Below are 288,358 nucleotides of genomic sequence, written 5' to 3' on the forward strand. Positions count from 1 at the left end.
TTTAAACTTCAATATTGTCTCAACTGGGAAAGATCAAACTCCACACAGGTTCTCCTCAGTTTTATACATTTCTGTGAAGATCAGATCAGTACCACAAGGGATGAAACATCACTAGTGCCTGTGTAAATGTAGTAATAATAATTATTACTATACCTGTTATGTGTGGTGCCAAGTTGCCACCACTTGAACCCCTGCATCACAATTCCTGGGGGAACTTTTGCCAAAAAAAGCATATCTATAAGCTTACAAGTTTCACCACTGTAGATCAGTTGTTGGCGAAGAGTTTTGGTGTAGAGTAGACGGATGTGGGGGAAAGGCGACCCAAGTACATTTTGTAATTCAAGTCTGTTTCTGTTCAATTATTTTTGTTGATTTTAATGATGATGGGCCAAAACATTTCTTAACTGGCAAGATGCTCTATATGCCAAGCAAGCATTAATTCAGCCCTCTGTCTGAAATAATGGCACATTTCAACATTTGTAGCACTATGTGGATTCTCTTTGAATGACCAACAGGGGTCAGAAAGAGTGCAAGAACTCAATGTGACTGACACTGACTGACCAACCGGCCTGTCAAACTGATGGACATATTGACTAAATTACTGTTTGACTGGATTACTAGTTTCAAGTCAGATGGTGCGCTTTAGTAGACATGTAAATTAGACTGAGATTAAGTATTTATGTTTAATCGTATGTTTTTATTCACATTATTATTATTATTATTGTTCTTATTATTTTTAAGTTCCAAGGAGCTAGACTCGCTAGAACATGATGCACAGAGACTTGACTTTTACTGTAACCAACTGTTCTTGTCCAACTGTATAGATGCAGCCATCATAGAAATCACATATTTTATGGCTGCACTGTTTTCTGCAGTATTATCCTCAAGAAAAGGGTTGAAGTTCAATTTACCACATGAACCCTACTGTACATTCAGCGAACTGTATGTACAGGCTCACAACAATGCAACGATGTATTGAGCTTGTACTGATAAATCTATTTGTTTTTGGGTGAAGAGATGCGGTATAGAGGGTAAAAGTGGGGACCAAGTACAGACCCATGGGTGAAGTCAAAGTATAGAGGGCCAGGGTTCAAGTGGCTTTAAACTTTGTTAATCTTTTAGCTATCAGCATAAAGACTGCTCTTGGAGATTTTAATGACTATGAAATATACAATGCGGAGAAGGTAGCCAGTGCAGTACTCACACAGAATGTTGAGCATCTATGATGGCTTGTTGCTGTACATTTTGGGTTTTTGTACTTGATATAAAATGTTTACAACTTCATTTTACAAAAGAACTGGAAGTACCTTCATTTCCATAAAGAATGAAATGGTTCACAAGTGGAATTTCATAAAAATGTAAATATTAAGAAGCCCTTTATAATGAAAAGGTTCACACCCTCTTTTATTAAGGGGTGGAAAATGTTGAATGAACTGAGAGACGTCGTCTGGAATGGAATGTTATTTGAACAGTGTCATATTCTTATTATCCATAAATATGAATGGGACTTTTACAGTGTTAATTTAACTATATGCTGTATTAAATGTTGGTTATCAATCAAAGTTTTTTGTTTGTTCTTTAATATCAGCTGTGAAGCAGTGATTTACTCCATTGCCAACAATGTTGCCTTTTAGAAGTTTTTGATTAAATCAATATTTTACAATCTGCATGATTTCTGGAGTTGCTTTTGTACTGTCTGTGCTGTTGTCCTGAAGTTGCCATTCTGGCATAGTAAAATATGTTGTTAAAATCATGAAAAACGTCATGGTTTTTTAACCAGAAAACTATAGTATGTCGTTTTTCATGGTTTTCAGTGATGAAATATTTTTTAATCGTCAAACCATGAACCGATTGTTAATTATTCATGATTTTCATATTTTTTATTGTTTTCATAATAGTTTTTCATGATTAATGATTCGTTTTTCACCAATTAGTTTTTGTCGACATACTATAGTATGTACTTTTTCATGGTGTTCGACGATAAAAAAAGATGAAAACCATGAAAAACCTAGATCTGTAATTTTATGGTTAGTCATTACTGAAATGCTTATATGCCAAAAATCATAATAAACAGATGTTAAAAAAAAAAAAAAAAAAAAAGCTCACATGTTACCCAAATAGTTGAATACACAAAAGCTAAGGCACTGGTACTGGTACTTCTGGTTTCACTATAAGTGAAGAGCAATTTCCGCAATTACCATTTCCGCAATTTCCATTTCCGCAATTTCCATTAGACCACACTTCTGCAGGACCTCAAGATTTGACACCTTGTCCTACCACACTTGATGAGCTAATAGGTTATTAGTTCATAATGAATCGTTATTGTTGAGTTAAAACTCATAAATGGAGCATGGATCTTCTACAAGACACCTCAGACAACTTCTACAGTCTCAACAACTACATCTCCCAGAGTGCATCAGCTGCTAGATGGCTGCTGGTGCTCATTTGCCTGATTGAACACCTGTTAAAGGCTGATGGTGGTGATACTCAAACAAATATCAAACAAGATGGCGGAATAAACAAACCTATAAAGGCTGATACAGACAGCCACAGACACACACGTCCTTGTGTTTATTAATATAAGCCTTTATAACCAACCAAAGGGTGATATAATGCACGTGCGTGCGTGCGTGAGTGCATGAGTGTGTGTGTGTGTGTGTGTGTGTGTGTGTGTGTGTGTGTGTGGTGCACACAGCAGTTACATCAACAGTGGATGATCCAAACACAAATCACACTGACTAACGGACCAATGACGGACGGACTAGTTGAACAGGTGACCGGATCCAGTGGGCGGGGCTTTGGATTTAAATAGGAGCGGCCATGTTTTTTCCCAGCATGCTGTTTGGTTTGGGATCCACTTCATGCTGTTTGTGAGCAGAGCTGTGTGTTCCAAGGTAAGAAGCGTTTGTTTGAGAAACACGGTTTTATCCTTGAGCACTGTTGTTGTTTAGACATTAAGATGATTTATAGGACTGTTTATTGTTTAAACAGAGTATTTATAAGACTGTTGTTTATTGTGACACTAAATGGACAACAATGTCAGCAATGTTTGTCCTTTTATAGGACTCGTTCTTTGGCCTTGGGCCTCGATCACACAAAAAAAACATTTGTCTTGTCTGTTTAATGGCCGCCCCAATGCATTTCCAATGGGAGGCACATGCTTTGACCAAACATTTGTGTTTGATTTTGGGGGGCAATCAAACACAGGCAGAGCCCAGAACATATGCTTATGTGTGACTGAGGCCTTGGGCCTTGATCGCAACAAAAGCATTGTCTTGTCTGTGAAAATGGCTGATCTACAAGCTCACAATGCATTGTGAATGTGATGTGACACATTGTGAGCTTTTAGATCTGCTATTTTCAAAAGGTTTTTTTCTGTTCAAAATGACCAAGATTGTCCAAAGTACATTTTGATGCCAAAACCTTTTAACTTTGACTCAAGTTATATAATGTAGATTTTGAAGTTTAGATTTTTTTTTACCAATATCTTAAAGGGACAATTCACTTTAAAAAACTAACTTTTTGTCATTGTATTATCTACTCTTTTTTTATGTGAACACTACAGACAGTTTTTAAGTTAAAATGCTAAAAAGCTAAAATGAATATTTAAATACTGTTCACATAAGCCTGAGTAGACGATAAAGTGAAATATCCTTTTAATATTATATGAATTTTACAATGTATGAAATCTGGATAAAGAGTAATGTTGTTTTTATTTATGTCTTGCAGGTTAATCATGTGACCTTGGTGTCATGTGTGACCTTGGATGGGGTCATCAGGAGATGGCTGGTATTGATAATAGAGTGTCTACTCGGCTGAGCTGAAACGTATAACGGTGTCAACGAACGCTCCCTGAGATTACGAGGCGTACGGTGCTCGGGACGTATTGTGCCATACAACCTACGCGGCTCTATTAATACCGGCTATCTTCAACTGAGCGACGGAAGCCCCCCCATGGTATGTACCTGGATTACATGTGGCTGTAGTAGAAACAAGGGCAGTGTCACCATTACATGTCAAGTTGACCATTCATTGTCATACATATGTTTGGGTGAAAAACCTTACTGAGGTTTTTATGTGTTTTTAGTATTTCAATGTGTCCATGATTTCATGGACACTTCCTACCCAGACTACAATTCCCATAATGCTTTGGTGCACTGCTCCTTGTGCATAGGGGAGGGCTGTCTTACTGAGACAACATGTAGTCTAGGGAGGAAGTGAGCCCATTGTCCATGACATCATGGAGCCCATGGACACTTTTGAAATACTACATATCTAAAAACGACGATTACCCACATAAAAAACCCAGGAAAGTGTTTCTTGTCTCCCAAACATCATTAAAATAAGCTCTGGTTGCAAAAGGGGTGAAGTCGCCGTTTAATGGGTTGAATCATTAAAGCTGCTATAAGCAATATGTCAAATGTAATTACTTAAAAAAAAATTGGTATTAAGACTGCCAGCAATGGGTAAAACAATATTGTCTCTGACACATCTTGGGGCCACAATCTGCATTCAAAGATGTTCCTAGCTTTGTCATTGGTCGATTTGCCTGTCTACTTCCTGATTGGTCAGTCATTTTGACCGGGTTCTTTTTTTTTCTCTGACCAATGACAAAGCTTCTAGGAATATCTTTGACTGCAGATTGTGGCCCCTAGATGTATCGCAGAGACTAAATCATGTGTGTTTTACTCATTGCTGAATGAAATAAAAATCATTAAAATTGACATTATTGCTTATAGGAGCTTTAATCACAATTTGTGACAATAATAAAGTAAGATATTGGTGACACAGCTTTCAGTGACTGTTATGACTTACAAAATGTCATCCTGTAGGCCGACAACTAAATAGATATATTTTTTTCTTGTCATTTCAGAACGTGAAGCTGACAAGGCGACGTCGGTATTGAAGGTACAGTGCTGTTGCCACTCCTGGGTGCTGTTGGCAGTGAAGGTTAGTAATGAACCTTTTGATTCCTGATGCTTGTGTAAGTGGGCTACATGCTACATGCTACCATACCATAGGTTGACATTCGCACCGTGTATCGTTTCACGTAATCTGTGTATAATGCCACTCTACATCACATGCCGCAATGTGATTTATGTATTGTTTAACATAATTTACGGGTAAAGCTGTCGCGTCACGTCACATCACATTATGTATGTTCTGTTGTAGTCTTTCTGTGCTGTTTTCTGTGTCGAGTTATTCGAATTTCTATTTCCTTTCTCTTTTAATAAAAAAAAGTATTTTTTTTATTTCTCCTTGCCCATTGCCCTAGTTCTTCACTAGTGGACTGTGTGTACAAAATGTGATTTGGCGTCATGCGACTTATTTCCGGTATCATTATGGTAGCATGTAGCCTGCTTAACACTGTTTACAGCCTTCTATGCTGTAGATCTGTCCAAACTAACAGGAAGAAAATTATGGCAGATTTTCTTCGTTGGTTAGTTTGTTTTGTTTAGTGCTGATATTGAAGGTAAGTGGGCGTAGTTTATTATCTTTTGATGTCGGGCAGAAACCTTGTATCTCCATAGTTCAACCTTTTGTAAATTAATTTCCTTACTTGGTCATGCTACAGTGTCACACACTAAAGTAGCAAATAGCTGATCTACAAGCTCACGATGCAAAGATCATCCATTATTGAATATAACCTATTAGTATCGAACATGCACGGTTTCTACCCCGACCTTTCATCTTCTCTTCTATTCTTTGCTTTAATAAAGTTATTGTTTTTTCTGGTCAGAGTTTTTAATCGCATTTTGCTTTATTTTTCATAAGTCATTTCTTTCTTTCCTATCTATCACTAGTTCTTCACTAGTGTATGTGGTGCGTGTGTCGGGTCGTGTCTCTCATACAGTTTCTAATCATTTGATTGGAGCTGTATCGTTTCACGTCATTTGCGTTGTGTCATTTGCTGGTAAAGCGCCATCACGTCAGTTCACATCAGATATGAACACAGGCCGGTATGTGATGTGCATTTATGTGATATTTTTATGTGATTATTTCACAAATTGCGGATAGCTCGTTGCACGCCATGCACTCTGTTCATTGCTCTTGTGTTCTAATGTCATCCTCAGTGTTGTATGTATGTGTGTTCTCATGTTCATAGTGTTGCTGTATTGCTGAAAAATACTGGGGTCCAAAGAATGCTTCTGCCATTGCATAATTTGCACCTCGTATAATTTGTCAATCGTCCACAAATGGCATAAATTGTAATGTATATTTAAATGTGGGCAATTCTTTTGAAAACATGTAGATTTTAAAATAGAAATGTGGGACAACTGGCTAGAAAGACTGGCCACAAACCTAAGGCCAACTGCTTGGGCGGAGACCAAGAATCTTTTTGTTTTGTTCATGTTCATAAAGCGCTCCAAGTGCTTTAAGTGAGAAGTCCAGCAGCAAACCTCTAGGTCATAAGAGCATTGTTTGTGCTATATTATCAGATCCAATTTGTGAGTATAAAGCTTCATCTAAGCCCACATCACATATGAACACAGGCCCGGTATGTGATGTGTGTTTATGTCTCGTATCATTTCACATTGGTGAGTAAGGCTTCATCACGTCATCCCCACATCACATGATGAATTTAGGGTTAGGGCTAGGGTTAGGTATGTGATGTGGATTGATGTGATGCATGTCTTTTATAATGTGCGAGTGAAGCTTCATCGTGTCAGTTCACATCACATTATGTGGTGTGTATTGATGTGATTTATTTATGCTGCCATTTGCAGCTAAAACTTAATTCATGCCGGTCAGTAGGCGAGGCATTGACGATGGGCCTATGACCCAAAGGTTTTCTGCTGCACTTTTCACTTTTAGCACTTTGCAGCTCTTTATGGGCACGGAAAAATAAAATATTTTCTTAGTTTATGTCTGAGGAGTTTTCCTTAGTCTTCTTCTCGATTTCAATTGTAAGACATAATCATGGCTATCATTTATAGTCCATTATGATTCAAATTATTATGAATGTGATTGCTTTTGGACCTGTAAATTACAACAAAACAAACTAAGGCACTGGTGTGGTACTACTGGTTTACCAGAATGGGGTTCAACTCCCTGCGGTGCCCTCAATTTGTTGTATTTACATGGTTCATTTTCTGCTCATTGTTGCCTTTTCAGAGATGATAACCCCCAGGTTCTTTACTGCGTTTGTACTCTCTACATTTGGGTTACAAGTCTATTTAGGGACAAGCCCGAAGGTACTCTTGGTTTTCTCTTCTCCTTCCACCAAAAATGGCAGTCCACGGTCACACTCGGCAGTCAGTTGGGGGTCCATATTAGAAGTCCATGGAACTTTTTTTCAAATCCTCATTTTTCAGTATGCCGTTTTTCATTTTGGAGGATTTGAAAAAATAGACTAATCATTCCAAGATCATGGACTATAGCCCATGGTCTCGGAATGATTTTCGTTCCATAGTGAGGCGGCATAGCTAACCTATCGTTCATTTTATGACGTAAGCGCCAAATTTGGCAGAAGTTGACAGATATATTGGTAACGAAACTGGATATTGGGCCATCCCAAATTCGTATTCTGGTGGGTGTGGCAGCCATTTTTCAAAATGGCCGCCAGCGGTTTTGTCAAATCTTCCTAAACGTCCCTCTAGCAGCTATAATATTTGCTGTAGAAGACTGAAATGTTGCATGAAGGTCATGTGCTTTCAGACCAATTGGCTAAAAGGGGTGGGGGAGATGCAATGGGAGTGGCCTATCATAAAATGTGCATAACTTCCAAGTAGACATACAAATTTTGTTTTCATTATTACATTTTTTTTCAAAAATGATGAAAAACGGCGCGCTATAATGCCGTACGATATAGGCTATAGCCCATGGTCCAAAATGATGAGAAACGAGGCTAACTTTTTTTTTTTCAAAAAACATGGGCTATAACCCATCGTTTTTGTCATTTCGTCATTTTTTTCAAATCCTCAAAAATGATGAAAAACAGCGCGCTATAGTATGCCGTACGATATGGGCTATAGCCCACAGTCCAAAATGATGAGAAACGAGGCTAACTTTTTTTTTTCAAAATTTCAAAAAACATGGGCTATAACCCATCGTTTTTCTAATTTCGTCATTTTTTTCAAATCCTCAAAAATGATGAAAAACGGCGCGCTATAGTATGCCGTACGATATGGGCTATAGCCCATGGTCCAAAATGATGAGAAACGAGGCTAACTTTTTTTTTCAAAATTTCAGAAAACATGGGCTATAACCCATCGTTTTTGTAATTTCGTCATTTTTTTCAAATCCTCAAAAATGATGAAAAACGGCGCGCTATAGTATGCCGTACGATATGGGCTATAGCCCATGGTCCAAAATGATGAGAAACGAGGCTAACTTTTTTTTTGAAAATTTCAAAAAACATGGGCTATAACCCATCGTTTTTGTCATTTCGTCATTTTTTTCAAATCCTCAAAAATGATGAAAAATAGCGCGCTATAGTATGCCGTACGATATGGGCTATAGCCCACAGTCCAAAATGATGAGAAACGAGGCTAACTTTTTTTTCCAACATTTCAAAAAACATGGGCTATAACCCATCGTTTTTGTCATTTCGTCATTTTTTTCAAATCTTCAAAAATGATGAAAAACGGCGCGCTATAGTATGCCGTACGATATGGGCTATAGCCCACGGTCCAAAATGATGAGAAACGAGGCTAACTTTTTTTTTCAAAATTTCAAAAAACATGGGCTATAACCCATCGTTTTTGTAATTTCGTAATTTTTTTCAAATCTTCAAAAATGATGAAAAACGGCGCGCTATAGTATGCCGTACGATATGGGCTATAGCCCACAGTCCAAAATGATGAGAAACGAGGCTAACTGTTTTTTTCAAAATTTCAGAAAACATGGGCTATAACCCATCGTTTTTGTCATTTCGTCATTTTTTTCAAATCCTCAAAAATGATGAAAAATAGCGCGCTATAGTATGCCGTACGATATGGGCTATAGCCCACAGTCCAAAATGATGAGAAACGAGGCTAACTTTTTTTTTCAACATTTCAAAAAAACATGGGCTATAACCCATCGTTTTTGTCATTTCGTCATTTTTTTCAAATCTTCAAAAATGATGAAAAATGGCGCGCTATAGTATGCCGTACGATATGGGCTATAGCCCACGGTCCAAAATGATGAGAAACGAGGCTAACTTTTTTTTCCAAAATTTCAAAAAACATGGGCTATAACCCATCTTTTTTGTAATTTCGTCATTTTTTTCAAATCCTCAAAAATGATGAAAAACGGCGCGCTATAGTATGCCGTACGATATGGGCTATAGCCCATGGTCCAAAATGATGAGAAACGAGGCTAACTTTTTTTTTCAAAAATTCAAAAAACATGGGCTATAACCCATCGTTTTTGTCATTTCGTCATTTTTTTCAAATCCTCAAAAATGATGAAAAACAGCGCGCTATAGTATGCCGTACGATATGGGCTATAGCCCACAGTCCAAAATGATGAGAAACGAGGCTAACTTCTTTTTTCAAAATTTCAAAAAACATGGGCTATAACCCATCGTTTTTTTAATTTCGTCATTTTTTTCAAATCCTCAAAAATGATGAAAAACAGCGCGCTATAGTATGCCGTACGATATGGGCTATAGCCCACAGTCCAAAATGATGAGAAACGAGGCTAACTTTTTTTTTCAAAATTTCAAAAAACATGGGCTATAACCCATCGTTTTTGTCATTTCGTCATTTTTTTCAAATCTTCAAAAATGATGAAAAACGGCGCGCTATAGTATGCCGTACGATATGGGCTATAGCCCACGGTCCAAAATGATGAGAAACGAGGCTAACTTTTTTTTTCAAAATTTCAGAAAACATGGGCTATAACCCATCGTTTTTGTAATTTCGTCATTTTTTTCAAATCCTCAAAAATGATGAAAACGGCGCGCTATAGTATGCCGTACGATATGGGCTATAGCCCATGGTCCAAAATGATGAGAAACGAGGCTAACTTTTTTTTTTCAAAATTTCAAAAAACATGGGCTATAACCCATCGTTTTTGTCATTTCGTCATTTTTTTCAAATCCTCAAAAATGATGAAAAATAGCGCGCTATAGTATGCCGTACGATATGGGCTATAGCCCATGGTCCAAAATGATGAGAAACGAGGCTAACTTTTTTTTTCAAAATTTCAAAAAACATGGGCTATAACCCATCGTTTTTGTCATTTCGTCATTTTTTTCAAATCTTCAAAAATGATGAAAAACGGCGCGCTATAGTATGCCGTACGATATGGGCTATAGCCCACGGTCCAAAATGATGAGAAACGAGGCTAACTTTTTTTTTCAAAATTTCAAAAAACATGGGCTATAACCCATCGTTTTTGTAATTTCGTCATTTTTTTCAAATCCTCAAAAATGACGAAAAACGGCGCGCTATAGTATGCCGTACGATATGGGCTATAGCCCATGGTCCAAAATGATGAGAAACGAGGCTAACTTTTTTTTTCAAAATTTCAAAAAACATGGGCTATAACCCATCGTTTTTGTCATTTCGTCATTTTTTTCAAATCCTCAAAAATGATGAAAAACAGCGCGCTATAGTATGCCGTACGATATGGGCTATAGCCCACAGTCCAAAATGATGAGAAACGAGGCTAACTTTTTTTTTCAAAATTTCAAAAAACATGGGCTATAACCCATCGTTTTTTTCATTTCGTCATTTTTTTCAAATCCTCAAAAATTATGAAAAATGCCGCGCTATAGTATGCCATACGATATGGGCTATAGCCCACAGTCCAAAATGATGAGAAACGAGGCTAACTTTTTTTTTCAAAATTTCAAAAAAAATGGGCTATAACCCATCGTTTTTGTCATTTCGTCATTTTTTTCAAATCTTCAAAAATGATGAAAAACGGCGCGCTATAGTATGCCGTACGATATGGGCTATAGCCCACGGTCCAAAATGATGAGAAACGAGGCTAACTTTTTTTTTCAAAATTTCAGAAAACATGGGCTATAACCCATCGTTTTTGTAATTTCGTCATTTTTTTAAAATCTTCAAAAATGATGAGAAATGGCGCGCTATAGTATGCCGTACGATATGGGCTATAGCCCACGGTCCAAAATGATGAGAAACGAGGCTAACTTTTTTTTCAAAATTTCAAAAAACATGGGCTATAACCCATCGTTTTTGTCATTTCGTCATTTTTTTCAAATCCTCAAAAATGATGAAAAACAGCGCGCTATAGTATGCCGTACGATATGGGCTATAGCCCACAGTCCAAAATGATGAGAAACGAGGCTAACTCTTTTTTTCAAAATTTCAAAAAACATGGGTATAACCCATCGTTTTTTTCATTTCGTCATTTTTTTCAAATCCTCAAAAATTATGAAAAATGCCGCGCTATAGTATGCCGTACGATATGGGCTATAGCCCACGGTCCAAAATGATGAGAAACGAGGCTAACTTTTTTTTTCAAAATTTCAAAAAACATGGGCTATAACCCATCGTTTTTGTAATTTCGTCATTTTTTTCAAATCCTCAAAAATGATGAAAAACGGCGCGCTATAGTATGCCGTACGATATGGGCTATAGCCCATGGTTCAAAATGATGAGAAACAAGGCTAACTTTTTTTTTCAAAATTTCAAAAAACATGGGCTATAACCCATCGTTTTTGTCATTTCGTCATTTTTTTCAAATCCTCAAAAATGATGAAAAATGGCGCGCTATAGTATGCCGTACGATATGGGCTATAGCCCATGGTCCAAAATGATGAGAAACGAGGCTAACTTTTTTTTTCAAAAATTCAAAAAACATGGGCTATAACCCATCGTTTTTGTCATTTCGTCATTTTTTTCAAATCCTCAAAAATGATGAAAAACAGCGCGCTATAGTATGCCGTACGATATGGGCTATAGCCCACAGTCCAAAATGATGAGAAACGAGGCTAACTCTTTTTTTCAAAATTTCAAAAAACATGGGCTATAACCCATCGTTTTTTTCATTTCGTCATTTTTTTCAAATCCTCAAAAATGATGAAAAATGCCGCGCTATAGTATGCCGTACGATATGGGCTATAGCCCACGGTCCAAAATGATGAGAAACGAGGCTAACTTTTTTTTTCAAAATTTCAAAAAACATGGGCTATAACCCATCGTTTTTGTAATTTCGTCATTTTTTTCAAATCCTCAAAAATGATGAAAAACGGCGCGCTATAGTATGCCGTACGATATGGGCTATAGCCCATGGTCCAAAATGATGAGAAACAAGGCTAACTTTTTTTTTCAAAATTTCAAAAAACATGGGCTATAACCCATCGTTTTTGTCATTTCGTCATTTTTTTCAAATCCTCAAAAATGATGAAAAATGGCGCGCTATAGTATGCCGTACGATATGGGCTATAGCCCATGGTCCAAAATGATGAGAAACGATGCTAACTTTTTTTTTCAAATTTTCAAAAAACATGGGCTATAACCCATCGTTTTTGTCATTTCGTCATTTTTTTCAAATCCTCAAAAATGATGAAAAACGGCGCACTATAGTATGCCGTACGATATGGGCTATAGCCCATGGTCCAAAATGATGAGAAACGAGGCTAACTTTTTTTTTCAAAAATTCAAAAAACATGGGCTATAACCCATCGTTTTTGTCATTTCGTCATTTTTTTCAAATCCTCAAAAATGATGAAAAACAGCGCGCTATAGTATGCCGTACGATATGGGCTATAGCCCACAGTCCAAAATGATGAGAAACGAGGCTAACTTTTTTTTTCAACATTTCAAAAAACATGGGCTATAACCCATCGTTTTTGTCATTTCGTCATTTTTTTCAAATCTTCAAAAATGATGAAAAATGGCGCGCTATAGTTTGCCGTACGATATGGGCTATAGCCCACGGTCCAAAATGATGAGAAACGAGGCTAACTTTTTTTTTCAAAATTTCAAAAAACATGGGCTATAACCCATCGTTTTTTTCATTTCGTCATTTTTTTCAAATCCTCAAAAATGATGAAAAATGCCGCGCTATAGTATGCCGTACGATATGGGCTATAGCCCACAGTCCAAAATGATGAGAAACGAGGCTAACTTTTTTTTTCAAAATTTCAGAAAACATGGGCTATAACTCATCGTTTTTGTCATTTCGTCATTTTTTTCAAATCTTCAAAAATGATGAAAAACGGCGCGCTATAGTATGCCGTACGATATGGGCTATAGCCCACGGTCCAAAATGATGAGAAACGAGGCTAACTTTTTTTTTCAAAATTTCAGAAAACATGGGCTATAACCCATCGTTTTTGTAATTTCGTCATTTTTTTCAAATCCTCAAAAATGATGAAAAACGGCGCGCTATAGTATGCCGTACGATATGGGCTATAGCCCATGGTCCAAAATGATGAGAAACGAGGCTAACTTTTTTTTTCAAAATTTCAAAAAACATGGGCTATAACCCATCGTTTTTGTCATTTCGTCATTTTTTTCAAATCCTCAAAAATGATGAAAAATAGCGCGCTATAGTATGCCGTACGATATGGGCTATAGCCCATGGTCCAAAATGATGAGAAACGAGGCTAACTTTTTTTTTCAAAATTTCAAAAAACATGGGCTATAACCCATCGTTTTTGTCATTTCGTCATTTTTTTCAAATCTTCAAAAATGATGAAAAACGGCGCGCTATAGTATGCCGTACGATATGGGCTATAGCCCACGGTCCAAAATGATGAGAAACGAGGCTAACTTTTTTTTTCAAAATTTCAAAAAACATGGGCTATAACCCATCGTTTTTGTAATTTCGTCATTTTTTTCAAATCCTCAAAAATGATGAAAAACGGCGCGCTATAGTATGCCGTACGATATGGGCTATAGCCATGGTCCAAAATGATGAGAAACGAGGCTAACTTTTTTTTTCAAAATTTCAAAAAACATGGGCTATAACCCATCGTTTTTGTCATTTCGTCATTTTTTTCAAATCTTCAAAAATGATGAAAAATAGCGCGCTATAGTATGCCGTACGATATGGGCTATAGCCCACGGTCCAAAATGATGAGAAACGAGGCTAACTTTTTTTTTCAAAATTTCAAAAAACATGGGCTATAACCCATCGTTTTTGTAATTTCGTCATTTTTTTCAAATCCTCAAAAATGATGAAAAACGGCGCGCTATAGTATGCCGTACGATATGGGCTATAGCCCATGGTCCAAAATGATGAGAAACGAGGCTAACTTTTTTTTTCAAAAATTCAAAAAACATGGGCTATAACCCATCGTTTTTGTCATTTCGTCATTTTTTTCAAATCCTCAAAAATGATGAAAAACAGCGCGCTATAGTATGCCGTACGATATGGGCTATAGCCCACAGTCCAAAATGATGAGAAACGAGGCTAACTTTTTTTTTCAAAATTTCAAAAAACATGGGCTATAACCCATCGTTTTTTTCATTTCGTCATTTTTTTCAAATCCTCAAAAATGATGAAAAATGCCGCGCTATAGTATGCCGTACGATATGGGCTATAGCCCATGGTCCAAAATGATGAGAAACGAGGCTAACTTTTTTTTTCAAAATTTCAAAAAACATGGGCTATAACCCATCGTTTTTGTCATTTCGTCATTTTTTTCAAATCCTCAAAAATGATGAAAAATAGCGCGCTATAGTATGCCGTACGATATGGGCTATAGCCCACAGTCCAAAATGATGAGAAACGAGGCTAACTTTTTTTTTCAACATTTAAAAAAACATGGGCTATAACCCATCGTTTTTGTCATTTCGTCATTTTTTTCAAATCTTCAAAAATGATGAGAAATGGCGCGCTATAGTATGCCGTACGATATGGGCTATAGCCCACGGTCCAAAATGATGAGAAACGAGGCTAACTTTTTTTTTCAAAATTTCAAAAAACATGGGCTATAACCCATCGTTTTTGTCATTTCGTCATTTTTTTCAAATCCTCAAAAATGATGAAAAACGGCGCGCTATAGTATGCCGTACGATATGGGCTATAGCCCATGGTCCAAAATGATTAGAAACGAGGCTAACTTTTTTTTTCAAAAATTCAAAAAACATGGGCTATAACCCATCGTTTTTGTCATTTCGTCATTTTTTTCAAATCCTCAAAAATGATGAAAAACGGCGCGCTATAGTATGCCGTACGATATGGGCTATAGCCCACGGTCCAAAATGATTAGAAACGAGGCTAACTTTTTTTTTCAAAAATTCAAAAAACATGGGCTATAACCCATCGTTTTTGTAATTTCGTCATTTTTTTAAAATCCTCAAAAATGATGAAAAACGGCGCGCTATAGTATGCCGTACGATATGGGCTATAGCCCATGGTCCAAAATGATGAGAAACGAGGCTAACTTTTTTTTTCAAAAATTCAAAAAACATGGGCTATAACCCATCGTTTTTGTCATTTCGTCATTTTTTTCAAATCCTCAAAAATGATGAAAAACAGCGCGCTATAGTATGCCGTACGATATGGGCTATAGCCCAAAGTCCAAAATGATGAGAAACGAGGCTAACTTTTTTTTTCAAAATTTCAAAAAACATGGGCTATAACCCATCGTTTTTTTCATTTCGTCATTTTTTTCAAATCTTCAAAAATGATGAAAAATGGCGCGCTATAGTATGCCGTACGATATGGGCTATGGCCCACGGTCCAAAATGATGAGAAACGAGGCTAACTTTTTTTTTCAAAATTTCAAAAAACATGGGCTATAACCCATCGTTTTTGTCATTTCGTCATTTTTTTCAAATCCTCAAAAATGATGAAAAACGGCGCGCTATAGTATGCCGTACGATATGGGCTATAGCCCACAGTCCAAAATGATAAGAAACGAGGCTAACTTTTTTTTTCAAAATTTCAAAAAACATGGGCTATAACCCATCGTTTTTGTCATTTCGTCATTTTTTTCAAATCCTCAAAAATGATGAAAAATAGCGCGCTATAGTATGCCGTACGATATGGGCTATAGCCCATGGTCCAAAATGATGAGAAACGAGGCTAACTTTTTTTTTCAAAAATTCAAAAAACATGGGCTATAACCCATCGTTTTTGTCATTTCGTCATTTTTTTCAAATCCTCAAAAATGATGAAAAACAGCGCGCTATAGTATGCCGTACGATATGGGCTATAGCCCACAGTCCAAAATGATGAGAAACGAGGCTAACTTTTTTTTTCAAAATTTCAAAAAACATGGGTTATAACCCATCGTTTTTGTCATTTCGTCATTTTTTTCAAATCCTCAAAAATGATGAAAAACGGCGCGCTATAGTATGCCGTACGATATGGGCTATAGCCAATGGTCCAAAATGATGAGAAACGAGGCTAACTTTTTTTTCCAAAATTTCAAAAAACATGGGCTATAACCCATCGTTTTTGTCATTTCGTCATTCTTTTCAAATCTTCAAAAATGATGAAAAACTGCGCGCTATAGTATGCCGTACGATATGGGCTATAGCCCACGGTCCAAAATGATGAGAAACGAGGCGAACTTTTTTTTTCAAAATTTCAAAAAACATGGGCTATAACCCATCGTTTTTGTCATTTCGTCATTTTTTCAAATCCTCAAAAATGATGAAAAACGGCGCGCTATAGTATGCCGTACGATATGGGCTATAGCCCACAGTCCAAAATGATGAGAAACGAGGCTAACTTTTTTTTTCAAAATTTCAAAAAACATGGGCTATAACCCATCGTTTTTGTCATTTCGTCATTTTTTTCAAATCCTCAAAAATGATGAAAAATAGCGCGCTATAGTATGCCGTACGATATGGGCTATAGCCCATGGTCCAAAATGATGAGAAACGAGGCTAACTTTTTTTTCAAAAATTCAAAAAACATGGGCTATAACCCATCGTTTTTGTCATTTCGTCATTTTTTTCAAATCCTCAAAAATGATGAAAAACAGCGCGCTATAGTATGCCGTACGATATGGGCTATAGCCCACGGTCCAAAATGATGAGAAACGAGGCTAACTTTTTTTTTCAAAATTTCAAAAAACATGGGCTATAACCCATCGTTTTTGTCATTTCGTCATTTTTTTCAAATCTTCAAAAATGATGAAAAACGGCGCGCTATAGTATGCCGTACGATATGGGCTATAGCCCACGGTCCAAAATGATGAGAAACGAGGCTAACTTTTTTTTTCAAAATTTCAGAAAACATGGGCTATAACCCATCGTTTTTGTCATTTCGTCATTTTTTTCAAATCTTCAAAAATGATGAAAAACTGCGCGCTATAGTATGCCGTACGATATGGGCTATAGCCCATGGTCCAAAATGATGAGAAACGAGGCTAACTTTTTTTTTCAAAATTTCAAAAAACATGGGCTATAACCCATCGTTTTTGTCATTTCGTCATTTTTTTCAAATCCTCAAAAATGATGAAAAACGGCGCGCTATAGTATGCCGTACGATATGGGCTATAGCCCATGGTCCAAAATGATGAGAAACGAGGCTAACTTTTTTTTTCAAAATTTCAAAAAACATGGGCTATAACCCATCGTTTTTGTCATTTCGTAATTTTTTTCAAATCCTCAAAAATGATGAAAAACGGCGCGCTATAGTATGCCGTACGATATGGGCTATAGCCCATGGTCCAAAATTATGAGAAACGAGGCTAACTTTTTTTTTCAAAATTTCAAAAAACATGGGCTATAACCCATCGTTTTTGTCATTTCGTCATTTTTTTAAAAATCTTCAAAAATGATGAAAAACGGCGCGCTATAGTATGCCGTACAATATGGGCTATAGCCCATGGTCCAAAATGATGAGAAACGAGGCTAACTTTTTTTTTCAAAAATTCAAAAAACATGGGCTATAACCCATCGTTTTTGTCATTTCGTCATTTTTTTCAAATCCTCAAAAATGATGAAAAACAGCGCGCTATAGTATGCCGTACAATATGGGCTATAGCCCACAGTCCAAAATGATGAGAAACGAGGCTAACTTTTTTTTTCAAAATTTCAAAAAACATGGGCTATAACCCATCGTTTTTTTCATTTCGTCATTTTTTTCAAATCCTCAAAAATGATGAAAAATGCCGCGCTATAGTATGCCGTACGATATGGGCTATAGCCCACAGTCCAAAATGATGAGAAACGAGGCTAACTTTTTTTTTCAAAATTTCAAAAAACATGGGCTATAACCCATCGTTTTTGTCATTTCGTCATTTTTTTCAAATCTTCAAAAATGATGAAAAACGGCGCGCTATAGTATGCCGTACGATATGGGCTATAGCCCACGGTCCAAAATGATGAGAAACGAGGCTAACTTTTTTTTTCAAAATTTCAAAAAACATGGGCTATAACCCATCGTTTTTGTAATTTCGTCATTTTTTTCAAATCCTCAAAAATGATGAAAAACGGCGCGCTATAGTATGCCGTACGATATGGGCTATAGCCCATGGTCCAAAATGATGAGAAACGAGGCTAACTTTTTTTTTCAAAAATTCAAAAAACATGGGCTATAACCCATCGTTTTTGTCATTTCGTCATTTTTTTCAAATCCTCAAAAATGATGAAAAACAGCGCGCTATAGTATGCCGTACGATATGGGCTATAGCCCACAGTCCAAAATGATGAGAAACGAGGCTAACTTTTTTTTTCAAAATTTAAAAAAACATGGGCTATAACCCATCGTTTTTTTCATTTCGTCATTTTTTTCAAATCCTCAAAAATGATGAAAAATGCCGCGCTATAGTATGCCGTACGATATGGGCTATAGCCCACAGTCCAAAATGATGAGAAACGAGGCTAACTTTTTTTTTTCAAAATTTCAAAAAACATGGGCTATAACCCATCGTTTTTGTCATTTCGTCATTTTTTTCAAATCTTCAAAAATGATGAAAAACGGCGCGCTATAGTATGCCGTACGATATGGGCTATAGCCCACGGTCCAAAATGATGAGAAACGAGGCTAACTTTTTTTTTCAAAATTTCAAAAAACATGGGCTATAACCCATCGTTTTTGTCATTTCTTCATTTTTTTCAAATCCTCAAAAATGATGAAAAACGGCGCGCTATAGTATGCCGTACTATATGGGCTATAGCCCACAGTCCAAAATGATGAGAAACGAGGCTAACTTTTTTTTTTCAAAATTTCAAAAAACATGGGCTATAACCCATCGTTTTTTTCTTTCGTCATTTTTTTCAAATCCTCAAAAATGATGAAAAATGCCGCGCTATAGTATGCCGTACGATATGGGCTATAGCCCACAGTCCAAAATGATGAGAAACGAGGCTAACTTTTTTTTTCAAAATTTCAAAAAACATGGGCTATAACCCATCGTTTTTGTCATTTCGTAATTTTTTTCAAATCCTCAAAAATGATGAAAAACGGCGCGCTATAGTATGCCGTACGATATGGGCTATAGCCCATGGTCCAAAATTATGAGAAACGAGGCTAACTTTTTTTTTCAAAATTTCAAAAAACATGGGCTATAACCCATCGTTTTTGTCATTTCGTCATTTTTTTTAAAATCTTCAAAAATGATGAAAAACGGCGCGCTATAGTATGCCGTACAATATGGGCTATAGCCCATGGTCCAAAATGATGAGAAACGAGGCTAACTTTTTTTTTCAAAAATTCAAAAAACATGGGCTATAACCCATCGTTTTTGTCATTTCGTCATTTTTTTCAAATCCTCAAAAATGATGAAAAACAGCGCGCTATAGTATGCCGTACAATATGGGCTATAGCCCACAGTCCAAAATGATGAGAAACGAGGCTAACTTTTTTTTTCAAAATTTCAAAAAACATGGGCTATAACCCATCGTTTTTTTCATTTCGTCATTTTTTTCAAATCCTCAAAAATGATGAAAAATGCCGCGCTATAGTATGCCGTACGATATGGGCTATAGCCCACAGTCCAAAATGATGAGAAACGAGGCTAACTTTTTTTTTCAAAATTTCAAAAAACATGGGCTATAACCCATCGTTTTTGTCATTTCGTCATTTTTTTCAAATCTTCAAAAATGATGAAAAACGGCGCGCTATAGTATGCCGTACGATATGGGCTATAGCCCACGGTCCAAAATGATGAGAAACGAGGCTAACTTTTTTTTTCAAAATTTCAAAAAACATGGGCTATAACCCATCGTTTTTGTAATTTCGTCATTTTTTTCAAATCCTCAAAAATGATGAAAAACGGCGCGCTATAGTATGCCGTACGATATGGGCTATAGCCCATGGTCCAAAATGATGAGAAACGAGGCTAACTTTTTTTTTCAAAAATTCAAAAAACATGGGCTATAACCCATCGTTTTTGTCATTTCGTCATTTTTTTCAAATCCTCAAAAATGATGAAAAACAGCGCGCTATAGTATGCCGTACGATATGGGCTATAGCCCACAGTCCAAAATGATGAGAAACGAGGCTAACTTTTTTTTTCAAAATTTAAAAAAACATGGGCTATAACCCATCGTTTTTTTCATTTCGTCATTTTTTTCAAATCCTCAAAAATGATGAAAAATGCCGCGCTATAGTATGCCGTACGATATGGGCTATAGCCCACAGTCCAAAATGATGAGAAACGAGGCTAACTTTTTTTTTTCAAAATTTCAAAAAACATGGGCTATAACCCATCGTTTTTGTCATTTCGTCATTTTTTTCAAATCTTCAAAAATGATGAAAAACGGCGCGCTATAGTATGCCGTACGATATGGGCTATAGCCCACGGTCCAAAATGATGAGAAACGAGGCTAACTTTTTTTTTCAAAATTTCAAAAAACATGGGCTATAACCCATCGTTTTTGTCATTTCGTCATTTTTTTCAAATCCTCAAAAATGATGAAAAACGGCGCGCTATAGTATGCCGTACTATATGGGCTATAGCCCACAGTCCAAAATGATGAGAAACGAGGCTAACTTTTTTTTTTCAAAATTTCAAAAAACATGGGCTATAACCCATCGTTTTTTTCTTTCGTCATTTTTTTCAAATCCTCAAAAATGATGAAAAATGCCGCGCTATAGTATGCCGTACGATATGGGCTATAGCCCACAGTCCAAAATGATGAGAAACGAGGCTAACCTTTTTTTTCAAAATTTCAAAAAACATGGGCTATAACCCATCGTTTTTGTCATTTCGTCATTTTTTTAAAATCTTCAAAAATGATGAAAAACGGCGCGCTATAGTATGCCGTACGATATGGGCTATAGCCCACGGTCCAAAATGATGAGAAACGAGGCTAACTTTTTTTTTCAAAAATTCAAAAAACATGGGCTATAACCCATCGTTTTTGTCATTTCGTCATTTTTTTCAAATCCTCAAAAATGATGAAAAATAGCGCGCTATAGTATGCCGTACGATATGGGCTATAGCCCACAGTCCAAAATGATGAGAAACGAGGCTAACTTTTTTTTTCAACATTTCAAAAAACATGGGCTATAACCCATCGTTTTTGTCATTTCGTCATTTTTTTCAAATCTTCAAAAATGATGAAAAATGGCGCGCTATAGTATGCCGTACGATATGGGCTATAGCCCACGGTCCAAAATGATGAGAAACGAGGCTAACTTTTTTTTTCAAAATTTCAAAAAACATGGGCTATAACCCATCGTTTTTGTAATTTCGTCATTTTTTTCAAATCCTCAAAAATGATGAAAAACGGCGCGCTATAGTACGCCGTACGATATGGGCTATAGCCCATGGTCCAAAATGATGAGAAACGAGGCTAACTTTTTTTTTCAAAAATTCAAAAAACATGGGCTATAACCCATCGTTTTTGTAATTTCGTCATTTTTTTCAAATCCTCAAAAATGATGAAAAACGGCGCGCTATAGTATGCCGTACGATATGGGCTATAGCCCATGGTCCAAAATGATGAGAAACGAGGCTAACTTTTTTTTTCAAAAATTCAAAAAACATGGGCTATAACCCATCGTTTTTGTCATTTCGTCATTTTTTTCAAATCCTCAAAAAATGATGAAAAACAGCGCGCTATAGTATGCCGTACGATATGGGCTATAGCCCACAGTCCAAAATGATGAGAAACGAGGCTAACTTTCTTTTTCAAAATTTCAAAAAACATGGGCTATAACCCATCGTTTTTTTCATTTCGTAATTTTTTTCAAATCCTCAAAAATGATGAAAAATGCCGCGCTATAGTATGCCGTACGATATGGGCTATATCCCACAGTCCAAAATGATGAGAAACGAGGCTAACTTTTTTTTTCAAAATTTCAAAAAACATGGGCTATAACCCATCGTTTTTGTAATTTCGTCATTTTTTTCAAATCCTCAAAAATGATGAAAAACGGCGCGCTATAGTATGCCGTACGATATGGGCTATAGCCCATGGTCCAAAATGATGAGAAACGAGGCTAACTTTTTTTTTCAAAAATTCAAAAAACATGGGCTATAACCCATCGTTTTTGTCATTTCGTCATTTTTTTCAAATCCTCAAAAATGATGAAAAACAGCGCGCTATAGTATGCCGTACGATATGGGCTATAGCCCACAGTCCAAAATGATGAGAAACGAGGCTAACTTTTTTTTTCAAAATTTCAAAAAACATGGGCTATAACCCATCGTTTTTGTCATTTCGTCATTTTTTTCAAATCTTCAAAAATGATGAAAAACGGCGCGCTATAGTATGCCGTACGATATGGGCTATAGCCCACGGTCCAAAATGATGAGAAACGAGGCTAACTTTTTTTTTCAAAATTTCAGAAAACATGGGCTATAACCCATCGTTTTTGTAATTTCGTCATTTTTTTCAAATCCTCAAAAATGATGAAAAACGGCGCGCTATAGTATGCCGTACGATATGGGCTATAGCCCATGGTCCAAAATGATGAGAAACGAGGCTAACTTTTTTATTCAAAATTTCAAAAAACATGGGCTATAACCCATCGTTTTTGTCATTTCGTCATTTTTTTCAAATCCTCAAAAATGATGAAAAATAGCGCGCTATAGTATGCCGTACGATATGGGCTATAGCCCACAGTCCAAAATGATGAGAAACGAGGCTAACTTTTTTTTTCAACATTTCAAAAAACATGGGCTATAACCCATCGTTTTTGTCATTTCGTCATTTTTTTCAAATCTTCAAAAATGATGAAAAATGGCGCGCTATAGTATGCCGTACGATATGGGCTATAGCCCACGGTCCAAAATGATGAGAAACGAGGCTAACTTTTTTTTTCAAAATTTCAAAAAACATGGGCTATAACCCATCGTTTTTGTAATTTCGTCATTTTTTTCAAATCCTCAAAAATGATGAAAAACGATGCGCTATAGTACGCCGTACGATATGGGCTATAGCCCATGGTCCAAAATGATGAGAAACGAGGCTAACTTTTTTTTTCAAAATTTCAAAAAACATGGGCTATAACCTATCGTTTTTGTAATTTCGTCATTTTTTTCAAATCTTCAAAAATGATGAAAAACGGCGCGCTATAGTATGCCGTACGATATGGGCTATAGCCCACGGTCCAAAATGATGAGAAACGAGGCTAACTTTTTTTTTCAAAAATTCAAAAAACATGGGCTATAACCCATCGTTTTTGTAATTTCGTCATTTTTTTCAAATCCTCAAAAATGATGAAAAACGGCGCGCTATAGTATGCCGTACGATATGGGCTATAGCCCATGGTCCAAAATGATGAGAAACGAGGCTAACTTTTTTATTCAAAATTTCAAAAAACATGGGCTATAACCCATCGTTTTTGTCATTTCGTCATTTTTTTCAAATCTTCAAAAATGATGAAAAATGGAGCGCTATAGTATGCCGTACGATATGGGCTATAGCCCACGGTCCAAAATGATGAGAAACGAGGCTAACTTTTTTTTTCAAAATTTCAAAAAACATGGGCTATAACCCATCGTTTTTGTAATTTCGTCATTTTTTTCAAATCCTCAAAAATGATGAAAAACGGCGCGCTATAGTACGCCGTACGATATGGGCTATAGCCCATGGTCCAAAATGATGAGAAACGAGGCTAACTTTTTTTTTCAAAATTTCAAAAAACATGGGCTATAACCTATCGTTTTTGTAATTTCGTCATTTTTTTCAAATCCTCAAAAATGATGAAAAACGGCGCGCTATAGTATGCCGTACGATATGGGCTATAGCCCATGGTCCAAAATGATGAGAAACGAGGCTAACTTTTTTTTTCAAAATTTCAAAAAACATGGGCTATAACCCATCGTTTTTTTCATTTCGTCATTTTTTTCAAATCCTCAAAAATGATGAAAAATGCCGCGCTATAGTATGCCGTACGATATGGGCTATATCCCACAGTCCAAAATGATGAGAAACGAGGCTAACTTTTTTTTTCAAAATTTCAAAAAACATGGGCTATAACCCATCGTTTTTGTCATTTCGTCATTTTTTTCAAATCTTCAAAAATGATGAAAAACGGCGCGCTATAGTATGCCGTACGATATGGGCTATAGCCCACGGTCCAAAATGATGAGAAACGAGGCTAACTTTTTTTTTCAAAATTTCAAAAACATGGGCTATAACCCATCGTTTTTGTAATTTCGTCATTTTTTTCAAATCCTCAAAAATGATGAAAAACGGCGCGCTATAGTATGCCGTACGATATGGGCTATAGCCCATGGTCCAAAATGATGAGAAACGAGGCTAACTTTTTTTTTCAAAATTTCAAAAAACATGGGCTATAACCTATCGTTTTTGTAATTTCGTCATTTTTTTCAAATCTTCAAAAATGATGAAAAACGGCGCGCTATAGTATGCCGTACGATATGGGCTATAGCCCACGGTCCAAAATGATGAGAAACGAGGCTAACTTTTTTTTTCAAAAATTCAAAAAACATGGGCTATAACCCATCGTTTTTGTAATTTCGTCATTTTTTTCAAATCCTCAAAAATGATGAAAAACGGCGCGCTATAGTATGCCGTACGATATGGGCTATAGCCCATGGTCCAAAATGATGAGAAACGAGGCTAACTTTTTTATTCAAAATTTCAAAAAACATGGGCTATAACCCATCGTTTTTGTCATTTCGTCATTTTTTTCAAATCTTCAAAAATGATGAAAAATGGCGCGCTATAGTATGCCGTACGATATGGGCTATAGCCCACGGTCCAAAATGATGAGAAACGAGGCTAACTTTTTTTTTCAAAATTTCAAAAAACATGGGCTATAACCCATCGTTTTTGTAATTTCGTCATTTTTTTCAAATCCTCAAAAATGATGAAAAACGGCGCGCTATAGTACGCCGTACGATATGGGCTATAGCCCATGGTCCAAAATGATGAGAAACGAGGCTAACTTTTTTTTTCAAAATTTCAAAAAACATGGGCTATAACCTATCGTTTTTGTAATTTCGTCATTTTTTTCAAATCCTCAAAAATGATGAAAAACGGCGCGCTATAGTATGCCGTACGATATGGGCTATAGCCCATGGTCCAAAATGATGAGAAACGAGGCTAACTTTTTTTTTCAAAATTTCAAAAAACATGGGCTATAACCCATCGTTTTTTTCATTTCGTAATTTTTTTCAAATCCTCAAAAATGATGAAAAATGCCGCGCTATAGTATGCCGTACGATATGGGCTATATCCCACAGTCCAAAATGATGAGAAACGAGGCTAACTTTTTTTTTCAAAATTTCAAAAAACATGGGCTATAACCCATCGTTTTTGTCATTTCGTCATTTTTTTCAAATCTTCAAAAATGATGAAAAACGGCGCGCTATAGTATGCCGTACGATATGGGCTATAGCCCACGGTCCAAAATGATGAGAAACGAGGCTAACTTTTTTTTTCAAAATTTCAAAAACATGGGCTATAACCCATCGTTTTTGTAATTTCGTCATTTTTTTCAAATCCTCAAAAATGATGAAAAACGGCGCGCTATAGTATGCCGTACGATATGGGCTATAGCCCATGGTCCAAAATGATGAGAAACGAGGCTAACTTTTTTTTTCAAAATTTCAAAAAACATGGGCTATAACCTATCGTTTTTGTAATTTCGTCATTTTTTTCAAATCTTCAAAAATGATGAAAAACGGCGCGCTATAGTATGCCGTACGATATGGGCTATAGCCCACGGTCCAAAATGATGAGAAACGAGGCTAACTTTTTTTTTCAAAAATTCAAAAAACATGGGCTATAACCCATCGTTTTTGTAATTTCGTCATTTTTTTCAAATCCTCAAAAATGATGAAAAACGGCGCGCTATAGTATGCCGTACGATATGGGCTATAGCCCATGGTCCAAAATGATGAGAAACGAGGCTAACTTTTTTATTCAAAATTTCAAAAAACATGGGCTATAACCCATCGTTTTTGTCATTTCGTCATTTTTTTCAAATCTTCAAAAATGATGAAAAATGGCGCGCTATAGTATGCCGTACGATATGGGCTATAGCCCACGGTCCAAAATGATGAGAAACGAGGCTAACTTTTTTTTTCAAAATTTCAAAAAACATGGGCTATAACCCATCGTTTTTGTAATTTCGTCATTTTTTTCAAATCCTCAAAAATGATGAAAAACGGCGCGCTATAGTACGCCGTACGATATGGGCTATAGCCCATGGTCCAAAATGATGAGAAACGAGGCTAACTTTTTTTTTCAAAATTTCAAAAAACATGGGCTATAACCTATCGTTTTTGTAATTTCGTCATTTTTTTCAAATCCTCAAAAATGATGAAAAACGGCGCGCTATAGTATGCCGTACGATATGGGCTATAGCCCATGGTCCAAAATGATGAGAAACGAGGCTAACTTTTTTTTTCAAAATTTCAAAAAACATGGGCTATAACCCATCGTTTTTTTCATTTCGTAATTTTTTTCAAATCCTCAAAAATGATGAAAAATGCCGCGCTATAGTATGCCGTACGATATGGGCTATATCCCACAGTCCAAAATGATGAGAAACGAGGCTAACTTTTTTTTTCAAAATTTCAAAAAACATGGGCTATAACCCATCGTTTTTGTCATTTCGTCATTTTTTTCAAATCTTCAAAAATGATGAAAAACGGCGCGCTATAGTATGCCGTACGATATGGGCTATAGCCCACGGTCCAAAATGATGAGAAACGAGGCTAACTTTTTTTTTCAAAATTTCAAAAAACATGGGCTATAACCCATCGTTTTTGTAATTTCGTCATTTTTTTCAAATCCTCAAAAATGATGAAAAACGGCGCGTTATAGTATGCCGTACGATATGGGCTATAGCCCATGGTCCAAAATGATGAGAAACGAGGCTAACTTTTTTTTTCAAAAATTCAAAAAACATGGGCTATAACCCATCGTTTTTGTCATTTCGTCATTTTTTTCAAATCCTCAAAAATGATGAAAAACAGCGCGCTATAGTATGCCGTACGATATGGGCTATAGCCCACAGTCCAAAATGATGAGAAATGAGGCTAACTTTTTTTTTCAACATTTCAAAAAACATGGGCTATAACCCATCGTTTTTGTCATTTCGTCATTTTTTTCAAATCTTCAAAAATGATGAAAAATGCCGCGCTATAGTATGCCGTACGATATGGGCTATAGCCCATGGTCCAAAATGATGAGAAACGAGGCTAACTTTTTTTTTCAAAATTTCAAAAAACATGGGCTATAACCCATCGTTTTTGTCATTTCGTCATTTTTTTCAAATCTTCAAAAATGATGAAAAACGGCGCGCTATAGTATGCCGTACGATATGGGCTATAGCCCATGGTCCAAAATGATGAGAAACGAGGCTAACTTTTTTTTCAAAAATTTCAAAAAACATGGGCTATAACCCATCGTTTTTGTAATTTCGTCATTTTTTTCAAATCCTCAAAAATGATGAAAAACGGCGCGCTATAGTATGCAGTACGATATGGGCTATAGCCCATGGTCCAAAATGATGAGAAACGAGGCTAACTTCTTTTTTCAAAAATTCAAAAAACATGGGCTATAACCCATCGTTTTTGTAATTGTCATTTTTTTCAAATCCTCAAAAATGATGAAAAACGGCGCGCTATAGTATGCCGTACGATATGGGCTATAGCCCACAGTCCAAAATGATGAGAATTGAGGCTAACTTTTTTTTTCAAAATTTCAAAAAACATGGGCTATAACCCATCGTTTTTGTCATTTCGTCATTTTTTTCAAATCTTCAAAAATGATGAAAAACGGCGCGCTATAGTATGCCGTACGATATGGGCTATAGCCCATGGTCCAAAATGATGAGAAACGAGGCTAACTTTTTTTTTCAAAATTTCAAAAAACATGGGCTATAACCCATCGTTTTTTTCATTTCGTCATTTTTTTCAAATCCTCAAAAATGATGAAAAATGCCGCGCTATAGTATGCCGTACGATATGGGCTATAGCCCACAGTCCAAAATGATGAGAAACGAGGCTAACTTTTTTTTTCATAATTTCAAAAAACATGGGCTATAACCCATCGTTTTTGTCATTTCGTAATTTTTTTCAAATCTTCAAAAATGATGAAAAACGGCGCGCTATAGTATGCCGTACGATATGGGCTATAGCCCACGGTCCAAAATGATGAGAAACGAGGCTAACTTTTTTTTTCAAAATTTCAGAAAACATGGGCTATAACCCATCGTTTTTGTAATTTCGTCATTTTTTTCAAATCTTCAAAAATGATGAAAAACGGCGCGCTATAGTATGCCGTACGATATGGGCTATAGCCCACGGTCCAAAATGATGAGAAACGAGGCTAACTTTTTTTTCCAAAATTTCAGAAAACATGGGCTATAACCCATCGTTTTTGTAATTTCGTCATTTTTTTAAAATCCTCAAAAATGATGAAAAACGGCGCGCTATAGTATGCCGTACGATATGGGCTATAGCCCATGGTCCAAAATGATGAGAAACGAGGCTAACTTTTTTTTTCAAAATTTCAAAAAACATGGGCTATAACCCATCGTTTTTGTCATTTCGTCATTTTTTTCAAATCCTCAAAAATGATGAAAAATAGCGCGCTATAGTATGCCGTACGATATGGGCTATAGCCCACAGTCCAAAATGATGAGAAACGAGGCTAACTGTTTTTTTTCAACATTTCAAAAAACATGGGCTATAACCCATCGTTTTTGTCATTTCGTCATTTTTTTCAAATCTTCAAAAATGATGAAAAATGCCGCGCTATAGTATGCCGTACGATATGGGCTATAGCCCACAGTCCAAAATGATGAGAAACGAGGCTAACTTTTTTTTTCAAAATTTCAAAAAACATGGACTATAACCCATCGTTTTTGTCATTTCGTCATTTTTTTCAAATCTTCAAAAATGATGAAAAACGGCGCGCTATAGTATGCCGTACGATATGGGCTATAGCCCACGGTCCAAAATGATGAGAAACGAGGCTAACTTTTTTTTTCAAAATTTCAGAAAACATGGGCTATAACCCATCGTTTTTGTAATTTCGCCATTTTTTTCAAATCCTCAAAAATGATGAAAAACGGCGCGCTATAGTATGCCGTACGATATGGGCTATAGCCCATGGTCCAAAATGATGAGAAACGAGGCTAACTTTTTTTTTCAAAATTTCAAAAAACATGGGCTATAACCCATCGTTTTTGTCATTTCGTCATTTTTTTCAAATCCTCAAAAATGATGAAAAATAGCGCGCTATAGTATGCCGTACGATATGGGCTATAGCCCATGGTCCAAAATGATGAGAAACGAGGCTAACTTTTTTTTCCAAAATTTCAAAAAACATGGGCTATAACCCATCGTTTTTGTCATTTCGTCATTTTTTTCAAATCTTCAAAAATGATGAAAAACGGCGCGCTATAGTATGCCGTACGATATGGGCTATAGCCCACGGTCCAAAATGATGAGAAACGAGGCTAACTTTTTTTTTCAAAATTTCAAAAAACATGGGCTATAACCCATCGTTTTTGTAATTTCGTCATTTTTTTCAAATCCTCAAAAATGATGAAAAATGGCGCGCTATAGTACGCCGTACGATATGGGCTATAGCCCATGGTCCGAAATGATGAGAAACGAGGCTAACTTTTTTTTTCAAAAATTCAAAAAACATGGGCTATAACCCATCGTTTTTGTAATTTCGTCATTTTTTTCAAATCCTCAAAAATGATGAAAAACGGCGCGCTATAGTATGCCGTACGATATGGGCTATAGCCCATGGTCCAAAATGATGAGAAACGAGGCTAACTTTTTTTTTCAAAAATTCAAAAAACATGGGCTATAACCCATCGTTTTTGTCATTTCGTCATTTTTTTCAAATCCTCAAAAATGATGAAAAACAGCGCGCTATAGTATGCCGTACGATATGGGCTATAGCCCACAGTCCAAAATGATGAGAAACGAGGCTAACTTTTTTTTTCAAAATTTCAAAAAACATGGGCTATAACCCATCGTTTTTTTCATTTCGTAATTTTTTTCAAATCCTCAAAAATGATGAAAAATGCCGCGCTATAGTATGCCGTACGATATGGGCTATATCCCACAGTCCAAAATGATGAGAAACGAGGCTAACCTTTTTTTTCAAAATTTCAAAAAACATGGGCTATAACCCATCGTTTTTGTCATTTCGTCATTTTTTTCAAATCTTCAAAAATGATGAAAAACGGCGCGCTATAGTATGCCGTACGATATGGGCTATAGCCCACGGTCCAAAATGATGAGAAACGAGGCTAACTTTTTTTTTCAAAAATTTCAGAAAACATGGGCTATAACCCATCGTTTTTGTAATTTCGTCATTTTTTTCAAATCCTCAAAAATGATGAAAAACGGCGCGCTATAGTATGCCGTACGATATGGGCTATAGCCCATGGTCCAAAATGATGAGAAACGAGGCTAACTTTTTTATTCAAAATTTCAAAAAACATGGGCTATAACCCATCGTTTTTGTCATTTCGTCATTTTTTTCAAATCCTCAAAAATGATGAAAAATAGCGCGCTATAGTATGCCGTACGATATGGGCTATAGCCCACAGTCCAAAATGATGAGAAACGAGGCTAACTTTTTTTTTCAACATTTCAAAAAACATGGGCTATAACCCATCGTTTTTGTCATTTCGTCATTTTTTTCAAATCTTCAAAAATGATGAAAAATGGCGCGCTATAGTATGCCGTACGATATGGGCTATAGCCCACGGTCCAAAATGATGAGAAACGAGGCTAACTTTTTTTTTCAAAATTTCAAAAAACATGGGCTATAACCCATCGTTTTTGTAATTTCGTCATTTTTTTCAAATCCTCAAAAATGATGAAAAATGCCGCGCTATAGTATGCCGTACGATATGGGCTATAGCCCACAGTCCAAAATGATGAGAAACGAGGCTAACTTTTTTTTTCAAAATTTCAAAAAACATGGGCTATAACCCATCGTTTTTGTCATTTCGTCATTTTTTTCAAATCTTCAAAAATGATGAAAAACGGCGCGCTATAGTATGCCGTACGATATGGGCTATAGCCCACGGTCCAAAATGATGAGAAACGAGGCTAACTTTTTTTTTCAAAAATTCAAAAAACATGGGCTATAACCCATAGTTTTTGTAATTTCGTCATTTTTTTCAAATCCTCAAAAATGATGAAAAACGGCGCGCTATAGTATGCCGTACGATATGGGCTATAGCCCATGGTCCAAAATGATGAGAAACGAGGCTAACTTTTTTTTTCAAAATTTCAAAAAACATGGGCTATAACCCATCGTTTTTTTCTTTCGTCATTTTTTTCAAATCCTCAAAAATGATGAAAAATGCCGCGCTATAGTATGCCGTACGATATGGGCTATAGCCCACAGTCCAAAATGATGAGAAACGAGGCTAACTTTTTTTTTCAAAATTTCAAAAAACATGGGCTATAACCCATCGTTTTTGTCATTTCGTCATTTTTTTCAAATCTTCAAAAATGATGAAAAACGGCGCGCTATAGTATGCCGTACGATATGGGCTATAGCCCACGGTCCAAAATGATGAGAAACGAGGCTAACTTTTTTTTTCAAAAATTAAAAAAACATGGGCTATAACCCATCGTTTTTGTCATTTCGTCATTTTTTTCAAATCCTCAAAAATGATGAAAAATAGCGCGCTATAGTATGCCGTACGATATGGGCTATAGCCCACAGTCCAAAATGATGAGAAACGAGGCTAACTTTTTTTTTCAACATTTCAAAAAACATGGGCTATAACCCATCGTTTTTGTCATTTCGTCATTTTTTTCAAATCTTCAAAAATGATGAAAAATGGCGCGCTATAGTATGCCGTACGATATGGGCTATAGCCCACGGTCCAAAATGATGAGAAACGAGGCAAACTTTTTTTTTCAAAATTTCAAAAAACATGGGCTATAACCCATCGTTTTTGTAATTTCGTCATTTTTTTCAAATCCTCAAAAATGATGAAAAATGCCGCGCTATAGTATGCCGTACGATATGGGCTATAGCCCACGGTCCAAAATGATGAGAAACGAGGCTAACTTTGTTTTTCAAAATTTCAAAAAACATGGGCTATAACCCATCGTTTTTGTAATTTCGTAATTTTTTTCAAATCCTCAAAAATGATGAAAAACGGCGCGCTATAGTATGCCGTACGATATGGGCTATAGCCCATGGTCCAAAATGATGAGAAACGAGGCTAACTTTTTTTTTCAAAAATTCAAAAAACATGGGCTATAACCCATCGTTTTTGTAATTTCGTAATTTTTTTCAAATCCTCAAAAATGATGAAAAACAGCACGCTATAGTATGCCGTACGATATGGGCTATAGCCCACAGTCCAAAATGATGAGAAACGAGGCTAACTTTTTTTTTCAAAATTTCAAAAAACATGGGCTATAACCCATCGTTTTTTTCATTTCGTAATTTTTTTCAAATCCTCAAAAATGATGAAAAATGCCGCGCTATAGTATGCCGTACGATATGGGCTATATCCCACAGTCCAAAATGATGAGAAACGAGGCTAACTTTTTTTTTCAAAATTTAAAAAAACATGGGCTATAACCCATCGTTTTTGTCATTTCGTCATTTTTTTCAAATCTTCAAAAATGATGAAAAACGGCGCGCTATAGTATGCCGTACGATATGGGCTATAGCCCACGGTCCAAAATGATGAGAAACGAGGCTAACTTTTTTTTTCAAAAATTCAAAAAACATGGGCTATAACCCATCGTTTTTGTCATTTCGTCATTTTTTTCAAATCCTCAAAAATGATGAAAAATAGCGCGCTATAGTATGCCGTACGATATGGGCTATAGCCCACAGTCCAAAATGATGAGAAACGAGGCTAACTTTTTTTTTCAACATTTCAAAAAACATGGGCTATAACCCATCGTTTTTGTCATTTCGTCATTTTTTTCAAATCTTCAAAAATGATGAAAAATGGCGCGCTATAGTATGCCGTACGATATGGGCTACAGCCCACGGTCCAAAATGATGAGAAACGAGGCTAACTTTGTTTTTCAAAATTTCAAAAAACATGGGCTATAACCCATCGTTTTTGTCATTTCGTCATTTTTTTCAAATCCTCAAAAATGATGAAAAACGGCGCGCTATAGTACGCCGTACGATATGGGCTATAGCCCATGGTCCAAAATGATGAGAAACGAGGCTAACTTTTTTTTTCAAAAATTCAAAAAACATGGGCTATAACCCATCGTTTTTGTAATTTCGTAATTTTTTTCAAATCCTCAAAAATGATGAAAAACGGCGCGCTATAGTATGCCGTACGATATGGGCTATAGCCCATGGTCCAAAATGATGAGAAACGAGGCTAACTTTTTTTTTCAAAAATTCAAAAAACATGGGCTATAACCCATCGTTTTTGTCATTTCGTCATTTTTTTAAAATCCTCAAAAATGATGAAAAACAGCACGCTATAGTATGCCGTACGATATGGGCTATAGCCCACAGTCCAAAATGATGAGAAACGAGGCTAACTTTTTTTTTCAAAATTTCAAAAAACATGGGCTATAACCCATCGTTTTTTTCATTTCGTAATTTTTTTCAAATCCTCAAAAATGATGAAAAATGCCGCGCTATAGTATGCCGTACGATATGGGCTATATCCCACAGTCCAAAATGATGAGAAACGAGGCTAACTTTTTTTTTCAAAATTTCAAAAAACATGGGCTATAACCCATCGTTTTTGTCATTTCGTCATTTTTTTCAAATCTTCAAAAATGATGAAAAACGGCGCGCTATAGTATGCCGTACGATATGGGCTATAGCCCACGGTCCAAAATGATGAGAAACGAGGCTAACTTTTTTTTTCAAAATTTCAAAAAACATGGGCTATAACCCATCGTTTTTGTAATTTCGTCATTTTTTTCAAATCCTCAAAAATGATGAAAAACGGCGCGCTATAGTATGCCGTACGATATGGGCTATAGCCCATGGTCCAAAATGATGAGAAACGAGGCTAACTTTTTTTTTCAAAATTTCAAAAAACATGGGCTATAACCCATCGTTTTTTTCTTTCGTCATTTTTTTCAAATCCTCAAAAATGATGAAAAACAGCGCGCTATAGTATGCCGTACGATATGGGCTATAGCCCACAGTCCAAAATGATGAGAAACGAGGCTAACTTTTTTTTTCAAAATTTCAAAAAACATGGGCTATAACCCATCGTTTTTTTCTTTCGTCATTTTTTTCAAATCCTCAAAAATGATGAAAAATGCCGCGCTATAGTATGCCGTACGATATGGGCTATAGCCCACAGTCCAAAATGATGAGAAACGAGGCTAACCTTTTTTTTCAAAATTTCAAAAAACATGGGCTATAACCCATCGTTTTTGTCATTTCGTCATTTTTTTCAAATCTTCAAAAATGATGAAAAACGGCGCGCTATAGTATGCCGTACGATATGGGCTATAGCCCACGGTCCAAAATGATGAGAAACGAGGCTAACTTTTTTTTTCAAAATTTCAGAAAACATGGGCTATAACCCATCGTTTTTGTAATTTCGTCATTTTTTTCAAATCCTCAAAAATTATGAAAAACGGCGCGCTATAGTATGCCGTACGATATGGGCTATAGCCCATGGTCCAAAATGATGAGAAACGAGGCTAACTTTTTTATTCAAAATTTCAAAAAACATGGGCTATAACCCATCGTTTTTGTCATTTCGTCATTTTTTTCAAATCTTCAAAAATGATGAAAAATGGCGCGCTATAGTATGCCGTACGATATGGGCTATAGCCCACGGTCCAAAATGATGAGAAACGAGGCTAACTTTTTTTTTCAAAATTTCAAAAAACATGGGCTATAACCCATCGTTTTTGTAATTTCGTAATTTTTTTCAAATCCTCAAAAATGATGAAAAACGGCGCGCTATAGTACGCCGTACGATATGGGCTATAGCCCATGGTCCAAAATGATGAGAAACGAGGCTAACTTTTTTTTTCAAAATTTCAAAAAACATGGGCTATAACCTATCGTTTTTGTAATTTCGTCATTTTTTTCAAATCCTCAAAAATGATGAAAAACGGCGCGCTATAGTATGCCGTACGATATGGGCTATAGCCCATGGTCCAAAATGATGAGAAACGAGGCTAACTTCTTTTTTTCAAAAATTCAAAAAACATGGGCTATAACCCATCGTTTTTGTCATTTCGTCATTTTTTTCAAATCCTCAAAAATGATGAAAAACAGCGCGCTATAGTATGCCGTACGATATGGGCTATAGCCCACAGTCCAAAATGATGAGAAACGAGGCTAACTTTTTTTTTCAAAATTTCAAAAAACATGGGCTATAACCCATCGTTTTTTTCATTTCGTCATTTTTTTCAAAACCTCAAAAATGATGAAAAATGCCGCGCTATAGTATGCCGTACGATATGGGCTATATCCCATAGTCCAAAATGATGAGAAACGAGGCTAACTTTTTTTTTCAAAATTTCAAATAACATGGGCTATAACCCATCGTTTTTGTCATTTCGTCATTTTTTTCAAATCTTCAAAAATGATGAAAAACGGCGCGCTATAGTATGCCGTACGATATGGGCTATAGCCCACGGTCCAAAATGATGAGAAACGAGGCTAACTTTTTTTTTCAAAAATTCAAAAAACATGGGCTATAACCCATCGTTTTTGTAATTTCGTCATTTTTTTCAAATCTTCAAAAATGATGAAAAACGGCGCGCTATAGTATGCCGTACGATATGGGCTATAGCCCACGGTCCAAAATGATGAGAAACGAGGCTAACTTTTCTTTTCAAAATTTCAGAAAACATGGGCTATAACCCATCGTTTTTGTCATTTCGTCATTTTTTTCAAATCCTCAAAAATGATGAAAAATAGCGCGCTATAGTATGTCGTACGATATGGGCTATAGCCCACAGTCCAAAATGATGAGAAACGAGGCTAACTTTTTTTTTCAACATTTCAAAAAACATGGGCTATAACCCATCGTTTTTGTCATTTCGTCATTTTTTTCAAATCTTCAAAAATGATGAAAAATGCCGCACTATAGTATGCCGTACGATATGGGCTATAGCCCACAGTCCAAAATGATGAGAAACGAGGCTAACTTTTTTTTTCAAAATTTCAAAAAACATGGGCTATAACCCATCGTTTTTGTCATTTCGTCATTTTTTTCAAATCTTCAAAAATGATGAAAAACGGCGCGCTATAGTATGCCGTACGATATGGGCTATAGCCCACGGTCCAAAATGATGAGAAACGAGGCTAACTTTTTTTTTCAAAATTTCAGAAAACATGGGCTATAACCCATCGTTTTTGTAATTTCGCCATTTTTTTCAAATCCTCAAAAATGATGAAAAACGGCGCGCTATAGTATGCCGTACGATATGGGCTATAGCCCATGGTCCAAAATGATGAGAAACGAGGCTAACTTTTTTTTTCAAAATTTCAAAAAACATGGGCTATAACCCATCGTTTTTGTCATTTTGTCATTTTTTTCAAATCCTCAAAAATGATGAAAAATAGCGCGCTATAGTATGCCGTACGATATGGGCTATAGCCCATGGTCCAAAATGATGAGAAACGAGGCTAACTTTTTTTTCAAAAATTTCAAAAAACATGGGCTATAACCCATCGTTTTTGTCATTTCGTCATTTTTTTCAAATCTTCAAAAATGATGAAAAACGGCGCGCTATAGTATGCCGTACGATATGGGCTATAGCCCACGGTCCAAAATGATGAGAAACGAGGCTAACTTTTTTTTCCAAAATTTCAAAAAACATGGGCTATAACCCATCGTTTTTGTAATTTCGTAAATTTTTTTCAAATCCTCAAAAATGATGAAAAACGGCGCGCTATAGTATGCCGTACGATATGGGCTATAGCCCATGGTCCAAAATGATGAGAAACGAGGCTAACTTTTTTTTTCAAAAATTCAAAAAACATGGGCTATAACCCATCGTTTTTGTCATTTCGTCATTTTTTTTAAATCCTCAAAAATGATGAAAAACAGCGCGCTATAGTATGCCGTACGATATGGGCTATAGCCCACAGTCCAAAATGATGAGAAACGAGGCTAACTTTTTTTTTCAAAATTTAAAAAAACATGGGCTATAACCCATCGTTTTTTTCATTTCGTCATTTTTTTCAAATCCTCAAAAATGATGAAAAATGCCGCGCTATAGTATGCCGTACGATATGGGCTATAGCCCACAGTCCAAAATGATGAGAAACGAGGCTAACTTTTTTTTTCAAAATTTCAAAAAACATGGGCTATAACCCATCGTTTTTGTCATTTCGTCATTTTTTTCAAATCTTCAAAAATGATGAAAAACGGCGCGCTATAGTATGCCGTACGATATGGGCTATAGCCCACGGTCCAAAATGATGAGAAACGAGGCTAACTTTTTTTTTCAAAATTTCAGAAAACATGGGCTATAACCCATCGTTTTTGTAATTTCGTCATTTTTTTCAAATCCTCAAAAATGATGAAAAACGGCGCGCTATAGTATGCCGTACGATATGGGCTATAGCCCATGGTCCAAAATGATGAGAAACGAGGCTAACTTTTTTTTTCAAAATTTCAAAAAACATGGGCTATAACCCATCGTTTTTGTCATTTCGTCATTTTTTTCAAATCCTCAAAAATGATGAAAAATAGCGCGCTATAGTATGCCGTACGATATGGGCTATAGCCCACAGTCCAAAATGATGAGAAACGAGGCTAACTTTTTTTTTCAACATTTCAAAAAACATGGGCTATAACCCATCGTTTTTGTCATTTCGTCATTTTTTTTAAATCTTCAAAAATGATGAAAAATGGCGCGCTATAGTATGCCGTACGATATGGGCTATAGCCCACGGTCCAAAATGATGAGAAACGAGGCTAACTTTTTTTTTCAAAATTTCAAAAAACATGGGCTATAACCCATCGTTTTTGTAATTTCGTCTTTTTTTTCAAATCCTCAAAAATGATGAAAAACGGCGCGCTATAGTATGCCGTACGATATGGGCTATAGCCCATGGTCCAAAATGATGAGAAACGAGGCTAACTTCTTTTTTCAAAAATTCAAAAAACATGGGCTATAACCCATCGTTTTTGTAATTGTCATTTTTTTCAAATCCTCAAAAATGATGAAAAACGGCGCGCTATAGTATGCCGTACGATATGGGCTATAGCCCATGGTCCAAAATGATGAGAAACGAGGCTAACTTTGTTTTTCATAAATTCAAAAAACATGGGCTATAACCCATCGTTTTTGTCATTTCGTCATTTTTTTCAAATCCTCAAAAATGATGAAAAACAGCGCGCTATAGTATGCCGTACGATATGGGCTATAGCCCACAGTCCAAAATGATGAGAAACGAGGCTAACTTTTTTTTTCAAAATTTCAAAAAACATGGGCTATAACCCATCGTTTTTGTCATTTCGTCATTTTTTTCAAATCCTCAAAAATGATGAAAAACGGCGCGCTATAGTATGCCGTACGATATGGGCTATAGCCCACAGTCCAAAATGATGAGAAACGAGGCTAACTTTTTTTTTCAAAATTTCAGAAAACATGGGCTATAACCCATCGTTTTTGTAATTTCGTCATTTTTTTTAAATCCTCAAAAATGATGAAAAACGGCACGCTATAGTATGCCGTACGATATGGGCTATAGCCCATGGTCCAAAATGATGAGAAACGAGGCTAACTTTTTTTTTCAAAATTTCAAAAAACATGGGCTATAACCCATCGTTTTTGTCATTTCGTCATTTTTTTCAAATCCTCAAAAATTATGAAAAATAGCGCGCTATAGTATGCCGTACGATATGGGCTATAGCCCACAGTCCAAAATGATGAGAAACGAGGCTAACTTTTTTTTTCAACATTTCAAAAAACATGGGCTATAACCCATCGTTTTTGTCATTTCGTCATTTTTTTCAAATCTTCAAAAATGATGAAAAATGGCGTGCTATAGTATGCCGTACGATATGGGCTATAGCCCACGGTCCAAAATGATGAGAAACGAGGCTAACTTTTTTTTTCAAAATTTCAAAAAACATGGGCTATAACCCATCGTTTTTGTAATTTCGTCATTTTTTTCAAATCCTCAAAAATGATGAAAAACGGCGCGCTATAATATGCCGTACGATATGGGCTATAGCCCATGGTCCAAAATGATGAGAAACGAGGCTAACTTCTTTTTTCAAAAATTCAAAAAACATGGGCTATAACCCATCGTTTTTGTAATTGTCATTTTTTTCAAATCCTCAAAAATGATGAAAAACGGCGCGCTATAGTATGCCGTACGATATGGGCTATAGCCCATGGTCCAAAATGATGAGAAACGAGGCTAACTTTTTTTTTCATAAATTCAAAAAACATGGGCTATAACCCATCGTTTTTGTCATTTCGTCATTTTTTTCAAATCCTCAAAAATGATGAAAAACAGCGCGCTATAGTATGCCGTACGATATGGGCTATAGCCCACAGTCCAAAATGATGAGAAACGAGGCTAACTTTTTTTTTCAAAATTTCAAAAAACATGGGCTATAACCCATCGTTTTTGTCATTTCGTCATTTTTTTCAAATCTTCAAAAATGATGAAAAACGGCGCGCTATAGTATGCCGTACGATATGGGCTATAGCCCACGGTCCAAAATGATGAGAAACGAGGCTAACTTTTTTTTTCAAAATTTCAGAAAACATGGGCTATAACCCATCGTTTTTGTAATTTCGTCATTTTTTTTAAATCCTCAAAAATGATGAAAAACGGCACGCTATAGTATGCCGTACGATATGGGCTATAGCCCATGGTCCAAAATGATGAGAAACGAGGCTAACTTTTTTTTTCAAAATTTCAAAAAACATGGGCTATAACCCATCGTTTTTTTCATTTCGTCATTTTTTTCAAATCCTCAAAAATGATGAAAAATGCCGCGCTATAGTATGCCGTACGATATGGGCTATAGCCCACAGTCCAAAATGATGAGAAACGAGGCTAACTTTTTTTTTCATAATTTCAAAAAACATGGGCTATAACCCATCGTTTTTGTCATTTCGTCATTTTTTTTAAATCTTCAAAAATGATGAAAAACGGCGCGCTATAGTATGCCGTACGATATGGGCTATAGCCCACGGTCCAAAATGATGAGAAACGAGGCTAACTTTTTTTTTCAAAATTTCAGAAAACATGGGCTATAACCCATCGTTTTTGTAATTTCGTCATTTTTTTCAAATCTTCAAAAATGATGAAAAACGGCGCGCTATAGTATGCCGTACGATATGGGCTATAGCCCACGGTCCAAAATGATGAGAAACGAGGCTAACTTTTTTTTTCAAAATTTCAGAAAACATGGGCTATAACCCATCGTTTTTGTAATTTCGACATTTTTTTCAAATCCTCAAAAATGATGAAAAACGGCGCGCTATAGTATGCCGTACGATATGGGCTATAGCCCATGGTCCAAAATGATGAGAAACGAGGCTAACTTTTTTTTTCAAAATTTCAAAAAACATGGGCTATAACCCATCGTTTTGGTCATTTCGTCATTTTTTTCAAATCCTCAAAAATGATGAAAAATAGCGCGCTATAGTATGCCGTACGATATGGGCTATAGCCCACAGTCCAAAATGATGAGAAACGAGGCTAACTGTTTTTTTTCAACATTTCAAAAAACATGGGCTATAACCCATCGTTTTTGTCATTTCGTCATTTTTTTCAAATCTTCAAAAATGATGAAAAATGCCGCGCTATAGTATGCCGTACGATATGGGCTATAGCCCACAGTCCAAAATGATGAGAAACGAGGCTAACTTTTTTTTTCAAAATTTCAAAAAACATGGACTATAACCCATCGTTTTTGTCATTTCGTCATTTTTTTCAAATCTTCAAAAATGATGAAAAACGGCGCGCTATAGTATGCCGTACGATATGGGCTCTAGCCCACGGTCCAAAATGATGAGAAACGAGGCTAACTTTTTTTTTCAAAATTTCAGAAAACATGGGCTATAACCCATCGTTTTTGTAATTTCGCCATTTTTTTCAAATCCTCAAAAATGATGAAAAACGGCGCGCTATAGTATGCCGTACGATATGGGCTATAGCCCATGGTCCAAAATGATGAGAAACGAGGCTAACTTTTTTTTTCAAAATTTCAAAAAACATGGGCTATAACCCATCGTTTTTGTCATTTCGTCATTTTTTTCAAATCCTCAAAAATGATGAAAAATAGCGCGCTATAGTATGCCGTACGATATGGGCTATAGCCCATGGTCCAAAATGATGAGAAACGAGGCTAACTTTTTTTTCCAAAATTTCAAAAAACATGGGCTATAACCCATCGTTTTTGTCATTTCGTCATTTTTTTCAAATCTTCAAAAATGATGAAAAACGGCGCGCTATAGTATGCCGTACGATATGGGCTATAGCCCACGGTCCAAAATGATGAGAAACGAGGCTAACTTTTTTTTTCAAAATTTCAAAAAACATGGGCTATAACCCATCGTTTTTGTCATTTCGTCATTTTTTTCAAATCCTCAAAAATGATGAAAAACAGCGCGCTATAGTATGCCGTACGATATGGGCTATAGCCCACAGTCCAAAATGATGAGAAACGAGGCTAACTTTTTTTTTCAAAATTTCAAAAAACATGGGCTATAACCCATCGTTTTTTTCATTTCGTCATTTTTTTCAAATCCTCAAAAATGATGAAAAATGCCGCGCTATAGTATGCCGTACGATATGGGCTATAGCCCACAGTCCAAAATGATGAGAAACGAGGCTAACTTTTTTTTCAAAATTAAAAAAAACATGGGCTATAACCCATCGTTTTTGTAATTTCGTCATTTTTTTCAAATCTTCAAAAATGATGAAAAACGGCGCGCTATAGTATGCCGTACGATATGGGCTATAGCCCACGGTCCAAAATGATTAGAAACGAGGCTAACTTTTTTTTTCAAAATTTCAGAAAACATGGGCTATAACCCATCGTTTTTGTAATTTCGTCATTTTTTTCAAATCCTCAAAAATGATGAAAAACGGCGCGCTATAGTATGCCGTACGATATGGGCTATAGCCCATGGTCCAAAATGATGAGAAACGAGGCTAACTTTTTTTTTTCAAAATTTCAAAAAACATGGGCTATAACCCATCGTTTTTGTCATTTCGTCATTTTTTTCAAATCCTCAAAAATGATGAAAAATAGCGCGCTATAGTATGCCGTACGATATGGGCTATAGCCCACAGTCCAAAATGATGAGAAACGAGGCTAACTTTTTTTTTCAACATTTCAAAAAACATGGGCTATAACCCATCGTTTTTGTCATTTCGTCATTTTTTTCAAATCTTCAAAAATGATGAAAAATGGCGCGCTATAGTATGCCGTACGATATGGGCTATAGCCCACGGTCCAAAATGATGAGAAACGAGGCTAACTTTATTTTTCAAAATTTCAAAAAACATGGGCTATAACCCATCGTTTTTGTAATTTCGTCATTTTTTTCAAATCCTCAAAAATGATGAAAAACGGCGCGCTATAGTATGCCGTACGATATGGGCTATAGCCCATGGTCCAAAATGATGAGAAACGAGGCTAACTTTTTTTTTCAAAAATTCAAAAAACATGGGCTATAACCCATCGTTTTTGTAATTGTCATTTTTTTCAAATCCTCAAAGATGATGAAAAACGGCGCGCTATAGTATGCCGTACGATATGGGCTATAGCCCATGGTCCAAAATGATGAGAAACGAGGCTAACTTTTTTTTTCATAAATTCAAAAAACATGGGCTATAACCCATCGTTTTTTTCATTTTTTCCAAATCCTAAAAAATTATGAAAAACGGCGTGCTATAGTATGCCGTACGATATGGGCTTTAGCCCATGGTCCAAAATGATGAGAAACGAGGATAATCTTTTTTTTCAAAATTTCAAAAAACATGGGCTATAACCCATCGTTTTTTTAATGTTTAATTTTTTTTCAAATCCTCAAAAATGATGAAAAACGGCTTGCTATAGTATGCCGTACGATATGGGCTATAGCCCATGGTCCAAAAATGATGAGAAACGAGGATAATCTTTTTTTTTTTAATTTAAAAAAACATGGGCTATAACCCATCGTTTTTTTTATGTAATTTTTTTTTTTCAAATCCTCAAAAATGATGAAATACGGCGTGCTATAGTATGCCGTACGATATGGGCTATAGCCCATGGTCCAAAAAAGGACAGATGCTTTTAAAACAATGTAAACCTAAAGGCAATGTAACAGAGAGCCAGGGATACAGACAGAGAATTAAATATAAAATTTATTAGGCAAAATGTACAACAGCTGCTTAAGCTATTTCACAGCTCAAATATATATATTTTTATTTCCACTCTTTGAGTGGAAAATAATATTCAGCTTTTTTTTTAATGAACATGTGAAAACATTCATATAAACACACTGGCACCCATTTACCCAGCATTTCAGAGCATGCCAATCTAATGATCAAATCAGAGACAGATTTGTTTCTCTTAGCCATTTTGCATTCAAAAGTAATTTAACTGAAGCAAGCTAGACATATGCAAACTTCCCACGGTTGAAATCTGTGACATCAGATAAAACAACAAATATGTAAACCCAAATAATAAAACAAAGTCTAAAACACAAAGTAAAACAGTTTAACTTTAAATTTGAGAAATCACCTTGGACTTTGCTGATTGCTGCTGAAATCCTCCTCAAATTACCTGATTCATACTTGGTAACCAGTAACTTGGTGTCCCACATCGAAAACAGCCAAACTAAAAGCTCACAACATGATGTGACACATACTGTACATGGTGTGTGATATTGGCCCTTGGGTCTAAATCAGGCATAAGCCAACGAAGCATCACATAATTCATATAACGCAAGCCCTTATTTTCTGTAACAATTTCAGGTCACAGTAAGCCAATTCTGTTGCATGAGAGTACCAGTGTCAATTAATTTCTGCCTGAGATAAAAATCCAAAAGGGACACACCCACATCTCAGAAAAAGTTGATGGGTGCTGAACAAAAATATACATAACGAAAGAAGGTAGGAAGAATCAACGTTTCGACCCTCCAGGTTCCAGACTTGAAAGGTTCGAAACGTTGATTCTTCTCATCTAAATAAACGTATTGGGAGCTCAAGAAACGGTGTGCGGACATCCTATCTTCTTTCTGAATGAATTTCTGCCTGCCATGAAAGTGTGCCTCAGTGGTGCATCTGCTGCTTCAAAGTAATTATTCTTAAAATTAAAAATTGTGCCATTATAACACAGTTGATAAATCTCTTAAGCGCACAGCAGTCATCACAAAAGTATAATTCTAGCCAAATAAGTAATCAAATACATGGCTACGTACTTCTTTAAATGATTGTTTTGCTGCATTGTGCATTGTGTGTGTTGTGGCTTAAATAAAGTATTAGTGCTACACTCAAACACATTTTAACAGGGAAGAAATCTGGGACACAGAAGTCTAATTTATACTAAATATATTTATATTTAGTATTTATACTAAATAATTCAGACTATCTCTTCTTTGAAAACAATTAGGGTTGGATTCTACCAAATTACTGATACCAAGCTCTAGCCTACAACATCGGTTACCTGTAAGCATCACAATTTATTTTCAATGCAGAAACACATAGTTTGTACTCGTGATTCTGTTCTGTACTCTGATAAGAATAAGTTATTTTTTTTGTGGTCTGGTATAATATCTAAGGGTAAGTTATAGTATCATGATTCATGACTCCCACATCAGCACTCATGCTCTGAGCAGCTTGAGGAATAAATGAGGCCTTTAAGAAACGTGACACAAAGGTCAGGATGGGTTGAAACAGGGTGACGACATCCTCAGAATGCACCTCGCAGTACATTGCCCCGCGAGCCTCCACCTCCTCCTGAGTTTCCATAGTAACCACCACCACCACCACCACCACGACCTGGGGTGTTTTGAAAAAGCATGATTACACTTGACAAATAAATGATGGACATTTCTACCAGGGCTTCTTAGCCCACACTGTAGGCTAAGAAGCCCTGGTAGAGATGTAGGCCCTACAGTAAAACTTGCAATAATAGCTGGGTGCTTTATTGACCTCAACCAATGTAGAAAACCAGGATTTGTTCGTACACTGTCAACGTCAGTTTTTTCTTGCTCAATTTCAGCAGTTAATATAGAATAGGCTAGAAGCTACCTCTGTCTGACTGACTTGAGAAAAGGAAGGAGAAATACTTTCAGTTTACTACTTTTCTCCCCACAATTCTTTATCGTCTTTTCATTTCACTATTTAGTGTTGGTGCTCAATATTATAATGGGTAAGGACTAGTCAATAAAAATGAACGAGATCCATCCCTAATGATAGCCTAAACTTTGAATTTGTTTCCAGTAATTCATTTCGATTACTTGGTGGATATTATAATGTTGGCTTGGGATAGAACTGTATTTTGTCACATTTATTAATCTATATGCTGCTGTTGAGCAAACGTCGCGTTTAGCAGCGCAATGCAACGCTGCCAAGCAGTTACTTGTGTTATATGCTACCTCTACTGGGTAGTAAAATGGCAGTTCCTACATTCTAAAAGACAAAGTGTATGGTACGTTAATGATGATAAAAAACACAATAATGTTTGATGACAGCTTCGGCACCAAAAATGACCCATACATCGGTCTCTAATATAGATGATTATTATTAGTAATAATAATAATATTTATTATTATTATTCAAACGCAAAAAATCATTTTGGAATCAATAGTTTTGTAGATTCTCTGCATCCAAAAACAGGTGAGGATCTCAATAGCACATTATTATAAATAGATCTACATGATCCCTGAAATATTATTCAATTAGTCAAATTGTATTTGATACAATTTCTGTTAACTCCAAATAACAACAGTACAGATCAAAAGTAAACGGTTGATAATAACTTACTCATCTCACCAGCTCCGCTGGATGTGGAGTTGAGAAACAGCTCAATGTAGCGGTGCTCTGTGGAGAGGACAAAGATCAAAGCAACAGCATGAAGCTCCTGTATCAATTTCACCTTAGGCACACCACATAAGACCATAACAACCAGCAAAATGTCATTTCTAAAACGGTTAGTCCCAATACTTGGCTGGTTTCTGATTAGAACGCGTAGTAAATCTCACGATAATCGACACGTTAAATCAGTTTATATCAATCCCAGGTGTTACAGTGATAAAGCATATCTGTAGCTGAACTAGGGAAGAGAAGCGCTTGATTTCCTTACAAACCCTGGCCGTGCAGGCTTCGAAGCACCACCCGCGCCCATAGGACTGTGAATGAGTGGCTCCGGGCGGTCTTGTAAAGACAGCAAGCGCCTCCTATTCCCCCATAAACACAGCCGATGACCCTCGCAATGTCTCAGTCGCTTAGCTAAGTAGCTATGCTAGTTGTTTTGATGTGATGTTCATATTAATATTATATGAGCTAAATATGGATTTTAAAAAGTATACATTTCTAATTTGAATATGTTAAGTTACCATGAGATTGACCTAACACACAAGTTTTGTTTCTCAATGTGTTCGTTGTTGACACAACAAAGCCAGAATGGACTGGCCGAGTAAACAAGGAAGTGGCTTTATCTGGTGGCCACAACTACTTTTCTCCAGTGAATAGGAATAGTTTTATGATTTTAATATTGCCATGTTTGTAACCGTTTTAGAAAAGCAATAAGCCACGCGAGGTCCTTGTTACCGAGGTTACCTTGTATGTTATAATGTCTGAGAGGGCAGGATACACTCGACTACGTTGCATGTCTGACATCACGCCTCTCAGCCATTATAAAATGTGGCATATTGCTTTAGTATGACATTTCCATCCATGTTAAACATAAATCTCAATATAAAAACCACGTCATTACGTGCCATCAAAGGCAGGGATAATCTAATCTTATCAATCAATTCAATCTGTAGCTTGTGTTTCTATGTCCAGAGGACCACAATGGAAATGTGGGGGTTATAGTGTTTATATCCTCGGTGATGCATGCAAATGTAACTTTGTTGTGAAGTTCTACTAATGTGCTCGTTTCTGTGGGGGAATGTATAGTGAAAAATTATGGGAAGACACTGAATAGGTCAGCTAGTTAACTATTAAAGCATGAACGAGGACATCAATATTGGGGACTGTATTCTATACAGCAAGTGGTCATGGTACTAGGGCTGAAACCTTTTGCCTCGATTACGATTAATGAACACATTTTTATTTATGTTAATAAACCGATAATAGCAGCTCTGCTACGCCACGTGAGCTTGTAGATTGGCTATTTAGATTTTTATGTATGGTACCATTGTACAACGAAGTATAATGCAGGGTTAGATAGATAGAACTTTATTGTCATTGTAACAAGAACAACGAAATTAAAAGTGCCGATCAGGGCATCATAAAACTAAGAATATAAAAACGAATAAAACAAGAACACACGCATAACCATAATTCATGTTATTGCACAAATCCCTATTGCACATGACATATATTGCACAGTACTGTGTACTGTGTAAGTGTCCTTCATAATATTCTGTGTTTTTTTGAGACAGCAGGATCTGTGTAGGTCCTCCAGTGTGGGAAGAGGGCAGCTAACGATCTTTTGTGCCGTGTTAATGACCCTCTGGAGCTTTTTCCTCTGAGCCGCTGTGCAGCTGGTGTACCACACGCATATACAGTATGTTAGAATGCTCTCTATGGAGCACCGATAAAAGGACACCAGCAGTCTCTGTGTGATGTTGTTCTCCATGAGCATCAGATTAATCAACTTAAAAATGGTGTGTCGATATGTTGATGTATACGAAAATATATATCCCATTAACAGACTTATTATTTAGTATATAGTATATCTATAAGTCGGTTATTGGATCTAAATATCGGTTTCAATATTTCCGGTAAATAGCCCAGCCCTACATGGTACTATTTGTGGTGATGACTTTAGCATCATAGAGAGGAGAGGATAAACTATAGACTAACAATAGACTATACTTACGCATGTGATTTTTATCCTTTGACATGGCTGCAACAGCATCTTCATGTGAACGGAACTCCACGTCTGCTTCTCCAGTTGACTTGCCGTTGGGGGCCACGTCAATATGAACCCTCAACGGATTCAGGGGGGAGAAGAACTACAACACAGACGTGCACACACACAGATGTACACACACACAGACAGACACAACCAACATTCTCATGGGACATGTGCAAAACAAACTCTCCAGTTCAGGGGTTCCCAAAGTGTAGTGTGTGCACCCCCTGTGGTGCGCCAGCGCCCTCTAGGGGATGCACCACCTGTGGTGACAATAATATGTTGTAATTTTAAATATATGAACATATGCTAATATATGGCATGGCAACTTGGCAAGTATACGCTGAATATATGCTGCATATATGCCATAAATGTGGATTTGAAATATTATATTATTGTCTCGTATAGTGTGTGTGTGTGTGTGTGTGTGTGTGTGTGTGTGTGCGCGCACATATATGCACTTATGCAGAGACATATGCAGGCAGCCAAATCCGAATATGTCACATGACATATGTGATGTTGCATATAAAGAAATATGTTCATATATTTCCTTTCCATCTAGGGGGTTCTAGGTCAGCTAGGTCGGAAGGTAACAGGGGGAGCACAGCCCGAAAGGTTTGGGAACCGCTGCAAGTCTAGTTGATTGTATTCGTTCAACTGACAAACTACACAATAATATGAATACTCAACGTGCATAAATAGAAAAAAAACTGTTTTTTTTTTAATGTTTTATGGGGGTTTGTTTGGGTGAAATTGTCCGGGGGTTTGTTAAATTCTTCCATCAAATGACCATCCTAGGTAAAATAAGATTTTTAATTACGTACTTCCTGTAAATGCAAAATAGAGAATAAATAGATATTACACCCATACTAGTTGCACACAAACAGAATGCAATTTAAGGAAGTGTTCCTGATAAACATCGAAGTTCAAATTAAATGTAAAGAATTAAATTAGAATATACGGTAGATTTTATTTTATTAAGGACTATGGACAACAGCTATAAACAGCTGCATCAACATTGGTTAAGTTGCAGCAACAATTATTATCTTGCATTAGTATGTGAGTGTTCTTACTTTAGCAATGTCTCCTTCTGTGGAACGGAATGGCAGTCCCCTCATATGGACAAAGTGCCCACTGTGGAATCCTGAACCGCTATCACTTGTCCCGCCGTAGCCATGGCTTGCAATCCCTGCACACACACGCACTACGCACACACACACACACACACACACACACACACTTTTTTAGAGCACAAACAAATCGTTTTAAAACCAGTCAATACTATAGTGTGCGAGCGTTTTGTAGGTAAATTGATATGGAGCTCACCTCTGCTTCCCCTGTCGCCTCTCACTCGATCATCAAACATGGCGTTGCCGAAACAATAATTGTTAAAGCCATTGTAGTTGTCTAAGCAACCGTAACCTCCTAGACGCCAATGGCAACAAGACAAAAGGAGAAATGTAGTCAAAACAATATAAGCAAATAATAAGGGCTCTCGCATATTAAAGCAATCCCATTAGCAAAAGCTTTTTAAATAAAGTCCCACAAGCAAACAGATACAAAGTGCCTTTAAAGTGAGTGAAAGAGTTGGCCTACAGGTAGCATTAAAGCAAAGGGATTGGGGGTCACCAAATTCTGGTTATCGTCCAATCAGAAACTTAACTAGTGAGTCTCACACAGTCAGATCCAATGTCTGTCAGTGGTTCCTAAACTGTGATGCGTGGACCCCTTGTGGTGCGCGAGCAACTTCTAAGGGGTGCGCGACATGAAAAGGCATAGGTGGTGCTATGGTTTTATTTTTTATGTATTAACATATTATGCCAATATGTGGCAAGTATATGCAGAATATAGCCTATGCTGCATATATTATGCCATATTCAGGTTCATATTAAATCTCTATATAGCTTATGCAATTTATGTTTCCATGTGGGGGGGGTGCATCAGCTTGGTCGGGAGGTAACAGGGGGTGCACGGCCAAAAAGGTTTGGGATCCGCTGTCTTACATCGTCAGCTCCAGTAACAGAGGGTCTGAATGACAGAAACTATGGGGAGCATGAATGTCCTTCCAAGTTGCATGACAATCTGCTCATTACATATTGAGATCAGTTTTAGCTTGCAAAGTTGCACATGGGGAACGTTTGACCCTGATGTCAGGTTGCACACTGACTGGTTGACTCAGAGGCTGCGTCTACATGCACAACATTCATTCAGAATTAATGAAATTCCAGTCATCAAAATGAAAATGCTCATGTAAACACCTCAATTGGAATAGAATATCCCATTCCGAATGGGATAATTTACTTCTGGGTGGAAGTCGTGTGGACTCTGCGCTTCAAAATATATCTTTTCATATTTTATCAGTTAATAGCCGTTAGGGTTTGTCGGTTATTCATTTCTTAACGGATATCTGTTATGGGTTGGTCATCTCTATAGTCCAAAGTTATATTCCGAATGAATGCTTTGGTCATGTAAACAATTGAGGAATAGGAATACTTTTATTCAGGTTCCAAAACATTTTTGTATGAATCTCTGTTCGGAATGAATTAATTCATTCTGAATACATTTAGTTTCTTACCAGTTCCATATCCTCCTCCGCTCCTCATGGTGTCCAACAGAGGCCCCCCTCGGCCAGGTCCCGGCCCAAAGAAGCCTCCCCTGGGACCACCTATCATGGGTCTATCATAGGGCCCAGGCCTCTGGCCCTGACCCTGGCCCCCGACTCCACGCCGGGGCAGCTCATAGTACGCCCTGATCTCATTACGACTGCTCTTAAAAATCTCTATGTACCTGGAGTGGGAGATGTGCATGGGGGGTAAAGAAGGCAGCAAAAAGGGTTATGATAGTGGAAATAGTTAAAGGACCACTTCACCACTTTTCAACCTATCTTCATATAATAGGTCCTCACTAATAATCCTGAAAAAAAAAATCTTCTCGGTCTGTCATAGGAGGTCTGTGGGCAGTTCAGAAACCATCCTCCAGTGACATCATCGACGGGGAATACAAGCTAATAAAAACTGCAGGCTTTCTAGTTCTGAAAAGTTGCAATGCTAAAATGGAAGCCATCGTTCTCACGATAATGAAAATCTAAACATTTTTGTAAAAGAAAATCTTGTTAAAAAGAATCTGCCTAATGATGATGGTTTCTAAACTGCCCACAGCCCTCCTATGAGACAGACAGAGTAGAAACATATCGTGCAATTTTATCATGATTATTAGTGAGGACCTATTATATGAAGATAGGTTGAAAAGTGGTGAAGTGGTCCTTTAAGGGTAATGGTATATACACAGATATTTGAGTTTATACAAAAAGAACATAAGCAGACACAGGACATACAGCCCTAAATGATTTCCTACAGCAGGACTACAGCAGGTAACTGACTTATATATATCCTACAGACACAGGACTAACTTGCACTAACTAACCTAATGGTCTGAATGGCTTAAGAATTCTGGGCCATGACAAACAGTTAAGTCACTCCACAGTATTGCCCCATTGGTTACTTTTAACTGGTAAGTTACTTGCACCTTTAATCAGATATCTGTAGCCTACTATTCTCACCATGATATACTGTAGTGTTGTACTGTTATACTATAAGAACAGTTCCTAGTATAAACCTGACCAAACACTTTTATGAGTGGCTCTCTGCTTGCCTTACATTGTAGTGGAGGATTCCTTTCTACAGCTATACCGATCCAGCTGTAACTGACTACATCTTAGTCAAATGCCTCCTTAGAGGGCTTGTGTCTGAAATTAATTATAATGCCCTTATATATGGCAGCACAGCATGCCTCTAGAAAAAGATGAAAAAGAACTACTGCATTTCTATACTTACTCCCAGTGACTTTTCTGTTACATAAACAGTAGAGAAACACCGAAAGATACCCATAAAACTACCCATTAGACCCATAGTTACCCCCAGCCCATTAAATAGTGCCCATAGAATGTATGCCAAATAAAAACAGCCCATGATATCACAGTAATCAATACAATCTTTAACAACCTTTAATCAAAAGAGGTGAGATTCATGACTCCTCCCCCCCCAATATGTTATCAAATGTAGTTATAATTAATGAAATCCATATAATTACACATCCCGCTAATAGATTTAGTATAGACACTATAATATTACCCTCCCATTCAGTAATGTACAATAACATAGTACTTATAATTATTGCAATTCATTTAACAATAAATATTCATTAAGAACCCATCCTGTCAAATTCACCATAATACAATGTGACCCACACACTTACTATAATATAAACCAACCCAACCCTTTCCCCTCTGTCCCACCTGTGCCCTATTCTTTCCTTGTGTTTCCCCAGAGCCTTTTCTGCTATCTCCTTTGAGGCAAACTGCACGAAGGCTTCCCCTGTGCTCCTCCCCTGGTAGTCCACTGGCAGAGTAATCCCATTTGGCACGATTCTCAACCCTTCAACCCAAGCACACAAATAACATAGATAGGTAGGTAGGTAGGTAGGTAGAACAACACCCACTGAACACCTCACTGGAACTTAGAATAGCAATATATATATAAAATTAAATAAAACAGCAGCTAACAAATAAGATCGGTGTTAACTAATTCAACTGGATTAAAAGGGGCCATCTAGCAGTTATAGTTGCAAAGGTACCAAGTGGGGAAGTGGTGCCAGAAATAAATACTGGTCTGGAGTCAGCATCAGCCATAGTCAGAATGGACAGAAAGAACACGTCCTGGTTGGTCAGTGGTCTTCTTTGGCTAACATATTAATGTTGTCATGGAAATGAGCACCAGTGTTCCATGCATTAATAATTAATAATGCATGAAGAACACAAAACTCAAATGAAGGTAACGATGCCTTTATTGTGGTAGTAGAACCATAACCTTCAGGGTCTGAACTCACTAATGCTTATTCTCATTACAACATTACCAAAACCTCATCACCAGTCAAGAACTTCCATCTGAAAATGGCTGCCCTTTCAGGCAGCAGAAACACATACAGTAGCCTAGCTGAACCCAGATCAGTGTCCTGGGACCACTCCCTCGTGACCCGGCCCCACCCAACCCAAGCAATGCCCTCCTAAATTCCCCATTTAATTAGTACACTTGGTCTAGGTCAGAATAATAAGCTAAACAATAAGATGGCATAATGCCAAAGATAGCAAGATCATTTTAAAGAAATCATGACAATGACATAATAAACAACATGGTAAACGTAAACTAAGTGAACATATGAACAACAAACATGTTACGTCTTATGGCCTTGATACATTAACCCATTTTGGGCGGGAACCCCTTTTGGTGTTTTAAACATGTTATAATTTAGCTATTGAAAAATAGCAGATCTACAAGTTCATAGCGCACCACCGAGTGGCGCTCTACGAGCTTGTAGGTCTGCTATTTTTGAAAAATCGTGAAAATATTTATTTCAGAAAACTTTAAAATATTTCTTTAAAATTTTGAGGTCAAGCCTAAATGGGTTAAAAAGCATGTTGAGGCAATATACACAATATGGATAATTGATAGATACTATTAAACATAGTAGCATAGTTATATTAATACAGTTAACATTGACAACAGAGCCAGGGTTCCTACTCTTTAAAATATATATTCCAATTCTTTCAAAACATCTCCATGACCTACTGTACGTAGAAATTTCCAAGACCATATTATTTGCACATCACATGAAAAAGATGGATAAGAGTCAGGAACCCTGCCGGCACTGGTCGGTGATTTGAAAGGACATTAAAAAAAAAACACACTTTCCACAAGTGCCTAAAGAATAAAGATAGACATTTTAAACAAATAATCTAACATCATGGATAGTTTTAGAGGTGCTCCGATCAGGTTTTTTGGGACCGATCCTGATCACCGCTTGTTTTTCTCACGATCGGCCGATACCGATCTTGTGCGTAAGGGGAATATTTAGCCGTTTAGCTGCTAATAAATAGCTGATGTGGACAAACACATCTTCTGTGTAAAGATACGTGACTGTAATTGCTGCTCTGTGTTATTTGACACACCCTTACCGTGATGTACGAAACAATCCTCAATTAACTCATATTAAATGTAAATAGTGGTTAACATTGGATATATGGTGTGCGTGCCTGTTTATACTGGAGAAAGATTGCAAAAAAACAAAGTGTGCGTACCTGAGAAGAATTGTACGATCTCTTCCTTACTGCAGCCAAAGGGCAGGCCTCTGAGTCTCAGCATGCAGCCACTGCAGCCGTCATAGTCGGCAGGACCACTGCGCTTCAGCACCCAGTCCATCTCACTGCGGTTCGACTTGAACACTGATTCAGTCAGAAACACACACAAAACGATATTTGAACATTAATAATAATATATATTTAAAAAAAGGTAATGTTATGATTAAAGAAAAGCCTTTAAAAGAATACCTGGACCTTTAACATTCCTTTAATATTATTCCATTCCATGAGCACTGGTGGTTACTTTGAAGGATACAAGTATTGATTCTGTACCTTCTTTATTTCATCTCACAGTTTAAAACCAAATCCTCTTAACACGAATGCTGCCCGTAAATGGCAATTTTCAACAAAATCCAATGTCCACACAGGAAAGGTAGTGATCCTCCAAAGATACAAACAAAATATGTCCAATCGATTATTCAGTACTTAACTTATTGAAGTACTGCACTTTATACAGAAAGAAAAAACATCACTCAGTGAACCTTTGTAGTCTCTATCTCCGGGTTTGTCGTTTAGTGTCTGTCTGTTTTGTCTGTGTCTGGTAAGCCCAATGTGTGCTCCCCTCTGCCTGTAGTGTCTGGTAAGCCCAATGTGTGCTCCCCTCTGCCTGTAGTGTCTGGTAAGCCCAATGTGTGCTCCCCTCTGCCTGTAGTGTCTGGTAAGCCCAATGTGTGCTCCCCTCTGCCTGTAGTGTCTGGTAAGCCCAATGTGTGCTCCCCTCTGCCTGTGCCCACGCTAATTACTGCACCTGTGCTCTCTGTGCCAAGAGAGCGAGCCAAGAGGCCAATAGCAAGAGGGGCCAACTTTGCATTACTTTCTGTATCTGCGTGAGGTGGGCGGTAACATTATTAGGAGACCGGAAGAATGTTGGAGTCTATTCATTTCCAATGGGAGAGTGAACGTGAACACAACTTATGATTCATTCCTTAACTCCATGGTCACTCGACTAAATACTGGACCCAATCAACACAAGGCACACAATATTTTAGGGTTTCGAAGATAGTCATACTAAAATGGCTTCTTTTAGCAAGACAAATCAGGAGAAAATCTACTTTGTTATCGACCTTTCTTTATCCCAGCAACAAACTCTCGCGATATTTCAGTCTCTCTGTCAGGGGAGCAGTCAGACAGATATTTTGTGAAGCCACTGAGGAAATCGGGATTTCCTGAAAGTTCATATAATGGCCTGTTGTGGCGCTGTCATTGGACCCAGAAAAACCAATAGCCCCATAGAAGTCCATGTATTTGGGCCCAACTTCAACTAGACTGTATTACCTTAATAAACATGGTCATGAATACTTTCTGCTTCCAGTCACTAGTTTAAAGTCTCATTTCTAATGTCATAATATTCTTTTTGGAAAATTATGGTCACATTTATTAAAGAAATGACCATAAAGTCACGTATGTTCTGAGGGGCGTGGGGTGGGTTACAGTCTATGATCGGGATTCCCCTCCCACTCGAGTCAAAATAAAAACCAACGGAGAAGAAGGGGGGGAAGTCCCGCCTCGTTGTCTGGGCCAGCCAATGGCCAGCTGGGCCAAAACGGATCTAGAAAGATGGCGACTTACAATACAAGGACTGACAGGCTTCATTTTACGTTCATGTTAGACCCGCGGAACGCTTTGTTCATATTTTTTACAGTCTATGCTCTCTGTCCATCTGCAATTGGACAACACATAGAGGGCTCTGGCCCCATATTTAAGCTGAGAATATGTGAATATCACAATGTGAAATAAATGGAAAATAGCTAAATAAAATGTGTGTTCCAATGCTTAATAATATAATTTTCCATAACCGTCTTAGACTCTTGGTTGATGGGGCTGATTTGGGAAATGGGAATCATGACATTTGCCATATAATGCTCTCAACGTTGTCAGTGTTGTCAGCCTGGGAGAGGGGAGGGTGGTGTGGAGGTCAGGGGAGAAGCAAAGCACGCCTACTATATTTAGGAGACCATTTGTAGGCTTTGTGTACCATTTTGCCTCTAGTGGCTCCAAAGAAGTTCGCCCATCTTTATAAATTAATAATCTTTGATACTAGTATAACAACCTGTGTTGTGCCCGCCACCAAGTGTCTACACAACGTACTTTAATATATCAAACGACAACAAAACATAAATTAATAGCTCCTACAATAGCCGGTGGCAGTGGGCATTGTTAACTGGCATCGAGGATACCATTAGCTAGTAGGGATGGATGAGCCAAACTAACAGAGGTTAAAAAAGGCCCCAAAACAATATTAACCCATTCTGAACGGGAACCCATTTTGGTGTTGGCATCATGTTATGCTTTAGCTATTGAAAAATAGCAGATCTACAAGCTCGTAGCGCGCCACAGAGTGGCGCGCTACGAGCTTGTAGGTCTGCTATTCTTTTTTAAATCGAAGAACGACTGACATTTTTAGAATCTGATCTCAGGTCAGAATGGGTTAATCAGACCAGTGTGTCCCCCAGTGGAAACCTCGTATGAATCTGATCTCAGGTCAGAATGGGTTAACTGGTCGGCGTGGTCGCCAATGGATATTATTTTTGTTAACCAGCCTGACAAAAGTAAAAGTGCAATAAATGCAATAATTGTTCATTAAATAATGAATCGTACTTGAGGCAAAAGTTTTTTTTGCCGGACTGTCATAATCAGCTTTTACCCAAGCTTTTTCTATCTGTCAAGCCTGGTGGATCTACTGTATGTGTTAATCATTACCTGCTGATAGCATGCCATCTTTGTGCCTCCCTTTGGCTGTGTTTGTGTGGTCAGGAGACAAGATAGTACATCTAGTTCTCTCTTCAGTCAACTTACAGTACGTTCTTTTTGGATGATTTCCTATTTTTAAACTCTACTGTCTACTCTCTACTAGTGTTGGGTTTTAGGCTGATGATCTACCACAAGCACCTTCTGGTTTGGTTATGAGGTTATTATGGTACTGGACAACTGAACTCTTATCAATTACTTTACCCAACGGGCCAAAGCAGAGAATCACACATGTATGCAGAAAAATTACGTCAACCTCAAGCTCTGTAGTAAGTCGACTGGGTCAGCCCTATCCAACACACACAAATCAACAAAGAAGCTAAAACAAGCTCACTCTCACAAACAAAACATTAATGCACAGAACAACTTGCAGCTTGTAAATTCTCTTGATGTTTGATATGAATGCAGAGTCACGCACTCACACACACGTCCAAACATTATGTTTTTACAAGTTTACACTCTACAGTAGTTTCTGGGCGGAGTTAAGAGTGTAAGAGTGTACCAATACATTGGTAAATAAAGGACAAGTGACAACAAGCATCCGTGTTTTTCGTGTTGTCATTCCTGTTTTTATCCGATTGACAAATACAAAATTAATTACACGTTATAAGAAATGAGACGTAGCCTGCGGAGTTAGTTCAGTCAGACATACTCGAGGGAGTTAACATGCTGCATTACTATGTGTGCGTATAAGTGTGTGCAAGTCCCACACGTCATTCGCCGATGTGGCAGTCACCTGACCAATTGGGCGGGCTACTTAAGCTCACTAGATTGCATGCTCTTCCTGCCTTCCTCTGCTCCTTCCTTCCATGGTGCTCCATGGTAGGAAAGAAACATGCGCAGTTGAGACCAAGGAAGCTGAACGCGGAAGTGTTGGCTGCATATAGCCCATTGCGCATGTTTCTTTCCTTCCAGGGAGCACCATGGAGCAACATGGTGTCGCCCGTACGGCCTTCATGTCTCGTCCTCTTTAGACAGTCCTTGGTTGTATGTGATGTTTGCTCCCACCTCCACCCCAGCACTACTGGTGGGCTCTGTTATCTATGCTCCCCATGGGGTTTTATTGTATATCTATCTGCCTGCTCTCAATGTTTTATGTTGGTGCTTAATCGTGCCGAGCTGGGAGAAAATCCAGCAGAGCCGAACGCCAAGTAAAATATCATATGCACACTTGTTACTCATTCTGTAATATATATTGGTAAATCTATTCGTGAGTTGTCCAACTGAAATAGAATAAAGCTAATTTGATTAAAACATTATACATATTTTGTTTCACGTTATACAGACGCAATTATAGAATAAGGAAAACATTATCCATTCCATTTCCTACTACTTTCTCACTAAAGCCAGGCAGGTTTGATAATCATGATAACAAATACCTTCTATGTATCGATGTCCCATATATTTGCGGTCTTTGGAAATGGCATTCTTGAAGTCTTCTGCTGTTTTCAGCTCAACAAAGGCCTCTCCACTGGGCCGGCCCTCTTTAGAGAAGGTGAAACATACGCCGTTTATGTTTCCCACGATGTCACAGTCTGCACAAAACACATAAAACATACGGGTTAGGCCTCATCATTATGTGTGTGTGTGTGTGTGTGTGTGTGTGTGTGTGTGTGTGTGTGTGTGTGTGTGTGTGTGGAAGCTTCGGTAATGTCCACTAATCAGTCGAGAGGGGCCTGCAGATTGCAGGCATGCCCAAGTCGAGAGCTAAGGCATCGGCAAAATTCTGTTCAGTGTCTGCAATAATTGGCAGTCGTCTATTGAGAAGGCGATGCTTTCTGTACCCGTGATCTGTATCCTGAAGCACTTGTTGTAGAGTTTTCTCCACTATTGTTTGTGTTCAAGAAATTTCTTGTAAAATATGAATACAAATAAAGATGTTAAATTTTTAAATCTCATAACTTTTTCGCTCTCTTAACAACACACTGCTTGCCATGTATTAATTCATTATTACACCCCTGCCCTTCCATTCTTAACATTTTAGCTTGAGGCACACAAATAAAGCTTGTTTTGATTAGAATCGGAATCTGGGATAAAAGGGTGTCAAGATCTCGGCCACCGTTCAAGTCAATGAGGGGGAACCCTGACGAACCACTTACGATTTACCGCCTAGACACAGACGCCAATATAGCACGATCTCAACCTTAATCAATATAAAACAGTATAAAATGAGTATACTCATCATTGGCAGCCTACGGTGCCATTTGATAAAACAAGTCACACCTGTGCAAGACCAATTTGTGAAACAGTACTCGATTTGAGAGAAGATCATACAGTGTAAGTACAGTACGTCCTGGCAGCTCCAACTATTTGTTTGAAATTTTGTAAGCGAAGTTGACACTAGTGTAGGTGGGTGTGTGTTCTAACCAGAGAAGAAGCTGGCCACCTCTTCCTGAGTGCAGGACCAGGGCAGTCCTCTGATCCTCACCACATAGCCCTCGTCATTCAAAGACATCCTCCCTGCCACAGGGAGCAAAACACATTAGCAACAAAAACCAAAAGTGAAGAACGGTCACCCCGGAATTTCGAAAAGTGAACGGCTCGCCCCAAAGCCGTGGATAGCTCGCCCCCAAAGCTTGGATATCTCTGTAATCATGAACGCAGTGTGCAATTTACGTGAAATCTTTCACAGACTTTCCTACTAGGCTGAGGAATATATCCCACCCTTTTCACATTGGCCTGTTACAGCGCCACCAACAGGTGGATTTTTGAAAATGACTCAATTAATGAACGCAACTTTAGATAGTTCCAGTGATCCTGGTTGAATGGAGTGATAACAATCAGGATTTTGCCCAGGACTAGACTGAGCTGTGGACATTGCTCTCTGCCCTTATGTTTCTATGTATGTAACTCTATTTCATTTTATTTTTTTGTCCTGTGTTATGTCAAGTAGTAGTATTGAAGAAGCGTTGTATATATATTTTTTGTTCAACTTTTTTTTAAAGTGGCATCTGTATATATTAACTTGACCTGTCCCACTCAAATAAATAGAGTTGATCTGTTGTTGTTGTTCTAGTTGTAGTAACGACCCAGCACACTCAAACTAAAAAGACTGATGACCCCCTCTTGGGGCCCCCTCCACTCTCACTATAGCTAGACACTTTACTTCCTCCTCCTTTCTCTCTCTCTCTCTCTCTCTAAAAGTACAGGAAAAATCTCAAAATACAGGTAAAAATATAGCTGGGCTTTGGGGCGACCGTTCTTCGCCGTTTGGGGCGAGTTGGAATTGGGGCGAGCAGTCTCGTATTCCCAGAGAATAATCGGACAGGTGGGGCAACAGGGTAAGCACCTTAGATTTTCAATTGTACATGTTCAGAATTACTTAGTTTGAGGCAATGGGGTTTCACACTCTCTCTACTATGACCGAAACCCCATTGACCACTTGACTCACTCTAGTATATTGAAAATGTCAGAATCGATAAGATAAATCTTAGGCTAAGTGCAAACATACAGTGAAATAATTTAAATATACCATTTCGATTAGACCCACAATTCAACATGCTTTTTCTGCTAGCATGGATTATGTTAAATTCTTGTCAGCAGGGAGCCTATCTACAGTCTGACGTTACCATGTAATACCAAATGATACAAGCCAGACAGACAACTCCCCACTTCCCATCCAACACGAAGCAAACAATTGGAAAACAAATACTTGTATTCAAACTACAGCAGTTGACCCTCAGGTGTGTCAGAATAGTGACGCGTTCGGTAGGATTTTGGCTTATTTGGGCGCCATCTTGCTGCCTACATGTAGGCTAGTAGGATGCTAGGCTACTTGGCTGCCTTGTCTGTAGTTCTTAAATTTGCTTGTCAGTGACGCTGGTGTGTACACTGTCACTGCAGTACACCATCTTCCATCTCTCTACTATCTTTAACATGTCACAACTCTTCTACTCTATGGCTCTGGATCGACGGTGGTATTATTATTCGCGAAAATGTTCGGGTGTTCTGATCTGATAGCCGCCTCCCCTCCCCTCACGTCAAAACAGTTCTCAATGTTTACATCTTACTTGACGAGAAGACATGTGGACATATCCGTATGGAACCAGGGAGAGGGGAAAACACCACAAGTGATCAGTCATGTGTTCTCTCCGCAGTAAATAAATAATGTCTACTCTGTATGCGATCCGACCATTATTATTTTGATTACACTGTCATGCTCGTTTGAGGACAGGTAGAGAGCAGAGCATACATGTGTTTGGGAATGTTGCTGAAGGTTGTTTTTTTGTCAGCTGACACCCAAAGCAAAGAAACCATACAGTGTGTATTTAATTATTTGATATCGCCGACAGTCAACGCACTGCAAGGCTACAATGGAAGCATAATTCTGATGGCCGCGGGGGGATGGACAAGTTAAGAGTATAAAAATCACACCCGTGTGAACTGAGTGGTACACCCCCCCCCCCTCTCATTAGCAGGCAACAGTGCAGCACTCTCTCTCTCTCTGTTTCTGGCACAACAGCGCAACTTTTGCCCCTAATGGTACTACTTAACACGGACATTGCTGTTCCTTGGAGTGGTTGCACCACTCAAAAACAAACAGAGCAGACCCATTACTGTTGTGGATCAAGGTTGTTATTTTGTCATCTGACACCCAAACCATACAATGGTATATGTATCCACAGTGAGGCTGGATAATCCTAGCAGTCTACTACTATAGCCTACTAGCCTACTGGTAGGCAGAAAAATGGCAACCAGAATAACCTGTTCTGAGTGAACTGAACTCCTCCCTATGCACTGGCCCTATACATTTAACGAGTCTTTAATACTCGCAGATTGTTTCACATGCAGTGTATCTGCTACTTTTTTATTTTATTTTTTTAATCTGCGACCTAAAAGTGGCTGGTCGTCATTTGATTGTTTATACTTTATTAAACAGTTTGCAAATAGTGGTACGATTATACAATGTTGCTAAAAAGGACAACACAAAAACCACTAAGCCAGGGCTGTCTGTGGTCATGTGTCCACTCCACCAAAATCACCAAGAAAGACAGGCAGTCAGACAGACAGACGTAAAGGTCGTAAACAGCGGTCTACCTGTCTGTCTGTGTATAGAAAATTACACGACATCAGTCTGACATTTCACTGCTAAGGAAGTAACGTTAGCCATAATGCTAATCCAACGTTAGCAAACAGGTTGTCGGTGTGTTGTCTTGGCTCTCGCAGTCTCACACACTGCTGTCAGCCTGGCCCCAACCCTAACCCATGGTTACCCTTTCTGAATTTCTGTACCTACGTCCCAAGGTAGCCAAAGGGTCCCGAAAGGGGCTATGCCTCCCTTCGTGGGGCAGAAAACTGTGTCGCCTCACTGCTCGGTAGCTTGACTACTGTTCAAGCCTCGGTAGGGCTAACATTAGCTCTTAGCTTATCAAACGGCTGGTTGCTTGGCTGTTGTAGTGTAGGACACAGACATCGGTCAAGAGCGCAACAACAAGGCCTACTACATGCAACAGTTCCGTCCTCTCATAAAAGCAGCAGTACCTGCGGACACTAACTCAGACGTGGAACAACGATATGTCAACTGTCATAGATAGAAATAAAGATAGACGGTGTCTCACACGGACAGCTGCTTCTCTTCTTCTTGTCCCTCTCTCTCTCCTCGTCCTCAGGTGGAAACAACACAGAGCAACAGTCAGTCAGTCAGCTGCCCTATTCGGCCGTCGCTCAGGTATGATGTCGCGAGATGACGCTTCTTCCTCCCGGACCCGGAGGCGCCGCCGTTTGCATCATGCATATCCGTCAGTCTCTGGACCAGAGTGCAATGTGCATAATAGAGCTTTATTACACACATTTTAAATTTGAGTTTTTTTTTTTCAATTGTAAAACTGTAATGACAATAAAGATGATACATTTCTGAAAAATGCCCCAAAATGACTGCAACAGATTTTGACTATGTTTGCACAACTGTTACAGCTACTTTCCCCATTTTCAACTGTTTTAATTATATTTTGACACTTAAACTTTGGCAACGTAAATGTATATGTTTATCATGCCAATAAATCTCCGTTGAATTATTTAATTGAATTGAGACAGAGTCAGGAGAATAATCGACGTAGATCGGCGCGCACACACACACACACACCCACACACACACCCACGCACACACGAAACCTCCCGGATACCGTATTTGAGTAGGCGGGCTCTCTAGACCAAATGGCTGGAATGGAGTGGAGTAGCTGTGAGTGTATGGAAAACCTGCTGTGTGTAGGTGGATGGAGGCCGGTGCACTGGTGGTGGGCTCTATCTATTGGATTGGGAGTTGGAACTGGGCCACCTATTGGGTCATTGGGTGTAAAGTCCATTCAGCAGTGAGCTAGCTGGTGTAAAGGAGGAAAAAAAAGTCACTCAAACTGCTAAAATTCCAAATTAATTGACATTTCACAATGGAGATTCCTGTGTATGTTGTTGATGCTTTCACCACCTTACCATTCAGAGGAAACCCGGCAGCAATTTGTCCACTTTTGCATGTGAGTATATTTGCATTGGAAACACGTTATCTAGCTGTTGTTTAGGCTATCACAGACAGATAAGATACAACAGTTAATGTTATTATCTGACAAAAAAAAACATTTTACAAATAAAAAGCAGCAGGAACAAATGTTCATCAAAAAGATGTATTAAATGAGTTGTTGAGTCTGTGAGAAAGATCAAGTCAAGATAAAAAAATATTACCACCCATGTATGTTGAAAAGAATATATGACCATTTTGATAATTGTGCAATAACATGTCATGATGTCTGTTTTTACTAGGAACTGTCTGATGAGTTGTACCAGAAGATAGCAACTGAGATGAACGTGTCAGAGACAGCTTTTGTTATCAAACTCAACCCCTCTGATGACTTTACAACAGGTCAGTTGTTCTAATATCATTGCTGTATAGATGGGTTATATGGATATAAGATGGATATTAAACTATATGAGATAGGCCTACATTTTATCATCATCAGACACAATCCGTTACATGAACTCTGTAGGCGCAGGTCTAGTGTATGTTTGCCTCATATTCAAATCAGTCATTCATTCTGTAATGCAAACAATTCAACGTGTAGACTTTTTCTGCAACTTTGCAATCACACCCGGTTACAAACCATTATTATTATTATTGTATTGCATTGTCGCCATCATCATAATGCAAGTGGTCAGTGTGTAATTATTAGGTTATAATCATATATAATATAATCTGTGTGTGTGTGTGTGTGTGTGTGTGTGTGTGTGTGTGTGTGTGTGTGTGTGTGTGTGTGTGTGTGTGTGTGTGTGTGCGTGTGGGTGTGTGTGTGTGTGTGTGTGAGAGAGAGAGAGAGAGAGAGAGAGAGAGAGAGTGCATGTGTGTGTGTGTGTGTGTGTGTGTGTGTGTGTGTCTGTGTTATTTTGTCATCTTAACCCCACATAACCCCCACATAAAGTGAGTGAGTGAGGATGTGATGGGCGACAGTAAGAGAATGATTAGGATTAGTGGCGGACTGGGGGTATAGGTATTAGCAGGCTAAAAGAAAAAGAAACAAAAACACATGCTCAGCATTGTTGTAGGTAACAATGCACCACCACCTGCCTGGGAAGAGCATTGTTGTCAACGCCGTAGAATGCAGTGGAGGCTCGTCCATTATGTGCAATGCGCAAGAAAGACAAAATGTTTATTCTACAACAAACAACAAAAAAAAGTGTTGTACCCTGCCCTTTTTTCCTCTTTCTAATTATTTGTTCGGCCCAAAAAAGTGTGTTTGTTGTCATGATTTGTCACGATCCGAGTTGGCTTGGTTTGAGGCTTACAGATCTTTAAATAAATACTTTTTGAAATGTCAATGGGAAAATGCATGGGGAATTATTTCCTGGGCCTGTCGTCGTCATGAAAGGGGGCGGGACTACAACACCCTATAGAGTGTTTGTTCAACATGGTTCTCTCCAGCTTTCTATTAAACAGAAAATAGCTACATTTTCAGGGATAGCAATTTGATCCATTCCGAGACAATAGTAAAGACATACTGTACTTGTAGTCTACACTCTACTCTACTGCACGTACAGTAGGTAAATTAGAAAAATGCAATATGAAGTGAACTAGTTGAAACAGTGAAAGATTTGCCAGGAGCCAGTGAGCCACCACTGGTAGATTCTGACCTGCCTGCAGCAAGCACTGCATGCAGCCACTCAAAATTATTTCAGCCGATCCACCTGGCAATATAATTGACAGGGAATGTGGGGGAAAACAGTAGTAATAATCATAGTAATAATAATCACAAATTACTTTGATCCATGGTGAAAATGACATTACCCGACCTCCCCAGTAATACTAATCATATAAGGCTTTTGTTGGAGAAAAGAGACACATCCAATGTCAGGTTTTACTCAGTTGAAGGAATGTCTCAAGGGTATTTATTTGAGTCGGGATGCAGTGATAAGAAACTCAAATTACAATAGACAACAGCCAGCAAACGATGCAGCTGCCTGTTTGAGACATCAAATTGTCGACCACATCCCTTTTGGTTTACCAAATGCATGTGGTCACTGGTCACCAAAATCAGTATAGAGGAGTCATCATCCGGGGAGCATGAATGCGCTCAGCAAATGTCATGGCGATGCTTTGTTTATATTTGGACTAATTAAAATTCATCTCAATGTACCATGTAAACAGAGTTAACAGCAAATTAGACCCCGGCAACTACGGCCCTATTTCTATTCTTAGTTCCATCTCGAAAGTGATGGAAAAAATAGTCTATGAACAGGTTGAAAATAATGTATGAATTCCAATCTGGCTTCAGAACATCCCACTCCACTGACACATGCCTCCTCTATTTGAGCGACCACATCAAACATGAGGTGGATGCTGGCAAATACTGCAGCATGGTAATGCTGGACCTCCAAAAGGCTTTTGACACTGAACCACTCCATATTGGTTAACAAGCTAAAAGCAATTGGTTTTGATAGCACATCGGTGAGCTGGATGCAATCCTACCTGGAGGGGAGAGAACAGATGGTGTAGGTGAACGGAACACTGTCGTGTGTGTCCTTTGATTAATTGAAAATGGTGGGCTTTATGGTGTCGTCCACTCACAGTTAACAGTTTTTGTATTGAGTTGTACTTGAAATGTACTGCAATTCTGCAAACTGTCAATAAATACTTTAATCAATCAATCAAACTTTTTTGAAACCGTATTATAATGGATGCCATTATAGGTAGTAAGGGGAGCACCCGAGAAAGCCAAAGATGGATATTAAATGTATTAACAAATGTTACCCGTCATGATTTCACTGGAAGAATTTGGAATACAGTCGTTGGCTCTTACTGTGATATGTTATAAAAATTTCAGAAGTTGTTTCCTAACAAGGGGTTGGTTGACAGGATATAGGTTCCAGCTCCGATGGTTCACGCCGACCAATGAGGTAAACCTGTGTGGTCACGCTACCCTGGCTACTGCAGCAATTCTGTTTCAGGACTTAAGTAAGATACACACACACACACACACACACACACACACACACACACACACACACACACACACACACACACACACACACACACACACACACACACACACACACACACACACACACACACACACACACACACACACTTACTGTATGTTTCAATCAATCTTAAGTTTGTCTGTCAGTATAGCCTCTGAAGTCTACACTAGTACTTACATACATGCAAAGGCCCTGCCCCTGCGGATCAGTGTTTGACTGAGTCTGTGTCTGAGTCTGTGTGGAGCTTGCATTTCACACACCAAACCACATCATTGTTGTCGGGTGGAAATCTTGTATCTCCAAAACTGATGTTTTTCAGGAAATGTAAAAAAAGAAGAAAAAAAAGAACCCGTTCTAATGGATCCTATAGCAGCCATTCTACAAGCGACCTTGTAGATCGGCTATTTTTGCTCCTTTTGTGTGACACTGTCGTGCATGACAAAGTATTGCATTGCATTACGGGAAAAAATATATATATATCAGCCTAGTAAAAATATGGAGAAACAAGGTTTCTGCCTGACATCGTAAGTTGGGTGCCACTGGCCTTCCTCAGTGTTCATTAGTTCTGACAGTTACAAATGTAACCAAATTAACCTGTACTGTACAAATGGATACATGAACACTCTTTTGTTTTCTTCTTTTTACTGCGTAGAGCTGGAGATGATTCTCAGGTGCCAGAGAATGGCTGTACTTGTAAATAGGACTGAAATGTGGTTACATAAAACCATTTATTATAATTTAATTATAATCATCTTATTTTGTCAGAAAATGTCAACTCCAAACTGGTGTTTGAGACAAAGAGTGGTGAGTTGTGTGTCGTCAGGCAGGGAGCTGAGCGCTTTCTCATGGACTTCCCTCTCTACCCACCCACAAGGGAGGTAAGACAAATCCAAACACAACTAATCCCATAAGGATACTATATATCCACAGTGCCCCATAATTGTATTGGCATAGAATATACCCTTGTAGCCAGGCATGGTAGAAGTCCCATGGCCAGCATCCTTCATGCATAAAGTTACAGGCTGCTTACGACCTGGGTCTCATTTTCATAGCATTTGCCATCATGATGTATATTGGTTATTATGATAATACGTGATGATGGCATCTATTGGGGCCATGGAACCCAAGCTCCTGACAGAATACAAAAATCCAATTGAACCCAAGTATTACATCACATGTGTCTTTTATAGTGCCACCAATAGGGGCCAATTATAGGGCCAATGTTTGCTAAACACATTTTTTAATATTACTCCAACAGATTGCCTCGGTACATATAGGGCTCTATTTTCGTCCATGCTAAACTCCTTATCCCTAAACTACTTTGCCCTTTTTTCTTTTACTATTTTGATTTTTGTTTTTTCAAGTTAAAATAGCCAATCTACATCGACACATGTGAGCTTGTAGATATTTTAACTATTCAAAAATGTTTTTCAAAATAGTAAAAAAGGCAAAGTAGTTTAGGGATAAGGGGTTTAGCATGGATGAAAATAGAGCCCATGATCTCTAGTCATATGATCAAGATCTGTCCAATTTTTCATACTACATCCTGATTGGCTAAGATTGGCTTCCAAAGTTTGCAGGAGTGGCTCGTTTTGAACAAAATGCCTCAAGTCGCGAATGGGGTTTCACTTTTCTGTAAGTTATCGTGTGTTCATTCAAAATCCAAAAGACCATATTGACACGAGTATGAAGGAAAAACAAGTCAGATGACACTGTGGTCATTAGTTCATGAATTGGGCTACGATGAGTCATAACCACTTATACCCTATATACCTTGTTGTACGACAAATAGCAAAAACAACTGAGCTTAATTAGATCTTCTATTTTTGTAATGTTTAGAAATTTAATTTTTTAGTCATTTTTGAAACATTTATGCCTAAACTAGGGATGGCAGGTTGAAACTGTGTCTAAAATGTGTTTGAGGTGCGTGTTCCATAGTGCCGATACACACATGTAAAGCGGCACAGCAACAACAAATAACAATGTAACATTTGTACATTAGCTTCTGGCTAACTGCCCATTTACATGGATGTGAAAACTGACGTGTTGATTAATGAGCATTGTCCCTGTCAAATAAATAAAAATAAAATTGTACTAGTGTCCAAAATCTCTATACTGACACTGGTGAATAACCTGTTAATGACACTTAGTTATACTGATCTTTTCCCCTCAGGATCCCAATGAGTTCAGAGACATCATTAAGGTAGGTTCGTGATGACGCAATTTTGTTTGGTTTTTATGTTATGTGCTTTTTGCTTGTAGAATTTCTATTTTGTCTAATTTTGAAATAGGTTATAAGTAAGTAATAAGTTATTATTATATTATATAAAATAAGTTATTTTCATTCATAATGTATTTTTGTAAGTTTTGGGTCTGTTGGGTCTCAAGCTGAAAACGTATGGGAACCTGTTACAGTAAACACAAAATCCCATCTCACTCCTTTTTGTGTTCATGTGGCTTTTGTCTATACGTGTGTGTGCGTGTGCGTGTGTGTGTGTGTGTGTGTGTGTGTGTGTGTGTGTGTGTGTGTGTGCGTGCGTGCATGCTCAGGCAGCAGTGGGGGACATCCCAGTCCAGGATGTGTACCTGTGTGCCAAAACTAAGAAACTGCTGGTTCGTCTGTCTGACACCTGTGACAGGTATGGTCAATTTCACACGTAAACACACTGATCCTTTAACTACTAGGGTTCCCAAACTGGAGGTCGAAACCCCCAGGGGGGTCCTCAAATGAGTTTGGGGGGGGGGGGTCCCTCAGATGACTATAGCTTAATGTGCAACATTGTTTGCTCACTCAACAGTAAACAAACCAAGCACATTTCAAAAGTGACAATTTAAAGGACAACTTTAGTTTTTTTCAACCAAGGTTCATGTTTTAGGTTGTTATTAGAGAAAGTAAAAGATGAGTGTTATTTTTTTATTTGCTGCTTTCTTTCGTTTTAGCGATTTTAGATGTTTTTGACAGGGGGCGGGGGCATTCGAACATGTGGCTAAATATGTATTGTTTTACAAAATATGGCGATTTCTTTATAAATAATTTACTATAGTCCTACTAGACCCCAAGAAATTGCATCTGGCCACAAAAGATCACAGGATCTACTGAATGTGAATGTAGCCTACTGGGGGGATGCCATACTTTGTATCATAGGCTCAATATGTTAGTTTGTCACCTCCCCTTCATATTCAATATATCCTGTGATCTTTTGTGGCCAGATGTAATTCCCTGGTGTCTAGTAGGACCATAGTAAATATGTCAAAAACAGAATTTGTCTTTGGACTATAGTGTACGACACAGATTCAAACTGACGGCCTCCCAGCATCAAGTCTATACTTTTCACTACATCATCATGCCCTTTTCACATTATTTCTCTGTGTTTCTCTCTCTGGGGTTGTTTTTGTCTGTTTTCTCCAGGTCAGTTCTTACCAACCTGAAGTTGGACCCTGCAACTATTATGTCCAGTGAAAAAACTGGCAAAGTAAAGGGAGTCATCCTCACCATGATAGGTAGGGCAGAACCAGAAGTATAGATTTAGAATTCAAGTTGTTCATTGTAAAAGATTCAGTGCTCTGATAGGTAGTAGTCTATGACTACTAGACAATTAAGAGTTACAGTTACAGTATAGTGCACTGTGCACTGCATTATGTTTACAGATGTATAAGAGGAATTGAATTGCTGAACGTACAGTTAACGGACCATAGTAGTGGCATGGCATGTTTAGCCCATCGACTACAACTCACAGTATACTTGACTTCCTGCTGACCATTTTCTGAACTATATCGTGGTTAAAGTTCTGTGGAATCCATTCATTTCAATATGGTACAAACATTAACCTGCAGGGACTTGGAACTTGCTTGTTGCTTGTTTGTTTAAATGCATTTTCAAGCTGAACATAGTCTCTAGCAAAAAGATTTACAGACTAAATTCAAACTCGGTGGGTTATAACAGCACCATTATATTTAGTCAACATTGACCCAATTATTTTGGAAAGTTCAGTAGCATTTAAATGATTTAGGAGGAAAATGTTAACACACGTGATATCTGAAATTAAAACCATTATATATATGGCCCAAGCTCTATTTACACAATGACATGTACTGTGTCATTTAACAACAGTAAAAGTAATGTCACAGATCAAAGGATATCGTCTTTGTTGTAGCTTTTTATAGCTTCTCCTGTAGCGTGTGCAGAATCACAGTGTAGCTAGCCAGAACCTCCATCCATTTGTCAATCTATGCATCGCTCTCTGCTTCTTCTTTGTCTAGGAGCACCAGACTGCCAGCCGGGCTATGACTTCTATTCCAGATTCTTTTCTCCTTGGAATGGAATCCCAGAGGATCCTGTCACTGGTAGGACACGCACGCACGCACGCACGCACGCACACACGCACACACGCACACAATGAATTGAAAACGGTGGGCCCTATTGTAAACAAGTGTAATGCTTTTATGGTGTTGTCCAATCACAGTTAACAGTTTTTGTATTGAGTTGAGCTTGAAATGTACTGTAATTCTGCAAACTGTTAATAAATACTTCAATCAATCACACGCATGCGCACACGCACACGCACACACACACACCTAGGCCTATGTCAAAAATAAAAAATAAGATTGTGCAAAATATATACGCTGCAGGATTGTTCCGTGTTTGGCAATAGCAGGTGCCCTGCTAAATGTATTGCTAAATCATCTTAACCCTTCTCTTTGTAGGTTCTGCCCATACTGTCCTAGGCAGCTATTGGTCAGAGAAACTAGGGAAGAAGAAGATGCTGGGTAATTAACATCACATACATTTTATCATGAATCCAATACATCTAGACCAGTGGTTTTCAACCCTTTTCATATTATTATTATTATTTCAGATTATTTATTCAGCATTTGAGCCACATACCACCATCTGATGAGCCTGATTAGCCTCTCAGATCCAAAATCTAATATTTTGTTGTCGTTGAATAAGATAACAATTCTTCTACATTCTCTAATTGTGTAGACTGCATTACTTGTAAATCAAATCAAGTAATGCAGATGTTAAACAATAATTTAACTCTTGAGTGTTTACACTCTCAAGCATTAAAGATCTAATAAGGGTCCATTTGGTTACAAACTTAATTTAGCTGGGGACCACCTGGAACCCCCTCAAGGACCACTGGTTGAAAACCATAGAACTAGACCATTCACTTTCATAGAGGCTGGACATTTAATTAACCACACCATTTTAAGCATTTATATTTTTTCCTGGTAAATTAAAAGGGGAATTCCACTCATTTTCAACATTTTACTATGCCATTAATATACCTTAGAGCTGTTGTGTGGAAACAATAAAAAAGTCCCCCCATTCTGTGTTTCCTAGAACTGGAGGTCTGAGATCATTAACATTGTTTAGTACATCTTGATGTCATTGTGATTTTGCCCCCAAGTAAATTTGCTTTTATTATACTAGAATATTTTGAAACAATTATAAACGCATCAAACGTTTAATTATACACTTCAATTCAGCCAGATAACGTCTTACTGTCATGAAAAAATTTAAATAAAGAAAACAAAATCTGAAAAAAATTGCGTAAATTATACAAAACATAAAATCACAATTTGAACATCGCGATTCGCGGCATTCAAAATCACGATATTTGAGTGAATCGGTTATTTTTGTCCACCCCTATTATTCGTCTCTAAATATATAATCCAACAGCTGTGTGTGTGTGTGTTTAGCCTTCCAGTGCTCCAGTCGGGGTGGTGAGCTGGAGCTCGAAGTGAGGGACGATGGGAGAATCAACATAGCTGGACAGACTGTCACCATCATGCGAGGGACAATCACACTATAGACACACCCACAGCCAGGGATGTCATTTAGGCCAGGTTCCAGGGGATGGCAAAGGGCTCTATAGACACACCCACAGCCAGGGACGTCATTTAGGCCAGGTTCCAGGGGATGGCAATGGGCTCTATAGACCAATTCAGAAACGGGTCTCATGGTCGCAGCTAGCTTACGTATTTCCTGTAGGCGGAGCAGACATAGCTGCGGGGTAAACCTGCACCTCTTCTAAAACAGTGAAATGGTAGAGTGACTGATGTTAGTCTGCCTCAAACGTTACTACTGATGAACAGTAGTGGCAACATATTTCTTTTTTTTTAAAGTGAAAGGTCCTGAAAGATACATAACGTCAGTCTTACCAAATACCCAATCTTTTGGGTATCGTTTTATGAACACAAGGCTGCTGTGCTTTATACCTCATACTTTAAATGCATAGTATGAGGTATAAAATACAGCATACGTAACCATGTGACCCGTTTCTGAATTAGTCTATATAGACACACGGGGACTACAAATTTTACACCCCCAAATGAGACGGCGTCCCCACTTCTGGTCCGTTGGAACGGTGTATTGCAGGCCAGCCCATAGAAATTCAACTTTAGTTAGCCTACTTTTAAAATAATATGAAATGAACTGAAGACTATATTAATTTGAATAAAAATATGTTTCCAAATGTATGAAGTGTCTTTGTCAACATATATTGTCGTTTTATCAATAGAGGATGTATTTCACATTTAATTTACCACTTGAATGAGTTGCCCATAATGTTAACGGAGCGGAGACGAGACGGCAGACAGAGAACCTGTCGCTTTTAAGGGACGTCACTGCCTTTACGAGGCTACGAGCGCCAACTTTGAAGAGTGGAATTCTCAATATACATCCCGATCCAGACTGACTTTGTTATTCATGTCTATATTTTGAACATGTCACGGGCTTACTATATATGTTCTACCTACCACGGAGCTCCGACGGGTGTGTTTTACCGCTGTCAACTTGTTGTATGATTGTTGCTGAATAGTTGCATGGGAAAATAACCCAGCTAAATGGAGGAGTGACATCCTGACATTTTCAACTACCTAGTGAATTCTCCAGATGAGTATTAATAGTCTTGCAAGATGCTGTTTAGATCATTTTCAACAAATGCAAGCATATAAAACGAAATAGGCCCACAACAAATATATCTGGGTATTGAAAACCTCAAGGGATGCAACCGTGACATATACCGCAAACAATTTGACTTGAGATTTACAATGCTAGCACTTTTCACAAACTGATGGAGTATATTTTAGTACATTGTAGGATGCATGTACATTTGTAGTCCCCGTGTGTCTCTATGCACACATGGCCTACTTCCATCACAGGTGTTAGCGCTGATACTAATGAAGGCTCTGTTCCGTTCTGGTCCAACAGAGTCGGGGTGCTGCTATTGTGCATGTTGGCTCACTGGAAAGTTAAACACTGCTACACCAGTGGGTTTCAAAGTGTCCCGTGCCTGCACCGGTGTGTAACTACTACAAATGTTACCAAATCCATTTGGTTCCATTTGTACACAGTTATGGGGATCCTTGAAATGAAAAAGTTTGAAAACCACTGCACACTAAATGGAACAGAGCCTTAATTAGTATCATCAGTAACAAGTTAAGTAAGTAAGGAAGGGGCCCGGAAGTAGGAAGTTATTCTTTGTGCATAGAGCCTATTGTAGCTCCAAATTCAGGTATTTTATTTTTCACCCCTGAATGAAGATTCATTTTAATGTGACATGTTTTCTTACATGCATTAATCACTTTAAAACTGGCTCTTATTTTCAGCATGTCATTACAGGTAAATGAAGGTTTACCTGGGGAGGTTTTGAATGAAAGGACACATCCACCCACCCATCAGTTAAGGGGTAATAGAAATGTCAACCTGGGTGAAGAAATGTTTATATTGGTAAATGCAGTCTCTGTTGTAAATTGTCTCTGTGGCAGGACACCGTGAATTTATACACAGTAACTTTTGACATCAAATCTGACGCCAGATACTGTACGTCTCACCCTGCAGGCCTGCAGTGACATTCTTCAGTCTGGAGAAATCACACAAAAAGATAGAAATTGATAATAAAACAAACGTCAAAAACGGAAGCAGTTCAATTCGGCTTTATTATCTTAGATTAGCTAGTAAAACAAGTCCCAAAAGAAATTAACTTACCTAGAGCTACTTCTAAAATTGGAATAGTTCAAGTATGGAGGACAGATTTAAAATAAAGAATTACCGGTAGATCATACAGCATAACATGGAACATTACTGTATTCATAGTTCTTGGCCCCGTTTATCTACCCTGACCTGTATAGTTTTTGAGGCTGAGGCTGAGGTTACAGATAGTTTGAGGCTGAGGTTACAGATAGTTTATGAGTCTGAGGTTACAGATAGTTTATGAGGCTGCGGTTACAGATAGTTTATGATTCTATGAGGCTGAGGTTACAGATAGTTTATGATTCTATGAGGCTGAGGTTACAGATAGTTTATGATTCTATGAGGCTGAGGTTACAGATAGTTTCTGAGTTTATGAGGCTGAGGTTGTAGTTTGTCATGACAACGCATCTTCAACCGCGTTGCCAACAATTCCATACGTCACAGGATACAATTCCAGCCAGGTGTAGTAAGAAACAGTTGAGATCTCCCAGGCAGCATTGATGCTGGCTGTCGTGCCATATATACAGTACATATGACGCGACAGCCAGCACATGGGATGGAACGGTGTGATAACTTCAAGAAAGAGATGTGATCTGAGCACTGAAAAAAGTTAAAGAGGAGAGGGCGGATATAAAATCAGGGTACTTTATTAAAGTACTTTATGAAATCTACCTTCTCTTCTTTTTTAACTTTTGAGTGCTTGGATCGCCCCTCTTTTTTCTGCTATATAGTCCCTTTGATCCTTGAAGCGCCAACCCTACACCTTTTTAACTTTTGTACCTCCACTGAGCACCTAGTTGATTTCTTGTGTGTCGCACAATGTTTTGGCTGCTGTGCTGTCAGGAAACAGAAACACCATGGTGAGTAGAGCCTCCTGTGATCACAAGTGCATGCTGGGCAGGGCCTCATGGGCGGCTGGAGGGAGCAGGGTTACGTGAGGTCAGGGTTCAGGAAAATACCACAGTAGTTGCACAATGAAAATGCACACAAAGGCAAAGAGTTTTCACTCAAAGGCTGAACACATGGCATGGATTAGACATTGTGCTGACCGAAACTAAGAACGTGTTTCAGATTTCACAGTTACAAACCCTGAAAGACGAGAAAAGTCTGAGAACAGTCGACAGCAAAGTAGGCTACTGTATTTAGAAAAATAACTGTGGAAAAATGCAAATATCCATTTGGTTGGCCACTTGTAGCATTTACATGAAATTTGGCAATTATCTGTCAAGTGGTTTACAAGATTAGCCCTGAAAAACACACAAGACACACTCACAGACAAACCTCTAGTCTCTTCTAGATGCCTCCTACTGAGCCATGCCATGCCATAAAAATCTGTAATATTAAAAGGACATCATATTTTCCTTTGTGTAGGAATTTGATTAGCAATACTGTTCAGTAACGGTAACAATAAGCCATATGAAAAGGATATCATGTCCTCTTGTTGCAGGTGATTCAGTAGTTTCTCCAGCGGTGCGTAGCGTCGTAGTGTTAGAGCTGAGCCCACCATCAGCAGCTTGTGTTTAGCCCTGGTGACCGCTACATTCAGACGGCGCCAGTCTTTTAGCAACTCACCCAACTATGGATGTAGGGAGAGGAGAGAGCGACAGAGAGAGATGAAGTTTGATGATCATATTTTAACAATAATAAAAAATCAGACCCGTCTGAAGTGAGTGGTGCTGTACTGTACTTGTGCTGTACTGTACTGGCTCTCCTCACTGGCCTGTGTGTGTGTGTGTGTGTTAGGCTGCACAACAGTGAGACTTGGTGGTGTGTTAGGCTGCACAACAGTGACACTTCACTTGGTGGTGAAAATATGCTATTTCCGTGCTCGGAGCAGCCAGGGAGACCCAGGGACACAACACAAACACACAGCATAGCCGTCTATAGGAATTTTATGCAGTTAAAGATCTATAAGGGAAATAATACGTAGGTGTCCCTCCTCTGTGGGACACCATAATATTACGTACGTTTCCCTCCTCTGTGGGACACAATAATATTACGTACGTTTCCTTCCTCTGTGGGACACAATAATATTACGTAAGTTTCCCTCCTCTGTGGGACACAGTAATAATACGTACGTGTCCCTCCTCTGTGGGACACAATAATATTACGTACGTTTCCCTCCTCTGTGGGACACAGTAATAATACGTACGTGTCCCTCCTCTGTGGGACACAATAATATTACGTACGTTTCCTTCCTCTGTGGGACACAGTAATAATACGTACGTGTCCCTCCTCTGTGGGACACAATAATATTACGTACGTTTCCCTCCTCTGTGGTACTCCTGACAAAGGACAACACGATGACGCTCTTGTCACGCCCTTGGTATCTGTCCACCGTATTAACCTCCACAGCACTGAACTCCGACGACTGCAGCAAGGCCGAGATAGTCTTCAGCTGCTGCCTGTAGGGGGCGATGACGCCAATGTCACTGGCCTTGCAACCTGCCTAAAAGAAAGAAATAAGAACAATAAGAGATGTTAGTGTAAGAAGATAAGCTACTCGGTTCAGAGGCTAGATGGCCCGCTTTGTAGCAGGCAGCTGGCAAACGCAGAGATTACGTTTCAGGTTCTTCTCTTGGTGATTATTCTATCAAGCAAGCATAACACCCCAAATACAATGTATGTGATGGAAGATGGGATACTGAAATGCATTCCAGTTGTTGCCTGTAGTGGCTCATATTTATGGACTTACCGGTACACTTTAAATACATTAACATTACTAGCAATAAGCAGAGCTTGTAAAAATACAAGCAAAGTGATTTTCTCATTTGATACCATTTCAATAGAGGTGCTCCGATCAGGTTTTTTGGCGATGATGTTTTTCTCACGTTCAGCCTATACCGATACTGATTTTGTGCGTAAGGGGAAAATATGAATATTCCCCAAATTATTATTTGTCAAAAAACACATCAAAACTTTTCCTGTGTGTGGGAAGGGGAGAATTTTTAGGCCTGTCACAAAGATGCAAAATGATTTTATACAATATATCCGATTGACTTTTATACCACTTGTATGGTTTAAAAGATCGGTTTCACCAGATCAGGTAAATTGCCGATCATTGATCGAGTAATTTGGAGTGAAAATCGGCCAATCGATCAGAGCACCTCTACATTTCAACATACATTACATTACTAATGTACTATTATCACATCATAGCCAGCCTAAACACAGTATAGTAGATACTGTAGTATGTATCAAGGCATATTATAACATCTCATGAATGCATTTAAATTGTTTATATATTTTGTCCGTCGTTTCACAGCTTGACTTTGTCTTCTTATGTGTACAAAATGGTACATGACATCAGAACATTCAGATGCAAGTGTCAAAGATATAAGTAAACGTAGTGTGTGCGCATGCGTCGCCATACCTTTATCAGCAGTGTCAGTAGTGTGTGTATCAGGGCAGCCTCAATGTGGTTGCTGACGCCTCGCTGCTCCACGGTCTCCAAGGCAGGCACCTACAGTAAAGAGAAACTAGTTACCTTGCCCTGCACGCATGAATTAATTACGTCTGAAGTCATTTACGCATCCTACCTGGGTTGCGGTTTTTTCTTCCCTTTCCCATTAGACTTTTTTAATATCGTATCAAATAAGTAATGTGTTCCAAAAATAAACAAATGATCCCGGCGGTTTGACTCATATGGATATGAAGAATTTACGGATGGCGAGAAAATGCTAATGTCACTGCCGCTGAATTAGTAAATGTTTCGCCAGAAGCAGATTGCATCATTCAAATATGAGTGACTTGACTATCGTAAACAATACAGAGCCACGTCCCTGACAATATCGCGGTGAAAGTTTGTCTGTCTTCCGCGACCCAGGGAATGAACGAGTGACGTCAGGACTTTGGTACTCTATTGTAATTGGTTGTGTGTGTGTGTGTGTGTGTGTGAGAGAGTTTTAATTAAACTTGGTGGAAATTATCAGTAGGCTTCCCCAAAGACAATAGCGGGGGGGTTCAAAATAGGGTAATGTCCAAAGTCACTAATTATTAAGATCAACATCAAAATAAGATAATCGGCGACATGCCTATCTGGGAACCCATCTGCAAAAAAAGGAAAAACTGCGCCCTCTGCAGTCTCTTTCCTTGAGCTCGGAATCTGTTTTTTTTTTACCCCACGATTTTGTAACCTATTTTTCACCCCTGTGTCAATTATCTATTGTGATCCTGGGCTCTACACACCCTCCGCTAGCCTGGGGAGAGCAACGGACTTGATCTCATGGTTCCTTCATGCATGAGTGGTTGCTCCTTTCCCTGGTTGGACGTAGCGCGTGGAAGGATCACAGAACAAATGTCTTCGTCAGACTGTCTGTCTGCCAGTGGGCCACATAATTACCTCCACTTTTCACATTATATATTTTCTGAAACATATAACTTTAATTTTATAATGAAATCAACAGGGTTATGATCAGGCTGAAACTCATATTTTCCTTTCAATTAACTCAATTAACCTTTGCTTTTATATAATATCCGAGGGTTATCATTTGGGTTTTCTGGGAGATCACTAATTTAAATCACTTCACATACGCTTTCATCTTAAAAGAACTAATGAGCAAAAATCTACAAGCGAGCGACACGTAAGCTTGATATAGTCAGTGAATATTATCAGAATGTCAAATGGGAATACATTTTTTACCAAGAATTTCCTTGACCAATGTGTTTGTAAAGGTGTCTACTAACATATCCCACATTGGTTTCTATTCAACCACCCTAGGGGAATTTTTGACAGCTGTTGAAAGTTGGGGTACCATCAACAACCAATATAAGGCAAAATGTTCTAAATTTCATTATGCTTTAAGTAGCATGTGACATGTCAAAGTCAAACTAGGGGTTTTTCAAGATTCTGAATCCATTCCAAGCATTAGTTTTGCACACACACACACACACACACACACACACGAGGTGCCCTTCAAAAGTAAAAAAATAATATGAATCAACCCACCTGTGAGGTATCCAGGAAGCACACCGGGTTGCTGGGCAACAGGGCTGACTGTATCCAGGCCAAGTCATGCTGTGGGCATGTCTTAGGGAGGGAGCTGAGCTGTGATTGGACTGAAACCAGGAAGGGCAAGGAGAGCAAAGCAGCGGCCGTCCTTTCAGATCCACACTCCAGACGACCGTTGTACATCAGCGAGTTACTGAGAGACATTATCTGACTGGAGAGAGACAGCGATGCACACGCATACATTGTGTGAAAAACATGTTTATTTTTTTCTTATTCTTTTTTTCTCCAAGGGGGCGCTGTTCAATACATGAGGGTCTGGGAGTGAATTAGCCCTTCGCTAAGCCCCACCCACTCCACTCTGCAATGGCAAGCTGTCCTTCTCACCCATTGAGATGCATGTTAATGATGAGATTTCTCCATATAAATATCATTTATCATAAATGTATCATTTATGAGTTCAGTGCTATCATTTCAGTAGCAAGAGCTTCAAAATGTATTTGAAATCTAGTCAACAAGGCCTGCAATAGACTGAACAAAATGTGCATGACATTATTTCAATAAACTAGAAACACAAGGAATTAGAGGGAGAAACAGTATCCAACTCAATCAACTTTAATGACCGTCAGACAGGAGTTTATGTAACGCACGGTAAGACTACGGTGATACTGATTAGTAACTAGTAAGTATTATTGCCATCACCTGGCTGGATTAGTCATGTAACTTCCCCACGTTAAGCTAAAGTGTTGAAAGCTTGCCATCCTTAGCAACGGTTGCTAAACTATTTGGATTGGCATTGAACAATGGCTTTTGGGGTGGGGTTTAGTGAAGGGCTAAGTTGATCCAGAAAGCAAAGTACTACTGTTTGTTTGAGGGACGTTATTCTTCTGTACCTACCTACGGTACGTCTATGACCTGTATCTGTAACTTTTACTGCTGTGCCGTCTCTGGTCCCTGAATCTGTGGCTGCGGGATCAATATAAGCTATCCATCCATCCATCCAATATACTGGAGCGCAAGTCAGGGGGCTAATAGTCAATGGTGCATTTACTATATATAGCATTTATTTATCCGAAGCCCCAACGGCAGAGGCAACCATGCAAGGCAATCTGCTCATCGATTCTGGAGCAGTTGGGGGGTTCAGTGTTTTGCTCAAGGACACTTCAACATGCAGCCATGAGGAGCTGGGAATCAAACCGGGAACCTTATGTTTTCCAAGCAGCCGCTCTAGCTCCTAAACCCTGCCAGACCCCATGCTGAATAGTGACTATAGCTAGTCTCTAGCTCCTAAACCCTGCCAGACCCCATGCTGAATAGTGACTAGCTACAGTCTCTAGCTCCTAAACCCTGCCAGACCCCATGCTGATTGCTGAATAGTGACTAGCTACAGTCTCTAGCTCCTAAACCCTGCCAGACCCCATGCTGAATAGTGACTAGCAACAGTCTCTCTGAATTCAATCATTCAATTATGACACTAAAAGGAATTGCATCAGTAAATGATTCGAGATTTAAAAATCACTCGTGACTTGTTTTGGAATGAATTGCTCCAAGTGCTAGAAATAGTTTTATGTATTAGTTCCCACACTGTGTACATGGACTTGCAGTATATGTTAATGTGTACCTGTTCATCCTATACTGTACATTGAGTTGGACCACTGCGTCACTGTAGAGCTCTAGGCGTTTAAACAGGCTCTCATCCATCCCCAGAGACCTAGCGAGACAGAAGTATTATATACAGTAAACAAACAGATCACACACACACACACACACACACACACACACACACACACACACACACACACACACACACACACACACACACACACACACTCTACCTGGCTTCCTGGTTTTGTACAATAGGAGGTAGCTGCTGGTGATCTCCCACCAGTACAAATCTCTTGGCATAGAACAGTGGTGCCAGGCAGATAGGTTGGCTGATCTGTGAGGCCTCGTCGATGATGCAGAAATCAAAGCGGCGACGTGAGAAGATGGGGTGTTTGGTGCCCATACAGGTGGTAGCCACCACAAGCTAGAGAAATAGTTTAATGACAGAGAGAGAGAGAGGCGAATCATTTGCAGGAAAAATGTACTGTTATGGTTTACGCTAACATTTACTGGGGGTTACGGCTTAAATTCACTGGAGGGTGCAGCTGGTTCTTCTTGTTATGGAATAATTTTATATATTATGTCAGTTGCTTTCAACCAGTGGTCCGGGGACTTCGGGGGATTTCAGGTGGTTCCCAGGCTAGCTAAATGACGGAAGGTTGGTAACTAAATGGACCCTTATAGAGCTTTAACTCATGTGAGTAAAATTAAACCAAATTAATTTTGCTAACATCAATACAGCATGGAATTGTGGACAACGCTAACAAAATATCGAGGCTAAATCTCATCAACTGGTGGTCCGTGGCTCAAATGCCGAATAAATAATGGACCTCGACATGAAAAGGGTTGAAAACCACTGTATTATGTGATAGAATAATATTCTATAAAAAGCATATTATGCTTTTATAGTGGGTAAAAGTAAGTGACCATGATGCAGCCCACATCTCCTCACCTCCTTGTTATAAAGCTGCTCCAGCTCTGACAGATTGTGAACAGCATCCTTCCTCCCTCTCTCCTCTGTATAGGGCAATATGTCTGGATGGACCTGGACATACGTACAGAGACGTACAGAGTGGAGAGAAAGACAAAGAGAAAAGAATGAGCTGATGACTAGTTCTAACTTTGAAAAAAAAAGAAGGAAAAAAAAGGTATTGACAAATAATCTTCCTTAATGAATGAAGTAAAAAAGGAAATGCATCTTAGGTTGCCTAGTTAATGTTACTTAGACAAGATTTGTCCAAAGGTTTACATTGATAAAAAAAATGCATATATCTATATGTGTCTATTTTATGTGTTGTTATTTCATTTACCGTTTTGTTGCTGTAGTTTATCATGTTGCTTTTTACAGTGTTCTGTAAAGCACTTTACGACTCTGTGTGAAAATGTGCTATATAAATGAATTATCTTATCATTACATGAATAGAAATCTAGAATGGCAGCATCAAATGACAAATGTAGCAGTTTCCATGGTAATCCATCCTCTTGCCCGACAGATGAACTGCAAGTGTTGCTGGGCTCACTGCATCTTCTTAAGGGATATCCTAACCACTTGGCTAATTGTGTCGCCCACGAAGCAAAGAATCGATCATGTATCCAATGTTACTTGATGTAATGAGACAGTACTAAACGGCCATATTTCCAAAAAATAAAAAAGGTAACTTTCAAACAAGACAGAGCCTCAAAGTCTGAGTATGGTATACCTTCTGACCCCGTCCAAGACGCAGGAAGCCCACACGATGACGTTTGAGCTTCAACAGGATGTTGTCAACAGCAGAGTGTGTGTAGCTGGTCAGCAAGACACTGAAGCCACAGGCGTGCAGGATACGAACCTGAGAGGAATACACAATCAGCAAGAGAGTGCTAAATGAAATGATGAATGATGCCGCCCCAATGCGCCCCATTCAATTCTAGGTATAGACTGTCTCATTATAATTTTCTCCACCAACTTTATTATACACCTCAAAAGTTGCATAGATACAAACCTGAGATCTCAGATTTATGTTTTAGGTGTGGTACGGAAGAAGGCTCCTTTTTGCACTGTACATGGCAATGTATAAAAGTTAAAACATTCTGGCATGATATTTGTGATACACAGGCTAAAATTATAGATGCTCCCTTCCCGTTGGATCCTGAACTTTGCCTCTTAGGAAACTTCAGTGCAAATTTAGGTAGACACAAAATAAAATGTATAGAGGTTGCACTCGGGGTTGCTAGAAAATGTATTGCAATAACGTGGAAGTCTGACTCCCCCCCACCTATCGCAAGATGGTTCTCAGAATTGAACAGTTGTGTCCCTCTTGAGAAGATTACATATACTTTGAGAAGTTCAAGGGGTTTTGAGTAATTTTTGAAGATTTGGCAGCCCTATTTGAATTACATGGAGACTTTGTCCTTACCTGTATCAGTATTGTTATAGCTATCTCAGTCTGGATCGATTGCTTCCGGAAACACTTTTCTCTGTATTGTAGATTTGTCTCTTGTTTTGTTTTGTTTAGTTTAGTTTTTTGTTTGTTTTCCATGTTTTTTTTGTATATTATTGTTGTTATTATGCTCTAACTGTGTTGTCTTCTATGTATGTGGGTTTGTATGTGGGGAGGGCTGTGGAGGGCGGAACCGGGTCAGTTTCAGATTTTTTTAATTAACGGTTCCCCAAACGGTTCTCATCAGTCGTCATTTAGCTCCGCTGTGTCTGTGCATGTTACTAGGGTGACGTCACCTCACCTACATGAGTGAGTGGGATCGGGGAGGATACCACTGTTATGTGCATTCAGCGACCGCTCACTGCCGCGGAGCTTGTGTGGTTAACAGAGAAGGAAATGACTGAGGCTGAGCACGCAAAGTGCAATAAATGCGATGAGTTCCCTGCAAAGGTTGTTGCAACGTGCACCACCAGTTGCACGTCCACATTGAGGAAACATCTCAAAATCAATATGCCTGCCTACACGAGTCCACGACTCACGAGATTAATCTAGGCACATCGTGTTTGAGAGCTTGCGGAAAGCCACCACTCCCTACAGTTCCACCACAGCCGGCGGGGGACGAGGATGATGCAAGACTGGTTCACTTTCCCCAGGATAGTAAACGTTAGAAAATAAAAACTACTAACTTCTACAGAGCTTTTTATTAGGCTTATTGTACAACTGTTGTTAATGGTGTTAATTTAGAACGCCAATGACTCGTCTTTCTGTCTGAATCGCGTATAGAGCCATGAATAAAAATAAAATAAAATCAATTTGTCATTTTTTACAACTTATAAGCAACTCAACTGCTTTTGATTTGGCTCTAAATTTATCGCGCAACTGTTGAGAGCCCAGCCAGGTGCATATATACCTCCAGAGATCAATAATTGATTTTGTGTTTATTATGTACTTGGTTAGGTTAGTTATAATATAAGCTTAATGTATGTCAGAAAAATAATATTAGGATCCGATAAGGGAACCGTTAGGAACCGTTAAGAGGGATCCGGTAAGGATCCGGAACCGTTAAAATCCTAACGAATCCCAACCCTAGTTGTGAGGTGATAGATATTGCCCACTCGGCACCTATTTTATGCCAGTCCGCCCGGGAACAGACCAGCAGTCTATTTTGTGACCTTTCCTGAGTGAGTATTCTTAATTTTCTTTTCCCATCAGCTGTTTGTCCTTGGGAGATTATTCCTACTCGATTGAGAGTCTAAGGACGAGGGGAGGCCTCACCAGGGTGCAGATGGTTGTGGTTTTTCCTGTGCCAGGCATGCCAACAATCAGTGTGTAGTCTTTAGACAGTAGCACCTTCTTCATAGCCTGTTTCTGGGGCTTGTTGAGACCTAGTCACACACACACACACACACACACACACACACACACACACAAAATGAGGAAACAGTCAGTCAACAGAGGTGCAGTGATATTAACAAGACAGAATGTGATCCAAGCTAAAAACTTTTTCTCCACTGCCTTCTATCAAAGAATTTCAGAATTCTGATACATACTACATGGTACAATACATTTTAAGGTGTGTACTTTTGGTTCCAATGAAGAACACTACCCCCATACTAGATTTTGAATACCTATTTATGCCTTATGTAAAGCACTTTGAATGAAGGAAATGTACTACGTCACTGGATCTTAGGGCAATATTAATGCTCTCGGTTTCTCACTGTTAAACACAGGGCAATTGTTTAGGTGCTCTGCAAATCCTCTCTCTTGGCTACATCTGCGCCAGGGTAGTGCAGAGTTTTGCCTCCCTAGGGTAGTGCATTGTTTTTTCCTTCCAAACTGGCCGAAAAAAGGGGTGCAGCACCTTAAATAAAAGCATAGGAACACTAAACGGCTTACAAACATGAAATATATTATTATTGCATGTTTGCAAGCCTTTTGTGAGCTGTAGTGTGGACTGGAGTTTATTTGGAAATGGGACACTAGGTGGTGAAATTTGGAGATTGACTTACAACCCTCTCTACCCTCTGTAGACAAAACAAACTACAATAGCGCATACAAGAAAAGAGAATATACACTATATTAGTGAACAGAGAATAAAGACAATGATGATCTTTGCCCTGCTTTGGTACATGACAGTAGAGTGCTAACTAACCCTTGAGCATGTTGGCGATGGTGTCTTTGGAGTCTGTGGGCAGAACATCGCTGAGTCTAGAGATGAACTCTGGACGACGGAGGTCAACGATCAGCTCTCTCAGACGATTACTGTATATATACAGTTCCAAAATATAGATGATTACTGGATATACAGTCTCAAAACAGATGATTACTGCTTATACGGTTTCAAACAAAGATCAATCAATTGCTACTACTACCACATTATTACCATGTTTTCCTCTTCTAATTGAAGGCACCTTTTGCCCTCATTGGACAATATACGGTGATGTCACAATATGTGAACTATACCAAACTCATAATTCCCCAGTATAGCATTTCATAATGCTGTATATACTTTACTATCATAGCTAATTAACACATAATGCTGTATATATTTTATCATAGCTAACTACTGCAAAATACTGTATACTTTATCATAGCTAATGAACTCATACTACGGTATATAGCTTCTCATGATATCATCCTGTGTACCATTATGTTTTGCTATCATATAATATTGTAAATGTTATGGCTTGTTATCATTTAAGAATTGACATACCTGTCCTGACTGTCTTCCATCAGTCTGGAGAGATTAGTGAGGTGAGTACTGAGGCCAATCACTCCCTCATCATGGTCCAACCGAAATAAAACACCACTGTACTTAGACAAGTCTCTGAAACACACATTTTAACCGTTTATTTATGTCCACACAAAGGATATGTATACATGTATACAAGGACACAAATATTATAGGTGCATTATAGGCATGTCACTCAGTACTCTATTGGTAGAAGTAACAGCGTCTCCGCCATATACGTATGACGGCAGCCAAATATAGCAGAGACACCACAATACTTTGCCAGCCTTTTTTGGGCATCCCAAGTTGTTGGAACCAAAGCAAAGCAAAGTTACTATGTTTACCCAGTGTAACTGGACTAAGCTCAAGAAATTGTTTACAGCCATGACCTGCTCATAGAACATTTCATGGTAGGGGTTCAATGCCTTGCTCAAGGGCACTTCAGCGGTTTGTAATTTTAACGTGCTGGTCCGGGGATACGAACTAGCGACCTTCCGGTATCAAGACCGCTCCGCAAACCGTTCGGCCACCGCTGCCCCAACCCTCTAACAACCAGTCTGTGCGTATGCCCTAGGCTGCCAAATATAAAGACAGTCTGCACTTAGCCCAGCTCTGAGATGATGAAGTGGTTGGTATTTTATGACCTTGGTCATAAAGGCTTCATTTAGGCTATGGTCAAAGGTGCAGGCTATCTCTAATACAGACACTTCATCAACCACAACAATACATGTATCTGGTGTATTAGCTGTCAGAGATGTACACACACACACACACACACACACACACACACACACTCTCTCAACCTCTGGTTGAAGGTCTGAATACAGATTACTACAATTACTATTTTAGGGCAGATTCACACAGAGTCCGTTTGATTCAAACTGTTCCCGAATACGGTCGCCTGGTACCCGCTGGCCATAATTCACATTGGCCTGGATTCTTCCGCACCCGAGTACACTTCATTCAACTGTATTCAATGCTTTCACATTGCATCGATCCGTATCCAAGTGCACTTCAATCGGTCCCGAGACTACCTCCATGCAGCCCCGGGTTGGGTGGTTGGGTGATCCGTTCCGGGGAACGGTACGCAGCATTCACACTACTACAACATCTGCCAAGTGGTCCCGGGCCGAGTGCGCACCCGGGACCATAGTGTGAATCTGCCCTTAGTGGTCTTGTTGGTAGTAGCTTTAAGAGGATACATGAGCAGTGATACCGTAAATAAGGCATTTAAGACAATATACAAATTTAATAACAGCCATTTTCGGAAAGTGTATTTGATAAACCAGTGTGTTCATACTCACTTATCCAGAGTGCAGCTGATGGAGGTTCCGCTGACTGCACACAGGTATCCTGATGCCACGGCGATCAGACGACCCTCCTGGTCGCTGACGACAACGCGGTCGCCCTCGGCCAAACCACTGTTGACCCCCTGCTGTGAGGCTGTGGCCCGTCGCTGGAAGTGATGGAGGAAAACCTCTGGTGACTGAACCATGACTGGGCCCAAGAGCTCCAGGTTCCCAGCACAGCCCCCACTCTTCTCCCTGGCAAAAAAGGACCAGATAGAACCATAGATCAGCCAATGTTCTCTGTATTGCTTGAGTGAGCCTCGTTTGCCTAGTTAACAACGCCACACACTGTAAACTGACAATTTGCTGAAAACTGAGTTATACTTCATATTTTGGTATAAGAAAATCTGACACTGTCACTCTGACAATCTGACACTGACACTGAAAACTAATTATGTGCAGTACATACTACATTTACAATCATTAGTGTTTAAGATGTCATTTTGATGATGAATAGTGATCAGGTCTGAACCTTGAATTGGCGTTAGGAACCTGTTGCGACCGCATGCCCTTGCTGACATCGACCCCAGGCAGGGTTCCAACCTACAACCTTCCGCATGAAAGGCAGATGCTCTAACCAGTATTCTAGGGCAGCCCCCATGTGAAAACAGCTAACTACCCTCTATTGCCACCCAGTGGCAGTTAACTTGTTAATAAAACAATTAATATAACACAAAATGTAACAATTTTCTTTTATAGATTTTAAATGGTTTTAATCCATTAAATCCGGGAAAGCATCTGTGTCATTTTAGCTACATACAGCATCTTGGTTGTTTATTTAAAAAATAGCAGATCTACAAGCTCAAAGCGTGTCACTTCATGCTGCGCTTTAAGCTTGTAGATCTGCTATTTTTTTCATATCGTAGAAAAAAACGAGACAAATCTTTGAATATCTGTATATTTTTCATTGGACATTTTTAACTTAAATCTTTGCTTTCGGCCAAATACATATAATTTGGGGGGTCCTTGACATGAAAATGTTTGAGCCAGTAAAAACAAAGATAGTCAGTGCAGTGCAACAGTTCGGCTCACAACACAACTCCAGTAGGAAGTGTTCATATTCAGAATCAAGCATTCATCCAGGTTGAATGCTTGATTCTGATCACTGAATTCAGCGGTGTGTTAACATTCACTTCCTTGTTTTCCGAGGAGACCGTGTTGCACTCGGCAGGGCCAACTTATTAGAATACTTGGAAATACTTTGTTTTGTTGTCACTTTTGGGTCCATTTATTAATGTATGCATTACATAGCCGTGTAATAAGCAGGATAATGAATGGCTAGATGGTCATTGTTGATCGCAATGAATAAATCAACCCGTCTGATTTATTTATCAACAATAACCACCTAGCCATTCATTATCCCTTGCATGTTATCATGCGACTGTGTGATCCGGGCTCTGACCTCTCCTCAGCAGTCTGCAGCCACACGTGCTTGCGGCCATTCTTGTTCTCCATGGTAACGGTCTCTAGGCAGCAGAGCAGCAGCCAATCAGAGAAGTAGTTCAGGTGCAACGGGGTCAGGTGACCAGTCTCTTGAAGCACAAAGTCACGCACGAAATCTGACGAGAGGTTGTCTGGAGATCCGCCGTTCACCACCCTGAGAGGTCATTTAAATGAATGAGAGGTTGTCTGGAGATCCGCCGTTCACCACCCTGAGAGCTCATTTAAATGAATGTTGTCATTTTGTTTCTCATGGCAATGACTGGTAAAGATAGATAAATGGATATTAATCCCCAAGCAACTTTGTTCTGTTCCAACAGCTCCAGTTGCCAACTTGCCATACATTCATACAGATTTGTCAGTAAAAAAGAAAATAGCATGATGAATATATAATAAAACATTAGTTTACACTTTTGGTTATTGAGAAACAGCTCCTAAAACATTATTTGACACTTTTGGTTGTTGAAAAACAGCTCCTAAACTATTATTTGACACTTTGGTTGTTGAGAAACAGCTCCTAAAACATTATTTGACACTTTTGGTTGTTGAAAAACAGCTTCTAACCATTATTTGACACTTTGGTTGTTGAGAAACAGCTTCTAACCATTATTTGACACTTTGGTTGTTGAGAAACAGCTCCTAAAACATTATTTTACACTTTTGGTTATTGAGAAACAGCTCCTAAAACATTATTTGACACTTTTGGTTGTTGAAAAACAGCTTCTAACCATTATTTGACACTTTGGTTGTTGAGAAACAGCTCCTAAAACATTATTTTACACTTTTGGTTATTGAGAAACAGCTCCTAAAACATCATTTGACACTTTTGGTTGTTGAAAAACAGCTTCTAACCATTATTTGACACTTTGGTTGTTGAGAAACAGCTTCTAACCATTATTTGACACTTTGGTTGTTGAGAAACAGCTCCTAAAACATTATTTTACACTTTTGGTTATTGAGAAACAGCTCCTAAAACATTATTTGACACTTTTGGTTGTTGAAAAACAGCTTCTAACCATTATTTGACACTTTGGTTGTTGAGAAACAGCTCCTAAAACATTATTTTACACTTTTGGTTATTGAGAAACAGCTCCTAAAACATTATTTGACACTTTTGGTTGTTGAAAAACAGCTTCTAACCATTATTTGACACTTTGGTTGTTGAGAAACAGCTCCTAAAACATTATTTTACACTTTTGGTTATTGAGAAACAGCTCCTAAAACATTATTTGACACTATTGGTTGTTGAAAAACAGCTTCTAACCATTATTTGACACTTTGGTTGTTGAGAAACAGCTCCTAAAACATTATTTTACACTTTTGGTTATTGAGAAACAGCTCCTAAAACATTATTTGACACTTTTGGTTGTTGAAAAACAGCTTCTAACCATTATTTGACACTTTGGTTGTTGAGAAACAGCTCCTAAAACATTATTTTACACTTTTGGTTATTGAGAAACAGCTCCTAAAACATTATTTGACACTTTTGGTTGTTGAAAAACAGCTTCTAACCATTATTTGACACTTTGGTTGTTGAGAAACAGCTCCTAAAACATTATTTGACACTTTTGGTTATTGAGAAACAGCTCCTAAAACATTATTTGACACTTTTGGTTGTTGAAAAACAGCTTCTAACCATTATTTGACACTTTGGTTGTTGAGAAACAGCTCCTAAAACATTATTTGACACTTTTGGTTATTGAGAAACAGCTCCTAAAACATTAATTGACACTTTTGGTTGTTGAAAAACAGCTTCTAACCATTATTTGACACTTTGGTTGTTGAGAAACAGCTCCTAAAACATTATTTTACACTTTTGGTTGTTGAGAAACAGCTCCTAAAACATTATTTGACACTTTTGGTTGTTGAAAAACAGCTTCTAACCATTATTTGACACTTTGGTTGTTGAGAAACAGCTCCTAAAACATTATTTTACACTTTTGGTTACTGAGAAACAGCTCCTAAAACATTATTTGACACTTTTGGTTATTATTATTATTTGTGATTATTATTATTTTGGGAGGCAAATTATTTTGGGAGGCAAATTATTTTGGGAGGCAAATTATTTTGGGAGGCAAATTATTTTGGGAGGCAAATTATTTTGGCAAAAAATTTTGGGAGGCAAATTATTTTGGGAGACAAATTATTTTGGCAAATTATTTTGGGAGGCAAATTATTTTGGGAGGCAAATTATTTTGGCAAATCATTTTGGGAGGCAAATTATTTTGGGAGGCAAATTATTTTGGGAGGCAAATTATTTTGGCAAATTATTTTGGGAGGCAAATTATTTTGGCAAATTATTTTGGGAGGCAAATTATTTTGGCAAATTATTTTGGGAGGCAAATTATTTTGGCAAATTATTTTGGGAGGCAAATTATTTTGGCAAATTATTTTACACTTTTGGTTATTGAGAAACAGCTCCTAAAACATTATTTGACACTTTTGGTTGTTGAAAAACAGCTTCTAACCATTATTTGACACTTTGGTTGTTGAGAAACAGCTCCTAAAACATTATTTTACACTTTTGGTTATTGAGAAACAGCTCCTAAAACATTATTTGACACTTTTGGTTATTGAGAAACAGCTCCTAAAACATTATTTGACACTTTTGGTGGTTGAAAAACAGCTTCTAACCATTATTTGACACTTTGGTTGTTGAGAAACAGCTCCTAAAACATTATTTTACACTTTTGGTTATTGAGAAACAGCTCCTAAAACATTATTTGACACTTTGGTTGTTGAGAAACAGCTCCTAAAACATTATTTTACACTTTTGGTTATTGAGAAACAGCTCCTAAAACATAATTTGACACTTTTGGTTGTTGAAAAACAGCTTCTAACCATTATTTGACACTTTGGTTGTTGAGAAACAGCTTCTAAAACATTATTTTACACTTTTGGTTATTGAGAAACAGCTCCTAAAACATTATTTGACACTTTTGGTTGTTGAAAAACAGCTTCTAACCATTATTTGACACTTTGGTTGTTGAGAAACAGCTCCTAAAACATTATTTGACACTTTTGGTTATTGAGAAACAGCTCCTAAAACATTATTTGACACTTTTGGTTGTTGAAAAACAGCTTCTAACCATTATTTGACACTTTGGTTGTTGAGAAACAGCTCCTAAAACATTATTTGACACTTTTGGTTATTGAGAAACAGCTCCTAAAACATTAATTGACACTTTTGGTTGTTGAAAAACAGCTTCTAACCATTATTTGACACTTTGGTTGTTGAGAAACAGCTCCTAAAACATTATTTTACACTTTTGGTTGTTGAGAAACAGCTCCTAAAACATTATTTGACACTTTTGGTTGTTGAAAAACAGCTTCTAACCATTATTTGACACTTTGGTTGTTGAGAAACAGCTCCTAAAACATTATTTTACACTTTTGGTTACTGAGAAACAGCTCCTAAAACATTATTTGACACTTTTGGTTATTATTATTATTTGTGATTATTATTATTTTGGGAGGCAAATTATTTTGGGAGGCAAATTATTTTGGGAGGCAAATTATTTTGGGAGGCAAATTATTTTGGCAAAAAATTTTGGGAGGCAAATTATTTTGGGAGACAAATTATTTTGGCAAATTATTTTGGGAGGCAAATTATTTTGGGAGGCAAATTATTTTGGCAAATCATTTTGGGAGGCAAATTATTTTGGGAGGCAAATTATTTTGGGAGGCAAATTATTTTGGGAGGCAAATTATTTTGGCAAATTATTTTGGGAGGCAAATTATTTTGGCAAATTATTTTGGGAGGCAAATTATTTTGGCAAATTATTTTGGCAAATTATTTTGGGAGGCAAATTATTTTGGCAAATTATTTTGGGAGGCAAATTATTTTGGCAAATTATTTTACACTTTTGGTTATTGAGAAACAGCTCCTAAAACATTATTTGACACTTTTGGTTGTTGAAAAACAGCTTCTAACCATTATTTGACACTTTGGTTGTTGAGAAACAGCTCCTAAAACATTATTTTACACTTTTGGTTATTGAGAAACAGCTCCTAAAACATTATTTGACACTTTTGGTTATTGAGAAACAGCTCCTAAAACATTATTTGACACTTTTGGTTGTTGAAAAACAGCTTCTAACCATTATTTGACACTTTTGTTGTTGAGAAACAGCTCCTAAAACATTATTTTACACTTTTGGTTATTGAGAAACAGCTCCTAAAACATTATTTGACACTTTGGTTGTTGAGAAACAGCTCCTAAAACATTATTTTACACTTTTGGTTATTGAGAAACAGCTCCTAAAACATAATTTGACACTTTTGGTTGTTGAAAAACAGCTTCTAACCATTATTTGACACTTTGGTTGTTGAGAAACAGCTTCTAACCATTATTTGACACTTTGGTTGTTGAGAAACAGCTCCTAAAACATTATTTTACACTTTTGGTTATTGAGAAACAGCTCCTAAAACATTATTTGACACTTTTGGTTGTTGAAAAACAGCTTCTAACCATTATTTGACACTTTGGTTGTTGAGAAACAGCTCCTAAAACATTATTTTACACTTTTGGTTATTGAGAAACAGCTCCTAAAACATTATTTGACACTTTTGGTTGTTGAAAAACAGCTTCTAACCATTATTTGACACTTTGGTTGTTGAGAAAAAGCTCCTAAAACATTATTTTACACTTTTGGTTATTGAGAAACAGCTCCTAAAACATTATTTGACACTTTTGGTTGTTGAAAAACAGCTTCTAACCATTATTTGACACTTTGGTTGTTGAGAAACAGCTCCTAAAACATTATTTTACACTTTTGGTTATTGAGAAACAGCTCCTAAAACATTATTTGACACTTTTGGTTGTTGAAAAACAGCTTCTAACCATTATTTGACACTTTGGTTGTTGAGAAACAGCTCCTAAAACATTATTTGACACTTTTGGTTATTGAGAAACAGCTCCTAAAACATTATTTGACACTTTTGGTTGTTGAAAAACAGCTTCTAACCATTATTTGACACTTTGGTTGTTGAGAAACAGCTCCTAAAACATTAGTTTACACTTTTGGTTATTGAGAAACAGCTCCTAAAACATTATTTGACACTTTTGGTTGTTGAAAAACAGCTCCTAAACTATTATTTGACACTTTGGTTGTTGAGAAACAGCTCCTAAAACATTATTTTACACTTTTGGTTATTGAGAAACAGCTCCTAAAACATTATTTGACACTTTTGGTTGTTGAAAAACAGCTTCTAACCATTATTTGACACTTTGGTTGTTGAGAAACAGCTCCTAAAACATTATTTGACACTTTTGGTTATTGAGAAACAGCTCCTAAAACATTATTTGACACTTTTGGTTGTTGAAAAACAGCTTCTAACCATTATTTGACACTTTTGGTTGTTGAAAAACAGCTTCTAACCATTATTTGACACTTTGGTTGTTGAGAAACAGCTCCTAAAACATTATTTTACACTTTTGGTTGTTGAGAAACAGCTCCTAAAACATTATTTGACACTTTTGGTTGTTGAAAAACAGCTTCTAACCATTATTTGACACTTTGGTTGTTGAGAAACAGCTCCTAAAACATTATTTTACACTTTTGGTTATTGAGAAACAGCTCCTAAAACATTATTTGACACTTTTGGTTATTATTATTATTTGTGATTATTATTATTTTGGGAGGCAAATTATTTTGGGAGGCAAATTATTTTGGGAGGCAAATTATTTTGGGAGGAAAATTATTTTGGCAAATTATTTTGGGAGGCAAATTATTTTGGCAAAGTTTCTCAACAACCAAATTATTTTGGCAAATTATTTTGGGAGGCAAATTATTTTGGCAAATTATTTTGGGAGTCAAATTATTTTGGGAGTCAAATTATTTTGGGAGGCAAATTATTTTGGGAGGCAAATTATTTTGGCAAATTATTTTGGGAGGCAAATTATTTTGGGAGGCAAATTATTTTGGGTGGCAAATTATTTTGGGAGGCAAATTATTTTGGCAAATTATTTTGGGAGGCAAATTATTTTGGCAAATTATTTTGGGAGGCAAATTATTTTGGGAGGCAAATTATTTTGGGAGGCAAATTATTTTGGGAGACAAATTATTTTGGCAAATTATTTTGGGAGGCAAATTATTTTGGGAGGCAAATTATTTTGGCAAATCATTTTGGGAGGCAAATTATTTTGGCAAATTATTTTGGGAGGCAAATTATTTTATACTTTTGGTTATTGCTCCTAAAACATTATTTGACAAATTATTTTGGGAGGCAAATTATTTTGGGAGTCAAATTATTTTGGGAGTCAAATTATTTTGGGAGTCAAATTATTTTGGGAGTCAAATTATTTTGGGAGGCAAATTATTTTGGCAAATCATTTTGGGAGGCAAATTATTTTGGGAGGCAAATTATTTTGGGAGGCAAATTATTTTGGGAGGCAAATTATTTTGGCAAATTATTTTGGGAGGCAAATTATTTTGGCAAATTATTTTGGGAGGCAAATTATTTTGGCAAATTATTTTGGCAAATTATTTTGGGAGGCAAATTATTTTGGCAAATTATTTTGGGAGGCAAATTATTTTGGCAAATTATTTTACACTTTTGGTTATTGAGAAACAGCTCCTAAAACATTATTTGACACTTTTGGTTGTTGAAAAACAGCTTCTAACCATTATTTGACACTTTGGTTGTTGAGAAACAGCTCCTAAAACATTATTTTACACTTTTGGTTATTGAGAAACAGCTCCTAAAACATTATTTGACACTTTTGGTTATTGAGAAACAGCTCCTAAAACATTATTTGACACTTTTGGTTGTTGAAAAACAGCTTCTAACCATTATTTGACACTTTGGTTGTTGAGAAACAGCTCCTAAAACATTATTTTACACTTTTGGTTATTGAGAAACAGCTCCTAAAACATTATTTGACACTTTTGGTTATTGAGAAACAGCTCCTAAAACATTATTTTACACTTTTGGTTATTGAGAAACAGCTCCTAAAACATAATTTGACACTTTTGGTTGTTGAAAAACAGCTTCTAACCATTATTTGACACTTTTGGTTATTGAGAAACAGCTCCTAAAACATTATTTGACACTTTGGTTGTTGAGAAACAGCTCCTAAAACATTATTTTACACTTTTGTTGTTGAGAAACAGCTCCTAAAACATTATTTTACACTTTTGGTTATTGAGAAACAGCTCCTAAAACATTATTTGACACTTTGGTTGTTGAGAAACAGCTCCTAAAACATTATTTTACACTTTTGGTTATTGAGAAACAGCTCCTAAAACATAATTTGACACTTTTGGTTGTTGAAAAACAGCTTCTAACCATTATTTGACACTTTGGTTGTTGAGAAACAGCTTCTAACCATTATTTGACACTTTGGTTGTTGAGAAACAGCTCCTAAAACATTATTTTACACTTTTGGTTATTGAGAAACAGCTCCTAAAACATTATTTGACACTTTTGGTTGTTGAAAAACAGCTTCTAACCATTATTTGACACTTTGGTTGTTGAGAAACAGCTCCTAAAACATTATTTTACACTTTTGGTTATTGAGAAACAGCTCCTAAAACATTATTTGACACTTTTGGTTGTTGAAAAACAGCTTCTAACCATTATTTGACACTTTGGTTGTTGAGAAACAGCTCCTAAAACATTATTTGACACTTTTGGTTATTGAGAAACAGCTCCTAAAACATTAATTGACACTTTTGGTTGTTGAAAAACAGCTTCTAACCATTATTTGACACTTTGGTTGTTGAGAAACAGCTCCTAAAACATTATTTTACACTTTTGGTTGTTGAGAAACAGCTCCTAAAACATTATTTGACACTTTTGGTTGTTGAAAAACAGCTTCTAACCATTATTTGACACTTTGGTTGTTGAGAAACAGCTCCTAAAACATTATTTTACACTTTTGGTTATTGAGAAACAGCTCCTAAAACATTATTTGACACTTTTGGTTGTTGAAAAACAGCTTCTAACCATTATTTGACACTTTGGTTGTTGAGAAACAGCTCCTAAAACATTATTTTACACTTTTGGTTATTGAGAAACAGCTCCTAAAACATTATTTGACACTTTTGGTTATTGAGAAACAGCTCCTAAAACATTATTTGACACTTTTGGTTGTTGAAAAACAGCTTCTAACCATTATTTGACACTTTGGTTGTTGAGAAACAGCTCCTAAAACATTATTTTACACTTTTGGTTATTGAGAAACAGCTCCTAAAACATTATTTGACACTTTTGGTTATTGAGAAACAGCTCCTAAAACATTATTTTACACTTTTGGTTATTGAGAAACAGCTCCTAAAACATAATTTGACACTTTTGGTTGTTGAAAAACAGCTTCTAACCATTATTTGACACTTTTGGTTATTGAGAAACAGCTCCTAAAACATTATTTGACACTTTGGTTGTTGAGAAACAGCTCCTAAAACATTATTTTACACTTTTGTTGTTGAGAAACAGCTCCTAAAACATTATTTTACACTTTTGGTTATTGAGAAACAGCTCCTAAAACATTATTTGACACTTTGGTTGTTGAGAAACAGCTCCTAAAACATTATTTTACACTTTTGGTTATTGAGAAACAGCTCCTAAAACATAATTTGACACTTTTGGTTGTTGAAAAACAGCTTCTAACCATTATTTGACACTTTGGTTGTTGAGAAACAGCTTCTAACCATTATTTGACACTTTGGTTGTTGAGAAACAGCTCCTAAAACATTATTTTACACTTTTGGTTATTGAGAAACAGCTCCTAAAACATTATTTGACACTTTTGGTTGTTGAAAAACAGCTTCTAACCATTATTTGACACTTTGGTTGTTGAGAAACAGCTCCTAAAACATTATTTTACACTTTTGGTTATTGAGAAACAGCTCCTAAAACATTATTTGACACTTTTGGTTGTTGAAAAACAGCTTCTAACCATTATTTGACACTTTGGTTGTTGAGAAACAGCTCCTAAAACATTATTTGACACTTTTGGTTATTGAGAAACAGCTCCTAAAACATTAATTGACACTTTTGGTTGTTGAAAAACAGCTTCTAACCATTATTTGACACTTTGGTTGTTGAGAAACAGCTCCTAAAACATTATTTTACACTTTTGGTTGTTGAGAAACAGCTCCTAAAACATTATTTGACACTTTTGGTTGTTGAAAAACAGCTTCTAACCATTATTTGACACTTTGGTTGTTGAGAAACAGCTCCTAAAACATTATTTTACACTTTTGGTTATTGAGAAACAGCTCCTAAAACATTATTTGACACTTTTGGTTATTGAGAAACAGCTCCTAAAACATTATTTGACACTTTTGGTGGTTGAAAAACAGCTTCTAACCATTATTTGACACTTTGGTTGTTGAGAAACAGCTCCTAAAACATTATTTTACACTTTTGGTTATTGAGAAACAGCTCCTAAAACATTATTTGACACTTTGGTTGTTGAGAAACAGCTCCTAAAACATTATTTTACACTTTTGGTTATTGAGAAACAGCTCCTAAAACATAATTTGACACTTTTGGTTGTTGAAAAACAGCTTCTAACCATTATTTGACACTTTGGTTGTTGAGAAACAGCTTCTAAAACATTATTTTACACTTTTGGTTATTGAGAAACAGCTCCTAAAACATTATTTGACACTTTTGGTTGTTGAAAAACAGCTTCTAACCATTATTTGACACTTTGGTTGTTGAGAAACAGCTCCTAAAACATTATTTGACACTTTTGGTTATTGAGAAACAGCTCCTAAAACATTATTTGACACTTTTGGTTGTTGAAAAACAGCTTCTAACCATTATTTGACACTTTGGTTGTTGAGAAACAGCTCCTAAAACATTATTTGACACTTTTGGTTATTGAGAAACAGCTCCTAAAACATTAATTGACACTTTTGGTTGTTGAAAAACAGCTTCTAACCATTATTTGACACTTTGGTTGTTGAGAAACAGCTCCTAAAACATTATTTTACACTTTTGGTTGTTGAGAAACAGCTCCTAAAACATTATTTGACACTTTTGGTTGTTGAAAAACAGCTTCTAACCATTATTTGACACTTTGGTTGTTGAGAAACAGCTCCTAAAACATTATTTTACACTTTTGGTTACTGAGAAACAGCTCCTAAAACATTATTTGACACTTTTGGTTATTATTATTATTTGTGATTATTATTATTTTGGGAGGCAAATTATTTTGGGAGGCAAATTATTTTGGCAAAAATTTTTGGGAGGCAAATTATTTTGGGAGACAAATTATTTTGGCAAATTATTTTGGGAGGCAAATTATTTTGGGAGGCAAATTATTTTGGCAAATCATTTTGGGAGGCAAATTATTTTGGGAGGCAAATTATTTTGGGAGGCAAATTATTTTGGCAAATTATTTTGGGAGGCAAATTATTTTGGCAAATTATTTTGGGAGGCAAATTATTTTGGCAAATTATTTTGGCAAATTATTTTGGGAGGCAAATTATTTTGGCAAATTATTTTGGGAGGCAAATTATTTTGGCAAATTATTTTACACTTTTGGTTATTGAGAAACAGCTCCTAAAACATTATTTGACACTTTTGGTTGTTGAAAAACAGCTTCTAACCATTATTTGACACTTTGGTTGTTGAGAAACAGCTCCTAAAACATTATTTTACACTTTTGGTTATTGAGAAACAGCTCCTAAAACATTATTTGACACTTTTGGTTATTGAGAAACAGCTCCTAAAACATTATTTGACACTTTTGGTTGTTGAAAAACAGCTTCTAACCATTATTTGACACTTTTGTTGTTGAGAAACAGCTCCTAAAACATTATTTTACACTTTTGGTTATTGAGAAACAGCTCCTAAAACATTATTTGACACTTTGGTTGTTGAGAAACAGCTCCTAAAACATTATTTTACACTTTTGGTTATTGAGAAACAGCTCCTAAAACATAATTTGACACTTTTGGTTGTTGAAAAACAGCTTCTAACCATTATTTGACACTTTGGTTGTTGAGAAACAGCTTCTAACCATTATTTGACACTTTGGTTGTTGAGAAACAGCTCCTAAAACATTATTTTACACTTTTGGTTATTGAGAAACAGCTCCTAAAACATTATTTGACACTTTTGGTTGTTGAAAAACAGCTTCTAACCATTATTTGACACTTTGGTTGTTGAGAAACAGCTCCTAAAACATTATTTTACACTTTTGGTTATTGAGAAACAGCTCCTAAAACATTATTTGACACTTTTGGTTGTTGAAAAACAGCTTCTAACCATTATTTGACACTTTGGTTGTTGAGAAAAAGCTCCTAAAACATTATTTTACACTTTTGGTTATTGAGAAACAGCTCCTAAAACATTATTTGACACTTTTGGTTGTTGAAAAACAGCTTCTAACCATTATTTGACACTTTGGTTGTTGAGAAACAGCTCCTAAAACATTATTTTACACTTTTGGTTATTGAGAAACAGCTCCTAAAACATTATTTGACACTTTTGGTTGTTGAAAAACAGCTTCTAACCATTATTTGACACTTTGGTTGTTGAGAAACAGCTCCTAAAACATTATTTGACACTTTTGGTTATTGAGAAACAGCTCCTAAAACATTATTTGACACTTTTGGTTGTTGAAAAACAGCTTCTAACCATTATTTGACACTTTGGTTGTTGAGAAACAGCTCCTAAAACATTAGTTTACACTTTTGGTTATTGAGAAACAGCTCCTAAAACATTATTTGACACTTTTGGTTGTTGAAAAACAGCTCCTAAACTATTATTTGACACTTTGGTTGTTGAGAAACAGCTCCTAAAACATTATTTTACACTTTTGGTTATTGAGAAACAGCTCCTAAAACATTATTTGACACTTTTGGTTGTTGAAAAACAGCTTCTAACCATTATTTGACACTTTGGTTGTTGAGAAACAGCTCCTAAAACATTATTTGACACTTTTGGTTATTGAGAAACAGCTCCTAAAACATTATTTGACACTTTTGGTTGTTGAAAAACAGCTTCTAACCATTATTTGACACTTTTGGTTGTTGAAAAACAGCTTCTAACCATTATTTGACACTTTGGTTGTTGAGAAACAGCTCCTAAAACATTATTTTACACTTTTGGTTGTTGAGAAACAGCTCCTAAAACATTATTTGACACTTTTGGTTGTTGAAAAACAGCTTCTAACCATTATTTGACACTTTGGTTGTTGAGAAACAGCTCCTAAAACATTATTTTACACTTTTGGTTATTGAGAAACAGCTCCTAAAACATTATTTGACACTTTTGGTTATTATTATTATTTGTGATTATTATTATTTTGGGAGGCAAATTATTTTGGGAGGCAAATTATTTTGGGAGGCAAATTATTTTGGGAGGAAAATTATTTTGGCAAATTATTTTGGGAGGCAAATTATTTTGGCAAAGTTTCTCAACAACCAAATTATTTTGGCAAATTATTTTGGGAGGCAAATTATTTTGGCAAATTATTTTGGGAGTCAAATTATTTTGGGAGTCAAATTATTTTGGGAGTCAAATTATTTTGGGAGGCAAATTATTTTGGGAGGCAAATTATTTTGGCAAATTATTTTGGGAGGCAAATTATTTTGGGAGGCAAATTATTTTGGGTGGCAAATTATTTTGGGAGGCAAATTATTTTGGCAAATTATTTTGGGAGGCAAATTATTTTGGCAAATTATTTTGGGAGGCAAATTATTTTGGGAGGCAAATTATTTTGGGAGGCAAATTATTTTGGGAGACAAATTATTTTGGCAAATTATTTTGGGAGGCAAATTATTTTGGGAGGCAAATTATTTTGGGAGGCAAATTATTTTGGCAAATCATTTTGGGAGGCAAATTATTTTGGCAAATTATTTTGGGAGGCAAATTATTTTACACTTTTGGTTATTGCTCCTAAAACATTATTTGACAAATTATTTTGGGAGGCAAATTATTTTGGGAGGCAAATTATTTTGGGAGTCAAATTATTTTGGGAGTCAAATTATTTTGGGAGTCAAATTATTTTGGGAGTCAAATTATTTTGGGAGTCAAATTATTTTGGGAGGCAAATTATTTTGGCAAATCATTTTGGGAGGCAAATTATTTTGGGAGGCAAATTATTTTGGGAGGCAAATTATTTTGGGAGGCAAATTATTTTGGCAAATTATTTTGGGAGGCAAATTATTTTGGCAAATTATTTTGGGAGGCAAATTATTTTGGCAAATTATTTTGGCAAATTATTTTGGGAGGCAAATTATTTTGGCAAATTATTTTGGGAGGCAAATTATTTTGGCAAATTATTTTACACTTTTGGTTATTGAGAAACAGCTCCTAAAACATTATTTGACACTTTTGGTTGTTGAAAAACAGCTTCTAACCATTATTTGACACTTTGGTTGTTGAGAAACAGCTCCTAAAACATTATTTTACACTTTTGGTTATTGAGAAACAGCTCCTAAAACATTATTTGACACTTTTGGTTATTGAGAAACAGCTCCTAAAACATTATTTGACACTTTTGGTTGTTGAAAAACAGCTTCTAACCATTATTTGACACTTTGGTTGTTGAGAAACAGCTCCTAAAACATTATTTTACACTTTTGGTTATTGAGAAACAGCTCCTAAAACATTATTTGACACTTTTGGTTATTGAGAAACAGCTCCTAAAACATTATTTTACACTTTTGGTTATTGAGAAACAGCTCCTAAAACATAATTTGACACTTTTGGTTGTTGAAAAACAGCTTCTAACCATTATTTGACACTTTTGGTTATTGAGAAACAGCTCCTAAAACATTATTTGACACTTTGGTTGTTGAGAAACAGCTCCTAAAACATTATTTTACACTTTTGTTGTTGAGAAACAGCTCCTAAAACATTATTTTACACTTTTGGTTATTGAGAAACAGCTCCTAAAACATTATTTGACACTTTGGTTGTTGAGAAACAGCTCCTAAAACATTATTTTACACTTTTGGTTATTGAGAAACAGCTCCTAAAACATAATTTGACACTTTTGGTTGTTGAAAAACAGCTTCTAACCATTATTTGACACTTTGGTTGTTGAGAAACAGCTTCTAACCATTATTTGACACTTTGGTTGTTGAGAAACAGCTCCTAAAACATTATTTTACACTTTTGGTTATTGAGAAACAGCTCCTAAAACATTATTTGACACTTTTGGTTGTTGAAAAACAGCTTCTAACCATTATTTGACACTTTGGTTGTTGAGAAACAGCTCCTAAAACATTATTTTACACTTTTGGTTATTGAGAAACAGCTCCTAAAACATTATTTGACACTTTTGGTTGTTGAAAAACAGCTTCTAACCATTATTTGACACTTTGGTTGTTGAGAAACAGCTCCTAAAACATTATTTGACACTTTTGGTTATTGAGAAACAGCTCCTAAAACATTAATTGACACTTTTGGTTGTTGAAAAACAGCTTCTAACCATTATTTGACACTTTGGTTGTTGAGAAACAGCTCCTAAAACATTATTTTACACTTTTGGTTGTTGAGAAACAGCTCCTAAAACATTATTTGACACTTTTGGTTGTTGAAAAACAGCTTCTAACCATTATTTGACACTTTGGTTGTTGAGAAACAGCTCCTAAAACATTATTTTACACTTTTGGTTACTGAGAAACAGCTCCTAAAACATTATTTGACACTTTTGGTTATTATTATTATTTGTGATTATTATTATTTTGGGAGGCAAATTATTTTGGGAGGCAAATTATTTTGGGAGGCAAATTATTTTGGGAGGCAAATTATTTTGGCAAAAAATTTTGGGAGGCAAATTATTTTGGGAGACAAATTATTTTGGCAAATTATTTTGGGAGGCAAATTATTTTGGGAGGCAAATTATTTTGGGAGGCAAATTATTTTGGGAGGCAAATTATTTTGGCAAATTATTTTGGGAGGCAAATTATTTTGGCAAATTATTTTGGGAGGCAAATTATTTTGGCAAATTATTTTGGCAAATTATTTTGGGAGGCAAATTATTTTGGCAAATTATTTTGGGAGGCAAATTATTTTGGCAAATTATTTTACACTTTTGGTTATTGAGAAACAGCTCCTAAAACATTATTTGACACTTTTGGTTGTTGAAAAACAGCTTCTAACCATTATTTGACACTTTGGTTGTTGAGAAACAGCTCCTAAAACATTATTTTACACTTTTGGTTATTGAGAAACAGCTCCTAAAACATTATTTGACACTTTTGGTTATTGAGAAACAGCTCCTAAAACATTATTTGACACTTTTGGTTGTTGAAAAACAGCTTCTAACCATTATTTGACACTTTTGTTGTTGAGAAACAGCTCCTAAAACATTATTTTACACTTTTGGTTATTGAGAAACAGCTCCTAAAACATTATTTGACACTTTGGTTGTTGAGAAACAGCTCCTAAAACATTATTTTACACTTTTGGTTATTGAGAAACAGCTCCTAAAACATAATTTGACACTTTTGGTTGTTGAAAAACAGCTTCTAACCATTATTTGACACTTTGGTTGTTGAGAAACAGCTTCTAACCATTATTTGACACTTTGGTTGTTGAGAAACAGCTCCTAAAACATTATTTTACACTTTTGGTTATTGAGAAACAGCTCCTAAAACATTATTTGACACTTTTGGTTGTTGAAAAACAGCTTCTAACCATTATTTGACACTTTGGTTGTTGAGAAACAGCTCCTAAAACATTATTTTACACTTTTGGTTATTGAGAAACAGCTCCTAAAACATTATTTGACACTTTTGGTTGTTGAAAAACAGCTTCTAACCATTATTTGACACTTTGGTTGTTGAGAAAAAGCTCCTAAAACATTATTTTACACTTTTGGTTATTGAGAAACAGCTCCTAAAACATTATTTGACACTTTTGGTTGTTGAAAAACAGCTTCTAACCATTATTTGACACTTTGGTTGTTGAGAAACAGCTCCTAAAACATTATTTTACACTTTTGGTTATTGAGAAACAGCTCCTAAAACATTATTTGACACTTTTGGTTGTTGAAAAACAGCTTCTAACCATTATTTGACACTTTGGTTGTTGAGAAACAGCTCCTAAAACATTATTTGACACTTTTGGTTATTGAGAAACAGCTCCTAAAACATTATTTGACACTTTTGGTTGTTGAAAAACAGCTTCTAACCATTATTTGACACTTTGGTTGTTGAGAAACAGCTCCTAAAACATTATTTGACACTTTTGGTTATTGAGAAACAGCTCCTAAAACATTAATTGACACTTTTGGTTGTTGAAAAACAGCTTCTAACCATTATTTGACACTTTGGTTGTTGAGAAACAGCTCCTAAAACATTATTTTACACTTTTGGTTGTTGAGAAACAGCTCCTAAAACATTATTTGACACTTTTGGTTGTTGAAAAACAGCTTCTAACCATTATTTGACACTTTGGTTGTTGAGAAACAGCTCCTAAAACATTATTTTACACTTTTGGTTACTGAGAAACAGCTCCTAAAACATTATTTGACACTTTTGGTTATTATTATTATTTGTGATTATTATTATTTTGGGAGGCAAATTATTTTGGGAGGCAAATTATTTTGGGAGGCAAATTATTTTGGGAGGCAAATTATTTTGGCAAAAAATTTTGGGAGGCAAATTATTTTGGGAGACAAATTATTTTGGCAAATTATTTTGGGAGGCAAATTATTTTGGGAGGCAAATTATTTTGGCAAATCATTTTGGGAGGCAAATTATTTTGGGAGGCAAATTATTTTGGGAGGCAAATTATTTTGGCAAATTATTTTGGGAGGCAAATTATTTTGGCAAATTATTTTGGGAGGCAAATTATTTTGGCAAATTATTTTGGGAGGCAAATTATTTTGGCAAATTATTTTGGGAGGCAAATTATTTTGGCAAATTATTTTACACTTTTGGTTATTGAGAAACAGCTCCTAAAACATTATTTGACACTTTTGGTTGTTGAAAAACAGCTTCTAACCATTATTTGACACTTTGGTTGTTGAGAAACAGCTCCTAAAACATTATTTTACACTTTTGGTTATTGAGAAACAGCTCCTAAAACATTATTTGACACTTTTGGTTATTGAGAAACAGCTCCTAAAACATTATTTGACACTTTTGGTGGTTGAAAAACAGCTTCTAACCATTATTTGACACTTTGGTTGTTGAGAAACAGCTCCTAAAACATTATTTTACACTTTTGGTTATTGAGAAACAGCTCCTAAAACATTATTTGACACTTTGGTTGTTGAGAAACAGCTCCTAAAACATTATTTTACACTTTTGGTTATTGAGAAACAGCTCCTAAAACATAATTTGACACTTTTGGTTGTTGAAAAACAGCTTCTAACCATTATTTGACACTTTGGTTGTTGAGAAACAGCTTCTAAAACATTATTTTACACTTTTGGTTATTGAGAAACAGCTCCTAAAACATTATTTGACACTTTTGGTTGTTGAAAAACAGCTTCTAACCATTATTTGACACTTTGGTTGTTGAGAAACAGCTCCTAAAACATTATTTGACACTTTTGGTTATTGAGAAACAGCTCCTAAAACATTATTTGACACTTTTGGTTGTTGAAAAACAGCTTCTAACCATTATTTGACACTTTGGTTGTTGAGAAACAGCTCCTAAAACATTATTTGACACTTTTGGTTATTGAGAAACAGCTCCTAAAACATTAATTGACACTTTTGGTTGTTGAAAAACAGCTTCTAACCATTATTTGACACTTTGGTTGTTGAGAAACAGCTCCTAAAACATTATTTTACACTTTTGGTTGTTGAGAAACAGCTCCTAAAACATTATTTGACACTTTTGGTTGTTGAAAAACAGCTTCTAACCATTATTTGACACTTTGGTTGTTGAGAAACAGCTCCTAAAACATTATTTTACACTTTTGGTTACTGAGAAACAGCTCCTAAAACATTATTTGACACTTTTGGTTATTATTATTATTTGTGATTATTATTATTTTGGGAGGCAAATTATTTTGGGAGGCAAATTATTTTGGGAGGCAAATTATTTTGGGAGGCAAATTATTTTGGCAAAAAATTTTGGGAGGCAAATTATTTTGGGAGACAAATTATTTTGGCAAATTATTTTGGGAGGCAAATTATTTTGGGAGGCAAATTATTTTGGCAAATCATTTTGGGAGGCAAATTATTTTGGGAGGCAAATTATTTTGGGAGGCAAATTATTTTGGGAGGCAAATTATTTTGGCAAATTATTTTGGGAGGCAAATTATTTTGGCAAATTATTTTGGGAGGCAAATTATTTTGGCAAATTATTTTGGCAAATTATTTTGGGAGGCAAATTATTTTGGCAAATTATTTTGGGAGGCAAATTATTTTGGCAAATTATTTTACACTTTTGGTTATTGAGAAACAGCTCCTAAAACATTATTTGACACTTTTGGTTGTTGAAAAACAGCTTCTAACCATTATTTGACACTTTGGTTGTTGAGAAACAGCTCCTAAAACATTATTTTACACTTTTGGTTATTGAGAAACAGCTCCTAAAACATTATTTGACACTTTTGGTTATTGAGAAACAGCTCCTAAAACATTATTTGACACTTTTGGTTGTTGAAAAACAGCTTCTAACCATTATTTGACACTTTTGTTGTTGAGAAACAGCTCCTAAAACATTATTTTACACTTTTGGTTATTGAGAAACAGCTCCTAAAACATTATTTGACACTTTGGTTGTTGAGAAACAGCTCCTAAAACATTATTTTACACTTTTGGTTATTGAGAAACAGCTCCTAAAACATAATTTGACACTTTTGGTTGTTGAAAAACAGCTTCTAACCATTATTTGACACTTTGGTTGTTGAGAAACAGCTTCTAACCATTATTTGACACTTTGGTTGTTGAGAAACAGCTCCTAAAACATTATTTTACACTTTTGGTTATTGAGAAACAGCTCCTAAAACATTATTTGACACTTTTGGTTGTTGAAAAACAGCTTCTAACCATTATTTGACACTTTGGTTGTTGAGAAACAGCTCCTAAAACATTATTTTACACTTTTGGTTATTGAGAAACAGCTCCTAAAACATTATTTGACACTTTTGGTTGTTGAAAAACAGCTTCTAACCATTATTTGACACTTTGGTTGTTGAGAAAAAGCTCCTAAAACATTATTTTACACTTTTGGTTATTGAGAAACAGCTCCTAAAACATTATTTGACACTTTTGGTTGTTGAAAAACAGCTTCTAACCATTATTTGACACTTTGGTTGTTGAGAAACAGCTCCTAAAACATTATTTTACACTTTTGGTTATTGAGAAACAGCTCCTAAAACATTATTTGACACTTTTGGTTGTTGAAAAACAGCTTCTAACCATTATTTGACACTTTGGTTGTTGAGAAACAGCTCCTAAAACATTATTTGACACTTTTGGTTATTGAGAAACAGCTCCTAAAACATTATTTGACACTTTTGGTTGTTGAAAAACAGCTTCTAACCATTATTTGACACTTTGGTTGTTGAGAAACAGCTCCTAAAACATTAGTTTACACTTTTGGTTATTGAGAAACAGCTCCTAAAACATTATTTGACACTTTTGGTTGTTGAAAAACAGCTCCTAAACTATTATTTGACACTTTGGTTGTTGAGAAACAGCTCCTAAAACATTATTTTACACTTTTGGTTATTGAGAAACAGCTCCTAAAACATTATTTGACACTTTTGGTTGTTGAAAAACAGCTTCTAACCATTATTTGACACTTTGGTTGTTGAGAAACAGCTCCTAAAACATTATTTGACACTTTTGGTTATTGAGAAACAGCTCCTAAAACATTATTTGACACTTTTGGTTGTTGAAAAACAGCTTCTAACCATTATTTGACACTTTTGGTTGTTGAAAAACAGCTTCTAACCATTATTTGACACTTTGGTTGTTGAGAAACAGCTCCTAAAACATTATTTTACACTTTTGGTTGTTGAGAAACAGCTCCTAAAACATTATTTGACACTTTTGGTTGTTGAAAAACAGCTTCTAACCATTATTTGACACTTTGGTTGTTGAGAAACAGCTCCTAAAACATTATTTTACACTTTTGGTTATTGAGAAACAGCTCCTAAAACATTATTTGACACTTTTGGTTATTATTATTATTTGTGATTATTATTATTTTGGGAGGCAAATTATTTTGGGAGGCAAATTATTTTGGGAGGCAAATTATTTTGGGAGGAAAATTATTTTGGCAAATTATTTTGGGAGGCAAATTATTTTGGCAAAGTTTCTCAACAACCAAATTATTTTGGCAAATTATTTTGGGAGGCAAATTATTTTGGCAAATTATTTTGGGAGTCAAATTATTTTGGGAGTCAAATTATTTTGGGAGGCAAATTATTTTGGGAGGCAAATTATTTTGGCAAATTATTTTGGGAGGCAAATTATTTTGGGAGGCAAATTATTTTGGGTGGCAAATTATTTTGGGAGGCAAATTATTTTGGCAAATTATTTTGGGAGGCAAATTATTTTGGCAAATTATTTTGGGAGGCAAATTATTTTGGGAGGCAAATTATTTTGGGAGGCAAATTATTTTGGGAGACAAATTATTTTGGCAAATTATTTTGGGAGGCAAATTATTTTGGGAGGCAAATTATTTTGGCAAATCATTTTGGGAGGCAAATTATTTTGGCAAATTATTTTGGGAGGCAAATTATTTTATACTTTTGGTTATTGCTCCTAAAACATTATTTGACAAATTATTTTGGGAGGCAAATTATTTTGGGAGTCAAATTATTTTGGGAGTCAAATTATTTTGGGAGTCAAATTATTTTGGGAGTCAAATTATTTTGGGAGGCAAATTATTTTGGCAAATCATTTTGGGAGGCAAATTATTTTGGGAGGCAAATTATTTTGGGAGGCAAATTATTTTGGGAGGCAAATTATTTTGGCAAATTATTTTGGGAGGCAAATTATTTTGGCAAATTATTTTGGGAGGCAAATTATTTTGGCAAATTATTTTGGCAAATTATTTTGGGAGGCAAATTATTTTGGCAAATTATTTTGGGAGGCAAATTATTTTGGCAAATTATTTTACACTTTTGGTTATTGAGAAACAGCTCCTAAAACATTATTTGACACTTTTGGTTGTTGAAAAACAGCTTCTAACCATTATTTGACACTTTGGTTGTTGAGAAACAGCTCCTAAAACATTATTTTACACTTTTGGTTATTGAGAAACAGCTCCTAAAACATTATTTGACACTTTTGGTTATTGAGAAACAGCTCCTAAAACATTATTTGACACTTTTGGTTGTTGAAAAACAGCTTCTAACCATTATTTGACACTTTGGTTGTTGAGAAACAGCTCCTAAAACATTATTTTACACTTTTGGTTATTGAGAAACAGCTCCTAAAACATTATTTGACACTTTTGGTTATTGAGAAACAGCTCCTAAAACATTATTTTACACTTTTGGTTATTGAGAAACAGCTCCTAAAACATAATTTGACACTTTTGGTTGTTGAAAAACAGCTTCTAACCATTATTTGACACTTTTGGTTATTGAGAAACAGCTCCTAAAACATTATTTGACACTTTGGTTGTTGAGAAACAGCTCCTAAAACATTATTTTACACTTTTGTTGTTGAGAAACAGCTCCTAAAACATTATTTTACACTTTTGGTTATTGAGAAACAGCTCCTAAAACATTATTTGACACTTTGGTTGTTGAGAAACAGCTCCTAAAACATTATTTTACACTTTTGGTTATTGAGAAACAGCTCCTAAAACATAATTTGACACTTTTGGTTGTTGAAAAACAGCTTCTAACCATTATTTGACACTTTGGTTGTTGAGAAACAGCTTCTAACCATTATTTGACACTTTGGTTGTTGAGAAACAGCTCCTAAAACATTATTTTACACTTTTGGTTATTGAGAAACAGCTCCTAAAACATTATTTGACACTTTTGGTTGTTGAAAAACAGCTTCTAACCATTATTTGACACTTTGGTTGTTGAGAAACAGCTCCTAAAACATTATTTTACACTTTTGGTTATTGAGAAACAGCTCCTAAAACATTATTTGACACTTTTGGTTGTTGAAAAACAGCTTCTAACCATTATTTGACACTTTGGTTGTTGAGAAACAGCTCCTAAAACATTATTTGACACTTTTGGTTATTGAGAAACAGCTCCTAAAACATTAATTGACACTTTTGGTTGTTGAAAAACAGCTTCTAACCATTATTTGACACTTTGGTTGTTGAGAAACAGCTCCTAAAACATTATTTTACACTTTTGGTTGTTGAGAAACAGCTCCTAAAACATTATTTGACACTTTTGGTTGTTGAAAAACAGCTTCTAACCATTATTTGACACTTTGGTTGTTGAGAAACAGCTCCTAAAACATTATTTTACACTTTTGGTTATTGAGAAACAGCTCCTAAAACATTATTTGACACTTTTGGTTGTTGAAAAACAGCTTCTAACCATTATTTGACACTTTGGTTGTTGAGAAACAGCTCCTAAAACATTATTTTACACTTTTGGTTATTGAGAAACAGCTCCTAAAACATTATTTGACACTTTTGGTTATTGAGAAACAGCTCCTAAAACATTATTTGACACTTTTGGTTGTTGAAAAACAGCTTCTAACCATTATTTGACACTTTGGTTGTTGAGAAACAGCTCCTAAAACATTATTTTACACTTTTGGTTATTGAGAAACAGCTCCTAAAACATTATTTGACACTTTTGGTTATTGAGAAACAGCTCCTAAAACATTATTTTACACTTTTGGTTATTGAGAAACAGCTCCTAAAACATAATTTGACACTTTTGGTTGTTGAAAAACAGCTTCTAACCATTATTTGACACTTTTGGTTATTGAGAAACAGCTCCTAAAACATTATTTGACACTTTGGTTGTTGAGAAACAGCTCCTAAAACATTATTTTACACTTTTGTTGTTGAGAAACAGCTCCTAAAACATTATTTTACACTTTTGGTTATTGAGAAACAGCTCCTAAAACATTATTTGACACTTTGGTTGTTGAGAAACAGCTCCTAAAACATTATTTTACACTTTTGGTTATTGAGAAACAGCTCCTAAAACATAATTTGACACTTTTGGTTGTTGAAAAACAGCTTCTAACCATTATTTGACACTTTGGTTGTTGAGAAACAGCTTCTAACCATTATTTGACACTTTGGTTGTTGAGAAACAGCTCCTAAAACATTATTTTACACTTTTGGTTATTGAGAAACAGCTCCTAAAACATTATTTGACACTTTTGGTTGTTGAAAAACAGCTTCTAACCATTATTTGACACTTTGGTTGTTGAGAAACAGCTCCTAAAACATTATTTTACACTTTTGGTTATTGAGAAACAGCTCCTAAAACATTATTTGACACTTTTGGTTGTTGAAAAACAGCTTCTAACCATTATTTGACACTTTGGTTGTTGAGAAACAGCTCCTAAAACATTATTTGACACTTTTGGTTATTGAGAAACAGCTCCTAAAACATTAATTGACACTTTTGGTTGTTGAAAAACAGCTTCTAACCATTATTTGACACTTTGGTTGTTGAGAAACAGCTCCTAAAACATTATTTTACACTTTTGGTTGTTGAGAAACAGCTCCTAAAACATTATTTGACACTTTTGGTTGTTGAAAAACAGCTTCTAACCATTATTTGACACTTTGGTTGTTGAGAAACAGCTCCTAAAACATTATTTTACACTTTTGGTTATTGAGAAACAGCTCCTAAAACATTATTTGACACTTTTGGTTATTGAGAAACAGCTCCTAAAACATTATTTGACACTTTTGGTGGTTGAAAAACAGCTTCTAACCATTATTTGACACTTTGGTTGTTGAGAAACAGCTCCTAAAACATTATTTTACACTTTTGGTTATTGAGAAACAGCTCCTAAAACATTATTTGACACTTTGGTTGTTGAGAAACAGCTCCTAAAACATTATTTTACACTTTTGGTTATTGAGAAACAGCTCCTAAAACATAATTTGACACTTTTGGTTGTTGAAAAACAGCTTCTAACCATTATTTGACACTTTGGTTGTTGAGAAACAGCTTCTAAAACATTATTTTACACTTTTGGTTATTGAGAAACAGCTCCTAAAACATTATTTGACACTTTTGGTTGTTGAAAAACAGCTTCTAACCATTATTTGACACTTTGGTTGTTGAGAAACAGCTCCTAAAACATTATTTGACACTTTTGGTTATTGAGAAACAGCTCCTAAAACATTATTTGACACTTTTGGTTGTTGAAAAACAGCTTCTAACCATTATTTGACACTTTGGTTGTTGAGAAACAGCTCCTAAAACATTATTTGACACTTTTGGTTATTGAGAAACAGCTCCTAAAACATTAATTGACACTTTTGGTTGTTGAAAAACAGCTTCTAACCATTATTTGACACTTTGGTTGTTGAGAAACAGCTCCTAAAACATTATTTTACACTTTTGGTTGTTGAGAAACAGCTCCTAAAACATTATTTGACACTTTTGGTTGTTGAAAAACAGCTTCTAACCATTATTTGACACTTTGGTTGTTGAGAAACAGCTCCTAAAACATTATTTTACACTTTTGGTTACTGAGAAACAGCTCCTAAAACATTATTTGACACTTTTGGTTATTATTATTATTTGTGATTATTATTATTTTGGGAGGCAAATTATTTTGGGAGGCAAATTATTTTGGCAAAAATTTTTGGGAGGCAAATTATTTTGGGAGACAAATTATTTTGGCAAATTATTTTGGGAGGCAAATTATTTTGGGAGGCAAATTATTTTGGCAAATCATTTTGGGAGGCAAATTATTTTGGGAGGCAAATTATTTTGGGAGGCAAATTATTTTGGCAAATTATTTTGGGAGGCAAATTATTTTGGCAAATTATTTTGGGAGGCAAATTATTTTGGCAAATTATTTTGGCAAATTATTTTGGGAGGCAAATTATTTTGGCAAATTATTTTGGGAGGCAAATTATTTTGGCAAATTATTTTACACTTTTGGTTATTGAGAAACAGCTCCTAAAACATTATTTGACACTTTTGGTTGTTGAAAAACAGCTTCTAACCATTATTTGACACTTTGGTTGTTGAGAAACAGCTCCTAAAACATTATTTTACACTTTTGGTTATTGAGAAACAGCTCCTAAAACATTATTTGACACTTTTGGTTATTGAGAAACAGCTCCTAAAACATTATTTGACACTTTTGGTTGTTGAAAAACAGCTTCTAACCATTATTTGACACTTTTGTTGTTGAGAAACAGCTCCTAAAACATTATTTTACACTTTTGGTTATTGAGAAACAGCTCCTAAAACATTATTTGACACTTTGGTTGTTGAGAAACAGCTCCTAAAACATTATTTTACACTTTTGGTTATTGAGAAACAGCTCCTAAAACATAATTTGACACTTTTGGTTGTTGAAAAACAGCTTCTAACCATTATTTGACACTTTGGTTGTTGAGAAACAGCTTCTAACCATTATTTGACACTTTGGTTGTTGAGAAACAGCTCCTAAAACATTATTTTACACTTTTGGTTATTGAGAAACAGCTCCTAAAACATTATTTGACACTTTTGGTTGTTGAAAAACAGCTTCTAACCATTATTTGACACTTTGGTTGTTGAGAAACAGCTCCTAAAACATTATTTTACACTTTTGGTTATTGAGAAACAGCTCCTAAAACATTATTTGACACTTTTGGTTGTTGAAAAACAGCTTCTAACCATTATTTGACACTTTGGTTGTTGAGAAAAAGCTCCTAAAACATTATTTTACACTTTTGGTTATTGAGAAACAGCTCCTAAAACATTATTTGACACTTTTGGTTGTTGAAAAACAGCTTCTAACCATTATTTGACACTTTGGTTGTTGAGAAACAGCTCCTAAAACATTATTTTACACTTTTGGTTATTGAGAAACAGCTCCTAAAACATTATTTGACACTTTTGGTTGTTGAAAAACAGCTTCTAACCATTATTTGACACTTTGGTTGTTGAGAAACAGCTCCTAAAACATTATTTGACACTTTTGGTTATTGAGAAACAGCTCCTAAAACATTATTTGACACTTTTGGTTGTTGAAAAACAGCTTCTAACCATTATTTGACACTTTGGTTGTTGAGAAACAGCTCCTAAAACATTAGTTTACACTTTTGGTTATTGAGAAACAGCTCCTAAAACATTATTTGACACTTTTGGTTGTTGAAAAACAGCTCCTAAACTATTATTTGACACTTTGGTTGTTGAGAAACAGCTCCTAAAACATTATTTTACACTTTTGGTTATTGAGAAACAGCTCCTAAAACATTATTTGACACTTTTGGTTGTTGAAAAACAGCTTCTAACCATTATTTGACACTTTGGTTGTTGAGAAACAGCTCCTAAAACATTATTTGACACTTTTGGTTATTGAGAAACAGCTCCTAAAACATTATTTGACACTTTTGGTTGTTGAAAAACAGCTTCTAACCATTATTTGACACTTTTGGTTGTTGAAAAACAGCTTCTAACCATTATTTGACACTTTGGTTGTTGAGAAACAGCTCCTAAAACATTATTTTACACTTTTGGTTGTTGAGAAACAGCTCCTAAAACATTATTTGACACTTTTGGTTGTTGAAAAACAGCTTCTAACCATTATTTGACACTTTGGTTGTTGAGAAACAGCTCCTAAAACATTATTTTACACTTTTGGTTATTGAGAAACAGCTCCTAAAACATTATTTGACACTTTTGGTTATTATTATTATTTGTGATTATTATTATTTTGGGAGGCAAATTATTTTGGGAGGCAAATTATTTTGGGAGGCAAATTATTTTGGGAGGAAAATTATTTTGGCAAATTATTTTGGGAGGCAAATTATTTTGGCAAAGTTTCTCAACAACCAAATTATTTTGGCAAATTATTTTGGGAGGCAAATTATTTTGGCAAATTATTTTGGGAGTCAAATTATTTTGGGAGTCAAATTATTTTGGGAGTCAAATTATTTTGGGAGGCAAATTATTTTGGGAGGCAAATTATTTTGGCAAATTATTTTGGGAGGCAAATTATTTTGGGAGGCAAATTATTTTGGGTGGCAAATTATTTTGGGAGGCAAATTATTTTGGCAAATTATTTTGGGAGGCAAATTATTTTGGCAAATTATTTTGGGAGGCAAATTATTTTGGGAGGCAAATTATTTTGGGAGGCAAATTATTTTGGGAGACAAATTATTTTGGCAAATTATTTTGGGAGGCAAATTATTTTGGGAGGCAAATTATTTTGGGAGGCAAATTATTTTGGCAAATCATTTTGGGAGGCAAATTATTTTGGCAAATTATTTTGGGAGGCAAATTATTTTACACTTTTGGTTATTGCTCCTAAAACATTATTTGACAAATTATTTTGGGAGGCAAATTATTTTGGGAGGCAAATTATTTTGGGAGTCAAATTATTTTGGGAGTCAAATTATTTTGGGAGTCAAATTATTTTGGGAGTCAAATTATTTTGGGAGTCAAATTATTTTGGGAGGCAAATTATTTTGGCAAATCATTTTGGGAGGCAAATTATTTTGGGAGGCAAATTATTTTGGGAGGCAAATTATTTTGGGAGGCAAATTATTTTGGCAAATTATTTTGGGAGGCAAATTATTTTGGCAAATTATTTTGGGAGGCAAATTATTTTGGCAAATTATTTTGGCAAATTATTTTGGGAGGCAAATTATTTTGGCAAATTATTTTGGGAGGCAAATTATTTTGGCAAATTATTTTACACTTTTGGTTATTGAGAAACAGCTCCTAAAACATTATTTGACACTTTTGGTTGTTGAAAAACAGCTTCTAACCATTATTTGACACTTTGGTTGTTGAGAAACAGCTCCTAAAACATTATTTTACACTTTTGGTTATTGAGAAACAGCTCCTAAAACATTATTTGACACTTTTGGTTATTGAGAAACAGCTCCTAAAACATTATTTGACACTTTTGGTTGTTGAAAAACAGCTTCTAACCATTATTTGACACTTTGGTTGTTGAGAAACAGCTCCTAAAACATTATTTTACACTTTTGGTTATTGAGAAACAGCTCCTAAAACATTATTTGACACTTTTGGTTATTGAGAAACAGCTCCTAAAACATTATTTTACACTTTTGGTTATTGAGAAACAGCTCCTAAAACATAATTTGACACTTTTGGTTGTTGAAAAACAGCTTCTAACCATTATTTGACACTTTTGGTTATTGAGAAACAGCTCCTAAAACATTATTTGACACTTTGGTTGTTGAGAAACAGCTCCTAAAACATTATTTTACACTTTTGTTGTTGAGAAACAGCTCCTAAAACATTATTTTACACTTTTGGTTATTGAGAAACAGCTCCTAAAACATTATTTGACACTTTGGTTGTTGAGAAACAGCTCCTAAAACATTATTTTACACTTTTGGTTATTGAGAAACAGCTCCTAAAACATAATTTGACACTTTTGGTTGTTGAAAAACAGCTTCTAACCATTATTTGACACTTTGGTTGTTGAGAAACAGCTTCTAACCATTATTTGACACTTTGGTTGTTGAGAAACAGCTCCTAAAACATTATTTTACACTTTTGGTTATTGAGAAACAGCTCCTAAAACATTATTTGACACTTTTGGTTGTTGAAAAACAGCTTCTAACCATTATTTGACACTTTGGTTGTTGAGAAACAGCTCCTAAAACATTATTTTACACTTTTGGTTATTGAGAAACAGCTCCTAAAACATTATTTGACACTTTTGGTTGTTGAAAAACAGCTTCTAACCATTATTTGACACTTTGGTTGTTGAGAAACAGCTCCTAAAACATTATTTGACACTTTTGGTTATTGAGAAACAGCTCCTAAAACATTAATTGACACTTTTGGTTGTTGAAAAACAGCTTCTAACCATTATTTGACACTTTGGTTGTTGAGAAACAGCTCCTAAAACATTATTTTACACTTTTGGTTGTTGAGAAACAGCTCCTAAAACATTATTTGACACTTTTGGTTGTTGAAAAACAGCTTCTAACCATTATTTGACACTTTGGTTGTTGAGAAACAGCTCCTAAAACATTATTTTACACTTTTGGTTACTGAGAAACAGCTCCTAAAACATTATTTGACACTTTTGGTTATTATTATTATTTGTGATTATTATTATTTTGGGAGGCAAATTATTTTGGGAGGCAAATTATTTTGGGAGGCAAATTATTTTGGGAGGCAAATTATTTTGGCAAAAAATTTTGGGAGGCAAATTATTTTGGGAGACAAATTATTTTGGCAAATTATTTTGGGAGGCAAATTATTTTGGGAGGCAAATTATTTTGGGAGGCAAATTATTTTGGGAGGCAAATTATTTTGGCAAATTATTTTGGGAGGCAAATTATTTTGGCAAATTATTTTGGGAGGCAAATTATTTTGGCAAATTATTTTGGCAAATTATTTTGGGAGGCAAATTATTTTGGCAAATTATTTTGGGAGGCAAATTATTTTGGCAAATTATTTTACACTTTTGGTTATTGAGAAACAGCTCCTAAAACATTATTTGACACTTTTGGTTGTTGAAAAACAGCTTCTAACCATTATTTGACACTTTGGTTGTTGAGAAACAGCTCCTAAAACATTATTTTACACTTTTGGTTATTGAGAAACAGCTCCTAAAACATTATTTGACACTTTTGGTTATTGAGAAACAGCTCCTAAAACATTATTTGACACTTTTGGTTGTTGAAAAACAGCTTCTAACCATTATTTGACACTTTTGTTGTTGAGAAACAGCTCCTAAAACATTATTTTACACTTTTGGTTATTGAGAAACAGCTCCTAAAACATTATTTGACACTTTGGTTGTTGAGAAACAGCTCCTAAAACATTATTTTACACTTTTGGTTATTGAGAAACAGCTCCTAAAACATAATTTGACACTTTTGGTTGTTGAAAAACAGCTTCTAACCATTATTTGACACTTTGGTTGTTGAGAAACAGCTTCTAACCATTATTTGACACTTTGGTTGTTGAGAAACAGCTCCTAAAACATTATTTTACACTTTTGGTTATTGAGAAACAGCTCCTAAAACATTATTTGACACTTTTGGTTGTTGAAAAACAGCTTCTAACCATTATTTGACACTTTGGTTGTTGAGAAACAGCTCCTAAAACATTATTTTACACTTTTGGTTATTGAGAAACAGCTCCTAAAACATTATTTGACACTTTTGGTTGTTGAAAAACAGCTTCTAACCATTATTTGACACTTTGGTTGTTGAGAAAAAGCTCCTAAAACATTATTTTACACTTTTGGTTATTGAGAAACAGCTCCTAAAACATTATTTGACACTTTTGGTTGTTGAAAAACAGCTTCTAACCATTATTTGACACTTTGGTTGTTGAGAAACAGCTCCTAAAACATTATTTTACACTTTTGGTTATTGAGAAACAGCTCCTAAAACATTATTTGACACTTTTGGTTGTTGAAAAACAGCTTCTAACCATTATTTGACACTTTGGTTGTTGAGAAACAGCTCCTAAAACATTATTTGACACTTTTGGTTATTGAGAAACAGCTCCTAAAACATTATTTGACACTTTTGGTTGTTGAAAAACAGCTTCTAACCATTATTTGACACTTTGGTTGTTGAGAAACAGCTCCTAAAACATTAGTTTACACTTTTGGTTATTGAGAAACAGCTCCTAAAACATTATTTGACACTTTTGGTTGTTGAAAAACAGCTCCTAAACTATTATTTGACACTTTGGTTGTTGAGAAACAGCTCCTAAAACATTATTTTACACTTTTGGTTATTGAGAAACAGCTCCTAAAACATTATTTGACACTTTTGGTTGTTGAAAAACAGCTTCTAACCATTATTTGACACTTTGGTTGTTGAGAAACAGCTCCTAAAACATTATTTGACACTTTTGGTTATTGAGAAACAGCTCCTAAAACATTATTTGACACTTTTGGTTGTTGAAAAACAGCTTCTAACCATTATTTGACACTTTTGGTTGTTGAAAAACAGCTTCTAACCATTATTTGACACTTTGGTTGTTGAGAAACAGCTCCTAAAACATTATTTTACACTTTTGGTTGTTGAGAAACAGCTCCTAAAACATTATTTGACACTTTTGGTTGTTGAAAAACAGCTTCTAACCATTATTTGACACTTTGGTTGTTGAGAAACAGCTCCTAAAACATTATTTTACACTTTTGGTTATTGAGAAACAGCTCCTAAAACATTATTTGACACTTTTGGTTATTATTATTATTTGTGATTATTATTATTTTGGGAGGCAAATTATTTTGGGAGGCAAATTATTTTGGGAGGCAAATTATTTTGGGAGGCAAATTATTTTGGGAGGAAAATTATTTTGGCAAATTATTTTGGGAGGCAAATTATTTTGGCAAAGTTTCTCAACAACCAAATTATTTTGGCAAATTATTTTGGGAGGCAAATTATTTTGGCAAATTATTTTGGGAGGCAAATTATTTTGGGAGGCAAATTATTTTGGGTGGCAAATTATTTTGGGAGGCAAATTATTTTGGCAAATTATTTTGGGAGGCAAATTATTTTGGGAGGCAAATTATTTTGGGAGGCAAATTAATTTGGGAGGCAAATTATTTTGGGAGACAAATTATTTTGGCAAATTATTTTGGGAGGCAAATTATTTTGGGAGGCAAATTATTTTGGGAGGCAAATTATTTTGGCAAATCATTTTGGGAGGCAAATTATTTTGGCAAATTATTTTGGGAGGCAAATTATTTTACACTTTTGGTTATTGCTCCTAAAACATTATTTGACAAATTATTTTGGGAGGCAAATTATTTTGGGAGTCAAATTATTTTGGGAGTCAAATTATTTTGGGAGTCAAATTATTTTGGGAGTCAAATTATTTTGGGAGTCAAATTATTTTGGGAGTCAAATTATTTTGGGAGGCAAATTATTTTGGGAGGCAAATTATTTTGGCAAATTATTTTGGGAGGCAAATTATTTTGGCAAATTATTTTGGGAGGCAAATTATTTTGGCAAATTATTTTGGGAGGCAAATTATTTTGGCAAATTATTTTGGGAGGCAAATTATTTTGGGAGGCAAATTATTTTGGGAGGCAAATTATTTTGGCAAATTATTTTGGGAGGCAAATTATTTTGGGAGGCAAATTATTTTGGGAGGCAAATTATTTTGGCAAATTATTTTGGGAGGCAAATTATTTTGGCAAATTATTTTACACTTTTGGTTATTGAGAAACAGCTCCTAAAACATTATTTGACACTTTTGGTTGTTGAAAAACAGCTTCTAACCATTATTTGACACTTTGGTTGTTGAGAAACAGCTCCTAAAACATTATTTTACACTTTTGGTTATTGAGAAACAGCTCCTAAAACATTATTTGACACTTTTGGTTATTGAGAAACAGCTCCTAAAACATTATTTGACACTTTTGGTTGTTGAAAAACAGCTTCAAACCATTATTTGACACTTTGGTTGTTGAGAAACAGCTCCTAAAACATTATTTTACACTTTTGGTTATTGAGAAACAGCTCCTAAAACATTATTTGACACTTTGGTTGTTGAGAAACAGCTGCTAAAACATTATTTTACACTTTTGGTTATTGAGAAACAGCTCCTAAAACATCATTTGACACTTTTGGTTGTTGAAAAACAGCTTCTAACCATTATTTGACACTTTGGTTGTTGAGAAACAGCTTCTAACCATTATTTGACACTTTGGTTGTTGAGAAACAGCTCCTAAAACATTATTTTACACTTTTGGTTATTGAGAAACAGCTCCTAAAACATTATTTGACACTTTTGGTTGTTGAAAAACAGCTTCTAACCATTATTTGACACTTTGGTTGTTGAGAAACAGCTCCTAAAACATTATTTTACACTTTTGGTTATTGAGAAACAGCTCCTAAAACATTATTTGACACTTTTGGTTGTTGAGAAACAGCTCCTAAAACATTATTTTACACTTTTGGTTATTGAGAAACAGCTCCTAAAACATTATTTGACACTATTGGTTGTTGAAAAACAGCTTCTAACCATTATTTGACACTTTGGTTGTTGAGAAACAGCTCCTAAAACATTATTTTACACTTTTGGTTATTGAGAAACAGCTCCTAAAACATTATTTGACACTTTTGGTTGTTGAAAAACAGCTTCTAACCATTATTTGACACTTTGGTTGTTGAGAAACAGCTCCTAAAACATTATTTTACACTTTTGGTTATTGAGAAACAGCTCCTAAAACATTATTTGACACTTTTGGTTATTGAGAAACAGCTCCTAAAACATTATTTGACACTTTTGGTTGTTGAAAAACAGCTTCAAACCATTATTTGACACTTTGGTTGTTGAGAAACAGCTCCTAAAACATTATTTTACACTTTTGGTTATTGAGAAACAGCTCCTAAAACATTATTTGACACTTTGGTTGTTGAGAAACAGCTGCTAAAACATTATTTTACACTTTTGGTTATTGAGAAACAGCTCCTAAAACATCATTTGACACTTTTGGTTGTTGAAAAACAGCTTCTAACCATTATTTGACACTTTGGTTGTTGAGAAACAGCTTCTAACCATTATTTGACACTTTGGTTGTTGAGAAACAGCTCCTAAAACATTATTTTACACTTTTGGTTATTGAGAAACAGCTCCTAAAACATTATTTGACACTTTTGGTTGTTGAAAAACAGCTTCTAACCATTATTTGACACTTTGGTTGTTGAGAAACAGCTCCTAAAACATTATTTTACACTTTTGGTTATTGAGAAACAGCTCCTAAAACATTATTTGACACTTTTGGTTGTTGAAAAACAGCTTCTAACCATTATTTGACACTTTTGGTTGTTGAAAAACAGCTCCTAAAACATTATTTTACACTTTTGGTTATTGAGAAACAGCTCCTAAAACATTATTTGACACTATTGGTTGTTGAAAAACAGCTTCTAACCATTATTTGACACTTTGGTTGTTGAGAAACAGCTCCTAAAACATTATTTTACACTTTTGGTTATTGAGAAACAGCTCCTAAAACATTATTTGACACTTTTGGTTATTGAGAAACAGCTCCTAAAACATTATTTGACACTTTTGGTTGTTGAAAAACAGCTTCAAACCATTATTTGACACTTTGGTTGTTGAGAAACAGCTCCTAAAACATTATTTTACACTTTTGGTTATTGAGAAACAGCTCCTAAAACATTATTTGACACTTTGGTTGTTGAGAAACAGCTGCTAAAACATTATTTTACACTTTTGGTTATTGAGAAACAGCTCCTAAAACATCATTTGACACTTTTGGTTGTTGAAAAACAGCTTCTAACCATTATTTGACACTTTGGTTGTTGAGAAACAGCTTCTAACCATTATTTGACACTTTGGTTGTTGAGAAACAGCTCCTAAAACATTATTTTACACTTTTGGTTATTGAGAAACAGCTCCTAAAACATTATTTGACACTTTTGGTTGTTGAAAAACAGCTTCTAACCATTATTTGACACTTTGGTTGTTGAGAAACAGCTCCTAAAACATTATTTTACACTTTTGGTTATTGAGAAACAGCTCCTAAAACATTATTTGACACTTTTGGTTGTTGAAAAACAGCTTCTAACCATTATGTGACACTTTGGTTGTTGAGAAACAGCTCCTAAAACATTATTTTACACTTTTGGTTATTGAGAAACAGCTCCTAAAACATTATTTGACACTATTGGTTGTTGAAAAACAGCTTCTAACCATTATTTGACACTTTGGTTGTTGAGAAACAGCTCCTAAAACATTATTTTACACTTTTGGTTATTGAGAAACAGCTCCTAAAACATTATTTGACACTTTTGGTTGTTGAAAAACAGCTTCTAACCATTATTTGACACTTTGGTTGTTGAGAAACAGCTCCTAAAACATTATTTTACACTTTTGGTTATTGAGAAACAGCTCCTAAAACATTATTTGACACTTTTGGTTATTGAGAAACAGCTCCTAAAACATTATTTGACACTTTTGGTTGTTGAAGAACAGCTTCAAACCATTATTTGACACTTTGGTTGTTGAGAAACAGCTCCTAAAACATTATTTTACACTTTTGGTTATTGAGAAACAGCTCCTAAAACATTATTTGACACTTTGGTTGTTGAGAAACAGCTGCTAAAACATTATTTTACACTTTTGGTTATTGAGAAACAGCTCCTAAAACATCATTTGACACTTTTGGTTGTTGAAAAACAGCTTCTAACCATTATTTGACACTTTGGTTGTTGAGAAACAGCTTCTAACCATTATTTGACACTTTGGTTGTTGAGAAACAGCTCCTAAAACATTATTTTACACTTTTGGTTATTGAGAAACAGCTCCTAAAACATTATTTGACACTTTTGGTTGTTGAAAAACAGCTTCTAACCATTATTTGACACTTTGGTTGTTGAGAAACAGCTCCTAAAACATTATTTTACACTTTTGGTTATTGAGAAACAGCTCCTAAAACATTATTTGACACTTTTGGTTGTTGAAAAACAGCTTCTAACCATTATTTGACACTTTGGTTGTTGAGAAACAGCTCCTAAAACATTATTTTACACTTTTGGTTATTGAGAAACAGCTCCTAAAACATTATTTGACACTATTGGTTGTTGAAAAACAGCTTCTAACCATTATTTGACACTTTGGTTGTTGAGAAACAGCTCCTAAAACATTATTTTACACTTTTGGTTATTGAGAAACAGCTCCTAAAACATTATTTGACACTTTTGGTTGTTGAAAAACAGCTTCTAACCATTATTTGACACTTTGGTTGTTGAGAAACAGCTCCTAAAACATTATTTTACACTTTTGGTTATTGAGAAACAGCTCCTAAAACATTATTTGACACTTTTGGTTGTTGAAAAACAGCTTCTAACCATTATTTGACACTTTGGTTGTTGAGAAACAGCTCCTAAAACATTATTTTACACTTTTGGTTGTTGAGAAACAGCTCCTAAAACATTATTTGACACTTTTGGTTGTTGAAAAACAGCTTCTAACCATTATTTGACACTTTGGTTGTTGAGAAACAGCTCCTAAAACATTATTTTACACTTTTGGTTATTGAGAAACAGCTCCTAAAACATTATTTGACACTTTTGGTTATTATTATTATTTGTGATTATTATTATTTTGGGAGGCAAATTATTTTGGGAGGCAAATTATTTTGGGAGGCAAATTATTTTGGGAGGCAAATTATTTTGGCAAAGTTTCTCAACAACCAAATTATTTTGGCAAATTATTTTGGGAGGCAAATTATTTTGGGAGTCAAATTATTTTGGGAGTCAAATTATTTTGGGAGTCAAATTATTTTGGGAGTCAAATTATTTTGGGAGGCAAATTATTTTGGCAAATTATTTTGGGAGGCAAATTATTTTGGGAGGCAAATTATTTTGGGAGGCAAATTATTTTGGGAGGCAAATTATTTTGGCAAATTATTTTGGGAGGCAAATTATTTTGGCAAATTATTTTGGGAGGCAAATTATTTTGGGAGGCAAATTATTTTGGGAGGCAAATTATTTTGGGAGACAAATTATTTTGGCAAATTATTTTGGGAGGCAAATTATTTTGGGAGGCAAATTATTTTGGCAAATCATTTTGGGAGGCAAATTATTTTGGCAAATTATTTTGGGAGGCAAATTATTTTGGCAAATTATTTTGGGAGGCAAATTATTTTACACTTTTGGTTATTGCTCCTAAAACATTATTTGACAAATTATTTTGGGAGGCAAATTATTTTGGGAGGCAAATTATTTTGGGAGGCAAATTATTTTGGGAGTCAAATTATTTTGGGAGTCAAATTATTTTGGGAGGCAAATTATTTTGGGAGGCAAATTATTTTGGGAGGCAAATTATTTTGGCAAATTATTTTGGGAGGCAAATTATTTTGGCAAATTATTTTGGGAGGCAAATTATTTTGGCAAATTATTTTGGGAGGCAAATTATTTTGGCAAATTATTTTGGGAGGCAAATTATTTTGGGAGGCAAATTATTTTGGGAGGCAAATTATTTTGGCAAATTATTTTGGGAGGCAAATTATTTTGGCAAATTATTTTGGGAGGCAAATTATTTTGGGAGGCAAATTATTTTGGCAAATTATTTTGGGAGGCAAATTATTTTGGCAAATTATTTTACACTTTTGGTTATTGAGAAACAGCTCCTAAAACATTATTTGACACTTTTGGTTGTTGAAAAACAGCTTCTAACCATTATTTGACACTTTGGTTGTTGAGAAACAGCTCCTAAAACATTATTTTACACTTTTGGTTATTGAGAAACAGCTCCTAAAACATTATTTGACACTTGGTTATTGAGAAACAGCTCCTAAAACATTATTTGACACTTTTGGTTGTTGAAAAACAGCTTCAAACCATTATTTGACACTTTGGTTGTTGAGAAACAGCTCCTAAAACATTATTTTACACTTTTGGTTATTGAGAAACAGCTCCTAAAACATTATTTGACACTTTGGTTGTTGAGAAACAGCTGCTAAAACATTATTTTACACTTTTGGTTATTGAGAAACAGCTCCTAAAACATCATTTGACACTTTTGGTTGTTGAAAAACAGCTTCTAACCATTATTTGACACTTTGGTTGTTGAGAAACAGCTTCTAACCATTATTTGACACTTTGGTTGTTGAGAAACAGCTCCTAAAACATTATTTTACACTTTTGGTTATTGAGAAACAGCTCCTAAAACATTATTTGACACTTTTGGTTGTTGAAAAACAGCTTCTAACCATTATTTGACACTTTGGTTGTTGAGAAACAGCTCCTAAAACATTATTTTACACTTTTGGTTATTGAGAAACAGCTCCTAAAACATTATTTGACACTTTTGGTTGTTGAAAAACAGCTTCTAACCATTATTTGACACTTTGGTTGTTGAGAAACAGCTCCTAAAACATTATTTTACACTTTTGGTTATTGAGAAACAGCTCCTAAAACATTATTTGACACTATTGGTTGTTGAAAAACAGCTTCTAACCATTATTTGACACTTTGGTTGTTGAGAAACAGCTCCTAAAACATTATTTTACACTTTTGGTTATTGAGAAACAGCTCCTAAAACATTATTTGACACTTTTGGTTGTTGAAAAACAGCTTCTAACCATTATTTGACACTTTGGTTGTTGAGAAACAGCTCCTAAAACATTATTTTACACTTTTGGTTATTGAGAAACAGCTCCTAAAACATTATTTGACACTTTTGGTTGTTGAAAAACAGCTTCTAACCATTATTTGACACTTTGGTTGTTGAGAAACAGCTCCTAAAACATTATTTTACACTTTTGGTTGTGGAGAAACAGCTCCTAAAACATTATTTGACACTTTTGGTTGTTGAAAAACAGCTTCTAACCATTATTTGACACTTTGGTTGTTGAGAAACAGCTCCTAAAACATTATTTTACACTTTTGGTTATTGAGAAACAGCTCCTAAAACATTATTTGACACTTTTGGTTGTTGAAAAACAGCTTCTAACCATTATTTGACACTTTGGTTGTTGAGAAACAGCTCCTAAAACATCATTTTACACTTTTGGTTATTGAGAAACAGCTCCTAAAACATTATTTGACACTTTTGGTTGTTGAGAAACAGCTCCTAAAACATTATTTGACACTTTTGGTTGTTGAAAAACAGCTTCTAACCATTATTTGACACTTTGGTTGTTGAGAAACAGCTCCTAAAACATTATTTGACACTTTTGGTTATTGAGAAACAGCTCCTAAAACATTATTTGACACTTTTGGTTGTTGAAAAACAGCTTCTAACCATTATTTGACACTTTGGTTGTTGAGAAACAGCTCCTAAAACATTAGTTTACACTTTTGGTTATTGAGAAACAGCTCCTAAAACATTATTTGACACTTTTGGTTGTTGAAAAACAGCTCCTAAACTATTATTTGACACTTTGGTTGTTGAGAAACAGCTCCTAAAACATTATTTTACACTTTTGGTTATTGAGAAACAGCTCCTAAAACATTATTTGACACTTTTGGTTGTTGAAAAACAGCTTCTAACCATTATTTGACACTTTTGGTTGTTTAAAAACAGCTTCTAAACATTATTTGACACTTTGGTTGTTAAGAAACGGCTCCTAAAACATTCTTTTACACTTTTGGTTATTGAGAAACAGCTCCTAAAACATTATTTGACACTTTTGGTTATTATTTGTGATTATTATTATTTTGGGAGGCAAATTATTTTGGGAGGCAAATTATTTTGGGAGGCAAATTATTTTGGCAAATTATTTTGGGAGGCAAATTATTTTGGCAAATTATTTTGGGAGGCAAATTATTTTGGCAAATTATTTTGGGAGGCAAATTATTTTGGCAAATTATTTTGGGATGCAAATTATTTTGGCAAATTATTTTGGGAGGAAAATTATTTTGGGAGGCAAATTATTTTGGGAGGCAAATTATTTTGGAAAATTATTTTGGGAGGCAAATTATTTAGGCAAATTATTTTGGGAGGCAAATTATTTTGGGAGGCAAATTATTTTGGCAAATTATTTTGGGAGGCATATTATATTATTTTGGGAGGCAAATTATTTTGGGAGGCAAATTATTTTGGCAAATTATTTTGGGAGGCAAATTATTTTGGCAAATTATTTTGTTAGGCAAATTATTTTGTTAGGCAAATATTTTGGCAAATTATTTTGGGAGGCAAATTATTTTGGGAGGCAAATTATTTTGGGAGGCAAATTATTTTGGCAAATTATTTTGGGAGTCAAATTATTTTGGGAGTCAAATTATTTTGGGAGTCAAATTATTTTGGGAGGCAAATTATTTTGGGAGGCAAATTATTTTGGCAAATTATTTTGGGAGGCAAATTATTTTGGCAAATCATTTTGGGAGGCAAATTATTTTGGCAAATTATTTTGGGAGGCAAATTATTTTGGGAGGCAAATTATTTTGGGAGGCAAATTATTTTACACTTTTGGTTATTGCTCCCAAAACATTATTTGACAAATTATTTTGGGAGGCAAATTATTTTGGGAGGAAAATTATTTTGGGAGTCAAATTATTTTGGGAGTCAAATTATTTTGGGAGTCAAAATATTTTGGGAGGCAAATTATTTTGGCAAATTATTTTGGGAGGCAAATTATTTTGGCAAATTATTTTTGGAGGAAAATTATTTTGGCAAATTATTTTGGGAGGCAAATTATTTTGGGAGGCAAATTATTTTGGGTGGCAAATTATTTTGGGAGGCAAATTATTTTGGCAAATTATTTTGGGAGGCAAATTATTTTGGGAGGCAACTTATTTTGGCAAATTATTTTGGGAGGCAAATTATTTTGGGAGGCAAATTATTTTGGGAGGCAAATTATTTTGGCAAATTATTTTGGGAGGCAAATTATTTTGGGAGACAAATTATTTTGGCAAATTATTTTGGGAGGCAAATTATTTTGGGAGGCAAATTATTTTGGGAGGCAAATTATTTTGGCAAATCATTTTGGGAAGCAAATTATTTTGGCAAATTATTTTGGGAGGCAAATTATTTTGGCAAATTATTTTGGGAGGCAAATTATTTTACACTTTTGGTTATTGAGAAACAGCTCCTAAAACATTATTTGACACTTTTGGTTGTTGAAAAACAGCTTCTAACCATTATTTGACACTTTGGTTGTTGAGAAACAGCTCCTAAAACATTATTTTACACTTTTGGTTATTGAGAAACAGCTCCTAAAACATTATTTGACACTTTTGGTTGTTGAAAAACAGCTTCTAACCATTATTTGACACTTTGGTTGTTGAGAAACAGCTCCTAAAACATTAGTTTACACTTTTGGTTATTGAGAAACAGCTCCTAAAACATTATTTGACACTTTGGTTGTTGAGAAACAGCTCCTAAAACATTATTTTACACTTTTGGTTATTGAGAAACAGCTCCTAAAACATTATTTGACACTTTTGGTTGTTGAAAAACAGCTTCTAACCATTATTTGACACTTTGATTGTTGAGAAACAGCTCCTAAAACATTATTTTACACTTTTGGTTGTTGAGAAACAGCTCCTAAAACATTATTTGACACTTTTGGTTGTTGAAAAACAGCTTCTAACCTTTATTTGACACTTTGGTTGTTGAGAAACAGCTCCTAAAACATTATTTTACACTTTTGGTTATTGAGAAACAGCTCCTAAAACATTATTTGACACTTTTGGTTGTTGAAAAACAGCTTCTAACCATTATTTGACACTTTTGGTTGTTGAAAAACAGCTTCTAACCATTATTTGACACTTTGGTTGTTGAGAAACAGCTCCTAAAACATTATTTTACACGTTTGGTTATTGAGAAACAGCTCCTAAAACATTATTTGACACTTTTGGTTGTTGAAAAACAGCTTCTAACCATTATTTGACACTTTGGTTGTTGAGAAACAGCTCCTAAAACATTATTTTACACTTTTGGTTGTTGAGAAACAGCTCCTAAAACATTATTTGACACTTTTGGTTGTTGAAAAACAGCTTCTAACCATTATTTGACACTTTGGTTGTTGAGAAACAGCTCCTAAAACATTATTTGACACTTTTGGTTATTGAGAAACAGCTCCTAAAACATTATTTGACACTTTTGGTTGTTGAGAAACAGCTCCTAAAACATTATTTGACACTTTTGGTTGTTGAAAAACAGCTTCTAACCATTATTTGACACTTTGGTTGTTGAGAAACAGCTCCTAAAACATTATTTGACACTTTTGGTTATTGAGAAACAGCTCCTAAAACATTATTTGACACTTTTGGTTGTTGAAAAACAGCTTCTAACCATTATTTGACACTTTGGTTGTTGAGAAACAGCTCCTAAAACATTAGTTTACACTTTTGGTTATTGAGAAACAGCTCCTAAAACATTATTTGACACTTTTGGTTGTTGAAAAACAGCTCCTAAACTATTATTTGACACTTTGGTTGTTGAGAAACAGCTCCTAAAACATTATTTTACACTTTTGGTTATTGAGAAACAGCTCCTAAAACATTATTTGACACTTTTGGTTGTTGAAAAACAGCTTCTAACCATTATTTGACACTTTTGGTTGTTGAAAAACAGCTTCTAAACATTATTTGACACTTTGGTTGTTAAGAAACAGCTCCTAAAACATTCTTTTACACTTTTGGTTATTGAGAAACAGCTCCTAAAACATTATTTGACACTTTTGGTTATTATTATTTGTGATTATTATTATTTTGGGAGGCAAATTATTTTGGGAGGCAAATTATTTTGGCAAATTATTTTGGGATGCAAATTATTTTGGCAAATTATTTTGGGATGCAAATTATTTTGGCAAAATATTTTGGGAGGCAAATTATTTTGGCAAATTATTTTGGGAGGAAAATTATTTTGGCAAATTATTTTGGGAGGCAAATTATTTTGGCAAATTATTTTGGGAGGCAAATTATTTTGGCAAATTATTTTGGGAGGCAAATTATTTTGGGAGGCAAATTATTTTGGGAGGCAAATTATTTTGGCAAATTATTTTGGGAGGCATATTATTTTGGCAAATTATTTTGGGAGGCAAATTATTTTGGGAGGCAAATTATTTTGGGAGGCAAATTATTTTGGGAGACAAATTATTTTGGCAAATTATTTTGGGAGGCAAATTATTTTGGGAGGCAAATTATTTTGGCAAATTATTTTGGGAGGCAAATTATTTTGGCAAATCATTTTGGGAAGCAAATTATTTTGGCAAATTATTTTGGGAGGCAAATTATTTTGGCAAATTATTTTGGGAGGCAAATTATTTTACACTTTTGGTTATTGAGAAACAGCTCCTAAAACATTATTTGACACTTTTGGTATTTGAAAAACAGCTTCTAACCATTATTTGACACTTTGGTTGTTGAGAAACAGCTCCTAAAACATTATTTTACACTTTTGGTTATTGAGAAACAGCTCCTAAAACATTATTTGACACTTTTGGTTGTTGAAAAACAGCTTCTAACCATTATTTGACACTTTGGTTGTTGAGAAACAGCTCCTAAAACATTAGTTTACACTTTTAGTTATTGAGAAACAGCTCCTAAAACATTATTTGACACTTTTGGTTGTTGAAAAACAGCTCCTAAACTATTATTTGACACTTTGGTTGTTGAGAAACAGCTCCTAAAACATTATTTTACACTTTTGGTTATTGAGAAACAGCTCCTAAAACATTATTTGACACTTTTGGTTGTTGAAAAACAGCTTCTAACCATTATTTGACACTTTGATTGTTGAGAAACAGCTCCTAAAACATTATTTTACACTTTTGGTTGTTGAGTAACAGCTCCTAAAACATTATTTGACACTTTTGGTTGTTGAAAAACAGCTTCTAACCTTTATTTGACACTTTGGTTGTTGAGAAACAGCTCCTAAAACAATATTTTACACTTTTGGTTATTGAGAAACAGCTCCTAAAACATTATTTGACACTTTTGGTTGTTGAAAAACAGCTTCTAACCATTATTTGACACTTTTGGTTGTTGAAAAACAGCTTCTAACCATTATTTGACACTTTGGTTGTTGAGAAACAGCTCCTAAAACATTATTTTACACGTTTGGTTATTGAGAAACAGCTCCTAAAACATTATTTGACACTTTTGGTTGTTGAAAAACAGCTTCTAACCATTATTTGACACTTTGGTTGTTGAGAAACAGCTCCTAAAACATTATTTTACACTTTTGGTTGTTGAGAAACAGCTCCTAAAACATTATTTGACACTTTTGGTTGTTGAAAAACAGCTTCTAACCATTATTTGACACTTTGGTTGTTGAGAAACAGCTCCTAAAACATTATTTGACACTTTTGGTTATTGAGAAACAGCTCCTAAAACATTATTTGACACTTTTGGTTGTTGAGAAACAGCTCCTAAAACATTATTTGACACTTTTGGTTGTTGAAAAACAGCTTCTAACCATTATTTGACACTTTGGTTGTTGAGAAACAGCTCCTAAAACATTATTTGACACTTTTGGTTATTGAGAAACAGCTCCTAAAACATTATTTGACACTTTTGGTTGTTGAAAAACAGCTTCTAACCATTATTTGACACTTTGGTTGTTGAGAAACAGCTCCTAAAACATTAGTTTACACTTTTGGTTATTGAGAAACAGCTCCTAAAACATTATTTGACACTTTTGGTTGTTGAAAAACAGCTCCTAAACTATTATTTGACACTTTGGTTGTTGAGAAACAGCTCCTAAAACATTATTTTACACTTTTGGTTATTGAGAAACAGCTCCTAAAACATTATTTGACACTTTTGGTTGTTGAAAAACAGCTTCTAACCATTATTGGACACTTTTGGTTGTTGAAAAACAGCTTCTAAACATTATTTGACACTTTGGTTGTTAAGAAACAGCTCCTAAAACATTCTTTTACACTTTTGGTTATTGAGAAACAGCTCCTAAAACATTATTTGACACTTTTGGTTATTATTATTTGTGATTATTATTATTTTGGGAGGCAAATTATTTTGGCAAATCATTTTGGGAGGCAAATTATTTTGGGAGGCAAATTATTTTGGGAGGCAAATTATTTTGGGAGGCAAATTATTTTACACTTTTGGTTATTGCTCCCAAAACATTATTTGACAAATTATTTTGGGAGGCAAATTATTTTGGGAGGCAAATTATTTTGGGAGTCAAATTATTTTGGGAGTCAAATTATTTTGGGAGTCAAAATATTTTGGGAGGCAAATTATTTTGGCAAATTATTTTGGGAGGCAAATTATTTTTGGAGGAAAATTATTTTGGCAAATTATTTTGGGAGGCAAATTATTTTGGGAGGCAAATTATTTTGGGTGGCAAATTATTTTGGGAGGCAAATTATTTTGGCAAATTATTTTGGGAGGCAAATTATTTTGGGAGGCAACTTATTTTGGCAAATTATTTTGGGAGGCAAATTATTTTGGGAGGCAAATTATTTTGGCAAATTATTTTGGCAAATTATTTTGGGAGGCAAATTATTTTGGGAGACAAATTATTTTGGCAAATTATTTTGGGAGGCAAATTATTTTGGGAGGCAAATTATTTTGGCAAATTATTTTGGGAGGCAAATTATTTTGGCAAATCATTTTGGGAAGCAAATTATTTTGGCAAATTATTTTGGGAGGCAAATTATTTTGGCAAATTATTTTGGGAGGCAAATTATTTTACACTTTTGGTTATTGAGAAACAGCTCCTAAAACATTATTTGACACTTTTGGTTGTTGAAAAACAGCTTCTAACCATTATTTGACACTTTGGTTGTTGAGAAACAGCTCCTAAAACATTATTTTACACTTTTGGTTATTGAGAAACAGCTCCTAAAACATTATTTGACACTTTTGGTTGTTGAAAAACAGCTTCTAACCATTATTTGACACTTTGGTTGTTGAGAAACAGCTCCTAAAACATTAGTTTACACTTTTGGTTATTGAGAAACAGCTCCTAAAACATTATTTGACACTTTGGTTGTTGAGAAACAGCTCCTAAAACATTATTTTACACTTTTGGTTATTGAGAAACAGCTCCTAAAACATTATTTGACACTTTTGGTTGTTGAAAAACAGCTTCTAACCATTATTTGACACTTTGATTGTTGAGAAACAGCTCCTAAAACATTATTTTACACTTTTGGTTGTTGAGAAACAGCTCCTAAAACATTATTTGACACTTTTGGTTGTTGAAAAACAGCTTCTAACCTTTATTTGACACTTTGGTTGTTGAGAAACAGCTCCTAAAACATTATTTTACACTTTTGGTTATTGAGAAACAGCTCCTAAAACATTATTTGACACTTTTGGTTGTTGAAAAACAGCTTCTAACCATTATTTGACACTTTTGGTTGTTGAAAAACAGCTTCTAACCATTATTTGACACTTTGGTTGTTGAGAAACAGCTCCTAAAACATTATTTTACACGTTTGGTTATTGAGAAACAGCTCCTAAAACATTATTTGACACTTTTGGTTGTTGAAAAACAGCTTCTAACCATTATTTGACACTTTGGTTGTTGAGAAACAGCTCCTAAAACATTATTTTACACTTTTGGTTGTTGAGAAACAGCTCCTAAAACATTATTTGACACTTTTGGTTGTTGAAAAACAGCTTCTAACCATTATTTGACACTTTGGTTGTTGAGAAACAGCTCCTAAAACATTATTTGACACTTTTGGTTATTGAGAAACAGCTCCTAAAACATTATTTGACACTTTTGGTTGTTGAGAAACAGCTCCTAAAACATTATTTGACACTTTTGGTTGTTGAAAAACAGCTTCTAACCATTATTTGACACTTTGGTTGTTGAGAAACAGCTCCTAAAACATTATTTGACACTTTTGGTTATTGAGAAACAGCTCCTAAAACATTATTTGACACTTTTGGTTGTTGAAAAACAGCTTCTAACCATTATTTGACACTTTGGTTGTTGAGAAACAGCTCCTAAAACATTAGTTTACACTTTTGGTTATTGAGAAACAGCTCCTAAAACATTATTTGACACTTTTGGTTGTTGAAAAACAGCTCCTAAACTATTATTTGACACTTTGGTTGTTGAGAAACAGCTCCTAAAACATTATTTTACACTTTTGGTTATTGAGAAACAGCTCCTAAAACATTATTTGACACTTTTGGTTGTTGAAAAACAGCTTCTAACCATTATTTGACACTTTTGGTTGTTGAAAAACAGCTTCTAAACATTATTTGACACTTTGGTTGTTAAGAAACAGCTCCTAAAACATTCTTTTACACTTTTGGTTATTGAGAAACAGCTCCTAAAACATTATTTGACACTTTTGGTTATTATTATTTGTGATTATTATTATTTTGGGAGGCAAATTATTTTGGGAGGCAAATTATTTTGGCAAATTATTTTGGGATGCAAATTATTTTGGCAAATTATTTTGGGATGCAAATTATTTTGGCAAAATATTTTGGGAGGCAAATTATTTTGGCAAATTATTTTGGGAGGAAAATTATTTTGGCAAATTATTTTGGGAGGCAAATTATTTTGGCAAATTATTTTGGGAGGCAAATTATTTTGGGAGGCAAATTATTTTGGCAAATTATTTTGGGAGGCAAATTATTTTGGGAGGCAAATTATTTTGGGAGGCAAATTATTTTGGCAAATTATTTTGGGAGGCATATTATTTTGGCAAATTATTTTGGGAGGCAAATTATTTTGGGAGGCAAATTATTTTGGGAGGCAAATTATTTTGGGAGGCAAATTATTTTGGGAGACAAATTATTTTGGCAAATTATTTTGGGAGGCAAATTATTTTGGGAGGCAAATTATTTTGGCAAATTATTTTGGGAGGCAAATTATTTTGGCAAATCATTTTGGGAAGCAAATTATTTTGGCAAATTATTTTGGGAGGCAAATTATTTTGGCAAATTATTTTGGGAGGCAAATTATTTTACACTTTTGGTTATTGAGAAACAGCTCCTAAAACATTATTTGACACTTTTGGTTGTTGAAAAACAGCTTCTAACCATTATTTGACACTTTGGTTGTTGAGAAACAGCTCCTAAAACATTATTTTACACTTTTGGTTATTGAGAAACAGCTCCTAAAACATTATTTGACACTTTTGGTTGTTGAAAAACAGCTTCTAACCATTATTTGACACTTTGGTTGTTGAGAAACAGCTCCTAAAACATTAGTTTACACTTTTAGTTATTGAGAAACAGCTCCTAAAACATTATTTGACACTTTTGGTTGTTGAAAAACAGCTCCTAAACTATTATTTGACACTTTGGTTGTTGAGAAACAGCTCCTAAAACATTATTTTACACTTTTGGTTATTGAGAAACAGCTCCTAAAACATTATTTGACACTTTTGGTTGTTGAAAAACAGCTTCTAACCATTATTTGACACTTTGATTGTTGAGAAACAGCTCCTAAAACATTATTTTACACTTTTGGTTGTTGAGTAACAGCTCCTAAAACATTATTTGACACTTTTGGTTGTTGAAAAACAGCTTCTAACCTTTATTTGACACTTTGGTTGTTGAGAAACAGCTCCTAAAACATTATTTTACACTTTTGGTTATTGAGAAACAGCTCCTAAAACATTATTTGACACTTTTGGTTGTTGAAAAACAGCTTCTAACCATTATTTGACACTTTGGTTGTTGAGAAACAGCTTCCAACCATTATTTGACACTTTGGTTGTTGAGAAACAGCTCCTAAAACATTATTTTACACTTTTGGTTGTTGAGAAACAGCTCCTAAAACATTATTTGACACTTTTGGTTGTTGAAAAACAGCTTCTAACCATTATTTGACACTTTGGTTGTTGAGAAACAGCTCCTAAAACATTATTTTACACTTTTGGTTGTTGAGAAACAGCTCCTAAAACATTATTTGACACTTTTGGTTGTTGAAAAACAGCTTCTAACCATTATTTGACACTTTGGTTGTTGAGAAACAGCTCCTAAAACATTATTTGACACTTTTGGTTATTGAGAAACAGCTCCTAAAACATTATTTGACACTTTTGGTTGTTGAGAAACAGCTCCTAAAACATTATTTGACACTTTTGGTTGTTGAAAAACAGCTCCTAAAACATTATTTGACACTTTTGGTTGTTGAAAAACAGCTTCTAACCATTATTTGACACTTTGGTTGTTGAGAAACAGCTCCTAAAACATTATTTTACACTTTTGGTTGTTGAGAAACAGCTCCTAAAACATTATTTGACACTTTTGGTTGTTGAAAAACAGCTTCTAACCATTATTTGACACTTTGGTTGTTGAGAAACAGCTCCTAAAACATTATTTGACACTTTTGGTTATTGAGAAACAGCTCCTAAAACATTATTTGACACTTTTGGTTGTTGAGAAACAGCTCCTAAAACATTATTTGACACTTTTGGTTGTTGAAAAACAGCTTCTAACCATTATTTGACACTTTGGTTGTTGAGAAACAGCTCCTAAAACATTATTTGACACTTTTGGTTATTGAGAAACAGCTCCTAAAACATTATTTGACACTTTTGGTTGTTGAAAAACAGCTTCTAACCATTATTTGACACTTTGGTTGTTGAGAAACAGCTCCTAAAACATTAGTTTACACTTTTGGTTATTGAGAAACAGCTCCTAAAACATTATTTGACACTTTTGGTTGTTGAAAAACAGCTCCTAAACTATTATTTGACACTTTGGTTGTTGAGAAACAGCTCCTAAAACATTATTTTACACTTTTGGTTATTGAGAAACAGCTCCTAAAACATTATTTGACACTTTTGGTTGTTGAAAAACAGCTTCTAACCATTATTTGACACTTTTGGTTGTTGAAAAACAGCTTCTAAACATTATTTGACACTTTGGTTGTTAAGAAACAGCTCCTAAAACATTCTTTTACACTTTTGGTTATTGAGAAACAGCTCCTAAAACATTATTTGACACTTTTGGTTATTATTATTTGTGATTATTATTATTTTGGGAGGCAAATTATTTTGGGAGGCAAATTATTTTGGGAGGCAAATTATTTTGGGAGGCAAATTATTTTGGCAAATTATTTTGGGAGGCAAATTATTTTGGGAGGCAAATTATTTTGGCAAATTATTTTGGGAGGCAAATTATTTTGGCAAATCATTTTGGGAAGCAAATTATTTTGGCAAATTATTTTGGGAGGCAAATTATTTTGGCAAATTATTTTGGGAGGCAAATTATTTTACACTTTTGGTTATTGAGAAACAGCTCCTAAAACATTATTTGACACTTTTGGTTGTTGAAAAACAGCTTCTAACCATTATTTGACACTTTGGTTGTTGAGAAACAGCTCCTAAAACATTATTTTACACTTTTGGTTATTGAGAAAAAGCTCCTAAAACATTATTTGACACTTTTGGTTGTTGAAAAACAGCTTCTAACCATTATTTGACACTTTGGTTGTTGAGAAACAGCTCCTAAAACATTAGTTTACACTTTTAGTTATTGAGAAACAGCTCCTAAAACATTATTTGACACTTTTGGTTGTTGAAAAACAGCTCCTAAACTATTATTTGACACTTTGGTTGTTGAGAAACAGCTCCTAAAACATTATTTTACACTTTTGGTTATTGAGAAACAGCTCCTAAAACATTATTTGACACTTTTGGTTGTTGAAAAACAGCTTCTAACCATTATTTGACACTTTGATTGTTGAGAAACAGCTCCTAAAACATTATTTTACACTTTTGGTTGTTGAGTAACAGCTCCTAAAACATTATTTGACACTTTTGGTTGTTGAAAAACAGCTTCTAACCTTTATTTGACACTTTGGTTGTTGAGAAACAGCTCCTAAAACATTATTTTACACTTTTGGTTATTGAGAAACAGCTCCTAAAACATTATTTGACACTTTTGGTTGTTGAAAAACAGCTTCTAACCATTATTTGACACTTTGGTTGTTGAGAAACAGCTTCTAACCATTATTTGACACTTTGGTTGTTGAGAAACAGCTCCTAAAACATTATTTTACACTTTTGGTTATTGAGAAACAGCTCCTAAAACATTATTTGACACTTTTGGTTGTTGAGTAACAGCTCCTAAAACATTATTTGACACTTTTGGTTGTTGAAAAACAGCTTCTAACCTTTATTTGACACTTTGGTTGTTGAGAAACAGCTCCTAAAACATTATTTTACACTTTTGGTTATTGAGAAACAGCTCCTAAAACATTATTTGACACTTTTGGTTGTTGAAAAACAGCTTCTAACCATTATTTGACACTTTTGGTTGTTGAAAAACAGCTTCTAACCATTATTTGACACTTTGGTTGTTGAGAAACAGCTCCTAAAACATTATTTTACACGTTTGGTTATTGAGAAACAGCTCCTAAAACATTATTTGACACTTTTGGTTGTTGAAAAACAGCTTCTAACCATTATTTGACACTTTGGTTGTTGAGAAACAGCTCCTAAAACATTATTTTACACTTTTGGTTGTTGAGAAACAGCTCCTAAAACATTATTTGACACTTTTGGTTGTTGAAAAACAGCTTCTAACCATTATTTGACACTTTGGTTGTTGAGAAACAGCTCCTAAAACATTATTTGACACTTTTGGTTATTGAGAAACAGCTCCTAAAACATTATTTGACACTTTTGGTTGTTGAGAAACAGCTCCTAAAACATTATTTGACACTTTTGGTTGTTGAAAAACAGCTTCTAACCATTATTTGACACTTTGGTTGTTGAGAAACAGCTCCTAAAACATTATTTGACACTTTTGGTTATTGAGAAACAGCTCCTAAAACATTATTTGACACTTTTGGTTGTTGAAAAACAGCTTCTAACCATTATTTGACACTTTGGTTGTTGAGAAACAGCTCCTAAAACATTAGTTTACACTTTTGGTTATTGAGAAACAGCTCCTAAAACATTATTTGACACTTTTGGTTGTTGAAAAACAGCTCCTAAACTATTATTTGACACTTTGGTTGTTGAGAAACAGCTCCTAAAACATTATTTTACACTTTTGGTTATTGAGAAACAGCTCCTAAAACATTATTTGACACTTTTGGTTGTTGAAAAACAGCTTCTAACCATTATTTGACACTTTTGGTTGTTGAAAAACAGCTTCTAACCATTATTTGACACTTTTGGTTGTTGAAAAACAGCTTCTAAACATTATTTGACACTTTGGTTGTTAAGAAACAGCTCCTAAAACATTCTTTTACACTTTTGGTTATTGAGAAACAGCTCCTAAAACATTATTTGACACTTTTGGTTATTATTATTTGTGATTATTATTATTTTGGGAGGCAAATTATTTTGGCAAATCATTTTGGGAGGCAAATTATTTTGGGAGGCAAATTATTTTGGGAGGCAAATTATTTTGGGAGGCAAATTATTTTACACTTTTGGTTATTGCTCCCAAAACATTATTTGACAAATTATTTTGGGAGGCAAATTATTTTGGGAGGCAAATTATTTTGGGAGTCAAATTATTTTGGGAGTCAAATTATTTTGGGAGTCAAAATATTTTGGGAGGCAAATTATTTTGGCAAATTATTTTTGGAGGAAAATTATTTTGGGAGGCAAATTATTTTGGGAGGCAAATTATTTTGGGAGGCAAATTATTTTGGGTGGCAAATTATTTTGGGAGGCAAATTATTTTGGGAGGCAACTTATTTTGGCAAATTATTTTGGGAGGCAAATTATTTTGGGAGGCAAATTATTTTGGCAAATTATTTTGGCAAATTATTTTGGGAGGCAAATTATTTTGGGAGACAAATTATTTTGGCAAATTATTTTGGGAGGCAAATTATTTTGGGAGGCAAATTATTTTGGCAAATTATTTTGGGAGGCAAATTATTTTGGCAAATCATTTTGGGAAGCAAATTATTTTGGCAAATTATTTTGGGAGGCAAATTATTTTGGCAAATTATTTTGGGAGGCAAATTATTTTACACTTTTGGTTATTGAGAAACAGCTCCTAAAACATTATTTGACACTTTTGGTTGTTGAAAAACAGCTTCTAACCATTATTTGACACTTTGGTTGTTGAGAAACAGCTCCTAAAACATTATTTTACACTTTTGGTTATTGAGAAACAGCTCCTAAAACATTATTTGACACTTTTGGTTGTTGAAAAACAGCTTCTAACCATTATTTGACACTTTGGTTGTTGAGAAACAGCTCCTAAAACATTAGTTTACACTTTTGGTTATTGAGAAACAGCTCCTAAAACATTATTTGACACTTTGGTTGTTGAGAAACAGCTCCTAAAACATTATTTTACACTTTTGGTTATTGAGAAACAGCTCCTAAAACATTATTTGACACTTTTGGTTGTTGAAAAACAGCTTCTAACCATTATTTGACACTTTGATTGTTGAGAAACAGCTCCTAAAACATTATTTTACACTTTTGGTTGTTGAGAAACAGCTCCTAAAACATTATTTGACACTTTTGGTTGTTGAAAAACAGCTTCTAACCTTTATTTGACACTTTGGTTGTTGAGAAACAGCTCCTAAAACATTATTTTACACTTTTGGTTATTGAGAAACAGCTCCTAAAACATTATTTGACACTTTTGGTTGTTGAAAAACAGCTTCTAACCATTATTTGACACTTTTGGTTGTTGAAAAACAGCTTCTAACCATTATTTGACACTTTGGTTGTTGAGAAACAGCTCCTAAAACATTATTTTACACGTTTGGTTATTGAGAAACAGCTCCTAAAACATTATTTGACACTTTTGGTTGTTGAAAAACAGCTTCTAACCATTATTTGACACTTTGGTTGTTGAGAAACAGCTCCTAAAACATTATTTTACACTTTTGGTTGTTGAGAAACAGCTCCTAAAACATTATTTGACACTTTTGGTTGTTGAAAAACAGCTTCTAACCATTATTTGACACTTTGGTTGTTGAGAAACAGCTCCTAAAACATTATTTGACACTTTTGGTTATTGAGAAACAGCTCCTAAAACATTATTTGACACTTTTGGTTGTTGAGAAACAGCTCCTAAAACATTATTTGACACTTTTGGTTGTTGAAAAACAGCTTCTAACCATTATTTGACACTTTGGTTGTTGAGAAACAGCTCCTAAAACATTATTTGACACTTTTGGTTATTGAGAAACAGCTCCTAAAACATTATTTGACACTTTTGGTTGTTGAAAAACAGCTTCTAACCATTATTTGACACTTTGGTTGTTGAGAAACAGCTCCTAAAACATTAGTTTACACTTTTGGTTATTGAGAAACAGCTCCTAAAACATTATTTGACACTTTTGGTTGTTGAAAAACAGCTCCTAAACTATTATTTGACACTTTGGTTGTTGAGAAACAGCTCCTAAAACATTATTTTAAACTTTTGGTTATTGAGAAACAGCTCCTAAAACATTATTTGACACTTTTGGTTGTTGAAAAACAGCTTCTAACCATTATTTGACACTTTTGGTTGTTGAAAAACAGCTTCTAAACATTATTTGACACTTTGGTTGTTAAGAAACAGCTCCTAAAACATTCTTTTACACTTTTGGTTATTGAGAAACAGCTCCTAAAACATTATTTGACACTTTTGGTTATTATTATTTGTGATTATTATTATTTTGGGAGGCAAATTATTTTGGGAGGCAAATTATTTTGGCAAATTATTTTGGGATGCAAATTATTTTGGCAAATTATTTTGGGATGCAAATTATTTTGGCAAAATATTTTGGGAGGCAAATTATTTTGGCAAATTATTTTGGGAGGAAAATTATTTTGGCAAATTATTTTGGGAGGCAAATTATTTTGGCAAATTATTTTGGGAGGCAAATTATTTTGGGAGGCAAATTATTTTGGCAAATTATTTTGGGAGGCAAATTATTTTGGGAGGCAAATTATTTTGGCAAATTATTTTGGGAGGCATATTATTTTGGCAAATTATTTTGGGAGGCAAATTATTTTGGGAGGCAAATTATTTTGGGAGGCAAATTATTTTGGGAGACAAATTATTTTGGCAAATTATTTTGGGAGGCAAATTATTTTGGGAGGCAAATTATTTTGGCAAATTATTTTGGGAGGCAAATTATTTTGGCAAATCATTTTGGGAAGCAAATTATTTTGGCAAATTATTTTGGGAGGCAAATTATTTTGGCAAATTATTTTGGGAGGCAAATTATTTTACACTTTTGGTTATTGAGAAACAGCTCCTAAAACATTATTTGACACTTTTGGTTGTTGAAAAACAGCTTCTAACCATTATTTGACACTTTGGTTGTTGAGAAACAGCTCCTAAAACATTATTTTACACTTTTGGTTATTGAGAAACAGCTCCTAAAACATTATTTGACACTTTTGGTTGTTGAAAAACAGCTTCTAACCATTATTTGACACTTTGGTTGTTGAGAAACAGCTCCTAAAACATTAGTTTACACTTTTAGTTATTGAGAAACAGCTCCTAAAACATTATTTGACACTTTTGGTTGTTGAAAAACAGCTCCTAAACTATTATTTGACACTTTGGTTGTTGAGAAACAGCTCCTAAAACATTATTTTACACTTTTGGTTATTGAGAAACAGCTCCTAAAACATTATTTGACACTTTTGGTTGTTGAAAAACAGCTTCTAACCATTATTTGACACTTTGATTGTTGAGAAACAGCTCCTAAAACATTATTTTACACTTTTGGTTGTTGAGTAACAGCTCCTAAAACATTATTTGACACTTTTGGTTGTTGAAAAACAGCTTCTAACCTTTATTTGACACTTTGGTTGTTGAGAAACAGCTCCTAAAACATTATTTTACACTTTTGGTTATTGAGAAACAGCTCCTAAAACATTATTTGACACTTTTGGTTGTTGAAAAACAGCTTCTAACCATTATTTGACACTTTGGTTGTTGAGAAACAGCTTCCAACCATTATTTGACACTTTGGTTGTTGAGAAACAGCTCCTAAAACATTATTTTACACTTTTGGTTGTTGAGAAACAGCTCCTAAAACATTATTTGACACTTTTGGTTGTTGAAAAACAGCTTCTAACCATTATTTGACACTTTGGTTGTTGAGAAACAGCTCCTAAAACATTATTTTACACTTTTGGTTGTTGAGAAACAGCTCCTAAAACATTATTTGACACTTTTGGTTGTTGAAAAACAGCTTCTAACCATTATTTGACACTTTGGTTGTTGAGAAACAGCTCCTAAAACATTATTTGACACTTTTGGTTATTGAGAAACAGCTCCTAAAACATTATTTGACACTTTTGGTTGTTGAGAAACAGCTCCTAAAACATTATTTGACACTTTTGGTTGTTGAAAAACAGCTCCTAAAACATTATTTGACACTTTTGGTTGTTGAAAAACAGCTTCTAACCATTATTTGACACTTTGGTTGTTGAGAAACAGCTCCTAAAACATTATTTTACACTTTTGGTTGTTGAGAAACAGCTCCTAAAACATTATTTGACACTTTTGGTTGTTGAAAAACAGCTTCTAACCATTATTTGACACTTTGGTTGTTGAGAAACAGCTCCTAAAACATTATTTGACACTTTTGGTTATTGAGAAACAGCTCCTAAAACATTATTTGACACTTTTGGTTGTTGAGAAACAGCTCCTAAAACATTATTTGACACTTTTGGTTGTTGAAAAACAGCTTCTAACCATTATTTGACACTTTGGTTGTTGAGAAACAGCTCCTAAAACATTATTTGACACTTTTGGTTATTGAGAAACAGCTCCTAAAACATTATTTGACACTTTTGGTTGTTGAAAAACAGCTTCTAACCATTATTTGACACTTTGGTTGTTGAGAAACAGCTCCTAAAACATTAGTTTACACTTTTGGTTATTGAGAAACAGCTCCTAAAACATTATTTGACACTTTTGGTTGTTGAAAAACAGCTCCTAAACTATTATTTGACACTTTGGTTGTTGAGAAACAGCTCCTAAAACATTATTTTACACTTTTGGTTATTGAGAAACAGCTCCTAAAACATTATTTGACACTTTTGGTTGTTGAAAAACAGCTTCTAACCATTATTTGACACTTTGGTTGTTGAGAAACAGCTCCTAAAACATTATTTGACACTTTTGGTTATTGAGAAACAGCTCCTAAAACATTATTTGACACTTTTGGTTGTTGAGAAACAGCTCCTAAAACATTATTTGACACTTTTGGTTGTTGAAAAACAGCTCCTAAAACATTATTTGACACTTTTGGTTGTTGAAAAACAGCTTCTAACCATTATTTGACACTTTGGTTGTTGAGAAACAGCTCCTAAAACATTATTTTACACTTTTGGTTGTTGAGAAACAGCTCCTAAAACATTATTTGACACTTTTGGTTGTTGAAAAACAGCTTCTAACCATTATTTGACACTTTGGTTGTTGAGAAACAGCTCCTAAAACATTATTTGACACTTTTGGTTATTGAGAAACAGCTCCTAAAACATTATTTGACACTTTTGGTTGTTGAGAAACAGCTCCTAAAACATTATTTGACACTTTTGGTTGTTGAAAAACAGCTTCTAACCATTATTTGACACTTTGGTTGTTGAGAAACAGCTCCTAAAACATTATTTGACACTTTTGGTTATTGAGAAACAGCTCCTAAAACATTATTTGACACTTTTGGTTGTTGAAAAACAGCTTCTAACCATTATTTGACACTTTGGTTGTTGAGAAACAGCTCCTAAAACATTAGTTTACACTTTTGGTTATTGAGAAACAGCTCCTAAAACATTATTTGACACTTTTGGTTGTTGAAAAACAGCTCCTAAACTATTATTTGACACTTTGGTTGTTGAGAAACAGCTCCTAAAACATTATTTTACACTTTTGGTTGTTGAGAAACAGCTCCTAAAACATTATTTGACACTTTTGGTTGTTGAAAAACAGCTTCTAACCATTATTTGACACTTTTGGTTGTTGAAAAACAGCTTCTAAACATTATTTGACACTTTGGTTGTTAAGAAACAGCTCCTAAAACATTCTTTTACACTTTTGGTTATTGAGAAACAGCTCCTAAAACATTATTTGACACTTTTGGTTATTATTATTTGTGATTATTATTATTTTGGGAGGCAAATTATTTTGGGAGGCAAATTATTTTGGGAGGCAAATTATTTTGGGAGGCAAATTATTTTGGCAAATTATTTTGGGAGGCAAATTATTTTGGGAGGCAAATTATTTTGGCAAATTATTTTGGGAGGCAAATTATTTTGGCAAATCATTTTGGGAAGCAAATTATTTTGGCAAATTATTTTGGGAGGCAAATTATTTTGGCAAATTATTTTGGGAGGCAAATTATTTTACACTTTTGGTTATTGAGAAACAGCTCCTAAAACATTATTTGACACTTTTGGTTGTTGAAAAACAGCTTCTAACCATTATTTGACACTTTGGTTGTTGAGAAACAGCTCCTAAAACATTATTTTACACTTTTGGTTATTGAGAAAAAGCTCCTAAAACATTATTTGACACTTTTGGTTGTTGAAAAACAGCTTCTAACCATTATTTGACACTTTGGTTGTTGAGAAACAGCTCCTAAAACATTAGTTTACACTTTTAGTTATTGAGAAACAGCTCCTAAAACATTATTTGACACTTTTGGTTGTTGAAAAACAGCTCCTAAACTATTATTTGACACTTTGGTTGTTGAGAAACAGCTCCTAAAACATTATTTTACACTTTTGGTTATTGAGAAACAGCTCCTAAAACATTATTTGACACTTTTGGTTGTTGAAAAACAGCTTCTAACCATTATTTGACACTTTGATTGTTGAGAAACAGCTCCTAAAACATTATTTTACACTTTTGGTTGTTGAGTAACAGCTCCTAAAACATTATTTGACACTTTTGGTTGTTGAAAAACAGCTTCTAACCTTTATTTGACACTTTGGTTGTTGAGAAACAGCTCCTAAAACATTATTTTACACTTTTGGTTATTGAGAAACAGCTCCTAAAACATTATTTGACACTTTTGGTTGTTGAAAAACAGCTTCTAACCATTATTTGACACTTTGGTTGTTGAGAAACAGCTTCTAACCATTATTTGACACTTTGGTTGTTGAGAAACAGCTCCTAAAACATTATTTTACACTTTTGGTTGTTTAGAAACAGCTCCTAAAACATTATTTGACACTTTTGGTTGTTGAAAAACAGCTTCTAACCATTATTTGACACTTTGGTTGTTGAGAAACAGCTCCTAAAACATTATTTTACACTTTTGGTTGTTGAGAAACAGCTCCTAAAACATTATTTGACACTTTTGGTTGTTGAAAAACAGCTTCTAACCATTATTTGACACTTTGGTTGTTGAGAAACAGCTCCTAAAACATTATTTGACACTTTTGGTTATTGAGAAACAGCTCCTAAAACATTATTTGACACTTTTGGTTGTTGAGAAACGGCTCCTAAAACATTATTTGACACTTTTGGTTGTTGAAAAACAGCTTCTAACCATTATTTGACACTTTGGTTGTTGAGAAACAGCTCCTAAAACATTATTTGACACTTTTGGTTATTGAGAAACAGCTCCTAAAACATTATTTGACACTTTTGGTTGTTGAAAAACAGCTTCTAACCATTATTTGACACTTTGGTTGTTGAGAAACAGCTCCTAAAACATTAGTTTACACTTTTGGTTATTGAGAAACAGCTCCTAAAACATTATTTGACACTTTTGGTTGTTGAAAAACAGCTCCTAAACTATTATTTGACACTTTGGTTGTTGAGAAACAGCTCCTAAAACATTATTTTACACTTTTGGTTATTGAGAAACAGCTCCTAAAACATTATTTGACACTTTTGGTTGTTGAAAAACAGCTTCTAACCATTATTTGACACTTTTGGTTGTTGAAAAACAGCTTCTAAACATTATTTGACACTTTGGTTGTTAAGAAACAGCTCCTAAAACATTCTTTTACACTTTTGGTTATTGAGAAACAGCTCCTAAAACATTATTTGACACTTTTGGTTATTATTATTTGTGATTATTATTATTTTGGGAGGCAAATTATTTTGGGAGGCAAATTATTTTGGGAGGCAAATTATTTTGGCAAATTATTTTGGGAGGCAAATTATTTTGGCAAATTATTTTGGGATGCAAATTATTTTGGCAAATTATTTTGGGATGCAAATTATTTTGGCAAAATATTTTGGGAGGCAAATTATTTTGGCAAATTATTTTGGGAGGAAAATTATTTTGGCAAATTATTTTGGGAGGCAAATTATTTTGGCAAATTATTTTGGGAGGCAAATTATTTTGGCAAATTATTTTGGGAGGCAAATTATTTTGGGAGGCAAATTATTTTGGGAGGCAAATTATTTTGGCAAATTATTTTGGGAGGCATATTATTTTGGCAAATTATTTTGGGAGGCAAATTATTTTGGGAGGCAAATTATTTTGGGAGGAAAATTATTTTGGCAAATTATTTTGGGAGGCAAATTATTTTGGGAGGCAAATTATTTTGGGAGGCAAATTATTTTGGCAAATTATTTTGGGAGGCAAATTATTTTGGAAAATTATTTTGGGATGCAAATTATTTTGGCAAATTATTTTGGGAGGCAAATTATTTTGGGAGGAAAATTATTTTGGCAAATTATTTTGGGAGGCAAATTATTTTGGGAGGCAAATTATTTTGGCAAATTATTTTGGGAGGCAAATTATTTTAGCAAATTATTTTGGGAGGCAAATTATTTTGGGAGGGAAATTATTTTGGGAGGCAAATTATTTTGGGAGGCAAATTATTTTGGGAGGCAAATTATTTTGGCAAATTATTTTGGGAGGCATATTATTTTGGCAAATTATTTTGGGAGGCAAATTATTTTGGGAGGCAAATTATTTTGGGAGGCAAATTATTTTGGCAAATTATTTTGGGAGGCAAATTATTTTGGCAAATTATTTTGGCAAATTATTTTGGCAAATTATTTTGTTTGGTTATTGAGAAACAGCTCCTAAAACATTATTTGACACTTTTGGTTGTTGAAAAACAGCTTCTAACCATTATTTGACACTTTGGTTATTATTATTTGTGATTATTATTATTTTGGGAGGCAAATTATTTTGGGAGGCAAATTATTTTGGGAGGCAAATTATTTTGGCAAATTATTTTGGGAGGCAAATTATTTTGGCAAATTATTTTGGGATGCAAATTATTTTGGCAAATTATTTTGGGATGCAAATTATTTTGGCAAAATATTTTGGGAGGCAAATTATTTTGGCAAATTATTTTGGGAGGAAAATTATTTTGGCAAATTATTTTGGGAGGCAAATTATTTTGGCAAATTATTTTGGGAGGCAAATTATTTTGGCAAATTATTTTGGGAGGCAAATTATTTTGGGAGGCAAATTATTTTGGGAGTTAAATTATTTTGGCAAATTATTTTGGGAGGCATATTATTTTGGCAAATTATTTTGGGAGGCAAATTATTTTGGGAGGCAAATTATTTTGGGAGGAAAATTATTTTGGCAAATTATTTTGGGAGGCAAATTATTTTGGGAGGCAAATTATTTTGGGAGGCAAATTATTTTGGCAAATTATTTTGGGAGGCAAATTATTTTGGAAAATTATTTTGGGATGCAAATTATTTTGGCAAATTATTTTGGGAGGCAAATTATTTTGGGAGGAAAATTATTTTGGCAAATTATTTTGGGAGGCAAATTATTTTGGGAGGCAAATTATTTTGGCAAATTATTTTGGGAGGCAAATTATTTTAGCAAATTATTTTGGGAGGCAAATTATTTTGGGAGGGAAATTATTTTGGGAGGCAAATTATTTTGGGAGGCAAATTATTTTGGGAGGCAAATTATTTTGGCAAATTATTTTGGGAGGCATATTATTTTGGCAAATTATTTTGGGAGGCAAATTATTTTGGGAGGCAAATTATTTTGGGAGGCAAATTATTTTGGCAAATTATTTTGGGAGGCAAATTATTTTGGCAAATTATTTTGGCAAATTATTTTGGCAAATTATTTTGTTTGGTTATTGAGAAACAGCTCCTAAAACATTATTTGACACTTTTGGTTGTTGAAAAACAGCTTCTAACCATTATTTGACACTTTGGTTGTTGAGAAACAGCTCCTAAAACATTATTTTACACTTTTGGTTGTTGAGAAACAGCTCCTAAAACATTATTTGACACTTTTGGTTGTTGAAAAACAGCTTCTAACCATTATTTGACACTTTGGTTGTTGAGAAACAGCTCCTAAAACATTATTTGACACTTTTGGTTATTGAGAAACAGCTCCTAAAACATTATTTGACACTTTTGGTTGTTGAGAAACAGCTCCTAAAACAGGGAGGCATATTATTTTGGCAAATTATTTTGGGAGGCAAATTATTTTGGGAGGCAAATTATTTTGGCAAATTATTTTGGGAGGCAAATTATTTTGGCAAATTATTTTGGGAGGCAAATTATTTTGGCAAATTATTTTGGGAGGCAAATTATTTTGGCAAATTATTTTGGGAGGCAAATTATTTTGGGAGGCAAATTATTTTGGCAAATTATTTTGGAAAATTATTTTGGGATGCAAATTATTTTGGCAAATTATTTTGGGAGGCAAATTATTTTGGGAGGAAAATTATTTTGGGAGGAAAATTATTTTGGCAAATTATTTTGGGAGGCAAATTATTTTGGCAAATTATTTTGGGAGGCAAATTATTTTGGAAAATTATTTTGGGATGCAAATTATTTTGGGAGGCAAATTATTTTGGGAGGCAAATTATTTTGGCAAATTATTTTGGGAGGCAAATTATTTTGGGAGGAAAATTATTTTGGGAGGAAAATTATTTTGGCAAATTATTTTGGGAGGCAAATTATTTTGGGAGGCAAATTATTTTGGCAAATTATTTTGGGAGGCAAATTATTTTGGAAAATTATTTTGGGATGCAAATTATTTTGGGAGGCAAATTATTTTGGGAGGCAAATTATTTTGGCAAATTATTTTGGCAAATTATTTTGGCAAATTATTTTGGCAAATTATTTTGGCAAATTATTTTGGGAGGCAAATTATTTTGGGAGGAAAATTATTTTGGCAAATTATTTTGGGAGGCAAATTATTTTGGCAAATTATTTTGGGAGGCAAATTATTTTGGAAAATTATTTTGGGATGCAAATTATTTTGGCAAATTATTTTGGGAGGCAAATTATTTTGGGAGGAAAATTATTTTGGCAAATTATTTTGGGAGGCAAATTATTTTGGGAGGCAAATTATTTTGGTAAATTATTTTGGGAGGCAAATTATTTTAGCAAATTATTTTGGGAGGCAAATTATTTTGGGAGGGAAATTATTTTGGGAGGCAAATTATTTTGGGAGGCAAATTATTTTGGGAGGCAAATTATTTTGGGAGGCATATTATTTTGGCAAATTATTTTGGGAGGCAAATTATTTTGGGAGGCAAATTATTTTGGGAGGCAAATTATTTTGGCAAATTATTTTGGGAGGCAAATTATTTTGGCAAATTATTTTGGCAAATTATTTTGGGAGGCAAATTATTTTGGGAGGCAAATTATTTTGGCAAATTATTTTGGGAGGCAAATTATTTTGGCAAATTATTTTGGGAGGCAAATTATTTTGGCAAATTATTTTGGGAGGCAAATTGGGAGGCAAATTATTTTGGCAAATTATTTTGGCAAATTATTTTGGGAGGCAAATTATTTTGGCAAATTATTTTGGGAGGCAAATTATTTTGGCAAATTATTTTACACTTTTGGTTATTGAGAAACAGCTCCTAAAACATTATTTGACACTTTTGGTTGTTGAAAAACAGCTTCTAACCATTATTTGACACTTTGGTTGTTGAGAAACAGCTCCTAAAACATTATTTTACACTTTTGGTTATTGAGAAACAGCTCCTAAAACATTATTTGACACTTTTGGTTGTTGAAAAACAGCTTCTAACCATTATTTGACACTTTGGTTGTTGAGAAACAGCTCCTAAAACATTAGTTTACACTTTTGGTTATTGAGAAACAGCTCCTAAAACATTATTTGACACTTTGGTTGTTGAGAAACAGCTCCTAAAACATTATTTTACACTTTTGGTTATTGAGAAACAGCTCCTAAAACATTATTTGACACTTTTGGTTGTTGAAAAACAGCTTCTAACCATTATTTGACACTTTGATTGTTGAGAAACAGCTCCTAAAACATTATTTTACACTTTTGGTTGTTGAGAAACAGCTCCTAAAACATTATTTGACACTTTTGGTTGTTGAAAAACAGCTTCTAACCTTTATTTGACACTTTGGTTGTTGAGAAACAGCTCCTAAAACATTATTTTACACTTTTGGTTATTGAGAAACAGCTCCTAAAACATTATTTGACACTTTTGGTTGTTGAAAAACAGCTTCTAACCATTATTTGACACTTTTGGTTGTTGAAAAACAGCTTCTAACCATTATTTGACACTTTGGTTGTTGAGAAACAGCTCCTAAAACATTATTTTACACGTTTGGTTATTGAGAAACAGCTCCTAAAACATTATTTGACACTTTTGGTTGTTGAAAAACAGCTTCTAACCATTATTTGACACTTTGGTTGTTGAGAAACAGCTCCTAAAACATTATTTTACACTTTTGGTTGTTGAGAAACAGCTCCTAAAACATTATTTGACACTTTTGGTTGTTGAAAAACAGCTTCTAACCATTATTTGACACTTTGGTTGTTGAGAAACAGCTCCTAAAACATTATTTGACACTTTTGGTTATTGAGAAACAGCTCCTAAAACATTATTTGACACTTTTGGTTGTTGAGAAACAGCTCCTAAAACATTATTTGACACTTTTGGTTGTTGAAAAACAGCTTCTAACCATTATTTGACACTTTGGTTGTTGAGAAACAGCTCCTAAAACATTATTTGACACTTTTGGTTATTGAGAAACAGCTCCTAAAACATTATTTGACACTTTTGGTTGTTGAAAAACAGCTTCTAACCATTATTTGACACTTTGGTTGTTGAGAAACAGCTCCTAAAACATTAGTTTACACTTTTGGTTATTGAGAAACAGCTCCTAAAACATTATTTGACACTTTTGGTTGTTGAAAAACAGCTCCTAAACTATTATTTGACACTTTGGTTGTTGAGAAACAGCTCCTAAAACATTATTTTACACTTTTGGTTATTGAGAAACAGCTCCTAAAACATTATTTGACACTTTTGGTTGTTGAAAAACAGCTTCTAACCATTATTTGACACTTTTGGTTGTTGAAAAACAGCTTCTAAACATTATTTGACACTTTGGTTGTTAAGAAACAGCTCCTAAAACATTCTTTTACACTTTTGGTTATTGAGAAACAGCTCCTAAAACATTATTTGACACTTTTGGTTATTATTATTTGTGATTATTATTATTTTGGGAGGCAAATTATTTTGGGAGGCAAATTATTTTGGCAAATTATTTTGGGATGCAAATTATTTTGGCAAATTATTTTGGGATGCAAATTATTTTGGCAAAATATTTTGGGAGGCAAATTATTTTGGCAAATTATTTTGGGAGGAAAATTATTTTGGCAAATTATTTTGGGAGGCAAATTATTTTGGCAAATTATTTTGGGAGGCAAATTATTTTGGGAGGCAAATTATTTTGGGAGGCAAATTATTTTGGGAGGCAAATTATTTTGGCAAATTATTTTGGGAGGCATATTATTTTGGCAAATTATTTTGGGAGGCAAATTATTTTGGGAGGCAAATTATTTTGGGAGACAAATTATTTTGGCAAATTATTTTGGGAGGCAAATTATTTTGGGAGGCAAATTATTTTGGCAAATTATTTTGGGAGGCAAATTATTTTGGCAAATCATTTTGGGAAGCAAATTATTTTGGCAAATTATTTTGGGAGGCAAATTATTTTGGGAGGCAAATTATTTTACACTTTTGGTTATTGAGAAACAGCTCCTAAAACATTATTTGACACTTTTGGTTGTTGAAAAACAGCTTCTAACCATTATTTGACACTTTGGTTGTTGAGAAACAGCTCCTAAAACATTATTTTACACTTTTGGTTATTGAGAAACAGCTCCTAAAACATTATTTGACACTTTTGGTTGTTGAAAAACAGCTTCTAACCATTATTTGACACTTTGGTTGTTGAGAAACAGCTCCTAAAACATTAGTTTACACTTTTAGTTATTGAGAAACAGCTCCTAAAACATTATTTGACACTTTTGGTTGTTGAAAAACAGCTCCTAAACTATTATTTGACACTTTGGTTGTTGAGAAACAGCTCCTAAAACATTATTTTACACTTTTGGTTATTGAGAAACAGCTCCTAAAACATTATTTGACACTTTTGGTTGTTGAAAAACAGCTTCTAACCATTATTTGACACTTTGATTGTTGAGAAACAGCTCCTAAAACATTATTTTACACTTTTGGTTGTTGAGTAACAGCTCCTAAAACATTATTTGACACTTTTGGTTGTTGAAAAACAGCTTCTAACCTTTATTTGACACTTTGGTTGTTGAGAAACAGCTCCTAAAACATTATTTTACACTTTTGGTTATTGAGAAACAGCTCCTAAAACATTATTTGACACTTTTGGTTGTTGAAAAACAGCTTCTAACCATTATTTGACACTTTGGTTGTTGAGAAACAGCTTCTAACCATTATTTGACACTTTGGTTGTTGAGAAACAGCTCCTAAAACATTATTTTACACTTTTGGTTGTTGAGAAACAGCTCCTAAAACATTATTTGACACTTTTGGTTGTTGAAAAACAGCTTCTAACCATTATTTGACACTTTGGTTGTTGAGAAACAGCTCCTAAAACATTATTTTACACTTTTGGTTGTTGAGAAACAGCTCCTAAAACATTATTTGACACTTTTGGTTGTTGAAAAACAGCTTCTAACCATTATTTGACACTTTGGTTGTTGAGAAACAGCTCCTAAAACATTATTTGACACTTTTGGTTATTGAGAAACAGCTCCTAAAACATTATTTGACACTTTTGGTTGTTGAGAAACAGCTCCTAAAACATTATTTGACACTTTTGGTTGTTGAAAAACAGCTTCTAACCATTATTTGACACTTTGGTTGTTGAGAAACAGCTCCTAAAACATTATTTGACACTTTTGGTTATTGAGAAACAGCTCCTAAAACATTATTTGACACTTTTGGTTGTTGAAAAACAGCTTCTAACCATTATTTGACACTTTGGTTGTTGAGAAACAGCTCCTAAAACATTAGTTTACACTTTTGGTTATTGAGAAACAGCTCCTAAAACATTATTTGACACTTTTGGTTGTTGAAAAACAGCTCCTAAACTATTATTTGACACTTTGGTTGTTGAGAAACAGCTCCTAAAACATTATTTTACACTTTTGGTTATTGAGAAACAGCTCCTAAAACATTATTTGACACTTTTGGTTGTTGAAAAACAGCTTCTAACCATTATTTGACACTTTTGGTTGTTGAAAAACAGCTTCTAAACATTATTTGACACTTTGGTTGTTAAGAAACAGCTCCTAAAACATTCTTTTACACTTTTGGTTATTGAGAAACAGCTCCTAAAACATTATTTGACACTTTTGGTTATTATTATTTGTGATTATTATTATTTTGGGAGGCAAATTATTTTGGGAGGCAAATTATTTTGGGAGGCAAATTATTTTGGGAGGCAAATTATTTTGGCAAATTATTTTGGGAGGCAAATTATTTTGGCAAATTATTTTGGCAAATTATTTTGGGATGCAAATTATTTTGGCAAAATATTTTGGGAGGCAAATTATTTTGGCAAATTATTTTGGGAGGAAAATTATTTTGGCAAATTATTTTGGGAGGCAAATTATTTTGGCAAATTATTTTGGGAGGCAAATTATTTTGGCAAATTATTTTGGGAGGCAAATTATTTTGGGAGGCAAATTATTTTGGGAGGCAAATTATTTTGGCAAATTATTTTGGGAGGCATATTATTTTGGCAAATTATTTTGGGAGGCAAATTATTTTGGGAGGCAAATTATTTTGGCAAATTATTTTGGCAAATTATTTTGGCAAATTATTTTGGCAAATTATTTTGGGAGGCAAATTATTTTGGCAAATTATTTTGGGAGGCAAATTATTTTGGCAAATTATTTTGGGAGGCAAATTATTTTGGGAGGCAAATTATTTTGGGAGGCAAATTATTTTGGCAAATTATTTTGGGAGGCAAATTATTTTGGGAGGCAAATTATTTTGGCAAATTATTTTGGGAGGCAAATTATTTTGGAAAATTATTTTGGGATGCAAATTATTTTGGCAAATTATTTTGGGAGGCAAATTATTTTGGGAGGCAAATTATTTTGGGAGGAAAATTATTTTGGCAAATTATTTTGGGAGGCAAATTATTTTGGCAAATTATTTTGGGAGGCAAATTATTTTGGAAAATTATTTTGGGATGCAAATTATTTTGGGAGGCAAATTATTTTGGCAAATTATTTTGGGAGGCAAATTATTTTGGGAGGAAAATTATTTTGGGAGGAAAATTATTTTGGGAGGAAAATTATTTTGGCAAATTATTTTGGGAGGCAAATTATTTTGGGAGGCAAATTATTTTGGCAAATTATTTTGGGAGGCAAATTATTTTGGGAGGCAAATTATTTTGGAAAATTATTTTGGGATGCAAATTATTTTGGGAGGCAAATTATTTTGGAAAATTATTTTGGGATGCAAATTATTTTGGCAAATTATTTTGGGAGGCAAATTATTTTGGGAGGAAAATTATTTTGGCAAATTATTTTGGCAAATTATTTTGGGAGGCAAATTATTTTGGGAGGCAAATTATTTTGGCAAATTATTTTGGGAGGCAAATTATTTTGGAAAATTATTTTGGGATGCAAATTATTTTGGCAAATTATTTTGGGAGGCAAATTATTTTGGGAGGAAAATTATTTTGGCAAATTATTTTGGGAGGCAAATTATTTTGGGAGGCAAATTATTTTGGCAAATTATTTTGGGAGGCAAATTATTTTAGCAAATTATTTTGGGAGGCAAATTATTTTGGGAGGGAAATTATTTTGGGAGGCAAATTATTTTGGGAGGCAAATTATTTTGGGAGGCAAATTATTTTGGCAAATTATTTTGGGAGGCATATTATTTTGGCAAATTATTTTGGGAGGCAAATTATTTTGGGAGGCAAATTATTTTGGGAGGCAAATTATTTTGGCAAATTATTTTGGGAGGCAAATTATTTTGGCAAATTATTTTGGCAAATTATTTTGTTTGGTTATTGAGAAACAGCTCCTAAAACATTATTTGACACTTTTGGTTGTTGAAAAACAGCTTCTAACCATTATTTGACACTTTGGTTGTTGAGAAACAGCTCCTAAAACATTATTTTACACTTTTGGTTGTTGAGAAACAGCTCCTAAAACATTATTTGACACTTTTGGTTGTTGAAAAACAGCTTCTAACCATTATTTGACACTTTGGTTGTTGAGAAACAGCTCCTAAAACATTATTTGACACTTTTGGTTATTGAGAAACAGCTCCTAAAACATTATTTGACACTTTTGGTTGTTGAGAAACAGCTCCTAAAACAGGGAGGCATATTATTTTGGCAAATTATTTTGGGAGGCAAATTATTTTGGGAGGCAAATTATTTTGGGAGGCAAATTATTTTGGCAAATTATTTTGGGAGGCAAATTATTTTGGCAAATTATTTTGGGAGGCAAATTATTTTGGGAGGCAAATTATTTTGGGAGGCAAATTGGGAGGCAAATTATTTTGGGAGGCAAATTATTTTGGCAAATTATTTTGGGAGGCAAATTATTTTGGGAGGCAAATTATTTTGGCAAATTATTTTGGGAGGCAAATTATTTTGGAAAATTATTTTGGGATGCAAATTATTTTGGGAGGCAAATTATTTTGGGAGGAAAATTATTTTGGGAGGCAAATTATTTTGGAAAATTATTTTGGGATGCAAATTATTTTGGCAAATTATTTTGGGAGGCAAATTATTTTGGGAGGAAAATTATTTTGGCAAATTATTTTGGGAGGCAAATTATTTTGGGAGGCAAATTATTTTGGGAGGCAAATTATTTTGGCAAATTATTTTGGGAGGCAAATTATTTTGGAAAATTATTTTGGGATGCAAATTATTTTGGCAAATTATTTTGGGAGGCAAATTATTTTGGGAGGAAAATTATTTTGGCAAATTATTTTGGGAGGCAAATTATTTTGGGAGGCAAATTATTTTGGTAAATTATTTTGGGAGGCAAATTATTTTAGCAAATTATTTTGGGAGGCAAATTATTTTGGGAGGGAAATTATTTTGGGAGGCAAATTATTTTGGGAGGCAAATTATTTTGGGAGGCAAATTATTTTGGGAGGCAAATTATTTTGGCAAATTATTTTGGGAGGCATATTATTTTGGCAAATTATTTTGGGAGGCAAATTATTTTGGCAAATTATTTTGGGAGGCAAATTATTTTGGCAAATTATTTTGGCAAATTATTTTGGCAAATTATTTTGGGAGGCAAATTATTTTGGCAAATTATTTTGGGAGGCAAATTATTTTGGCAAATTATTTTGGGAGGCAAATTATTTTGGCAAATTATTTTGGGAGGCAAATTATTTTGGCAAATTATTTTGGGAGGCAAATTGGGAGGCAAATTATTTTGGCAAATTATTTTGGCAAATTATTTTGGCAAATTATTTTGGGAGGCAAATTATTTTGGCAAATTATTTTACACTTTTGGTTATTGAGAAACAGCTCCTAAAACATTATTTGACACTTTTGGTTGTTGAAAAACAGCTTCTAACCATTATTTGACACTTTGGTTGTTGAGAAACAGCTCCTAAAACATTAGTTTACACTTTTGGTTATTGAGAAACAGCTCCTAAAACATTATTTTACACTTTTGGTTATTGAGAAACGGCTCCTAAAACATTATTTGACACTTTTGGTTGTTGAAAAACAGCTTCTAACCATTATTTGACACTTTTGGTTGTTGAAAAACAGCTTCTAAACATTATTTGACACTTTGGTTGTTAAGAAACAGCTCCTAAAACATTCTTTTACACTTTTGGTTATTGAGAAACAGCTCCTAAAACATTATTTGACACTTTTGGTTATTATTATTTGTGATTATTATTATTTTGGGAGGCAAATTATTTTGGGAGGCAAATTATTTTGGCAAATTATTTTGGGATGCAAATTATTTTGGCAAATTATTTTGGGATGCAAATTATTTTGGCAAAATATTTTGGGAGGCAAATTATTTTGGCAAATTATTTTGGGAGGCAAATTATTTTGGCAAATTATTTTGGGAGGCAAATTATTTTGGCAAATTATTTTGGGAGGCAAATTATTTTGGCAAATTATTTTGGGAGGCAAATTATTTTGGGAGGCAAATTATTTTGGGAGGCAAATTATTTTGGCAAATTATTTTGGGAGGCATATTATTTTGGCAAATTATTTTGGGAGGCAAATTATTTTGGGAGGCAAATTATTTTGGGAGGCAAATTATTTTGGGAGGCAAATTATTTTGGGAGACAAATTATTTTGGCAAATTATTTTGGGAGGCAAATTATTTTGGGAGGCAAATTATTTTGGCAAATTATTTTGGGAGGCAAATTATTTTGGCAAATCATTTTGGGAAGCAAATTATTTTGGCAAATTATTTTGGGAGGCAAATTATTTTGGCAAATTATTTTGGGAGGCAAATTATTTTAAACTTTTGGTTATTGAGAAACAGCTCCTAAAACATTATTTGACACTTTTGGTTGTTGAAAAACAGCTTCTAACCATTATTTGACACTTTGGTTGTTGAGAAACAGCTCCTAAAACATTATTTTACACTTTTGGTTATTGAGAAACAGCTCCTAAAACCTTATTTGACACTTTTGGTTGTTGAAAAACAGCTTCTAACCATTATTTGACACTTTGGTTGTTGAGAAACAGCTCCTAAAACATTAGTTTACACTTTTAGTTATTGAGAAACAGCTCCTAAAACATTATTTGACACTTTTGGTTGTTGAAAAACAGCTCCTAAACTATTATTTGACACTTTGGTTGTTGAGAAACAGCTCCTAAAACATTATTTTACACTTTTGGTTATTGAGAAACAGCTCCTAAAACATTATTTGACACTTTTGGTTGTTGAAAAACAGCTTCTAACCATTATTTGACACTTTGATTGTTGAGAAACAGCTCCTAAAACATTATTTTACACTTTTGGTTGTTGAGTAACAGCTCCTAAAACATTATTTGACACTTTTGGTTGTTGAAAAACAGCTTCTAACCTTTATTTGACACTTTGGTTGTTGAGAAACAGCTCCTAAAACATTATTTTACACTTTTGGTTATTGAGAAACAGCTCCTAAAACATTATTTGACACTTTTGGTTGTTGAAAAACAGCTTCTAACCATTATTTGACACTTTTGGTTGTTGAAAAACAGCTTCTAACCATTATTTGACACTTTGGTTGTTGAGAAACAGCTCCTAAAACATTATTTTACACGTTTGGTTATTGAGGAACAGCTCCTAAAACATTATTTGACACTTTTGGTTGTTGAAAAACAGCTTCTAACCATTATTTGACACTTTGGTTGTTGAGAAACAGCTCCTAAAACATTATTTTACACTTTTGGTTGTTGAGAAACAGCTCCTAAAACATTATTTGACACTTTTGGTTGTTGAAAAACAGCTTCTAACCATTATTTGACACTTTGGTTGTTGAGAAACAGCTCCTAAAACATTATTTGACACTTTTGGTTATTGAGAAACAGCTCCTAAAACATTATTTGACACTTTTGGTTGTTGAGAAACAGCTCCTAAAACATTATTTGACACTTTTGGTTGTTGAAAAACAGCTTCTAACCATTATTTGACACTTTGGTTGTTGAGAAACAGCTCCTAAAACATTATTTGACACTTTTGGTTATTGAGAAACAGCTCCTAAAACATTATTTGACACTTTTGGTTGTTGAAAAACAGCTTCTAACCATTATTTGACACTTTGGTTGTTGAGAAACAGCTCCTAAAACATTAGTTTACACTTTTGGTTATTGAGAAACAGCTCCTAAAACATTATTTGACACTTTTGGTTGTTGAAAAACAGCTCCTAAACTATTATTTGACACTTTGGTTGTTGAGAAACAGCTCCTAAAACATTATTTTACACTTTTGGTTATTGAGAAACAGCTCCTAAAACATTATTTGACACTTTTGGTTGTTGAAAAACAGCTTCTAACCATTATTTGACACTTTTGGTTGTTGAAAAACAGCTTCTAAACATTATTTGACACTTTGGTTGTTAAGAAACAGCTCCTAAAACATTCTTTTACACTTTTGGTTATTGAGAAACAGCTCCTAAAACATTATTTGACACTTTTGGTTATTATTATTTGTGATTATTATTATTTTGGGAGGCAAATTATTTTGGGAGGCAAATTATTTTGGCAAATCATTTTGGGAGGCAAATTATTTTGGCAAATTATTTTGGGAGGCAAATTATTTTGGGAGGCAAATTATTTTGGGAGGCAAATTATTTTACACTTTTGGTTATTGCTCCCAAAACATTATTTGACAAATTATTTTGGGAGGCAAATTATTTTGGGAGGCAAATTATTTTGGGAGTCAAATTATTTTGGGAGTCAAATTATTTTGGGAGTCAAAATATTTTGGGAGGCAAATTATTTTGGCAAATTATTTTGGGAGGCAAATTATTTTGGCAAATTATTTTTGGAGGAAAATTATTTTGGCAAATTATTTTGGGAGGCAAATTATTTTGGGAGGCAAATTATTTTGGGTGGCAAATTATTTTGGGAGGCAACTTATTTTGGCAAATTATTTTGGGAGGCAAATTATTTTGGCAAATTATTTTGGCAAATTATTTTGGGAGGCAAATTATTTTGGGAGACAAATTATTTTGGCAAATTATTTTGGGAGGCAAATTATTTTGGGAGGCAAATTATTTTGGCAAATTATTTTGGGAGGCAAATTATTTTGGCAAATCATTTTGGGAAGCAAATTATTTTGGCAAATTATTTTGGGAGGCAAATTATTTTGGCAAATTATTTTGGGAGGCAAATTATTTTACACTTTTGGTTATTGAGAAACAGCTCCTAAAACATTATTTGACACTTTTGGTTGTTGAAAAACAGCTTCTAACCATTATTTGACACTTTGGTTGTTGAGAAACAGCTCCTAAAACATTATTTTACACTTTTGGTTATTGAGAAACAGCTCCTAAAACATTATTTGACACTTTTGGTTGTTGAAAAACAGCTTCTAACCATTATTTGACACTTTGGTTGTTGAGAAACAGCTCCTAAAACATTAGTTTACACTTTTGGTTATTGAGAAACAGCTCCTAAAACATTATTTGACACTTTGGTTGTTGAGAAACAGCTCCTAAAACATTATTTTACACTTTTGGTTATTGAGAAACAGCTCCTAAAACATTATTTGACACTTTTGGTTGTTGAAAAACAGCTTCTAACCATTATTTGACACTTTGATTGTTGAGAAACAGCTCCTAAAACATTATTTTACACTTTTGGTTGTTGAGAAACAGCTCCTAAAACATTATTTGACACTTTTGGTTGTTGAAAAACAGCTTCTAACCTTTATTTGACACTTTGGTTGTTGAGAAACAGCTCCTAAAACATTATTTTACACTTTTGGTTATTGAGAAACAGCTCCTAAAACATTATTTGACACTTTTGGTTGTTGAAAAACAGCTTCTAACCATTATTTGACACTTTTGGTTGTTGAAAAACAGCTTCTAACCATTATTTGACACTTTGGTTGTTGAGAAACAGCTCCTAAAACATTATTTTACACGTTTGGTTATTGAGAAACAGCTCCTAAAACATTATTTGACACTTTTGGTTGTTGAAAAACAGCTTCTAACCATTATTTGACACTTTGGTTGTTGAGAAACAGCTCCTAAAACATTATTTTACACTTTTGGTTGTTGAGAAACAGCTCCTAAAACATTATTTGACACTTTTGGTTGTTGAAAAACAGCTTCTAACCATTATTTGACACTTTGGTTGTTGAGAAACAGCTCCTAAAACATTATTTGACACTTTTGGTTATTGAGAAACAGCTCCTAAAACATTATTTGACACTTTTGGTTGTTGAGAAACAGCTCCTAAAACATTATTTGACACTTTTGGTTGTTGAAAAACAGCTTCTAACCATTATTTGACACTTTGGTTGTTGAGAAACAGCTCCTAAAACATTATTTGACACTTTTGGTTATTGAGAAACAGCTCCTAAAACATTATTTGACACTTTTGGTTGTTGAAAAACAGCTTCTAACCATTATTTGACACTTTGGTTGTTGAGAAACAGCTCCTAAAACATTAGTTTACACTTTTGGTTATTGAGAAACAGCTCCTAAAACATTATTTGACACTTTTGGTTGTTGAAAAACAGCTCCTAAACTATTATTTGACACTTTGGTTGTTGAGAAACAGCTCCTAAAACATTATTTTACACTTTTGGTTATTGAGAAACAGCTCCTAAAACATTATTTGACACTTTTGGTTGTTGAAAAACAGCTTCTAACCATTATTTGACACTTTTGGTTGTTGAAAAACAGCTTCTAAACATTATTTGACACTTTGGTTGTTAAGAAACAGCTCCTAAAACATTCTTTTACACTTTTGGTTATTGAGAAACAGCTCCTAAAACATTATTTGACACTTTTGGTTATTATTATTTGTGATTATTATTATTTTGGGAGGCAAATTATTTTGGGAGGCAAATTATTTTGGCAAATTATTTTGGGATGCAAATTATTTTGGCAAATTATTTTGGGATGCAAATTATTTTGGCAAAATATTTTGGGAGGCAAATTATTTTGGCAAATTATTTTGGGAGGAAAATTATTTTGGCAAATTATTTTGGGAGGCAAATTATTTTGGCAAATTATTTTGGGAGGCAAATTATTTTGGCAAATTATTTTGGGAGGCAAATTATTTTGGGAGGCAAATTATTTTGGGAGGCAAATTATTTTGGCAAATTATTTTGGGAGGCATATTATTTTGGCAAATTATTTTGGGAGGCAAATTATTTTGGGAGGCAAATTATTTTGGGAGGCAAATTATTTTGGGAGACAAATTATTTTGGCAAATTATTTTGGGAGGCAAATTATTTTGGGAGGCAAATTATTTTGGCAAATTATTTTGGGAGGCAAATTATTTTGGCAAATCATTTTGGGAAGCAAATTATTTTGGCAAATTATTTTGGGAGGCAAATTATTTTGGCAAATTATTTTGGGAGGCAAATTATTTTACACTTTTGGTTATTGAGAAACAGCTCCTAAAACATTATTTGACACTTTTGGTTGTTGAAAAACAGCTTCTAACCATTATTTGACACTTTGGTTGTTGAGAAACAGCTCCTAAAACATTATTTTACACTTTTGGTTATTGAGAAACAGCTCCTAAAACATTATTTGACACTTTTGGTTGTTGAAAAACAGCTTCTAACCATTATTTGACACTTTGGTTGTTGAGAAACAGCTCCTAAAACATTAGTTTACACTTTTAGTTATTGAGAAACAGCTCCTAAAACATTATTTGACACTTTTGGTTGTTGAAAAACAGCTCCTAAACTATTATTTGACACTTTGGTTGTTGAGAAACAGCTCCTAAAACATTATTTTACACTTTTGGTTATTGAGAAACAGCTCCTAAAACATTATTTGACACTTTTGGTTGTTGAAAAACAGCTTCTAACCATTATTTGACACTTTGATTGTTGAGAAACAGCTCCTAAAACATTATTTTACACTTTTGGTTGTTGAGTAACAGCTCCTAAAACATTATTTGACACTTTTGGTTGTTGAAAAACAGCTTCTAACCTTTATTTGACACTTTGGTTGTTGAGAAACAGCTCCTAAAACATTATTTTACACTTTTGGTTATTGAGAAACAGCTCCTAAAACATTATTTGACACTTTTGGTTGTTGAAAAACAGCTTCTAACCATTATTTGACACTTTTGGTTGTTGAAAAACAGCTTCTAACCATTATTTGACACTTTGGTTGTTGAGAAACAGCTTCTAACCATTATTTGACACTTTGGTTGTTGAGAAACAGCTCCTAAAACATTATTTTACACTTTTGGTTGTTGAGAAACAGCTCCTAAAACATTATTTGACACTTTTGGTTGTTGAAAAACAGCTTCTAACCATTATTTGACACTTTGGTTGTTGAGAAACAGCTCCTAAAACATTATTTTACACTTTTGGTTGTTGAGAAACAGCTCCTAAAACATTATTTGACACTTTTGGTTGTTGAAAAACAGCTTCTAACCATTATTTGACACTTTGGTTGTTGAGAAACAGCTCCTAAAACATTATTTGACACTTTTGGTTATTGAGAAACAGCTCCTAAAACATTATTTGACACTTTTGGTTGTTGAGAAACAGCTCCTAAAACATTATTTGACACTTTTGGTTGTTGAAAAACAGCTTCTAACCATTATTTGACACTTTGGTTGTTGAGAAACAGCTCCTAAAACATTATTTGACACTTTTGGTTATTGAGAAACAGCTCCTAAAACATTATTTGACACTTTTGGTTGTTGAAAAACAGCTTCTAACCATTATTTGACACTTTGGTTGTTGAGAAACAGCTCCTAAAACATTAGTTTACACTTTTGGTTATTGAGAAACAGCTCCTAAAACATTATTTGACACTTTTGGTTGTTGAAAAACAGCTCCTAAACTATTATTTGACACTTTGGTTATTGAGAAACAGCTCCTAAAACATTATTTTACACTTTTGGTTATTGAGAAACAGCTCCTAAAACATTATTTGACACTTTTGGTTGTTGAAAAACAGCTTCTAACCATTATTTGACACTTTTGGTTGTTGAAAAACAGCTTCTAAACATTCTTTGACACTTTGGTTGTTAAGAAACAGCTCCTAAAACATTCTTTTACACTTTTGGTTATTGAGAAACAGCTCCTAAAACATTATTTGACACTTTTGGTTATTATTATTTGTGATTATTATTATTTTGGGAGGCAAATTATTTTGGGAGGCAAATTATTTTGGCAAATTATTTTGGGAGGCAAATTATTTTGGCAAATTATTTTGGGATGCAAATTATTTTGGCAAATTATTTTGGGATGCAAATTATTTTGGCAAAATATTTTGGGAGGCAAATTATTTTGGCAAATTATTTTGGGAGGCAAATTATTTTGGCAAATTATTTTGGGAGATAAATTATTTTGGCAAATTATTTTGGGAGGCAAATTATTTTGGGAGGCAAATTATTTTGGCAAATTATTTTGGGAGGCATATTATTTTGGCAAATTATTTTGGGAGGCAAATTATTTTGGGAGGCAAATTATTTTGGGAGGCAAATTATTTTGGGAGGCAAATTATTTTGGCAAATTATTTTGGCAAATTATTTTGGCAAATTATTTTGGCAAATTATTTTGGCAAATTATTTTGGGAGGCAAATTATTTTGGCAAATTATTTTGGGAGGCAAATTATTTTGGCAAATTATTTTGGGAGGCAAATTATTTTGGGAGGCAAATTGGGAGGCAAATTATTTTGGGAGGCAAATTATTTTGGGAGGCAAATTATTTTGGGAGGCAAATTATTTTGGCAAATTATTTTGGAAAATTATTTTGGGATGCAAATTATTTTGGCAAATTATTTTGGGAGGCAAATTATTTTGGGAGGAAAATTATTTTGGGAGGAAAATTATTTTGGCAAATTATTTTGGGAGGCAAATTATTTTGGGAGGCAAATTTTTTTGGCAAATTATTTTGGGAGGCAAATTATTTTGGAAAATTATTTTGGGATGCAAATTATTTTGGGAGGCAAATTATTTTGGGAGGCAAATTATTTTGGCAAATTATTTTGGGAGGCAAATTATTTTGGGAGGAAAATTATTTTGGGAGGCAAATTATTTTGGCAAATTATTTTGGGAGGCAAATTATTTTGGCAAATTATTTTGGGAGGCAAATTATTTTGGAAAATTATTTTGGGATGCAAATTATTTTGGGAGGCAAATTATTTTGGCAAATTATTTTGGGAGGCAAAATATTTTGGAAAATTATTTTGGGATGCAAATTATTTTGGGAGGCAAATTATTTTGGGAGGAAAATTATTTTGGCAAATTATTTTGGCAAATTATTTTGGGAGGCAAATTATTTTGGGAGGCAAATTATTTTGGGAGGCAAATTATTTTGGAAAATTATTTTGGGATGCAAATTATTTTGGCAAATTATTTTGGGAGGCAAATTATTTTGGCAAATTATTTTGGGAGGCAAATTATTTTGGGAGGCAAATTATTTTGGCAAATTATTTTGGGAGGCAAATTATTTTAGCAAATTATTTTGGGAGGCAAATTATTTTGGGAGGGAAATTATTTTGGGAGGCAAATTATTTTGGGAGGCAAATTATTTTGGGAGGCAAATTATTTTGGGAGGCAAATTATTTTGGCAAATTATTTTGGGAGGCATATTATTTTGGCAAATTATTTTGGGAGGCAAATTATTTTGGGAGGCAAATTATTTTGGGAGGCAAATTATTTTGGCAAATTATTTTGGGAGGCAAATTATTTTGGCAAATTATTTTGGCAAATTATTTTGGCAAATTATTTAGTTTGGTTATTGAGAAACAGCTCCTAAAACATTATTTGACACTTTTGGTTGTTGAAAAACAGCTTCTAACCATTATTTGACACTTTGGTTGTTGAGAAACAGCTCCTAAAACATTATTTTACACTTTTGGTTGTTGAGAAACAGCTCCTAAAACATTATTTGACACTTTTGGTTGTTGAAAAACAGCTTCTAACCATTATTTGACACTTTGGTTGTTGAGAAACAGCTCCTAAAACATTATTTGACACTTTTGGTTATTGAGAAACAGCTCCTAAAACATTATTTGACACTTTTGGTTGTTGAGAAACAGCTCCTAAAACAGGGAGGCATATTATTTTGGCAAATTATTTTGGGAGGCAAATTATTTTGGGAGGCAAATTATTTTGGGAGGCAAATTATTTTGGCAAATTATTTTGGCAAATTATTTTGGGAGGCAAATTATTTTGGCAAATTATTTTGGGAGGCAAATTATTTTGGCAAATTATTTTGGGAGGCAAATTATTTTGGGAGGCAAATTGGGAGGCAAATTATTTTGGGAGGCAAATTATTTTGGCAAATTATTTTGGGAGGCAAATTATTTTGGGAGGCAAATTATTTTGGCAAATTATTTTGGGAGGCAAATTATTTTGGAAAATTATTTTGGGATGCAAATTATTTTGGCAAATTATTTTGGGAGGAAAATTATTTTGGGAGGAAAATTATTTTGGCAAATTATTTTGGGAGGCAAATTATTTTGGGAGGCAAATTATTTTGGCAAATTATTTTGGGAGGCAAATTATTTTGGAAAATTATTTTGGGATGCAAATTATTTTGGGAGGCAAATTATTTTGGGAGGCAAATTATTTTGGGAGGCAAATTATTTTGGGAGGAAAATTATTTTGGGAGGAAAATTATTTTGGCAAATTATTTTGGGAGGCAAATTATTTTGGGAGGCAAATTATTTTGGGAGGCAAATTATTTTGGAAAATTATTTTGGGATGCAAATTATTTTGGGAGGCAAATTATTTTGGGAGGCAAATTATTTTGGGAGGCAAATTATTTTGGCAAATTATTTTGGGAGGCAAATTATTTTGGAAAATTATTTTGGGATGCAAATTATTTTGGCAAATTATTTTGGGAGGCAAATTATTTTGGGAGGAAAATTATTTTGGCAAATTATTTTGGGAGGCAAATTATTTTGGGAGGCAAATTATTTTGGCAAATTATTTTGGGAGGCAAATTATTTTGGAAAATTATTTTGGGATGCAAATTATTTTGGCAAATTATTTTGGGAGGCAAATTATTTTGGGAGGAAAATTATTTTGGCAAATTATTTTGGGAGGCAAATTATTTTGGGAGGCAAATTCTTTTGGTAAATTATTTTGGGAGGCAAATTATTTTAGCAAATTATTTTGGGAGGCAAATTATTTTGGGAGGGAAATTATTTTGGGAGGCAAATTATTTTGGGAGGCAAATTATTTTGGGAGGCAAATTATTTTGGGAGGCAAATTATTTTGGGAGGCATATTATTTTGGCAAATTATTTTGGGAGGCAAATTATTTTGGGAGGCAAATTATTTTGGCAAATTATTTTGGGAGGCAAATTATTTTGGCAAATTATTTTGGCAAATTATTTTGGGAGGCAAATTATTTTGGCAAATTATTTTGGGAGGCAAATTATTTTGGCAAATTATTTTGGGAGGCAAATTATTTTGGCAAATTATTTTGGGAGGCAAATTGGGAGGCAAATTATTTTGGCAAATTATTTTGGCAAATTATTTTGGGAGGCAAATTATTTTGGCAAATTATTTTGGGAGGCAAATTATTTTGGCAAATTATTTTACACTTTTGGTTATTGAGAAACAGCTCCTAAAACATTATTTGACACTTTTGGTTGTTGAAAAACAGCTTCTAACCATTATTTGACACTTTGGTTGTTGAGAAACAGCTCCTAAAACATTATTTTACACTTTTGGTTATTGAGAAACAGCTCCTAAAACATTATTTGACACTTTTGGTTGTTGAAAAACAGCTTCTAACCATTATTTGACACTTTGGTTGTTGAGAAACAGCTCCTAAAACATTAGTTTACACTTTTGGTTATTGAGAAACAGCTCCTAAAACATTATTTGACACTTTGGTTGTTGAGAAACAGCTCCTAAAACATTATTTTACACTTTTGGTTATTGAGAAACAGCTCCTAAAACATTATTTGACACTTTTGGTTGTTGAAAAACAGCTTCTAACCATTATTTGACACTTTGATTGTTGAGAAACAGCTCCTAAAACATTATTTTACACTTTTGGTTGTTGAGAAACAGCTCCTAAAACATTATTTGACACTTTTGGTTGTTGAAAAACAGCTTCTAACCTTTATTTGACACTTTGGTTGTTGAGAAACAGCTCCTAAAACATTATTTTACACTTTTGGTTATTGAGAAACAGCTCCTAAAACATTATTTGACACTTTTGGTTGTTGAAAAACAGCTTCTAACCATTATTTGACACTTTTGGTTGTTGAAAAACAGCTTCTAACCATTATTTGACACTTTGGTTGTTGAGAAACAGCTCCTAAAACATTATTTTACACGTTTGGTTATTGAGAAACAGCTCCTAAAACATTATTTGACACTTTTGGTTGTTGAAAAACAGCTTCTAACCATTATTTGACACTTTGGTTGTTGAGAAACAGCTCCTAAAACATTATTTTACACTTTTGGTTGTTGAGAAACAGCTCCTAAAACATTATTTGACACTTTTGGTTGTTGAAAAACAGCTTCTAACCATTATTTGACACTTTGGTTGTTGAGAAACAGCTCCTAAAACATTATTTGACACTTTTGGTTATTGAGAAACAGCTCCTAAAACATTATTTGACACTTTTGGTTGTTGAGAAACAGCTCCTAAAACATTATTTGACACTTTTGGTTGTTGAAAAACAGCTTCTAACCATTATTTGACACTTTGGTTGTTGAGAAACAGCTCCTAAAACATTATTTGACACTTTTGGTTATTGAGAAACAGCTCCTAAAACATTATTTGACACTTTTGGTTGTTGAAAAACAGCTTCTAACCATTATTTGACACTTTGGTTGTTGAGAAACAGCTCCTAAAACATTAGTTTACACTTTTGGTTATTGAGAAACAGCTCCTAAAACATTATTTGACACTTTTGGTTGTTGAAAAACAGCTCCTAAACTATTATTTGACACTTTGGTTGTTGAGAAACAGCTCCTAAAACATTATTTTACACTTTTGGTTATTGAGAAACAGCTCCTAAAACATTATTTGACACTTTTGGTTGTTGAAAAACAGCTTCTAACCATTATTTGACACTTTTGGTTGTTGAAAAACAGCTTCTAAACATTATTTGACACTTTGGTTGTTAAGAAACAGCTCCTAAAACATTCTTTTACACTTTTGGTTATTGAGAAACAGCTCCTAAAACATTATTTGACACTTTTGGTTATTATTATTTGTGATTATTATTATTTTGGGAGGCAAATTATTTTGGGAGGCAAATTATTTTGGCAAATTATTTTGGGATGCAAATTATTTTGGCAAATTATTTTGGGATGCAAATTATTTTGGCAAAATATTTTGGGAGGCAAATTATTTTGGCAAATTATTTTGGGAGGAAAATTATTTTGGCAAATTATTTTGGGAGGCAAATTATTTTGGCAAATTATTTTGGGAGGCAAATTATTTTGGCAAATTATTTTGGGAGGCAAATTATTTTGGGAGGCAAATTATTTTGGGAGGCAAATTATTTTGGCAAATTATTTTGGGAGGCATATTATTTTGGCAAATTATTTTGGGAGGCAAATTATTTTGGGAGGCAAATTATTTTGGGAGGCAAATTATTTTGGGAGGCAAATTATTTTGGCAAATTATTTTGGGAGGCAAATTATTTTGGGAGGCAAATTATTTTGGCAAATTATTTTGGGAGGCAAATTATTTTGGCAAATCATTTTGGGAAGCAAATTATTTTGGCAAATTATTTTGGGAGGCAAATTATTTTGGCAAATTATTTTGGGAGGCAAATTATTTTACACTTTTGGTTATTGAGAAACAGCTCCTAAAACATTATTTGACACTTTTGGTTGTTGAAAAACAGCTTCTAACCATTATTTGACACTTTGGTTGTTGAGAAACAGCTCCTAAAACATTATTTTACACTTTTGGTTATTGAGAAACAGCTCCTAAAACATTATTTGACACTTTTGGTTGTTGAAAAACAGCTTCTAACCATTATTTGACACTTTGGTTGTTGAGAAACAGCTCCTAAAACATTAGTTTACACTTTTAGTTATTGAGAAACAGCTCCTAAAACATTATTTGACACTTTTGGTTGTTGAAAAACAGCTCCTAAACTATTATTTGACACTTTGGTTGTTGAGAAACAGCTCCTAAAACATTATTTTACACTTTTGGTTATTGAGAAACAGCTCCTAAAACATTATTTGACACTTTTGGTTGTTGAAAAACAGCTTCTAACCATTATTTGACACTTTGATTGTTGAGAAACAGCTCCTAAAACATTATTTTACACTTTTGGTTGTTGAGTAACAGCTCCTAAAACATTATTTGACACTTTTGGTTGTTGAAAAACAGCTTCTAACCTTTATTTGACACTTTGGTTGTTGAGAAACAGCTCCTAAAACATTATTTTACACTTTTGGTTATTGAGAAACAGCTCCTAAAACATTATTTGACACTTTTGGTTGTTGAAAAACAGCTTCTAACCATTATTTGACACTTTTGGTTGTTGAAAAACAGCTTCTAACCATTATTTGACACTTTGGTTGTTGAGAAACAGCTTCTAACCATTATTTGACACTTTGGTTGTTGAGAAACAGCTCCTAAAACATTATTTTACACTTTTGGTTGTTGAGAAACAGCTCCTAAAACATTATTTGACACTTTTGGTTGTTGAAAAACAGCTTCTAACCATTATTTGACACTTTGGTTGTTGAGAAACAGCTCCTAAAACATTATTTTACACTTTTGGTTGTTGAGAAACAGCTCCTAAAACATTATTTGACACTTTTGGTTGTTGAAAAACAGCTTCTAACCATTATTTGACACTTTGGTTGTTGAGAAACAGCTCCTAAAACATTATTTGACACTTTTGGTTATTGAGAAACAGCTCCTAAAACATTATTTGACACTTTTGGTTGTTGAGAAACAGCTCCTAAAACATTATTTGACACTTTTGGTTGTTGAAAAACAGCTTCTAACCATTATTTGACACTTTGGTTGTTGAGAAACAGCTCCTAAAACATTATTTGACACTTTTGGTTATTGAGAAACAGCTCCTAAAACATTATTTGACACTTTTGGTTGTTGAAAAACAGCTTCTAACCATTATTTGACACTTTGGTTGTTGAGAAACAGCTCCTAAAACATTAGTTTACACTTTTGGTTATTGAGAAACAGCTCCTAAAACATTATTTGACACTTTTGGTTGTTGAAAAACAGCTCCTAAACTATTATTTGACACTTTGGTTGTTGAGAAACAGCTCCTAAAACATTATTTTACACTTTTGGTTATTGAGAAACAGCTCCTAAAACATTATTTGACACTTTTGGTTATTGAAAAACAGCTTCTAACCATTATTTGACACTTTTGGTTGTTGAAAAACAGCTTCTAAACATTATTTGACACTTTGGTTGTTAAGAAACAGCTCCTAAAACATTCTTTTACACTTTTGGTTATTGAGAAACAGCTCCTAAAACATTATTTGACACTTTTGGTTATTATTATTTGTGATTATTATTATTTTGGGAGGCAAATTATTTTGGGAGGCAAATTATTTTGGGAGGCAAATTATTTTGGGAGGCAAATTATTTTGGCAAATTATTTTGGGAGGCAAATTATTTTGGCAAATTATTTTGGGATGCAAATTATTTTGGGATGCAAATTATTTTGGCAAATTATTTTGGGATGCAAATTATTTTGGCAAAATATTTTGGGAGGCAAATTATTTTGGCAAATTATTTTGGGAGGAAAATTATTTTGGCAAATTATTTTGGGAGGCAAATTATTTTGGCAAATTATTTTGGGAGGCAAATTATTTTGGCAAATTATTTTGGGAGGCAAATTATTTTGGGAGGCAAATTATTTTGGGAGGCAAATTATTTTGGCAAATTATTTTGGGAGGCATATTATTTTGGCAAATTATTTTGGGAGGCAAATTATTTTGGGAGGCAAATTATTTTGGCAAATTATTTTGGCAAATTATTTTGGGAGGCAAATTATTTTGGCAAATTATTTTGGGAGGCAAATTATTTTGGCAAATTATTTTGGGAGGCAAATTTGGGAAATTATTTTGGGAGGCAAAATATTTTGGCAAATTATTTTGGGAGGCAAATTATTTTGGCAAATTATTTTGGGAGGCAAATTATTTTGGAAAATTATTTTGGGATGCAAATTATTTTGGCAAATTATTTTGGGAGGCAAATTATTTTGGGAGGAAAATTATTTTGGCAAATTATTTTGGCAAATTATTTTGGGAGGCAAATTATTTTGGCAAATTATTTTGGGAGGCAAATTATTTTGGGAGGCAAATTATTTTGGGAGGCAAATTGGGAGGCAAATTATTTTGGGAGGCAAATTATTTTGGCAAATTATTTTGGGAGGCAAATTATTTTGGAAAATTATTTTGGGATGCAAATTATTTTGGCAAATTATTTTGGGAGGCAAATTATTTTGGGAGGAAAATTATTTTGGGAGGAAAATTATTTTGGCAAATTATTTTGGGAGGCAAATTATTTTGGCAAATTATTTTGGGAGGCAAATTATTTTGGAAAATTATTTTGGGATGCAAATTATTTTGGGAGGCAAATTATTTTGGGAGGCAAATTATTTTGGCAAATTATTTTGGGAGGCAAATTATTTTGGGAGGAAAATTATTTTGGGAGGAAAATTATTTTGGGAGGAAAATTATTTTGGGAGGAAAATTATTTTGGCAAATTATTTTGGGAGGCAAATTATTTTGGGAGGCAAATTATTTTGGCAAATTATTTTGGGAGGCAAATTATTTTGGAAAATTATTTTGGGATGCAAATTATTTTGGGAGGCAAATTATTTTGGGAGGCAAATTATTTTGGCAAATTATTTTGGGAGGCAAAATATTTTGGAAAATTATTTTGGGATGCAAATTATTTTGGCAAATTATTTTGGGAGGCAAATTATTTTGGGAGGAAAATTATTTTGGCAAATTATTTTGGGAGGCAAATTATTTTGGGAGGCAAATTATTTTGGGAGGCAAATTATTTTGGCAAAATATTTTGGGAGGCAAATTATTTTGGAAAATTATTTTGGGATGCAAATTATTTTGGCAAATTATTTTGGGAGGCAAATTATTTTGGGAGGAAAATTATTTTGGCAAATTATTTTGGGAGGCAAATTATTTTGGCAAATTATTTTGGGAGGCAAATTATTTTGGGAGGGAAATTATTTTGGGAGGCAAATTATTTTGGGAGGCAAATTATTTTGGGAGGCAAATTATTTTGGCAAATTATTTTGGGAGGCATATTATTTTGGCAAATTATTTTGGGAGGCAAATTATTTTGGGAGGCAAATTATTTTGGGAGGCAAATTATTTTGGCAAATTATTTTGGGAGGCAAATTATTTTGGCAAATTATTTTGGCAAATTATTTTGTTTGGTTATTGAGAAACAGCTCCTAAAACATTATTTGACACTTTTGGTTGTTGAAAAACAGCTTCTAACCATTATTTGACACTTTGGTTGTTGAGAAACAGCTCCTAAAACATTATTTTACACTTTTGGTTGTTGAGAAACAGCTCCTAAAACATTATTTGACACTTTTGGTTGTTGAAAAACAGCTTCTAACCATTATTTGACACTTTGGTTGTTGAGAAACAGCTCCTAAAACATTATTTGACACTTTTGGTTATTGAGAAACAGCTCCTAAAACATTATTTGACACTTTTGGTTGTTGAGAAACAGCTCCTAAAACAGGGAGGCATATTATTTTGGCAAATTATTTTGGGAGGCAAATTATTTTGGGAGGCAAATTATTTTGGGAGGCAAATTATTTTGGGAGGCAAATTATTTTGGCAAATTATTTTGGCAAATTATTTTGGGAGGCAAATTATTTTGGCAAATTATTTTGGCAAATTATTTTGGGAGGCAAATTATTTTGGCAAATTATTTTGGGAGGCAAATTATTTTGGGAGGCAAATTGGGAGGCAAATTATTTTGGGAGGCAAATTATTTTGGGAGGCAAATTATTTTGGGAGGCAAATTATTTTGGCAAATTATTTTGGGAGGCAAATTATTTTGGAAATTTATTTTGGGATGCAAATTATTTTGGCAAATTATTTTGGGAGGCAAATTATTTTGGGAGGAAAATTATTTTGGGAGGAAAATTATTTTGGCAAATTATTTTGGGAGGCAAATTATTTTGGGAGGCAAATTATTTTGGCAAATTATTTTGGGAGGCAAATTATTTTGGAAAATTATTTTGGGATGCAAATTATTTTGGGAGGCAAATTATTTTGGGAGGCAAATTATTTTGGGAGGCAAATTATTTTGGGAGGAAAATTATTTTGGGAGGAAAATTATTTTGGCAAATTATTTTGGGAGGCAAATTATTTTGGGAGGCAAATTATTTTGGCAAATTATTTTGGGAGGCAAATTATTTTGGAAAATTATTTTGGGATGCAAATTATTTTGGGAGGCAAATTATTTTGGGAGGCAAATTATTTTGGCAAATTATTTTGGGAGGCAAATTATTTTGGAAAATTATTTTGGGATGCAAATTATTTTGGCAAATTATTTTGGGAGGCAAATTATTTTGGGAGGAAAATTATTTTGGCAAATTATTTTGGGAGGCAAATTATTTTGGGAGGCAAATTATTTTGGGAGGCAAATTATTTTGGCAAATTATTTTGGGAGGCAAATTATTTTGGAAAATTATTTTGGGATGCAAATTATTTTGGCAAATTATTTTGGGAGGCAAATTATTTTGGGAGGAAAATTATTTTGGCAAATTATTTTGGGAGGCAAATTATTTTGGGAGGCAAATTATTTTGGTAAATTATTTTGGGAGGCAAATTATTTTAGCAAATTATTTTGGGAGGCAAATTATTTTGGGAGGCAAATTATTTTGGGAGGCAAATTATTTTGGGAGGCAAATTATTTTGGCAAATTATTTTGGGAGGCATATTATTTTGGCAAATTATTTTGGGAGGCAAATTATTTTGGGAGGCAAATTATTTTGGCAAATTATTTTACACTTTTGGTTATTGAGAAACAGCTCCTAAAACATTATTTGACACTTTTGGTTGTTGAAAAACAGCTTCTAACCATTATTTGACACTTTGGTTGTTGAGAAACAGCTCCTAAAACATTATTTTACACTTTTGGTTATTGAGAAACAGCTCCTAAAACATTATTTGACACTATTGGTTGTTGAAAAACAGCTTCTAATTATATAAATTAGCTGGCCAACCCACTCCCACCTCCTCTCCCGCCAAGTAAAGGCCCATTCCATTGTCAAATGTGGTTTGAGGGTTTTAAATGTTTTGGGAAGACGCCGGAGCAGCTCGGACAATTTAAGCCTTTTTTAGGTGTCATTTATATATACTAGCACCTAAATAAAAGGCTAAAATTGTCTGAGCTGCTCCAGCTTCTCCTCCTTCTTATATTTATTTGTACTAAGTCAAGCTCTGTAGTTTAGCTCATGTTAGAAGGCATCACCGGCATGCACCATTCTTTGGAAATCGCTGTCATATACAGTATTTCATTCCTAAACTTGCATTGACACAGGCAAGTAGAACATCTGTGGTTCTCCTTTAAGTCCAATTTAATTTAAGATTTTTTTGTTTTTAACACTGTTCTATGACTAAGTATCAATTAGGCTTCAGGTTCTCATGGTGTACCTCTCATATAAAGCACAGTTTCTCCTCTGAGGGCAGTAAAGGCAGGTCTGTCTGTCTGTCAGGATGTCAGGGAGTCTAGTCAGACGGCTGTGCTCTGGTCCCTTCTCCACAGTGTTGCCTAGGTGATGGGCCATCATGTTCCTCAGCTTCAACAACTCTGATGATGTAAACACAGACGGTTCGATGGAAACAGAGGTTTGGTAGATGGATAGATGGAAACAGAGAGGTTTGGTAGATAGAAGAAGAATACAAAATCTATGGATGACAGAATTAAAGCCATTATTTTGGCTTTATAAGTTTGAGATATTATTATTATTATCCAATTAAATTAAACTATGGCAAAAGTGAGAAGTCATAGTAGATAGTAGATTTTGGTGACCTACATTTAAACCCTCAAATATTTAAATGCTGTTTATAACAGCATTAGCCTTTTGTATGAAACGCATGTATGTGTATGTATGTGGGATTTAGAGGGAGTGAATTTAGCTAGTAGCTACTACAGTATGTGTGTACTATACCTCTGCGGTCCATATGGCTTGCTACTACCGGGTGCACGTTGCCAGTCTTAAGATACAGCAGGAAGCCAGCCTCAGCAGATATGTTTCTCTCCATGCCCATCAAAGTGTACAGGATCACCTACAACCACACAAAGACAGCATTAGCAGAGAAATGTGGATGTTTATAAGGTCAGCTCTAGCCTCTCTACACTCAAGTGTACAAAATGAGTACCTAATGTGCACAAAGAATATAAATATCTGTACTTTCTGGAGACAGAACTATAAATTGCTGATGGAAAGATCAGATGACAATGTTGACGATGTATGTTACGTCTGTATGCTTATTCATGTCAAATAATGTATGATGTCTTTAGATATCTAAAGTTTAAATGAACATGTGTGTCTGAGAGTAGTGGTGTCAAATATAATCATTTCAGCAATGCATCGTGTTTCAGCCGTGCACGATTCTGCATCGATGCAGGACTGTAACAATCCATTATAGCCTAAATAAATATAATATACAATTACAATACAATTGTAATACTGTATGTATATGATATTATTTATAATATAATTATAAATAAAATACACTGCTTGTATTGACTGAAAGATTAGCCCATGTTGTGCAGCAATATAGAAAAGTGTGAAGCATCATAATGCATCATAGAATTTAATCGTTACCTGGTGAATCATAATTGAATTGAATCGTGAGGGCAGTGCCAATGCACAGCTAAGAAAATGTATCCAGTTAATTTAACTTGTATAAGTGTAAGGATGCGGACACTTTGGGTGTATTTTTCCTGTGTACCACTACCTACCTGACTACGGTGCTCTATAGAGTTGGTCTCTTTCCCAGTTTTCAGCTCTAGGGCCATGGTCCTTTGCTGGGCTATACCTCTGCCTGGTCTCTGGAGTCGAACTCGCGCCGTCAAGTCTATCTTCCCCTTCAGGCCGAACCGTGGTGACCACACGTTCTCCTCGATGTCCGCCAATTCAGTCACCGTCACCGACACAGTCGAGTTGTCCTTCCCCCGGCTTGGAGCTTCTCCGCTGCTAGGACTGGAAGATGTGGAAGGAAGAAAGGTTACAGGAATGACCTAAATCAGCTGGTCTGTAGCTTCATCCTGGCCAGACCAGCAGGCTCAGAAGGTTGAAGAACGGTGTCCCTCAAGGCTCTGCCCTCTCACCAATGTTGTTTAACATCTACATTCATGACCTACCGGATACAACATCTATCTATGCGGCTATGCGGCTATGCTAGCCCTGGCAAGAAATGCCCAGAAGTACGACTGTCACATCCTGCACAAAGCCACAACAACACCGGCACCACCATGCGGGCTCAAGTCTCGCCATCCTTACAAGGCGAGATGCTACAGTCGATTCCTGTAGCATCAGTACTTGTCCAGAGACGCTTGGCTGGCAGCATCCTGGAAACAGTCGTGGGAGACGGCCGGGCCCTCCCGGATCCAACGATACATCCGGGTCCCAGCCGGTGGCGTAAAAGGAGAAGACATGCCACGGACCTTGCTGAACCGTCTGCGCTGTAGCGTGGGACGCTTCAAGTCATCTATGAAGAAATGGGGCTAATCGGACAGTGCGCCATGCAACTGTGGCGAGCCTGAACAGACTGCCGAGCACATAATCACAGGTTGCCCCCTATATACAGCCCACCCTCAGAAGATGGCCTTTTTTACTTAGGACCGGAGACGAGGGCATGGCTGCATGAGCACCGAGTTGGCCATCTGATGATACACGAAAGAAAGTGGTTCTCAAACATTTTGGCAGTGTGTCAAATTTGAAGTCGGTGGGGCGTGAGGTTCTCCAGTTACGTGGATTACAGATGTACACACGTACATATACAAAGAGACGTGGCGCATTTATAGATAACATGCCCAAAATAGGCGTGTCAGGTTGAAAATGGTTAACTGTTGCCACCCTATTTGACCACCTCACTGTCCACTTATGCTACTCGATTATAACATTATAATATGAAATTATTTGAATAATCAATTGCATTGGTTAGTTCTATTAACCATCTTTGATTTTGAAATGCAAAATCATTTAGTCAACATGCGCACGTGTGTGTGTGTGTGTGTGTGTGTGTGTGTGTGTGTGTGTGTGTGTGTGACATACAGTTTGAAACCGATTTGTTTGGGGTTTGAAGATCTGAGGTATTCATTTGCCCAGTCTTGGAGGGAGGGTAGATAATCACTCAGCTCCTGCTTCATCTCTTCCTGACTCAAACCCAAACTGTACCTGGAGAGAAAACCAGACAAATGTCAACTCAATAAACAGTGCTACTCATTTCAGAATTTCAAGCATTGATAAAGGATTAAAGTAAAACAAAATATATATATATAAGGCATTTATGTAGGCCTAACAAAATATTACTTTGGTCTCTGGTTGGCTGTCATAATTGGGCTGAGTAGGTAGGGAATTTTGTGGGGATGGGTAACAAGGATTATTTTTTTTAATTATCCACTACGGCAATGGCTTCCAATGATGGAATAACTTCAATATTTGCCAGAGTATAGCTAGCTAGTGCTACAGGTTAAAAGACAAAAAACATATCTAACGTTAGCTAGCTAACTCACACACACACTACACAGTAACGTCAACTGAACTTAGTCAGCAGATGGGATCCACCAGTCGTGCTCTCCGGGACGGAGATGCCGAATTTTCTCTCTCGTAGTAAGTAGAGTATGTCGTTAAACAACTCCTCCTTTTTGTTCTGGGCTACTTTGGCTTTGGGCAGGTGTACGTTTTGTTGGGCTGCATATATATCCATATATAAATATATAAATATAAATATAAATATAAATATAAATATAAATATATATATCCATATATAAAGACCTTTTTGGTCTGACTTTTCTTTTTTTCACCAAATGCCAATAAAATCATCTGGGTCGCGCAACCGGAGACCAAAGTATTATTTTGTTAGGCCTAATCCCTGTTGAGATTGATGCAGACTTCAGACCGCAAACAGGAAGTACCATTGCTCTCCATTTCAAGATGTGTAGCCAAGAATGCACATATCTAATGAAAAAAATATGAACACTATCTTCTTAATCAATTAACTAGTGAATGGGAGGGAATGTGTTAACCGTGCAGGCGCGCACCTGCAGTGACAGTCAGAAACAGATGTTTCCTAATTTTTATTGGTCACAATTCGAGTAAAAGTCGCATTTTCTTTTCCTACTTAAAAAAAAAACATGTATATATTGTTTTTGTGTAAAAAAAGTACAATCATTTTAAAAACAAAGAAAATTATCTAAGAAATTCCATAAATAAAAAGAATAATGAATAAGTAGTGAAAATAGCTGCTCTACAAACTTGAAGTGAAGCGGCGGGTTGTGTGTGTAGATCTGCCGTTTTCACTAGGCAAACGTCTAATATCTCTTTTTTCGACCTGAAATGTTTGGGGAACCACTGGTGTAATGCACCCATTTATTATACTGCTGATCCGTCACTAAATAGAGACACACCAACTTACATTTGTCCCAGGTCATGTGGGCTGTCCAGATCCCGCCCGCTCTTTGAAAATTGCGAGAGGCAACAGTCTGGCCAGGCGAGACTAGTCTACCAGACACATAATGTGCACAAGAGACACATACTGTACACAAACACGGACAGACATACACTTACATAGTTCCGAGGTGCTGAGGGCTGTGCAGTGCTTCATCTGCAAGGCGTGCCAACGTCTCCGTGGAGAAGTCTTTAGCCACTGCAGCCTTCTGGAATACTTCATGGACCATGGTACCGTTCAGCATCTGCTTCGAACCACCGTCAAAACTCTGACATGGACAGAAAAGGAACCAACTAGATTTACTAAAAGGTGAATCTACATACTAATTTGGTTCAGTATATAGAGTACTAAAGTATTCTACTATTTAATATAAACAAAATCTGAAATAATTGTAGTACAAGAATTATAATGCTAATGTGTAGTTGACTGATAAGAGAAAACAAGTACAGTGTGCTTCATAGTAACTAGGATAGCAGCTAGACATCAACTTTATTTTTCACATGATCACAATTTTACAGGTATTAGAGACGTAATTAATTGTTGCGGAAGCTTCCCACAAATTGGTTACATTCATAAACTGCTTAGTTTTAACCGGTGTTTTTTACGTCTGTATGATACAGTGTATGTGTGTATCTATGTTTGTAAAGTATATTAGACCAATCAAAGTCATATTTCTGGTGAGATAAAAAGTGAATGTGAAACTTAAGCACATGAAAGTTCAGTCATAGTTGAAAATGTCACATCATTTTATAGGCGCACACTGTGAATACTACTCATGGTGTCCATTTACCTTGAACATTTCAGAAAGCACAGCACGCCTCATGCAGCGGATGGAGTTAGCAACGCTGGTTCCAGAGATCAGGTAATCAGGAAGCAGAACCAGAAAGCCTTTTTCCCTGTCCACCAGCCAGGAACCAGCATCACAACGGCCCTCCAGATGTACCACACTGCCACAAGAGACTGGGCTTGTTTCCCTGGAGTCACAGAGAGAGTGGATTTGTGCAATTGAACTGCATGGCAAACAGTGAATAGACACATGTAGTTAGTAGAGGCAGTCTGACAGTCAACATGGAATACATGCATGCAATGTGAATAAACCCAGACTATTTTGCCACGCAGCACAACATAGTCAACCTATAACTTCCCAACGCAGCGCGGATGCGATGCAATGCATTGTGAGCTTGTAGGTCTGCCATTTTCAGCATGCGAGTCTGAAGAATTCTAAAAGAAGGGAGAGAAAACAGCGGATTGAGAACACACTATTACCATCCATCTTTAAGCAGACATGTCTCAGTGGGATGGAGTGCTTTAGAAGAGGTGATTGTCAGTCGTTTCTCTCTGGGCTTCTCCTCCACATCCAGAACCCAGTAGCGGTTGTTATGGCCTCCACACAGTATCACATGGTCTGGTACTTTACTATAGGGACAGAGATAGATACGTATATTAGGGCTTTCACTAGATTTTTACTAGTTGACTAGTTGCCTAGTTTACTAGTCGACTAGTTGTTTAACTAGGCCTACCTATTATGTAAAAAAACTATAATAGTTAATAAAACTGTGTACACTGTGTACATTGGCTGTTAATAGTTTCGATGAGCACCTGTAATCTGAGAGAGATAGGAAGGGAATGAGTCTAACGTACGTAATTGGAACCTTCTCCTAGTAAACACATTTCTCTTTCTCTAACCCTTAATGGCAGGTGTGTCCAATTTTTTAAATATAATATATATAATATAATATTTTAAAATATAAGGGCAGACAGTAAAAGTCACATTCAACTATTTCATTTAAATACAGTGCGATATACAGTATAGACTTTTGTTGGCAGTTTAGCCAAATGTAAGCCACTCATATATGCTGTGAACAAAACGCACTGCATTACTAATTACACTACAACAAATTGTTCAAATGCCAAATGTAACCACGTGTAAAAAAATATATCTTTTTATGAAATAAACAAATAGCTTTTCTTTCACATCTTGAAAAAGAGACAGCATAAGGAACAAACCATTAGGAATTCGTACATTTTACTGAGAATCTGCCCAGGATTTCAAAACACTGTACTAAATGCTTTAGTGCAGCAGGCCATGTAGAATAAAATGTGCCATGATTTGGCTCAATGATTACACTCTTGGAAATAGTGGCAAAGGTTTCCACCCACACACGCACCGTGCAGTTTTGGACTTCTCCACCTGGACATTGGCAGTGCTCTGATCCATTGGCTCATCAAACCACCCGTCATCCAAAGTCTCAATTCCTGCAATATAGAAAAATGGAATAGCCTAATGTATAACTGCATAAAGTTGTTCAAAATACTTTTTTTTTTTTAAACTTGTTGAAAAGGTTGTATGCAAAGGAATCAATGAGCTTTTACACTTCCAATTCCTTTGCTTCTCTGTCTGATATAAATAAGATTGTAAAGGTATACCTCCAAATCCATTGTGGTCGGATGATATCATGGCCGTGCCTTGGTCCACTGATGTCACCGAAACTCTGTCTTTCTCCGATGAGGTCGCTACTGCTCCTGGAGATGCCCTCCCATCTACCGGAGGACGTTGGACTTCCGCTTCTGAACCAGTCATCTGCAGCACCACGGTGGCAGCGCAGATAGCAGGTGTGTGCTTGTCTGCAGCATAAAGTGTGCATGTATCTGACTCAGGTGCAGTGCCAAGAATGTGTGTGGATGTGTGTCGTGTTAAGGCTGGGAGACTGGCTTTCTCCTCTGTGGGTTTCTGTTCTGTTATCACAGTAAATGCACACTCCTGTTCACTTGAGCCCTTGGAAGACTGGAGGGAAACCCTTCTCACAGAAACAGGCTTCAGTGATATCACTTGCTTTCTGCTGTCAACACATTTCGGTTGATTAGCTTTTGACGAACTGAACGCTGACCCTTGCGATGTTTCAGACTGGCCAATCGACTGCAGGCAGTCTTTTAATAAATGGTCTCTGGGGGAGCATGTTTTTTTCAGGGAAGTAACGGCAGAACTGGTTACTTTCACCCCACTCGTTTTGGGGTCCGAGGTTGTTCTGGTCAGTTGTGCGTTGTCGGTTCTGGATCTCTTCTTGGCATTGTTGGATTCATCGTGATGGCTGAAGAGTCTCTTTACTGAACCAGACCTTGTATCTTCCCCCCTCTCTCTGTGTGAACTCCGACAGACAGGGGACAGCTTGTCAACCTTCCCCAGCCCAGAGGCATCTCTGCTGGACTGGAGGCAGCCCTGCCGACCTCCGCCTTTGGATGTCGATGTGCAAGTGGGTTGAATGTCTGGGGAGTCTGGGATCATGTCAGGAGATGAACAGATCAGGTCAGGGGATGAAGGGGGGATATTCTCTAGGTCCCCAAGGATTCTCGTCTTGGATAGGGACAGAGATTGCAGTGGGGAGGAAGAAAACTGTTTGGAAAGGGAAGTTCTAGCATTATTATTCTGAGGTACAGTCTTGGTAGGTGCTGTGGCAGTGGATGTTGGTATGATGATGATAGATGGTGTGCCCTGAAAGCAACACAGTGAAAACATGAGTTTTGTTTTCCTTAGAAACTCCTTTAGAAGAGTGTATTGGATAATATGTATGTATGTTTGATTAATTGTTCAACACATTGAAGAGGGGTGCAAAAGTTAATCGTAGTACTCAATTTAAAGGTAGAGTAAGTGATTTCACTCAAAAAACCTTAGGTTTCGTTTTTGGCTGTGGGACCTAAGCCTTCGTCCAATCAAGATAGAGAGTCAAAAACGAAACCTACGGTTTTTTGACCCCCAGGGGTTAACTGGGGACAGGGAGGAACTCCTTATATGGTCAGCACACTCTATAGTAGGGAGGATTATCACAACAAAACAAAAAAATAAGTGATATTTGAATTAAGTGAAATCACTTACTCTACCTTTAATTGATTATACAAAATGATTAATTTGAATAAAATAAGATTTTAGGTGAGAGATATAAACGTAGCAAAAAATAGCAGATCTACAAGTACACGGGTCCCGGTGTGACTTGTTGTGGGCCTGTTATTTGTGTGAAAGTATAAAATATGGTTTTAAAATTATTTTATTTATGACATCCTACCTTTTGTTTTGGTGGGGAGAAAAATGATGATATATTCCTCTGTCCTGCTGTGGCGACCTGTGAGACATATTACAGCACGATAACACAACAACTACAGAAATTTTCTCCACTAATCAGAATTAAATAAATGGTGTCTAAAAAAATTGTGTTTTGGTTAACTTGTTGGCTGAGAATGCAGCTGAAAAGTGCAATTGTGTGTAGTAAAGCAAACAATGCACTACACTGGCTGTTGGGCCCACTTGGCTGTGTGAGGTCAGGTGGAGAGGTGATTCTGGTGGAATAAAAGACGTGATGTCCACCATCCAGCATTGCTTTGTTTTCATTCTGGATGCATAATAGCGTCAGGTGGCTCGACAAAAAAGGTAAAAACACTGAAATGGAATCCTGGTCACTAAACTGCCTCCCCCTGGCCAGCCGGGGTGCCTGATGGAGGGGAAAGGAACTGGTTGGAATAACGTGGGATTCAGATTTTAAGGGGCCAGTTTCGAATTGCAGCCGTCCGTATAGGTGACTTTTGAGAGCGGTTTTGTCTTAATGACTGTTGGTAGGGCGTTCCACGTTTTGGTGGCATAGGAGCGAAAATAATTTAGTCCCTTGTTTGTGCCGAATCTGGGTTGTACATGGTTTGTTGCACCCTCTGGTGTTGTGGGTGTAGACTTCGTTTACATTAAGGAAGTATTTAGACAGGTACGTACATGGGTATCTTGGTGGTGTATCGAATCTTGTGGACCAGACCCATTGCAAGATGCTGTACTCTGTCGCCATCCCAGCCTGTCTCGTAGAGTTTTTTCCGATTCTGACGATATCACTCTTGTCAGAATCGAAAAAACTCTACGTGTCAATCTTGAGCTATGACTCTACGAGTGTCATGTGAACCATGGCTACAATAACTCATGAAACTCTTGTTAATGTTTGACATTAAGCGTCATCACAGCAGAGCAGAGTCGAACAATCATGTTTATGAGAGAGGCCAGCGATACAATTGTATTAATAGTTGAGAAGAAGCTAATGCAATAGACCTCAGAGTGGGGACCGATCCTGGGACCCACTCAAAAGCTCACCAGGGTCTAGCCCCTCTCGGAACCCCCTGGGTCAGCCCAATCCGAACCGAACCGGGCTGACCCGTAGGGTCCCTGGTCAAGCTAAGATTTTCCAATGCGATTGTTGGAACGCGGATATAAAAAACTCAACCTTTCTTCGATCTGCTCGCTATTACCGCGCTTTGTATTGTGTTTGATTACGGATGTGCGAACTATAAGTACCTTACATACCTCTGATAAAATCTCCTGTGTCGCGGAAGCCGTTAAGTATTTTTAATCCATGTTTGATTAAAAATGTCGCTTTGATTTCTTCTTGTTTATTTACCGTTTATTGTACCGCCTCCCGATGTGCGGTTGGCTTTGCGGGCAACGTCCCTGCCTTTGATCTGCTCCGTCATAGCTGTAGCACCACTAGCTAGCCAGATAGGCGGTACAATGAGGTGTCAATAAACAAGGTAGGAAGAAGCGACATTTTTAATCAATCATGGATTAAAAATACTTAACGGCTTCCGCGACACAGGAGATGTGTCGGTATGGTATGTAAGGTACTTATAGTTCGCACATTCGTAAGTCAATACATGAATAACCATGGTAAAAGCGCGCAGAAGTCCGTCTCATGGAGTGTTTACATTGTATTTGTTTGTGCGTAACTGGCGACAGCCCCACGTGAAGCAGGACCCAATGCAGTAAAGTCATAAAAGTGTCAGAAACTTTACTACATTCGGGTTCTGCTTGCGGGGCTAACCAGGGTCCTGACTCAGATCAATTTGGATGTTTCAGAAGCACCATGTCCACTCCAACGAGTCAAACATTAAGAAAGGCTTTGATTTTCAAAACGTGACTGCTACTGAAAGCATGGTACCTCTGATGAATTGAAAATGGACCTGTAAACAATTCTTAGTGCTTTTTCTGGTTTTATTCGACTTAGCAGTTCCTTGAACTGTACCCATTCTGCAAACTGTTAATACAATTTTCAATCAATCAAACCTAAATCAACTCACCGGATTTTTCTTTAGTTTGGTATGCCTGTTCATGGCTTCAGGTTGTTATTGCTGGCAGTTGTAGCTGGTCTGCAATAAAGACTGTTTGATCAGGAAGCGTTGGCTCGTTGTTTTGTCACTCCTGTCTTGATGAATTATATTGTCGTTGTGAAATCGAAGCCCACACCATGGAGACCTGTCGCCGCGACACTTTTTATTTATTTATCCTGAAGCCGCGGCTGCTTCAAGACGGTATTTCATTCTGTTTAAGAACAACAACACAGTAAATGTACAGTAAAGAGCTGCTGCAGAGCGGCGCGCCAAACATTATGCAAAAATTCCTACTTCCCGCAACGGAAACGGAAATAAGAAATGACATACAGCTTTCCCTCTTCTTCTCTTCATTTTGTTTTACGGTGGTTTGCATCCAGCTTGTTGGTGAATTACCGCCACCTTCTGATCCAAAGTATGGATCAAACGAAAAACCTGCTTGATTGATTGCTTGCTTGCTTGATTCATTGATTGATTGATTTATTGATTGATTGAACATTTTATTAACAGTTTGCAGTACAGATCAAGGAAGGTACAGGTCAATACAAAATCTGCTAAGAGGATAAAACCAGAAAAGCACTAATTAATACTTGTTTACATCAGGGTCATTTTCACTTCATCCAAACATTTAAAGACATAGGCCTACAAAACACTTCTATGCAAAAAAATAAGAAAATAAAGCATCATATACACGGTTACCTTACTACGGTTTAGGTTTAAAAAAAACTAAGGAACGTTTTCAATCCATTTAAACTCTATACAGTATATATAACGGTGGACCCTCTGCTTGAAATGTACTGTAATTCTGCAAACTGTTAATAAACACGATCAATCAATCAATCATTGGTTAAATAAAATAACAATGAATCATTCATTACATTGTGTAAAATAAATGACATCGATGTTCACTGATCAGGCCTTCAACACAATATACAAACTAGGCTATGGAGGAAGAAAATATAATATATAACATTTCCTCCACATTGTTTTAGTGAAGGGACGTCATGGTCATGGATCATCATTTTCACTCCCTGGTTGTTCTGGGTCAAAACTATTACAAAGGTCAGTTCAGTCAGTATCTTTATTGTCATCATAGGAAAAGGTTAATAAACATAAGGTCTAACAAAATCAGAGGGGTAAATCAATGGGATAAATAGTATAAGACTGCATGTCAAAAAAGGACAACACATTCATTTGTGAAACTTTCAGCAGTTTCAGGTCAATTTGTTATGTTCTGCCTGCTTGAGACCGTCTGGAGAGGATGGTCATGAATTGAATTGAATTGAATTGAATTGAATTGAATTGAATTGAATTGAATTGAATTGAATTGAATTGAATTGAATTTAATTTAATTTAATTTAATTTAATTTAATTGATGGTCATGACATTGCACGATGACCTTTCATAAAATATAGAATAATAAAAAATATAGTTTTGCACATTAATTACCAGAGAAGGAAGAGACGTTTCTGTTTATTTTATTTTTATTTTGAAATTTCACTAGAGGATACATTTTTAAATTGTTATTGAAATTATTGTGCTGAATATAAGACTATGTTTCTTGTTTTGTTTTTCAATTGAAATATCCTAAAAAAACAGGGTAGTATTATAATCGATGAGGGGGGTTGTCTTTAGCCTGGATCCAGCCCAGTCTGATAATCAGGCTAGGTTGTATTATAATCAGAGTCGCCTTATATTCGGCACAATATGGAATTCCATTATTTGATTTGAATAATAATCAATTTAATCAATTTGATTAAGCCCAACTATTAATAACTTATCTTCCAACACCACCACCAACAGGTGGCAGCAAAGCCACGTGGACGCAGTTTGTAAGTTAGACATCACTTTAAGTTTTTCCATACAAATGCTAGATGGAGACTAGTTAATATAGTAGCAGCCCCGGCTTTCTATTGGCTGTAGCCCAGGTTCAGAATCCTGGAAGCTGCACTGCTCCCCAAAGAATCCACTGGCATCACAAGAACAATAGAAAGCTAGAGAGGAAACAGACTGTCCTTGGAATCTAAAAATGTCACTTTAGGCAGACACACAGTCATTTGGCACATACATATGTTGTGTTGTATTCTAGCAGTCAGACATGTGTGTGTGTGTGTGTGTGTGTGTGTGTGTGTGTGTGTGTGTGTGTGTGTGTGTGTGTGTGTGTGTGTGTGTGTGTGTGTGTGCGCGCGTATTAAGGAGGTACTGTACATGCAAAGCTTCTAGGCCACAGGAACCTGCTCAAACCGGGGGAGTTGTTGGACAGATTTTTTTCACTGGAAAAGTAGTATAACAGCCACTGTGGAGCTAAATGGTAGCCTTGTGTGTGTGTGTATAGCGATGGTGGAAGGGGGGTGCTTGTGTCAGCGGGCTCTTAAACTTGACTGATGACTGTGGAAGGTAGCGTATGAGTCAAGCTCTAGTCTAATTTACAGACCTACATATAGCATGGTATGTGTATGTATGTGTGAGTGTCTGCTGTCTGGCCAACAGGTCTTATGTAGGGAACTAAACCACAATAGCAGGTTGTGGTAAGACACTGTAGGCATTCATTAAGATCTCTCTCTCTCTCTCTCTCTTTCTCCAAACTGCATTGGCCCCAGTGCCCCCACATGCACAGAGTTCAGCATTGTCCCACCACACACATTCCAGAATGGTTATAACGTACCAACGCCGGAGTTGTGGCCTCTTGAGATTGTAACTCCATTTTTCTATTGAATTTCTTGACCTCCAACTTGTCAGTAAATTATTACATGGACGGTCATCATCGGTCACCTGGTCATTCAGTTCACTCTTCAAGTAGTGGAAACAAAGATATATATATATATATATATATATATATATATATATATATATATTATTATTTTTTTAATCGAGACAGATTCGTTTCCGGTGGGGGTTGGCCTTGGCCTCCGCCAGGGCTGCAAATTGTCACCTATCCTGTTTGTGATTTTCATGGACAGGATCTCGAGGCGAAGTCGTGGCGGAGATGGTATACGGCTCGGTGACCTAAGGGTTGCATCACTGCTTTTTGCAGATGATGTGGTCCTGATGGCACCATCGGTCCAAGACCTTCAGGTATCATTGGACTGGTTCACTGATGCACACACACACACACACACACACACACACACGTATGTGTCAAAGTCAGCTGTTCTATTGGCAGCAGCCAGCAGGATATGGCAGCATGTCTCAGGCGTGTGTGTGTGTGTGTGTGTGTGTGTGTGTGTGTGTGTGTGTGTGTGTGTGTGTGTGTGTGTGTGTGTGCGTGCGTGCGTGCTTGAGTGCATGCAGCATGTGTGGTGCGTATGCCGTATGTGCATCCACATCCAGTACAATGCACGCAAACTGTGTGTGCTGTAACAGTTTCTGTGAGTCCTCAACATCGTGTCAAGCCAGTCAGACAAACCGCTAGTGAACAAAAACAGGAAGACTGTTCCTCTCTTTTCCTTAACCTCTTTACATCATTCACTTTCTCTTTCATCCTTTCAACTGTCTTCTCATACATTATCTTCCTTCCTCCTCTATGCTCCTTGACCCCAAGCCTCCCTCTTGTCATTTCACTCCTCTCTCTGTCTATTCTCTCCTCCATCTCCTTTCCTCCAGGCCCTTTTTCAGCCATTTTTCTCTCCCACGCCTTTACCCTCTAAATTGATTTGAACTGATCCTTTCTTCTCCGGTCTTCCCAGAATAACCTGTTGAATGCATGCATGCTGGCCTGCCTGGGCTGGAAACCATTAACTATTTCAAACACTTTCAGCGTTGTAAAATTGTAAAATCATTACGGTTTTATCTCCCTCATTACACACAACTGCTGGAGTAGAACAAGATTCATTGAGTTGTTGTTGAGTCAGTCGAGTAAAGTTGGATTTAGAACAGTATTTGAGTTAAAGGCATCAGTTGACAGAGCCTAGACCAGCATCCCACAGAGTCAAGTAGCGTTCAACTCGGTTATTCCGCCTATCTCCAGGCATTAAGATTACCCGTATGACCTCAATTGAAGAAGAGGTGCAGGAAAGATACAGCGATCTTGCATTCAGGGCTACCACATTATCAACACCGCAGGCTTAAATGACGAACACTCGTCCTCGCTTTACACCAGCAACCTTCGGAATAATAATACCAGTAAGACGCGCAAACGCGGGAAGCGAACGCAGCTCGTACATATTTGGGTTTTTTTAAGATTTATTTTTAAGTTATTATTTTTTTAAGTTAAGTTATTTTTAAGTTAAGTTTTTAACTTAGCCATAACCAGAGTCCCCAAAGCAGCTATACGTCCAAATATGGAGTGTCAATCACAAACAAATCACTCAGCTCCATATGGGCACAAAGGTGGGACACACACACACACACACACACACACACACACAGACACACACACACACACAGACAGACATGATCTGCTAGGTCTCATAAAGCAGCTATACGTCCAAATATGGAGTGTCAATCACAAACAAATCACTCAGCTCCATATATGGGCACAAAGGTGGGACACACACACACACACACACACACAGAGACACACACACAGACAGACATGATCTGCTAGGTCTCATAGTAAGTGCTCACTGCGTTCGCAACCAGTAAGACGCCCTGAGGGCAAGGTCGAATGCACGCATCCGCCAGGGTGACGGCAGACTGCTGGGTGAGTGCTGGCGCTTTGGCATGGGGGGGGGGTCACATGCACATATGGAATTAATTCTGTACTGGCCATATATGGAGCGTGTGGGAGTGTACAGGGTTTGATGAGGTCAGATCAACATATGGAATGTCAGAACAGGTCAGCTCCATATATGGAGATCTAAGGGTGGCAGCGGGGGCAGTGTTTTGAGTGTACAGGGTTTGATGAGTTTTCGCCGGCTGCCGGGCGCGGCTGCACTAATACCGTTGGCATGCTCATCAGAATAGCTCACCCGCCTCAACCATGCATGGTCATACAAGCAGAAATACAGATATGTACTGTATACAGCACATCACATCACATGGGAGGAGACTCATGTGTGGAGATGGAACTTTTGTATTGTGTTAAGAAGCCCTTATTCTAAACATGGGAAGTAGTACACATGACAAAACATGACCAGTTTATACTTTTCAAGACTACAGGATACATAAACCATAGCAATGGTCTACAGAAAAAAATATATCTCCTCATTTAAACCAGGACATATTTATAGAGTATACAGTATACAAGCACAGACATATTTACAGCAAAATTGGGTATGTGTACACATACTCACACGCACACTCGCACGCGCACGCACAAGCGTATGCACACGTACGCACACATACAAACACACCCAGAGGGCGCGGTCTGTGTCTGGCAGCTAAGAGATAAATTGAAACATAAACAGCTGTCAAATCAGTGGACATACATGCTTCCTTACGTCATCTAACATAAAAATCTCCAGTGTTGGAGGCAGTGATGAAAAGTAACTAAGTACATTTACTAGTACTGTACTTAAGTATACAGTTTTGAGGCATTTGTGCTTCACTTGAGTATTTCACTTGAGAATACTTTTACTTCTACTACACTACATCTCGGATCCAAATATTGTACTACATTTATTTGAAAACCTTAGTTACTTTTTTTAATTATTATTACAAAACACTCGGCCATTTGAAAATAGCCGATCACAATGTGACACATTCTGAGCTTGTGGATGTGCTATTTTCATAAGATTTTTATACATTTGAAAACTTGAAATGAGATAATGCATAATGAGTACTTTATACTTTTGGTACTTGGTTTAATGCTTAAACCTGATCTGATCTGCCTGGATGTTTGAGCAATCTGGGTGAAATGTTCTACACATATGACCATATGAAATCCCATATGAAATCCCAGTTGAAGAGAAGTTTGTACGTGAAATGTGTACAAAACATATAGCTGCAAGCCCGGGCGGCTAGTGTAGAGGTCCAGGCACCTATATGCTGCTAAGCCAGCCTGACGGAGTGTCGCGGGTTCGACTCCAATCCCCCGTGTCTCCCCCATCTCTCTCCCCATTTCCTGTCACCATACTGTACCCTATATCCAATAAAAGCCCAAAACTATGTCTTTAAAAAAAAACATATAGCTGCAAGCAGCAATAAAACAGGCACTTTGAACAGGCATAACTCACGCCTCGTCTGTCTGTCTGTCTGGGGTACGAACAGCTGCAATACCGCTGGGTGTTGAGCAGCCTAAAAGGTTTTATTGCTTGGTCCCGTTTTATCGCTGCTTGCAGCTATATTTCTCTATTCCATTTGACCTTCTGTTTTCAATACCTAATCATTTGTGCTCCATTTGAGGGTGTTTTTTAAAGTAACATCATATAGTATAATGTACAATATACTTTAGCTTTAAAAAAAATTGAAGTAAAAGTAATATAATGTATTACATTTTGAAAGCAACTTCAACACTGTCACTACTATTGCTATATGTCAAAAGAGCAACCACAGATAGCTTGAGAAGTTGGGATCATTCTGCAGGTATAGCTGCATGAACATCATCACATTCACACCTCAAAGTACTGTATGTAAAAGAAAACAAAAGAATGGACAAAATGCAGGTGGTAAAGCTCTACATCTCCAGCAACAATAATGACACACAGAGGTAGCTAGCTAAATATAACAACGTATAGGTTGCACCGCGTGATTCAAAATCATGGCCCGGTTGCAGGGACGTGCAGAGAGTGTTAGAGAGGCTTGTAGATCAGCTATTTTCTGGGCGCAACCCAGCACTCTTTGTTGGCATTGCCTTGGGGGGGTAATAATTTACTATTCTGTGCCTATCGGGGTGCAACTCGAACGGGGCTGAGTTGGCTCTAGCGAACTTCGCCATGTTCGACACGGCAACTTGTGGTGGTGTCTCTCGTGGCTCAAGTTCGCTAGAGACAGCGCCCTTCCGTCGTGGTCTTAAACTATTATTTATTTATTTATTTAAACAAATAGTGGGGGCAGCGTGATTCGAACCCGGGAGGTGTGGGTTGGGAGTACTATAGTCTTAAGCCCAAACCACTCCAAAGGGTCGGGTTGGGACAAAACTGTTTTAAAAGGTAAAACACACCAATGCAACTAATGAAAACATCTGTAATATTATACTGTATATGAAGTACATCTCAGTGACATCCCAAAGATGTACTTCATAATGTTACTGTTTCTTTTCCCCAGAACTCCAGTTCTAGTCAACACAGAATGGGCCAGGGGACTATTTTTATATTATTTTAATTTTCCACACAACAACTCTAAGGAAGGCCTAGGCCTGCCCTAGACCTTCCAACAGTAAAATGTTGAAAATGAGTGGTATTCCCCTTTAAGTACAGTACTATGAGTAGGCCTACTTTATCCCACCACTGGGTCACACTCATAACCTGAAGACACTGGCACAGCTGTCTGTCCTGCAAAAAATATCCTGCCCTAATCATGATTCCACTGTTGTTGTTGTTGTTTTTAGCATAGAGGTTTCATAAAATCAGTTTGGGTTGTTTTGGCATATAATATAGAGAATCAATGAAAACAGGTTCCAAGGATTTATAAAGCGCAGGCTTGGGGTTGTTCCATACTAGTTATAACCAAGAACACAACAACATAATTGTTGATGAGAATGCCATTGGTTTAGTGGTTTTTGTATTCAACAGTAACAGGCTTTGGTTTTTGGCCAGTTAGTTATATGGGACAAGTCAATCTGCCAATGGCAGCTGCTTAAAAGATAGCTAGATAGATAGAAGATAACCAACAAAAAAAGCTGTGGAAAAAGCACATGTTCTGAACTTGCATGTCATCTCCTCTGTTATGGTCTATCAAATGCACTGAAAGGCTTCCAGTAAGAAATGACTTTGAAGCCTGCTCAGCAGAAACAAGGCCTCTCTTTTTGTCTCTCTGTCACCCCCTTCTCTCTCTCTCTCTCTCTCTCTCTCTCTCTCTCTCTCTCTCTCTCTCTCTCTCTCTCCTCATTTGTGTCAGAGTTGAAAACAAGACAAAGGTTCTGGCTAGACGCCATGAGTCTGACTGGGCCACTGGGAGCTGTGTGTGTGTGTGTGTGTGTGTGTGTGTGTGTGTGTGTGTGTGTGTATGCGTGCGTGCGTACCAGCTGGTTACATCTGGTTTAGAGGCCAAAGAGGGAGACTGCTTTCTCCCACTTCTTAATATCAACTACTAATCCCTGCTTCCCAGAAGCAAGTGTGTGTGTGTGTGTGTGTGTGTGTGTGTGTGTGTGTGTGTGTGTGTGTGTGTGTGTGTGTGTGTGTGTGTGTGTGTGTGTGTGCGCGCGCGCGCGCGTGCGTGCGTGTGTGCGTGTGTGTGTGTGTGTGTGTGTGTGTGTGTGAGTTAAAAAAATGGCAAATACGTTTAGGGATAAAGGGTATGGGCCCGGGGTAGTGCAAGATAACAGGTAGAAAACTAGAAAGAGTACAGAAATGTTTTACTCAGATACAAGTATTGTAGAGAAAGAATGAAAGAACAAAATAGAGCTGCAAGCAGCTATAAGACGGGACCAATTAAACAATAAGCCCTTTTAGGCTGCTCAACAGTACCAGTTTAGGTCAGCAGTATTGCAGCTGTTCGTACCCTACACAAACACACACACACACACAAACACGCACATTGCTCAAAAATCCCTGCAGAAAATCAGTTTTAAGCATTTTTCAAACTGCTCAAAATTACGGAAATCTGAGGGTGGAGCATACTGGTCAAAGTGACAGATGTGTTCCCCATGCGTCAAGGCACATGTGGAAACAAGTGTCTTCTGGCCAAATAAGGCATGAGTTATGCCTGTTCAAAGGTTTCCTTTGACCAATTGGAGTAAGACTGGTTTCAGTGCTATTTGTCATGACCTTCTACTGTACCGTAAAGTGATCTAAAGGTCAGAGGTCATAGGTCCCCATACAACATTTGTTCCTCGTGAGGAGACACATATGTGTATTGAAGTTATATTACTGTCGGTCAAACGGTTCATGAGCTATGCCTGTTCAATGTTTGGATTTTCAATTGATCGATGTAGTGCCACCCTTTAGCTAATGGTTGTGGGCTTCATGTGTAAGCAGGGTGACATAGCCCTCTACCATATAAAAACGACTACACGGTTTGGCCTGGAGCACAGACAGAAGAAATCTAAAGGTCACAGGTCAAAAGTCATACCACGAAAGTTGATCGGCATGAGGAGACGTAAGTGTGTATCAAAGAGTTATTGTTAATGGTCAAACGGTTCATGAGATATGCCTGTTCAAAGTGCCACCCTTTGGCCAATGGCCTTGGGTCCTCGTTTGCAAGGATTGGCATGGCACCGACTGTACATTTAGCCAGAACTGCTATTTTTGATGGAAGAAGAGGAATAAAAAAAACATACAATTACAATAAGAGACTAAAGTCCCTTCGGGCTTGGTCCCTTTTAAAAATCTGGACAAATACAATAAAAGGGACCAAGAAGTCCCTTGGGGCTTGGTCCCTTAAAGAACACTCAGGCTGCAGCTGCTGCTACTTACCCCTGCCGAACACACAAAACAAACATAAACCACCAAATGTTTTATATTTCTATAAATGAATGCAATAAAATGTGTTGCATAAGTTGTTGTTGTTACCCAGAGAGGTTCTCTACCACCATTCCAATCCCACCAACACACAGATGCTGTCCTCTCTCACTCTCAGTATAGTCAATAATCACACTCGGCCACCTATGGCACTCTGTCTCTCCCCCTTTCCTGTCTGTCTATAATACGTTTGTTTACCCGTTGTCTTGCTGTGACCTTATAGATACAGACTTCTGTCTCACTCTCTTTGATTTTCTTTGTGTCTGTGTCTGTGTCCCCATGTAATGTCTCTCTGAAAGGGATGTTCTTGTTTCTCCCTTGGTCACTCGTTCTTCTGCATGTCTTTCTCTTTCCCTCTTTGTCATCAGAGAGAAAGGAGATCCCGCACACTGTCTTCACTTATATAGCAGCAGTTTATTTTATTATTTTTAAATATTTTTTTCCCCACGATTTTGTAACCCATTTTTCAACCCTGTGTCAATTATCTAATGTATGAGGAGTCCAAGCTGCTTCTTTTCACCTGACAGGGGGGAGTTTCCCTGGTTGAACGTAGCGCGTGGAAGGAAGACGTTATTCCAACTAGTTCCATTTCACTCCATCAGGCGCCCCGGCTGGCCAGGGGGAGGAAGTTTAGAGACCAGGATTACTGGATGTGAGGGTACCTACCCTAGGGGACACGGGGAGAACATGCAAACTCCACAAAGAAAGCTGTTTAATAGTCGAGTTACAACGTTTCGGTCTCACGACCTTCATCAGGTATCTTCCTTTTGTCATAAAACAGTGACTCATCTGGTGTTTGCTATGACTGTTGCTCAATGTCTTTCTCTCTACCCATCTTTTCCTCTTTCTCTCACTGTGTCTTATGCTCGTTCCATCACTTTCTTACACATGCACAGCGCAGCTATCAACACACACACACACACACACACACACACACACACACACACACACACACACACACACACACACACACACACACACACACACACACACACACACACACACACACACACACACACACTCAGGCAGGCAAGCAGGCACGCACGCAGTCAGTCAGACACACACACACACACACACACACACACACACACACACACACACACACACACACACACACACACACACACACACACACACACACACACACACACACACACACACACACACACACGTTTGGCCAAAACAAACTGTAGTTTTATAGAATGATCAGCCAAATGGAACCCAGAGCCTACAATGATAAAAGCATAGTAATGTACAGTAGTACCAATTTCATGCATCTAAACAAAAGTCATATGACAAACCTCCAAATAAAGTTCATATACAGTACATGATCATGAGCCATCAGCATTGATACTTGTGATACTTCCGTGCGAGCGTGTGTGTGTGTGCGTGCGCCGTGCGTGTGTGAGGGACAGATTTTCACACCCCTGACTTATTCCCTTTGCTGCTCCTCTCATGTGTGTCAGCTGAGCACAGCATGGCTGCGGTTTGGTTAGTACAAAGCATGCTGCGCTAATTCTTCACTAAAAAAAACGAAACATGGTTAACCCTTACCATCCTGACAAGCAATGACACGCACACACACACGCACACATTAGGAAGTTAGGAGCACAAGCATCTCTGTGTGGCTCAGAATATAACAGTAGAAGCTCTGTGGACGTAATACAGTGTTTCCTGTAGAACGCTTGATCCTAACAATCTCCTGACTCGTTGTCTGAACCCTCTAGCTCACATCTGCGATCCCGTGATAAACTATAATCCATCACTGACAATGAAAAGCAATATAGTGATTATTTAAATGATATAGTATATTTATTTATGATACAATGTAATACAAATATTTTGTAACCAAATCTGTCCATAGTGTACAAATGGCATGGATACATACACTGGGGGTTGAGGATTGTACTGTGTCATTACAGGACTCGAGTAGCTTGGAAGTGCCTTAATTCAAAACCAACAAAACCGATTGTGTTTTTTTTTTTATATTTCTTCTTTATTAAAAAGAAATAAAGAAAAGTATAGAATGTCTGTACAAAGTTACAAACATAGTTTATGATTGACAGAACCCTTCATTCAAACAGATAATTGATCATAAAAACAAAGTTCCACCTTTTATGACACGTCTTGCTTAGTGCCAACATGCAGTATAGCATGACTCGACTCTCAGCAGTATGGGCCAATAGCTGGTTCACACATGTCAAACCAAACTATCAAACAAAAAGAAAGAAAATCGCCTTAACAACATTAAAGTTCATTCAAAATCGTCCTTAACAACATTAAAGTTCATTCGTGAAATTACCTATAGGAAACACATCCAACTCCAACCCTCGTGTATTTTAAATTGAGCGATCACAGATTGCTTCATGTGACATCATCACGCAGCTGATAATGAAATATGGCTTGGAATTCAGTGGCTGGCATTGGAACCAACATGCAGAGAATCCAGTCCCATGGTGAATATGTGGCTTTGAAACTGGCCTCTTAGGGTCTGGAGTGTCGCATTTCTTCTCCTTTTGATTCACACAGCAATCAATGAGAGATGTGAAACTGCAGCAAAGTATGTGAGCTTTGACAGTATTTGAATACAATGACACTGTAAGTAACTTACTGTACACGTGTACCCCCACACTCCGACTCCGACTCATAACCATGAAGGCCTTTCCATCCTTTAGTCATCCATCATTCCCATCTTTTATGATGAAGACCATACCCAATGCTTGGCCGCCACTGGTGAAACATGTACTGCTGTTTAGTCTACTCTCTTCCTTTCGGTCACATCCATCGTTCGACAAACAATACCAGTAAGACGCACCTCGCCCCGTGCACGCATCCGCCTGGTGACATCAGACTGCTGGGTGAGCGCTGGCGCTTTGGCATGGGGGGTCAGATCAACATATGGAATTCATTCTGTACTGGCCATATATGGACTGGAGCGTGTCTTGAGTGTACAGGGTTTGATGAGGATGAGGTCAGTTCAACATATGGAATGTCAGAACAGGTCAGCTCCATATATCTAAGGGTGGCAGCGGGGGCAGTGTCTTGAGTGTACAGGGTTTGATGAGGGCCCAGGTAGGGCCGGGCCTTAATTTTCGGGCCTGTTGAGAACTCTAGTTTTCGCCGGCTGCATTAATAACTTTGGGGCAGGCCTGTCCAGAGTTTAAATGGACAGGTATCAGTCAAAAGGGAGACATCACAACCCGATAACTGCTATATTTGGAGTTCCCAACGACGATTCACCAATTACCTCTCCCCAAGCCAATTTCATAGCTTTTGCTTCACTCATAGCGAGGAGACTTATTCTCCGCAATTGGAAATCTGATAAACCTACAACATTTACAAGTTGGGTCAAGGATGTTCTATCCTTTATACCATTGGAGAAGCTCAGATACAACAGGTTCAAATCTCGCCAGAAATTTGTAAAGGCTTGGTCCCCTTTCCTTGAATTCACACTTTCACTGTCCTCCGACTCACTGTCCTTTGATGATGTGTCCTAAGTGTTTTTCCTACATGTAATTTGGTTCACTGTGTAGCCCCTTAATCTAGTAAAAGGAAATTTTTATTTTATTGTATATATTTCATTTATTATTTATATCCTTTAATACCGGTTTATTTTATTTTATTGTTTTTTTTGTGTTGTTGTTGTTGTCTTGTTTTGTGATGGAACCGGGGAGGGTGGGGTATATGTGGAGTTGTTTGTCTACAAAAATTGAAAATCTTATAAATAAAGTTATAAAAAAAAAAAAAAAAAGGGAGACATCGAAGAGGAAGGATGGATGGGGAAGGATCAACATATGGCATGTCAGAACAGGTTCTGATATATCCATATATGGAGACCTAAGGGTTTGAGGTCAGATGTAGAGTTGCTGGCCAATATTGATGACATCAGGGATCTCCATATATGGGCTTAATAACTTTGCGACAGCAGGTCACATTTACTATGACATAGTAAATGGGATCTCCAATGTCACGAGACCTGGGGATTATGAGTGATACACTGACTGACAGACAAAAATGTATGATTTCATAGTAAATGCGCAATTATCCTGTTTCTAGAGGACCACCATCAACTGCTCTACTTACAGACACAGAATAATTCACTTTCAGAGATCCATCTCGCCCACATACAGTAGCATGTCCATTCATCGGAAACATGAAACCAACACATGCTGCCATTTGGTCAAGGTCTGAATTCATGCATGCAAACATCTTAGTCTTGCGTCGCTAGACAATCAGACATCCACCTAAAGATACATCCGGTGACATCTGAATTCAATGTAGGCTCTACAGTAGTCAGCGGAGACTGGTGCACTATACTCCTTTGAAAAGCAAGCCTACTGTCCCAATATGAAGGGCTGCACTAAAGTCTTTGCAATGTTTGCATCGCAATGCGATTCTGCAATAGATGTTTTTCCTCCTAATTTAGAAAATTCATTGAATGTAGAGGTCACCAGATGTACAGTATATGTCGATGTCCAGATATCTCTGGACGTCTGGCTATACGAAGTAGAAAATGTCTAAATAAGATTCTTACTTAATTGATTTCTCACAGTTTGAGGTTTCTTTTCTTTTTTACTGATAGATCTTTTTCACTTTTATGTGACCTTAGCCTACTTAAATCCATCACATTCTGCATATACAAGCACATACAAAGACAAGCAGCGTTTTATGCCTACGCAGCTACGCTCCAGTAGGAAATGTATTTGCTATCCAACAGCCTCTAATTTGTTTGCAGATGTCACAAATTCAACAGAAAGACAGAAAAAAGAACTTTTACAGCTGGACCTGAATGTCTTATCTCACCGGGTAAGGTCAGTTCAGGTTGCTGAGTTATTAGTGGTCTTTGTAGAGGGGTTAAACAAATTCCAAAACTTAAATCTCAATTAATGAATGAATTTGGGGATATTTTTTGGCAGATTTTTTTTGTCTGGCCCATATTTCCCAGCTTGAGTAGCAGCAGTGGTTTCTAACATATTTGGTGCCATGGTACACTTAAAAGTAAACAAATACAGTCCAAAGCAAACAATTGATCGGTTGTTGAAAATGTTGCATAACCCCAAAGATAGCTAGCAAACAGATGTCTGATTTGGTTCAAAGTGAATTAGCTTAGAAGGAAAACCTATTGAACATGGGTTTCAGAAGAGTCAATTGCTCTTAGATTTAGTTTACATTTATTATAATCTAATCTCTTTTTTTTAAACTTGCCTGTATGGAATGAAATTTGAACCTTGAACCATGGTCATTTGGTCAATCATGGTCAAATGAACCACTGATTTTGAATGATACTGTAAAATGCAATGGTGTTTAGTTCCTCCAGCTAGACACCAACATTATGTAGTGCATTTGTCTTGCTCTAGCAAAAGGCTATGATTGCAATCGTATCATGAAATAATTATTTTTTTAATATATGGTGTACAGCTTTGTTAACACTACAAAGTAATTATAAAGTTTGATTTCTTAAAAACATTCCAGGTTGAAAAGCAGTTATGGTTGACTTTCTCATTCATGTAATAAACGTCATTCATTGTACAATACATCATGTAATATGTATATGTGATTATCCATACATACACATATTGTAATTGCAACAAAAGTGTTGCATCAACAAACGAATCACTCAGCTCCATATATGGGCACAAAAGGGGCCAGGTCCACATATACAGTAACAGCGGGACAGACACACAGACAGACAGACAGACATCGATCTGCAGGGTCTCAGCTGCGTTCGCTTCCCGGGTTTGCGCGTCTTACTGGTATTTATGAATAGCGGTCCTAGGTTCTCTGGTTATTGGGATGAATGGTAGGCCTACCAAATTCATTAATCATAGTTTTGGATATGCATGACGTTATTTTGCTAATTATTCTTCATTTGGTGAAGATGCTAAAAAATATATATTTGTGTGCACATTTAGGGCAATTTGATTATCAGGAAATGTATATATATCAAGTAACAAGTTCTTTCTGATACTAGATTTTAGAATGTGATTCTTCCATTCTTCCTGTCAAATGGATGCTGTCACATTCTGGATAAGAGCTAATACTGCCAACTATTGTTCAATAACATTTGCACTATACCGAAAGCCATTCTGTACTGATGAATCTCAGCCACAGGCTTCCAAATTCATGCAAACTTTTCTAAAGCAGAGAAAGATGCCGAGGCTAAATCCCATCCATGATCAAAAAATACTAGGATTAAACCAAAAAGTTGTAGTTGGCCTGGGTTCATTTCGGGCCATGATATAGTAACTCCTTTGCTGCTTGGACAGGTTCTGTTAGAGCTAGGTAAGATCACTCATAGCATCTCTGAGGATAGAATTCTGGATGAGCAGGACATGTGCAGCATTTTGTACAAAACGGGCTACTCCTGAAAACTTTGGAAGGCAATCTTAGCGAATCAGTGTAGAATCTGAGAAATCCAACAGGCTCGTCTTGATCACATGACTACAGAGATCATGTGTACCGATTTGCGTGAGATTTGGATGAAATCTGTGCGACTAACATAAACAATATGTTTTGCAGAAATCGGCCTCATGGTGGCACTATAACCGGCAGATGTGGAGGGATGCAGGGAAAACCTCTAGGGAGTGCACATACATAAGTTGATGCAGTTATAGGTAAAAACAGGAATTGGCCTGTTATAGCACCACCGTGAGGCTGATTTGGGGGGGAAAATAGTGGCATGTCGTCCTCGGCCTAGTGGAAATGTGCGTGTATAATTTCATGGAAATTGGACACTGTGTTGATGGCATTTTGTTCGAAACAGACCAATCATGTGAGCTTTGGAAGCCAATCTTAGCCAATCAAGATGGAAGATGGGAAATTGTGCAGATCTGTGTTGATCACATGACTATGGAGATAGTGTATACCGAATTGTGTGATGTATGGATACAATGTGTACGAGTTATCTACAGAAATGTGTTTTGCCTAAATCAGCCTCATGGTGGCGCTATAACAGGCTGTTGAGGAATATTTGGGGCAGAGGTTCGTTGTTGGCATCCAGGGAGTGTGTGTGCAAAGTTTGGCATGGATCGGGCCAACGGTGCCGGAGATTAGCTGATAACGGACGGACACACACACACACACACACACACACACACACACACACACACACACACACACACACACGGACAGAGTGCATAACATACTCTCTCCCCATGCTTTCGGCCTGGTGGAGACAAAAAACATACTCTCTCCCCATGCTTTCGGCCTGGTGGAAAACGCAGCAGTGTCCAGGGACCTGTGCAGGGACCTTTACAGCCATGAACCATGAAAAGCCAAGAACATCGGAGTGAGCTGGGCAGGAAGCAAAAGCCCAGGCCCAGAAGAAAGTGAGATTGAGAGCTCTGGTGAACGCCCTATGCCCCTCAACGGGGTAAAGAGTAACAGCCAAGGTATTTATTTGCTGAGTGTCTATGAAATGATGAAATCTGGTTTGGACAATTTAAAAATCAGTGTTATAATGTACACATATTACAGTACATGCATAACAGGCTTGGTCTGAAGTACTACTCTAGTTCTGTCAGCAGTACAGTACATCCTACAGTATATGTAAATCACCATTTGGTACCAGGCTAAAATTCCAAGATAAATCTCTGGATACAACAGTCCAGAGATTTATTTAGACCACGGCAGCAGTTTAGATCCCACACTTATCAGCAGTAGGTTACTCCACCCCACACGCCTACCAGGAAAACAGTCTAAACACATAGTTTAAGGCACAACATGTCTGGGCCAGGTCATTCCAGAGTCCCAAAGACTTTTGTGCAGATCCAATACCAGAACCACCATACATTGGATGTATTGCACACACACAGCCATAGAATGAACACATGCATTTTCATAGAGGTTCCAGCTCAGCTGCGTTTTAATTTGTAGCGCATCGTATGTACTCACCCAATAATTAATCTCTGCAACTTGGAGTCAGCTCTGGTCATCTGGTATCACATTAATTTGAAACTTCTGGCAGAAAACGTGTATTCATAAAAACATCTCCATGTTTCCACAAGATTCACATGGACAACATTCATGTGATTATTGTGTAATTACTGGGTGAGTAGAGTACACAGGGAGTGCTACAAATTAGAATGTGGCCAATATTAATCCCTCTAGAGTCTACGTGTTCTATGGCTGTGTGTATGGAATACATTCCATGTACAGAATAGCATACCACCCACTCTAGGGCTACTATTCCCACCATGCATTTAACGCAGGTTCTGCAAGAACCAGGCTATACCTACACCGCAGTACTTCTGCCAGTAGTGGACTTATTTGAAAAAGACATGTTTTGTTTGTAGCCATACAAATCACACATCCATTCTATGCCATATGGCGTAAAGGAGGTAAAGTTCAGTATCATGAGTCTACAACACTGAAGCAGACTATGCTCAGTAGCTGATCATATCCAGGGAGATGGAATCAATTCAGAAACAGGAACAAATCTCAGCTCAGATCCAGGACCGTCCCGGTGTCTGAGATTCTAGATAGAGCAGTAGTTCAATTACTTCCCCACAACAGCTTCTGCTGGCAACAAGTCTTAATCCCAAGTATACCAACAAAGTGCCAAAACCTATTCACAGGTCCATTCTAGGCCACACAGCAATACCTCTTCCACCATGACTTGGAAAGATTCTTCATCTTATCAGGTGTCTTCCTCTGCTGTCTCTGTTGTTTCCGTTTCCCACCTGAGGCCTTGTGTGAGGTGTAGCTCTGTAGGCTCGCCAATATGGCAGCGTCAAATACTTCTTTCAGGTTCTTCTGGGTCAGAGAGGAGCATTCCATGTAAGCCACTGCTCCGATCTCCACCGCACAGTCCTTGGCATCCCCCGGGTCCACAGGCTGTTCTCGGTACTTAGCCAGCTCAATAAGAACCTAAACAGAGATAATACCACCAAAGATCATATCAGATAAGATGGCATTGTGCTTTACTGGTAGTAACATGAAAGGCAGAGAAGATGCTTCTGTTTTAGTTGATACTATTATGGTTGTTACAGGTGTCAAAAAAGCCTTGCTTGACCAATTTTGTCTTTTTCAAAGAACATTGACCCCAAGTCTAAATAAATAATTTTTTGATACAGATGCCAGGCTATGTCAATAAAAGGTCATTCTAAAGTCTCTGGATATGTGATATGATATGTGCAATAGATCAATAGATGCAGTACAACAACATTGTAGCCGGCATAATGCACTAGTGCACCTTGATGTCCTCTCTGATATTGTTGCACGGTTTCTGTTGTTAAAGATATTTTGGTGGTATTGTTCTGCCTTTATTGATAGATTTACAGTAGACTGACAGGAAATGGGGAGAGAGATTGGGGCTGACACACCACAAAGCTAGGTCGTCGGGATTGGGAGCCACATCCGCGACACACAGTCACTCAGGCTGGATTACCAGCCTAGTTGCCCAGATGCCAGAGCATCACTGCTTCTGTTGATAACTATTTAGTTTTCCACACGATTTAATAAAAAAATAAGACAATTGCCTATGAAGCTTAACGTGGCACGCACAGGGCTTAAAGCCAAAAACAATCCCAAGACTGAAAATGTGTTTTTGCAAATCTGCACTGAGCTCATTAAATGACCCCTATGAGATCCTCAGGACTGATAACTTTAAGCCCTGCACGCACATTACTTAAAATCTAACATGATCATGATCCTCAACAATTCTCAGGAATAGAAAAAAACAAAAACCTTAACATCTTCTCTGAGGTCACACTGAGTCCCCACCAGGACCAATGGGGTGAGGGGGGCATGTCTGCGGATCTCTGGAACCCACTTTTCAGGAACATTCTGGAAGGAAGCAGGGCTAACCACGCTGAAGCACAGCAGGAAGACATCAGTGTTGGTGTAGCAAAGAGGCCGCAGCTTATCAAACTCATCCTGTTGATGGGTGGGAGAGAGAGAGGGCATGTGTGAGAGGGTTGAATGCAAGGAACTTGTATAAGACCAATAGCACTATATTTGACGCCTGTGAATGTGGATTGGAGAAGCACAGTGGGAACAAGCAATCTTAAAGGGACACTTCACCCTTTTTGCTAAAAAAAAAAGATATGTTAATGACGTTTAGAAGACTTAGAACACTTTCCTGGGGGTCTTTATGTGTGTAATATGTGGTTTAGGATATTTTAGATTTTAGCAGTGCCCAGTGTCTCTGATGTAATCGACACTGGGCTCACTTACTTCCTGGACTACATGTTGACTCAGTAAGACAGCTCTCCCCCTATCCACAAGGAGGAGCAGTGCACCAAAGCATTATGGGAATTGTAGTCCAGGAAGTAAGTGAGCCCAGTGTCCATGACATCAGAGAAACTGGGCTCACTGCTAAAATCTAAAATATCTAAAACCACATATTACACACATAAAGACCCCCAGGAAAGTGTTCTACATATTTTAAACGTCATTAACATGTATTTTTTGCAAAAAGAGTGAAGGGACCTTTAATAGCTAGAGGCAGAGAGGGTTAAAATAACATTTAGAGCGCGTTCGGAAATACAGCACCGGAGCACACTTGCCTATTAGTTTGCATTGCACAGTGCGCTCAGTGCTCTATTTCCGAACGCGCCCTTAATGTGTGAAGAAGATAGCAGAAAAAGAAAGTGAGGTAGAGAATAGCTAAAGTGAGGGAGAGCTACTAACGTGATGTGTTCTGTTTGAAAATCAGTTAATTTCAGGGAGAGACATTTGTTCAAAGAAGTATAAATTAAGATAAGATCATTAGACATGTGTTGATCCCAGAGGGAAGCAACCTAAGTATAATTTTTGGAATGTTCTCTTTTGGGTACAGTTAGCAGTACATGTATCGGCCTTAAAAAAGGCGTTCCGTTATGTGTTCTTCAGCTTCCCTCACTCACCCTTCCTCTGTCACATTTTTTTTTCCACGCTTTCTCTCTCATTTAATCTCTTTGCACATTTCCTCTCCCTGGCGTCAGCCCATCTTTTCCATCAGTCAGCATGTGCATGCCTGGCACTTCCTGAGGAGACCATGGTCATGACAAGCTTCAGTTCAGTTCAGTTCATATAGTTCATTCAGAACTATAAAGAGCCTGATTTATAGTTACACGACGGTGTTGAACACTAAAAATAGCTGATTTACAAACACGCTCACACGCATGTTGTGAACTCGTAGATTTGGGTGTGAGTGTGCTGCATTCACATGGAATCCACACTCGGCAAGACCTACGCTGTAGAGGCTATCGTTTTTTGGGGGCGGAAGTTGCAGGATTTTGGCAGAAGTACCGCTCAAGGAAATGGCGTTAATGCTTTACAAATTAGTTTACATTCTCTGTGAATGAAACAAGTGTTGTGATTGGTCGGGAAAATATTGTATCCGGGGGAAATGCATCTGACTTGCATGTTCTTGCATGTTCTAGACCGACACTTCCGCCGGGGCCGATAGTGTTTCTGCCTTAGGTTGTGATTCCGAAAACCGAATACCGAATATCCGAATATGATTAATATTATCTTTTTCCTACCATTGCTGTCAAAATAAATGGTTATGGCAAAACCTTAACTTACATGGAATCAGGCAAGCAGTAGATGGCAAACGGCAAAAACTGCTGGACGGCACGGAACGTTAAAAAGATGAAATATTTTAACATTGATGCCGTCTGCCATTACCGTCGCCGGTTCTGGCTGCTGGGCTGCCGTGACGTCCTGTTCCGTTTACCGTCCTGCTCCCCTCCACTAAAATGAAGTCCGGTTTGCCGTCTACCACTTGCCTGTTTCCATATGAATGCAGCATAAGGCTTCAGACTTCTCAAAACAAACTGGTCGGGCTACTACTTGGCCTTAATCCCAGAACCCATCTCACCCCTGCCCATTTTGATAGGCTGGAATCAAAGAGCACTTGCGGACGGCTGCGAATCGAAACTGGCCCCTGTTAAAAGTCCCCCCCGTTTTTTCCCTCATAATGTACATGTTTTTACTTTCTTTAACTGTATATATGAGGATTAACTTTTTTCATAGAAGTGTATATTTGTATTTAAATGTTCTGATGAATTGAAAGTGGAGGACCCAGATGTAAATAAGTCTTAGTGCTTTTTCTGGTTTAATCCTCGTAGCAGTTTTTGTTTTGACCTGTACCTTCGTTTGAACTGTACCCATTCTACTAACTGTGAATACAAATTTCAATCAATCAAATAATAAGTTAGCTTGGGCAGAGGCTGTGTGTATGGGGTATCTCGGGCATCAAAATGGATCAGACCCGGTGCCAGGCTCCCTCTGACAATCTCAGCTGCAAAGTCTGCCCCCTTAGTTCAAGTTTTATGTACATATTGTTTTATTATAAAAATTATGTGTGCAATGCCCCCTCGCCATTTTCAACTGGCCCCCTCGGTCATTTCATCCTAGAGCCGAGCCTGAAATGGATGATTTATTTTCACAAGCTAGAGACACTATTTTTTCACAAAATCTTTGAAATAGCTCTGAATACAAGGGTGGAGTAACAAGGTTTTACTTTCATTTGGTAGATACACAATTACATGTACATTTCTCTTTCTAACAATCTTTGGCTTTGCAGATAGATAGTTATGATTTTATGAATGACTATTTATACCCTTGTTGCTATGCTATCTCTGTGTTTCAAGCACTATGTTGTCACAGTGACAGCAACAACCTCTCATTTTCAATTTCCTGAATTAATACCTTTTTTATATAGACTATTACGACACACTCTGCCAAAATGTGTGTGTGTGTGTGTGTGTGTGTGTGTGTGTGTGTGTGTGTGTGTGTTTGAAGTTACTGACCTGTCCAGCGGTGTCACAAAGCTGAAGTTTGACTGGTTGTCCGTCTACTGACACCACCGCTGGAGGCAGGAGGGAGGAGAGGGGGGTCAATAACAAGTTCTGAAACAATAATTAATTTAGCGCATCCACCTGACCTGCGCTCTCTAATGATGGACATAAACTACATTAATACATACGTCAGAATCGATAATACTAGATCGGTGGTTCTCAAAGTGTGGTCCGTGGACCCCTAGCTCTGATCCATACATAGCTCTAATGCGAGCCATCGCATTAGAGCTATGGACCAGAGCTAGGGGACCCCCAGGGGTCCTTGGGTTCCAGCCAGGGTGTCTCCCTTGGCCTAGAGATGAATGATTAGGAAGAATCAAATGGACACTGATGTTACTGTAATAATAATAATAATAATAATAATAATAACTTAGATTTATATAGCGCCTTTCAAGAAACCCAAGGACGCTTTACAAGACAAAAAACAAAACTAGTTGCCAAAAGCCAAGGTGAATAAATGTCTCTTCAGTGCAGACTTGAAAGTGTTCAATGTGTATAATCATGGGGTGATTGGGGTCCCAAATGGCACAACACCTTTTCAGATGGAGGTCCGCGGCCAAATACACATTCATTTAGGGGTCCTTGACATGAAAAAGTTTGAGAACTTGTCTAGAATAGCCTACTCCATTAGATATAGGCGCTACTGTTTGTTTTATTTATTTTTTACCTGAGAAGTTGTCAAAGGCTGTGGGGACATATTCCGTGGGATAACCGTTCGTGGTGTAGCTGACAACCAGGCTGGTTTTCCCCACAGCTCCGTCCCCGACCAGCACACACTTCACCCGCCTCTCCCCTCCACCACCAGCTCCCCCAGACCGCCGCCGGAGTCTGACGGAACACTTATCCCGACTTCGGAGCCTCCTCGGCGGCACAGGGGGCTGCGGGGACGCGGTCACGGCGGGTGCTTTGTATTCTTCTCCGCCGCCCCGCGGAGGCATTGGCATGGGACTCGGGAGCAGGTTGGGTTGGAGGTCCGACCGACAGACGGACAGGCGATTTAAGTTTGTTCAACAATTCCCATTCTCCGGTTATATCAATGGGGATACTAATCGCCTTCTTCTAAATCTGACGTCAAAGTGATATTATCCATCCGTACTTTTCCCGTTTTTTTCAAATTCCAACCCAAACCCACTGTGTAGTAGGCCTACAGCGAAAAACCGAGGCGACGAACAATTTTTGTCCCGACGTCCAGATACATGAAAGTGTATCCAGTAGCCTGCACTGTGTGTGTGTGTGTGTCTGTGAAAGTTTCTTTTCACAGAGTGCCCCCCCCACACACATACATACATACATACACACCATACACACCATACACACCACACACACACACACACACACACACACACACACACACACACACACACACACACACACTACGGCTTCAGCCAATAGGAGTGAACGTTACATTATGATACCGTGACATCATGAGGAAACAGTTGACCCGACCCCTAACCGGTTTATGACAGATGTTTAATAGTAAATTAAACAGTTGGGGGTCGGGAGGGCATTTCAGAATCAATCAATATCAAGTTAGAAATTAGTTCAATAATCAATATAATTTATTGGCTGGGACTGGGAGTAATGATTACTACAAAATGCGTAATCAGGACAGAAGTGTACTGCAATGTCTCCATCTAGTGGACTAAATAGGGAATAGGCCAACTACCACCACACGAACTGTGTGCGGAACGGGAACGATACACAAACCGGCTCGACATCTCCCCGGACGGATTTCTGATCAGCACCGCCAACGACACATGCATGTTGATGTGTTTACCTCAAAACCTCCTCCACAAGTACAACACACGTTAAGTTTGTTTTTGGCCGCGACCTCTTCGTGACAGCTGAGCTGATCGTTCAGCGTTCACGTTTCTTTACAAAACATCAACATGGCAGCAACAACAACAACAGAAACCAAAGAAGTTGTCCTGGGTTTTTTGGAAGACGCAGAGCCGTGGCAGCTTCGCAGCCCACAGTTCCCCAGTAAGGTAGGAGGTAAACCGGCGTGGCTCAGCCTGAGGGACCTGCCATCTCCATCCTGTCTGGAGTGTGACAAATGCCACCTGCCACTGGCTTTCCTCCTGCAGGTAAGTAAAGTGCGGCAAGTGCCCTGGCCTAGTCTCGGTACATAGGGTTTTATTTTTGTTAAGAATGGCCTAGAACTAGAAGCCTACATGTGTCTGTGGTATTACATACTGTACATACATTCGTGGTATTACACAATACACACATGTGTGATTCAGACCTGTCCCCTGGGGTAGCCCCTTTCGGAACCTTATATTCAATGTATTGTATACCTTTTTTGTATTTGGGGTCCCAGATACAGAAGGGTCCAGGCCGGGGCTAAACTGGGGGTGAATACTTTGCAATGTAGCTCTGGTCCATAGCTCTAATGCGAAACGCATTAGAGCTATGGCCCAGAGCTATTTGCAATGTATGTAGGCTAATTAATATAATATCACAAATGATTTTGCTTTTGCATATTTCAATCTGAACAAATCAACTAATTAATCCAGACCTTAAGACCTCGAGAAGACTTTGGGTACTTGGAAAAGCATTGTTATTGTTATTATAAAATGTTCTGTCACTTACTGTATCAGTTTATTCTGTCCTCTGCTTCAGGTGTATGCGCCGATCGCCAATCAGGACAAAAGTTTCCACAGAACACTTTTCCTGTTCTGCTGCAAAAGCCCTGAATGCTATGCACACAATGACAGCAGCTGTATGAAAGGTATTAGATAAGATACTAATTAATGGCATATCTGAGGCATTCTCTCAACTCAAAGATCCCTCTCCAGCATTCGCCGCTTTCAATTTTACCATCTGCCATCTCACTACTCTTCTCTGCTCCCCTATTCTTTAATGCAGCGGTTCTCAAAAACTGTTTATGGATATAGCAGCCCAGCACCACACCGCACCTTATGGCCATGCACAGCCCAGCACCCAAAATACCATTATCTAACGTTTCCATAGCACAATGGTACCTTCTCTAATCCACAGCTTTGCATACTAGTCACACCTTTGCATTTTGCAAGTACATAGGTGGAGATCGTTGCTTCTTGCCTAACAATGTAATACAAACAAGTGGCCAATAGTCCTGCACACCAATGCAAATCACCTGTGCAGGCAGTACCTGTACGAACCAAATGGATCAGATTCCTTACATTTCTGTAAACCCAGTAATCTTGCCTCACCAAGATTTCCTTGGTGATTTCCTGGTGTTTCTAAATTGCTGTGTGATATGGTCTAGACCGGATGCAAGATCAAATAGTCCTCACTCACTTTAGTCTACTGAAACATCATGACCACAGGTATTTGGGCAATCAGTGTGTGTCTGCAGCATTACTTGTCACCGATTTGGCCCTGTTTGGCCTGCCTCAGTCAAACCACCCAGGGAGTGGGGCAAACATGTGTGCCCTTTTCGGCCCCACTGAGCCCACTTTGGACCGGTCGCAGCAGGCAGTGTGGGGACTAGTATGTGGAAACACAGCAAAAGTGGGGTCCGGGGACCACCAGGGGTTCCAGTGGAGGACTCTAGCTAAATTGTTGATAGTTATCAGCAGATCTGCAACCAGATAGATTCATAAGTGCCAGTTTGTTCCATTTGCACACTGAGTTATGAGGGTCTGTTGCCTAAGCCTAATGCTCTCTGAAATACATCACCTCTTCCTATCTTTTATTTTGGCCCCTCTTTGATCCCCACAGTATCCTGACCTCTCCATGCCTCCCTCGTCTTTTGATTACACTTGCACATCTTATTCTACACATGTTGATCAAGTCCTTTGTTTGTTCTAACATATCAGTGTTTAGGAGCCAGCTACACAGGAGGAATGAATTCTACCCCTACGAACCCCCACCAGGTCTGTAGATTTATACGACTGACCATAATAATCATCATTATTATTACTGATCGATACTTGTCTTGTGAAGTCTGAAACAAAAGACTTCGTCATATTCTTTTTACAATTAATTAATGTAAAATAAATGTAATTGGAACTCAGAGGAGCACTGTTTGGCATTAAAAGCATTCCAATAAAGCATTCCAGGTACATAGAAACTGTAAATGTAAAATACATAAATGAAAACCACTTGATTGATAGATTGATAATTGGTGTCATATGATCATATCATATCATATCATGGGATTATTTTTATTACCTTAGTGACATGGGTGACAATCCAGGATGTATTTTAGTGAATAAAACAAGATGATTAATAATAATACCAGTCTGTTTCGTTATAAATTATACCTATCAGTGGTTGAGTAATTTCGACATGTAAATGGAGATGACAGAGATACAGCTTACAGGTTGTAGCTTTCACAATCACAACATGCATTTGACCCTATGGTCAAAATATCCTGTAGAGACACCTTTTGAATTACATAAATAAGTGTGTGTTTGTACCAGAGGACGAGACGGAGACACCCAGTGATCCTGACCCCAGTGTGCTGCCTGTCTCTGGGCTGAAGTTGTGTTGGGTGTGTGGTTGTCCTGGGAGCAAAGCATGCTCTCGCTGTCACACCGTCACCTACTGTAGCAAGCACCACCAGACCCTGCACTGGAAACACACACACAAGAAGGAATGCTGCAACCAAGGTTTGAATGGTTTCCATTGTGTGTGTGTGTGTGTGTGTGTGTGTGTGTGTGTGTGTGGGGGGTTGTCACGATCATGACATTTTATTTGACCATTCATTGTCATTCAAATGATTAATGATTTAATTGTGTTTTGGCATTGGAACATCTGAAACAACATTTTCAGTTCAGAGATTAAAATAGGGAGCATTTTGCATTCCAAAACAACGACCTCTGCATCCACGGGATGCACTACGTTTTTTATTCTAGTTCATTTTGCTAGCTTTAGTTATAATAATAATTTCTTCTGTTTTCTACATGAATATTGCCACATTATTTATAACCATATAAAATGAAATGGTAGTTAAATGCTGCAATTTGTAAAAATAGGCTATATTTAATCATCTTCAAACTGGCAGATAGCAGATAAACAATACGTCACGATGGGACACGTTGTGTATCTGCTATTTGTATGTGTTGTAGATCTGCTATTTTCACTACCATTTGAAAACGTAAAAAGAAACACTTTGTGACGAACCCTGTGACGACTCGTCTTTCTGTTGTACTTCTTGTCCCTCTATGTAACTATGTAGGGGCTCTCAGCATCACAGCCACTTTGTTCCTCTTCCCCGAGTCTGAACTGGACACTGAGCCAGAGAAAGAGGAGTCAGACGCGACGAAGGAGAATGAAAGAGAGGAGGAGAGCATACAGAGGAGTGCGGATTGTCCTTCCTTAGCTGATGGTAAGCTGCCGCCTCTCCAGCTCGGCTATTCTACTGTTCTCTATTCATTTCCAACATTAACATGATAAACTATGGTAGAATAGCTCAGAGATTAGATAGTACACTACTGCACTTGCAAGTTGCGCCACATGCTCTTTCAGCGACCAATTTGAACAAAAATAATAAATTAATAATAGCACAGGTCCTGACCCTACCCCCTGCTATTTTCACCGTTTTTGCATTACAAAATTGTGCGGTGAAATACTTAAGTGGTTAATCAGTTCATTATACAAGTATTTAAAACATTTTGCGTCACGTCAATAGTTGCAGGCTTATTGCTTCATCAGTTGATCGTTTCAAACGTTTCACACCATGAAACGCAATAGTGCAACAGTGATTATGTGCCATTTTCTTCGTTTCTCACTTGCAGCCCTTGCAGAGACAGACCTGGAAGAGATGGCCATCCATGAGACAGAAGATAACAAAATGGTCCAGAGGTTTAAAAAGAGGATCGCTTCAGAACCACATCAAGTAAGAAAAGTCTATTGCTAATACATACGAGACACAAAAGTACATGTTAGGCTTCAGAGCTGTATATACTAGCAAGGAAGTGTAGAAAAACAAAACTAAGATGGGGGGGAACAATCCACTCACATATTGTATGATTATCTGTCTAACAGTGTTGTTATTTTTAAATAAGGTGCTGCGTTACAGCCGAGGGGGATCTCCTCTGTGGATCTCCTCCCAGCACATCCCCGCCCATCAGGATATCCCACCATGCACCTGTGGTGCCAAGAGAAACTTTGAGTTCCAGGTAACTGCATTGTTCTTCCTCACCTCTGTAGTTTGACTGGTGTGGTGTTATGTTGTGACATCAAGTGTGTTCAGTTACCTAACTTTGTGTTGGACTCATATGACTTGTCTGTTTGCACATCTCCAGGTAAGCACTAGTTGTTAAACAGTCCTGTGTTTTTCTCTCCAGGTGATGCCCCAGTTGTTAAACAGTCTATCTGTAGACTCCACAGGGGCCAGTATTGATTGGGGGATGCTGGCTGTCTACACATGCTCTGTTAGCTGTAGTAATGACAACCATTACTGCCCAGAGTACATTTGGAAGCAGGACTTCAGCTCCATTGTTTAAATAAACTCAACTGTTCAGCCTTTTTGTCTGTGAAGACATTTTACCAAATGGGTTCCCAGATTGGTCTGTGAATAACGTAATATTGTAAAACGACTGATTCCACATTTGGTTCCGCTGTAGTCTGACATGTAATAGAACAAATAAAACATAACTAATATTAGCTTAATTATCCCCAGCCACCACATTTGTATGTTAAAGTACTGACACATCACTAATGGTAAATAAGGTGGTGGGTCATTCATTTCATTTTGTATTGAACTGAATTGTAGAACTAAATCCTCTCAAGACAAAGGTGACGGCCAAGTAAGTAATAGCCTGGCATTAACCAGACTGATAACGTGGGTTCACTGTGTGATTGAATCCACGCTGTCAAGTCATTATGCCAGGCTAAGTACATAATGCTATATTACTTTAATAACTCCATATTTGACATGTCAGTCCCAGACATCCTCACATCTTCTAAACAGTTGGTGACTAAGATGCAATTACTTTAGCGTTCTTTCAATTGTGAATGGACACTGGATGTGTTTTTGTTCAAGGAGCCATATTAGTGACTCACTCAGTGTGCACACTGGAGAACGGAAATGTGAAATATCCCTTTATTATACAGAAAGCAAAATCTTTGAGGACTGCTAATATATACATTTTTAATTATGAACAGGGCAACAAATTAAACAATTTGAAGCCATAACAGGAACTTCATTGATGGTGCCTTCTCAGACTGAAGCCTTACCATGACATTGTAAAACAAAGTAGGCTTAAACCTGGGTCCGTTTTCGTCAGTGAGAAACTTCTTTGCCCGTTTCTTTTTTTTTTTACCATTTTGAAAAACATTAAAGTTGTTCAACAAGCCGATCTACATCAACACATAAGTTTGTAGCACCAGCTATTTTTTAACTATTCAACAAATGTTTTTCAAAATAGTTAAAAAAAGTGAAGAAGTTTAGGTTTAGCATTGACAAAAATAGGGCCCCTAGTGTCACAACGCATCTAGAACATTTGTCGTGCAACACCATCCTATGACTGAATATAAAATAGGCCTTAAGTGGTTAATCTTAGCTTGCTGTTTACTTCCCAAATATTTGGCTTTCCCCCCTGTCAATACAGTCACCTGTGAACAAGGATGAATTAACATTCATATCTGGTCCATACGTCAATCACAGCTCTGGTATCGCATATTTAACCACATCGAATCATACCATTTCTGGTTGAACACATGCTCTGGACAACTAAGACTAAGCTCCAGGGGTATTAATTTGTCTATGCTAAGGGTGAAATCATAAAAACAAAGAGCTTAAATACAAATTTAAAAGATTAAGAGAGAGAAAACAACCTTGGACAGATTGAAGTTAAAAGTTAATCTGAATACTGTGGCAAACCGGTGATATGAAACCTGGTTTGTCCTGTCCATCAAACCATCTTTCAGTGCTGATAAATGGAAGACGGTACTGGATACCAAATATAATACATGGTAAACATTCTGAGACAATCTAGATCATAAGGGCCCAAAATGCATTTTCTTCAGTGCTACCGATATCCACAACAAATGTGTTCAATTTGTCTACACTTATTGTGTAACCTATTGCCTGGTGGTCTGAGCTCATGTATCACCCCTTGGGGAATGGAGTTGATTTAACCACGTTCCACCCAGAGTCCTTATTTTGGGTACGTCATAGTTGAAAATCTAAACTTCAAAAAGGCAAAAGAAAATTGTTGATGTACAAGCTCAAAATAAATGCATTGGTATGCAACCCATTGTGAACTTGTAAATCTGCTATTTTCTTTTATTAGTTGTATGACAAAGTACAGTATATAGGGCTTAAACTAAGGACTAGTTCACCCCAAAAAAACCGACTTATTTCCATAATCCTATCAATTACACACCCCATGAAGCCTTGAATTCACGAAGATGTTGTTTGTCACATTCCTAAGCCAATAATTTGATGAAAATATGCTAATGTCTCCGGCAGGACACTCCGCCGGTCATCAAATTATTGGTTTAGGAATGAGACAAAAACTAAAATAAATCTTGATGAATTCATCCAAGGCTTCATGGGGTGTGTAATTGAGAGAAAATAAGTAATTCTTTGGGCAAATTAATCCTGTTTAGAGGAAATACAAATGCAAACACTACTTAATAAAGAACGCGTATGTTGTTTCAACTTACCCGAACACTAAGTCAAACAGATAAAACTGCAACTGCTTGATCAAAAATATTGTCTTCTTACATAAAAAAGGAATGTAGCCAGACGATACGTGCAACCAGAAACAATCCGTGGAAAAAACCTTTAAAACAGCGTAAAACAACAGTCCTTCCAGTCAGTGTGCTGTACTGTTGAATGATACAGCGTTGTTCCTCCTCCTGCTCAACGTTGTTGCAACACAGAGACTTCTGTATCCATTCATTTAAAGTCTATGTACAACCATGGATTCGCTGCAGAACTTGAGAACTTGAAAATATGCAATTATTTGAGATGAGACAGACAAACAAACAGACAGACAGACAGACAAACAAACAAACAAAAACATAAAATGTGTGCGCATGAACGCACGTGCATGACTGTAAAAAAAACTAAACTTAGATCACATCCCTGTACAACAGCCCAAATGGCAGTCCAAGTAAAAGAGGGGGAGATGGGTGGAGCAAGCGGAGGAGGGCAGGAGTCTACGTAGTTTTCCTGAAGCCTTTTAGGATGGGGTAGATGTTCTCAAACGCCTCATAGATCTCTCCTCTCACTTTGGCACCTGGACAGATACATATACGTATAAGTATAAACACACAGTATATCAGTGGTTATGCCATTACCAGCAGCTACATGAATTACATGATATAGTAGTAGCCATGTTATGCCTAGGCATTATGACAGTGTGTGGGATTCAATTAAATTGTTTATGTTACTAATATACTGCGTTATGTTATTCTCTATTATACTGTATACACAGCACATTTCAGAGCAAGAGTGGATGGGTAGACTAGACATTTACAATGTGCATTTTATTTTTCACCTGTGGTGAAACTTATTTGACTGCGTTGAACTTAATACAAATGCATTTCATTTCTGTCCTGCAGCAAATCCAATATCCTTTAATATAAGTTGGACTTTTTTTTAGATATACACAGAAGTTGAGGATACTAGCTAGCCAACAAAACAGTTAACTTGTTTTAGTTTGCCAAGGAGAGAACTCACCTGTCAATACGACCTTTCCAGACACAAAGATGAGCAGGACAATTCTAGGCTTGATCATTCTATAGATCAGACCAGGAAACAACTCTGGTTCATAGCTGGAACAGACAGATAAGACATACCGCGTTAACATTATAACGTTACAGTCAATGTTGTTTTTGGCAGCAAATTTCAATTTTAGTTTTAGTCAGTCTCTTGAATAGTTTTCACTTAATTTTAGTCACCCGGAATTTTTTAGTTTTAGTCAACTAAATATCACACGATTTTACTAAAGTCTACTGGTCTACTAAATCCACAGGTGATTTAGTCGACTAAAATGTGTTTTGGAGGGCCTTGATGGTGTCGTAATGGCTGATTTGATACTTGCTGAAAATAACGCATTGCGCTTTCAGCATGCAATCAAGTGTAAAATGACTTGTGTATATTATACTGGATCTCTTGTCCACTAGTACCTTTCTAACATTTTAGTCCAGTTTTTATTTTTTGATTAAATTGTTAGTATGTTTAGTCTTAGTTTTAGTCATCATAGCCTAGTTTTCATTTAGTTTCCATTTAGTTTGTCGGTTAAAATAGTAGTAGTAGTCGAAATGAAACAACAGTTGTTGGACAAAAAGAGTGAAATGAGATGAGAGTGCAAACTGCAACAGTGCGATAGAACATTTTGAAACCATTACCGACGCAGTTTCTAACCAGTCAGAGACTCAGAGATAAGCCAGAGTTTGGACATTTAAAATGGAGGTACAAAAAAAAGGTAAGGATACCTGCTGAACTGTTGATGTGTCAGGACCAGTCCCTCTAGTCTTATTGGGAACTTCACATCACAACTGCCCACCATGTTTTGGATCTTAAAGTCCAGGAACTTGGCAGGGAAACCCAGCTTTTGAACAACACGGGCATACTTCCTCGCCGCTAACCTGGACTGCTCTTCACTAGAGACCACATGTGAGGGCGAGAGAGAGAAGGAAGCAAGAGGGATGAGATCCCACAGAACGTGAAATGAGGTGTGTATGACTCCCAAGTTGTTTAGACTGCAACATTAATCACAACCTATGATAAATGGTGCATTTATATAGCGCCTTTTACATAGATTGTCCATTACATTCACACACCGATGGCGGCGGAAACCATGCAAGCCACCAACCAGCACATCAGGAGCAATTAGGGGTTCAGAGTCTTGCTCAAGGACATTTCGACACCAACTCTGGGGGAGCCCGGGTTCGAACTGGCAACCTTGCGGTTACCATCCGGGCAATCTACCCCTGAGCCACCACTGCCGATAGTTGGTTGTACTGACCTTTTGGCTCCTGTGCATACCATCTTTCCAGAGCTGAAGATAAGAGCAGTGGTCCTAGGCTCTCGTATTCTCATGATGACAGCAGCAAAACGCTTGGAGAGAAGAGGAGAGCATGGTATTGATATTTCATAGTGATGCACCGAATATTCGGCCGCAGAAAATATTCGGCCGAAAATGGCTAAAAAGGCTAAAAATGCATTTTCGGCCTATTCGGTATATATAATATAATATTAATCATATTCGGATATTCGGTATTCGGCTTTCGGCCAACTGTTTCCCAAGAATTTCCCTTTTGGTGCATCCCTAATATTTCATATTATTTATTTGACATGCACGCAAATCATTTTAAATCCTACAACATATACTGTACATTCAAGATCATATGTTCAAGGCCTATAGTACATTTCGAGTGGTTTCACTGATCGTTTGTCGGCATAGAAACTTTACGATTTAACTAAATTTTCCCTTCATTGTCAATGGCGTTTTTAAAACAAACATTGAACTAAAAACAAACATTAGACCTGTATATAGGAAAACATACTCAACAGATGAAAATTAATGTAACAGCCCTACCTTAGGGTTGTACTCGGCATTCCTAGCTCTCAGGGCGATGGTCTTCAAATCCAGCTTGCAACCGAGATTCACTGTAGATACTATGTTCCTAGTGAAATGAATGCAGATCTTCAACACATAAAACCAAGAGAAGCCACAATAATAATTGATATCTTAACAGAGGCTATGACTGAGTGCAACAAAGTTATCCAGGAATGCCTACCGAGTGGCAAAAAACTACTTTCTGGCCTTGACGGCCCATACATCCAAACAGAAAAGTATCTGAAATGTTTGTTTCATAAAAATCCACCATAGGCATGTTATGACTGAGCTACTATCTGGCAAGAAAAAGTGTTTGTAAGCACATGTTTTCAATAATGCAACGTCCTGCTTTCTATGGCATTGTAAGTGTCCGTGACACTGGTAATCCTAACTTCAATCATTTCTTAAATTTGAAGTTAATTTGTTATTTACTTTTTATGTTATTTATTTATTTTGTTTCTTATTTTGAAACTTCCTGTATTTCGGTTCACCTTTACTTTGAAACTTCCTGTTACCACACCACACTTACTGCTAGCCTCACACCATTCTCACACTGAGCCTGTCCCCGTTTCCACACCTAAGTGCAAAACGGTTTTGCGCTGCGGACAGAATAAGCTGTGATGCGTGTGCGCAACTGGTTTTTAGACAGCTGGTGGATGGGAATTAAGCTCCACCTCCGCGGACGATTGACGCGGAGGAGAGCGCTTCCGGGAATCTGGCCATCGTGCAAGTCGTCTGCGGAAGTGGAGCTTTTTTTCCATCCACCAGCTGTCTAAAAACCCGGTTTGAAGCTGTGCGCAGCCGAAAATGTGCGCAGCTCTTTTGATAGTGTGGCAGCACCCAGAGAGTGGCAGAGGGGAAGCACCAGCATTTGTTTGCACAGCGTGCCTTTGTTACACTGCACAGCAAGGTATGAAATGAAATGTTTGATTGCTTATATGCAAAGTGCACATTCATACTGTAGGCCTACTCAATTAAGTAAATGTTGCCTATAAGACACAGCTTAAGTGAACAATTGACTGAACTTGTTTATATTGTTTGACAGTGCCCGTCATGCTATTTGTGACCATTGATGAAGCACCCATGATGACTGATGCGAGGTTCAAGTGGTTCATGCAGCCTTTTAGTGCCCTTGATAGCAGACTAAAGCAGAGTGAGGTACATGCTTGTTTCTTGTGTTTAGTTTGGAGTTTCTTTTCTTTCATGATTTCCCTTGGGGGTTTAATTATTATATTTGTTTGGCATTTTGTTTTGGTATAGGGTACATTTGGTTCTTTTGGTATTGGTTTTAAAATTGTTGTGTTACATCACTGAATTATAATCTACTATAAATTGATCATTTGATTGTTGTATTGTATGAAAGTGATTTTATTGTAGATGAGTGAAACTATGAAATTATGTAAATTGATCGTAATGGTATTTATTCATTTTTTATAGTCATCATTTCAACTGCCGAGGGCCGCTTACAGGCATTATGTGCACTTTAGAAACAGGTGGTACAAAGGACAATTGTGTGATTTCCATCGAGCGCTTCCAAACTCCATGTTGCTCAATGTTTTGCCACTCAGTCTAGATGAGGGGGTGTCCCGGTGAAAAAAGGTGATGCATGTGCATACTCTCTATTGTGGCATCTTCGCCAAATCAGTTAATCTAATAGCCCATTCACACTAAATAACTTTGTTCCGGCATGCGCCCTGGCTACAGTATGCCACACAAAAATGGAAAATCATTAAAGCATCAATAAAGATTACTCAGATGTGTTGGAGATAAAGCCAGAGAGGCAAGACTGAGATGGTTTGGACTACAGAGGAGGGATAGTGAGTATATCGGTAGAAGGATGCTGTAGTTGGAACTGCCAGGCAGGAGGCCTAGAGGAACACGAACGAGGAGATTTGCAGTATGGATATAGTAAAAAGGACATGAAGTTAGTTCTTCTGAGAGAAGGAAAAGAGAGAGGACAGGGTGAGATGGAGGCAGATGATTCGCTGTGTCGACCCCTGAAGGGAACAGCCGAAAGGAAAAGAAGAATCAAGCTTTTCTGCACCTGATCCAGGTCAGAATAATTTAAATATTGAGTAGATACTCAATATTCCCATATTATTTATTTGCTAGATAATACATAGTGCACCCTTTCAAGGAATAGTTTAGTACTGGCTTTGTTGCACTGTCTGCTACAAAATGCAAAAACAAGTTACCAAGTACAATGGGGTAAAATAGAAGAACCATAATTATGCAACTTACTGTAGCTGTGGCACTATTCCAGAGCTCTCTGAAGCCGGCGTGGCAGGTGTGATGGGGGTCATGGGGGTGAGAGGTGTGGCTGTGTAGAGGGGGGTGTTCCCTGGCAGGGCAGTAGTGGTGGTGCCCCCTACTGACTGGGAGTGAAACAGCTGAGGGGTCTGCCCTGATGTCCCAGGCAGTCCTGAAAAATAAAAGAAATGTATACTTTATTTATATATATATACACATACATACACAGTGTGTGTGTGTGTGTGTGTGTGTATATATATATATATATATATATATATATATATATATATATATATATATATATATATATAAAATATAGATTTCATGCATGCATGCATGCATACCTAGGGTTTAAAAAAAAGGCAAAAAAAGCATGCTCTGTTGCACTGGCCTAAAAGTGGGTCCTTTAGGCATTTAGCAGACGCTCTTAATCCAGAGCAATTTACATTAAGCAAGAACAAAAAAGCATGGGAATACATCACATAAAAAGCATTTATCATGAAACATGCGTAAGCTAAGAAAGTAACAGTGAAATATCTATATAATGAAACTATACATATAAAATATACATGTGTATGTATGTATGTAAAAGGGGGGCTTTTTTGTAAAATCCCAGCCAACAAAACGTTCATATATTTAAAAATAATTCCAAAATAGGGTTACCAGTGAAGGGCAACATGCCTATTCACTGGGGACTGTGCAAGGCAGAGGCGTCCACGCCCCTGAGTCCAAGTTAGACTAACTATGTATGTACAGTTGGAATAATAGTAACAACAATAATATAGGTATACTGTACATTTTATTATTATTATTTATCATTATTATTGTCCATCCTACAAGTGGATCAAGCCGAAGGAGTCTGAAGTGTAAAAGGTCTTGCCCAATACAGGGTTAAAGCCCAAACCACAACAATGATTTGCCATGCACCACCTTGCAACATTGCACAGCAGAGGCTGATCTCTCTCCTCAATGGGACGTGTAATGGCTGTGCCACGTGATCGTTGGAAGAGGGCAATTACCATTTCTGAGACGGCAGTTGCCTTTATACTCTCGGCTAGCATGCTGGTGTCATCCTAATGATGTCACGATGAATTGGCTATATCCATATATGGAGTCTCAAGGTCAGCCATACTCAAATATGGCGTCTACGATGTCAGACTTTGATGTGTCAGCCAGCTCCGTATTGGTGTTCCAGGCATTCCATCATACATATGGTGTCCATGACCCACTAACAGCAATGACCATAACCAGGACTCAGTCAAACTTAGTGGTAGCTGTGGCGATCTATATAAAGTAGTAGAATCATTTGGCACACTCTATAGTAGAGAGGATTATCACAAAAAAATAAGTTATATTTGAATTAAGTGAAATCACTGAATATACATTTAAATATATGAATTATGAAATCAACACTTAACTTTCTATAATGAAGTATATAAAATACATATTGTACATAAACTAAACACTTCTCAATGTTTGTCAAAAACAGACAATCTGATGTGAGCTTGCAGATCTGCATTTTTTGGGGTAAAAATGTTAAAAAGCTAAAAGGTTGGGACACATCACCTGAGGTTGAATAATGGCCAATATAGTGTGACTCGAGACTGGACTACATCATCATCATCTCACTTTACCTGCGTTAGCCTGTTGAGCCTGCTGTTGTCTCTGTTGCTCCTCCAGAATAGACAGACTGTTGGTGTTTGTGACCGGCTGAGGCGTCAGGCCTGAGCCATATGGCATCATGGGACTGAAGATAGGCATTCCTGGAGTCATGGCACCCTGCAAATTGAAAGAAAAAAAAAAGATTAACCACTTAATTAGCAATTGAACCCCGGCATTCATATAGACTTTGAGGAACATTAGCCCAAAATATCTGATCTACAAGGCATTGCAATTGCGTTACAGCGTTGTGGGCTTGTAGATCGGCTATTTAATTATAGAAGGTTTAAGTGGTTAAATCCTATACACTTAGTTGCTCACATCACATCGTAATGCGATGCACTGTGAGCTTGTATATTGACACCAGAGTTAATGTGGTTCATTGGGAAGTGTCTAGCATTATTTGTGTCTACCTAAGTGTCTACCTATTTTATTCAAGGCTTATAATTTATAGAGTAATGTTGGCATATACAGTGAAGAGAAAGAGAGCCTGTGTGGATATGAACACTGACACACTGCCCCAGTAGCAACCTAGCCGCGTCACCAGACTTTCCACCTCAGAGGAAAGCCTGGTCTTCATTCTAAAACTAACCATGTGATCCGGTTTAGAAAAAAGGAAGAAAAGAAAAAAATAATCGTGGTTCCGGTTGCCATTGGATTGTTTTCATTCCCTACATAATGCAAATCAATTAGTTTAGTCTTGCGAGTCACGCTACGAGTTAGACTATAAAATGGACATACCAAATGATTATAATACCTAAAGAAACGTAGCGATTATACTAAACTAAACAAGTTTTATACTAGGGGAATTATTTGGGAGAAATGCACGGTGCCGGGGATTCTGGTCATGATGATGTTATTTCCACTCAGACCGGATCATAAACCCTAAAATGTTATTGATCCCAGGCTAACAAATCAGCAATGGCTATTAGATGACACACAAGTGACAACACAAGCAAACATGGGAAAAAAAGCAGACAAACAAAAACAGTAAAGGCAAATGAGTTAGAATAGTCTTGCCAAGGGCATGTGGTCACAAGTTCCTAACGCCAAATCAAATGGGTCCAGATCTGAGCCAAGTCTCATGGACACTGGGCTCACTTACTTCCTGGACTACATGTTGTCTCAGTAAGACGAATACCAAACGAGTTGCCCCTTTACCAACTCGCCCCGGGCGTACAGCCGGCGGAACTTTGCGGCCTGGTATTCCTAAAGTAACCCAAGTAAATTATGCTTAAACTTAACCTTATTACTAAAACTATGCCTAAACCTAACCCTATAGCTAAACTTAATCCCAGTAAAACGATGCCTAACCCTAAACTTATTTCTATCATATTCTCAGTAAAAAATAAAGAATGCAAGAACCGGCGGACCGAGCGGTCGGCGGAAACAAAATCGAGGGGCGAGATGGTTTAGGGGCGACTGTACCCGATACAAGTAAGACCCAAGGCGGCCACAAAACGGAGTAGTGCACCAAAGCATTATGGCAGTTGTAATGTTTTAGAAGACATTTGTAGAATCTGTTCTCAGGTCTAAATGGGTTAATACCGTTGGGGAAGCCAGCCCCTGGAAAGGTGTGCTGTTCTGGTCCATGGCGTCTGGTCTCAGCTAGCTGCCACCGAGAAGGCGGAGGCTATCTGTACGTCACGCAGCAGTATGAGAGGAGTGTTACAGCAGTCTGCAATGGAGGAAAATCAACGTTTATGTGCTGGAATTTACATTATATACACTTCCTCCTCTTTGTTAGTCAAGCTCTGCTTGGAATGATGGAGTAGTAAAATGAGACTTGAAATAAGAGAAACTTGAAGAATAATTTGTATACTATATTTAACATTTCCTAATTATATGCCATTTAACTTTCATTTGTTCCTTTAATATTTATATATTTGTAATTAAATGGCAGATATTGGCACGTCAAAATTAATCACTTTCTTTGGCAATTCACTTTCACCTAGAAAGTCCATTCACACTTTGTGTACATGTACATGTTTTTTGACTAGTGAGTGTGTAAACATACTACTTAGCCTTGAAACAAGACTGTCATGATATCATTAAGCAATTTCAATAACTGTTTGGGTTCAGATATGACCCGTTATGAGCATTGATTTATGTAATGAATTAACTTATTCCACCGTCGACTATAAAACAGCTCTGCACATACCAATTAATGTTGTTGTAGTGGCGCCAACAAGTTGACAGCTTCCCCACTGAGGCAGCAGCGTTAGCTTATGTCTACAAGGGTTTTTTCCCTCCTTTCCAATAAATAAATCATTAATATGATTGATTTACACATGCACAATATTATAGTCCAGCTCTGTGGTTTGCTGTGGCAGTAGAACAGTCTCCATCAGATAACACAGCACAACTCAATCACACTGACTACCAGTCAACTTTGAAGCTTGCTATGCTAGCTGGCTACACGCTAAGAAATGAAGCGAATGGGTAGCCATTAAATAACATAACATCACCTCAAGATTGGTTAAAAATGCACGTTTGAAAAGTCGTGCATGAGCTTTTATACAAGTGTCAAGACAGGCGGGTAATGGTTGACAAACACTCACCGGCTCCGTGTCACTGTAAACCGTTTAAAATCACATTTAAAACAAAACACCACCATGGCATGCTCATTGCTCTGCACTGCACTGCGCTCTAAAAAACAGGAGGAAACACTGGCAAGTGGCAAGGATACTACGGAAACGTCACAAACACCCGGAAGTGTCTGCAGTGCAGAGTAATTCGTCGCTATGTTTTGAAAAAGTAAATGGATTTCACTGTTTGATATATTTATTGATTGATTGATTGATTGATTGATTGATTGATCCTGTATGTAGAATGGGTATATTTATATAATGAAAGTCAATACAAAAACTGCTAAGAGGATAAAACCATTAAAACACTATTAAAGATTTGTTTACATGATCAGGGTCCTCCATTTTCAATTCATCAGAACATTTAAAGACGTAAAAATATATATATACTTCTATGAAGAAGAAAAAAAGGAAATCATATACAGTTTTAGAAAGAAAAATGGGGGAAAACGTGTGGGGGGGGGGGGGGAATTATGTCAGAATTTTCGTTTAGGTGTGAAGCATCCGCTACATCACTGACTATTCCTTGGTGAAGTGTAACATCCGGCGGGAAACGGGCTGAAGTAGCTTTCGCTTCCGTTAGGTCAAAGTTCGCAGCATTACAAAGCAGAAGCAGCAGAAAACATGGCGTCGCTGAGTGATAAGTCCGTTTGGGACGAAGTGGAGGATGGAATTGGAGAAGAAGTGTTGAAAATGTCCACGGAGGAGATAGTGCAGCGCACTAGACTCCTGGACAGCGAGATAAAGATCATGAAGAGCGAGGTTCTGAGAGTCACCCACGAACTCCAGGCCATGAAAGACAAGATCAAGGAAAACACCGAGAAGATCAAAGTGAACAAAACCCTGCCTTACCTGGTGTCCAACGTCATCGAGCTGCTGGACGTGGACCCCAACGACCAAGAAGAGGACGGGGCGAACATCGACCTGGACTCCCAGAGGAAAGGCAAGTGCGCCGTGATCAAGACCTCCACCAGACAGACCTACTTCCTTCCCGTGATCGGCCTGGTCGACGCCGAGAAGCTGAAGCCCGGAGACCTGGTGGGTGTCAACAAAGACTCCTACCTGATCCTGGAGACTTTGCCCACCGAGTATGACTCCAGGGTCAAGGCCATGGAGGTGGACGAACGTCCCACGGAGCAGTACAGCGACATAGGCGGGCTGGACAAACAGATACAGGAGCTGGTGGAAGCCATCGTGCTTCCCATGAACCACAAGGAGAAGTTCGAGAACTTGGGGATTCAGCCTCCCAAAGGAGTCTTGATGTATGGCCCCCCGGGAACAGGCAAGACTCTGCTCGCCAGGGCTTGTGCTGCTCAAACCAAGGCCACGTTCCTGAAGCTTGCAGGTCCCCAACTTGTCCAGATGTTTATTGGAGATGGTGCCAAGCTGGTGAGAGATGCCTTCGCCCTAGCCAAAGAGAAGGCCCCATCTATCATCTTCATTGATGAACTTGATGCTATCGGAACCAAGCGCTTTGACAGCGAGAAAGCGGGTGACAGAGAGGTCCAGAGAACCATGTTGGAGCTTCTTAACCAGCTGGATGGATTTCAGCCCAACATGCAGGTCAAGGTAATGACTCCCAGTTTCTCTCATTTCACATTAAACTTTGTCACATCATCACAGGTTTACAGGTAAAAATGTGTGATAATCTTTAGTACAAGCTCCCATAATTTGAAGTATCAAGAATAGAAACAATGAAAATGGGTGATTTTTATGTCAAAATATCCTAATATAATATGAACAAACGTGGGGTCCCAATCACAAGAATTCACCAGGACTTCCCAAACCAAATGTACATTAACTTAACCATAATTTTGTCTTCTGATAGTACACATTAACGTAGCCCTGGTCCAGTGCGTCAGCATCAAGGCTCATTCATAGTCTGGATTTTCGGTGGTGAGGTGACCACCGAACTACAACATGACGTCACGAGCTGTGGTGAAGAGCAAACCACCGCCCCAGCCCTTGTCTCTGTTTTTACTCGCCACCGCTCAACGTTATTTCAGCTCCGGTGGTCACCTCACCACCGAAAATCCAGACTATGAATGAGCCTTTAGTGAGTCTTCTGATAGTACAACATGTATTGTACAGGAGTGGACAAGTCAAGTGACTTTTCTAACCTTCCGTAACCCATGTGTTTCTACTAGGTGATTGCTGCCACCAATAGAGTGGACATCCTGGACCCGGCGCTGCTCCGTTCTGGACGTCTAGACAGGAAGATTGAGTTCCCCATGCCGAACGAGGAGGCCAGGGCTCGGATCATGCAGATTCACTCCCGCAAGATGAACGTCAGCCCCGATGTCAACTACGAGGAGCTGGCCCGCTGCACCGACGACTTCAATGGAGCACAGTGCAAAGCAGTCTGTGTTGAGGCTGGAATGATAGCGCTGCGTCGTGGCGCTACAGAGCTGAACCACGAGGATTACATGGAGGGCATCCTGGAAGTCCAAGCTAAAAAGAAGGCTAACCTCCAGTATTATGCCTAAGGAAACACCCGTATGTGTCTGTGAAAAGTGTGTCTTTTTTTTTCATTTGTAAGGTTTTCAAAGTTAACTACATTTAATAAAAGGAAATGAAAAATGACCTAATTCGATCATGATGTAGATGTGTATTTATTGTTCTTCCTCTTGATGTTCAGAAGGAAATATCAGAGCCACTACTACTTATTTACGGTGACCTTGTGTGGTTATGGTTCACAACTTACATACCAAACTATCTGACACATAGATTTGCAGACACAGAATTTGAATCCATTAAAAAACAATTGTTCATTTTTAAAAGAGGCTAATTCTTGTCAAATGAACTTTCAACTCTGAACAGGATTACTTCAATAATAGGACACATTTCATTTGCTGTGGGGATGAAGGTTGTTTGTAGTTTATATTCTTGAGTACTTCAATACTCAAATTCACCTACATTGGACCTGAAATCTGGAAAATGAAATAAAAATAAATAAATCTGAATGAAGTTATCTTTAATTACATTATTATAAGTAATACTATTAGAGTTGTACTATTACTCGAACGAAAATAAAAGCTTTGGGGGGGGGGGGGGGGGATGCAATGCAAATGAAAGACTTATACTGTGTATCCCTATTCCCTGACATAATTTTATAGCTAAACGGACAGAATTCTATTTTATTTGAATGATGAAACCCAGCTGCCATTAATAGTTGGAAATGGAAATGGAAATTGCGGAAATTGTAATTGCGGAAATGGTGGAAATGGAAATTGCGGAAATTGTAATTGCGGAAATGGAAATTGAGGAAATTGCGGAAATGGTAATTGCAGAAATTGCTCTTCACTTATAGCTATCTATTTTCAGGTAGATTGTTTTATTTTACTCAGTCAGCCATATCACTACTCATTTTTTTTCATGAAAAAGGTCATAGCTGGGTAATCTATTTTCAGGCAAATTGTGTTTATTGTATTTTATTTTACTCAGCCATAACAATTTATTTTCTGTTAACCAACTTGCTGGCTGGCAGGCAGGCAGACAGACAGCTACTCATAGACAGGCAGACAGACAGACAGACAGCTACTCATGGAGAATTGGACAGGCAGGCAGTCAGACAGACAGCTACTCATAGACAGGCAGACAGACAGCTACTCATGGAGAATTGGACAGGCAGGCAGACAGCTACTCATGGACAATTGGACAGGCAGGAAGGCAGACAGCTACTCATAGACAGACAGACAGCTACTCATGGACAATTGGACAGGCAGGAAGGCAGACAGCTACTCATAGACAGACAGACAGCTACTCATAGACAATTGGGCAGGCAGGCAGACAGCTACTCATAGACAGACAGACAGCTACTCATGGACAATTGGACAGGCAGGAAGGCAGACAGCTACTCATACAGGCAGACAGACAGCTACTCATGGACAATTAGGCAGGCAGGCAGACAGCTACTCATAGACAGGCAGACAGACAGCTACTCATGGACAATTAGGCAGGCAGGCAGACAGCTACTCAGACAGGCAGACAGACAGCTACTCATGGACAATTGGACAGGCAGGCAGGCAGACAGACAGCTACTCATAGACAGGCAGACAGTAAGACAGCTACTCATTGACAGACAGACAAATAACTACTCATGGACAGACAGACAGACAGGCAGGCAGGCAGGCAGGCAAAGAGCTACTCATGTTGTTATTATAACAGCTACTCATGTTATGTGCAATAATTTGTGCAGTTATGGAAACAGCTCTTTGTGTTTATGCAAGAAAACGTAACACATTTATTTATTTACATAGTGTGCATGCACAAGCAATTGAAAGAGAGAAGTTATCAAGTATCATTAATGTCGTAATTTTATCTACTGGCCCCTGGCCCCTTGCCATTTTTGTAATGTGGCCCACAGGTAAATCTATTTGAGTATCCCTGCCCCAAACTACAGGGATATCGTTTAGTTTGCTTTCCACAGTTGACCCAGCGTTACATGTGCATATTATTCTAGGCACTCAACCTTTATATACCCATTTTAAAACTACGCTTTTTTGCATTAAAACGTAGGGCTCTAAAAAATATTTACTCCTGAAAATAATAAAATGTTTTAGGCAATTAAAACGTTTAAAATATGGTTGCTCCAGGTCTATAAATGGACCAACACTTTCAGATTGTAACTATATAAAAATGTACTTTCTGGGCAATCAAATATTTGATCGACTTTGACCATCCCACCCACAGGGGCCAAAGTGCATGTGTTTAGAAGCAGCTTCCTAGGGGGATACGATGGGTGGAACTCATCCCAGATGCTGAGAGCCGAGGCACAAAACCACACTCTAAAGATGGAATCAGTGTTGTGATTTTTGTTTTGCATGTGACTAATTAGAGTCAACATTACTGTAATAGAACACCAGCTGTGGTTAAATGTCTTCCCTGTGTATTTTTGGTTTCTTCCTGAAAGCTGAAAGTGAGTCAAAAGGCCCAATCGAAATAACACCATTTTAGTGACATAAGATTCATAACCAGGTATACTTAAAGATGTGTCCACATAACATAACATTTCCTGTACACTTTTTTTAAAATAAATCTTCCTCCTAGTATAATCATAATATCTGATGATCATGTTTGATACTTAAAATTGTGTAGTGCGTACATAGGCCTTACATGAAACTCATCTGAATTGCCTTTTCAAGTGGTAGGTGGTCAGTGTATAATACACTATAGTGTGTACTGTGCACACCTTGAGCAATAAATAATGTAAAAAGAACATTCCAGCAACGTTTATTCTTTAATAACAATGTAAAAAGAACAGGAGATTAATTATTCTTCCACAAAATAATGAAAAATCCAGACAGAGCCAAAACCTACACAATGCCAGGACAGTGAGAAAAGGAATAGGTGAGTAAACCTGGGCAAAAAGGAGAAAGAGAATGGACATGAGTCTTTCCCTCCTCAATCCTTCCTCAGTGAGAAAGTTTCTTCCTTGATGCCTTCCTTGGTGACGACACATAGCCTAAGAGCATCTCCAGTGTAGACGTCTCTCTCTGCGGCTGAAATGAACACATCTTTGACCAGTCGAGTTGCCTTTTCCTGAGTCAGAGGAACGTGCTGCACACCCTCCATATTCTTAAAACCAATCTGGAGGCAGACGAGAGGCACAGGGACATGGAGTGTTGAATACCATGGAGCACAGAAGCAAAAGTACAAGCAATATTTTGACTTAGTTTGACGTTATGTTGTTATGAAATGTCATAACTGCAGCAGGGCACTAGTTCATACACACACACAGCACGTAATGTTTATTAATGGGGATATTTGATCATTTCAGTAAAATTGATTGATTAGTGAACAATATTGGATGTGTGAGAATGCATATTTACCTGGTTGTCTAGTAGTGGCTGTAGCATAGCACTGGCTGATCCTCCTGCCTTGTAGGTGTCTCTCTGGTAGGAGCCCACTGGGTCAAAGCTATAGACAGCTCCCTTGCCTGTCAGACAAACACATAATATGAATGATTCGATGAAATCCCACTGCATAGTTTAATACCAAACGTGTGACGATCTTATTCTCAATGTCTATTCAACACAAAAACTCAATACAACGCAGACAAAAACATCAGCTTACAGGGCGAGCAGTTGTGCATCATGTCCTAGTCTAGCTAGCAAGCAATATAATATAATTTTCCCTGCTTCACAGCATACCCAGAGAATAAGAATAATAAGAATAAAAACAAAAACATTGTAAAAGGGGAGTGCGCACGCTTTTCCGACACACCGAAGATCCGAAGCGGGGGGACATGCGATGCGATGCGAAAAAGCGATGGTCCAACATGCGCTGCTCCCGTGCTTGCGATTAGGGTTAGGTTAGGATTGAGGTTTCGGATCAATATTCAATAGTATGTCGGAACTAAAGCCTGCACCCTGTAAAAGGATGCAAATGTAGCTACAACTAAAAAAATAACCTTATACATGCTGTACTTCATAAAGTGAGTGTTGTTGATACTCAGCTACAGACCATTCCCATTCAGAACTCCCATGTCAGACATTACATAGCGAGGGCCTCTTCAACCAAGGGAGATAAACAACCAACATATAGGCATTGGCAACCAGCCTATGGCCCTCATTTATCAATTCAGTGTAAAATCTGCCCCAAATTCGAGTGTGGGTTTCGTAGTACACCCACGTCGCCACGGCAGGGCTCGAAATTAACTTTTTTACTTGGTAGCACTGGTGCTCCCCAATTTCAAAATGAAGGAGCACCAGAAAAAAATTAGGAGCACCCACAAAAATCTAAGGAGCACCAATATGTAATCGATTTTTTACATTCATAAAAACAATAATATAACGTGTGGTTTACAAATAACATAAAATGACTAAAGTATAAAAATACATGCCAGAATTTAAAATGTAGTGTCCAGACTTTCTGTCCCTCATCCATCCATCTCTTCAAAGAGGCCGAGGCATCAAACATATCCAGTTGAGGACCCTCTAGTCTACACTGATTCCGGCCAGTCACATCACCCGTTTTCTTTTTCTTTGTTTTGTGTTTTTCACCTTCATAGCCTATTTAGATCATATAATTAGAATTTCTAATATAAAATAATTTCTATGTAAAACATGGTATTTATAGCTATGCCTACTCACTATGCCTACCACTTCAGTGCTGGAAAATTACTCTAATGTTATACTTAAGTAAAAGTAGCAATACTGCTGCTATGTAGAAACACTTACAGGTCTGCTATTCTCTCTCCCTCCCTCTCTCTCATTCCCTCCCTCTCTCTCATTCCCTCTCTCTCTCTCTCTCTTGCAAGCACGCTAGCGCACACACACACACACACACACACACGCCGGTCCGCCACTAGCTGAATCGCTGCCTTGAAATAATGTACTTTCTGACACATAGTGAAGTTGCGATCCGAGGCGCTCTGGAATGTGAGCGATGCAGCGCTCAACGTTGTCCCGTACCGTTGTGTCAAAGAGTAGTTAACTACACACGTTTTTGTTAGCATCAAGTGCTAGTGCAGCTAGCAGACAGGAGCAGTGCAGTGGATGTCAGAGAGCGGCTCAGAGCGCCCGTTTTTGTACAATCGATCGTTGTAGCCAGGCGCACCACAGTAATTATTTGTAGTGGCACTCGTGCTCCCAAATATATTTTTAGGTCGCAAAGGTTCAAATTCAGGCGCATTTGCGACCAAAATTTCGAGCCCTGCACGGCATTTATAAAGTGATCGCAAACAGCTGATCCTTCCTTAATTTCGTTCTGACGTTAATAAATGTGACGGCTGAAATCTATCTGGCACGCCCTATGAAATCAAGCCTCGCCCTCGGTTTTGCGACATGAACAATTGCTATACGACCTGGAAACCATGGTTACAGGAAAAAAAAGTTTCTCCCGTGCCTTGCTGTCCGCCTCACCCCCCTCTCTCATACACACACACAGACGCACACGCAACTTGCAAGCCCAACTAACTGGTGTATTGTTAAATAAATAAAGAACGAACACCTGCATGAATAAAAAAAAGTTGTAGGCCTACACTGTCCGTTTCCCTCTCACCTCGCTGTCATGTTCACACACGCACGTAGGCCAGCCTATATTAATTTTACCCATTCGTGCGCAGTGCACGGCGAAGGCGTGAGACTGCGCACTGCTGTGATAAGTCCTGTGGGTGAGTGATGCCTACATGAGAGATAGGCTATCATGTCGTCAAGGCAGTCATAATCAACGTTTATGTAGTGATTTGATCATTGATGAACGAATCATAAACATATGGATGAAGGCTTGCATGTGTGCTGGTAAATGTTGGCGACGAACGCATCCCGTCCTCCCGACCCCCGAAAATGATCTCGCTTTTATCTGAACTGTCAAAGCACTTATTTAAATGGTGAATGATAAAGCCCCTTACGCCTATAACCTGCTACAATTGCAAATAGGCAAGCTGTATGCTTGTCATTGTCACTTGGAAATAAAGGCATGCAGTCCATTTATGCCTTTCACAGTGATGCCGCATCACCGCATGCGCTCCCAAATCATCTCACAAGTGCGCTCACATAACAAGGCCAGTAAAGCACTGTTTGATTAAGCACAAACTAATACATTGTAAACATGTTATATTGTTTTTAATTGCGCGATTTTAATTACTTGAAAAGTTGGAAATCTCTGTGTATGTATAAAATGTATATACACATACCATTTTATATTAACATTTTAGGAGTGAAAACATATGTTTAGATGCCTGTGACAGCAGTTCAGACAATGCTGCTCCGCTTGTGTACGACAGAAAAACAGCCGAGGACAAAGCGTACGACAGCTCCCGACCAGACGTGACTTTTTGTCCTACTCAAGTTCAATTTCAAGCTTTGGCAGAAATGGTAAATACCGAAAATGTCGGTAATTTCGGCGTGCACCCATATTTTGGCGTACGCACGGTTGATAAATGAGGGCCTATATGTTTAGCAATACCAGGACTTACCCTCCTCATCCAGTCCTCCAATGATGTTGTACACATAGTAAGGGAAGAACCTCCTGCCATACAGGATGGTGGACAGCATGGCTGCTATGGCACCACTGGTCATCATCTTGTTGTTCGAGTGCTTGTACATCTGACAATGGGAGACAGGAATCATTTAACTTTTGGTTGGTCCATTCGAAATAATGTGGTCATGTGTGGTACATAAAACTACAGCTGGACACTAATAAATACATTTTAAATGCATTGCGAGCATGATGGGGTGCTCATGACTTTTCATGCCTCTCTACATGGCTTGTACAGCTTGGAGATGAGGCAGAAACCAGATACACAATCTATATACATTTGAATAGATGTTTTGTTTAGGGCATAAATCGTTTGCCAGCCAAGTCTATGGACTTTTAATGTTTGTGTGATTTTTACTCATTCTGTCTTAGCGATCGCCAAAAGAGGCTGGTAATGCAGGGGTGAGTTAATTTGGATAATCCCTGGAATTTCAGGATCAGGCTAACATTGTGAAAGAGCACCCACTTTGAATGTTATCAACCAGTGAGTAGGTAGTAGCAGTGAGTTACTCAACACCATGACCATGGACCAGACCAGGCCTACTGGCTGTGATTAGGAAAAAATGTTTCGCCGAAGCGAAAACATTGTGAAACTGACTTATGTGGCCGGTTAAGACTGATATGAGGTTAGGGGACTTGCATGACGGGTTAAGACTGAGGTTAGGGTTAGTAATAGTCGGACGTGACCAACACCACGTCGGACGTCTCAGCGTGTCCTAATCAAAGCCAGTATTGCAAGGTTGATTTTCATTCAAAACTATACGACTATGCTCACCTTTAGCCTGGCGTCGATGATCTTTGTCAGGGTTAGGCAGTCGCCATGGAAGCCGCTGCAGCCAATCACAGTAGTGTCTGTCCTGTAGGGGGAGGAAGTGCAGAGGGTTGGCAGGATAACATACTCTTCCAAATGTTCTCTGGGACATCTGGGAGTCAGTGAGGGTACAGGCTTTAGTCCCGACATACTATTGGTCCGACTGTCATTAGACAGACACCCTACCCACAACCCTAACTAAGGTTCCATTTGTACACTCAGTAACACACCCCTACGGGGCCATTTAGAACCCACTCAATGACACTGGTGTAGCAGTGTCACCAGTGAGCCAACATGCACAATAGCAGCACCCTGACTCTGTTTGACCAGTATGGAACAGAGCCTTCATTAGTGTCAGTGGTAACACAGTGGCATTGCTCTGCATTGGCTTCCTTCCCCGTGTGCCCCTAACCTGGGCCGTGACTCGTAACACATGCAGAATACTACTCATGATTCGTGAGTCTGTATATTACTAAAGTGGAAAAGCACAAGGATACTGCATTTATGTAAAATGACTGTGTAATCAGATTATATGGTGCAGAAACTTGCAAAAATGTGAGAGATTCTAATTAGAATTCTGAAAGATCAGTTATCTCCACATGGAACTGTTTTGAGCTGCCTAGCCATGTTAAAGCCTGTTTTTTATTATAGACAAGTTCAAAATGTTTTGTATACAAATGGGTAATTCCAGGTAGAATGTCTATGAACATTTTCAAAACATGAGTTCAGAACATTAGCTATTATCTGATATGCTCTGCGTAGAGGGTAATTGGCCGTCCCCTGCCCTCCCTCAATCCCTGTACGACTACAGGACATTGATGACATAGACAAAAAGCTCACCAGCTCATGTCAAAATTGAAGGTACATTTTTCCAGCGATTTATTGCGAAGCATAGCAGAAGCATGAGTGGAAGCTTGTAGTTGTCAAGCTTCTGCATGCGTAACATAAGTCCTAGAAAAGGTGCGCTGTGATTGGCCAGTAGTCACTTGAGTGACAGCAAGAGACATGGAGTCGCATAAGTGACGTCACTTGGGCAGCAACGCAGCGTGCCTTCAATGGAGACACGTCGCTCCAATGAACTGCAGCGGCCAATGAGGCATCTAGTTTTTTTAATATCTATGGTTGAGGAGAGCAAGAAATCAGGGCCGACCACTCCCACCCTGGCCACGGCCTCCTCACCCTGCTCCCCTCTGGGATGCTGAAGGCTACGAAAGCCGCCACAGACTTGGCGGCTGAAGGGGAAATTACATTGACTTACATCGACTCCGGCTTCCCTCCCTCCCCTGCCCCTTAGTGTCACCGGCAAAATGATTCACTATGAACTATAACTCTGCACTTTATATTTATCTTCCTTGCACAGTGTTTGTCTTTGTGTTTGTTTGTTCGTATTTATCCGTTATGTGTGAAAAAATAATTGAATGCAGACGCGATAATGCTGAAACAAATTCCTATGTGTGTACAGTGTGTACACACAATGGCTAATAAAGTCTGAATCTTGTGTCAACCTGTGGATATAGAACATCATCATGTATTTCTAATAGTCAATAACAATATCACGCAAGTCCTGTTTTTCTTGGTGTTTAGCTATCCGGATAAACGTTTGTGATGTCATGATTCGGTCAATTGTCATTCATTGAGCTTGCACCGCTAATGGGTTATAATTATGGTGCCCAGTCAGTGCCCACTTACAACTTATAGCATTTTGGAGATTCACGGGTGTGAATTGAATAGCCTTCACTTAGACGAGTGTCTGAAGCAACAATGGCAAAGTCTTCTCCAGCAACAGCCAGTACAGTCCTGGAAAACACAACCCACATCATCAGATCAGAGTCAGACGAATTACTTCATCACAGTAAATATATAGTAGTATAATGAAAGTACACAAGTATAGAAAGCCACTTCTCAAAGTGGGGTTCATGGACCCTCAGGTTTCCAACCTGACCCATGTTTAACCCCAGTTACTTGCAATTTACATAGTTAATGTAACACTGCCTGTACAAATGAAATGGAACCAAATTGACCGGTTTGTACACTCTCGGGAATATGCAGCTTTGGTCCATAGACCTAACGCTATTTCTGCCCTGCATTAGGGTAGAATTAGCATTAGGGCTATAGACCAGAGCTAAGGACTGAGATTTTTAATTTAAACGGTTTGCTTTGAGAACCACTGATTTTGTTTGGTGCAATGAACACAGCTGCACATGCTAGCCAGTAGCCACCTCGTTGGCTAACCTAAACAGTCATTAAGTAAAGTCTAGCTATCAATTACACAAACGTGTTTTTTTTTACTTTTTTCCCCATATATATATATATATCGATAACACTCACAATATTAATATACTTGTCCTTAATTTAGACTTTGATTAGAACAAGCTAACATTATGTTAAGGACAAGGTACCTAGATTAGACTGTGTAGCGTTATAGCTAGCAGGGGCTGCTAACAGAAGTTGGACAGTAATGTTCGTAACTAAACCGTTGCCTTTCCTTCTTACCCTCCATTGAACGTGTACGGAGAGAACCGATGTTCTACCGGCCCTGTGTTGTGATAATATTTCATTTTCCCATTGTTTCCGAAAGCTTGTTGTGTGGAAAACATCGTTGCTGTCAGTCAGTCAGCACAACTAAACTCAACTGTAAGCGTAAACTCGCTGTATCACCGCCTCAATATGGCAGCCATGCCAAGTCTTCCTCACTGGTGCCAGATTGTGAGAGAGAAACAAGCAGCCAGGTCCATGAAAACAAGGGAAGGGAATGGTTACTAGTTGCATATTTTTTCGCTTATATATATATATATATATATATATATATATATATATATATGCTAGTAACTACCAATATTTACAAGCAACTTTATAGAGAAACAAGCCCAGCGTCGCTTATAATAAGCGGACATGGCAACACTGCAGCCGTGTCTTCTTCCTCCTCTCAACATCATCCGCTCCGCCTTTATCAAGATGCAGCTAGAGTGCGCCCTCCACAGGCACGATGGTGTGATGTTCAGTTTCTTTGTTGGATAATGGGGTGGATATATAGATCCAATCTAACAATACTATACTACGCTCCATATTCACTGATCTGTCCTTCCTACTACTAACTCAAATACATGTGCTAGGCCTACTTGTCTCAATCAGATTTTCGTTTTGTACTTAAGTTGAAGTACATAAAGTTTATGTGAGTGTGTGAGATTAACATGTTTTACAATGCAAATTGCTACAGATAAATGAAAAACACATTTTACTAAAAGCTTTTATTGGGAGGAAAATGTTATTTGGTTGACATTTGAGACCATTTCATAATACAATACAATGACCAAAACATAATTGCAGGATAATGGAGAGTAAAAAAGGAAAGTTTAAAGAAAATGCCAAAACATGATTCAGCAGAGCTGCAGAGGCTCTAATTCATAGTGGCCTACTACAGCACTGTCTGTGAGTGCATAGATTTCGTTAGAACAATATCAACACGGAAAACATAGAAAACATTAAGCAAGAACATAATGCATGTAAAGGGAAACAATCTTTCTAGTAGTCAAGCCTTAAGGCAGGTAGAGCTGGCCACTGATAGTAGGACCAGACTCAATTTAACTGGCTTGTAATGCACACTTTCTTTAAACAAAAAAAATCTGTTTAATTAAGGTTTTAACCACCCTGCCTTGTTAAATAAAACTTGAAATAAAAATACAAAGTCAACTATAACCCATGTCACTTTTGGGTTTTCTTAAAAGATGATTAGGACGAAACTGCCCGTCATGAAAAATGAATGGCACTGCCTACTTTAGGTGACACCGTAGCAAAAACCAGGGGTCTTGTTAATTTGCTGAAGCTAACTCCCAGTATCAAACGGATACACAGGATATAACAGAAGATAAAATACATAATCTGAAACAAATGGAGTCAGAAATATATGAATGAAAATGTATTGTTGGACGGTGGACCTATAGCATACTATAGTACTGAGGGGGGTAGGTTAACCTGACGCTGCCAGATCCAAGAAGCTTGCTACACAAGTTTGTTTCACAGCTTATTGGGATCTGGGATCTCGGGAGGCAATTCGATGACGGGGCTGTTTATTTTTTTCAAGATACTTGGTAGATGATTGGATGGGACCGTCTGTCTATCACCGTGTGGGCGTGCAAACACAACCAATCATATTGACGTCACGTGTCTATATAGCTTCACATCCGGTTTCGCACATATCCCGCCCTTAGCTCACGCTGATTGGTTCGGTACGGAGCGGTTCGGTGTTAGCTCAACTCCCTGAGAGGTCCCAGATGGTTGCGGTGTTGGGGAACATGGTTACCCAATACCGCCCCCAGCTGGCAAAGTCAGGTTAGGGGTAGGTGCCAAACCCCCAGAAAAGTGCACGCAGCACGCTGTTCTCTTTGTGAGAGTCCCTTGCCAAATGCCATTTCACACCAGAAATATATTCTGCTAATGGAGCAAGATGTTCCACAGTAACTTGGTCCATGTCATTGGACAGAAAAATAAGCAAAAGGCCTATATTTTCATTAGCATGTAAACATTAAAATATATAATATTGATAAGGGCCAAAGATGTTGGGCAGGCCATAATTAAAAAAATTGGGGGGCAAAGGTAGCCTTAGTCCAAGCTTTACTCATTCACGAGGAGAAAAACCTGGTCACAACCTAAGGCAGAGAGTGTATTAAACCCTTTCGGAACCCTCAGTTAAGCTTTTCTGAATCCCGCCACTTCCACGATACCCCCCCAGTGGCACACTTTACTACTTATTTTGATGGAAATAAGCAAATTAGCACAACACCCCATAGCCCCATTCAATTCAATGCAATTCATTGAGGGCTTAATAGCCAATAAGGTTTTTTGCACAAAAAAACACTTAAACACCACTCTTTGGTGGGGACGTAACTACAAAGAAAAGTAAGAAAGCATTCTAGCATGGAATTCTCCTTTAATACATATTTTTTTTTACAAACAATATTTCCTGTTTTCCATGTAGAAAAATATATTTCATCTCTAATGGAATATAGCTTATGTTGTTGGGTGGTTGTTCTCGCTACCGTTCAAAAATATATGCTCCCAAAATGATGGTCTAAGCTTGAAAAATACATGCACCCTTACAATTCATGTCCCAAGAAAACCCATTTAAAATTTTAGGTAAACATTTCAACCTGATCTTCTTTCCGTAGGAATCTGTACTCGTACAGCTTCAGTCTGCATTTATTTTATAATCTGGATCTACATTTGATCAACATTTTGTGTGCTGGGCCTTAAAGCCAATTTATACAAATACGTTTATACTATATGTACAGTATATGTGTGTACACAAGCCTTTAGGGAGAAACAGGTCTCTGTTGCCGTGTATTATTTCTGAGCTGATTTGGGCTTCTTTGCTCCCTTTTTCTTGGGTGTGGTGAAGTCTTTCTCACATAGCTCACACATCCAGAGACCTAAGGGAAAACATTTGACAGTGTGAGTGAAGAATGGAGCACAATAACCATTAAAATATCACAGGCAAACATCTATTCTGGCACTGTCCAGTATTAACCAATTTCTGGGGAAATATATTTAATTGGCTCTCCAGACAACTGGAATATTCAGACAGATCGCCGTTTACGTTTAGCAATATTTTGTTTCTCTGATGAGACAAGGGACCCTTCCTTCCCACAGAAAACAGATGCTTAAAAGGGAAGAAACAGCAGTCACTCAATGTATTAATAGTATGTGTTAATAGTATTTGTAGTAGATAACAGTAGCACAATTTGAAATTTGCACCCTATGGCCAGAAAAATAATGAAGTCTGTGTGTTTGACTGGATTGCCGAATTCCTGTGGAGAGCGGTGAGGCTGCATGGAGGTGTGACTTTGTAGTCCAGGAAAAAAGTGAGACTATGGTCATGAACATGGCTTCATAATTAAATTATCTAAAAAAAAAACATATTACACACATACAAACCCCAAGAAAGTGTTTCTTGTGTCCTAAACATCATTAAAATAAGCTCTGGTTGCAAAAGGGGTGAAGTGGCCCTTAAAGGCAGGTATGGTACTATTGTTGCTGCAAATAAATGTATACAGACAAATTGGAAGTCTCCAACTTATTCACATTTTCAAAAGATGGCTCAACGAGATGCTTTCCATTGCCAAGCTGGAACAAATCCGTCACAGAATACACAAGCAAAGTTAAAAAAAACAAGTGAATGCCATTCCTGGCAGTGGTTGACAAAAGTTGAGTATGTTCACTAATGGACTCATAACTATCCCTGGAGTTGGGTGGATGGAGTAAGGGAGTAAAAGTACCGTAGTAGTAGTGTGTGTGTATGTACCGTTTTATGAAATAAAACAGGGCTTAAGTGTCCACTCCCTAATAATTGTGCATAGAGTCAACTCACCCATGGGTATAGCATCCACGCCGACACAGAATGTGTGGAATCCTCGATCACACTTGTCACAGAACATCATTTCGTCCTCGTGATGTGGCTGCTGGCACACACTGCAGGTTTTACACTCCATACACTGCCAACGGTAGGTCTTGATCACACACATCAGCTCCTCACTCATGTCCAGGCAAGATGGATGCCCTATAGGTTGGATGCACACACATGCACAAGTAGACAAATCAATGATGCCACAGAGAAAGCCATACACATAAAGGCACAGACGGAGGCAGTCTCTCACACAGACAAACATCCATATAGCGCACGCACGCACGCACGCACAAACACACACATAAACATAGAGAGAATTGTAATTAAAGGAATACATTTAGTGTTTACGGTTTCATTTTCCAAGCAAGGCTGGGCATTTATCCTGCAGTCATGCAGTGTGACTGATTTCCAACTAATCACACAACTTCCCTGCTTCCATTCTAGCTGAAGTAATGTATTGCACACCTTTCCTCCCTCTCTGCCACCACACACACACACACACACGCACACACACACACACGTCTAAATAGGGCAACAAGCACCTGTCTTAGCAGCCCTTGAAAGCAGAAAGAGCACTATTAACATCAACAAGGCTGCTACTGTGGCAGTACCCACTGGGTTCCACTGACTAGATGTTAGTGCAAGTGTAATTCTATGAATGTTTGACTAGTAGTCATAACACCACAGACAGCCAGGGGTGGCTGTCTGTGATGTTACTTATACTCAAGGAGTAAAAGGCCTAGGGGCAAATCAACTCATTGTATAATAATAAAAAAGCCAAACCACAACCTGCAATTTAACCTGATTCTCAGATAACTGTTGGGTCAAAGAACCCTATGAATAACTCATAAAAAAGGAATTATCCTTTAAAATAATAAATTGAACTTACCACTGTTATCACATTGGGAGCAGTGAATGAGAGTCTCTGGCTTTCCTTTCTTGTTGGACTCTTTACCCTTCTGGCAAATGCCACATATAGCATTGGGAATGACCTTACGCTGCAAGGGCAGAATAATGCTATAAAACCAAATGAAATCATAAAGGTGACCTGTGTACTGTTACTGTAGTCATAGGCAAAATAACAAATGGAACCAAATGGACCCATAAGGGTCAATTTGCTTCCATTCAGTCTTCAGAGTTAAATTAACAGTAAGGATTTACTGTGCACATTTTCAATACTTAACCCATTGATGCCTGAGGCCGAATCTGGGAACTGACCTAAGGTTTCTGAAAACCTTCAAATTCTGATGATTTTTTTTAAAATAGTTATGTTGCTACATGTATACTACAATAGCTGATGAGACACAGAGAGTGCGCCGGCATCAAGGGTAGAACAACGTATACGTTGCACCAGGCGTCAATGGGTTAATATATAAAATAAAAAATAAATAAACAGATAAAACATTTCATACCCAATTGTGTCCAAACACAGATGCAAATACCAAGGGAGAAACAAATGTACATACGTATACATGCAAGGCAGTTTGTCTCTTGATTTACATGTAAACAAAATGTGACTTGTTTGAGACAAAGCTGATCTGACACCTTACAGCAACACAAACACATGTGGGTGTGTTCATAAAGGCACTCTGATGCTCCATTTAGAAAAGACAATGGTCTAGCTCTAACTGAAGAATTAAAGTGTAAATACGTACATTTTAAAATGTTTATGTCAGATAATGGATATATAAATAATAATGGATATTACAAATTTGAACGGTCATGGAACAGCTGTGACTAGCTGGCCAGAAAGTTTTGCCAGTTAATTTGCTTCATTCTCGTTAATCTTGTAACACCTAAAAGTATACTACACGGACTCCTTTGACAGAGATCCCAGTGTGTTCTGAACACTGGACATCATTTCCAGACCTGAGCCGACAGCCGCGGGCGTTTTCTCTGTCGGCCAGCGTCTTTTCTGGGTTTTTAGACAGCTGGTGGATGGAAAAGAAGCTCCACCCACACGGTTGACTGCCACGGGGGCAAGCGTTTCCGGGAATCTGGCCATCAAGGCATTCAGCCACGTGGGTGGAGCTTCTTTTCCATCCACCAGCTGTCTAAAAACCCGGAAGACAGCAGAAAACGTCCGCGCAGTAGGTCTGGTTACGGCTAGAAGGTGCCAAGAAAGGTGAATGAAGAAAGAAGAATGTTAATTTGCAAACAGCCCATTCAGATTACCAAATTATAAACACACCCGTCATTTCAGTCATTATTGCTCATGTCAAACTTGATCAAGGCTAACTGACCACCAAATGTTCGTTGACTAAGTAAAGAAGAGAAAATCACCACTTCTCTCTCCACTCTATGGGTTTGAAACTTTTATTGCAACTCTTCAAATGTGGTGTCTAAATAAGGACAATCTAAAAAAAAAAATCATCAGGTTAGACCACAAGACTGTCCAGAGAAGAAATTCCAAATGGAACAGAGGGGAGGGAGATTCAAATCAGGACATCACACGTCTACTGTGGGACATTCTATAGACCAAATGTGACTAAACTACACTGGTAGCCACAGATCAACAGAATATTCACTGACTTTGACAAACAGTTGCCTTGCTTTTACCGCCAATGCTAGTATACAATCTGAAATTTCCGGTTTTCATTTGGACTGTAAACCCCCTGTGTGCCTGTGTACAGTCATGCTGTACGGGCAAACTGCAGATGATAAAAAGCTATGAAAGTAATGAATTTGAAATAAATGTGTTAAATAACCTTGCAAGCAATATACAGCAAGTGACAAATTGGAAGAAAACCAAAAGAATAAATGGGGAAACGGTGGCATTTTGCGTCCTTGCAGGGTCATTGCAAATCATTACGTTATTGTATGATCACCTGATTTACATTTCTACCCTGATGGGGGTGGTCTATTCCAGGATGAGTATGAAAATGCTGTGAATCATATGCTATGGCCTTCGCACTCACCTCACCAGATCTCATCCTATTTGAACATCTATCCTATAATCGGGCTGATTTTGGACCGACGTACCAAAAGAGGGAATAACTTTAGTTAGAACAGTGTTCCTCCAGAAGAGTTCCATATAATCTATATGAAGGTGCACTCACTGAAGCTGTTCTGGTGGTTCATGGAGGCCTGACGCATTGACACCGTGTTGTTTTTCCTTTCATTTGTCACATGTCTGTATATGTACTGGTGTGGTGGTCCTAAAATACTTTTGAAATATAGTAGTCCAACATTAAAATATTTGCCCGCTACCCCACATTTATTTGAGCGAATTATTTATTCAGATTTCGATAAGCTCTGTGACGAGATGTGAAGCATCCTTCATTAAAATGGAAGGAAGCATTAGACAGAAGGCAAAGACAAAGGTATGAGTCAATAAAGCACCAGGTTTAGTCATAGGAATAAAGACTAGAAAAAACACAGAGCTAAACTAAGAACGAAAGAAGCAGGGGAGGGATTCACTCAGATACAGCTCTTTGAACCACTCACTTTCATTTCTGCTCTTAAAACGATGTACGCCATTTCGAATTTAGGATGTATTCAACACCTGCTTTCTTCCAACTCAGTGAAGAGCCATTCACATGATTAATATATTCCAAAAAATGATCAAAGATCAATCTGTATCAAATGGTTGATCATGCGAGTACATGATGTAAACAGACTGGTTCCCAACCACTTACAGTATGACCAAAATTAGTGATTCATTGGACTTGAAGTTGTTTCAGGTAAGGGGGCAAATTACTTTTGAATTTCAATTGAATGTGAATTCTGCAAAATGCAAGAAAGAGTACATGCATGAAATAATACCAGCTGGAGCTGGTATAAGGTATAATTTAACTGGGGATGCATAATGTTGCAAGAAGGTTTAAAGCTATCCATAGATATGTACAAAGAGGCAGACTACGTTGGAAAAACACACCAGAAGAGTTCAGTCAACCACAGTTCATAATCTACCTACATGTCTTTAGATCATGGAGACGAGACAATTCTAAAAGGTTTTGTGTTTTTCTGACCGTAGGCTTGACCACATTAAATATATCAGCTTACACTTTTAGACGTCTCGTGTCAGCAGACTGATTTAACAAATTGATTGATAGCCTTATTTAGGGTAAGAAAGAGAGATTTGTAACGATGCCAATTATCTCACCACCTCGCTAGCACTGCATGCCGTGTGTATAGAACTGGTGACACCTGATTAAAACCATGGCTGTCAAATTCAAAATGTTTGAAATTGAAGATACAATAAAATAAAGTTATATGTGGGGAACCAAAGAAGCGTATATCCTACAACATTAATGACAAAGGTAACAGTGATAATGATAATAAAATATTTACCATATAAATTCAATATAAGGAAGCTGACATAATCTAAATAAAGTCACACCATGCATCTGCACACAAATAAATACATTTCATGTTTTAGGACTCAAAATTCCATCAAAACGCATAAAGCTGAACCTAAGGTATATTTAGCTTTGGCAGTTTGCAAATATAGTACAGCTTCTGACAAACGGGCCACGTTTCCTACATGAGCTGTCCAAACAAAAGTACATTTTATGAAGAATATTTGAACAACACCATAGATATACTCTAGGTACATGAATGTAACCATTGGTAAATGTGCTGCTATTTTGCCAGTTGCTACTGGCCAATTAATAACTTGCAAGTTAAACCAATCTGATAAGATCAATATTAGGACATCAGGTTGGTGTCTGAGCTGTCGGTATCTACAAGTATAGTGGGCAAGGTCTCCATGTCTCAGCCAACCTCTAGATAACTGACTCAGAGAAAAAGACAAACTATAAAATAAAGCTGAACTGGCAGACGAGAAATGGACCCTGTTCACACCACAGAGTTGAGCTGAACTGAACTTCTGTGGGTCCAATGTACACAAAGGAAAGCTAAAGTGGGGTGATAATGCCATGGTAGAATTTTGTGGCAGTGTAGATTAACAGACGTGGGGGGGGGGCTTTCGAATTTGTGCACAGGGCCTATTTTCACTGTAATCCATCCATGTTAACAGTTATTGCCATCATGTATTAGCTTTTAAGGACATAAATCTGGCCTAAAATCTGTCAAGGACCGATTTTGTAATCACTCCCGCAACAAAATCATTCATAGAGCCGTGCTAAACAAAGTGTTATTAAGAGATAAATAACACAAAAACACGAAACTAACATGCTAGTTGCAGCTGAACTCATGTGAGCCAGTGTGAATAGGGTCGCTGACTGTGTCCTCATCTATTCTAGGCAACTAATAAGGACAAGTGGGGCCAATATCAAACTGTCTGATTAAGTTAGAAGAGGGCAAAGTACATCACTAACATAAAAACAACAAACACATACGGATTTACACGTAAAACATTAGAGCTTATGCAAATTTCCCACTTGCAACACATTTTTGTTATAAACTCTCAAACTTTAGTGTTGCCAACATCTATTATTTTTAAAAGAATAGTTCACCCTAGAATGTAAATTATATAATTATTGTCTATACCCACTCGTGCCAGTGAAAATACAGATATAATTTGCCCACAAAACACTCAAGGACATTGCTAGCAAAACATCTACCAATTTTCTCCATCTATCCATCCATCAATCTTCAACCGCTTCTCCATAGCTCCACCAGAGAGCTCCAGACTTTCCTCTCCAGAGTAGTCTCGCATTGCCAGACTGTTGCCTATCGCAATTTCCAAATGCTTCCGTCATACAGTCTGGAGCAACGGAAGCTCCATCATGAGCCTCCTCCCCACTTCCGTTTTGTCTTTACAGTCACACACATTAATCCGAATATATAGAAATTATCTAAGCTATATAGCTTGTTGCTTAGCAGGAAAGGAAATGAAATGAGTGAACGGAAATGGCAGCTTCCTTACTCGGATTTCGGGAGGTGTAGTTCCAGACTCTATATAGCATTCGGAGATTGTGGAATAGTTATCTGGCTAGACGAGACTATCACCAGAGCAACATTAGTAACTTCCTCCTGGGGGATCCCGAGGCATTCCAAGGCCAGTGTGGAGATGTAATCCCTCCATCTGGTCCTTGGTCTACCCGGGGGTCTCCTTCCAGTGGGACGTGCATCAAGGACCTCCCTAGGGACTGGGACACTGGGAATTTTCTCCAAAACAACTGAAACCAACAGTAGCCAGTCCTTTAGAGAAGGGATTCTCAATGTTTTTGGCTGGGGACCCGCAAAAATGCTTTGGCCATGTCTCGCAATCTTTGTGTAGGACATAAATACTGATTTGCTCGTCCAAATATGATGACCAAAAAACTAGAAAGAGACAGACACCCTGACAGGCAGGGACGAAAACAATCTCTGCCTCTCTCTGTGAACTAGAGCAGACCTTATGCCTTTAAATATACAGTATAATGCAATGTATAAAAAAATATGTCTGTGACTTCTACATCTGTGATTTTTGTACTGTTTATATTGTGAACTGCTATTTAACTTCTAACTGTGATGCTGTGTAATTCATTAACACAGGTGGGGATGATCAAATGTTGGCTTTAAGAGGGTCCTATATCTCCAGTATTACTTTTTAATCTGCTGTGGCAGACGTTCTCAATAACATGAGAAATTGCATCTGAGCCAGTCTGGCATCTTTTAGTTTGGAGTGCAGCTTTTTTCCACCTTGCTGGTTTATGAGTTAAGTTTTAACGAAGGGCAGTCTCCAGAGGAAGCGCACAAGCCTCTCTACCCATTGACTGCCAATGCAAATTGGACGAGGAGTCCCTCTACCCATCGATTCACTGCGTGCCAATGCAAAGTGGACGATAAGTCCCTCTACCCATCGATTCACTGCCAATGCAAATTGGACCAGGAGTCCCTCTACCCATCGATTCACTGCCAATGCAAAGTGGACGATAAGTCCCTCTACCCATGGATTCACTGCCAATGCAAATTGGACGAGAAGTCCCTCTACCCACCGATTCACTGCCAATGCAGTGGATGAGGAGTCCCTCTACCCATGGATTCACTGCCAATGCAGTGGATGAGGAGTCCCTCTACCCATCGATTAACTGCCAATGCAAAGTGGACGATAAGTCCCTCTACCCATGGATTCACTGCCAATGCAAATTGGACGAGAAGTCCCTCTACCCATCGATTCACTGCCAATGCAGTGGATGAGGAGTCCCTCTACCCATGGATTCACTGCCAATGCAGTGGATGAGGAGTCCCTCTACCCATCGATTCACTGCCAATGCAGTGGATGAGGAGTCCCTCTACCCATGGATTCACTGCCAATGCAGTGGATGAGGAGTCCCTCTACCCATCGATTAACTGCCAATGCAGTGGATGAGGAGTCCCTCTACCCATCGATTAACTGCCAATGCAAAGTGGACGATAAGTCCCTCTACCCATGGATTCACTGCCAATGCAGTGGACGAGGAGTCCCTCTACCCATCGATTCACTGCCAATGCAAATTGGACGAGAAGTCCCTCTACCCATCGATTAACTGCCAATGCAAAGTGGACGATAAGTCCCTCTACCCATCGATTCACTGCCAATGCAAATTGGACGAGAAGTCCCTCTACCCATCGATTCACTGCCAATGCAGTGGATGAGGAGTCCCTCTACCCATGGATTCACTGCCAATGCAGTGGATGAGGAGTCCCTCTACCCATCGATTAACTGCCAATGCAAAGTGGACGATAAGTCCCTCTACCCATGGATTCACTGCCAATGCAAATTGGACGAGAAGTCCCTCTACCCATCGATTCACTGCCAATGCAGTGGATGAGGAGTCCCTCTACCCATGGATTCACTGCCAATGCAGTGGATGAGGAGTCCCTCTACCCATGGATTCACTGCCAATGCAGTGGACGAGGAGTCCCTCTACCCATCGATTCACTGCCAATGCAAATTGGGCACCGAGGTCCGAGTCCCTCTACAGTACACAGCAGCCAGGTCAGGCTAGGCAGGTTAGAAGAGCACATTTGTCAATTCAATTCAGAGTACTCATGTTCAGCCAACCTCCCCTGGATAAATGTTTAAAAAAAACTAAATTAAAAACAACAACTCTGACTCACTGCCAATGCAACAATCTATTCTACAGCAAGGCTGCTCCAACAACTCCAATTGCTTCCAACAATACTGAACTTTCTTACCGGGTGAACGTCTGGAAAATAACTTTACAATAAATCTCTAAAAGAGAATACCAGCACTCACTGAACCTTTAGTTTTAACCCATTCAGGACGGGACCTACAACTCATAGCGCGAGTGCAGCGCTATGAGCTTGTATATCTGCTATGTTTGAAATATCTTTAAAATGTGGCGCAAATCTTTGAATATATATTCTTTCAGGGCGGCTGTGGCTCAGGAGGTAGAGCAGGCCGTCCAATGATCCATGGGTCGGCGGTTTGAATCCCGGCTCCTCCTGTCCACATGTTGAAGTGTCCTTGGGCAAGAAACTGAACCCTACATTGTCTCCAATGAGTTGGTCGGTGTGAGATTGCCACCATTGGTGTGTGAATGTGGGAAGTGGGGACGCTGGTGTCGACTGTTCGCCGCTTCACCTCCCAATGTATGAATGAATGATGTCACGCTTTGAGCTTTGAGCACTTGCAATTCATTATCATCATTATTTCAGAGCGACTGAAATCTTTGCTTCTGGGGGTCCCTGGAACAACATATTTTCAGATGGGGGTCGTCGGCCACTTGCATACAATTCTGGGGTTCCTTGACATGAAATAGTTTGAGAACCACTAACAGTTTTCTGACAGTTTTCCTGACAGAAAACTGTCAGGATTTAGAAGACATTTTGTAGAATCTGGTGTCAGTCCTAAATGGGTTGAGAAAGACCAGAAGACATTTTGTAGAATCTGGTGTCAGTCCTAAATGGGTTTGGAAAGACCATCTTTTTTTAGGCTCAAAAGTGTAATATCTCCCCCGAGCCATAGGCAATTGCCTTTGACTTAGTGGTTAAGATGTTGGCTTTCCACGTGGGAGACCCGGGTTCGATTCCTGGGTGTTACACGAACATGGGCTGAAAATGTATAATCTCAGCCTCTCGGCATGTAGATAATAAAATAAAAAATAATAACCATTATGATCAGGGGGGCACACAACCGGTGCGCCAGTGCACATGCGTCGTCAAAATGTCTGTTTCAGTTGAAAACAAGCTACTATGTATAACACTTTCCCAAAGTTACGTGCACCTGGTAGTCGCTAAACCACGCGACCATAATTATTTACAAGATGAAAAGAAAACCATGCATCTTGAACAACACTGGGATTACTTAAACATGGAACCTGCAGCAGTAGGTGAGTAATTACTTTTATGTGTGTTGGACGTTTGTTTTGGTTTCAGTGGTTGAGCTGCTAACAAACGTCCTCCTGCTGCTTAACGACTAGCCTACAGCTACACTGTCTGCGAGCATCTTTGCATCTTTTGCATCAGCCTGTGTGGACAGCATAACATTGTGGCAAACGTCCGTATCCCCCCCCCCCCCCCCCCCCCCTGTGCGCACCAACTTGCATTTACAGGTGCTCCTTTGAGAACTAGCCCAAATAATTATGTACAGCCCTGATTATGATTACTCTGTACAACTCTTTCAGCATAAATAAAGCGAAAACGATGGAACCGAGTGGAAAAAAACTGTATTTTTCCACCATTATTTAGCGCACCATTATTCATTTATGTAGCAAATTAATTTGGAACAGAGATTTGAACTAAATAGATTTGCACTACATACATGTCTCTTCTACGAAGAATAATATGGTGTCTTGCTCTTTTTAGAGCTCTAAAGGTGCTAAATAAAATAAAGCCTTTACATACAGTAGTTTTGCGAGCAGCAATATCCATGACTGTTTTGTGGACATATGTCTTTCCACTGGAATGAGAGAGAGTAGTAGAAGACACAAATTTCATTCTTGGGTGAACTACTTCTTCTCTATAAAATGCATGTAGCGTAGAATATCGGTTTCAGAATAAAAAGTTATATACTCTAAAAAACAAGGAAAAGTATAATAATGAAACTAGCAGCCGAAACTGTCTGCTTACTTGTCTTAGAAGTATCTTTTAGACAAGTGGGGGCAGACAAGAGGTATATTAAGACATTCAAAAGGGGGGGGAAAGTACAAATTTTGAACTTCAATAATGTCTTCAGGCAAAACTAGAAAAAAGTGCAGCGAAGACGAAAAAAAATAGTGAACCCATTCCTTTCAAATGTTCTTATTGCTCACAGTCTGATATGAAGAACAGAAACAAAACAACCAAGTTGCAACCATGAAAACACTGACTGAAGACCCAGTGTGTGTGTGTGTGTGTGTGTGTGTGTGTGTGTGTGTGTGTGTGTGTGCGTGTGTGCGTGCGTGAGTGTGTGCGTGTGCGTGTGAAGACCAGGCTCTCCAAGGTGAAAGTGCTGTTGAACTGTAGAAACCGGGGAACGGGGTGAATAAAGGTAGTGGGGGGTGGGTTTGGAATAAGGGAGTAGTACTAGTAGAAGTAGAAAGAGGAGTGGAGGGGAGGGAGGGGGTAGAAAAGTGCTGCTGCTGTTGGAGGACAGGAGAGTTCAGGTGGGTTTTTCCTCTACCTTGTACCCCGGGGTGGTGGCTGCTGATTTGTTGGACGCTGCTGTATGGCGTGGGGTACCGCCATCCTTGCCCGCAGAGTTTGACCTGTCCTTGGCTTTGGACTTGTTGTGGCCCTGTCCACCAGCTGCTGCCTCCTGGCTTTCCACATCTGTCGTGTTGCCCGAAGAACTGTCCTGGAGAGAGAGAGTGTGTGTGTGGGGGGGAGGTGCATAGGTGGTTACACCAAGACCTTTGTATTACGTAAAGTCTTACTGAGGTAAATTTCGACTTAGTTTTTCTGACACTATAAAACAAGAATGATGAGTCATTCTTGTTCAGAATATGGGTTTCATGGGCAAGTCTCCCATTGGCTTAGAGGCAGCCTAGAGACGAGGCAGCCAATCATGAAAAAGTGTCGCTAGAGGTAGTAGTGAATGTAGGCCAGGATGCTTTTCAAGCACCTGACAAATATTTATTTTTGCATTGATTTGTTAGAAGAAAAAAAAAACATTAACACTATCGATAAAATAATCTCTAAGACAATAGTCGTAGCTAGGGATGCATGTATCGGCCACATATCGGTATTGGCCGATATTTCAGTTATCGGTCAATATCGCTATCTGCAAATAAACTGACATTAACACCCTGAGTGGCATAAACGGAGGTCTCCGTCCTATCAAATAGTAAAGCTCGACACTCAGGATGGACTTTATTGATAATATAAATTTGATATCAAAACCGAGCGCATCGCTCTACAGGCTGGGAGCGCCTGTTGCTGTTGGGCAACATTCGATGTCATTTCCGGTTGGGACGTCATTCAAAATGTTCCCCCCCATTTTAGTGGATGTTAAAACGTGAATAACTCTTGATCTAAATCAATCCATCCAATTATAATCAAAGATTATGTTTTTGACGGGCCATTGCGGTCCCGTCACTAGTCGTGTTAGAATTAATCATACCTCCCGTTGTTGTCGATCGCCTTGTGGTGTTTTGGCTACATCTAGCTACTTCAGCTACATCCAAGATGGCACCTGGTGCTCTTGAAATGTGCTGTTGCTGCAAATCGCTGGGCCCTCTGATTTAATGGTCCTAAATACCCCCGGGCGTTCGGGTTGTTAACCGATGCCGATATTATCTGTTATTGAAAAGCTTACATTTTCCGTTGGCTAGGTTGGTGTGTCGTTATCTGCAGCCTACCAAGCTGTAGATTCTGAACATTAATTAATTGTACTGAAGATGCATTTGTTTCCCTGGCACAAAAGGGGGAAATAAAAACGACATATAACTAAACAAACATATATCGGTATCAGTATCGGCTAAATTGTTATTTATTTATTTATTTCTAAACATTTTATCCCACGATTTTGTAACCCAGTTTTCTTTTCACCCAGTGCCAATTGTCTAATGTAATCCTGGGCGCTACACTTCCTCTGCCAACCTGGGGGGGCAGCGGACTGACCTCATGCCTCCTTCTATGCATGAGGAGTCCAAGCTGCTTCTTTTCACCTGACAGAGGGGAATTTCCCCGGCCGGATGTAGCGCGTGGAAGGGACACGTTATTCCGACCAGTTCCTTTCCCCTCCATCAGGCGCCCCGGCTGGCCAGGGGGAGGTAGTTTTTTAGAGACCAAGATTACGGCATGTTTTTGTGAGGGTATCTACCCTAGGGGACACGGGGAGAACATGCAAACTCCACACAGAAAGGCCCTATCGCCAACCCCCGCCTCGGGTATGGGCACTGATGACGCGGAGGAGGGAACACGCCGCCAGTGCCCACAGCGTCCCCAGCGGGAATCGAACCCAGGACCTTCTAGTTGTGAGGCGACAGCACTACCAACTGTGTCACCGTGCCCCCTAAATTGTTATTTTAACATCGGTATTGGCCAAGAATTTCCACATCGGTGCATCCCTAGTTGTAGCCCTAGATTGCATTGAAACTGTACTAAAGCAGGGGGATTGGGAGATTATAACTGCTACAGTACTAGTAATAGCAGCAATAGTAGTGATGTCTTACAGATGAATTCTTGGGCTTTTTGTCGTCCTTGCCGTCCTCTGCATCATCCGAGTCGGGTTCCGAGTCCAACGCGGGAAGCTCTGGGTCCAGAGGAGGCTCAAACAGAGCCGTGTTCAACGGCAGGTAACGGAGCTCATCAGGAGAGTACCTGTGATAGACAACACCTGCATCAACTACTCATCCTGCTCATTCTCACTGCCAGGGGAACCTATGCTCGAAAAAAAATGTAATGTATTGCTGCAAATAGCATTTCAAGGTTTACATCTTGCCCGTTATTATTATGGGCATGAAATTGTGTTTTCTGGCCTAGAGATACTGTCAAGTTATAGTGATATATCCCATTCAGGACGGGAACGCATTTTTGGTGTTTTTACCACTCAGGACGGGAAGCCCTTTTGGAGTTCTTGTTGCTATGTACAGTATATAGCAGCATAAGATTTTTGTAAATTTTGAATACATTTTTCAGAAAACTTGGGTCAGTGTTTAGAAGGCGTTGTTTAGAGTCAGCCTCAGTCCTAAATGGGATATATGGCTTGACAGTAGGTAGGTGATTCTCACCCTCTCTGATCTTCTACGAGAGATGGAAGATGCAGCCTTCCACACGAAACAGGATATAATAGGATTGTTTAAGACAATGTACCTCTTGTAATAGTCTTGGAACTGTCCTGGTATGAGAGATACAGGGTAGGGCCCCGTCTTGGTCAACTCTGGAGCTAGCACCTTGAACCTGCCCTGTGGTACTTGGATGATCTAGGGAAAGCAAATGCATTCATTCTCAAAACACTCCACCTTTGGGGTTTGTTTCCTTCTGTGAATAGTTAAGCTGGTGCTTTATTGCGAACGCAGTGATTGCGAACGCAGTGAGCACTTACTATGAGACCTAACAGATCATGTCTGTGTGTCTGTGTGTCTGTCCGTCTGTCCCGCTATCCAAATATGGAGTGTGTTGCATCAGCAATCACTCAGCTCCATATATGGGCACAAAAGGGGCCAGGTCCACTCAGCTCCATATATGGGCACAAAAGGGGCCAGTGATTTGTTTGTTGTGGACCTGGCCCCTTTTGTGCCCATATATGGAGCTGAGTGCGTTCGCTTCCCGCGTTCGCGCGTCTTACTCGTTATTTAACTGGTGAACCAAAACATTTAAATATATTTTTGTACTGGGTCTATCATGGCTGTTGGCTGATATGCCAAGTGTTGGCGTTACATGTGCTCGTTGACGTAAAGAAAAATAAACCTCACTCTTGGCACTGTGTGCGACCCATTACCTTTATAAATGGCATTGATCTAAGAGGATATTGCACCAGAGAAGTCAGAGCGCTGTGGTAACAAAACAAGCATTGCATGGAGCCATGACATCACTCACTGTGTCCATAGAAAACAAAATAAAGTATCGTTTGCAGGGTCTGTCTGGACAACAACAAAGTTTTCGGGGGTTGAAAAAGCAACAAAGTGAAAACTCCTTCCATGTAAACGGGCTAAACGCAAAGCGTGTGACACCATGGCTCACAAAGTCTATGTTTATTACATTGATGCAGAGCCGTAAGCCATATTTGGAGTTCCGAGAATGAGCCCCGCTCGTCCTATGAATACAAATGTAGCGACTAGTGATGGTGAATGTAAACCATGATGTAAACAAACAGCCTTGTGATAGGAAGTAGAATGGAAGTGTACTAGAATGTACATGCGTGCCTGGTCTATCTGGCAGTCCATCACCGCCACCTAGCCACCTGACGTGCACACTGCAGCGTTTTCATTCATTGTTGCATTGTCCCCCCCCTCCTCTCCTCTCTCTCTCATTAGCAGGCAACAGTGCAGCACTAATGCCTTTTATTTTTCAACTTTTACTGATATTTAAGGTTTGTTTGTCTTGTTTTCTGTTGTCCTTTTTCTTTGGGGTGAAAATTCAATGTGTTTACTCTTTTATGTCATAATTGTGGGGTTTATTTAAGAGAAGCTGTCAATACCACCATTTATTATTTGTCAAACTCAGTATTTAAATAATGCTTCTGTGAAAAAAACCAATAAACAAACAAAAAAAACAGTGCAGCACTAATACTATCTCTCTCTGTTTCTGGCAAACAGCACCCCAACTGTTACTCAGTCATACTCGTGCTCATTAATACATACATAGGTGAACACGGACATTGCTGGTTGTAGGAGTGGTTGCACCACTCAGAAAATGATAACGTGGACTCTGCCATTTTCTCTGGAGACCTGTCATCGCTGTTAAGATTATGCAAAAACATTGCAAAGGCAAAAACTAAAATATTACCTATTGATTAAGATGTCACAAGTTCTACACAATGTCACCAGTGTTAACTCTATTCCCAATCTCAAAGTTGCACACTCAAACTCAACCCTCTTTTTGGGTTGTAGAATGTAGTTACTAGGACCTACGTGTGTCTGGAGGTCAAAGTAAGCCCTCCTCTCCTCCATTCTCTCCCTGTTGAAGTTGCTGTTGAACTCTGCCGCCTTCTTAGCTGCCTTCTTGATGTACTCCGGAACTTTACTGGCCTCTACTTTCTGAGGGTTCTGCTGCTGCATTTGCTGGGTGGGAAGAACAGGACCAGACAAAAGACTTCAGAAACTACTCTAGTGTTTTAATTCACAAGTGGTTATGGAGAAATCAGACAAATGGTACGAGGCAATGTAGTAGAAAGCAAAGATGCTCCTCCTCCTTATCAAAAACATGATAACTATGCACATGTTGGAATAGAAATAAATTGGGGGTGGGGTGGGCATTCCACACCTGAGTGGCAGTGCTGTGGAAGGAGAATTTACCCATATTTGTTCTAAATGTGGGTGGCACCAGATCATTATTCACGCTCCCTCTGGTGTTGTGGCTGAGGGAGTTGCTCACCGGTACTGAGGTCATGGAGGGCAGGGCTTCATCTACAATTTTGAATGTTAGTCTCATTTTCAATTGCCGTTTCCCTGTTAACACATATACTTACAGAATACTCTTTGGCTATCCGCTGTCTCTCTCTTTCCTGCAGAATGACAGAGTACTCTGAATGTTTGGGGGGATACTCCCTTATCATCAAATCGATCACTTCGTCACTCCGCAGGGCTGTCAGACCTGGAAATGAACATTCACCCACATATGTATTACATCAAGGTAACGAATACAAATGTTAAGTGTTCATTTTTATTCATCAAGTTCCTCAGTCATATACAAATAGTCAGTATGTTTTAAGGTTTTAGATATAGGTTTGACTTTAAGTAATAAGAGTCTCACAATTCCTCACTGTACTTGATCAAAATGGTATGACACTGTTACAATGCTTCCTACCCAAAGTGCATTGTGTCTCAGTGATGACATTTTGTTCTCGTAGATGCAGCTTCTCCTTGTGGGACAGATCTCTCCTCTCCAAGTCTACAAATGGTGGAATAGAAAATGATTACTAATGACTGGAGTCTGTGTGTGTGTGTGTGTGTGTGTGTGTGTGTGTGTGTGTGTGTGTGTGTGTGTGTGTACATATGATTGTTTAATTTGTCCTGGCTCTTGTGAAGTTATCAAGTTTGTCTCCATTTATAGAGATTTTTGGGGACTGATTTCTTTTGGTTTTGCTTTTTCTTTGTCAGGTTTGGGGACCACCAAGGGTGCAAATGGACCCTTTACAGTTCTGCTACTTGTGAGGGTGTACAAATGGAACCAAATGGACCCGTAGGAGTTTTATTTACACCAGTTAAATTAACACTTCACAGTGTAGATTGGTGTCCCAAAGATTTATAAAATTGTTCCATTTGTAGTGTACCTTCTCATTATCTCCACACTGGCCTTGGAACACTTCAGGATTCCCCAAGAGGAAGTGGCTAATGTTGCTCGGGAAAGGGATCAGACATTCAGTGCTTTAAATCGAGTTGGGACAACAGATGTTCAGGGGTAGGAGAACTACACCTTTATCCCGCCCTACGCCCAAATCACGGGCATTACTTAAACCTTGCCAAATCACCCAGAAGCATCTATGCTCCACCCGTCTAGCTGTGTCGCACACAAGCCGCATTCATCCCACCTCCACCCCATTCACCTCCATAGTAGCTCTTTTCCCTGCTCCCCTCTTTCAATTTCTATTCAAAGGAGCCTTATTGGCATAAGAAAACAGACATTTACATGGCTAAAGTGGAACAAAACGATCCAAACAAAACTCTTTTCTCTCTCTCTCTCTCCCTCTCCTACTTCTCAGGTTCCTGCTGGGGGGTCTCGGTCCAGTCCACGAAGCTGTGCCAACGATGTGAACAACCTCCTCCCCAAAAACTCCTGGGTTAGCAACCCTCCCGGAACATACGCCCCTTCTCCTCATCCATTCTTTTGCATTCAATAAACATCTTTAACCTTTGTCAAAGTTGTGGTTCTTGACTCGTGAAGGGTTATATTTTAACTCCAGCCTTACCGGGATATTTCCTCTTGAAAGAGGTGACTCCGAGGTACTCGCTGACCTGTTCCTGCAGCATGTAGTACTCTCCTGTGTCGTCTGCAGGCCATTTGTACTCTGTCAGGTTCTCTGCTGGGAAATATGTGGGACTGGGAAAGGTAAAGACAGACAGGCAACAAGGATTGTAATAAATAAACCACCCACAATGAAAGAGGGCTTATAAACAGCAAGCAAAAGATATAGCCCAAAGATGGGCTATATGCACACACGCAATTTTGAAAAGAACTTGGGGCCCTTCCCTACTTCCTTCACAGGTGTTACCACTGATATTCTGTTCCTTTCTGGTCAAACACAGTCAGGGTGCTGCTATTGTGAATTTTTAACTCTGAGAGTGTACAAATGGGGGTCCATTTGTACACACATTTGATTTTTACATTGGCTATTAGCATTAATAGCAGATATACAAGCTCACAGTGCGGCACTCAAGTGTGGGAACTACTGATTTAGAAGGCATTTGTAGAATCGGCCTCTATAGGTCTTAATGGGTTAACCCAGCGGTCCCCAAACCTTTTTGGCCATGCACCCCGTTACCTCCCGATCTAGCTGACGCACCCCCCACATGGAAATATAAATTGCATAAGCTATATAGAGACATATTTCCTATTTATCCACATGCACATATGAACCTGAATATGGCATATATATGCAGCATAGGCCATATATTGGCATATGTAAATAAAATACATTTAATATAAAACCATAGCACCACCATTAGCCTTTTCATGTCGCGCACCCCCTAGAAGGCACTCACGCACCACAAGGGGTGTACGCACCACAGTTTGGGAACCACTGGGTTAACCTATTCGTGAAAATGTCGCAAATCTTTGAATATACAGTACTCTTTCAGGCTTTCCACCTCGGAGGAAAGCCTGGTCTCTGTTCCAAAAGTGCTGTGTGAACCGGTCTGGAACGGATGATATCGTTACGTCATGTTGTAGTATTGTTTTGTTTTGTAGTCATCAGGCAGGAACAATCAAACGGAACTTCCTTTTCCCTCAAACCGGAAGAATAACAATAAAAGCTCTCGTAGCCTGTAGCTTTTATTGAGAAAAATCGGTTTGAGGGAAAAGGAAGTTCCGGAAGATTGATGACTACAAAACAATACTACAACATGAAGTAGCGATATCATCCGCTCCCGACCGGTTCATGAATCCGAAATGGAATGGTGCCCAGGCTAGGTTAAGCTGACCCACCCAGGATCCTGCATGCTGGATGTGTCACAACTCCTGGAGCTGTCCCCAGAACCCATTCTCCTCCTCTTAGGAAGCTGGCTTCCATCGTTGGACACTTCCTCAATCACATCTTCCTGTAGAAGACATCAACATTAGAATAAGAATAACAATGTATTGATTGAATACTTTAACTGTTTACAAATAGTACAGTGGTACGATTATGTTGCTGAAAAGGATGACACGGAAATCCCTAATATAAGGGCTAAGACTTGTTTCCATTGTGGTCCTGACTCCTGTGTATTCAATTCATTGAGACCTTTAAAGACAGACAATTATAGCCTATATACAAAGACATACAATAACATACATCAACAGTAACAGTGACACACACAAAAACGTATGCACAGTAAACTGTTTGTGATGGGGTACGTCTTGATAGACTTTATACAGGGACAAGTTACAAATTGCATATAATATAGGTGCTCTTTTGTGGCTGTTTTGAAGGAGGGTAAGGAGTCTGCAACATAGCGATATTTGACTATTATTGTTAACTTCTTATGATCTGACTCCAATACACACATTGTCTATAATAAACAGAGCACCCAATGACAATGTTTGCAGTTATGATTGACAATTAACTCCCATAATGCAAAACATTAGAATGAATGGTTGTATAATAAAAACTTTAAGAGAATTAACTTCAATTCCACATCCTTGGGTCAAACAAAACTCACTAAAACGTTATCCAAATCAACCCAGCTTACAGCTACAGTAGCTGCAGCCATACGCATGGATGGAGACGTACATGTCTTGTTTAGCACTAGAAAAGGCCTATTACTAGCATTACAAGTTATGCCAAACGGATTAGTGTTTATTAATCATTAATAATGTATTCACTTTAATCAATGCACTCATCAGCATTAGGAGAACAAAGAGGGAGATGCTGCTAACTGCTGCAGCTAACGTGCCATTCATTAACGAGTTAGCCGTTAGATAACGCCTCATTATACAGCACAAGAATGTACACAGCTTCATCATCATAAACACACACCGTGTACATGTGATTTTCGTTGCCAGCCATGTTTAATACCTTTATGGATTGTGCTCCTGGAGTTGCGGGATTACTAGAGTCGCAAGGAGGAGGAGGTCTGATGGGGAGTACTGTAGCCATGTTGACTGAGCTACTCCTGCTGCAGCTGCTGAGAGCCAAACTACTTCTTCTTCTCTGAGTTTTTTGGCGGATCGCAACCAACGTAAAGGTGCATACCGCCACCTACTGTACAAGAGTGTGCAACATCATGTCAATTTTTGCTAGTTAGATCCTACCAGAGGCTCAAAGCCATGTACTACTCAGGTTTGTACTGCACACATGGGCTAAAAATTGCTGATATTTGCCCCGTCCTCATTGAAAACCATACAGTATTTCAAATTCAAACTCCAGCTTCTCTCCAGGCTGCATGAACAGCGCTCGCGCGCACAGTTTCTGCCCCCTCATCCTCGTAAGCTCTGTACTGGGTCTGACCTGTCCTGAACCGGCGCACGCACTTTTCATTTGTTCATTATATTGTCCTGACCTTAGACTCTATGATGTCCCTTCAATTAATTGGCCGTCGCCCGCCAATGTTACGTACACTGAATGAACTGGTCATAAGGAGATCCACGTGTCTATATTTGGGAGCGGCTGTTGTTAGGGTACAGGTATCAAAAATAAGTTGCTATGAATTCTATACTTCTATATTTGGAAATACTTGCAATGCCACTCAACCAATCACAACGTCAGGTCAGAAAAGTCTGACATCACACCACCAAGCTGACATTATTCAACTTGCTTCGACTGTCCTAATGTCTTAATGTTATCTCCATGTTGCTGAGAGAGGTGATCTACAGCAACAATGCCGACACTTACCTTACCGCCAAAAGAGAATGCTCTCTTCAAGAAGGTCCTGCAATGTTATGAACACAATCAGCACAGAAAAGGACTCAAGTTCTGCAAGCAAATCCTCTCCAACCCCAAGTTGGCAGACCATGGAGAGACCCTGGCGATGAAGGGCTTAACTCTGAATCTTCTGGGGAAGAAGGAGGAGGGCCTTGAGCTGGTGAAGAGAGGCCTGAATGCCTGCTGGAGTCACCTCTGCTGGCATATTTACGCCCTGCTCCACCGATCCAACAAGAACTATGATGATGCCATCAAGTGTTACCGCAATGCGCTCAACGGCAACAAGGACAACTTGGAGTACCTCCGCGAAATCTCCCTGCTCCAGATCCGGGTGAGAGACCTGGAGGGTTACAGGGACACCCGGTATCGGTTGCTGCAGCTGTGTCCGACTAAGCGAGTCTCCTGGATAGGCTACGCTATCGCCTACCACCTCCTGCAGGATTACGAAACTGCTTCCAAGATCATTGAGGAATTCAGAAAAGAGCAGCAGGAGTCTCCAGACAAGGAGGCCTATGAGTACAGTGAACTGCTGCTTTACCAGAACCAGGTGCTGAGGGAAGCGGGTCGATATAAGGAGGCCCTGGAGCATCTTACCAGCTATGAAAAACAAATTTGTGACAAACTGACCGTAGAGGAGGTGCGAGGAGAGCTTCTGTTGAAGCTGGAGCGTCCGGAGGAAGCTACCAAGGTCTACCTCCGCCTACAGGAGCGGAACCCAGAGAACTGTAGCCACTACCTTGGCCTGGAGAAGGCTTTAAAACCTGGCAGTGTTGAGGAGAGACAAAAGATCTATGAGGATTCCTGGGAGAAGTTTCCAAGGGCTCTGGTTCCTCGTAGGCTGCCACTCAATTTCCTGTCTGGTGAGAAGTTCTGCAAGGTCCTGGACAGGTATCTGAGGATGAGCTTCAGTAAAGGCTGTCCCCCAGTCTTCACCACCATCAAGTCACTATACCTTGACAAAGACAAGGTTTCAATACTAGAAGACTTAGTTGTAGGTTATGAAAAGTCATTAAAATGCTGCAAAAGGTACAACCAGAATGACGAGGGTGAGGATGAGGAGCCACCAACCACATTGCTCTGGGTGCAGTACTTCCTGGCACAGCATTACAACATGATTGATCAACAGACACTGGCCCTCAAATACATCAATACAGCCATCCAGCACACACCTATCCTCATCGAGCTATACGTTGTAAAAGCGAAGATATACAAGCGTGCTGGGAACATCAGGGAGGCCACACAGTGGATGGATGAGGCCCAGTCCCTGGACACTGCCGACAGATTCATCAACTCAAAGTGTGCCAAGTACATGCTGCAAGCTGGAATGATCAAAGAGGCAGAAGACATGTGCTCTAAATTCACCCAGGAGGGGGCATCAGTAGCAGAGCACCTAAACGAGAAACAGTGCATGTGGTTCCAGATTGAGTGTGCGCGAGCCTACAAGTCCGCAAACAAGTTCGGCGAGGCCCTCAAGAAATGCCACGAAATTGAGAGGCATTTTGAGGAGATCACAGATGACCAGCTTGACTTCCACATGCACTGCATGCGGAAAACGACGCTACGCTCGTTTGTAGACTTCCTGCGGCTGGAGGATGTCCTGCGAGTGCATTCGTTCTACCGCAAGGCCGCCCACACCGCCATCATCATCTACCTGAGTCTCCATGACAACCCTCTCACGGACGATAACAAGGCGCTGCAGGCGGACACAGCCAACCTCTCAGCCGCAGAGCTGAAAAAGCTGCAGCACAAGCAGCGGCGAGCCCAGAAGAAGGCCCAGCTGGAAGAAAACAAGAAGAAGGACGACGATGATGACGAGGAGATCGAAGGTATAAAGGAGGAACTCATTCCTTACAAGCTGGCCAGGGTAGAAAAACCGCTGGATGAAGCTATGAAGTTCCTGACACCTCTCACACAACTGGTCAAAGACAAGATAGACACACACCTTCTGGCCTTTGAGATCTACTTGAGGAAAAAGATGCCCTTGATGATGCTCCAGTCAGTGAAGAGAGCATTGCTCATAGATCCAGACCACCCATGGCTCCACCAGTGTCTAGTACGCTTCTTCAAAGGAGTGTCGGATAGCAGGGATCTGACAGAGGTGGTGGGGACGGTGCTTAAGCAGGAGATTGCGCGGCTGTTTGGAGAAAGCAATGCCAAGAGTTTCAACCAGGACTTTCTCACTAAGCACCGTGACTCTATAACACACAGACTGGCTGCTGCAAAGATGATGCTGTATCTGGACCCATCAATGGAAACGAAGGCTGTGGAACTGGCCACTGCACTAGATGAATCGCTCAACAATAGAACCATACAAATCTGCACAGACGTCCTGGAGAGTCTTAGGAACGGCGTGCTGGGCAACTGTAAGGAGCGGGCGGAGGCGTACCGTGCAGAGTGTAACAAGCTGTATCCTTATGCATTAGCTTTCTTGCCTCCTGGAAATAATCAGAACCATGAAGTTATATGTCTGAGTTATAAATAAAGTAAAGAAATAAAGGTCCTATACCTGTGACAGTAAATCTTTATACTGGAAACTAATTGTATTGTAGAGCAAAAGAAAACACAAAACTATTCCTTTTTAACTTAAATTGCAATATCGTTATCTTGTTTAAAGGTAGATCAAACAAAAATACAATAGAACAATCAATCCCTTTTCAAAATGTAAATTAAATGCTCACTTCACTTCAAAATGTCCCCTCCAATTTCCCTTTAAAAGTGTCCCAGAGTAAAGTATCCCAAAAGAATCCCCAAAAAGTAATCCAAGTATCCTAGTATCCTGAACGTTGTAGATCCTCTCTTTTGTTCAATAAAGTAATCAAAACAGGTTATAAAACAAAGAAAAATGCTTACTGGAAAAAAGAAACGGTCCTCCTCAAACAACCTTTAAAGGAGAATTCCATGCTAGAATACTTTCTTATATTTCTTACCTTTCTTTGTAGTTGTTACGTCCCCACCAAAGAGGTCCAGGTGTTTTTTTGTGCAAAAACTCCTTATTGGCTATTTTCCCTACCATAAGCCCTCAATGAATTGCATTGCATTGAATGGGGCTATGGGGTGTTATGCTAATTCGCTTATTTCCATCGAAAGAAGTAGTAAAGTGTGCCGCTTGGGATATTATTTACATTATGAAGAGAGGATATAGCCCCATTCAATTCAATGCAATTCATGTAGGGCTCATGGTAGGGGAAATAGCCAATAAGTAGCTTTTGCACAAAATAACACCTGGACCTCTTTGGTGGGGACGTAACAACTACAAAGAAAGGTAAGAAAGCCTTTTAGTATGGAATTCTCCTTTAAGTCAGGAGCCCTCCGCTGGTTCCTTTGTGCACAAACACTGGATTGTTTTCTTAAGAGTCCAAAGCATCAATGTCCGACCAAACTTTACTATCCTCCCGCACCCAATGTTCCTTGGGCAAACTGCGTATTGGTTTTAGTTCAGTTCTGAGTTATGGTAGCTTAGTATTGGCTTGAAAAGAGTGTTTGAGACAACCACACCAAACACTCTTCTAACTGCCCAAAATGGAACCCAGGCTCGGCGCCTCACTTCCTGTTTCTTTATAGCTTTCTGGCAGTTCACCTGGAATTGGAACTATTCCTGGAACTATTTCTCGCATACATTTCCCCACAGCTCCCCCTATGACCAAACTTTGTCATTTCGTCAACAGCAAATGTATGACCATGGTTCAACTACACAAAACACATTATATTATATTCTCCGTACGCTACATTTCAGTGTTAGATATTCAACCATAGTTTCAACCAATATATTCCCTTGTTATTCCCCAGTAGGCCTACTGTATGTTTCATTATCTTTCAATACACATACAAGGACAGGAGATACATTATTTCACACATCAAAGTTGGTACTGTTCAGGTTACATCAATATGTCATGGATTGAAACAATATTTTATTATAGAAAAGTTAAACATTCCGTATGCGTCATGTGGGTCAATACATAATTTCATCATCAGACAATATTGCCTATAATGTAGGGAGCTGCTCGAGGGAAATTTAAACCACACCTGCAATTCCTCAGAATTGCACCTTTCCAGTCTATCTTGGCATTCAGGCTCTGCTACATTAAGATGTGCCACATTTTCACGATTTTTCGAAAATAGCAGATCTACAAGCTCGTAATGCGGCACTCTGTGCCGCGCTATGAGCTTGTAGATCTGCTATTTTTCAATAGCTAATCAAGTATTACCTGTTCTGTCTCTGACTTCTGAGAGTAATGTGTCCCCAAGTTAACTTTATAAAGTTGGGCTCGCAGTGCTTGTATAAGGTTTATTAAACGCACATATCAATTCTAAGCATAAGAGATGCGAGCCTTTCTTTATGAATTGAACTCAGTGCCAAAGAAAATGAGGATTAAGGATATGCAAGCAACATGTCCTCATTTCACATTAAGTGCATTCACTTTTATGTGTTATTCACCCTTGACCTGTCCTCGTTGAGGTAACTGTTTAATTACAGAGCCATCATCTTCTCAGACTGTTGTTCTATATACCGGGTACCTTAAGTAGCCTTTATTAAGCAATGATGGTCCTTCAGAGGTTGAACATAATCTGATTACAGCAGCCAAATTAGGTCCTAACAAACCACAGTTCCTGGGGAAAAAGACTGAGTGTAATGAGATTGAAATTACAATTTAGCCGTTTAGCAGATGCTATTATCCTTAGCGACTTACAACGTGTAAGGAATAAGTGCAATAGACAAATTAAAATTTCAGACAGTGACTGAAGATGGGGTGACTCTGTGGTCGTGACTGACAGAGAGGTGTCAATCCACAGCTTGGCAGTTCAACAGAAAGGGAAGCAGCACGCACGCACACACACACACACACACACACACACACACACACACACACACACGTGTTGCTTCCCTGTCATTTATGGTGCTTCCTAAGTTCCTGTGGTGCTTCCCTGTCATCAGAGGATAAGAGTCATCAGACCAGTCAAGAAAAAAGGCCAAAAGACTTTAATTTTAATAGAATCGTCTCACTTTATATTTCATTTCATAGAATAAATATTGGTCAACAATCCTCAAAGCCAGTATCAAACCACCTAAAACCATCTTTGACTATTATACCCCAGGTCTTTGTTATTTATCAATACATGATCCAGCGTATCCAGCATGAGAACATGGACATGGTCATTTACATTACAGACAAAATGGTTTGTTTGTACAGGTTATGAGATTACTACAACCATGGGTGTTCTCTGGTCCATAGCTCTAATGCCTCTGCATTAGATGCTATGCTACAATTCTCTACCTGCGCTGACCAGCCTCTTGTCTGTAGCGAAAAAATTAAAAAATAACGTTTTCACTACTCACCAATACAAAGGCGGCTTGTGTTATTAGAAAGCCTACTTTCCTTAGTGAATGCACTTTGAGCCCCCCACCACACGTACAAATTGCACATTTTGGCAGAAGTTTGGGTTTTTTTTCACCAGAAGGAAAAATCTTGTCTATGGGGTTTTCTCTCTGCAATATCGGTAGAGGGTGCAGTGGAGTAACTAAAAGCATTTTATACATGTGTTGGGGGGCTCAGAGTGGGTCCACTAAGTAAAGATAGGCTTTCTAATAACACAAGCCACCGCCTTTGTATTGTGAAAACATAGTGAAAACATTATTTTTTATTTTCGCTACAGAAAGAGGCTGGTCGATCTGCATTTCATGCGAGAGAAGAGTAGCATAGGTGCTATAGGTGTTGCTCTGGTTTGGCAGTAAAAGACAGTTTGGGAGCACACAGGCAACAAAGCTTATTTACACTGACAGGCATGGGTATAAATGGGTTCAGTAATTATAATAAGATGATTGTGTTCATCCAGTATCGCTGCAATAGCAATTCTATACAGCACAGGAGGAAATAATGGTTTATTTGCATTGTTCATTGTTATTGGTCATCTTTACTGTACTGTATATCAGTGGTTCCCAAAGTGGGGTCCGGGGACCCCCAGGGGTCCTTGAGGGAGTTCCAGGGGGTCCCCAGCTAAATGATAGTTTGGAACCAAATGGACCCTTATGGGTCTGTAACTCTGAGAGTGTACAAATGGAACCAATGGACCATAACGGGTCCATTTGGTTCCATTTGTACACGCTCAGAGTTACATTAGCATTGATTTTACAATATAAATTGGGGGTCCGAGAGATAGAAATTACATTAAATGGGGGTCTGTGAAATTAAACAGGTTGAGAATCACTGCAGTAAAAATCTTCTCTTATGAGAGTCCCTGGCATATCTTTTTCAAATGGGGGTCTGCGGGCTTATTAGGGTCAATTTGGGGGTCCTTGGCATGGAAAAGTTTGGGAACCACTGCTGTATATCATCACTGACTTTCTTGTCTCTTCCATAAGTACATGGTATTCAGCAATGCATCCGGCGATGGATTTGCAACAGTGTATAGGCTGCCAAAAGCAACAGGTGTTCTTTGTGCAATGTGCAGTAATATTGCAGTGCCCCCTACTGTACAAAATTATATTTTCATTTTCAGTCACATTTTGTTACTTCAGAGCTAGAAGTGAGCTGTGAGTTGAGCAGGCACCGTGACCTAATGACCGTTTCCGTGCCACATTGGAAAAATGAATGGTGGTGTAATTGTCTATAGAAGCACTTTCGTCCCGATTGGTGGCATGAAATATCTGCAATAAGAGTATTGCAGTATGAGGAAAAAGCAATGCTTGGGGCTCTGCACTGCACTTAACCAATAGGATGACGTTAAAAACAACATTGACACAATGAAAAATGGTGAGAGAATAAAGTGCTTTTCAAATAGTTCTTCTGGGGGGGGGGGGGGGGGACCACTGCAGCGTACAATCAATAGCTGAAACACTCAAGTGGACATTCACAATGTTCTTAACAAAGAGCTCTGTACACATACTGTACTGTAGGCCTCTTAGAACAGGAATGTCGGACGTGCACACATAGATCTCAAAGGGGGCTTAAGCCCCTGCCCTTTTTGCCCTCTGTAAAACAACTGCCCTCTCCAGACCACGAATGCAGCATTTACTATGGTGAAAGAAATGCAAACGCCCTCCTCTCCTTTCCATGCCATGCCGGAAGGCAGCATTCAAGAGAATAGTTTTTTTTCCCGAAGTCTCCTGAACTTGAATGCAACATTTTGCATTGAACTAATTTGTTTCGAAATCCATGTCGTACACCATCTCCAGTAGATAAGTGTGCAGGGTTGCTTGTAGATAGCTGATCTACAAGCTCTCAACGTGTCGCGACGCGTTGTGAGCTTGTAGCTTGCTATTTTCACTATTTTGGGCCAAAAGTGCCCTCTTATGGGATTTCAGCCCATGCCTCTCTAACACTATGTATGTACGTGCCTGACACCTAACCCCGCGTCACCAGACTTTCCACCACGGAAGAAAGCCTGGTCTGTGTTACTTATCGCCTGTGTGATCGCCTGTGTTATCTGGTCTAGACCGGATAACACAGTTTTGGTACCCCATTTGTTTTTAATCTTATTTAAATTATATGTAATTGGCTGCCAACCCTCATCTGAAAATATGTTGTTCCACGGACCCCCCCAGAAGCAAAGATATGAGTTAAAAAGGTTCTCTCTGAAAGAATATATTCAATGATTTGCGCCATATTTTCACGATTTCCCCCAAAATAGCAGATCTACAAGCTCGTAGCGCGGCACTCGTGACAATCTGCTATTTTTCAGCTAAAGTTTAAGAAAATGCTTAAAACACAAAAATGGGTTCCCACCCTGAATGGTTTAAATGAACCACAGAGTGGACAGTGTCTGAATCTAAGTCTCAAAGTAACTGCTGGCACTGCCGTCTGCAAAGCCAAAGGCTTTTAAGGTTGCGTGTGCATCTTCTTCATATCACATGGCTCACAGTACATTGTACTCTGATACGCTTTTCTATCTGCAACAATAATTAGCAAAGTTATTTACTTCCGTAGCTATAAAAGCACCAGTGTGTTAAAAAGAAAAGAAGAAATAGAAGGAATTAAAGCATGAGCAATTTCTGATTAGCGTAATTTCTGAAAGTTCAAATAAATTCACAAGATTTGTGTATGCCTCTGTCAGATTTAGGTTTATGCTATTAGAGTAAACAATAATAATACGGTATAATAACCAACTATTGGTGTTCATACAATGTCAATATTTTGTATCAATTCTGTTCACATTTTTGGGGCACATACCAACCGATGAAAATCATTCTAGAATAAATGCTTTCAATAAAAAGAATTTACTTTCTTTACAAATATAGAATCAACAATTTTCATCACCTTGGCTTATAACATGGGCATATTAAACGTGTGATATTTACCAGTCATTCCACACTATGTTGGGTTATGTAAAAATGCAAATGCAATTTGTCTGTCTGCTGCATGGGAAGGAACTATATCATTATTGTTAAAGGTTCTGAAAATGAACAGCTATGAAAATCTGGAATAAATTATTATTTGTTTTAGTTTTTTACACTAGACCGAGTCTGGGATTGCATTTTTGAAAATTATGGCTTCCCAATGTGAATTGGTTTCCCAGCAAGCACAGTCCTGGACCTGGATGAATTATTGACGTCTCGATTGGAGCCAGATCAAGTCAAACCAAGACTAGTCAGATCTGGCCCAGAATATCACCTGATTTCAACCAACATAATATTCTGCCCACTAAGACGGACATCCCTGGATGAATCAGAGAGTCCGATCGAGGCCAGATCAACTTAGGTCAAATCATAACTAGTCAGATCTGGCCCAGAATAAGCTATATTATTTCAACTGGTGAAGACGTCCTGGAAATGACGTAAAGATCATCCCCTATTGATCATATGCAGACCGTGTCTATCTTTGCCAGCAAGGTGGTAACTAGGTGCAAATTTCCCAGTGACAGACCATTCATCCAAACATCCAAAAGTCCTGGTCTGATTGTAATTAAACATCAAATTCACCAACATTGCAGCTATATGAAAAGCTTGAATTATCCTCTATCTGCAAAGTGTTTGTTTCATAAAAATCCACTGTAGACATGTTATGAGCTATATTATCCTGTCAAGAAATTCCTTGAAGATGATGTCAGAGTTTGGAAGGGCTTGTTAAAGTAAAGTAACGTCCTGTGCGAATTCAAAACAGGTGGTACAAAGCAGGTCCGTTGAGTGATAACCAACAAGCACTTCCAACACCACCTGCAAGGAATTTCTTGACAGGAAGTAGTATACGGTGGATTTTTATGAAAAAAACACTTTGCAGATAGAAAGAGGATAATTCAAGATGCAATGTTGTTGTTTAATACAATCAGATAGGACTTTTCTGTTTGGATGAATGGGAAATTGCACCTAGTTACCACCTTGCTGGCAAGATGGTCACCTATGTCTACATTATGGTCAATATGGGCTGGGATCTGGCCTAGTCCTGAACGTCACCGGAGGAGTCGGAGGACGTCAGGGACGTACACACATAGACATCAAAGGGGGCTTCAGCTCCTGCCCTTTTACCCGTAAAACAACTGCCCTTTCCAGACCACGAATGCAGCATTTACTATATGGTGAAAGAAATGCAAATGCCACTCCTTTCCATGCCATGCCGCAAGGCAGCATTCAGGAGAACAGCTTTTTTCTGAATTTCCGAACGTGAACACAGTATTTTGCGATGAACAAATTTGTTTAGAAATCCATGTCGTACACCGCATATCCACTAGCTAAAGGGTGCTGGTTTGCGCCCTGAAAATAGCTGATCTACAAGCTCTCAACGCGCCGCAGTGTGACGCGTTGAGAGCTTGAAGATCTGCTATTTCCGCTATTTTTGTCCAAAAGTGCCCTCTTAACGGGATTTCAGCCCCTGCCTCTCGAACACTCTCTGCACGTCCCTGGAGGACGTCATCATAACGTCCATGACGTCATTTGGCTTGCTGGGTTGGCAGTCAGTATGATACCTAAAAGGCTCAATGAACCAATATTAGTGTCGCCCCTTGGTATTTTAAACCAGGGGTTCTCAACGTTTTTGGCTGGGGATCCCCGGGAAATGCTTTGGCCCTGCCCCACCCCGCCCCCACTCCCCACCCCCAATACAAACTGACTGCAAAAATAACCTTAATAATAGAGAAAATATATCATAAATGAATACTGAAACATCTAATCATTAAGGAAAGTTTATGCATGTACTACAGGTATGTGTTATGTGTACTGTGTAGACTCTTAATTTCTATTTCCCAGCCATTCAGTTGCAATTTGTTTTTATATATATAATTTGGGGACCCCCCAAAATAATTTGGTGACCCCCCCCTGAGGGGTCGCGACCCACGGGTTGAGAACCCCTGTTGTAAATCATAAGGTCTATAGAAGACCTAAGATACAGGATGTCCTTATATGTACATGCTTATATACATTGTGTTCTATGCTCAACCTTCTGTTCTGAATATTTGTGTTCCTCTCAGTACAAACAGAATAGTTCTTCTTTCAGTTATTTCCTCATGTTCTACAGATCCACAAAAATGCAATATATTTGAATCCATTTCCCATTTCAATAATATTTCAATATTATTGAAATATTATTATTCATATAGTTACCGAGACATCGTTGTCAGTATATTTTTGTTCGTTTCAGAAAACCATCGCTGCTCATTCACCTTTAAATTGTGAGTTAAAACACACCTGACTAGTGTGCGAGAAGGAGAGAAAACAAAAAAAAAGAAAATCTGTGGGTTAAGAAGATCAGTCTTATAGTACAAACCTCAAAAAGCAGTTTGTCTGATGATGTGGTTCCAGCCTTGTGTGACCTCTCTTGACGAAGAGTGCAGCAAAATGACAAACCATCTCCTTGCTTGGCCACTAGGGGGCAGAAGAATCACACCTGGAACTCAAACATGTCATTCTGCTTCTTTGCCAGCTTGGCCACCTCTTGGCGAATAGCCTGGACCAGAGCCGAGGTGGAGAGGCTGCTGAGGGGCACGCTGACCATGTTGTCCTTCCCAGCTTGGGGCAGGTTCTGATGGGACGTTGTGGGGGTGGGGGTGGCGGGGTGCGGCTCGGGGGGCAGGTTGTACTGCAGGGGGGGTAGCTGCTGGGGTGAGCTACCCTGGGGGTAGCGAGGATGGGGGAAAGCCTCCACGTACCCTGGCAGGGGCACCTGAAAAACAAGGTAGGCTAGGTGGTGTATCAGGAAAACAATGCCAACCAATGTGCTATAGCTGTGAATTAGATCAAGTAAGAAATTAGCTTTAGTGTGTGTGTGTGTGTGTGTGTGTGTGTGTGTGTGTGTGTGTGTGTGTGTGTGTGTGTGTGTGTGTGTGTGTGTGTGTGTGTGTGTGTGTGTGTGTGTGTGTGTGCGTGTGTGTGTGTGTGCGTGCGTGTGTGTGTCTTACACCAGTGTTTGTTAAATAACTAAATGGGTGATAAGGGAAACCATATGGAGCATACTTAAATGAGAGAAATAAAACCACTACAAAAGAACCAAAATAACGGGGAAGGTGATGAATGTGTGAACCTATGGTTTTTGAAAATGTTTTTTTTCACAATTCAAACATATATCGTTTGAACTCCAATAATGGACTACATTTGGATATGGAGATAAAACATTTAGCGGCTATGATTTTACACCACGTCAAAAAAAGAATAATAATCAAATCTAATAAATGAGAGGAAAATAGTTGTTCATTTAGGAAATGTGCTCAACTACCCCGGTATTTTGCTGTGTCCACTCAACGCCAGCCATACATTCACTTCAGCAAATGGTTTCTAAATGACAGTACTGGTTCTGCAAAAAGACACTGCGTGAAGAAGGCATCTGGTTGGAACAGGCAGACAAGACAGGGATAAAGTAGTCTCGCGTAGCCAGACAAATTCCACAATCTCCGAATGCTTTATAGAGTCTGGAACTACGCCTCCCGAAATACGAGTAAGGAAGCTGCTATTTCTGTTCACGAAAATACATTTTAAAATATCTTTACATTTTATTTATTTATTTTCCTTTTCTGCTAAGCAACAACCTATATATGCTTAGATGTTTTCTATTCATATTGGGGTAAATTTGCGCGACTATAAGAAGAAACGGAAGTGGGGAGGAGGCTCCACTTCCGCTTTATATTTTACTCATGATAGCTTTTCCCGTTGCTCCAGACAGTATGTCGGAAGCATTTGTAAATTGCGAGAGGCTGCAGTCTGGCAACACGAAACTAAGAGAACATTCCGTACAGACGAGGAGAGTCCAATGCAGGCCAGGGGAGAGTTGGGGTTTGGGGATAGGGAGGGTCACACAGGTTAGAACAGATCAAACAGAAAGAATGGAACGCATCTTGCTTTCATGAAAAAGAGAGAGTGTGAAATAGGGTATATCCAATAATAAACACCCAATCCTGCTCCAGGGAAGTTATGGGCACAAATTACATTTCTTCTCTCAATATCTGTACCATAATGACAGCAGCAAAACGTTGCTTTACTACTGAAAGGGAGGATTCATTTTTCAACAAAGTGCCAAATATACCTTTCATATAATGAAAATAGTTCCTTGACCATACTACATCATATCTGTATCATACTGTGGTTTAATAATTTTATATATGAGATTACGTTAACTCTTCATTATGGTTTTATCAATGGTGTAAAATACATTTACTTTACTGTACTAAAGTACAATTTTGAGGTATTTGTACTGTAGGCCTATTAAGAGTAATTCCAATTTCCAATACTTCTACTCGACTACATCTCATAGACAAATATTGTACTTTTACTCCACTACTTATTATTTGAAAATATTAGTTACTAGATACTTTGTAGATTTGAATTATTATTACAAAAAAACAAAACATACATTCAGCCCTATATACATTTCGGCCATTTGAAAAGAGCCGATCTACAAGCTCAGCTTTGTATACATTTGAAAGGTTTTAAATGGGGCATTATGCATAATGACTACTTTATAGGACTTGTGGTACTTTAAGTACATTTTGATGCCAATACTTTTGTACTTTTAAGTAAATTTGGAATGTTGCAGTATTGATACTTTTACGAACAGTAACAAATGTGAGTACTTTTTGCACCACTGGGTTTTATAACAAACCTCCCCATGCATCTAGCCTCTGGAGTAGCATTGGGCATTTCTCAGGTCTTGGGTATGGGTCAGGCATGCTAGGGCCCACCACGGGTCTCTTACAGAGTCTGCCCACTGCGGGGTAACATCCTCAGGTTCGGGAGGATAGGACATCCAGGAGGGGCTGCGATAGGAGGTGGGCGGCGTGGAGACAAAATATTCAGAGTATCCGGGCCGGGTGGCTGCTGGGATGGCGTACACGGCTGTTATTGGGTTTCCTGTTGGGGAGAAGAGGTGGACAGAGAACTTGCTGGCATTAATTAATCTAAGCATTAATGAATCTAAGCGGATTCGAATGCCATCAATGCATCGAAAGGGACAAAATCCCATTTAACCCTGTAAAACCCTGTAACACGCGTTTTGGAGAAATTCAGTAGAGGCTGCATTCTGCGTTGATCACAGCTATAGTTTTGGCAGCGATGACATGCATTGTCCGACATTACTAACCCTAACCCTAAAACTCAGTCTTAACCTGTGTACAGTATAAGTCCCCTAACCTCAAATCAGTTTTAACCAGCCACTTAAGTTGCCTAACAGCATATCAGTCTTTAACTGTAGCCGTGATCAACCGTCCGCACATAATGCAGCCTATACTGAGATCTGGTAGGTCAGTAGACGGCTAGATTTAATCTGAGCATTCAATGTGAATCTGATTAAATGTGTTTTTTTTGTCCCTTCTTTCTTTTAATGTATTGATGGCATTCCAAACGGGTGTAGATAATCTCAGCCAGGGGAGAAATAACACTTATACTGAGTAAGTTGTATTGCTTATGCAGCATGCTGCTGCTGCACGCATGCACGGTCGCACGCACATACGCACGCACGCACGCACGCCTCACCTGAGTAGTTGGACACGGGCTGTTCTGCAGTGATCGAGGGAAGAAGTGGCGCTCTGGAGGTAGGAGCGTACGGGTTGCCGTCATGTTGAGACTGTAGGTCGGTGACGGATGTCTCAGCGCTCCTGCCCTTGGGCCCCAAGTCAGACGACGAGCTGAGATGGAGAAGAGATCGGGAGAGACGATGCACTTACATGGACTTGTTGCCCAAATGCAATGCTATGTCTATGCCGCTAGAGGGAGCAAGCACTCCACCTGGGTGAGTGTGGCGCACCTTATTGACATTCTTGGCATTTACCAATGCACAAGTTCAATATTCAAATCTAAATCTAAAATCACCCCTTGCCACAGCACATTATGTATAGTGATGAATATCCACTCTCCTAATGTGAATTTGTATGTGAATATAATATGCAAAATTGCTGATTGGGATGCTGCTACAGTACTAGCTGTGCGTGCGTGCGTGCGTGCAGACCTGTGTTTCTGTGTGTGGTTACACCATACGGTCCGTCAGTAGTGGAAAATGTACTAATGTTTTACTTAAGTAAAAGTATCAATACTGCAATGTAGAACTACTCCGTTAAAAGTAGAAGTCCCATATTCAAAATGTATCGGCAACAAAATTGTTGCTGATACAGTACTAAAAGTACTAAAAGTGCAGAATGTCCTATTTCACAAGTTCAAAGTGTGTACAAAATCTTTTGAAAATAGCAGATCTACAAGCCAACAATGCATCGCAATGCATTGTGAGCTTGTAGATCTGCTATTTTCAAATGGACGAAATGTGTATAGGGTTGAAGTGGTTAATGTATGTCTTCTAATCAAAACTTAAATCACCAAAAGTAATTAGCAACTAAGGTTTTCAAAAAAATTGTAAAAGTAAAAGTACAATGTTTGGCTCTGAGATGTAGTGTAGAAGTATAAAAGTATTGAAAAATTGGAAATACTCCAGCAACGTGCAACTACCTCAAAATTGTACTTACCGGTAAGTAGAGTACATTCAGTACATTAAATGCACCTAGTTGCTTTACACCAGAGGTTTCTAACCACCGGTCCGCAGAACGGGACATGTCCCACTGGTACTTTACACCAGAGGTTTCTAACCACCGGTCCGCAGAACGGGACATGTCCCACTGGTACTTTACACCAGAGGTTTCTAACCACCGGTCCGCAGAACGGGACATGTCCCACTGGTACTTTACACCAGAGGTTTCTAACCACCGGTCTGCAGAACGGGACATGTCCCACTGGTACTTTACACCAGAGGTTTCTAACCACCGGTCCGCAGAACGGGACATGTCCCACTGGTACTTTACACCAGAGGTTTCTAACCACCGGTCCGCAGAACGGGACATGTCCCACTGGTACTTTACACCAGAGGTTTCTAACCACCGGTCTGCAGAACGGGACATGTCCCACTGGTACTTTACACCAGAGGTTTCTAACCACCGGTCCGCAGAACGGGACATGTCCCACTGGTACTTTACACCAGAGGTTTCTAACCACCGGTCCGCAGAACGGGACATGTCCCACTGGTACGCGAGAAGGGAATCCCTAGTTTTCCCGACCGTCAGCAGGATTTTCCAAACAGCGGTGAGACGTTGACTCAGCCCGGTCGAATGAAGATGTCATGGATTCGTCAGGGACGCTGTTTTATAAACTGACTAAGCTGTTTTGTCACTGACTGTGATTTATAAATTGCTTCGAGTCCGTGTTACGTCCGTGTTGCGTAGCATAACAGCGACGTCACTTTCGAATCCTTGGTATCTTTACCGTCACCGTGTGTTCAGAGCAGCAGCAGCGGAACAACAAGCTGCAGCCTATTTTATCACGCTCGTGAAACAAAACACCACACGGTACGGTACAGGGTTATTCATGTCAAAACACTGCACATACCGTCTTAAGGAGGTCCCTGGAGGGGGTCCGGTGCGTGGTGGTAAAGGTGGTGGAGGAGAGCCCATGGCCATGTCAGGGAGCTGAGTGAAGCGAAAGGCCTCCAACGGAACGTAAAGGAAATCATTAAACGTTACACAAGGCTATACTCTCGCACAAACTGTTATATCGTTGCTGTAAGGAGGAAACCACCTAACCACCTGCTTTTTTCTTTTTTTTCATAAATCAATGCTATTGAACACCCTTTACATCTGTGTGTTGTTTCGAAAATATTGAACCAATGAAAAGTAGGGGCACAAAACCTCTTAACTCCATTGGACCCTCAAACTGTCTGCTAAAGCAACTACTAACTGCGCCACCCCCCCCCCCCCTCTCATGGAAGTAAGTGACAATAATTATATAAAGTCGGTAGTAGGTTTTCCAGATTTCTTTTTTGGAGTTAGGTGGTTTCTCCCCGACAGTAGAGATATGCAAGTCAAACAATAGTCATGTACTTACTGGTTTGGGCAGGCTGTACTGGTACATATCCGCTCCATAGGACGGCACCCACTGCAAGCCTAACCTGCAGTGGTGCGAAAAGAACTCAAATGTTTAATTCATTAAAAGTGTTAATACTGCAATATAGAAAATACTCTATTTACAAGTAAAAGTCCGGAATTCCAAATGTACTTAAAGATCCAAAAGTAAGAGTACTCATTATGCAGAATGTCTCATTTCAAGGTTCAAAATGTCAACAAATATTTTTGAAAAGGGTATCTTTGAAAAACAAAGGGTCCCGCACACTGTCAGACACTTGCCTAAATGTTGCTCATTATTAGGTCGACGTTTCGGCCGTTTAGACCTTCATCAAATATTTTTGAAAATAGCTGTGTCGCATGGCCAACATGTATATAGCGCTGAAGTGGTCACTATATGTTTTGTTTCATGGCCAACATGTATATAGCGCTGAAGTGGTCACTATATGTTTTGTAACATTAATAAAAATCTACAAAGTAACTGCGGTAACTAAAAGTTTTCAAATAAACATAGTGGAGTAAAAGTCGGCGGTTTGAATCCCGACTCCTCCTGTCCACATGTGGAAGTGTCCTTGGCCAAGACACTGAACCCTACATTGCCTCCAATGAGTCGGTCAGTGTGAGCTTGCCACCATGAATGTGGGAAGTGAGGTGTGTTGACTGTTCGCCACTTCACCTCCCGAGTCCCAATGTATGAATGAATGAACCATTGTAAGCACTTTGAGCAATTGGCAAAGCGCTATAAAAAAGAAAGTCATTACTAACCTGCCACGGTTCATGGTGCCAGGGGCGCTGGTCACCGCGTCCGTGTACGGCAGCGGGGGCGGCCCGGGGCTGTAGTGGCCAACGTGGTGGGGGTTGTGGTGCGAGTGTCGACCGGACGTGGAGTGGCCCCCCGACGCCAGGCTGAACGCCTCCTCCAGGAGCAGGTGCATCTGCTGCCGCACCTCGTCGATGGACGGCTGGGAGCTCAGTGTGGACGTCTCCGAATGCCCCTTCACCCCCCCCCGGCCGCCGCCGTACATGTACCCCCGTGGCCCCATGAGACGGTCCACGTTTGTCTCCTCGATCAACTCGGGTTCCGTCTACAGTACACAGACACGCACGTACGTACGCACGCATGCACACATAGACATTGAGCAGACGCTCTTAATCCAGAGCGATTTACAGTAAGCAAGGACAACACATGGTAATACATCAAATACATTAAAAAGAATTGTCATCAAGAATCATACGTAAGCAAACAACCACAACAAACAATTCCAACAGTGGAATATCTATATAATGAAACTATGGCTGTATCTTGCGTCAGGGGCACCTTTTTCTCAATTTGGGGATTTAGTATTGTTTAATAGGCTTTCCCCCTTAACATGGCTATTTTATGCCACCGCGTAATTTCGATCGTCTCCCTTGAAATGCAATGTTCGAGCAAGTCCGCAATCCACATTCGGTGCGAGGTTTTCCTCGAGGATAAAATGAAAACAAAATAAGTGCAGTTCACTAATTCAATCCATTATTTAGAAAATAAATGAGTATTACTTCGCCCCGGGAGGTGCAGGCAGGGGTAAAGTAGCTGCCCCGCCCCACCGTGGAAACTTGGGTTCGATTACTCTGTGGTGCCTCTGTGGGCACTCAAACAAACACAATTGTTCATGTTCGCCAGTGGGAATTCAGCAGGGGACACAGGGTGATCTCTGTCGATGAACTAGCGACTCCTTCTAGTACAGCAGACTGAAGAGCAGTGGTTCATTCATATTTTATTGTGAAGAATGAAGATTCATATGGTATTATAAAAATGCATTCCAAGAATGCAGCTATATTGCTAATTACCTTGGTTCACCTGGAAAACTAGGTGATGGCTGGGGGGAAGCCACACTGTGTGTCATAGGCTCAATATGCCAGTTTGACACATTCAGTAGATGCTGTGATCTTTTGTGGCCAGATGTAATTTCTTTGGGTCTAGTAGGACTATAGTAAACAATAAAAAAAAGGAATCGCTATAAAAATGTGTAAAAAAATACATATTTAGCCCCATGATCAAATGCCCCCCTGTCAAAAAAAGCTAAAATCCCTAAAACGAAAGAAAGTAGCAAATGACAACCTAATACATGAACCTTGGTTGAAAAAAACTAAAGTTGTCCTTTTTCGACTATGCATGCACCTCTTGGTACCACAGCACCTCAGAGGCCCTTAAAACAATGCCAGACAAAACAGACTTCCCAAAACAAACTGGTCAGGCCAAGTAAGTAGCCCATTTTGATAGGCAGGGTACAGCATCTTGCAATGGGTCTGGTCCACCAAGATACCCATGTACCTGACTAAATACTTCCTTAATGACAACGAAGTCCACACCCACAACACCAGAGGGAGTTGAACAAACCATGTGTAACCCAGATTCGGCACAAACAAGGGACTAAATTATTTTCGCTCCTATGCCACCAAAATGTGGAATGCCCTACCAACAGTCATTAAGACATGCAAATCCCTTGACACCTTCAAAAACGCTCTCAAAGGGCACCTACAGACGGCTGCAATTCTCCAATCTGTTAATACATACTTCAATCAATCAATCAAACCTGGGTGACACAATAGAGGGCATGCGCATAAAAACATCATCATGCCAGAAGTTATGCGGGAACACCTACTGAGTGGCAAAAAACTACTCTCTGGCCTTGATAGCCCATGCATCCAAACAGAAAAGTCCTATCTGATCGCATTAAACGACATAAAACACACTTTGTCACTCACTTTGCCACTTGATTTGCCACACACTTTATAATAATACATATAATAATAATAAACTTTATTTATATAGCACCTTTTTAAACAATGTTCCAAAGTGCTTAACAACAGAAAATACAACAATCAAGCAATCACAAACATCACAGCAATTACAGACTAAATTAAACAACAACACTATCAGAGGGGGAAAAAAGGTATCAAGTGCTGGGGGTTAAAAAGGCCTCTAAGGTGTCTTTAATTTTGTTTTAAAAATGGTGACTTTTCCAGAGTCTATGGGCCCTGGCTGCAAAGGCCCTGTCACCCAGAGTCAAGGGGCCCTGGCTGCAAAGGCCCTGTCACCCAGAGTCTAGGGGCCCTGGCTGCAAAGTCCCTGTCACCCAGAGTCTAGGGGCCCTGGCTGCAAAGGCCCTGTCACCCAGAGTCTAGGGGCCCTGGCTGCAAAGGCCCTGTCACCCAGAGTCTAGGGGCCCTGGCTGCAAAGGCCCTGTCACCCAGAGTCTAGGGGCCCTGGCTGCAAAGGCCCTGTCACCCAGAGTCTAGGGGCCCTGGCTGCAAAGGCCCTGTCACCCTTGGTCACCAGATTAGTTTTAGGGACCACTAGAAGGGGTAAATTGGAGGACTTCAAGCAGCGGACCAGGAGGTCTGATATATTCAGGTGCCAGGCCGCTAAGGGCTTTAAAAGTCAACAATACAATTGATATGTTCTGACCTCCTGGTCCCGGTGATGAGTCTAGCTTCTGCATTTTGTACTAGTTGTAAGCGGTGTATATGGATCCTTTGGTGAGATTAGAGTAATCCAGACGAGATGAAATAAGGGCATTGACGACTTGGTGGAGGTTAGCGGTGGAAAGGACTGGGCGGATTCTATAAATGTTACGTAGGTGGAAAAAGAAGGTATACTATAGTTTTTAGATGAGCTTCGAGGCAAAGGTCAGAGTCCAGTAGGACACCTAGGTTCTTTGCCACTGGTCTAGCCAAAAAGGAGGATTTCTAACTTGTTTGAGTTTAGTTGGAGAAAATTGGCAGACATCCAGGTTTGTAGATCAGCTAGACAGGCCTTAAGGGAGGATAGACAGTTGGGGTTTGAGGTGTTGAGGGGCAGGTACAGTTGGGTGACATCTGCATAACAGTGGAAGTGAATATTATGTTTTCTGATTATTTGACAGAGGGGAAGCATATAGATAGAGAAAAGTAGGGGACCAAGGATTTATCCTTGTGGGACACCGTGAATGAGGGGGGGAGAGGAGGAGATGGCATTGCCAATCTCAACAGCAACAGATCTACCTGAAAGATAGGAGCACATCAGTTGGAGAGCATCAGTTATGCATGCGCATACCCTCTAATAAGGATCCCTGGCGTATCCTCGCTTTGTGTCAGTGTCCTTGAGAAGGACACTGGACTCCTTAACATCCTAAATGTTCCTGCTGCACTGGTTGGTGCCTTGCCTGGTTGCCTCCACCATCGGTTTGCGCGAATGTGTGGATGTGAATGGGTGAATGTAACACGCATTGTGAAGTGCTTTGGATAAAAGGCCCTTGATGACTTGGTGGGATGCCACAAAGCCATCACAGATTGCAGTTGCTGAGGGCCAAGAAATTGAAGTTTGATAATGAGTCAGTAAGTCAGTGAGTTGTCCTTATACAACAGCTGGGTTGTTGACAAGGTGCTGACCAAAGCAGAATTAAGGTCTTATTCAATGCCACAGCGTGGTGCTCTTACATGTCAACTGACTGAGCTATGGTGATTGGTGCTTCCAGGTACCAGTAGAATCAGTAGCACTAGAGGAGAACTTAATACAGTCAGCAAGTTTAGTTTTTATCTGCATTGCATCTCTCCTCCACCATCCCAGCACCACATTCACTCCAATTTTACAAATTATGAACAAGCAATTAAGCAGTGCAATTTATGTGAAACAATTTAGTCTATAATATTGATACTACATCTCCCGTCCACTCTTCTTGCTCTGCTTTTCAATATAACAGCTTCTCTCCTACTCTTGCTATAGCAAACATCTGCTACACTCAATACTGTATATTAAGTGATGTGCTATCATTTTCCCTGATATCTCATTCAATCGGTTTCATCCTCACACTCACACACTCACAGCACTCTAAAGTGTATATTTATACTCATAGCTTCACTGTACAGATATTCTACTGTTAGACAGATGATACTGTAGGTTCTTAGCTTGCTTATGAGTCTTGATGACTATATGTATTTGATGTACAGTATTACCATGTGTTGTTCTTGCTTACTGTAAATCACTCTGGATTAAGTGCGTCTGCTAAATGCCTAAATAGTAGATTGTACCTCTACTCTCCGTTACTATCCCAGGCCCTATATCTCCACTCACCCCACCCTTTTACTCTGTGATAAATGAATCGGAGCTGAGGCTGCCCTACTTCCTGTGCGAATAGAGGGTAGCCACAGGAGACCAATGCACAGTGTGCACCTCATAAATCAGTCCTCCCTGCAACAGGGGCAGCCGCAGAGATGTGGATCCACAGTGTTATGGTATGGCCACAGCTAACAGTATTCCCACTGTAGTCCATGGAGTTGAGGTGCTCTGAACAGCTTTAGCAGAGGCTATTGTGCCATATGTTCAGCAATTATTGTAATACCACCCTTCGAGGAAAATGATGGAATAAGTTGACTTGAAGACCTAGAAATACTCAAAGCTAAAGACATTTGGAACCTGTGCTGGTTTGAAGTGGGCCAGTTCTGGGGAAGCTCTCATCTGTTAAACTTCCAACTCAATACTGCACATCAATATCTATCTATCTATCTAAGTCTCTGTGCGTACGTACTGTACGTGTGTACATCTGTAATCCACGTAACTCGAAAACCATTCGCCCCACTCGACTTCAAATTCGACACACGCGTTCCACACCCCCACAGGGAGTGTAGTGACCGGTGTCGAGTCTGTCGGATAGCCGGTTGTCCAGAACCAGCACAAAATCCTCTGCCCGGGCTCTGGACCTGATCACCCTATATCTCCATATATGGAGCTGGCCTGTTCTGACATCAGAACACTTCATATTTGGCCATGCCTGACACACAACTCAATATATAGGAATAAAGGGACACAGAGAGACAGATACAAAAATCTCCATATATGGGCATAAAAGGGACCCACAGAATGGTGGAACGGGTACTCTAACACGGGTACAACAGGTATTGCATTGCCGGAGGGGGCATGGATCGCCAACTTCAATCATTACCGACTCTGTGCTCTACAGCCGGGCACTGGTCTAGTACACACAGTAAGAAGGTTATGAGATGAACGTTTCTTAAGATTATGTGAAGGAGATATATACATACATATATTGCTGTATTTTAACCACATGAACCCGAGAGTAACTACAGTATAATACTAGGTACTAGTATAATAATAGGTAAGCATTTGACAACAATAGGTGATTGATTATTCAGCGAACAAAGCAGATCTACATGCTCGGTTTGCTCGCACTCGCAACACAAATAGATTTGGTGCAGATGGAGAAACAAAACAAAGCCAAGTACAGATCCCTGTGGGACCAAGTGCGGTCAACGAGGTATATAGGGTTTAAGTGGGTAAGGAGACCCTCGTTAATATTCAGACCGCATTTGTTGTGCCCACAGCAACGGCATTGCCATTGTCCCCGGGGAATCCAAGACGAGAAGAGTAGGGGAAAGCCGATTCCTTGAAATGCATTACGGTATGTTCCAAATAACATATGTATGAATCTTAATAAATAATGAATGAACCACTTCTCTTCGGTCTGCCGTGCTAGACTTGAAATCATATGTCGGACAAATATGTTGGATTCTCTATTCTCAGTGATGATGAAAAACGGAGAAATCCGGAAATCTCAGCTCCCATTAAAAGGCAGACAGCAGCCTGTTGACGTCCTTAGTGAAGGGGAGTGAACTGATCGGTTATACTTTTAGACATCTCTTGATACAGTACATAAAACTAAAATGAGACTTTATTATTGCCTCTGAGGTTGTATTATTATATGGTCTGTTAGTTTTGTGCACAACCAGAGAGACCCCCCCCCCATGGGGAGTCCACAGTCTTAAAGACCAGACAACATCACCTATTTTGTATACCATCCAGCTCTGGTCAGGGTCTGTGTAGTCTCGCGTAGCCTGACAACTATTCCACAATCTCTGAAATTCTATATAGATTCTAGAACTGCACCTCCCGAAATCCGAGTAAGGAAGCTGCCATTTCCATTCACGAGAATATAATTTAAAATATTTACATTTTACTTTTTTATTTCCATTTCTGCTAAGCGGAAAGCTATATTATGCTTTTGATTTATATTAGGATAAATTTGCGCGACTGTAAAGACGAAACGGAAGTGGGGAGGAGGCTTCACTTCTGCTTGATCGCTTAATCATTACTCGTTCATCAGACCTGTATGACCGGAAGCGTTTGAAAATTGCGAGAGGCAACCGTCTGGCCCACGCAGGCTGTGGTCTGTGTCAGTGATACAGTGTCAACTGCCAACTCACGTCATAGCCACTGTTTCGAATGCCTCTCCTGGGTCTCTCCCGCATCACCAGCAGGTCCATTTCCGTTCCACCAGGGCTGGGACTGTTCAGACTCTGTCTGCTACGGTAGGCTGGCTGACCTACCTGGGAGTGCCTGCCAATGAGACCACATGCACACAGTGAGCCATTAGTACACATCAGACCTGAGCCAGC

At 37.7% G+C, this 288,358-nt stretch overlaps 11 protein-coding genes across 11 annotated transcripts in view; 4 read left to right on the forward strand and 7 right to left on the reverse strand.

Moving 5' to 3' along the window:
* Positions 1 to 43,523: 43,523 nt before the first annotated feature.
* hnrnph3 (heterogeneous nuclear ribonucleoprotein H3 (2H9)) lies at positions 43,524 to 62,868 on the reverse strand. Its single transcript, XM_080767540.1, has 11 exons — positions 62,767 to 62,868; positions 59,576 to 59,668; positions 58,588 to 58,743; positions 54,401 to 54,544; positions 52,562 to 52,700; positions 50,843 to 51,054; positions 49,594 to 49,692; positions 49,341 to 49,471; positions 48,232 to 48,367; positions 46,167 to 46,223; positions 43,524 to 45,179 (listed from the first exon to the last, which is right to left on the reverse strand). Exons 2-11 carry the CDS (start codon positions 59,661 to 59,663, stop codon positions 45,091 to 45,093), a joined length of 1,251 nt encoding a protein of 416 aa, XP_080623666.1. The 5' UTR covers positions 59,664 to 59,668; positions 62,767 to 62,868; the 3' UTR covers positions 43,524 to 45,090.
* Positions 62,869 to 63,591: 723 nt separating this feature from the next.
* Positions 63,592 to 72,652, forward strand: pbld (phenazine biosynthesis like protein domain containing; the record flags this gene model as incomplete). Its single annotated transcript, XM_080767891.1, has 11 exons — positions 63,592 to 63,675; positions 63,959 to 64,058; positions 66,543 to 66,641; positions 67,433 to 67,545; positions 68,841 to 68,870; positions 69,218 to 69,306; positions 70,077 to 70,168; positions 70,928 to 71,011; positions 71,372 to 71,434; positions 72,371 to 72,517; positions 72,581 to 72,652. 10 exons carry the CDS (start codon positions 63,592 to 63,594, stop codon positions 72,481 to 72,483), a joined length of 867 nt encoding a protein of 288 aa, XP_080624017.1. The 3' UTR covers positions 72,484 to 72,517; positions 72,581 to 72,652.
* A 2,790-nt stretch (positions 72,653 to 75,442) lies between these two features.
* On the reverse strand, positions 75,443 to 188,290 carry dna2 (DNA replication helicase/nuclease 2). The gene is made up of 25 exons (XM_080770701.1): positions 188,079 to 188,290; positions 186,038 to 186,094; positions 184,407 to 185,469; positions 184,148 to 184,235; positions 183,246 to 183,395; positions 182,770 to 182,953; positions 182,099 to 182,247; positions 180,584 to 180,706; positions 179,269 to 179,509; positions 178,472 to 178,589; positions 177,954 to 178,110; positions 89,101 to 89,295; positions 87,654 to 87,893; positions 86,332 to 86,445; positions 85,771 to 85,880; positions 84,894 to 85,003; positions 82,899 to 83,027; positions 82,151 to 82,243; positions 81,429 to 81,622; positions 81,215 to 81,304; positions 79,594 to 79,807; positions 78,019 to 78,108; positions 76,909 to 77,094; positions 76,075 to 76,221; positions 75,443 to 75,579 (listed from the first exon to the last, which is right to left on the reverse strand). The coding sequence occupies exons 1-25, from the start codon at positions 188,109 to 188,111 to the stop codon at positions 75,526 to 75,528; spliced, it is 4,329 nt and encodes a 1,442-aa protein (XP_080626827.1). The 5' UTR covers positions 188,112 to 188,290; the 3' UTR covers positions 75,443 to 75,525.
* A 13,901-nt stretch (positions 188,291 to 202,191) lies between these two features.
* rhoua (ras homolog family member Ua) lies at positions 202,192 to 211,641 on the reverse strand. The gene is made up of 4 exons (XM_080769091.1): positions 211,064 to 211,641; positions 210,349 to 210,407; positions 207,296 to 207,484; positions 202,192 to 206,476 (listed from the first exon to the last, which is right to left on the reverse strand). Exons 1-4 carry the CDS (start codon positions 211,338 to 211,340, stop codon positions 206,192 to 206,194), a joined length of 810 nt encoding a protein of 269 aa, XP_080625217.1. The 5' UTR covers positions 211,341 to 211,641; the 3' UTR covers positions 202,192 to 206,191.
* Positions 211,642 to 212,108: 467 nt separating this feature from the next.
* On the forward strand, positions 212,109 to 216,870 carry pdcd2 (programmed cell death 2). Its single transcript, XM_080760380.1, has 8 exons — positions 212,109 to 212,483; positions 213,019 to 213,127; positions 214,200 to 214,256; positions 214,806 to 214,994; positions 215,564 to 215,713; positions 216,123 to 216,223; positions 216,393 to 216,506; positions 216,675 to 216,870. The coding sequence occupies exons 1-8, from the start codon at positions 212,286 to 212,288 to the stop codon at positions 216,831 to 216,833; spliced, it is 1,077 nt and encodes a 358-aa protein (XP_080616506.1). The 5' UTR covers positions 212,109 to 212,285; the 3' UTR covers positions 216,834 to 216,870.
* A 349-nt stretch (positions 216,871 to 217,219) lies between these two features.
* Positions 217,220 to 228,473, reverse strand: tbp (TATA box binding protein). The gene is made up of 9 exons (XM_080772551.1): positions 228,377 to 228,473; positions 227,364 to 227,493; positions 225,791 to 225,935; positions 224,148 to 224,328; positions 221,886 to 221,973; positions 221,313 to 221,404; positions 220,780 to 220,947; positions 220,022 to 220,116; positions 217,220 to 219,578 (listed from the first exon to the last, which is right to left on the reverse strand). Exons 2-9 carry the CDS (start codon positions 227,406 to 227,408, stop codon positions 219,499 to 219,501), a joined length of 894 nt encoding a protein of 297 aa, XP_080628677.1. The 5' UTR covers positions 227,409 to 227,493; positions 228,377 to 228,473; the 3' UTR covers positions 217,220 to 219,498.
* A 529-nt stretch (positions 228,474 to 229,002) lies between these two features.
* LOC308313190 (26S proteasome regulatory subunit 6A-B) lies at positions 229,003 to 230,996 on the forward strand. Its single transcript, XM_080760159.1, has 2 exons — positions 229,003 to 229,972; positions 230,551 to 230,996. Exons 1-2 carry the CDS (start codon positions 229,028 to 229,030, stop codon positions 230,887 to 230,889), a joined length of 1,284 nt encoding a protein of 427 aa, XP_080616285.1. The 5' UTR covers positions 229,003 to 229,027; the 3' UTR covers positions 230,890 to 230,996.
* Positions 230,997 to 233,623: 2,627 nt separating this feature from the next.
* On the reverse strand, positions 233,624 to 240,867 carry psmb1 (proteasome 20S subunit beta 1). The gene is made up of 6 exons (XM_080783467.1): positions 240,690 to 240,867; positions 239,886 to 239,993; positions 238,161 to 238,242; positions 237,324 to 237,453; positions 234,235 to 234,341; positions 233,624 to 233,992 (listed from the first exon to the last, which is right to left on the reverse strand). Exons 1-6 carry the CDS (start codon positions 240,791 to 240,793, stop codon positions 233,807 to 233,809), a joined length of 717 nt encoding a protein of 238 aa, XP_080639593.1. The 5' UTR covers positions 240,794 to 240,867; the 3' UTR covers positions 233,624 to 233,806.
* A 573-nt stretch (positions 240,868 to 241,440) lies between these two features.
* phf10 (PHD finger protein 10) lies at positions 241,441 to 263,880 on the reverse strand. The gene is made up of 12 exons (XM_080760626.1): positions 263,789 to 263,880; positions 262,720 to 262,832; positions 261,485 to 261,615; positions 260,383 to 260,466; positions 260,045 to 260,169; positions 259,488 to 259,637; positions 257,728 to 257,837; positions 257,088 to 257,235; positions 255,095 to 255,268; positions 245,486 to 245,594; positions 244,561 to 244,749; positions 241,441 to 243,622 (listed from the first exon to the last, which is right to left on the reverse strand). Exons 1-12 carry the CDS (start codon positions 263,867 to 263,869, stop codon positions 243,537 to 243,539), a joined length of 1,500 nt encoding a protein of 499 aa, XP_080616752.1. The 5' UTR covers positions 263,870 to 263,880; the 3' UTR covers positions 241,441 to 243,536.
* A 710-nt stretch (positions 263,881 to 264,590) lies between these two features.
* LOC308320329 (N-alpha-acetyltransferase 15, NatA auxiliary subunit-like) lies at positions 264,591 to 267,116 on the forward strand (the record flags this gene model as incomplete). The annotated part of the gene is made up of 1 exon (XM_080770642.1): positions 264,591 to 267,116. One exon carries the CDS (start codon positions 264,591 to 264,593, stop codon positions 267,114 to 267,116), a length of 2,526 nt encoding a protein of 841 aa, XP_080626768.1.
* An 8,323-nt stretch (positions 267,117 to 275,439) lies between these two features.
* The window catches only part of LOC308320339 (UPF0606 protein KIAA1549L-like), a gene marked incomplete at both ends in the record, with an annotated part of 62,637 nt that continues 49,718 nt past the window's right edge, over positions 275,440 to 288,358 (reverse strand). Inside the window, 7 exons of the mRNA XM_080770661.1 lie at positions 275,440 to 275,721; positions 277,744 to 277,898; positions 278,520 to 278,671; positions 280,413 to 280,510; positions 280,908 to 280,971; positions 281,690 to 282,009; positions 288,167 to 288,299. Coding sequence (XP_080626787.1) covers positions 275,440 to 275,721; positions 277,744 to 277,898; positions 278,520 to 278,671; positions 280,413 to 280,510; positions 280,908 to 280,971; positions 281,690 to 282,009; positions 288,167 to 288,299 — 1,204 coding nt within the window. The remainder of the gene's footprint in view (positions 275,722 to 277,743; positions 277,899 to 278,519; positions 278,672 to 280,412; positions 280,511 to 280,907; positions 280,972 to 281,689; positions 282,010 to 288,166; positions 288,300 to 288,358) is intronic.

Source organism: Protomyctophum bolini, assembly GCF_963924005.1.
Source record: "Protomyctophum bolini genome assembly, chromosome: 1".
In the NCBI taxonomy this organism is placed as follows: domain Eukaryota; kingdom Metazoa; phylum Chordata; class Actinopteri; order Myctophiformes; family Myctophidae; genus Protomyctophum; species Protomyctophum bolini.

What these genes read in the sequence shown, in the direction of transcription:
- hnrnph3 (XM_080767540.1), bottom strand. Translation starts at nt 59,663, where the DNA reads ATGTCTTTGAATGACGAGGGCTATGTGGTGAGGATCAGAGGACTGCCC. An exon ending in CGGAGGAGGATATGGAACTG is followed by an intron (nt 49,693 to 50,842) that starts GTAAGAAACTAA and finishes ATTGGCGTCTAG; the next exon opens with GAGGTTACGGTTGCTTAGAC. An exon ending in CAGAAGGAGACATTGCTAAA is followed by an intron (nt 48,368 to 49,340) that starts GTAAGAACACTC and finishes TCTGTGTTGTAG; the next exon opens with TTCTTCTCCCCCCTGAATCC.
- dna2 (XM_080770701.1), bottom strand. Translation starts at nt 188,111, where the DNA reads ATGAACAGGCATACCAAACTAAAGAAAAATCCG. An exon ending in TCTCCCCACCAAAACAAAAG is followed by an intron (nt 185,470 to 186,037) that starts GTAGGATGTCAT and finishes TGTTGCTTTCAG; the next exon opens with GGCACACCATCTATCATCAT. An exon ending in AAGCCATATGGACCGCAGAG is followed by an intron (nt 178,111 to 178,471) that starts GTATAGTACACA and finishes TTACATCATCAG; the next exon opens with AGTTGTTGAAGCTGAGGAAC.
- rhoua (XM_080769091.1), bottom strand. Translation starts at nt 211,340, where the DNA reads ATGCCAATGCCTCCGCGGGGCGGCGGAGAAGAATACAAAGCACCCGCC. An exon ending in AGCCTTTGACAACTTCTCAG is followed by an intron (nt 210,408 to 211,063) that starts GTAAAAAATAAA and finishes TCCTGCCTCCAG; the next exon opens with CGGTGGTGTCAGTAGACGGA. An exon ending in TTTGTGACACCGCTGGACAG is followed by an intron (nt 207,485 to 210,348) that starts GTCAGTAACTTC and finishes ACCCATCAACAG; the next exon opens with GATGAGTTTGATAAGCTGCG.
- pdcd2 (XM_080760380.1), top strand. Translation starts at nt 212,286, where the DNA reads ATGGCAGCAACAACAACAACAGAAACCAAAGAAGTTGTCCTGGGTTTT. An exon ending in CCCCTACGAACCCCCACCAG is followed by an intron (nt 214,257 to 214,805) that starts GTCTGTAGATTT and finishes TGTTTGTACCAG; the next exon opens with AGGACGAGACGGAGACACCC. An exon ending in AGAGAAACTTTGAGTTCCAG is followed by an intron (nt 216,507 to 216,674) that starts GTAACTGCATTG and finishes TTTTCTCTCCAG; the next exon opens with GTGATGCCCCAGTTGTTAAA.
- tbp (XM_080772551.1), bottom strand. Translation starts at nt 227,408, where the DNA reads ATGGACCAGAACAGCACACCTTTCCAGGGGCTGGCTTCCCCAACG. An exon ending in AGGGGCTGGCTTCCCCAACG is followed by an intron (nt 225,936 to 227,363) that starts GTATTAACCCAT and finishes TTCAATTTGCAG; the next exon opens with GGTGCCATGACTCCAGGAAT. An exon ending in GGAATAGTGCCACAGCTACA is followed by an intron (nt 221,974 to 224,147) that starts GTAAGTTGCATA and finishes TCATTTCACTAG; the next exon opens with GAACATAGTATCTACAGTGA.
- LOC308313190 (XM_080760159.1), top strand. Translation starts at nt 229,028, where the DNA reads ATGGCGTCGCTGAGTGATAAGTCCGTTTGGGACGAAGTGGAGGATGGA. An exon ending in AGCCCAACATGCAGGTCAAG is followed by an intron (nt 229,973 to 230,550) that starts GTAATGACTCCC and finishes TGTTTCTACTAG; the next exon opens with GTGATTGCTGCCACCAATAG.
- psmb1 (XM_080783467.1), bottom strand. Translation starts at nt 240,793, where the DNA reads ATGTTTTCCACACAACAAGCTTTCGGAAACAATGGGAAAATGAAATAT. An exon ending in TCTCCAAAATGCTATAAGTT is followed by an intron (nt 238,243 to 239,885) that starts GTAAGTGGGCAC and finishes CTCCCCCTACAG; the next exon opens with GACAGACACTACTGTGATTG. An exon ending in TCATCGACGCCAGGCTAAAG is followed by an intron (nt 237,454 to 238,160) that starts GTGAGCATAGTC and finishes TCCCATTGTCAG; the next exon opens with ATGTACAAGCACTCGAACAA.
- phf10 (XM_080760626.1), bottom strand. Translation starts at nt 263,869, where the DNA reads ATGGCTACAGTACTCCCCATCAGACCTCCTCCTCCTTGCGACTCTAGT. An exon ending in CAGGAGCACAATCCATAAAG is followed by an intron (nt 262,833 to 263,788) that starts GTATTAAACATG and finishes TGTCTTCTACAG; the next exon opens with GAAGATGTGATTGAGGAAGT. An exon ending in TCCAGCATGCAGGATCCTGG is followed by an intron (nt 261,616 to 262,719) that starts GTGGGTCAGCTT and finishes TACCTTTCCCAG; the next exon opens with TCCCACATATTTCCCAGCAG.